The sequence below is a fragment of the Dama dama genome, chromosome 15 (assembly GCF_033118175.1).
Source record: "Dama dama isolate Ldn47 chromosome 15, ASM3311817v1, whole genome shotgun sequence".
NCBI classification, from domain to species: domain Eukaryota; kingdom Metazoa; phylum Chordata; class Mammalia; order Artiodactyla; family Cervidae; genus Dama; species Dama dama.
Window position 1 is genome coordinate 69,144,481 of NC_083695.1, and position 236,129 is coordinate 69,380,609.

General features: G+C 42.8%; 5 protein-coding genes, 1 non-coding gene and 1 pseudogene across 14 annotated transcripts; 4 read left to right on the top strand and 3 right to left on the bottom strand.

Moving 5' to 3' along the window:
• Positions 1 to 3,107: 3,107 nt before the first annotated feature.
• On the bottom strand, positions 3,108 to 23,365 carry KCNIP2 (potassium voltage-gated channel interacting protein 2). 5 transcript variants are annotated; one of them, XM_061162451.1, is made up of 10 exons: positions 23,049 to 23,365; positions 7,855 to 7,950; positions 6,946 to 7,044; positions 6,156 to 6,280; positions 5,722 to 5,791; positions 5,509 to 5,579; positions 5,288 to 5,395; positions 4,993 to 5,097; positions 4,796 to 4,858; positions 3,108 to 4,500 (listed from the first exon to the last, which is right to left on the bottom strand). In XM_061162451.1, the coding sequence occupies exons 1-10, from the start codon at positions 23,119 to 23,121 to the stop codon at positions 4,453 to 4,455; spliced, it is 858 nt and encodes a 285-aa protein (XP_061018434.1). In that variant the 5' UTR covers positions 23,122 to 23,365; the 3' UTR covers positions 3,108 to 4,452. The 5 variants fall into 5 exon arrangements, with proteins under 5 accessions (XP_061018434.1, XP_061018430.1, XP_061018433.1 ...); XM_061162447.1 differs by lacking the exons at positions 6,946 to 7,044; positions 7,855 to 7,950; positions 23,049 to 23,365 and adding an exon at positions 19,134 to 19,249 and having other exon boundaries at positions 3,108 to 3,575; XM_061162450.1 differs by lacking the exons at positions 6,946 to 7,044; positions 7,855 to 7,950; positions 23,049 to 23,365 and adding an exon at positions 19,134 to 19,249.
• A 1,766-nt stretch (positions 23,366 to 25,131) lies between these two features.
• On the bottom strand, positions 25,132 to 193,552 carry ARMH3 (armadillo like helical domain containing 3). Of its 2 annotated transcripts, none has more exons than XM_061162445.1 (26): positions 193,402 to 193,552; positions 180,317 to 180,429; positions 179,089 to 179,145; positions 178,833 to 178,979; positions 176,801 to 176,908; positions 172,930 to 173,022; positions 172,128 to 172,202; positions 171,957 to 172,043; positions 166,787 to 166,843; positions 165,584 to 165,627; positions 164,469 to 164,529; positions 162,570 to 162,616; positions 162,009 to 162,084; positions 160,349 to 160,442; positions 154,994 to 155,095; positions 151,527 to 151,585; positions 149,933 to 149,998; positions 148,638 to 148,707; positions 147,346 to 147,406; positions 140,389 to 140,477; positions 118,430 to 118,512; positions 117,784 to 117,910; positions 110,791 to 110,866; positions 55,021 to 55,099; positions 28,889 to 29,005; positions 25,132 to 26,748 (listed from the first exon to the last, which is right to left on the bottom strand). In XM_061162445.1, exons 2-26 carry the CDS (start codon positions 180,416 to 180,418, stop codon positions 26,656 to 26,658), a joined length of 2,070 nt encoding a protein of 689 aa, XP_061018428.1. In that variant the 5' UTR covers positions 180,419 to 180,429; positions 193,402 to 193,552; the 3' UTR covers positions 25,132 to 26,655. The 2 variants fall into 2 exon arrangements, 1 of the variants encoding a protein (XP_061018428.1); XR_009696137.1 differs by lacking the exon at positions 25,132 to 26,748 and adding an exon at positions 65,582 to 65,684 and having other exon boundaries at positions 28,972 to 29,005.
• Positions 158,628 to 158,734, top strand: LOC133070843 (U6 spliceosomal RNA). The gene has a single exon (XR_009696247.1). It is a non-coding gene; the product is annotated as a U6 spliceosomal RNA (small nuclear RNA).
• LOC133070573 (large ribosomal subunit protein uL24-like) lies at positions 173,366 to 173,925 on the top strand. Its single transcript, XM_061162977.1, has one exon. It carries the CDS (start codon positions 173,422 to 173,424, stop codon positions 173,923 to 173,925), a length of 504 nt encoding a protein of 167 aa, XP_061018960.1. The 5' UTR covers positions 173,366 to 173,421.
• A 1,892-nt stretch (positions 193,553 to 195,444) lies between the features above and the next one.
• HPS6 (HPS6 biogenesis of lysosomal organelles complex 2 subunit 3) lies at positions 195,445 to 198,685 on the top strand. The gene has a single exon (XM_061162452.1). The coding sequence runs from the start codon at positions 195,566 to 195,568 to the stop codon at positions 197,969 to 197,971; it is 2,406 nt and encodes an 801-aa protein (XP_061018435.1). The 5' UTR covers positions 195,445 to 195,565; the 3' UTR covers positions 197,972 to 198,685.
• Positions 198,686 to 202,264: 3,579 nt separating this feature from the next.
• On the top strand, positions 202,265 to 203,699 carry LOC133069894 (large ribosomal subunit protein eL32-like; annotated as a pseudogene).
• Positions 203,700 to 221,903: 18,204 nt separating this feature from the next.
• Positions 221,904 to 234,950, bottom strand: LDB1 (LIM domain binding 1). Of its 4 annotated transcripts, none has more exons than XM_061162454.1 (11): positions 234,798 to 234,950; positions 226,830 to 226,932; positions 226,666 to 226,710; positions 226,483 to 226,555; positions 226,285 to 226,387; positions 225,944 to 226,116; positions 225,341 to 225,463; positions 225,036 to 225,119; positions 224,820 to 224,943; positions 224,467 to 224,615; positions 221,904 to 223,762 (listed from the first exon to the last, which is right to left on the bottom strand). In XM_061162454.1, exons 1-11 carry the CDS (start codon positions 234,820 to 234,822, stop codon positions 223,532 to 223,534), a joined length of 1,233 nt encoding a protein of 410 aa, XP_061018437.1. In that variant the 5' UTR covers positions 234,823 to 234,950; the 3' UTR covers positions 221,904 to 223,531. The 4 variants fall into 4 exon arrangements, with proteins under 4 accessions (XP_061018437.1, XP_061018438.1, XP_061018436.1 ...); XM_061162455.1 differs by having other exon boundaries at positions 224,473 to 224,615; positions 226,483 to 226,558; XM_061162453.1 differs by having other exon boundaries at positions 226,483 to 226,558; positions 234,798 to 234,949.
• Between the last annotated feature and the right edge of the window lie 1,179 nt (positions 234,951 to 236,129).

The following is a 236,129-nucleotide window of genomic DNA, read 5'->3' on the forward strand; positions in this document are numbered from 1 at the left end:
CTGTGTGGATCCCAAAAAACTGTGGAAAATTCTGAAAGAGATGGGAATACCAGACCACCTGACCTGCCTCTTGAGAAACCTATATGCAGGTCAGGAAGCAACAGTTAGAACTGGACATGGAACAACAGACTGGTTCCAAATAGGAAAAGGAGTACGTCAAGGCTGTATATTGTCACCCTGCTTATTTAATTTATATGCAGAGTACATCATGAGAAACGCTGGGCTGGAAGAAGCACAAGCTGGAATCAAGATTGCCAGGAGAAATATCAATAAACTCAGGTATGCAGATGACACCACCCTTATGGCAGAAAGTGAAGAGGAACGAAAAAGCCTTTTGATGAAAGTGAAGAGGAGAGTGAAAAAGTTGGCTTAAAGCTCAACATAAAGAAAACTAAGATCATGGCATCTGGTCCCATCACTTCATGGGAAATAGATGGGGAAACAGTGAAAACAGTGTCAGACTTTTTTGGGGGGGGGGCTCCAAAATCACTGCAGATGGTGATTGCAGCCATGAAATTAAAAGACGCTTACTCCTTGGAAGGAAAGTTATGACCAACCTAGATAGCATATTAAAAAGCAAAGACATTACTTTGCCAACAAAGGTCCATCTGGTCAAGGCTATGGTTTTTCCAGTGGTCATATATGGATGTGAGAGTTGGACTGTGAAGAAAGCTGAGCACCGAAAAATTGATGCTTTTGAACTGTGGTGTTGGAGAAGACTCTTGAGAGTCCCTTGGACTGCAAGGAGATCCAACCAGTCCATCCTAAAGGAGGTCAGTCCTGGGTGTTCATTGGAAGGACTGATGCTGAAGCTGAAACTCCAATATTTCAGCCACCTCACTGGAAGAGTTGACTCATTGGAAAAGACCCCAATGCTGGGAGGGATTGGGGGCAGGAGGAGAAGGGGATGACAGGGGATGAGATGGCTGGATGGCATCACCACTCGATGGACATGGGTTTGAGTAAACTCCGGGAGTTGGTGATGAACAGGGAGGCCTGGCGTGCTGTGATTCATGGGGTCGCAAAGAGTCGGACACGACTGACCGACTGAAGTCAACTCAACTCAGAGGGAGAGTGTGGAAGGAGAAAAGAAGACTCCTAAATTTTGACCTGAGCAACTAGGTAGATGGTGTCATTTATTGAGATGGGGAAGACTAGGAATGCATGAGTCAAAACTCCATTTTGAACATGTTTATATGACCATTATAGATCCACATCAATATGTCAAATAGGCAATTGAATATGTGGGTCTTGGAGCTCAGAGGAGAATTCTGGGGATAACAACTTAGGAGTCTCCCTGCATATAGATAATGTTTAAAGCCATGGGATTGGATGTATTATGGAAAAGAGGCTCTGGTCTGAGCTGTGGGGACCAATGTTTAATATTCCAAATGAGAAGGATGAGTTATCAAGGGAGGACTGAGAAGGGATGGCCAGAAAGGTAAAAGAAAAACAATAAAGAAGAGTGTTTTGAAATGGAGCAGCTAACAACATTCAGAATCTAATCAGTGGCCAGAAAAAAATGATCAGAATCCCAACCTCCTGTCTTTTCTCTTTTTTTTTTTTTTTCCTGGTTCCCATTGTCTGCCCTAGCTCTGGGGTACTTCTCAGTTCCTAGAAATTCTCAGCTTCAGACTTACACTTCCCTTAAGCTTGAAAGTACCCTAAATAGAGACCGTCTCCATATTTAAGCCAATTATATACATCCACTTACCATGCCCATTTATCCAAACCATACAGTTATTCATACAGTTATGAAATGCCTATTACTTGCCAGGCCCCAGGATAGGATGGTAAGGGGGAAAAAAAACCTAGTCCAGGCACTCAAGGAGTCCTCAGGAGCTTACAATGTAACAAAAAAGACAAATAATCACTCAAATAAATACACTTGAATATACAGTTACAAACTGATAAGTGCCCGGAAGTAAAAGTACAGGGCAACAGGACAGCCTGTCACAGTGTTACATTGTCTCCATTATACATGACATGCATAGCATCCATCTTTCACCCACAAATTTTTACTGTGCTCCATGGCCACCTTGGACAGAGATTTGGGGGATTGAGTCTAGTATCAACCTTCCTATAAACTTAGCAGTTGATCTTGAGCAAGGGCTCTTTGCTCTTTGGGCCTGTTTCCTCTTCTGTACAATGGAAGACAGAGGTAGACTGGATCATAGGTTCTTAATTAGGGCCCATGGATGGGCTTCAGGGACACAAAAACATATGGAAAACTGTGCTATTTTTTTCCTCTAGACAGTAGGTCCACAAATTTAACTAGATCCTACAGAGGGGTTGTGACCTAAACGAACCCAAGGACCTAAGAAGCAGACAGCTATGTGATGATGTGAGCAGCAAAAACATGACAAAATGAAGGACTCTGGAAGTAAGGTTTTGTTTCTTAGACACCATACCCCTCCCTTGATCTTGTCAATGTGTGCATTACGATGTTGGAAGAGAAGGCCTGATCCCCCTTCTATGGACTGTAAAGCTTGGTTACCACATAATACTGCCCTAGAGAAAGGATGGGAGGAACTTAGCATTGGCAGCCCCTCTCCAGGAGCAGAACAAAGAAAGGTTCCTACCCCACACAGGAAGCTTCTATTACCCTTTGTGTCAACTGCTCCATGGTGACCTGTCCTTGGTCTACTTCATCTGCTCCCCCATCATTCTTGGCTAGAGTACAGACACAAATGTACATCTATACTAGCTGGAATGTTTACACAAAGGAACTTTCATTAGAACCTAAAGGGAATTCCCCTCTTAAAAGCATTTTAAAATTAACTAAGATATATTAATATGTAAATTAGAAATTATTGATTTGACTTGAAAGAATGTTTAGCCAAAAGACAGCTGGCTTGGCATAGTCTTTGGGACATCAATCATCTTTCTCTTCTTTGTCTCCTCCATGGATAAGGGAGATTCAGGAGCCTCTCTAAGGTCTAGGAGGTTTCCAACTCTTCCAGAACATGTGACTTGATCTCCTGCCAAGGGTTGGCCATACTCTAGGAAACGAAGCATTGTCTTTGGGATCTAAAAGGCTGTTTGAGTTAGGGGTTGTGAGTTTATGTGTTGGGTAGGAGGGACAAAAAGGCAGAGACAGCAACCTGTGCATAGCCATTGTGTTTTATTGGATCTGGTGATTTCTTATTTTACAAAAATTACAGAGGAACCAAAAATGCAAAGTAGTCAACAGTGTTCTTATGGGGAAGGGGGCTCCTTGGGGGTCCTCCCCCTCAGTTCACAGCTGACTGGGAAAGTGAGCTAAATGGGACAAGCAGATATATTAAAGGGTAGCAGTGTGGCCAGGCTGCTGACAGTGAGGTGGGACCTGGATCCTATGGTCCCTGCCTTCAAGGTGTGCTCAGAGGCATCTCTGGGTAGATTGACTAGAGCAAGAGGAAACTCTGAGTAGGCTATGAGGAGGCTATGTGGGGAGGGAGGAATAGAGCCTGGGTATATCAAAAATTCTCAAAAATGCCCCCACACTGGGTTCAAATGCTATGTCTGCCTCCTTCCTTCCTTTTTCTCCTAAGGCATCCACAGGGTGGTCCCTGACTTACTCCATGCCTCCAGGTCTAGAGGAAATGACAAATGAAAACTTAAGTTGCAGCCATCATAGAAGGTAGGCCAAAACTTTGGCAGGTATCAGTCAAGACAGCTCCCACACATCTTCCCCCCACTGCCACCACCTCTACCCAAACAGGAAGGAAGAAGAGGAAGAAATTCCAGGGATCTGCCAAAACCCGGATCCCAGGTTCTCCTGGGATACTGAGGAGTACATGGAAATTTTCTGGGGATATTTCCAAGGTTTTCTGAAGAGCCTGGAAACACATATTCTGATGGCTTGGGGTGGCAGACCTGTAGAGCTCAAAGCTATAGCCTGGTATGCTGTCACTGACAATCCCCAGGCTTTTCTGCTCTCTACCGCAATTGCCTCCTAGGGCCTACCCGCTGGCTTAGGCCCAAGGTTACTCCCTCCACATTCTTGACCCCCTCCTACAGCACTGTCAAAGGCCCTGGCCTGAAAGGCCAGTCAGTGCCGAGGACAGAACAGCCTTTTTATAAGGAAATCTTAGGGGAAATGCTTATGAGATCAGGGATGGGGGAAGCACCATAGCAGGAGACATTTTGCCTAGTGTTGTGGTTTCTCAGTTCGGGGGTGGGATGGGAAAGACCACTCAATTCCCATAACAGGGCACCCTCGGCACTGAGTTTCAGGCAGGAAGGGGGAGCTGTTGGGAGTTGAAAACACCCCCACAGATACACTCTGCCCACTCCCTACCCTCCTCAGCTCCAGCAGTATGGACCACTAAATCCCCAGGCTCTTGGGTTCCTATAGCCCCCAGGGTAGAGCTAGGATGAAGACAGACCTGGGAAGAGAAGGGTGAGGTCCACCTGGACTAGGGCTAGAGCATGGTCCCCCCAGGGCAACTGACCCCCTCTCCTGGGGAGCTAGATGACATTGTCAAAGAGTTGCATGGACCTCATGATGTTCTCGTCCTGTAGCCATGGTGGGAGAGGCAGATTGGAGAGAAAGGAAGAAAAAGAGCTTATCAGAGAAAGGGAGAAGAACACTGATTCAGAAATAGGGACGTTCAGAGACAGAGAGAGGCAGTGAAGAAGGAGACACTCAGAGAGGTGGGGAAGGGTCAGGTCTCCCCAAGTTATGAAGGAAAACGATTCAGAATTAGGGGTAGTTAAGGAGATGGTACTCTGCCCAAAGGAGCTTTCTCCTACATCATTGAATCAGGCCCTGAGTCCAGATCAGGAAAATGTAGAGGGCAGGGCCCTGTACCTTTTGACAAGACTCAATGAATTCCTCAATAGTCACCACGCCATCCTTGTTCCTGTCCATCTTCTGCAAAAAGGTAGTCAGGTAGAGAAAACAGGAGGGATGACAGGAGAGAGGCAGGCAGAACTTGGGTAAGTTCCCGGCTGGGACCTTGCCTCCTTCCTTTCACTCCAAAACCCAGCCTGCCCAGTCCCAGGCACCTGGAAGAAGCTCTCCACGTGCTCCCTTGGGGCCTCCTCCCGGAGTGCAGGATACGTGTACTTGCCCATCATGTCATAGATGGACTTCATGATATCAAGCATTTCCTGTTAGACCAAGAGAGAAGAGGATCCCTCCTCAGAGTCTCCAGCCTCCTAACTAGAAGGCCTGGGGCCTGGGGCAGACCTCAACCCTTGCTGATGATGCACATGTGGGTCACATTCCCCGCCCCGGGGCCCTGTGCCTGTCCCCATACACATATAACTCCCCACCCCCAGCTCATCAGTTGCTCCCCACCTCCTTGGTAATACAGCCATCCTTGTTGAGGTCATACAGGTTGAAGGCCCAGTTCAGCCTATCATCTGTGGTTCCCCGAAGAATCACCGACAAACCAGCCACAAAGTCCTAGAAAGAAGGCAGGGGAAAATGAGTCTTCAGGTACCTTCACTCAACCTGGGTTTGGGTTGGCCTTGAAGTTCCAGGAAACATGCTTCCCTGGCCCACCTCCTCCAGCTCACCTCAAAACTGACTGAGCCATCATGGTTGGTGTCAAAGGCATTGAAGAGAAAAGTGGCGTATGTGCTGGAGTCTGTAGGATAAGTGTGGTGAGCAAGCTTGGCTTCCAGACAGGAGCAGACTTCCTACCTCCCTACCTCTGTGGGGCTCTGCCAACTCCCAACTTGGCATTTCCAACCCCTCCAGAACCTCTCCCCAAGGACTTGTCTCCTTACCTCCTTGAGGAAAGAACTGGGAGTAAATCTGCTTGAAGTTTTCCTCATTGACAATTCCACTGGGACATTCCTGTGGGTAGGGTGGGGAGGGAAAGCAGACTAAAGGAAGAGGAAAACATCTTCTACTTACCGACCGTCGTCTCACCCACGTTCCCACCCCACCCTCTGTGGTCAGAGACTCCCAGAGAGGTGGGAAGTCTTTGCGTCTCTAGAGGGCTCACCATGTAGCTCTTCTACTGGAGGGAAGACATCTCCCAAGCACACAAATAAAAAGCACAGAGCGGACAGGCCAGCCTACAGGCTCCCTTCTTAAACTGGCAGGCACCCCTACCTAGGAGCTGTCCCTTCCCCTCCCCATCGCTGTCCCTCCCGGAAGCGAGAAAAGTCCTGCACAGACCCCGCCCCTCCCCAGCTAAACTGATCTTTGCACTCACGTTTTTGAAACCACGGTACAGGACCTGCAGCTCCTTGCGCGTGAATTTGGTTTGCTCCTGCAGCTGCTCCAGACCCTCGGGCCGGTGACACACGGTGGACAACTCAAACTCATCCTCCACGCTGTCTGCGGGGTGGGGGCGTTTGGGGGGGGGGGACAGCCGCGCCTCAGGCCTGTCCCCCATGACCCCTCTTCAAAATCACTTTACTATCCAACCCCCGCCCCACCATCTCCGACGCAGGAGACCAGCCTGCCAGTTCCCCTGATCCCGAGGCAAGGACTTCAAGGCAAGGAAAGAAGACACCAAGTCAGCTTCGAAGTTAATCAGCGGGCTTAGTCCAAGGCCAGGCCTGGTCCCAGAGCCAGCGGTCTGAGTCAGCGCTGGCCCCTGGACCCTTGATCCCTGGTTGGAGGGGAAGGCCCCCAGTCCCATCTTCATCCCAGGACAGGAGCAGGAAAACTGGGTTGGAGAAGGGGCCTCTGAGGGTGGGAGCTCTGAGCCTTCCCTTACCAAACTCAGATCGCCCAGCCTCACCCTTGCCCCGCCCAGACCCAGTCCTCCAGCCAGGCCCCGCCTATCCCAGCCATGCCCAGCCATGCCCCGCCCAGCTCCAGCCAAGCCCCATCCATAGCCCAACTCCTGCCACACCCCTAGTGTGCCTTAGAGAAGGCCACCACCGAGGCCCCATCTCAGCCCCACCCCAGTTCCCAACATCCAGTCCCCAGGCAGATGCCCTCAACCCAGGCTCCCAAAGTTCCCCGCACCCACCCCCACCAGGAGAATAAGTCACCTGGGTCCAGCAGGCGGGGTCTGTGGGGGCGGAGGGAGGCTGGGGCGGCTAATGCTGAAGGGAGCGAACTGTCACCGAGAAAGCGGAAGACACGGCCAACTGCACACACCTCGCCCCTCACACTCACAGCAAATCTCACAGACCTGCTTGTTACAATGCACACCCCCCATCTCCCAGCGCACGCAAAGGCACACGTAACGAATGAGCACAGACACACACAAATCGGACCTTACGCATATCACACCTGCCCTTTTTCGGAATCTACCCCCATGTGGGACCCAGCAGAATCAAACACAATGACATTCTCCAGTAGTGACTACAAACCGGGTCTTTATAGCTTGCAAAATGCAGTATGTATAATCCTGTGAGGTGGACAAGGCCCAAATGAGGAAACTGAGGCCTACAAAGTGAGGTCACTCAACTGGGGACCAGGCTGGTCCTATAAAACTCCAGTATCCTGGTATCTGAAGGAAGGTGGACTCGGCCCTTACACTTGTATCCGTCTAGTCAAGGCACTGGTGACCTACCTCTCAAAGTCCAAAACATGCCCAAGGGCAGAGAGGGCGGCCAGACAACAACCCCATGCACAGACCCTCACAGCCACCTGGTCCCACCTATGCCACCGTGGCCACACTCACACAGGATCAGAGAGACCTCAGCCTGTCACACTGACCACACCCCAAAATCCAGATCCCGCCCATTTCGCAGGCCCAGATGGCCCACACTCAGGCCCCGCCTCCATGCTGACCACACCCACACATTCCCTGGGTAATCACGCCACCTCACACCAGGGTCAGCCAGCGCCCAGCCCACCTCTGCCAAGTTGGTCACGCCCACACGCACTCTCACACTCCTTACACCCCAGGCACACACGGGCCCCACCCCCGGAAGCACAGGAGAGGCACTTGCTTTCACTGACTGAGGGCAGGGCTTGGGGCCCGCAGCATGGCAGCAGCTTGAGGAACCGCTGCTTCAGCGCTTTTTTAGTGGGCCCTGGAGGGTGGCCTGGGAAGAGAGAAGACCCCAGGAGGGGACATTAACCCCGCTGTCCCTCCATTCCCTGTACCCTCCCCATCATCACAAATCGACCCCGGCTGGGGGCGGGTGTTGGGGGAAGATGGGGGGTGGAGAGAGTAGCTGGGGCAGGTTAGGGGGGTCCAGTGCGTTTCACAGGCACGGAAGGTCCACCAAGATGGCTCAGGCACCTTGTATAAAGGGACACAGCTGGGGACAGCAAGATGGTGGGGGTGGGGAAAAGTGGCATATTGGCCTCAATCTTTGTTGACCCAGTGTCCTTGGCTCCAGTGCTATATAGCGGGACCTCTGAGGATGATGTCCAACCCAAGGACACCTCTCTCACACACACACATATACAGTGACAGGTGTGTATACACAGAGCAATAAATTACAGAGTGATGGATGCCACACAGGGACAGCTTGATACCCAGTACTTCAGTCAAACCCAGTGGCCTCCCAACACATGCACACACACACACACACAGACATACCTATTTTGACCTAGTACTTACTCTTTAATACAAACATACAGAAATGTGACTGACCCAGGAAAAACTGGACAGACATGTAGGCCATATAGGCCATCTTACACACAGCATGATCAACCAAACCACACAAAGAACACACAATGACCCTGGGGCAACATGTCACAGTATGGTCATCATGCTCATATCATATTGTAACCTAGGTGCCCATGGCACCAGATACCTAAGGTGTACCTTACCCTCAGAACCTGCATTTGCCCTGAGCACACCCACCTTTCTTTCCTATAATCCCTCATTTCAAGGCACCTAGAATCTTCATGCCAGCAGAATAGAGTTCTCAGCTAATTCATCCACCCTAAAAGTATGTCCCCTCCCAGTCCTTTCCAGTATGACTTACTCTTTGAAGGTGAAATGATAGCAAACTTTGAGGCAATGACAGACTTTGGAGATGAGTATTTTGTTGTCATGTAGGACTATCCGGAGTCCACTAATCACAGTCCTCCTCACTTCCCCTTACTTATATATGTATCCTGTGGCTCTAACTGTATTCCAGGGAGACCCTGCAAGTTCCTGTTGTCTGTCTCCTGGCTGCACCCACCTCCAGACTCCAGGGCCAGAGCTCACTGAACCTGTTACACTGACTGAAGTTGGCTTCAGTCCATTCCTGGAGGGGCCCAACTTTTTTTAGTTGTAGGTTGACACCCCAGCTCCTTTACAGCCCTGCCTCCCAAGCCAGGCTCCACCCTCAGGAAGATGCTCTGCTCCCAGGAAGGAACTGCTTGAAGTTGGCACCTCCTCTCTCTCCCATTTGTCCTCTCTCCCCCGGAGCTATGGAGCAGAGGGAGGGAGGGAGGCAGTGAGCTGGGTGATCGATGGTGGTTTGGCCCCTGGCCCAGGACTCCATTAGCCCAGACTTTGGTTTCCCAAAGCCTATTGTGCTGGGGGCCTCCGGTGGTATAGTAGCCTCTGGACTGAGGGATGGCTCCGGCACCTCTCCCAACCTCCCCATCTTCACACATGCCCCCATCTGGTCCCCTGCCTGCTTCAAGGACTCAGTCTCCTCTAGGCTCTTCTGAATTGGGGAGAGAAAGGGGGTGCCTTCAGCAGACAGAATGCCTGCATTTCCTTGGATGTCCACCCCCCTCTTGCATCAACAGTCTAAAGGGGATGGCAAGTTAGATCCTGACTGATTTCATCTTTTCAGGACTGAATGAATCTCAATGCATCCAACACCAATCCCTGCACCTCTCCCCACTTCAATAAATGCAGCAGAGGATGGAGGGTAGACTAAGACTTTTCTGCTCTTACTGAACCCTAAAGCAGGCAATTCATGAGCCTTCTTCTTGACCTCAGCTCCTTTTACATCTTTTCAGTTCTCCCATGTGTCTACCCTGCAGTCCTGTCCATAATGGAACTAGGGAACAGCCATGCTATGAAGTTGCACGTTCTTGGTATGAAAAAGGAGAGGCTAAAAATCCCTGGAGAAGGCAGAACATGTTCCCCTCTCTACCTTTAGTATCACTCTTCCACTTGACTTTGGGGTCAGATGGAGAACTGACTTCCCACTCACAATGTTTAGACTCTGGAGCCCATTCTACCCTCAGATCCTGAGAGGACCTAGGAGAGGCAAGGAGTCTTGGGAAGCAGGGTCCCTGATCTGACCCACCCCTCACTCTCCTACCAGAGTTGATCTATGAATGTTTCAGTCATGGTATCCCCAACTCTTGTCCCTCCAGAACCCATCCCATCCTTTGCCTTGGGTATGGAGCTGGCATATCCTCAGGAACTCTGAAACAGCCACACACACAATCAGATACCCCAAGAGGCTCAGCCACACACTCCGTGCCCCTCAGGCACCTTTGCCATGTCATAAAGCTACACACACTGTCACTCAGACACACTCAGTCACATTCCTATCACATACACAGGTTCAAGTAGTCACACATGTTGGCCTTTCTTACACACGTGAACACCCAGTCACACCACCCCTGTATCTCTCACACACTGAGTCCACACGTACTGTGACCCAAACCTGCAAGGATGGAGGTGTGGAGAGTCACACATCTTCAGAGCCATTGTGGGTCCCTGGCCCCAAAAGGGGACCGCCCCCACAGAAGTCTGGTGTTATCTCAGGATTCCCAGAACCTCCTTCCTCTATTCAAGATACCTTGCCTGTCTCCAGACTTTTCCTCATTCCTCCAGTTTCTCCTTATCTCCAGTCCCAGTCCCCCCATGCTGTACCCCTCACCACCGCCCTGCCTCCTCGCCCTCTTTCCTCACCTCCCTCAGACACCTGGTCCTCCAGATTCCCTCTCTTCCTCCCCAGATCCAGCCCTTGAGTCCCCCTCTTTACCTCTCCATGATGTCCTACTCCCCTACCTTCTCTCTTCCCCTTCCCCAGATACCCCATCCCATCACTAACCTGCTTACCCCTGCAGCCCCCACCCTAGTCATAAAGTCCCCAACCCTCTAGCCAGCAGACCAGACATGCCCAGATACCTGCATTACCTTCCAAGGAGACAGGCTCAAAGAGGCCAAACTGCTCCAGGACCTTGACAAACAGGGCAAGGACCACAAGCACAGCGACCATCTCCAGCCCTTCCAGGTTCATGGTGGGCCTGGAGCATGGCCCCCCAGGCTGAGGCTGGCCCGCCCTACACACGCTTCCTCCCCCTCAGGCTCCCCAACTGCCTGCAGTCTCTCTTCCTGCTCCTTCCCCGGATCTCCTCCCTCTCCCCCCTCACCCCGCCTCCCCACAGGCCTCCCAGCCACAGCCTCTTCCTCTTTGCGGGGACCACTTCAGCCTATAGATTGATATCTCCTCCGGAGCTTCTGGTGAGAAGGATACGGCCCAGGCCAGGCCAGAGGAGGAGCAGTGACTTGCCTCTGCCCCTGAGGAGCTTCCCTCAGACACCTTGTGGCTACTCTATGCCAAAGAGGAGCAGAGGGAAGACCTATGCTTAGAAGTCAGGGGCGGGCAGTGTGTGTGTGTGTGTGTGTGTGTGTGTGTAAGACAGAGAAACTAGGAACTGTACATGCATAAGAATATGTTATGGGTGTCTGGGTGTCTTCATGTGTGTATATTCCTGTGTTTGTGTGCAGAGAATGTATACCTCTTATATATGTCTCTCTGTGTGTTTACACGATTGTGCACCTGTCTTAGGGATGTCTGTGGTGTATATGGGTATGTAACCTGGGTGTCTGTGGTGTGTGTGAGTGTATTGGAGTATTTGAGTGTGCATAGAGTGTGAGGTATCTATATTTTAGCAGGGTTGTGACATGGGGGGTCTGAAGACTGGTAATATGAATGTATCCTATAATTAGGAGTATGGGTCTGCGGTGGTTGTGTAATTGTATCTGCATGAAACTGTATGAAAACCTAACGGAGGAGAAGGCAGTGGCCTCTCCAGTCAGGAGGACACAACCAACATTGATTGAGGTTGCCATGGAGACTAAGAGGTGGGAAGCACTCTTCTTCCCCCTGGCCACAGACAGGGAAATTGAGGCCCAGCGGAGGGAGGATTAGGTCCAATAGCCTGGGCAGGGAAAAAAGGCCGCTTAGCCCTAACATGACCCTCTGGGGAGGGGACTCATTGAAGCTGATTTTAGGACCCAGAGAATCAACCTCCTTGGGAGAGGAAGGGCTTCCCTGATAGCTCAGTTGGTAAAGAATTCACCTGCAATGAGGGGGACCTGGGTTCGATTCCTGGGTTGGGAAAATCAGGAAAGGATGGGTGTGCTCTTCCCTTCCTTCTGGCAGGGGCCTCACTCTGGAGCTGCCAAAGTCCTGCCTGCTCTTTGGGAATCTTTACAGAGCTGACAGGAGAAACCCAGGGCTAGAGGGAAACCTGAACCTTCCAAGAGAGCCACCCAGCCGCCCCGGGTGCAGTTCTGGAGCTCTTCCCCCATCTTCCGGTCTCCCTCCAGGCAGTGGTGTGTGGTAGCAGGTGGAGAGAGGCTTGTTGAGCCAAGGAGCCAGGAAACACCAGCCTCTGGGCTACTGCCACAGCTGATGAGGGACTGAGCACTCAGTATGTGCTAGATAATGTGTAGTGTGACATCATCACACTGAATCTGCACAATAAACCTATGAAGGAGGTACTGTTACCCCCACATTATGGGTGGGAAAACTAGGCAAAAGGAGTTTAAGCAAATCTCCAAGATCAGTAAGTGTCAGATCTTCAGCCATCCTGACGGAGCCTGCACTCTAAACTACACTACAGTACAGTGGCTCCCTTCATAGACAGCTTGCCCACACAGGAGGCCCAGTTTAGGAGGATTAACCCCAGAGGGACCCTTCCCTCCCTATACAGCTCTGAGATGACTATGTGTCAGCCTCAAAGTTAAAGTCGAGAGTAAAAAAGTTGGTTTAAAACTCAACATTTAGAAAACTAAGATCATAGCTTCTGGACCCATCACTTCATGGCAAACAGATGGGGAAACAATGGGAACAGTGATAGACTTTATTTCTGGGGGCTCCAAAATCACTGTAGATGGTGACTGCAGCCATTAAATTAAAAGATGCTTGCTCCTTGGAAGGAAAGTTATGACCAACCTAGGCAGCATATTAAAAAGCAGAGCCATTACTTTGCCAACAAAGGTCCATCTAGTCAAAGGTATGGTTTTTCCAGTGGTCATGTATGGATGTGAGAGTTGGACTATAAAGAAAGCTGAGCGCTGAAGAATTGATGCTTTTGAACTGTGGTGTTGGAGAAGACTCTTGAGAGTCCCTTGGACTGCAAGGAGATCCAACCAGTCCATCCTAAAGGAAATCAGTCCTGAATATTCACTGGAAGGACTGATGCTGAAGATGAAATGCCAATGCTTTGGCCACCTGATGCGAAGAACTGACTCATTTGAAAAGACCCTGATGCTGGGAAACATTGAAGGCAGGAGGAGAAGACGACAGAGGATGGCATCACTGACTTGATGGACATGAGTTTGAGTAAGCTCAGGGAGTTAGTGATGGACAGGGAAGCCTAGCGTGCTGCAGTCCATGGGGTCGCACAGAATCGGACACAACTGAACGACTGAACTCAACTTGGGAATGGGGGGTAGTCCCTACTGCTTCATTTGAGGTTCACGGATCTGCAGTTCTACAAGGCCACCACTGGGGGTCAGGCTTTCATCTCACACCATTTATCTTACCCCTTCCCTCTCCCAACATCCTTGGGAAGGTGTGGGAATGACTGGGCAAGACCTTGCCCCTCTCCCCTTCTTCCTCCAGGAAGAAGTCAACTCAGGGACTGTTTTTGGTTTCTCACACCTTTGAAGGTTACACACCTTTGAAGGGTTTACAGATAAAATGAGCAAATATTCAGTATCTCCTTCTCACCTTCCAAAATCCATGTATGGCATTTAATACTCTTCCCCTGCTCTCATCAGCAGATCTCTTTTTTGAGCCAGCTTGGCCTACTCACTGTCCCCCAAACACAGAAAACTCAGTGCTGTTTCTTACGTCTGCTCCTGCTAGTCCCTCTGCCTGGAATGCTCACCCTCTGCTCTCCTGTCCTACATTCTTACCTGTCCTTTAGGGACAGCTTAAATTCCCTTTTCTTCAGAACCTCCAGCCCTCAGCAGGCTCCCAGCTACCTGAAATTCTACCATACTCATTGTTGGGCCCTCAAAACTCAGAACCTATGTCTGTAATGTTATTAGCGGGAACAGTAAAAGGAGGCAGCATAGCATGGTAGGAAATAGTGTGGGTGAGGGTGCCAGGCTCCTTGAGTTTAGATCTGCCACTTGCAATTAACTGGGCAAGTTCTTAATCTCTGTGTGCCTCAGTTTCCTATCTCCTGTGGTTTTGAGGCCCTCTGAAATGAACTAATACATGTAAAACTGTCAGAATAATTCCAAGCACAGAGTAACTGTTTATAATTGTTTGCTGCTATTATTAATAACAGACATTCTCCTGCTTACATTTCTACAGCTCTTAACAATTTATAAAGCATTTCCACAAACATTGTTACTTCCATGGCTTCTCATGACAACCCCATGAAGTAGGCAGATGAAAAGTATTGTACCCATTTCACTGATGAGGTAAATGAGGCCCGGAGAAGTAAAGGAACTCACTCAAGGTCACCTAGCTGAGAAAGGATGTTGCAAATTTGAACTCAGGTCTTTCTGGATCAATTCTGTTTCCTCAATTAGATTCTCAGCTCCTAGAGGGCAAAGATATTAAAAATATTGGACCTATACAAATTGAATGCCAGGCTCTGAGCCAGTGTCTGTGCAACAAAGGTGAACCAAACAGGGTTTTGGCTTCCTGGGCAGGGAGAGACAGCCATTGACAGAACTATAAGGCAACTATTCATTCAAAAAATATTTGTCATGTGTTCAGGCCATGAAATGAGCTCTAACTGGGAGCCCAGGAAAAACCTGGAGAGGGTATTTTTTGAGCTAGTTCTTTCAGTTCAGTCGCTCAGTCGTGTCCGACTCTTTGTGACCCCATGAATCACAGCACACCAGGCCTCCCTGTGCATCACCAACTCCTGGAGTTTACTCAAACTCATGTCCATCGAGTCCGTGATGCCATCCAGCCATCTCATCCTGTGTCGTCTCCTTCTCCTCCTGCTCCCAATCCCTCCCAGCATCAGGGTCTTTTCCAATGAGTCAACTCTTCCAGTGAGGTGGCTGAAATATTGGAGTTTCAGCTTCAGCATCAGTCCTTCCAATGAACACCCAGGACTGACCTCCTTTAGGATGGACAGGTTGGATCTCCTTGCAGTCCAAGGGACTCTCAAGAGTCTTCTCCAACACCACAGTTCAAAAGCATCAACTCTTTGGCACTCAGCTTTCTTCACAGTCCAACTCTCACATCCATAAATGACCACTGGAAAAACCAAAGCCTTGACTAGATGGACCTTTGGTGGCAAAGTAATGTCTCTGCTTTTTATACGCTATCTAGGTTGTCATAACTTTCCTTCCAAGGAGTAAGCATCTTTTAATTTCATGACTGCAATCACCATCTGCAGCGAACTAAAATGGACTGGAATGGGTGAATTTAACTCAGATGACCATTATATCTACTACTGTGGGCAGGAATCCCTTAGAAGAAATGGTGTAGCCATCATGGTCAACAAGAGAGTCTGAAATGCAGTACTTGGATGTAATCTCAAAAATTACAGAATGATCTCTGTTCGTTTCCAAGGCAAACCATTCAATATCACGGTAATCCAAGCCTATGCCCCAACCAGTAATGCTGAAGAAGCTGAAGTTGAACGGGTCTATGAAGACCTACAAGACCTTTTACAACTAACACCCTAAAAAGATGTCCTGTTTATTATAGGAGACTGGAATGCAAAAATAGGAAGTCAAGAAACACCTGGAGTAACAGTCAAATTTGGCCTTGGAGTATGGAATGAAGCAGGGCAAAGGCTAAGAGTTTTGCCAAGAGAACATGCTGGTCACAGCAAACACCCTCTTCCAACAACACAAGACAAGACTCTACACATGGACATCACCAGATGGTCAACACCGAAATCAGATTGATTATATTCTTTGCAGTCAAAGATGGAGAAGCTCTATACAGTCAGCAAAAACAAGACCAGGAGCTGACTGCGGCTCAGATCATGAACTCCCTATTGCCAAATTCAGACTGAAATTGAAGAAAGTAGGGAAAACCACGAGACCATTCAGGTATGACCTAAATAAAATCCCTTATGATTATACAGTGGAAGTGAGAAATAGACTTAAGGGACTAGATCTGATAGACAGAGAGCCTGATGAACTATGGACGGAGGTTTGTGACACTGTACAGGAGACAGGGATCAACACCATCCCCATGGAAAATAAATGCAAAAAAGCAAAATGGCTGTCTGAGGAGGCCTTACAAAGAGCTGTGAAAAGCAAAGGAGAATAGGAAAGATATTCCCATTTGAATGCAGAATTCCAAAGAATAGCAAGGGGAGATAAGAAAGCCTTCCTCAGCGATCAATGCAAAGAGATAGAGGAAAACAACAGAATGGGAAAGACTAGAGATCTCTTCAAGAAAATTAGAGATACCAAGGGAACATTTCATGCAAAGATAGGCTCAAAAAAGGACAGAAGTGGTATGGATCTAACAGAAGCAGAAGATATTAAGAGGTGGCAAGAATACAAAGAACTGTACAAAAAAGATCTTCATGACCCAGATCATGACGATTGTGTGATCACTCACCTAAAGCCAGATATCCTGGAATGTGAAGTCAAGTGGGCCTTAGGAAGCATCACTACGAACAAAGCTAGTGGAGGTGATGGAATTCCAGGTGAGCTATTTCAAATCCTGAAAGACGATGCTGTGAAAGTGCTGCACTCAATATGCCAGCAAATTTGGAAAACTCAGCAGTGGCCACAGGACTGGAAAAGGTCCGTTTTCATTCCAGTCCCAAAGAAAGGCAATGCCAAAGAATGCTCAAACTACTGCACAATTGCACTCATCTCACATGCTAGTTCTTTAAGGATGGCGAAAAGGTCAGCAGTCTGCCTTAACAAAGGGCCCAACATTTACTGAGCATACTTTATGTTCTTGATACTTTACACATGTTATCTCATTTAGTTCTCATAACAGACCTACTAGTAGGGTCTATTATTACAGCTGACATGGGTCAGATAGAGCAGAACTATACCCATTTTGCAGATGAAGGAACTGAAGCTCAAAGAGAAGTGACTTTCCCACGACAACACAGATGATAAAAGATCGACCAAGACTTGAATCAGAACCAGTGATCTGCCAGCTCCTTCAGTCTGTCTCTCCAAAGTGTATGGGGGTCAAGGAATCCTGAGTGACTGCAGCTTAGTTCCTATTAGGGGAGCTATGAGTGATAAGACCAAAAAGGGGGCAAATTCCATGAAGCCTTCGATGCCAAGCCAGACCATTTGAATTGAAAGAGGCAGCATAGCCGCATCTCCCTCCTCTCTGCTGCTGATTCACAGATGGACAGATGGACAACCATTCAGCCAGGTGCCCTGTCCATGGACCCTCCTCTTCCCTCTAACCCTTACCCTCACCCTTCAGAGACCCAAGTCCTAAATCACCCATGCCTCTGGTGGGAGGATCTAGTAGAAGTGAAAGAGCAAGTTGCTTTTCAGGCTGTCTCTTCCCCCTACTCAGAGACCTCTCAAGGCTCTGAGCCTTGTGAGAAACTTGCCCAAGTCTGTCCTCCCCAGGCATCCCTCTGCCACTTGGCTCTTCATCCAGTGGAGTGAAGTCTTAATGGAAGCTCTTCAGGCAGAGTGAGGGCTGAAGGGAAATTATCTTGAAGCATTAGGTGAACTCTTCGTTAGGTCTCTCAAATCTCACCACAGAAATACCCCTATCAGTCATTTACTTTATGAAGTTCAAACCCAGAGAAACACTGCCTTCTGAAGGGGGTCCATACTAGGTAACTGGCCCACTTTCCCATCTGCCCTTGCTCCCCTAGTGAAGGACCCAGCCAGTGAAGACCCTTCTTTCAGCCCTCTAGCCCCACTCCATCCTCAGCCAGGATAGAACACAGCAGCCCCCAGCTGCATCAGGTGATTAATGACCTCCCTGGGCCTTGGGGCTATTTTAGGGCCTGGAAGTCATGCCTGCTATGATTGAGAGCTGGCTCTGCCTGGCTCCAGCCATCTGTCACTTGAGACAGGCCCAAGCAGGGGCTCGGAGGACACATGCTCCCCAAGAGACATCCAAGTATGACTCTGGCTCAACCCCATGGCCCCTCCTTCTGGGAGCACATGGTAAGGAGAGGCCTGCTTATACTCCAGGGGCTCAAGGGGATACCGTGGTGAGAACCAGAGAACTACAGATTCCAGAATGCCATGGGCTAGGTTGTTTTGGTCTCCCCAGGCCAGGTGAGGGGATGCTGGATGTTTTGGGCCCTACCGAGGCAGCTCTAAGGAAACCCACAGTATGCATAATCTCAGCAGTGCTTTTATATGATACCCACAATCCACATGCCATATAAATTCCACAAATCCCACACCAAGGTACAACCTTGTGTAAGTCTACACAACTAACTTACTGTGACTCAGGAACCCTTAACCCAACTCTAAAGCACAGTATTCCAGTATGTGCAGTCTTAGTGTCACAGAATCCAGGTGGACATGTAACCCCAGGGATGCATGGCCCCAGTGATCACAACCCCAGTGATGTACAAACCCCCTTAATTCAGACCCCCAGAGATAGACAAAACAGTGACATGCAATTTTTATGCCACACAAGTCTATCCATCCCATCATGCATAAACTCACTAGCTGAGTTCATGTTGGTCCAGTCCTACCTCAGGATTTTTTTCTTTCTGCACACTGCCCCTAGTCATCTTAAGATCCCATTAAACTAAGCAGTTCAGTAAAGGGTTTTGCCTTTTCCCCGCCTGCTGCAAGCTTCCTCCTTTTATCCCTATCCCCCTCCTTTTATCTCCCACATCCACCTGCTTGAGGTCCCCACTTCTGCTCTCATCGAGAAGCCTTGTCCCCTCCTCCACCATTGTGAGGAACCATGATACCTCTTGTCCTTTCCCCTTTGAAGACTCCTATGTCCCCCACCTTCTCTTTAAGGGGCCCTATCCCAAGCTCCACTTCTGTTGGGAGTGTTGTCCTTTAAACTCTTTTCTTTGAGGGATCTTGCCCCTTCCATCTTTGCGAGGGACCCTTTTTCTCCCCACCTCTGTAAGGCTATTTCACTTCTTCGCTTATTTTTTCAGGGATCCAGCCCCTTCCTCATACCTGGAGACAGTGACCCAGTCACCAGCTGGTAGAGGGATCGCGCTGCCTGCCCCAGCGGGCTCCGGCACCTGCGGGGGCATCTGTTCATGGTCCTGCCGAGAGCACAGTGGCCAAGCTCCACCCCCAAGGCTCGGGGCGTTCTGATCTCCGCCCGCAAGGAGTGGGCCCCGTGTGGGCGGCGCAGGAAGGCCGAACCCACAAGGACTAGAGTTTCAGGCAGTAGAGTCGCGTTCCGCTTCCTGTCCTCTCCAGGTCATAAGAGGGGAACTCACCCTGGCCCCCATTGTCTGAAGCACCCGCCCCCAAAGTTCTCAGAATGGGGAGGGGCGGGAAAGGGGCAGCACGGACTCTCCCTCAGAGTCTTCTCTGGGAACATTTTCTGAATTTCCGGTGGGGAAGGGAGCACCCATGGTTTTTGAAAAAGGATCCAGAGAGCAAAAACATAATCTTTTATTGCCGGGTCGCCCCCTTGTCTTCTCATTTTTGACAGAGAAGGGGAAGGGTTAGAGGACTTAGTTGTCATGGCAACTTCCCACACTTCCATACTTCCTGGACCAATGGGCGCGGGAGTAGGAGGGAAGAGGAGGAAATGACCAGTGTATTGGGGTGGCAGAGGGATGGCAGGGACATGCCCCTACTATCTCTGGCTTCTAGCTCTGAATGTCTGGCACAGAACTGTTCTGTGTCGCTATGTCCTGGTTCAACGGGTTCACACTCTCCCATTATATGCCGCTTGTCAGCCAAATGCATCAAGGAAAAGCCCCCTACCCGAAGTCCTGGCCCTGATCCCTTTCATAGACTCACCCCTATCTGGTTATAACCAAAGTAAACCCTTCCAGGGCCCACTAACACCTTCTAACAGAGTTTACGGGGATCCCACTCCTCCAACCGGGATTCCATATTTTTTAGCTGAAAATCCTACATTTAGGAGGTGAGAGTCACCTCTGAACTTCGTGGAACCAAATCTGGCCACATACCCATCTGGAATCAGCTCTGCAAGCATGGTTTCACTAAGACCACACGGGGGCACCCCAATCTCGGAACAATATTTATGGCCAGACAGAAGCGACTCAGAAGATCTCAGACCGGGACTGAGTTCAGGCGTTGGCCAGCCAGGTCCCAACTCTCCCATCTTCTTCTTTCCTTGATTCCAGCTTGGACAGAACGACTGCTGATTACTGCTTTTTCTCACCTCGTCGCACTGCCAAACGGTCCTGACGGGCTGGTAAGACTGGAGGGGCTGAATGCGGGGCGGGGCTCAGACTGGTTTCTCAAGTCTCTCAGATTTGTTTTGAGCCTGGTGTGGTAGTAAGGAAAGCGGCTGGGGCAACCCAGAATGCCCTGAGGTATGATTTTAGCGCCCCCTCCTCCGTGTCAGCCTGATAGGCTTGGATGACTGAAATTGAAGATTACCCCCAGGTTCGATCCAAGGAATCCCACCTGCACAAGTAACATTGGAAACCTGAATAGCAGTGCTGCACTTCCGCCTTTCACGTGCTTCAGCACCGCGGACGACTTCCCCTCGGGCTTCAGTGTCTCCAGACACCCAAGGCCTTAATACTGGCTTCCCAACCCATTTATCTCCTGTTAAAGATAAGCCCTCCTTAGAAAGGAGAGCTCCTGGTAGTGTTTATTTCCACTTTCCAAGTCGTGTGGATGCTGACGTGGAACACAATTCTTGATGCTTGTCAACTTTTGAACTTTCTATTTCCCTTGGGATATAGGGAGGTAGAAAGTAGTATTTCCCATTTTACAGATAAGAGAAGTGAGGCCCAGAGAGCAAAAGTCAAACAGAGCTGGCATTCACACTTCCATTCCTTCATCTTCCAGTAAAAGGGCTTCCCCACTTCTACCTAATCTCTGATTCAAACAGCCAAATGGGGAGGGGATGATTCCACTTAAGAGGAAAGTGAAAGTGAAAGTCACTCAGTCGTGTCTGACTCTTTGCGACCCCATGGACTCTACAGTCCATGGAACTCTCCAGGCCAGAAGACTGGAGTGGGTAGCCTTTCCCTTCTCCAGGGGATCATCCCAACCCAGGGATCGAACCCAGGTCTCCCTCATCGCAGGCGGATTCTTTACCAGCTGAGCCACAAGGGAAGCCTAAGAATGCTGGAATGGGTAGCCTATCCCTGCTCCAGCGGATCTTCCCAACCCAGGAATCGAACCTGGGTCTCTTGCATTGCAGTCAGATTCTTTACCAACTGAGCTACTAGGGAAGCCCAAGTGAAGCGGAAGAATCAATTAAAGCAAGAAGCAAATACTGACTGATGTGGTGCTAATAAGGGCCCTGGGGCACTTGCTACTCTCAAGGATCCTGAATTGGTGAGAATAGAATTCAAAGCAGAGCTTGGCAGCTGGACCTCTGGAACCCACCCGGGTCTGAAGCTCATCTAGGTCACATCTGAGGCCTGCCTGAGTGGAAGGGCTCCCTCTTCTGGGAGTCTGGGCTTAGGGACTAGAACCTCTCCAGGGTGGGTGAGTCACACCTAGTCCTCTTGGCATCCCCAAGTCTTAACCTCACTCCTCTCAAGACAGGCATGGATGTTGGCCTCCCTTCACCTTCTCAGCTTGTCTTCAGACACAGGGGAGACAGTCTCCCTCCTGTTCTCTCTTGGAGTTCTTGGGTTGGCTGCACAATGAGACAGAAACACACGCACATGGAAAATGTACACAAGGTGACACAGTCACCCACACAAACACATGGATCTGCCTACCAAACCCAGGAATACGCACAGGCACAGATGTACTGGCCTCACATATCTTCCCAGTGTGGGAGCGAGAGGATGCCTGGGCAGCAAAACGGTTTGGAAGACACTTACAAGAAGAGGCCACATGGCACTTCCCAGGCCTAGAGCTTCTATCTCTGGGTCTGGAGGGGAAGCAAGAGGGTGTGTTTGCCTCCAGGTTTGGGTGAAGTTTTGGGAGGGCTGTTGGGGGCTGAAGGAGCTTCAGTTGTTAAGAATGATCTCTAAATACTTTGGGTGGGGGCACTGACCCAGCATTAATCAGAGCCTCCCCACAGGAGATGGGTGTCACTCCCGGAAGCAAGGCTGGGTAGGTGGATGTGAGTCCCTCCTTGGGTCCACTGGGCTGTTTGTGGAAAACATGGAGAAGAAGTGGTGTGCACTAAGGACCCTTTTTGCATCAGGAAGCCAGAGAGGCAGCAAGGGTAAGATATGTCATAGACACAGAGCCCCACAGCAGACATCACCACATGAAAGTACACAATCAGTATCAAACACCAATATACCCAGTCTCACAATCACAAAACACAACACAGCCCACTTTAACACATGCTTGTCCCAGGAGGTTCACAGTCACAAAGTCTTACAAACAGGCATACCACCATAAAGTGAAAACCTGACACATACTGGTAAGTCACGTGGCATTTTATACAGAATCACACACCCAAAGCAGAGTTGCACACAGAACAGAGATACATGGTCAAAACAACTTCATTAGTACAATCTGGGTCCTACACAACCTCACTGAAACATCTGACAGGATCATACAATTGCAGAGTCACACGCAATCACACTAACTCTGGCTGTCACCAAGACCAGGGCACATGGCAACCAGCTGTGGGAGGCGCACACACACACATATACACAGACACAGAATGACAGACGCTCACACACGTAACACCTCCCACTCTAGACCCCTCCTAGCCTTGTGTCATGCATTCCCACACCTGCTGCTTCTGCCCACCTGCTCTCCCCTGAATCCCCATCCCCCGCGGGACCCAAGGTTTTGAACCTCAGTGTCCTGTTGCCCAGAACTGCTGGGAGGGTGCCTGGTAATGGGTCAGAGTGTGGGTAAGGGCCTGGCAGGGATCAGAGGAGCTTAAGGGTTAGGGGAGATGGAACCTACCCTCCTCCCCCCCCTCCCCCGGCCCCCAAGCCACCGACTCACCTGTGAGCTGGTCATAGGATCCGTCCAGGTCTCTTGAATCGGACAAACTCTCCTTACGGCTCTGGCCCCGCATGGCCCCCGGCGCCCCCCTCCCGTCCCCACCTGGGCCGTGGGAGGGGGCGCCGGGTGGCCGGGATAGGGAGCTCACACGGCGCCCCCTGGCGGCGTAGCGCCCTCTCGGGGGCTGAGGTACGGAGAGTCCGGGCTGGGGAGAGGAGCCAGGGGATCTCCGGTGTCCAGGGCCCACCTTGGGGTACTGGGACAGGAGCGGCAGGCTTGGGCAGTGGGTGAGCGCAGAGCAGGAGGCAGAGCGGAGAAGAGCGCGGAGCTGGAGCCAAGCCGCCTCTCCTCTCCTCCCGCCCCCTCCCCGCGGCTGTCACCGCCACCTCCCCCCTTTGGCGCTGCCGGGATTGGTTCCCCCTACCCCCGCCCCCTCCTCTTTGCAGCTCGGGGGAGGCACCCGGTGAAAGGGTGAACAGAGAAGTGCGGGGAAGGAGACCAGCTCTCTGGCAACACTAGCCCCTAAACCTGAACCCCCGGGTCTTGGGGGTGGAGGAGGGTGCAGGGCCAGAAAGGCCCCACTGTGAGGATTCCCCGGCCGATTCTCAGCACTCCTGATCCTACCCTCAGCACTGGCCGGGGTGTCTGTGCCAGCTCCCTATCAGCCCGTTTTCTCTGTGGTTCTCTGCAGATGTGTGAGTCTCTGTGGCCACCACCATTGCCCTGCCCGCTTAAAGGGGGAATGGGGATGTAAAGGTCAACCAGCCTTTAAGGCAGGCTCATCTCAGGCCAGTGGACTACAGTTTTCTCTCATAAGGACCCCTACCCTCACCCACTGCAGAACCCTGTCTCTGGGTCCTATTTGCTCTCAGGGTGCCTTCTTCCATGATCTAATGACCTCTGCTAGCCAACTGGGAAGAAAAAGAAAATAAAGACTGAACCAGATCAGTTTCTCAAGACTTTCTTGCTCTTTTGTTCCTTTTCTCTCTTTCAACTTTCCTGCCCTGCTCTACTCCGTCACCTGCCCTGTCCTAGATTCCCTCTGATTTCCAGAGGATCTGGGAAATAATTAAGGGGTCTGGGGATGCAGGCAAAGGTGAGGGGCAATGTCCTTGTTATGAGGCTCCTTCCCTTAGATTAGCTCCTTTTCTGAAGCAAGGGGCAGGCATAGGGTGGTTGGGCTATCTCCAGCTCCCAGTAATGGCGACTGAATGGCTGAGCCTACTTGTCGGACGTTCCCCACAATGCTTCCTGGGCTCCAACCCCATGAACCCCCCAAGTGCCATGAGAATTGGTGGGGGGCAATGTCTGATGTGTCTTCATGGTATGGTGGCAGTGTCCCAGGTAATCCTGCCTACCAATTGCTCCCCCAGAGGAGTAACCTGCTGAGACGGAAAGCTTCAGCTGAAGTGACCCCAGCACATTTAATCTTTTCAATTGGATTAATTTCCAAGCACTTGATTCAATTAACCCAGCAGGAATTGTGGTGAGAGTTCAGGCATGAGAAAGGGACAAGTAGCTGAAGGAAGGATTGTTTTGGGGAGCAATGCCCTATTTCTGGCTTTCCTCTAACTCTGGAGGGTATGCCACAGACCTGGTATAGACATGGGTGCATGGACAGGGCATGGGCAGCTCCTTTGAGGGTTAAATTCTAGGAAAAGACGGGACTATTATGTCGAGTTCTGAGCATAGGCGTATTTAAATGGGCCAAGAAATGGGTCCTTAAAATGGAGGGCAAGAATTGCTCTGTTTATTGCCCCATGCCCTGGACCTGCCTTTATTCACTTCACAGGGAAGCCTGAAAGGAATCCAGAAGCAGCCCAAATAGGCTGGTTAGCCTCCTTAACACCACACGTGGAGGTAGAGGGATTCCCTTCTTCCTTCCACTCAAAAGGCAAGGAAGGCTCCAACTTCTGAACTAAACTGGCTTCCCCTAAGACTAGGAGACTGAGGAACAGAGCCTATAAGGGGTTCCCTAGCCAGATGAGACCAGCACCTGGGAGATTACCTTAACTCTGTCATTGAGGAAGGAGTTCTGAGAAACAGAGATTAAGGAGAAGTAGAAAAGACACCAGAAAGTCTGTCCCATACAAATCAATTTTTAATAACTTCAACTTGCCACCAGCTTCCAGCTCCTGCTCCTCTGAGGTTCATCAATGTGGAAAACCCTAAATGCCCCAGGCTGAACTATCCATCTAGTCATCAGAGATGACCCAGCCCTGATATCTTAAGAATCTACAATTATACGTGGCAGCACGATGTGGATTCTCTGGAACTTGCTCAGTGTTGGAGCTGGAACTCTGGTTCCCAGGAAGGGCAAGTATCCCAAAGACACCTGAAGTGGAAGAGTAGCCTGGGAGGTCCCAGACCTGCTCTCCCGGCTGGATTCTGGCATTTACTTCCAGATTCTTCCTATGCTGCTTGCTCCCTGCCATCCTGAAGGCTTTAAAAAGTGCTTTAGAAAGGGAGGGCCTCAGAGGAGCAGCTACTTCAAAGGCAGCTGTGGGGCAGGGAAAGGCTACAGCAGTAGTCCCATGGAGGCTGTCCAGAGGAGGAAACACAGGCCAACTTCCCAAAGGTCGGCCTTTCCATGATGCTCACCTGGCTTGTTCCAGAGCCTGGCCCTGGCAAGCTCTCTCCCTTGCAGGCACCAGACCACCACAGGAACAGATTCCTCCCCAGAGGAAATTCTCAGGCAGGCTGGATGTAAACAACAGCCGGGTGAGGGGGTGGAACACGTGGAGGGGAGCTCAGTAGAGGCAAGAGAGGCTCCCAGAGGAGGGGGTGGCTAAGGAGGTGGGGAAGCTGCTGGAAAGGGAACCAGCAAAGTAGGCACCTGAGGGCTTCAGAAAACCTGTCAATGTTTATTTCACACACATACCCTAAAGACAGTTTAAACCAGATTGAAAATGAAAAGCTAAGATTGTGACCCTGTGGTGCTGAAGAGTCAATGGGCTGGAAGGCAGGGGAACACTCACAGGTACTCCTGGTGCCAAGAATCAAATGCAGAAAGTGGTGGCCAGACAGCAGAGGAGTCAGCTCTGGATTCAGAAAATAGAAAGAAGGTACCCCATAACTACCCCACTCAAGGCCTGAGCTAAGGGTCCCAATGACTGGACAAAGTGCCGGTGGGGGCATGGGACACAGATTTCAGGGCCGGCTCAGCCCCGGGCTCAAAGCAGAACTGGCTCCACCTACATCTGAGAGTTAGTCTGTTTTCAGAAGCTTGGGTGAGCCACTGACCCCATGGATGTGGGCATCACCCTGAGGTTTGCCCAACAGCTCCTGACAATTAGTTAGTAGCCATAACTTGTAATCTCAGTTGGAAATATGAGGGGTTGTCCAGAAAGCCCACCCCCAGAAATCCCCACATTTCTGAAGGTGTCTCCCTGTGCCCACCCATCCCTTCCCAAATAAGATTATCCCTGGCTTGCCCATCCTGGCCCCTGCTGTCCAAGCTCCAGTGAAGTGCGGCCTCCACTGACAGAACTTGGTGTCTGTGTTTTTCTCCAACGTTGGGAACAGGCCCTCGCCCCTGGCCCGCCCTCCAGCCCAGAAGCCTCGTGGGTAAGGGCAGTCAGTGGCTGCTCAGGTATGCGTGGCAGCTTCAGGAGATAGTGGAGAATTCCTTGAGCAGGACTTCCTGGCTGAGTGTGTGGAAGGCCAGGTTCCTCCGGACGTTGGTGCTAATGGATCGAACCTGGGAAAAGGTGAGGGGAGGTGGAAGGGCACAGGCAGAGAAAAAACAGGAGAAAGTCCATTACAAACAGTAGAGGGCAGTGCCTGAAGCACAAGGCCAAGATGCAGTGCTAGAAATTTCTCTCAGGAAATGAACTCTTAGCATCTATCATCCCTGCAGGTAAATGAGCGAACAGTTCTGCGATGGCAGGAAGAAAAAAGAGGTTGAGAGAAAGAATTCGAGTGGATGTGAGAAGAACATCTGAGCACCTGATGAGGCAGAGACAAGCAGAGACAGAAAAGGAGCGCCGACGTCAGGCCTCTGGCCTTGCCTTGGCCAGGCTGAGGGGGACTGGTCCAGTCAGTGGTCTAGTGGAGGAGGAGAAACTGAAGCCAGAGAACTCTTGCTCTGGAGCTCCCTCTCTGTGGGCGTTTTTTGCTCTTCTCAACCTCCTTCTGTATTTATCTACTTTTCTGGTTGGAAAGGACATTTGGAGATACAGCCCTTGTCTGGCACGGATGGCAGGAGTACGACCCAAAGAGGCCAACAGCCAGGAACAGGTCACATAGCCAGCAAGTCCCAGCTGTGGGAGCAGGACCTAGTTTCTCAGCTCCTGGGCCAGCACTCTCCATACCCCAAAGTGCCTGCCTGCTTTAGAGGAAAGTCTGGTTGTATTCTCACCATGTTCCCTCCACTGACGGCTGTCTACCCCGAGACTGAGAACCTTGCAGGAAGTCCTGTGTGTGTCAGCAGGGGAAAGCGGTCGGAGGGCCAAACTCCCTGCTCTGAGTGTGTTCTAAGATGGATTATTCATTGGAAATAGATGTGAACACTGATCTAGAGACAAAGCGGGGGAGGAAGGGGACAAAGAACGTGTATCTGTCTTAGGCCCCAAAGCCCAGGAAGCTTTTCTTCCATCTCTGCTGTGCTATGGGAAACATAATGAAGTCATCAGGCAGTAAGCAGAGGAAAGGCCAGCATGGCAAACAGCAGGCAGCCCAAGTTCATTAGCTCCAAACCTAACCAGACCCTCTGAGCTCCCCTATGCCAGTGGTACAGCTATGCGGAGACACAAGTAAGGTGCAGACTAGTGCCCCAAAGCCTCAAGACAGCTTTTGATGTTTCTCCTCCTCAGTCCTCTTCATCTCCTAGTAACTTAATCTCTTAAGACCTGATCCCTAGATCAACTTGAATATTTGCCGACCACCCCATAAAAGTACTATATTCTGCTATCTCCTTACACTAGTGGCTTCCCTGCTGCCTGCTATCTCAGCTCAGAGTATATATGCCTCACCCTGGGGAAGGCCCAAATCCCAGGAATGGCATGTCAGGGTCAGAGTTGGGCTGGGTTTAGCACAAGACAGATGATCTAAAGCTAGCACCTTCATCATGGACTAGGCATGGGTAAGTAAAAAGCTGGGCTGATGCAAATTCTGCCCTGGCAGTGGGAGGTCTGAGGATATGGGAAGTGGGTACAGAGGCCTGTGTGCCCCGGTCTCAGACCCCAGACCAGAGTATACAGGGAGACTGGGCTTTCCCTGAGGGCAATTTCTAAGCGCAGGGCAGGAAAGGGACCACTAACAGGGTGGTCCAGTTCTGTGGAGATGTCAAGGAGACAGAACAAGTGTTCACTGGCTTCAGATGGCCAAGGGAGGGGCTGCAGGAAGCTGAGTGACTGGAGAGTGGGAATGAGGGTAGGGAGTGAAGACTGGAGAACTAGATTGGAAGGGCACTTAGACCAGGACCCAGTCAGGAATTTAGGAAAGTGGTTACATAAGGAGGAGAAGAATCAATTACTCTCATTAGTTGTTCTGAGGATAGGATAAGGAGTAATGAGCCAGAGCTGCCACTGGGAATGCACATCAAACTCCAGGCCTAGCTGAAGCTGCACAGGGCTATCTCCATGGCAGCAGAGGAGAGGTGGGCACTGCTGCCTCAGGCTTCTCACCCTTCCCAGCCTGGCACAAGTACCCTGGTTAGTATCTTTGTCTCTTACCACCTGGTCCTTCCTGGACTGCTGTGGGACAGAAGTAGCAAACCCAATTCAATCAGGCCCCTCCAATCTTATTTCATCAGCCTGTACCCACCTGCACAGTAGAACCCAGTGGCAGGGAAGGGCCCTCCACAGACATAGGCAGAGACAGAGGCAAGGCTCACTCACCAGCTCTTTGAAGAAGGCGGCTTCCTTGTGCTGCTCCGAGTAGCGCTCATACTGGTCCAGGCCATCCTGCAGCTTCAGTGTGAGTGTGTCATAGTTGGCTCGCACTACCTCTAGCACCTGGGGAAGTTAAGAATCAGCCGGGGCTTAGGCCACACAAACCCTAGGTCACTTGGCCCCCACACCTCTCCTGCTGCTCTACTGAGCTGGATTCAGTCTGGGACAACACACCCAAGAGACTGTCACTATGTGTCACTACTTATTACTGAAAAAAGGCTGGCCATGGCAATTCCTCAGGTTTCTGGAATCACTTTTTAAAAAAAATTTGTATTGAAATATAGTTGATTTACAATGGTGTGTCAGTTTCAGGTGTACAGCAAAGTGAATCAGTTACACATACACATAAAATATACAGGGAATTTCCCAGTGCTCCAGTGTTTAGAACTCCATGCTTTCACTGTGAGGGGCATGGGTTCAATCCCTGATGGGGAATTAAGATCCTACAAGCCATGTGGCATGGCCAAAATACATACATACATACATACATATATATATGTGTGTGTATTTTTTTTACATTCTCTTGCATTATAGGTATTATAAGATACTAAGTAGAGTTCCCTAGCTGTACAGTAGCTGGGACCACTTTCTAATTTCTTCCATCCCCTGCCTTTCCTGACCGGTCCAGCCTGGTTTTCAGGGCCGTTTACTGTGGGTATGGTAAAGGAGATGAGAAGAGGGGACAGAACAGTAAGTGTCTGAGCCCCTCAGTATCCCTGACACCACAGACGCATTCTCAGCTGTATCGTGCAGCTTTCTCTGGCCTGGCTGTCACAGTTGCTGAGTAAGACTTTGCCAATATCTTTCCTTTTCCCTTTCTGGGAACCACATTTCTTTAGTCCCGGGATGTTCCTCAGTACCATCTGCCACTTGTTTTCATCTCTCAATGCCAACTCAGTCTTCTTATCCACTGCCTGGATGGAACTTTTGAGCATCCCAGCCTTGGAGTGTAGGAGACATTTCTAGACTAAGCTAGAGTTTATCTCATCCTCTTCTGTTCTGAGGAGGGGTCCCTCCCTACTATGTCTCTGTGGTGGACTCAGACTTCCGCTAACTCCAGGAAACTTGGATCTCTGTGGTTCCAGAAGGAAAGGATTACCAAAGCCAGTTCTGATGTAAGTCTAGCTTATTAGACCATGAATCACAGGCAAGGACAGTTAGTTAGATCACAAATATTCAGAGGTGACCGAGCCCAGGCTCCTGCTACTCCCTGTAACAAAAACTATTTTGGATATATCATGTCCATTATTAGCAACATAAGATTAGTATTTAGAGAATGTAATACTACCTTGCCAGCTTGAAGATAATTATATTTGGGTTATACAATGATTAGTTACATCAGAAGATGTAGATCTTCTCCATTAACTTAAAAGAAGTGAGCTAGGTAGAAAGGAGAGACCAGGAGAGTGACTAAATTTTCACTCTGACAATCTGGCCAACAGCTGTTCACAGTGCTCTGACATGCTTCTAAAGCCCAAGTCCTATCTTTAAGGAGCTAACAAGCAACGAGGAATCAAGATAAACCACCCTTGAAGGGCACACTTACACACACGGCACAGAAACAGTTGAGCCAATACAACTATAAGTGGTTTGAAGTCAGCTGACTAACTGATCAATGAATGGGCAGTCTGATTGAAATAGTAAACCTTTTAAGGCAGGGAAAATTAAGAAATCCAAAGTCTCTTCTCTTTTGCCTACAACATAATCTTACTCAGCTAATTCAGACTGCAAAATTCTCACCAGTATGGCAGGGCCCCTGGGACAGCAGCTCAGGAGGGCCATTAGTTGACAGGTCTGTGACTCTGGCCCTGACAGCTTAGGCTCCATTCAGGGTATATTATTTGAAGGGTAGATTGTTCAGGCACTACCCAGATGCTGAAAAAATAAATCCTGCACAAAAGATGAGCAAAAGGTTGAAAGGGTGGGAAAGGATTTCACTTTACTCTCCACACAATCCATAGTTTCAATTTTTTTGGAAATCAGGTTTGATCCATTCTGAGATGTCCCTTTGAGGTGTGTTCAATTTAGCAACAACTTTCAGCTGCACAATCCAGCTAAACTGTGCAGTGTACTCATTAAATAACTGTCCAAAATAATCTAAGCAGACACACAAAGAGATCTTTGAATAGCCAGGTTCAAAGTCTTGCTGAGCTATATTTAGCACTTATTTGCATAAGTAACTAACAGGTTATGCATCTCAGAAGACAAGGAGAAGAAACAATTAGATCCATGAACTCCAAGGCTAACTAGTACCCAGAGAAAACTGTACCCAGAGAAAACTTCCTTCAGATGCCATCTACTTAACCTCTTATTCAGGACAATGCTTGGTTCATGTTGAGATGGACATAGCCTAAAAGAGTCATGGTTTCCAAGCAGACAGTTAGCTATCAGACAAAATATCAGCCATTCAAGAGCTCTCATGTTTCAATTCTTGCTGTTCTGAGAGACTTGAGGATAGAACCTTTGTAAATTATCAATGTTAAAGGCTGGACCTGGGCCCAAGAATAGAGGGAAAATATGGGGAAAGGGAAGAGAGATCTTTTAGTGTATTATCTTTAAAAATATATGAAAATGCTCACTATAACATCTTGTTTCCAAAATCCATTCAAGACTCTTCTCTCATAATGGAAAAAAAAGAGGAAGGAAGCAAGGAAGAAAATGAAGTAAAATGGACAATGCATATAAATAGTTAATTCAAGTGGTGGCTCTCTGAAAAGTAAATGAAATTTAAAAAATTTAGCTGGGTAGGTTAACTCAGGGTATATGCTAATATTCTGAAGTAGTTCAGGACTTCCACTTTCATTTATAATGGAATAACGGTGGCTTCCCTGGTAGCTCAGACGGTAAAGTGTCTGCCTGCAATGTGGGAGACCTGGGTTCAATCCCTGGGTTGGGAAGATCCCCTGGAGAAGGAAATGGCAACCCACTCCAGTACTCTTGCCTGGAAAATTCCATGGACTGAGGAGCCTGGTAGGCTACAGTCCATGGGGTCACAAAGAGTTGGACACGACTGAGCGACTTCACAACTTCACACAGGAAATAATTCTTTTCATACACTGTATAAAATGCAGTGCAGGACAGGAATCCTGAGAGAAAGAAAATATAAGGTGAGCACGAGGAGAAGGCAACGGCAACCCACTCCAGTATTCTTGCCCGGAGAATCCCATGGACAGAGGAGCCTGGTGGGCTACAGTCCATGAGGCTTGAAGAGTCAAGACACAACTTAGTGACTAAACCACCACCTAGACGGGTTAGCTGAGAACTAGAGTCACCTGGAAGTTAAGTGGGAGGTTGGACGGGGTTGCAGAGTTCTGTCTGGGGGAGACAATAACCTTGGACTGACTGGGGCAGGGAGCTGCCAGAGACACTGCTCAAGAAGTTGTTCCCAACAGGAGAAAAAGCAAGTTCCGATGTAGGCTTAGAAAAACAGGCAACTTGACCAAAGGCAGCAGATGAAGCCAGCCCAACTGGTTCATGAATATAGTTTAATGAAATGAATCCGGATGGGAACAGAAATAGATTAAGGGACCACATAGTGACTGGAAGAGTGGAGAGGGCTCAGCAGGGTCTGGCTGACCTCACCCGAAGCCTAGGTAAGGAATCTGGGGCCAGGCAGAGAAGGGCCGTAAAGGCAACTGGGAAGGTTTGGGGAGGTTTTGGAAGGCAATCTGACTTCTTTTTGGAGGGTGTTTTGAGCTGGTTGGGTTAGCAGCCAAGAGAAATGGGATTGAAAATGGAATTGGGGCCTCCATACCCTTGGTGTCGGCCCAGCAAATATTTTTTAGTTGCCACTGGCCTGAAGAAGCTATGTTGTAAACGCTTTCATTCCTTTGTGTACTTTATACCTTTTTTCCACCCCCCCCCCATTTCTTAATAAATGCTTTTGAAAAATGTGAGAAAAAAAAAAAAAGGTGAGCATGAAAATCTTGCTGGGCTAAGGAGACACATTAAAGTTTGGAAAGGCAGAGGGGCTGGCATTTGTGAGGCAGGTTACCAGAAAGGAAGGAGTTCAGCAAAGAAAAGGGTTTTAGAAATTTATATACAGTTTCCACTGAATCTGTTGCTGAACAATAAGAATCACACTTTTAGTGTAAAATTCAACCAGTTTCCACAGAAAAATGACTGAGGATCTGTAAGCTGAACAATTCCCAGAGCTCACACAGGATTGGGAGGTGTATGAATTTTGACCAACCAGAATGAAAAGTACCTGTTGCATGTGTAGGGCATTCAAAAGAGGCACCAGAACACTAACACCTTAACAGTAGAACTAAACTTGGGGGCTTCCCTGGTGGCTCAGATGATAAAGAGTCTGCCTGCAATGTAGGACACGCAGGGTTCGATCCCTGGGTCAGGAAGATCCCCTGGAGAAGAGAATGGCAACACACTCCAGTACTCTTGCCTGGGAAATCCCATGGACAGAGGAGTCCATGGGGTTGCACAGAGTCAGACACGACTGAGCGATTAACACACACACACACACACACACAGAATTAAAAGTCATTCTAAACCTATCTTAATAAAGATAAGGAGTTTCATACATGGTAGTCAAAAGGTACAAACTTCCAATTACAAGACAAATAAGTACCAGGGGGTGTAACATACTACATGATGACTACAGTTAACACTGCTCCTTAGTATATTTGGGCTTCCCACGTGGCACTAGTGGTAAAGAGCCTGCCTGCCAATGAAGGAGACTTTAGAGACACAGGTTTGATCCTGGGGTGGGAAGATCCCCTGGAGGAGGGCATGGCAACCCACTCCAGTATTCTTGCCAGGAGAATCCCATCGACAGGGGAGCCTGGTGGGCTACCATCCATAGGGTCACAAAGAGTCGGACACGACTGAAATGACTTAGTACAGCACACATGGTTTATTTAGAAGTTACTGAGACAGTAGATCCTGAGTTGTCATCACAAGGACCACCCCACCCTCCTGCTGCCTTTGCATCTATAGGATGTGACTGATGTTAACTAGACTTACTGTGGTAAACTTAAATAGTGGTATATGTCAGTTATAGCTCAATAATACTGGAAAAGAAAGATCACTACATTCCAATTCATTTTTTTCTTTTGAAAAAAAGAAGTTTCAAAAGGATTGTTGTTCTGTTGCTAAGTTGTATTCAATGCTGTGACTCCATGGACTGCAGCACACCAGGCTCCTCCTGTCCTCCACTGTCTCCCAGAGCTTGCTCTAATTCATGTCCATTGAGATGGTGATGCTATCTAACCAGCTCATCCTCTGTCATCCCCTTCTCCTTTTGCGTTTAATCTTTCCCAGCATCAGGGTCTTTTCCAATGAGTTGGCTCTCTGCATCAGGTGGCCAAAGTTTTGAGCTTCAGCTTCAGCAACAGTTCTTGCCATGAATATTCAGGGTTGATTTCCTTTAGGATTGACTGGTGTGATCTCCCTTCAGTTCAAGGGGCTCTCAAGAGTCTTCTCCAGGACCAAAATTCAAAAGCATAAATTCTTTGGCGTTCAGCTTTCTTTATGGTTTATGGTCCAACTCTCACATCTGTACATGACTCCTGGTAAAACCATAGTTTTGACTATATGAACCTTTGACAGCAAAGTGATATCTCTGCTTTTTAATATGCTGTCCAAGGTTTGTCATAGCTTTCCTTCCAAGGAGCAAGTCTTTTAATTTCATGGCTGCAGTCACTGTCTGCTATGACTTTGGAGCACAAGAAAATAAAGTCTGTCACTGCTTCCACTTTTTCCCCTTTTATTTTCCATGACGTGATGGGATCAGATAATCTTAGGTTGCTTAATGTTGAGTTTTAAGCCAGCCTTTTCACTCTCCTCTTTCCTCATCAAGAGGTTCTTTAGTTCCTCTTCACTTTCTGCCATTAGAGTGGTGTCATCTGCATATCTGAGGTTGTTGATATTTCTCCCAGCAATCTTGATTCCAGTTTGTGATTCATCCAGACCAGCGTTTTGCATGATGTACTCGACACAGACGTTAAATAAATAGGGTGACAATATACAGCCTTGTCAGACTCCTTTCTCAATTTTGAACCAGTCAGTTGTTCCATGTGAGGTTCTAACTGTTGCTTCTTGACCTGTGAACAGATTTCTCAGGAGGCAGGTAAGGTGGTCTGATATTCCCATCTCTTCATGAATTTTTCACAGTTTGTTGTGATCCACACAGTCAAAGGCTTCCGTGTAGTCAGTGAAGCAGAAATAGATGTTTTTCTGGAACTCCATTGTGTTCTCCATGATTCAACAAATGTTGGCAATTTGATGCTGGTTCCTCTGCTGCTTCAAAACCCAGCTTGTAACATCTGGAAGTTCTTGGTTCACATACTGTTGAAGTCTATCTTGAAGGATTTTGAGCATAACCTTGCTAGCATGTGAAATGAGCACAACTGTATGGTAGTGTACACATCCTTTGGCATTGCCTTTCTTTGGGATTGGAATGAAAACTGACCTTTTCCAGTTCTATGGCCATGGCTGAGTTTTTCAAATTTGCTAACATAACTGCGTACAGCACTTTAACAGCATCATCTTTTACAATTTTAAAACAGTTCAGCTGGAATTCTGTCACCTCTGCTGGCTTTGCTCGTAGTAATGCTTCCTAAGGCCCACTTGATTTGTCTGGCTCTTGGTGAGTGATTATATGGGTCATTAAAACCTTTTTGTATAGTTCTTATACAAAGAACTTCTTAATCTCTTCTGCTTCTGTTAGGTCCTTACCATTTCCTTTATTGTGCCCATCCTTGCATGAAATGTTCCCTTGATAGCTCCAATTTTCTTTTTCTTTTCTTTTTTTTAATTTATTTGGCTGTACCAGGTCTTAGTTGCAGCATGCAGGATCTACTTCCCTGACCAGGGATCATACCAGGGTCCCTTGCATTGGGAGCTCGGAGTCCTAGCCCTGGACCACCAGGGAAGTCCCTCTCCAAGTTTCTTGAAGAGATCTCTAGTCTTACCCATTCTATTGTTTTCCTCTATTTCTTTGCACTGTTCATTTAATAAGGCCTTTGTATCTCTCCTTGTTATTCTTGGAACTCTGGATTTAGTTGGGTTTATCTTTCCCATTCTCCCCTGCCTTTTGCTTCTCTTCTTTCCTCAGCTATTTGTAAAGCCTCCTCAAACAACCACTTTGCCTTCCTGCATTTTTCTTTGGGATGGTTATGGTCACTGCCTTCCTGTACAATATTACAAAAAGGAGATTGCTGATCCACAAATAATTTTTTACCTTCCTCAATGAAGTCTGACACTATTTAATAAAGACAACAAAATCCAGCATTCAACTATATAACATTCACAATGCGCAATATCCACTAAAAAATTATCAGACATGTCAAGAAGCAAGAAAATGTAACTCATAACCCAGAGAAACATCAGTGAATAGAAACAGACCCAGAAATGAAAGAGATGATGAAATTAGCAAGGACATTTAAAGAGCTATTATAAATATGTTCAAGTGCTTAAAGACAATCATGAACATTATAAGGAACAAAACGGAAGGTATAAGCACATCACAATAAAATTGCTGAAAACCAATGTTAAAGAAGGAATATTAAGAGCAGCTCAATGGGGAAAAAACACACATACAAAGGAGCAAAGACAAAAATTCACACTTGTCAGAAACTATACAAGCCAGAAAACAATGGAATGATATCTGTGCCAAAAGAAAAAAAAAGTTAGCCTAAAATTCTATATCCAGCAAAAACATCTTTCTGAAATGAGAGTGAAATAAAGACCTTTTCAAACAAACTATCTGAGAGAATGTGTTGTTAACAGTCCTACAATTAGAAGAAATGTTAATAAAAGCTCTCTGGTAGAAGGAAAATTACATTATCTGGATCTTTCAACAGGAATAAAACATACTGGAAATGGTAAATACATGGATAAACTGTAAAATACTTCCACATAAATTTGAAAACTAGGAAAAAAGATAATTGACTCATCAAATCAAAAAATGATAACAATGGAATGTGAAATTTATAAGAAACCTAGAAGAAAAATGTTTGACAATAGTAATACAAAGACCAGGAGTGGGGCAAATGGAAACACACTATTGTAAGGTTACTACACATTATATGAAGTCATATAACAAATTTTGAAGGTATCCTGTGGTAAGTTAAAAATGCATGTTTGAAAACCTACAGCAATGACTAAAATAATAAAACTAAGGGGTAGAGATAAGAAGTCAATATTGGACATAAAATGGAATCATAAAAAATACTCAGTTAATCCAAACAAAAGCAGAAAAAGGAAAAGATAAACAGAAGAAAAAGAAGGGGAAAAAAGGCAAGATGGCAGATATTAACTCAACAATATTAATAAATAAATTAAATGTAACATTTCAATTAAAAGACAGAGGTTGTCAGACTGGGTAGAAAATCAATGTCCAACCACAGGTTTTGTCTAAAAGAAATCCACCTAAAATATAAAGACACAGATAGGCTGAAATTATAAAGATGGGAAAAATATGTTGTATCAACACTAACTTTTAAAAAATTGAATTGCTATATTAACAATCTGATAAGGAGACTTCTAACAAGGGATATTATCTGGAACAAAGAGTGAAATTTCATAAAAGCAAAAATAAACAAGTAGAACCTAATTAAACTTAAAAGCTTTTGCACAGCAATGGAAACCATAAACAAAATGAAAAGACAACCTATGGAAGAGGAGAAAACATATTTGCAAACTATGAGACTATTAAGGGATTAATTTCCAAAATATACAAACAGCTCATACAGCTCAACATAAAAAAACAAACAAACCAATCAAAATATGGGCAAAAGCTCTAAACAGACATTTCTCCAAGGAAGATATACGGAGGCACATGAAAAGATGTTCAACATTGCTAATTATCAGAGAAACGCAAATCAGAACTACAGTGAGGGAACTTCCCTGGTGATCCAGTGGCTAGGACTCCATGCTTCTAAAGAAGGGAACCCAGGTTCGATCACCATCAGGAAACTAGATCTCGTACACCACAACTAAAGATCCTGCATACAGCAATGAAGATCGAAGATTCCACGCGGAGCAACTAAGATCCGGCACAGCTAAAAAATAAACATTAAAACTACAAAAAAGACTACAATGAGGTATCACCTCATACTGGTCAGAATGGCCAAATGGCCAAATGGCCATCTGTAAATAATCTATAAATAATGACTGCTGGAGAAGGTGTGGAGAAAAAGGGACCCTCATACACAGTTGGTGGGGATGTAAACTGGTATAGACATTATGGAAAGCAGTATGGTGGTACTTCAGAAAACTGAAAAGAGAATTGTCATGTGATCCCACAATCCCACTCCTGGGCATATATCTGAACAAAACTATAATTAGAGAAGGCACATGCACCTCAGTGTTCATAGCAGCACTATTCAAAATAGTCAAGACATGGAAGCAACTTAAATGTCCACTGACAGAGGAGTGGATAAAGAAGCTATGGTAGATAGATATAATGGAATACTATCCAGTTATTAAAAAGAATGAAATAATGCCATTTGCAGCTACACGGGTGAACCTAGAGACTGTCATACCAAGCAAAATAAATGAGAAAGAGAAAGACAGGAGAGTGGTGTGGAGCATGCAGGTTTTGGTCTACAGCCTGTGCACCACCTTTGCACCCAATGAGCCCTGCCTACCAGGGCTCTGGGGGCTGTAGGCGGGCACCTACTGGGCACTGAACACGTGCCCCACTCTGCTGTTTGTGCACAAATTCACAGACAAACATGAATAGCTAACAACAGAAAATGGTGTTGGAACAGTGGCAATCACCAATTTTGTACAGGAAGACTTGGGAGATGTTGTTTGCTGTAGTCTGTCAGAAGTTAGGACAAAATTGAACAAACAAGGAATTTGGTGCACTGTAAATTATGTAAATTATTATAAAGAACGCTGAGTGCCAAAGAATTGATGCTTTTGAACTGTGGTGTTGGAGGAGACTCTTGAGAGTCCCTTGGACTGCAAGGAGATCCAACCAGTCCATCCTAAAGGAGATCAGTCCTGGGTGTTCATTGGAAGGACTGATGCTAAAGCTGAAACTCCAATACTTTGGCCACCTGATGCGAAGAGTTGACTCATTGGAAAAGACCCTGATGCTGGGAGGGATTGGGGGCAGGAAGAGAAAGGGACGACAGAGGATGAGATGGCTGGATGGCATCACTGACTCGATGGACCTGATTTTGGGTAAACTCCGGGAGTTGGTGATGGACAGGGAGGCCTGGCGTGCTGTGATTCATGAAGTCGCAAAGAATCGGACATGACTGAGCGACAGAACTGAACTGAACTGAACTGAAATTATGTTTGAAAGTGAAAGCCACTCAGTCGTGTCCGACTCTTTGTGACCCCATGGACTATACAGTCCATGGAATTCTCCAGGCCAGAATACTGGAGTGGGTAGCCTTTCCCTTCTCCAACCCAGAGATTGAACCCAGGTCTCCCGCACTGCAGGCGAATTCTTTACCAGATAAGCCACAAGGGAAGCCCAAGAATACTGGAGTAGGTAGCCTATCCTTTCTTCAGCAGATCTTCCCAATGCAGGAATTGAACCACGGTCTCCGGCATTGCAAGCAGATTCTTTACCAACTGAACTATCAGGGAAGCCCTAAATTATGTTTGGTGCACTGTAATGTATAGCTGCTAGTGAACTCTACACTGTGTGTATCAGAAATAACTGAAATTACTGAAACTCTAACAGAAAATCCAGGACTTGTCAACAAATCTTGTTTCAAAGATGGTTGGGTCATCAAGATGACACTCAGTAACCCTTCACAACAAGATGAACTAATGAGTGAAGCAGCAGGAGAAGTCCATAAAATCTCTTGAGGCACAAAAATGGAACCCCTAAATAAACTAGTTTGAAACAACTTAGAAAAAAAGAGACAAATACCATATGATACACTTATCTATGGAATCTAAAATATGACACAAATGAACTTATCTATGACAGAAATGGAATAAAAAACATAGAGAACAGACTTGTGATTGTGTGTGTGGGGGGACAGGGTGGATTGGGGGTTTGAGATTAGCAGATGAGGTTAGCAGATGTTTATACAGATCCATCTTGTTTATACAGAATGGATAAACAACAAGATCCTATTGTATACAATAGGGAACTATATTCAATATCCTATAATAAACCGTAATGGAAAAGAATAAAAATACCATTTAGATAACGTAAAAAATGATTGAGAAAAACAGGTACAAAACAGTATGCTAAAAACTACAAAATACTGATGAGAAAATTTTAAAGATCTAAATAAATGGAGAGGTATATCATGGTCGTGGATTTGAAAACAATATTATTAAAGTATCAATTCTCCCCCCAAGTTGATCTATAGAGTTAATGCAATTCCAATCAAAATCTTAGCAGGTTTTTATTTGTAGAAATGACAAGCTGATTTTACACTTTGAATAGAAATGCAAAAGACATAGAATATTCAAACAATTTTTAAAAAGAGCAAAATCAGAGGACTTACATTACTTGATTTCATAATTTATGACAGAACTATAATAATCAAGACAGTGTAGGGCATAAATTTTGACATATATGAGACCAATGGAACAGAACTAATACTTTAGAAATAGACCCACATATACATGGTCAATTGAACTTTTACAAATGTACCAAAGATTTCAACAGGGGAAAGAAATAGTCTTTTCAACAGATGACAATGGAACAACAGGATACTGCAGGGTGGGAACTGGATGAACGTTTACCATTACCAAACGCCTTACAAAAAATTAACTTGAACTTCCCTGGTCGTTAAGTGGTTGAGAATCTGCCCGCCAGTGCAGGGGGACATGAGTTCGATCCTTGGTCTAGAAACATTCCACATGCCTCTGGGCAACTAAGCCTAAGCCTGTGTGCCACAACTATCTAAACCCTCACTTCAGAGCCTGTACTCTACAACAAGAAAAGCTAGCACAATGAGAAGCCCATGCACCACAACTAGAGACTAGTCCCTACTCGCCACAACTAGAGAAAGCCTGTATGCAGCAATGAAGATCCAGGGCAGCCAAAAGTAAATAAATAAATTTTAAAAAAAGAAACAACAATTCCATTAAAAAAAATCAACTTGACACAGAGCATAGAACTAAATGTAAAAGCCAGAACCATAACACTTCCAGAAGAAAATACAGGTGAAAATTTCCACAACTAGAAGGAAGCAAAGATTTACTAAATAAAACACAAGGGCAAAAATTGTTTTAAAAATTTCATAACTTCATCTTTATGGTATTAATTTAAAATTGGTTTCCATTCAAATGTCTGGACTTTGAAAAACACTATTAATAACTTGCAAAGACAAGTCACTGAAAATAGAAGAAAATATTCATAATATATATGAAAAGGACCTGCATCTAGAATATACAGAAACTCATGAATAATCAAATTTAAAAACAGGCAAATGATCAGAGGGTCAACACTTGTCATCATGCAAATTAACAGTAATTTTAAACACTGTAACATATGCAGTATTACTAGAGCACTTTATATGCACTAGAATGGCTAAAATTAAAAAGACAATTCCAAGTGTGACAAAGATATGGAGTAGCTACAACTTATTCATTGCTGGTTGGAATTAAAAATGGTATAACCACTTTTGAAAACAATTTGACAGTTTCTTTCTTTTGAAAAACATCTTTATTGAGATAAAATTTACATACCATAAAATTAAATCATTTTAAGTGTATAATTCAATGTTTTTAGTATATTCACATAGTTGACAATTATCACCATGATCTAAGTTTAGAACATTTTCACCAACCCCAAAAGAAACTTCATAACAATTAATAGTCGTTCCCCAACTTACTCCCAACCCAGCTGTAGGTAACCACTAACCTATTTTCTGTCTCTATAGATTTGCTTATTCTGGTCATTTAAAATAAATGGAATCACATAATATATGGTCTCTGTGACTGGCTTCCTTCATTCAGCATATGTTTTCAGGAATCACCCATGTTGTATCAGGTATCAGTACTTCATTCCTTTTTATGGCTGTACAATATTCCATTGTATGGATGCATCACGTTTTGTTTACGTATTTAGTTGCTGATGGACATTTTGGTTGTTTCTAGTTTTACTACTTGTGGCTCAGTAGTAAAGAATCCACATGCCACACAAAGACAGAAATATAGATCAATGGAACAAAACAGAAAGCCCAGAGATAAATCCACACACCTATGGACACTTTATCTTCGACAAAGGAGGAAAGAATATACAATGGAGAAAAGATGTCTTTAACAAGTGGTGCTGAGAAAACTGGTCAACCACTTGTGAAAGAATGAAACCAGAACACTTTCTAACACCATACACAAAAATAAACTCAAAATGGATTAAAGATCTAAATGTAAGACCAGAAACTATAAAACTCCTAGGAGAACATAGGCAAAACACTCTCCGACATAAATCACAGCAGGATCCTCTATGACCCACCTCCCAGAATACTGGAAATAAAAGCAAAAATAAACAAATGGGACCTAATTAAACTTAAAAGCTTTTGCACAACAAAGGAAACTATAAGCAAGGTGAAAAGACAGCCTTCAGAATGGGAGAAGATAATAACAAACAAAGCAACTGACAAAGAATTAATCTCAAAAATATACAAGCAACTCCTGCAGCTCAATTCCAGAAAAATAAACGACCCAATCAAAAAATGGGCCAAAGAGCTAAACAGACATTTCTCCAAAGAAGACATACAGATGGCTAACAAACACATGAAAAGATGCTCAACATCACTCATTATTAGAGAAATGCAAATCAAAACCACAATGAGGTACCATTTCATGCCAGTCAGAATGGCTGCTATACAAAAGTCTACAAGCAGCGTTGGTGGTATAGTGGTGAGCATAGCTGCCTTCCAAAAGTCTACAAGCAATAAATGCTGGAGAGGGTGTGGAGAAAAGGGAACCCTCTTACACTGTTGGTGGGAATGCAAACTAGTACAGCAACTATGGAGAACAGTGTGGAGATTCCTTAAAAAACTGGAAATAGAACTGCCATATGACCCAGCAATCCCACTTCTGGGCATACACACCAAGGAAACCAGAACTGAAAGAGACACATGTACCCCAATGTTCATCGCAGCACTGTTTATAATAGCCAGGACATGGAAGCAACCTAGATGCCCATCAGCAGATGAACTGATAAGAAAGCTGTGGTACATATACACAATGGAATATTATTCAGCCATTAAAAAGAATACATTTGAATCAGTTCTAATGAGATGGATGAAACTGGAGCCCATTATACAGAGTGACGTAAGCCAGAAAGAAAAATACCAATACAGTATACTAATGCATATATATGGAATTTAGAAAGATGGTAACGATAACCCTATATGCAAGACAGAAAAAGAGACACAGATGTATAGAACAGACTTTTGGACTCTGTGGGAGAAGGCGAGGGGGGGATGATCTGAGAGAATAGCATAGAAACATGTATATTATCAATTGTGAAACAGATCACCAGTCCAGGTTTGATGCATGAGAAGTGCTCAGGGCTGGTGCACTAGGATGGCCCAGAGGGATGGGATGGGGAGGGAGGTGGGAGGGGGTTCAGGATGGGGAACACATGTAAATCCATGGCTGATTCATGTCAATGTATGGCAAAAACCACTACAATATTGTAAAGTAATTAGCCTCCAACTAATAAAAAAAAAAAAAAAGGAATCTGCCTGTCAAAGCAGGAGATGTGCGTTCAATCCAGTATTCTTTCTGGGGAAATCCCATGGACAGTATTCTTGCCAGGGACATCCCATAGACAGAGGAGTCTGGTGAGCTACAGTCCATGGGGCTGCAAAAGAGTTGGACACGGCTTAGCAACTAAACAACAGATACCAGTTTTGAGTTATCATAAATAGTAGTAGTATGAATATTTGTATACAAGTCTTTGGGTGGATATATATTTTCATGCCTCTTGGGTAAATAGCTAGAAATGTCACAATATGGATGAATCTTAGACACAAAAGAGTTTATGTGAAATTCATAAAAGATGAATATAATCTATAGTGACAGAAATTAAATCAGTGGTTACCTAATTTGGTTACCTAATAACTAATCAGTGGTTACCTAATCAGGGTCCAAATTTGCAGATAAGACTAATTGTACCAAAGAATTTTAATGGGTTATGGAAATAAAATGTTCTGTATCTTGTGATGGTGATGATTACATAAATATATCTTACATGTTAATTACATCTCAATAAAGTTAAATAAAAAGTCCAGTAACTCATGACAAGGCCAAAAAAAAAAAAAAAAAGGATACATGGTTATGGCAGTAAACTTATGTCTTTTTTGGTCTTGCCATTCCATTTTTGGTTGGGGCAAGCATGATTCAGACTGACACATATCAGTATCTATAAGCTAGCAGTTCTTAGTATTTTCCAAAGATTCCCCTCATTGTGCTACTTCTCGCTACCTCTCCACCACAGCAATCCTCCCTGACAAACTAAATGGACTCTGGGTAGCAATCAACAGTGTCTGCAATCATTTTCAGCTGGGCAGCAGTCAAATGAAATTTTTTAAATTGGGTGTACTGTCACTTTTAATTGGGTGTACCAGGGCTTCCCTGGTGAGTTAGTCATTAAAAAATCTGCCTGCAATGTGGGAGACATGGGTTCAATCCCTGGGTTGGGAAGATTCCCTGGAGAAGGGAACAGCTACCCACTCCAGTATTCTGGCCTAGAGAATTCCACAGACAGAGGAGCCTGGCAGGCTACAGTCTATGGTGTCACGAAGAGTCGGACACGACTGAGCGACTTTCACTGTCACTTTTTTGACAAACAATCATTTCCCAAGCTCAGAGACTAGAGTCCCATCTTTACCAAGGACACCTAATGAAGGTTCTACTTTTGCCTTTTTTATAAAACTGAGGCAGGGGTAAAAGATAGAGATGATCACTGCTCTCCTTATGGAAATTCACTCCAAAAAGGGTCATCAGCCAACCATTTATGGATTTATAATGAGGGGATGTTTCACTGGGGTACCTATAAACTAAACTTTCTTAGGTTTATAAAGGGTTGTAGGTTGCTGTTGCAAGCACACCAAATACACCAGGGGAGTGAGGTCTATAGACTAGCACACAGACAAAGGCCTAAACGAGTGATCCTGATTCCTAATCTGTGAAGTCCTTAAGGGTATGTATGATTTTTGTACTTTTATAGCCCCTAGTGTGGCACAGAGGTTGTGGTTATGCACAGAAAAGAAATAATCTGGGGAATGTGAAGCTGGGGCACCCATTCCTTGTCTTGCTGCACTAACCAAGGACACCAAGAAGCAGAGAATTCTTAGACTAAAGCAGGTTCTGAGAACTTCCTTGGTAGGCAAGAATTGGTTCTTTTTCAGAACACTTTAGCTCAAAGTGGCTTAAAAAAAAAAAGTACAGGAGCTAGAACAAACAGTAATGTGTAAAATCATAGGCTTCATTTGAGTGAGCATCCCTCCCTCCACTAGGTGCCTACAGTGACTTTCTATCCAAGATAACCCAAATCTCTCTCCAGGGCACAATCACCCAATATAATTGTTTGGAAAAAAGGATCCAAATGGTGAATACAAGCCTCTGGATAGACTAAAAAAGATGATGCCCTTTAAAAGATAACTCTTTCTTCTATACAGCTAACTTGTATATAATATGCAAAAGGTCCCCCCCCCCCCCCCCACAGCCCTTTCTATTTTCATACTCAGGACCAAACTCAATTTCAGAACCAATTTAAGCTGGTCAGTTCTCCTGGCCATCCATGTCTTTCAAGCCTGCACTGAAATTTACTGATCTCACAGGCTGGCTCTGCCTTTCAGGAAGGTGGACCAGATAATGAACCTCAAGTGGGTGATTCATGAAAGGTCATCACTTGGTTAAAGGAAAGGTGACAGTGATTTTCTTTAATTTCCCTGGGCAGTTGCCCCACCTCCCTGATTTTATTTGGTTGAAGCCCTAGAAACTCTTTGTGAAGCTTTTCTTTACACTAATTACAAACCCAACATTCCCAGGTCCTTACCCTGCACAAGCAAGGTATGCAATCACACCAAGAGGCAGCCAAGATAATGAGGGTAGGGGAACAGGATACACATGTTTACCAAATATCACATCAGGCCTTCTCCTTCTCTATGGCTTACTGCAGGCAGGACACTCCACCCAGCTCAAACCAAGAGGCAGATAGATGATCTCTGTCCTCCCCACTTGAGGCCTTTTCTTGGAAACAGATCACATCTCAGGGAGGGAGACAGAAAACACCATCTCTGCTCCTAATTCTCCAGCAATCTGACATGGGGTCTCTGCCTCCCTGCCAAGGCTCACTTATCTGTCCCTCCCTAACAGAATTCTTCACCAGAAATCCCATTTGTGGGCTAAACAGTTTCCCTCCTAGTTGGGTGGGTCATTTTTAAGATTGTAACTTCCTTTGAGCAGGATCACTGTGAAAGGTCAAAGTGCTGTTATGGTACTTAGCAAAAACATTCCCAATTACACAGCCTGTAACAGAGAAAACGCCTTGCATAGTAACACTTTTGGCCTCCAAAGTAACTATAACAGTGGCAAACCATGCTTTTCCAAGAATATCTTAAAAGAGTTTTGAACTACCTTCTAGGAAAGAAGTTGCAATGGAAATAAAACAAAAGTACCAGAAGGTCTATTTGGAAGGAAGGAGGTGGCTAGAAAACAAACTGAAGAGTAAAGTGCTTGCTATCTTTATATCTAATAACTGGGAGAAAGAGTCTTCTTAGCTTAAAACAAGGCCTGCTGTATCCTCAAACTTCTTGAAAAGTTGATAACTACTGGAATTCCTACGAGCTCCAATGCTATTTCTCCCATGCACTGCCAAAGAAGCTTTACCGACAATGAAGTCTGATTGAGGAAGACCAGAAGTTTATGTGATGGGCATTTCAAAATTCATACTTAATTGGAGGAAATACTGACAGTGGCAGACAAGAATAAGTTAAGCTCTTCACCAGTGACCTCTGCATTCATCTAGCTTGGCTGAGGGACATTAATTTTGTATCTTCACTTTGCTACTTAAAAAAAAAAAAAAAAAAAAAGGAACTACCACTTTAAAAACAATTAAAATTCAGTGTGCTATGTTTTAGATTTTGACCCACAAATATATATCATCTTTAAAAGAAATAAGTTCATAAAAACTTTTAAAAAATTCATCATCTTCCTTGGGTGTGTGGAAAAGCTTTATTTTTCACAGTGACTTTGCTGACATTCTTGGATGGGATAAAGAGACTTTGCCCTCATTTATAAAGTTATAATACTGTGCCAGGAGCCTCTACTGAGGCATTGCTGCCTAACTGGCAGACAAACTCTCCAGGTCCCTGTTTAGTACTTTCTTTCCTTAACTGAATGGGCCTTTCCCAAACTGGGATTCTTTCCCCACCCCCTAGAAATGAGACCTGTTACCCCTGTTCTCTGCTTCTCCCTCCACCTTCCTATCCTGACTTGCCTCTTCCTTCCGAATACCTAACAGACTCTAGTTGTCTTGCATGTTTCAAGAGATGAAAAAGCTCAGACTTTGGTGTCAGAGTGACCTAGGTTCACATTATGGCTTTATCACTAGCAGCTGTGTTATCTTGGGCAAACTACTCAGTCTCTTCAGCATCCTCATCTATAAAATGAGGATAATTGTATCTTATCTCAGACAATTGATTAAATTAAGTAAACAGCCTAAGTAAAAGTGCCTAGCTCAAAAACTCCTAGTTGCTCCTTTTATCTCTTTGTGTCCTTTTTAAATCCAAGATACTTTCTTCCCTATTCAGAGGAGCCCAAAATCCAAGACCCTTTCCCCCTGATCTGGTAGTGCAGCTTACCTCTTGGTCCAAGTAAGAGAGTAAATATCCTAGCAGGACATAACCAGCTCACCTTCCTAAATGGACCTTCTCAAGATGCCCTATGTAACAGAAAGTTGATTTCCAAGGTTAAGCAGCTTGTAGGAAAATCCCTCTGCCTCTGAATTTGTTTCTTTTCTGCGTTAGTGAGTCCAGTGAACAAATAACTCATATCAAACTTTTTTTCCTGCCAATTAGCTCACTCAAAATGCCAGAATCTAAACAAAGGCAAAAAAGAGAGGCAGGGTCAGACAGTCAATGCTTGTGTCACATGCTTGTACTCACTAAGAGTTCCCACAGCAACCATCACTCAGGCTTAGAGAGACTGCAAAACCATAGGCTGTTGTACAAAAACAATGCCAAGTACAGGAAACTGAGTTATGGCTATCATGAGAGTCTTAAATCTCAGCTCTAGCATATGTCTCTGCCAAGGCTGCCTTGCCTGACGGCCAATGCCATGTTTTAAGATGAGAAAATATCACAAGGGCTCTCAAAGTAGGCTGCTCAGAGATCTTGATTGCCTTGGGAGGCAATATAGATGGCTCCCATGGGGAAAGTGACCCACACTCACTTCCTGCATGGAAAGCCCTGCCTTGTAGCTTCACAGCTCCCTTCTCCCAGTCTTCCTCAACAACCAGTGGTGTGCTGGAGCTGGTTGACACATGCATGGCCTGTGAGAGTGAACTGTTAAATTTTTAAGCACTGTGAGAGCCACTTGGCTTTACACTGGTGGCTATGGTGGGAGTATTTGTCCTCAGAACTACAAATCAGTCCCCTCCAACCACTTACCCTCCTACCAGCTGTTAAACATTTACTAACACCCCAAAGGGCCAACAACTCTAAAGTTGAAGTACCAGGCTCGACTTTCCGCATAAGTCTTGAAGCTTTTAGGGTACCTCCCAAAGATCTTTATGTGTTTCCTCCTAGATGTTCACAATTAACAGGTGCCAGCCAGGCACCCCAACAGTGTTTGCCTCACAAACTAGGACTCTCCTCTTGTTAGTACCTTACTCTTCTCTGGGAAAATAAAGCTGGATTTCATTAGGATTTCTAAACACCCAGCAGTTATTTATAGTGATTCTTATCTTAGGATCAGGAGAAAATCAAAAAGGGTTAGAAAGATTACTAATAGATGAAAATAAATACTCAGCTTCCAATGTAACTTTCACTCAATCACATATAAAGCATTTTTTAATTCTGCAAGGCAGAGGGGAGGGAAGGGAAGTTGTTCAATAAACAGTTTCAGTTTTGAAAGATGAGAAATTTGTAGAGATAACTGCTCAACAATGTACATATTAACACTACTATAGTGTACAGTTAAGAATGGTTAAGATGGTAAATTTTGTTATATGTGTTTGTATGTTATGTGTTTTGTTATATGTGTTTGCTTTATTTGTTATACCAGGAAAAAAAAAAAAAAGAGCTAGGTTTGCTTAGTAGGTCTAATAATATGCCTACTAGCATTGAAGGTGGCTCATAGCAGGCCTTTGATGAATGCTTGTAAACTGAATCAAAGGCGGTATAATTAGGACAGGGATGAGAGTCGGTACACTAGGGATTATGGAAGATGTGCTAACAATTTTAATGACTGAATTATACATCTAAGTCATCCAGTCCCTGGGTACCCTGGGACCCGAGGACAAGGCAGAGACACTCTGGGACTCTTCCCACTCTTTCTGTCCTTTTCAGGTCCTGGCTTTGAGGATATTTTACAATTTATGCCTCTCCATTTATCCAATTCCTATCCTTCCCCTTTCAAGGCCCAACTCAATCCTTTTCTCTTCCACATGGCCTTTCCACCACCACAACCCACAGAGATCTTTCCCCTTTCAAGGCCCAACTCAATCCTTTTCTCTTCCACATGGCCTTTCCACCACCACAACCCACAGAGATCTTTCTCTAACAGGAACCTACAGATCCTATTGCTAGTACTGGTCAGCTATTGATAATAAGCTGCCTTAAGCCATCTTTCGCACTTATTTTATCCCTTGAGAACAAAGGCTCTTTATCATACTTCTGTATTCCTCAAAAGCCTAGGATGATCTGAAGCACAAAGCATTAAATGCTAAAATACTGAGAACTGAATGAAGATTGAAGAAAGTTAAGGGTGGGCCAATCACTTACTTGCTTTCCAATGGGATATTTCAATGGCACAAAACTGGTCATGAGTTTAACTGAAAGCTTAAGGAATCAGGTGATCAGCGAAGGTTTTGTCTTGAATGCTAAATTGCCACTATGTTCTCTAGATACTCAGGGCTCTAGAGAATCTTTCTGTAAAGTTCTGCTATGAAGCTCTCTTTGGTATAAGGAAATTAGAGCTGATATAAGTTAGTGTCATAGCATTTGCAAACCAAAATAAATAGCAAATAGTCTAAAAGGAGCTTAAGATCCTCAAAGGGCATTTCCAAAGGTCTGATGGCTTTGGGGTCAAGGAAAGTATGAGGTACTACTCAAGTCAACTAAGCCAGTGATTTTCTACAAAACTTTGTATGTTGAAGGGGCCAAAGACTGGTTGAGAATTTTAAGAAAGATGGACCCTTTTCAAGGGGGGAAAAAAAGGACATATGCATAATTTTGCAAAATTTCAGAATGTGCAATAATTTTCTAAAGCCTATGCTTGGACTTTGGATTAAAAAAACGATGAGTTAAAAAAACAAATGATGAGCTAGTGTGTTGATCCATTTCTAGCAGGATGTAGCCAGCAATAATAAATTTTTTTCTTAATTCGAAACAGGAATGAAGGAGACAGAGTATATCAGAGTTTAAAGTAGGACAAGATAGGGAGGAGAACCCCTTGAAGAGCTCTTCAATTCCAACATACTTACCTGAAGGGAGCACTGAATCATCAAGACAAGATATCCTCAAAGCATCCAAACCCAATACTTAGGCTGGGGCCCAGAATTTCTCTTAAATCCCTCCCATCCACACTTATTTAGTAGAAACAAAAGGGTCATTGGGATTTATCTATGAGAATCCCGCAGGTTTTGAGAGTGAGACTCAGCTATCCTCGTGGGAAAATGAAAATCAGGGTGGATGTCACTGGTAGGGACAGGATCATAACAAATTATTCTACCGGCTAGAGATAGATGCTTACCTACAAGCCATACTGAGAAGAGAAAGGAGCTAAATCTCAGCTAATGGTTGGCAAGGGCCTTGAAGGACAATTTTTATAAGATGTACTAAAGACAAGCCAATCCAGAAGGGAATAAACTGAGAATAGTTTCACAGTTCTTGGAAAAGCAAATTTTCCCTTCTCCATAAACTTTATTCATAAAGATATGTGAAATACAAAAAGAGGTCAAAGTGCCCTTACCAAACACCATATACAAAAATTAATTTAAAATGAATCAAAGACCTAAATGTAAAAGCTAAAACTATAAAAGGCAACACACAGAATGGGAGAAAATGTTTACAAATCACCATGTCTGATGAAGGATATCTATAGAGTATATAAAGAATTTTTAAAATTCAACAACAAAAATCCAAACAATCCAATTAAAAAATGGGCAAGGGGCTTGAATAGAATTTCTCCAAAGAAGATAAAGAGTGGTCAATAAACATATAAAAAGATGCTCAACATTAATAATGACTAGGAAATAACAATTAAAGCCACAATGGGATACTACTTCACCCTCATTAGGATGGCTATTATCAAAAAACAGGAAAAATTGGAATAATTTTATATTTTAGGTGCAACCAATGTGGGAAACACTATGATAGCTTCTCAAAAAATTAAACACAGAATTAATTCCCATTTAATCCAGCAGTTCCATTTCTTGGTATATACACAAAAGAACTGAGGGACTCAAACTCCAATTTCACAGCATTCTTCACAGTAGCCACAAGGTGGAAGCAACCCAAATGTCTGTTGATGGACAGAAGGATAAACAAAATGTGCTATACACATCAATGGAATATCATTCACCTTCGAAAGGAATGAAATTCTGATACATGCTACAACATTGAAGACATTATGCTAAAAGAAGTAAACCAGATATGAGCAGGCTAAGTCATTTCAGTTGTGTCTGACGCTTTGCGACTCTATGGACTGTAGCCTGCAAGGCTCCTCTCTCCATGGGATTCTCCAGGCAAGAAAACTGGAACTGATTGTCATTTCCTTCTCCATAAACAAAAGGACAAACATTGCATGATTCTGCTTTCTGTGAGACCCTTAGAGGAGTCAGATTGTTGTTTAATAACAATAAGTTTTGTTGTTAAGCTGTGTCCAACTCTTTTGCGACCCCATGGACTGTAGCCTGCCAGGCTCCCACATAAAGACAAACAGTAGAAGAGTGATTACCAGGGGCTGGGGGGAGAGGAAATGAGGAGTTACTGTTTAAAATGGGTATAGCATTTCACCGTGCAATGAGAAAGTTCTGGAGAAGGATAGCAGTGATGGTTACAACAATGTGAATGTACTTAACACCACTGAACTGTACACCTAAAAATTGTTCAGTTGGCAAATTTTATGTATCTTTTACCACACTCACACAAAAAGAGTTAATATGTACAAGGTTCACAATGAACCCCAGACAAATATGACGCCTGTGTGTACAATGTAAAAATGCATGCAGTTTATTACACTGGATAATGCATGACCATTCAGTCACACTGAGGGTATTAACTGATTAAAAAACTTTGCTCTCCATGAAGCCAATGAGAAGTAACAAAAGATGTCGTCTATCATCTGGACACCTGAAAATAAACCCCAGTGTGAGAGTTTGGGCTCTGTTTGATAAGCAATAATGGATTTACAAGTATCATCTTGAAATGCCTCAAACAGACTGCTAGAATGTATCTGGGGGTTGTCAGAACTCAAAAAGTCATACATCTCTTGCCAGAAGAAAATGGCAGCCTGAGCAGGCAGATCTAGCAAACAGCCCTCTCTTATCTGCTGTCTTACTAAGCTCACTAAACCCCACTTAATGCCTATCCATGGTCTTTAGGTTTACTTTAACAGTACTCTAGAATCCACTTGGGGATTAAGTTCCCAATTTCTTCTTCTACTTAGTTTGCTGCTAACAAGTGCAGGTTCTATTTTTTTTTTGGGGGGGGGGGGGGAGGGCCACATGGCCTGTGGGATCTTAGTTCCCTGACAAGAAATCAAACCCGTGCCCCCTGCATTGGAAGTGAGGAGTCTTAACCACCTGACTGAAAGGGAAGTCCCCGCAGGGCCTATTGCATCCCAAACCCAGTTCTTTAGGAAGCTGTGAATACACTTAACATTAGTGATATCAGCATGAAGTGAAGGGAGAGAAGTGCTCCAACACATGCTGGAGATTAACAAGGAGTCAAAATACTTCTAACCTGATAGTGCTGAGAATAAAACCAAGTGTACTCTAATGCTGTCACCTATTGCCCTTCAGAGTCAGTTAGGGAAGAGAAGCAACAACTATTTTGAGGGCAGTTTCAAAAAGGGTCCCAGAACAGAATAACCCTTCCATCAGTACCCAAGTGAAAAGGATTGCTAAGAGAGGTGAGTATACACAAACTCCATGACAGTAAGGACTACACTTAAGATTATTCACTAATAATCCCTACTACCCAGCACCACTCTTTGTACACAGCAGATATGAAATATTATTTATTAAGAAAAGAAATCTTTGAGAGCTGCTTCCCCTTCCTCATTTTCAAATAGGGCTGTGTATTCTCCCACTCTATAGAAGTCGCCTCATCTCTGGCTTGTGGATGCTTTCTGAGAGGCACTTTCATCACTTCATTTAACTCTGAAAGAAGTTGGAGAGGGGGTGAGGACACGTGCTTGCTAATCATCCTTTTCCAGATTGCCTCATGCGCCAGAACGGAATTTTATTATTGGTCTGTGGCTGCTACTGCTGTAGAAAGATTTCAGCCTGACCTTCCCAAGCTGCTGGGGGATGAATACTGCACGTGGCTGACTGGGAAAAAATGTGTCTTCCTCTTTTTTTTTTTTTTTAAAAAAAAAAAGCTTTTAGACTAAACAGAGCTCACTGTGATAGGAAAGTCACCCTTTCTTTCACTATACAAAGCTCAAGATGTTGAATTCTTTTGCATAAAAACAATATAACAAAACTGATCTGAGCTGGTTCACCAGGAAAAAGGTAGGATGTTGAAGCACCTCACAAAGAGCAGTGGCATCAAAGTCCTGAATAGGACTTAGGGTTGCTCCATAGGCAGAAGAGGAAAAAAGAAAATGAAAGCCATTTATCAAAGTGGTTTAAATAAGAGGATGGATTCCCACAGCTGGCCTCACAAAGGAGAATAAATATGTCAAAGGGAATAACTGATAGACTAATTGAGTCCTATCCATCTGGCTGAGGAAAGAGCCACTGGTGAGAATACTGAGAAGCTGTCTGTTAGGCAAAGGCTTGCTTTGGTGCCTCATTTGGCCAGTGGAATAGCTTTTAGGAACACTGAACACACAATCACACCACAGCTGGCTAGCTGGCCCTGCCAGCAAGAGGCTCACAGAAGGGTTACACTGATGTAAAGGCCAAAAAAGGGAAAGCAGAGCACAGGTGATTTTGTTTTTTTAAATGGGCTTGGAGCCTATACCTGGATTCTCACCTCATGAATACCCAGGCCCTTCAACTTGGGAGTAGAGTGAGAAGGAAGGGAGACTGTATGAATATATGTCTCATTTTGTGCTTTTGAAAACAAGACTCAAAGTCTTGTTCTGAAACATCAAGTTCAATACTATGCTATGCTAAAGCCCCATCTTACTTTTATATAATGCAGAGCTCAGGGCTCTTTTCTTTGGGAAAAGAGGAAATCAGGCCAGACTCAAGAAAAATGAACACACAACACTATCTGCATGTGCCACAGTTCATACCACAGAAAAACCTGCTCAGAAATAACTTCTCAAGGCACACAGAACTCAATTCTTAGGCAAATCTGCCCCAAGGAGGGTTCATATTTTAAGGAGCCAAACAACATCAAATTAAGCTGAACTCTGTTTTTCTAACTGGCAGTTTCAACCATTTCTAAGTTTTCATTTCTTATTTTCAAAAGTCAAAATGACTCTCTGCCTAAAATTTTAAAAAAAGAAATGCCTTATCACCCACACTAAAATAACAAGTCACCAAAATTTCACCTACATTATCTTTTACATAATTAAATGAACCCTCCATATGGCACAAAAGCAGAAGCCATCATTCTAATTAAAGTACTATCAACAAATCCCTTACTAATTCCTCTTAGCAGCCTGGCTCTTGCCACTCCCATTAGAAGCTCAGTCACAGAATCCCCCCGCCATCTGAAAGGACTTGATGCTGGCCACCAACTAGGGCCACTCTGAGGAAAGTAGTTGCTTACCTGCTCCTCCGACAGTTGGGATATGTGATTCACAGCAGCGTAGGATTCAATTTTGGGGTTAAAGTGGTTGATGATGGCTCTGAAACAGAGAATTAACATTAATACAGTACCAGATGGAATAAGAAGATAAATGAGTTAAAAACAAGTATCAGCTACCCTCTGATGTAGAGTATGAGACCATGGGTGTGACTCTCAGAAGGTAACTGTCCTCTTATGAACATGAGGTCACATGGGGTGAAGTGATTACTCTAAAATGGGAGAGGTTTAATAATTTATTAGACAGAGAACAGAATCAAGTATGCCTGCTCTGTAAATGAACTAGGGGAAAATCTCACAACCAAACAAAACTCAAAACCTAGCATCCTTCAGATGAGAAACAGGGCTCAGACTGCTGTCCACCAGGAGGCCCTCATGTTTCAGTCAGAGAAAATTAAAAAAAAAAACTTTGCTCTGCTCTTACTCGGGAGAACAGGGCATTCTGTGAAGCTGGACCAACATGTGGGTTGAATACAGTCTCTGAAGAACCTAAGATTTCCCAAAGCCCACAACCGTCATATTTGTTAGTTAATATTTTGAACCAAAATTTTATTTCCAGCATTCAAACCAAAATCTGAACATTGTTTTCAAACATTCTCTCTTCAGGGTCACCAAGTCACATCAAATATATTTCTTAAAAACCTCTGAAATCTGAAATAAATTTCCCTGAAACCAATGCTTTACTATAGATCTTCGTGATTTCTTGTCTGGTAGAGTAGAAAACTAATAGTCATGTATGGATTTGAGAGTTGGACCATAAAGAAGGCTGAGCACCAAAGAATTTATGCTTTCAAACTGTGGTGCTGGAGAAGACTCTTCAGAGTCCCTTGGACAGCAAGGAGATCAAACCAGCCAATCCTAAAGGAAATCAACCCTGAATATTCATTGGAAGGACTGATGCTGAAGCTAAAGCTCCAATACTTTGGCCACCTGATGTGAAGAGCTGACTTACTGGAAAAGACCCCGAAGCTGGGAAAAACTGAGGGTAAGAGGAGAACGGGGTGACAGAGGATGAGATGGTTGGATGGTATCACTGACTCAATGGACATGAGTTTGAGCAAACTCCAGGAGATAGTGATGGACAGAAAAGCACAGACAGAGAAGCCTGGTGTCTTACAGTTCACAGGGTTGCAAAGAGATGGACATGACTTAGCAACTGAACAACAAGAAGAGTATTAAAAACACAGGTTTTAGACTAGAGGTTAATGGGGAGAAGGGAAAAATCTAACAGAACAATTTCAAATAATACGTGCAGATACTCTCCTCTTTAGGAGGTGGAGTTTAGTTCCCATTATCACTGAGAGTAAGCTAGACTTATCTCCATAGAGTAGCAAAAGGGAAAAATAGTAACTTAACAGTAAAGAATCCTGGTAAATCTACTTCAACCAAGCAATGAAGGTGAGTATCACCAGTGATGTCATGTAACCCCTGGTATGGTCTGGTAAGAAGGGCACTTCATCTCTGTCATGTACTTTCAGAAATTCATGATCTCAATCTAAGCACAAGAAAAACATCAGACAAACCCACACTGGGGTACATTCTGGAGAGTATCTTGCCAGTTACTCCTCAAGATTGTCAAGGTCATGAAAAACAAAACTTGAGGAAGAGTCATAGACCGGAGCCCATTGGTGAGATATGACTAAATGCAACTTGATGCTCTGAATTGGATCCAGGAACAGAAAGAGGACATTAAAGGATAAACTGTTGAAACCCAAACAAAATATGGAGTTTAGTTAATAGTAACGTATCAATGCCTGTTTCTTAGTGTTGATAAACATACCATGGTAATGTAAGAGGGGAGAAACTAGGTTGAGGGGCATATAGAAACTCTATGCATTATCTTTGTGTTTTTTCCTGTAATTTTTAAATTATTCCAAAATAAAGTTTATTAAAATGTGTGTATGATAGTATAATAGAAACCAATATATTCTTTTAATATAACTTACTGATAGTAAAGAATTTAATCTAACCCAAATATCAGAAGTATAAGCCAGAAATTTAAAAAGAAAATCATGGCGTGGAATCCCAGTTTGACCAATGTTTTTCTGAATGATTTTTGGAAGCTGTATATTTTGCCAGAGGGATAAAACGGGAATAATATCTGTTTTAGCACAGTAACTAGAAATAGTACATTGCAGGCATACAATAAATGTTTGTTGAAAGAGTGAACTAAACCTTAAGAGGATTCATGCAATATTTATATAGTAAAGCAATGTTAAATATCTAGCACAATGCCTGGCACACAGCTAGTACTCAATAAATATTCAATGAATGACTAAATCAAATAGGACAGAAATGGGTCAGGCACAAGAGGCAAGTTTTGGTAACTTATTTTCCAAGAGACTGTCAAGAAGGGTAGAGATGTTATTATCTGCAAGTTAAGGTTGTGGGGCTTGGTCTAAATCCAAAATATCCACTGTGATCAAGTTGGGGGCGGGATCAAATATTTTTCTCAGTCAGAAAGCAAAGTTTGAGGATACTGGCAGGGATGACAACAGTCCAGGAACAGAAAGGAAAACCAGGAGGCTAAACCCAATGAGAAGACGGGGTGGGGGGGGCGCGCGCGCAGGTATAGGGAACTGAGAATCCCACCAAACCTAGCAGTAGCACTAACTTACAGTTAACCCAGGATAGAGTCTGAGTCATAGAATTCAGCGCCCAAAAGAGATGGGAGTGAGGAAAGGAAATACAATAGACAAATCAATCTACTATCAGACCTCAGTTATTTTGGAAAATGGAAATTGCATTCTATAAATACATCTATTTCATGATTTTATAGGGTTTTTTTTTTAAGGTTTTCTTTAAATTTCTTAATAAAAACATTTTTTGAAAAGTGTTTGAAAAAAATCCTGACTCAGCTGAACTAGAATTGCGTTTTTGTTTTGATGTGCCTAGGTTTGGTGAACAGAGAACTCCAAAAAACCCTGATGTCTGTCTGGGTGGGATGGTAGCAGCCACTGGGACCCAGCTGGCAATCCAGAGAAACTGCTGAGGTTAGGACAATGAAATAATCCCTGGGAATGGAACAGATAGGGATGTTGTAATTCTATTCCCTTCCTATCAGAGGAATTTTCTTTCCAAGAAAGAAAGCAAGGAAGCAAGAAAGAAATGAGAGAGAAAGGAGAAAGAAAAAGAGGGAAGAAAGAAAGACAGGGAAGGATCTCAGAGCAAGAAACAAAGGAGAGAGGAGATGGGGGAGAGAAAGAAAAAAATTGGAAGGTACTATCTTCAGAGGGTACACTTATTTCCTTCCCTTCTAACTGTTACATATGCCAACTATCAGCTGGGTCTACGGATGCAAGCCTATGCTTGATACTGCAGGGCATGTATGCTGATGCTGTTTAGGCAAACTTATCCTGAGAGTATGATAGATTTGTCAGTCTGAGAATTTATATTTTAGAACAAACATAAAATCATCCTCCAATATAACCTGTGACATTCTCTTCACAGAGCTTCAGATCTCTTCAAATGATGGAGGTCTCCCACCAGGCAACTTAAGGGACTGTTTAGAAACCTGAGACAGGTGAAACAGTGTAAATCCAGTTAATAATCTCTAACTCAGGACCCACACAGGACACAGTATATGCCTCTGCTTTACCCTTCCTGCTGTTTATTTGGGACTGTTATCTGTAAAATCTGAGTACTAATCTGATTTTCTGGAGATACCAGGTGCAGGGTGCTAGGCCTAAGAGGTAAGAAAAACAGTGACACTGGCTGTTCTCCCTCCATGCTCTTTAGCAAGGCATTTCAGACAGGGTTTGGAAGGTTCCTATTAAAGTGCTCAGGACTTCATACTGTTGAAATGGAAGTATGTTCTGAGGCAGCAAAGAGATGACAAAACACCAAAATCAGGCTAAGTCAGCCCACACTGAGTGACATATACCTTTGCAGTGACCGAAATACTTAGGTTCTCCTTTCCCAAGAAGTCTGGAGGCTACCAGGGCTCACCTGGGTTGTGATTTCACGCTGCCCCACCTGGGGTAGCCCCCAGAATGAAACTCATGCCTGACCAGCTCTCAGTGGGAGAACAATGAGATACGAGATTTATGGATGAAGGAGGAATCTCTCTCTTTTCTTCAGGCTTTCCTTCTCACTGATACCACCTCTAAAAAGATCTACCATCATTTCTTCTGAACATCTGGGAGGAGAGGAGGAGACTACTAAGTCATTCTAATTGTAGCTCTCTCATTTTCATTGATCAAAACCTGTCAAAACAGGTAGCAACTGTCACGTGCTGAAGTCTAAAATTTTAGGTTTCCAGACAGGAAATGGCAGTTTTTTTCTATCAGAAGATGAATGATTAAAGTATGATTTTAATTCCCTCACGACTCACTTCATCCAAAAAAGGCCTTCGGCAGTGAAAGCACAGAGTCCTTAACTACTAGACTGTCAAGGAATTCCTTTTGTACACTGAGATTGGCTTTCATCTAATATCAGCCTTTCAGGTATTCAAACAAAACCTAGCCTTTGCCAATGGAAAACTCTCATGCTCCAAAGTATTTCTGAAAAGGAGACTTGAAAGGAGAGGAGGAGTAGGGAAGAAGAGGATGGTGTAAATGGACAATGAGTGAGGAAACAGCCATTATGCACTAAGGTTTCTCTTTGACAAAGGTAGCAAAACATCAAGTTGGAAAAGAATCTTTGCAAGAAATGATGCTAGAACAACTGAATATCTACATGCAAAGGGATGAAGCTGAACCACATACCATACCCATACCATACCAAAAATTAACTCAAAATAGAACATAGATTTAATATAAGATCTAAAAACCATAAAACTTTTAGAAGAACACATGAGAGTACATCTTCATGAACTTGGGTGAGGCAATGATTCCTTAGGGTAACAAAAGCACAAGTGACAAAAAAACAGAAGTAGGTCAAGTTTAAAAACTTCTCTGCTGCAAATGATAACCATCAAGAAAATGAAAGACAACCCACAGAATGGGAGAAAATACTTGCAAATCATGTATGTGATGAAAAACCCCCATGAGATACCACTTCACACCCACCAGGATAGTAATAACCAAAAAGACAGTTAACAAGTGTTGGCAAGGACATGAAGAAATTAGAACTCATACATTGCTGATGGGATAGTAAAATGGTACAGCTACTTTGGAAAGTGGTTTGGCAGTTCCTCAAATGTTAGTACACAGAGTTACCCTATGACCCAGAAATTCTACTCTTTTAACATGCCCCCAAAAATGAAAACATTATGTTTACACAAAAACTTGTACATAATTGTTCACAGTGGCATTATTCATAATATCCAAAAAGTAGAAACAACCCAAATAGATAAATAAAATGTGGTATAGCTATAGTTAAATATTATTCACCCACAAAAAGGAATGAAGTACTGATAAATGCTAAAATATGAATGATTCTTGAAAAAGTTGTTATGTGAAAGAAACCAGACACAAAAGGCCACATAATGTACTGTTCCATTTACAGGAAAGGTTTAGAACAGGCAAATTATACAGACAGAAAATAAATTAGTGGTTGCTTGGGGCTAAGGGAAGGATTAGAGGAGAAATGCAGATGGACTTCTAAAGGATATGGAGTACCTTTCTGGGGGGACAACATTCTAAAAGTAGATTGTGGTGATAGTTGTATTACCTTGTGAGTATATTAAACAATGGGTTGCACACATTAAATGTCTGAGTTATAACATATGAATTGTTGTTCAGTCGCCCAGTTGTGTCCAACTCTTTGCGACCCCGTGGACTGCAGCACACCAGTCTTGGCTTAAGGCATCCTCGACTCCAGCAGTTCTTGAGCAAGCTGCTTTCCTTAGTAAACAATTCCACATAGAATTCACAGATCCCAGAGTTCTTCACACACCAAGATAATTTTCCTAGAGCTTGTGTATGCCCATGATGCTGGTGGCAAGAGGAAAAGGAGCTCACTGGGTCACTCTGTCATAAATTAGAGCGGACAGAGTCTAAGGAGCTTCTTCTAGAGAGGCCTCTGTGGTCAGTGCCATAAGAGGGAGCAGAGATACGGGCACTGACACTGGAAGCCACATGTGCAGGGAGGAATAACTCTGCCCAGAGATAAGAAAAGTTCAACTCCTGGCAACATGCATGATATCTTCAGATGAAAAGGTCTGCATTTGTCAAACCACGTCAACTTCTGGCTGTTGAACATAGAACTCCTTGGAATAAAATGTTATGAGTAGACTGAAGGGGGAGAAAGAAGGTTCTCCTAGTCTCAACACTCGTGACTACTTTTTGTTTTTGAGAAATGACTGGAGCTGCCTACATTACTCAGAGAAAGCCATCCATCCAAGACTAGGAAGAGGATTTAAAGAAATAAGGCCTAAGGAAAGGGGAAGGAGTCTGGAGGTAGAACTTAGTGGGGAAAGGGAATACAAATTCTTACCAAACCATCAGTTTTCCTCACACTAGAACTGAATGCACCATGAAATTTATTTTGCACCAAATTTATTTTGTTCACCAATATATTCCCAAGCCTTTAGCAAAACTGAATAAATTAAAGTCTACAAAGGTTTTTGTCCAATCTCACCACAAGTAAGGAGGTTCATGATCACCAGCTACTCTCCAAAAGCATGAAAATAACAATAAAAATGTTTTATCCCCAACCCGGAAGAAAAGGTGACTCAGACATGAACAGCTGTCCCCAAAAGAAGGAACAAACGTTGTCACTGAAGACAGTAAAGTTTTCTCTTCCTTTCAAGTCATATGAGGAGGTCAGGAAAAAACTTTTTGGCATTTCTTATAAAAATAATCTAGTATCTTCTAAAAGTAAGCCTGAATTTTTGTTTGTTTGTTTAGGGGTAGGGAGTGGGGGAGGTGTTGGGTAGTATGTTATACTCTGGTTCTGGGTCTCCTAAATACTACTGAATTGGAAAGTTCCAAAAAGGGAAAGGAAGAAGAAATAGACAATGTCATAGAAAGGGAAATTGCTGAAGTCAGTCACAGTAAGGGATGGATTTGCACCCAAAGCACCTTTAAGGGCAAGAATCTGGGCCACCCTCCAATGCAACTGTCAACTTCTTACTGCTGAAGACAGGGGTCACTTATATAAACTGAAGCAAAATGAAGTGGACAGATGGAACAGCAAGGCTGAGCTACAAACTGGCTGGGGATTTCTTGGTCCATTTTTAACTTACTCTCTGACTCATGACTCTGCAAAGTGGCTTTCTTTTCCCCAGTGCTGGATGGATGATGGCTGAGACACATAGTTAATGCCCAACTTAGCCAGGAAATACATGGAAATGTTACCTTAAAATGCAGGCAATGAAAAAAAAAAAAAAAAAATGCAGGCAACGCAGCTTAGGAGAAAATGTGGGTTCTTCCTTATATCCAATGCAAATCTAACATAAATCCTCCTAACATGCAATTTCTCACAATCCCAGCTACCTTCCATAGACAGAAGTCTCTAAGGGTCTTTTATAAAACAATAAATAAATAATAGTTTCATCCAGAAGCTCGGAACATGGTGCTTGTTTCCTTACTAAGACATCTGAGAAAGCAGACTGTCTCTAAAAGCTGCTATGTAAATTCTTCAGGCACAAAGGAGAAAAACAGGCAAAGGTTGTTTACAGGCAGATTCTGTAGCTCTGATTCCAAGGAAAGAGGGAACATAACTGGTATATGCAACAAGGTACATATGAGGAAAATTCCTAAAAGTTTCACCCTAACACTATTCTTATAAGGTCACAGATTTACATGAAAGGGTCTGATTATGGTGAATACCTAAAGCCTGATACATCTGGATTTCAAGCCCAGTCTCATCAAGCTATTGTCCTGTATTCTCAAATACTTGCTAAACATGTACACCTGTATATCATGCTTTGTTTACATGGTTTTCTTCACACTGTTGTTGCTCAGTTGCTAAGTTGTGTCTGACTTTTTGCGACCCACGGACTGCAGCATGCCAGGCTTCCCTGTCCTCCACCATCTCCTGGACACGGAATACTATTTTTCTTCATTACCAAAAAGCCAAAGTCTTAGTTTTCCTTTTGAAAGGCCCAGTTAAAGCACCATCATTTCCCTGCACAACATAATTCACATAATGTAAAAAACAAAGCTTTAGAGGCATTAGACCTAAGTTAAAATTCTGATTTTTCTACTTCTAGGCTGTAAGACCTTGGGCAAGACACCAACCTCTCCGAGTACCAGAGAAGTATTCTTCACCTGGTTGGGTTTCCTTTCCAAAGTTTTTCTTTGTGTCTTCCTATGTAACCATAACTTGCCCTAAAGAAAACTTAACCCCTCAAGCAGTTTCCGTTTTCCTAGACCCAAAAGAGCAGTCCAGTGATCTGTACTACAGAATATATTCCCAGATATCTGGAATTAAAGATAATTCCCTGATGGTCCAGGGGTTAGGAGTCCTTGATTCCACTGCAGGACTGCAGGGGACATGACTTTGATCCCTGGTCAGGGAACTAAGATCCCACAGGCCACATGGCATGGACAAAAAAAAAAAAAAAAGACAAGGAAAAAAAAGAAAGTGACAAGAAAACCATCATATTCATACCTGCTTCAACCTGGGAAACCTTCAAATATACAGGTTACAAGACTGGCTTCTGAGAAAGGGTGAAGGTATGACTTTAGTGGTATGTGGCAGTGATTAACATTTCTTTTCACCTTCAGAATTGCCTCATATACTCCCATTTCATGCAGTAATAAGCTTCCCTCTTCATGAAGTCAATGAATCTTCAGCCCATCCAATTCAACAACAACAAAAAAAAGCAATTTCCCTTGATGCCTGTTAACAGCAGTGTATTACAAGCCTCAGAGATTCTGCTGATTAACATTAAACAAAATAAAACCTCAAATAAGAATAGCTTTTAACCTTTTCACTTTGAAACTATCTAGTCAAAACTTCAGCAAGTGACCTGTTTCCTCTAACTCACCCTTTATGTTCTAGGTCTTAACCCTTTCATGCCAAATATCCCCTTCTTTATACTGCTGTTTCTGTGGCCATTCTTTTCAAGACCAGAGACACAAAAATGGACCCTTACTATAGAAGACATTTTGACAACCATCAGGAAGGATGAGCTACTGGCCAATGCATCTAGTTGCGTGCTTTATTCAATGATCCAAAGTATGTAAATTGGCCAAAAGAATTTGATTTATTAGTATACATAAACTCATTGGGGTTGCAAGAATCAGACACGACTTAGCAACTAAACCACCATAAACTTACTGACTGAAGGAAATGGAACAGTGAATGGTGTAGTCCCAAACTACACCATGGTTTAGTGCAGTTCAGTTCAGTCCCTCAGTCGTGTCTGACTCTTTGAGACCCCATGAATCACAGCACGCCAGGACTCCCTGTCCATCACCAACTCGCGGAGTTTACTCAAACTCATGTCCATCGAGTCAGTGATGCCATCCAGCCATCTCCTCCTCTGTCGTCCCCTTCTCCTCCTCTGTCGTCCCCTTCTCCTCCTGCCCCCAATCCCTCCCAGCATCAGGGTCTTTTCCAATAAGTCAACTCGTCACGTGAGGTGGCCAAAGTATTGGAGTTTCAGCTTGGGCATCAGTCCTTCCAATGGTAACTCTCAGGTTTTAACTTGGGGAATGGCTTAAGGAAGTATCTCTCTCGATTTCTAGGTGACAAGCACATGTATCATACTCGGCAAGTTATTCACCTACTGGACATTTTTCTAGTCTCTGCATTAGACAAACGAAAGTTCACAATTCATTAACTGGAGGGAAACAAGAAAGAGTTAATGTGTATGAAATGTACATGGCCTGAGGGGCAGTTGCCTCATTTTCTGAAGCTGTGCATGGCTACACATTTTGGCAGTTTGAGATTTCTACCTTGATGCATGATTTTGCCCAATGTAGGTTTCTGCCTCATCACCTGCTGGAAATTAAGCAATTGGTTATAGCTACTTTGCTTGAAAAATGAGCTAATTTCTAGTTACTGTGGCCCCAAACCACAGATTTAAGCCAAGTGAGATACCATGGGCTTTACATTTTGGCTAAATTATCTCTTCTAGCACTGCTAAGAGAGGGAAACAGAATTCCTTCTTGCTTTTTAGATACCAGCCTGATTTTGTTTCACTCTTTCCAAAATCACAATGAAAGTAAATGAAGAAAAATGAACCACAGGAGACGAAGGAACCACAAAAGTCAAATAGACCATGTACATTTCCATAGAAGATACCACTTAATCTATGCCCCTTAGAAATGCTTGCTTTTTATCAAAGCTTTCTCTCAATAAATGAACAGAGGCTCCAAAACTTTCCTAGGACAAAACACCTACAAGATAAGCCTCCCCCTGCTCAGATCCCATTATTCTGTGCTACAGATTCCCTTACTTTGTTCTAGTGGCAGGCCAGGAGTTGCTGGCAGAGTTCCTAGGGCTGCAGGATGTAAACCTTTGATATCCTTTGCAATTAGTAGTTTAGCCCTGGATTTCTTGTCTCCAGAAGCAAGGCCCATCTACACTCTCAGAAATTAGTGACTATAAAGGAACAAAACAGGCCATGTGAAAATGTCTAACAGACTTTCTACCTTATTTCAGGATACAAGAAAATCCTAATACATACCTGCAAGGACTTCTGAGGCAGTGGAGATCAGCTCAAAACCCCAAGAAGTGATCTATTTTTAATTAACAGTGAACATTCCAATCCCTTGAATGTGACCTGAGAACTTAAAAAAGAAAACTGACATGTGCCAAAACCCTGAAACATTTTAATTATACCTCATTCCCATCAGCACAATTAATCAACTTATTATAAGACATTTATAACTTTTGAATATGGGGGACAGGATGGCAAAAAAAAAAATTAGTAACTGACTAACTTAGGCTTCTTTTCCTATCAATTCAAAAACAGAGGGAAATTAATTTAGTGAATCACATGCTAGACTGGGGAGAACAGGGAATATTCTGTGGATCCCATACTATAGTTAGAGAAAAACAGGCACATGGATTCCAAACTAAGCGGGAAGAGCTGTGCATATACTTCAGTAGTGGAGAGGGAGGAATGGAGATCTCATGTGGATAAAAACAGAAGACAGCTGACCAGATTCCTTGGTTAGTCCAGTGTGGGCCATATGGACACCATACTAGCAAGGAGTGGGTCTGAGGTTCATGTCATCAGAGAGAGGAGGGTGGGCATATGGATCACATACTGGTTTTCAACTACTCCAAGTAAAGAATGAAATTAAAAGACATGAAAAGGGGTTTATGCTCCATCCCAGGGGTATCTTTTAGAACTCCTCAGGAAAGGCAATCAGCAACTCTGCCGAAGTAATTAAGCAAGTGAACATTTACCATAAAGCCCACATCAGTTAAGTGAACAGAGATGAATCTTATTACAGCACACTGTCAGCTCTGAGCCTGTAGGCGCTAACCACCGAGATGCCTTGCTATGTGCCTTGACTGCTGGCCCACCCACTGTGGTGGAGCGCTTTGCCTTTCTTTGCAGCTCTGAAGAAGCAGGCTTCTTTCACCTGCTCTGGCTGTGTTCTGTTGCCTTCAGAAAGTCCTAGTACAAGTGGTTTAGTGCTAAGAAGCCTGAGTATAACTAGTAGAGGCAGGTGGTGGGGTTGGCTAGAGAAAGGAGCCCTGAGAGGTAGAATATATGGGTGTTGGAGAAAAAGCAGGGGAGCTGGATAGTAAAGTAAGGAGAATAGGACAATTGAGTAAATCAAGAAGTAATCAGGTAAATCAAGAAGAATAAATAACCTCCTCAAAGTTTCAAACCATTCTGCTTAGGTGAAGTTGATGGTATCTCTTCTCGCTGAAAAGGAGAAAAGTTAAAACTTCACTGCAAAGACTGAGGGCAAGAGGAGAAGGGGGTAACAAAGGATGAGATGGTTGGATGGCATCATCAACACAATGAACATTAGTTTGAGTAAATTCTGGGAGATGGTGAAGAACATGGAAGCCTGGCGTGCTGCAGTCCATGGGGTTGCAAAGAGTGGGACACGACTAAGCAACTGAACAACAACAATAATGCAAAATACTTTCTCCACAGGAAAAGAAATACTACTAAGGAATATTGCTTTTTCAGTGTTAATAGTAGCCTCAATATCTGCTTTATTAATGAGTTAGCTCCAAATCTAAAGGGTCTGATTTTTTTCAACAACCTAATCACTATCTATTGTTGAACTTCACTGTTTGCTAAATGAAATTGGTGTTTAATCAATCATTCTAGATTAACAAATGGTACCTGATATACATTTGGCCCTATTTTTTTCTGCAAAGAAGAGTAAAAAAAAAAACCAAAAAAAGCCTCAAACTGACTAAATGGTAGTCTACTAAGTTAGAGACCCAGAGAGCTTCTATTCAACAGAAACTCTCACAAGAGGATAGCTGTAAGAGTCCTTGTGGGGACAAATTACAAAATCATATAACACATGTAAAAAAAAACTCATCAAAGGCCATGTGTCTGTCACTCGGAGGAGTAGTTAACAGTATACAGACAAGTAGATAAGGCCTCTGCGCTTACAGATCTGTAAATCTTTAACTCTTTATCAAGAGGAGATTCCCAAAGACATTGCTGGGAGAAGACATGACCAGCTACTGAGAAAATGAGATGGAATGGGTTTGTGACCCAAACTGATGGAGGTCTTATAGCACATGCACACGCAGGCACTCATATATTCGAACTTCTCTCTAGACCTAGGACAAATGCAAACACAGAGCTGTGGTAAAAGTGATTTATAGCCTTACTTTCTATCGTAGCTCTTTGTTTGCAACAGAGCCTGCAGTTTCCTTACATTCAAAGGCAGTGAGAGGTGGGAAAAGGAGAGGAGACTAGATGACTACTACTCAGAACCAAGCAGAGCTGCCCAGGAGAGGACTTAATGGGAGGATAAATTTGGGACCTGATTCTCTGACAGCACCTCCAGTAATAGCTAGTAAAGCAGGGGGTGAGAGCCAGCTCCACACATTCATCATAATAGTGCAACAAGATGAAGGTCTTTGGGGGAGAGTCTATGAAATCCGGAGTAAGAAAATGAAGCCCATGTGGAGGGCGAGGCGGTTGGCTCTGGCAAATTGTCTCTACAGGAGGCTGGGTATAATTGTTTTATGCTCACAAAGAAGTTATTATCTGCTTTCTCTCCAATATACCAGAAATAGTGGTAAGCTTTTCCTCTCCTGAAAAAGTGATGTTACCAAAAGGACAGATTTAGTTTTAAAGTGATTCTAGAACTTTATTTATCCTGTATGCACCATTTAAGAAAGAAAGAAATCTTCTATCTTCTCTACCTCCCCTACTCTGCAAATTGACTGCTTTTTCGCTTAGTGAAGGAACACTGTCCCTACAAAACCTAGAAAATCCTAAGTGTCTGAAGCTAAGGATTTGATAACACAGACCATGACGTAACCATTTAGTTTGTTTGACAAACACGTGAATACCGACCATGTGTAGGTACTATGCAAGGCAATGGGGAGGTGAATGAAATTTTATCCCAGATAACAAGGAACTTATAGATTAGTGGAATAGACATGCCACAGACAGACAATCTCATTATAATGTTGTAAGGGCTATACAGACAAAGAATCAACGAGAGGTATCATGAGCACGCAGAGGAGGGATATTAGACCAAGCTGGGGACTTAGGAAAGGTACCCTGAAGGGAGATGGCACTTGAGCAGAGTATGGAAATATGAGTTAATCAGGGAAGGGAAGAGAAGAATGTTTTGACACATTTTCTTATGGGGACGGAGACTATTACCCAACTTTTACTAAATCAGACTAAAGAAACCTTACTAGATTAGTTAAATTAAGGTTATTGCAACTAAACAACAACAACAAAAACACAGCCATCCAGGTTTTCCAGTAAACCAAAGAGAAAAGTTGGGATTCCCAGGTGGCTCAGTGGTAAAGAACCCACGTGCCAATGCAGGAGGCGCAGGAGATGTGGGTTTGATCTGCAGGTAGGGAAGATACCCTGGAGGAGGAAATGGCAACCCACTCCAGTATTCTTGACTGAAAAATCCTGTGGGCAGAGGTGCCTGGCGAGCTACAGTCCAGGGGGTCGCAAAAGAGTTGGACACGACTGAGCAACTAAGCAAAGAGAAAAGTTATAGCTTCCTTTCCCAGGGTCTTGTTTTAAATCTTTTCCAGCTAAGGGGAATCAGGATATCTTAGTGAAAGCCATGAAACCTTTGCTTGCTGGGTCCTGTTTGCATCTTTTTGCTCAGTGCTAATATAAAGATGCCCATGGCAAGTTCTGAGCCTCCCCTCCCTTTAACTAAGTGTAGACACAAAGCAGCTATCGAAGTTGAAGGCAGCCCTTTCAGCCTCATACAGGAGTGGATGCATCTCAGCTGTGCTGCGCCCCGCTGCAGTGTGTCAGTCTCCAGCTGGTAATGCAGCTGCTTCACTTAAAGCTAGACAAGCCTCTAGACTCTGATCTCCACCAAACCACACTGAAGGGACTAAACGGCTCTGCTCTGCAGCTGCCTGTTAATTCAACAGCTTCCTTGGTTCCCCTTTGGCTTATAAGACAATATACACTTGGGAGGGTCCTCAGAAGCACACAGAGAACCTTTAACCTCATGAAAAGCCTGAAAAATCACCTTACTGCCAAGAGCAGTAAGGCATCAAAACAGCTGTAACGAGTGTATAAACAGCATCAGAATCACAGATTCCTTCAGCAGAGCCTCTAGCTTACATAAATGACAGCAACCCATCATTCAGCCAATGAGGGTTTTTTTTTTTTAAGGAATCCTTAAAATCATCCTTAAAATTCAGTGAATCTGCAAGATAAAAATAGCATTAATTGCCTTAACTTGTTACTTTAAAAAAGGGAAGAAAAACAATGCATAATGCTATCAATAATTCACTTCAAAGTGGCTTTAGCTGTCTCAAAGCCCCATTTCAGATAATTAAAATCTTTTGGCTGTGCTCTTGTTATCCTGGAGGAAATCAGAAGTTTGTAAGCTCTACTGTGTTGGGATAAATAACTCAGCTCATAAATAAGGGAGACACTGGTAACTATTCCAAAGCATTACTTCCTGGCTATACCAGGTTAGTCCAGGAGCTGCCAAGACTGTTGTTTATTAAGATGTGAAGCAGACTCTTATAATGGGGCTCCAGAGACATATCTGGGAAGTACTATTAAAGGGGGGAGCCCTATAAGAACTTCTTAGGCAACTCAATATCCACTTTCCTAGCTTTTTAGGACCTCAGGTCAGCTGATGATTCTAGAAGACAACAGTAGTAGTATAAAGCCTTAGAACATCCATTCCAGTCATCTATTCATGCACCCAACAAACATTTATTGTACCATACTGCACTGTATGAGGGGCAGAGATTCCAGAAGTAAACAAACATAGTCTCTGTCCTTAGATGTTCACTATCTAATGATGGACAGACATGTAAACAACTATACCTCAATGTGATAAGTGTTCTAAGACAGAAATGTACAATACAGAGTCCTATAGCAATGCAGGTGTGAACCATTCTGCCTCAAAGAATCCAGTAAGCTTTGTAGGAAGGTGACATCTGAGCTAGATTTTGAAGCATTAAGTAAGATTTTGCTAGGTGAAAAGAGGAATAGGAAGACATTCTGGGTAAAAAGCATGCACAAGGGACAAAGGTATGAAATTTAATACTCTGTGGCCAAGTCTAATTCAGCCAGATCTTAGGACAGATGGGAGAGCAGTAGTAAGGTTAGAAAGATGTCATATGAAGAAATCTGGACATTATCCTATCCCTATCAATGACAGGGAATCACACAAGGTTTAAAATCTGATGATTTTTCTAACGAAATAGCTTAGACATAGAAAAGAGTGCAGAAAAGAATATAATGAATGCTTGTTTACTCAATAGCTAATTTAAGAAAGTATTACAAATACCTTTCAAACACTCCAGGTACCTCTTCTGGATTGCATACCTGTCTCTCTCTTCCTAGAAGTAAACACTCTCCTGATTTTGGCATTTATCATCCCTATACACAACAGATTTATTCTTTTACTAAAAATGTCTCCAAATAATACATATTTATTAATTTTTGTTTTTAATATTCTTATATCCTGCAATTTTAATATTACCTTATATCCTGCAATTTTTTTATCCTGCAATTTTTATTCAATATTTGTGAGATTTCTATTGATTTGTATGGTTCTAATCCATTTTCAGTGTTACAAAATATTCCAGTGTGTAAATACACAGTATATTCTGTTGCTGAAAATGTAGGTGGTTTTCAGCTCTCTTGGTATTTAAAACAATACTTAACACATGGTGTGTGTGTGGTTTTTTTTTTTTTGGCTACACCCATGGCATGCAGGACCTTAGTTCCCCAACCAGGAATCGAACCTGTATCCCCTGCACTGGAAGCATGGTCCAGACCATTGGACCACCAGAGAAGTCTCAACATGTGTTCTTATTTATACATCCTTGGAATCATTTGGGAAAGTTTGTCAAAGACGTATACTTAGGAATGAAATTACTGTACTGTAAGGTTTGGGCAACTTGGACTTTATTAGATATTGCTGAACTGCCCTCAAACGTGGTTCCAACATACTCTCATCATCAGTGTTGATGGCTGGCACTTCTGAAATTCAGCTCTAGTGATTGAATAAATGTGAGACATTATGAGACCTTGAACTAAAATGGTAGTTGTAGAAATAGAGAATTAACTTGAGAAAAATTGAAGAGGTAAAGCTGAAAGAACCTACTGACTGATTGAGTAAAGGAGAGAGAAGGCTCTAAATCAGCCTTGAGATTTCTGCTTTAGGCAACTGAACAGACAATGATACCATTAATTGAGATAGTAAACACAAAGTGATATGGTTATTCAATTGGTATACTCAGTAAGGCATATTTTGTGGAATGTCAAGTTTGAATTACTTGTAGGACCTGAAGTAGGGTATGAAGTTCAAGAGGCAAGACCATGTTGGTAGTGAAAACTGTGAAACTTGTTCACCTAGGGAGCTACAAAGAATCATTTGATACAACTTCATTTTGGAAGGACTTCATTACACTTTAATTACTATATTACATAAGCTACTACTGCAGTATTAGAGTATACATTGGCCATGTGTGTCATTTCTAGTACTACCCATAAACCTATCACCGACTTAGTTGATACCAATGGATTGATTCAGTTCAAATGATTTTCTACATATGGATTTAAAAATGTAATATATTTAAAGAATATTTTATGCAGACAGCAGGAGTCCCAGCAGGGCTCCCTAACCTCAGCCCTACTGACATTTGGGGTAGGCAATGTGTTATAGGGGCTGTCTTGGGTTTAGCAGCATCCCTGGTCTCTATTGGGAGAAGGCAATGGCACCCCACTTCAGTACTCTTGCCTGGAGTATCCCATGGATGGAGGAGCCTGGTAGGCTGCAGTCCATGGGGTCACTAAGAGTCAGACACCACTGAACGACTTCACTTTCATTTTTCGCTTTCATGCACTGGAGAAGGAAATGGCAACCCACTCCAGTATTCTTGCCTGGAGAATCCCAGGGACGGGGGAGCCTGGTGGGCTCCCGTCTATGGGGTCGCAGAGTCGGACACGACTGAAGCGACTTAGCAGCAGCAGCAGCTGACCTTTATTTACTGTATGTCACAGCACTCCCCCACCTCCACAAGCTGTGATGACCAAACATACCAAATGTCCCCTGGGGGGGGCGGGGGGGCAAAACTACATTAACTGAGAACTACTGAGTTACAGTGATACCTACACAACTCAGAATTGGTAATTAAAGTACCTATTAGCTTTTAATTATAGTTAAATTATGTATCTAGTTTTATAAGGTAAACATGAACAGATTTTTAAGTTCAAAATGAAGGCATACTATTGACGTATTATTGAGTAGAGAAGCAAATAACAGCACTACTTCAGAATACCAAAGAAGAAGAGACTGGAAGAAGGTGTGCTGTCAGCCTCATAATGAACGGCAGCTGCAATTCGCCCCACCACGGCAAAGCAGAAAGGCTTTTGTTGTGAAAACAACTTTTCAAGATAATAAATACCACTAACAAATGTCAGCAAATGTAAAGAAGCTTATTCCTAACATTAAAAATGAATCAACAAAATACACTGTCTGAAATCAGAATTAAATGTCCAACAAAGGGGACATATATGTATCTATGGCCAATTCATGTTGATCTTTGACAGAAAACAATGAAATTCTGTAAAGCAATTATTCTTCAATTAAAAAATTAATTAATTTTAAAAGGCCTGTAAAAATCTCCCTCAGGCAGAACATCTGAATAAACTCTTCTAATGAAAAAAAAAAGTCCAATAAAAAAATTTTAATGATTTTTAACAGGATCAGAATCTGTAACCTCTGGTTACTATACCATTTTTTGATGGAGATGTGGTAAAATAAATTATTATTTCAGCTATGGGCAGTTTATCAGACAATTATGAGGAAAACACTTTAAAAAAAAAACACACCTTATAAAAAGTGAAAGATCTTCAATTAAACCACTGAATAACTGCCCTACAGAATATGACATTTCTAATGATATCAACTGAGAATTTCCAGATGTACAAGGTGGATTTAGAAAATGCAGAGGAACCAGAGACCAAACTGCCAACATCTGTCGGATTACAGAGAAAGCAAGTTCAGTTTAGTTCAGTCACTCAGTCATGTCCGACTCTTTGCGACCCCATGAACCTCAGCATGCCAGGCCTCCCTGTCCATCACCAACTCCCGGAGTTTACCCAAACTCATGTCCATTGAGTCGGTGATGCCATCCAACCATCTCATCCTCTGTCGTCCCCTTCTCCTCCTGCCCTCAATCTTTCCCAGCATCAGGGTCTTTTTAAATGAGTCAGCTCTTCGCATCAGGTGGCCAAAGTATTGGAGCTTTAGCTTCAACATCAGTCCTTCCAATGAACATCCAGGACTGATCTCCTTTAGGATGTACTGGTTGGATCTCCTTGCAGTCCAAGGGACTCTCAAGAGTCTTCTCCAACACCACAGTTCAAAAGCATCAATTCTTCAGCACTTAGCTTTCTTTATAGTCCACCTCTCACATCCATACAGGACTACTGGAAAAACCATAGCCTTGACGAGACGGACCTTTGTTGGCAAAGTAATGTCTCTGCTTTTTAATATGCTGTCTAGGTTGGTCATAACTTTCCTTCCAAGGAGTAAGCATCTTTTAATTTCATGGCCGCAGTCACCATCTGCAGTGATTTTGGAGCCCAGAAAAAGAAAGTCAGCCACTGTTTCCCCATCTATTTGCCATGAAGTGATGGGACCAGATGCCATGATCTTAGTTTTCTGAATGTTGAGCTTTAAGCCAACTTTTTCACTCTCCTCTTTCACTTTCCATCAAGAGGCTCTTTCGTTTGTCTTCACTTTCTGCCATAAGTGTGGTGTCATCTGCATATCTGAGGTTATTGATATTTCTCCCGGCAATCTTGATTCCAGCTTGTGCTTCCTCCAGCCCAGCGCTTCTCATGATGTACTCTGCATATAAGTTAAATAAGCAGGGTGACCATATACAGCCTTGACGTACTCCTTTTCCTATTTGGAACCAGTCTGTTGTTCCATGTCCAGTTCTAACTGTTGCTTCCTGACCTGCATACAGGTTTCTCAAGAGGCAGGTCAGGTGGTCTGGTATTCCCATCTCCTTCAGAATTCTCCACAGTTTATTGTGATCCACACAGTCAAAGGCTTTGGCATAGTCAATAAAGTAGAAATAGATGTTTTTCTGGAACTCTCTTGCCTTTTTGATGATCCAGCGGATGTTGGCAATTTGATCGCTGTTTCCTCTGCCTTTTCTAAATCCAGCTTGAACATCTGGAAGTTCATGGTTCATGTATTGCTGAAGCCTGGTTTGGAGAATTTTGAGCATTACTTTACTAGCATGTGAGATGAGTGCAATTGTGCGGCAAGGGAATTCCAGAAAAACATCTACTTCTGCTTCACTGACTACACTAAAGCCTTTGACTGTGTGGATTACAACAAACTGTGGAAAATTCTTAGAGAGATGGGAATACCAGACCACCTTACCTGTCTCCTGAGAAACCTGTATGCAGGTCAAGAAGCAATGGTTAGAACCAGACACAGACAATGGACTGGCTCAAAACTGGGAAAGGAGTATGTTGAGGCTGAATATAGTCACCCTGCTTATTTAACTTATAAGCAGAGTACATCATATGAAATCCCAGGCTGGATGAATCACAAGCTGGAATCAAGACTTCCCAGAGAAATATCAACAATCTCAGATATGCAGATGACACCACTCTAATGGCAGAGAGTGAAGAGAAACTAAAGAGCTTCTTCATGAGGATGAAAGAGGAGAGTAAGAAAGCTGACTTAAAACTCAACATTCAGAAAACTAAGATCATGGCATCTGGTCCCATCACTTCATGGCAAATAGATGGGGAAACAGTGGAAACAGTGGCTGACTTTATTTTTCTGGGCTTCAAAATCACTGCAAATGATGACTGCAGCCATGAAATTAAAAGATGCTTACTCTTTGGAAGGAAAGTTATGACCAACCTAGACAGCATATTAAAAAGCAGAGACATTACTTTGCCAACAAAGGTCTGTCTAGTCAAGGCTATGGTTTTTCCAGTGGTCATGTACAGATGTGAGAGGTGCACTATAAAGAAAGCTAAGCGCCGAAGAATTGATGCTTTTGAACTGTGGTGTTGGAGAAGACTCTTGAGAGTCCCTTGGAGTGCAAGGACATCAAACCAGCCAATCCTAAAAGAAACTAACTCTGAATATTCATTGGAAGGATTGATGCTGAAGCTCCAATACTTTGGTCACCTGATGCAAAGAGTCAACTCATTGGAAAAAAGACCCTGATGCTGGGAAAGATTAAGGGCAGAAGAAGAGGGTTTCAGAGGATGAGATAGTTGGATGGCATCATTGTCACAATGGACATGAGTTTGAGCAAACTCCAGGAGACAGTGAAGGACTGGAAAGCCTGGTGTGCTGCAGTCCATGGGGTCACAAAGAGCCTGACACGACTAAGCGACTGAACAAATGATATATATTAAAAAAAAAAAAAAATCACTTGATTTGAAATGTTTTACTTTTCTCTAGATTTTAGATGACACTACCCAATGAATAAATACTTTGGATACATTTTGTCTCAGATAACTTTCACAATTCGCAGCCCAAATCTCTGAACTTGTGGCATAAATATCTTAATCTTCTGTATCTGTCAATAAGGAATTTGACTAGAACATTTAAAAAATTTCAGCACACAAGTGGTGCTCCAGCTATGTTAGGTCAAAAGTCCAGATATATTGGCAATTTATCTTGTAATTTTTTTGGCCCTGTCACACAGCTTGTGGGAATCTCAGTTCCCTGAGGAGCAACTGAACCCCAGCCCTTGGCAGTGAAATCAAGGAGTCCTAACTACTCAACCTCTAGGGAATTTCTTACTGGCATTTTAAACCAAAACTAAAGTCTTCCCTTTCTGTATCATCCTACTGCATGGTATATGTTAAAAATATTTGTCTATAGTTTTCTGAAGCAGACTCTTGTGTCATGGATATAGTTGCTAAAATCATTTAGTATGTATGAACACCGCAAAAGCTATGAATATTGCACGTTTATGCAGCAGTTACAGAATTAGAAGACAATGAATTTAATGATCCTGAGTTTTCAGCCAATGCTCACTGGCTGATCTGTGGTGAGGTTTACAAAAAATTTAGTATACTGTTAATTTCAACCCAAGATGCTTTTGAAACAAAAGGAATACCTATGGAATATTTAATCATAAAAAATACTTTTAAATTAATGAGTTAAATTTGAAGCTCCAAGGAAAGGAAAAGCTTATTCTGTGACCAATCTAGCCAAGTATTTATGTTGAAATGGAAACTTTTCATAACATCAATAATAACACATTTTTTCTAGTGGGAGTCAATATATAAAAGGTTTTATTTGTAACTGATGGCACTAGATAGCTGCAAAAGCTACAAGATATTTTTGAAAACATTTTTTTGATATTGATAAATTTTGAATTACCTTAACAATCTATGCCACACCTCTTTGAAATTGGTGTTAAAACAAGAGTTAGTGAATTCCTTTAACCTGGACAGATGTACTTTGATGTCAAATGAATTCTAAAAAAGATGAACCACTTTTATCAATGTGGACGCAAATGTCAAAGGGGAGTGACAGTGAGGTACACAATTCAGTTATTGAAAAAATTTTACGTATGTTTGTAACAATCTGGGTATATAACTCTAATTTTCAATTTTAAAAAAACATTAATAAAGGTCAAATATTTCCAATGAAAATATACCATCTGAACTGACATGTGCTGTAAGTATAAAATAGCCACCTGACTTTAAATATTTAATAAAATATTTTAAAAATACATTAATAGCTCAATAATTTATATACTGATTACATGTTAGAATGATAGTACCTGGGGTACATTTGGGTAAATAATGTATTATTAAAATTAATCTCACTTGTTTGAAAATAAAGTTATATGTGCTGACAATACTGAACCATGCTGTCTAGACCTTGTTGCAAATGTTTCCTCTCTTACTGGTCCACCTTCCCCTCCCATGGTCTGTACAATATAAGAAATCAGTACAATATGGGGCCCTAGTAAGTTAAAAACGTGAAACAGTCTTCAAAGTATCTAGTCTGGTGTATTCGACTGACCGCTGCTGACACTGGCAGGAAGAACTGAAAGTGAACTGAACTTCACCTCCAGAATTTACAACTAAGGGAAAACAACATTGCTACAGTCACTTATTCTAGTAACTTTTTGTAGACTTTATTCTAGCAACTTTTTGTAGTCCCCATCAGGTTTTCTACTTAGACAATCATGGTGTCCTCAAATAGACAGCTGGTCTTTTTTTTCAATCTAGACACCATCCATTTCTTTTTCTTGCCTGACTGCATTGTCTAGAATCTCTAGCACAATGTTGAGCAGAGGTGGGCAGAATCCCTACTTCGTTCCTGATCTTAGAGGAAAAGTGTTCAATCTTTCACCATAAAGTATAATAGCTAAAGGTTTTTTATAGATGCCCTTTATCAGGTAGAGGAAGTTCTTATATTTGTACTATGCTGAGATTTTTAAATCAATAGATACGAAAGTCAAAAGCAATCAGACTCTGGTGGGCAAATGTCCTCAACAGACTTGTCTAGTTTAGTGCTTCAAGTTGCTTCCTCTATTCTGGAATGACGTATATGACAGCATAGGAGGGAGGGAACGCTTCAGAAACTCTCCAGAAGCAAGCAATCAGGGGTAGGCAGTAGTCTGTCATTTCCGGAAGCTTTTCAAAGGAGCTATAGCTATCTTGGTCACATTCTATCTTTGGTACAACATGATTGTACCCTGGCCTTCAGATGTCCTTCCAAAGTCTTAACTGCAGTGACATTCTATCCTATGAAGTCTTGCCATCTGGTACTACTGATGCAGGTCAGTAGCTAAGGGCACAGAGTTAGTACACAGGAAATACAAAGTAAGTAATTATGGACTAATTAAGACTTAGCCAAGATGGATATGCATTTCCCAGTTGGATGAAGTGCTGCGCTATGTATAGTCAGTAAATTGCACTTTAGATCACTTTTGGATGGAAGGGGCATAAAAATACAGGATTAAGATAGGATTCGTGGCTGACATAAGCCTTTATCTCACAGCGTTTCACTATCACCTACTTATCCAGTCAAAAATTTTAAATGTCATCTCATAATTTCTTTCCCTGCTAAAACCTGTCATTCTTTTTTACAAAGTTAATTACATCTTTTAAATCACTACTTGCTAAACCCTGCAAGTATAGGTGAGCATGCTAAAGCAGAATAAGAAAACAATGGGCTACTTGATATGTATATTTGAGACAGTTCTGTTTCTGATTAAATTAGTTTTAGTTCAACACTGAACAAAATGATTAGAGTTCTGCTCCAACAGCAGACTTCATCTAGCATATTTGCATTATTTATCACACTAGGAGGAGAAGGGACAGATTTTTATTACTAGGGATACAAATCAATATGAGATTTTAACAGATGGGGTCTTGGTTGGGGGCACAACAGCCCCTTCAAGTCCAGTGCTGAAAATCATTCAGCTATAAATTCTGGAAGACCCAGAGACATTTGATTGGCAAGTCACTCATGGAATCAGCATCATCTTGCTAAATGTAATCTGCCTGGCTGGGCCAGAATGAGGGCCACACATCTGCTCAGGGTAGTCAGCAGTTAGCACACCAAGCTGCAGCCATAGAGCCATATTAAGTATTATTGCTGCAAGTAGTGTAATACTACTACAACCATAAATTCCCCACTGGGCTATTTTTAGAGACACTGAATAGATATTGAAGAGTCTGGCATTCAGGGAGGTGCTTCAAGTTGGACATGAAACGCATACATACATACATACATACATACATAAAGTAAACTATACACACAGTTCAGATCATTGGAGGCATGGGGGAGTAGGAGGAAAAAGGCACGGCAGCTTTTAGCAACGATTCAGCATTTGTGGTTCACCTGTCCCTGGGTCCCTGACATACTGCAAACCTGCCTCACAAACCCAGAGGGTAATGAAGCTTTTTGTTACAGTCCAAATATAGTAGAGAGGTAAAGAAGTTGATTCTGAGGTTGGTTCTGGGACAGAAATATCCTGGGTACTATTCTGGGTCTTAGAATACTTCAGTCGTGGAAGGGCCCAGAAAGAACAAATAAACAAAGCTTTAAACCAAAAACTAAATCCACAGAACTCCAAATAATTGGATTCAATTCATAAATTGGGGAAATGATCCACTTGTCTTTTTCTGATGGCTATCAACAAGGCCCAAAAGCTCCTTAACAGTGATTTTCTTCTTAAAATAACCCTTTCATCAGTATAGAGGTTTATATAATACTGACACCTAAGGAAAACCACTGCAACTCACCCTTCCATCTCTGCTTCCACTCAAACACAAACAAACAAACAAAATCGTTGAATTTGGAAGCAACATGAAGAAAATCCAAATTCTAGCTCCTGTTATTCAAATCAGCTTCAAAAAGTTGCTACATATAAAGTGTATAGCAAAAGTTAAATGTGTTATCCTTACCTGTGGAGATCTAATTTTTAAATTAAGATATAATTTGCATATGGTAAAATTTACCCTTTTTAGTCTTGACTTGAAGTCTTAAAGACCTGCAGTCAAGTCTAAGTCTTGAAAAATGCATAGTCATTTAATCAACAGCACAATCAAGATACAGAACAGTTTTATCACCCAAAAAATTCCCCCATGCCCTTCCTAAACCCAGCCCCTGGTTGATCTCAATTCTGTGCTTGTAATTTTTCCATTTCCAGACTATCATATACATGAAACCCTAGACTACAGCCTGTTGAGTTCAGATTCTTTCATATTGCATTTCTGTTGTTCACTCGCTCAGTCCTGCCCAACTCTGTGACTCCACGTACTGCAGCACGTCAGGCCTCCCTGTCCTTCACCATCTCCTGGAGCTTGCTCAAACTCATGTCCATTGCGTCAGTGATGCCATCCAACCATCTAATCCCCTGTTGTCCCCTTCTCCTCCTGCCTCCTCTTTCATACTGCATAATGTAATTGAATTCATCCATGTTGTGGCATGTTATCAGGAATTCATTCCTTTCTTTTGGTGAGTAGTATTTCATTATACAGGTGTGCCACAACTTGTTTATTCACTCATCAGCTGAGGATCATTTGAGTTATTTCCAGTTTCGAGAGAATGCATGAGTATAGACAGACACAGTTGAGTCTGACTCTTTGAAACCCCATGGACTGTAGCCCACCAGGCTCCTCTAATCCCAGGCAAGAATACTGGAGTGGGTTGCCATGAGTAAAGCCACTATAAACATTTATTCATGGCTTCCCTGGTGGCTTAATGGTAAAGAATCCGCCTGCCAATACAGGAGATACAGGGGTTTGACCCCTGGGTTGGGAAGATTCCCTGGACAAGGACCTGGTAACCCACTCCAGCATTGTTGCCTAGGAAATTCCATGGACAGAGGAGCTGGGTGGGCTGCAGTCCACGGGGTCGCAAAAGAGTCGGACACAATTTAGTGACTAAACAACAACAAACGTTTTTTCAAGCCAAGTTTCCATTTCACTTGGGTAAACTGCTAGGACTGGACTGCTAAAGATCTACTTTTGAAAATAGCTGCCTGATTCTATACAGCAGACGTGCATTTTCGCAACGGGATGGCTACACTGCAGGGGCCACAGTGCTTTTCTTCCTGCTCCATCTACATCATTTCTCCACCCTCCTCGGCATAGGAAACATCTCCAAATCAGTATCGCTTACAAACTTCATTAACATTCTGTTTACTTTCAGGCCTAGATCATTAATAAAAATGCTAAATATTCCTTACTTCCTCATCAGCACCCAGCAGAATCCTAGGAAACACTCTGTCTCAAGTTACACACACACACACACACACACACACACACACACACACACACTCTTTAAATTTTACACTTGTTTAACAACACATGTTGCATCAATAGTTTCTCTTCTATATTCTTAATTTTCAATCAAGCAAAGAATCTTTACTATATCACCATTAACAGCTACAAGAAAACCAAAAAGAGCTTTCCCCAACTTATTCCAAGTCAGTGTACTTTCTGCAAATCACAGACAGACAAGGACCCACAGAGCACACTTAGAAAATCTGAGGTGCTGCTCCCTAACACCAGCCTAAAAGCAACACTGGGCTTCGTTCCTCCTAAAACAGTGTCTTATTCTAAAAACAGACTTTCAAATAAATGCTGTATTAATTAAACTAGAAGAGAAAAAAAGAATGTCAGCACAATTAACATACGAAGCAACAGTATGGCCTAATTAATCACCATGAAGAGCAATTGAACAAAATACTACACATTTTTACGGAGCAATTTAATCTGGCAAGTAATTAATCACAGAAACACTAAGCAAAACAAATGGATTTCCCTTTAAGGAACTCACATTTATCATCAGTAATGTATCCCAACTCAAAATTGTCCAGTAGACAATGAATTGCCAGCTTTCTTAAAACACTGATTTTTTTTTTGTTTAAAAAAAAAAAAAAGAACATTGAGCTTTTCAAATCAAGTTACAGCCCCTGAGCATCCAAGAGCTAAGGGTTATGGGGCAGAGGTCCATGGCAATAGGCATAGAGGGCTTAATCTCAAGAGCTTTAAATCAAGGTCATTTTAGTAAAACCGGAGATAATTGCTAAATGACTCATGTAAGAAAACACTTAGCATTACGAGCAACAATTATAGGTCACAGATATAACCAAAACCCCAAAGGAAGGACCTTCAGTAGCTGACAACAGAAGGAAACAATGCTTTTGAACTTCAGGACAAGGGGGAGGGGCCCATATTAATGCAGTGAAATTTAAGTCAAAGAAATCTCTTTTACTCCTCCTCTCCTCTTCCTTTCTTCTTTAAACAATGACCCATTTTCCCTGAGCCCTGACAACTTCACCAGTTTGTTTTTCTGAATGGCCTCAAGTTTCAAAGACACAGTGACACACATTAGCTAAGAAGGTTCAAGAGGCTCTCTTCATTCATCTTCCCAGCTACCTACCTTCCTTATTTGGCTATATTTGAGACTACATGAATTGTCCTTTTTTTTTTTTTTTGCCAAGGAAGCTCATGGTACTTATAAGCCTTTCTTTGAATATTCCCATTTCCCGCTAACTTTTTTTTTTCTATATACTAGTCTTAAAGGTCTATGCCTCTCTCTCTCTCTCTTTTTAAAGCAAACTCCTATAGATAAAAGCACCTGGCAGAGTCCCAGACATCTGCTGGCCTCAACCAAAGTGGGTTTCTCTTTATTGACCAGCTTGACCTTCAATGCTGGGTCCCACGAAACATTCAATACTTATTCAATAGTACAGGGAAAGTCATGCTTTTCACACTTTCACCCTGACTGTGTTCACAATTTGAGAACAGCTGTTGCTGTTCTCAGGATACCTGCTGTCCAGGTATCCTATTCAGCCCAAGGTATTTACCTCTAGGTTTTAACCCTTACCCTCCTCTCATGGCAGAGAGTTCTGACAAAATGTGATCTACTGGAGAAGGGAATGGCAAACCACTTCAGTATTCTTGCCTTGAGAACGCCATGAACAGTATGAAAAGGCAAAAAGATATGACACTGAAAGATGAACTCCCCAGGTCGGTAGGTGCCCAATATACTACTGGAGAAGAGTGGAAAAATAACTCCAGAAAGAATAAAGAGATGGAGCCAAAGTGAAAACAAAGCCCAGTTTGGGATGTGACTGGTAATGGAAGTAAAGTCTGATGCTGTAAAAACAATATAGCATAGGAACCTGGAATGTTAGCTCCATGAATCAAGGTACATTGGAAGTGGTCAAACAGGAGATGGCAAGAGTGAACATCGACATTTTAGGAATCAGTGAACTAAAATGGACTGGAATGAGCAAATTTAATTCAGATGACCATTATACCTATTACTGTGGGCAAAAATCCCTTAGAAGAAATGGAGTAGCCATCATAGTCAACAAAAGAATCCAAAATGCAATACTTGGGTGCAGTCTCAAAAATGACAGAATGATCTCTGTTTGTTTATATTCCATTCGATATCACAGTAATCCAAGTCTATGCCCCAATCATAATGCTTAAGAAGCTGAAGTTGAACGGTTATGATGACTTACAAGACGTTCTAGAACTAATATGTCTCTTTTCATTATAGGGGACTGGAATGGAAAAGCAGGAACTCAAGAAATACCTGGCAAGTTTGGCTTTGGAGTACAAAATGAGGCAGGGCAAAGGTTAACAAAGTTTTGCCAAAAGAACACACTGGTCATAGCAAACACCCTCTTCCAATAACACAAGAGATGACTCTATACATAGGCATCACCAGATGGTCAATACTGAAATCAGACTGATTATATTCTTTGCAGCTGAAGATGGAGCCAAAGATGCTCTATACAGTCAGCAAACACAAGACCGGGAGCTGACTGTGGCTCAGATCATGAACTCCTTATTGCCAAATTTAGACTTAAATTGAAGAAAGTAGGGAAAACCACTAGACCATTCAGGTATGACCTAAATCAAATCTCTTACAAATATACAATGGAAGTGACAAAAATATTCAAGGGATTAGATCTGATAGAGTGCCTGAAGAAATATGGAGGGAGGTTCATGACACCGTACAGGAGGCGGTGATCAAGACCATCCCCAAGTAAAAGAAATGCAAAAAGGCAAAATGGTTGTCTGAGGAGGCCTTACAAATAGCTGAGAAAAGAAGAGAAGCTAAAGGCAAAGGAGAAAGGAAAGATATACCAATTTGAATGCAGAGTTCCAAAGAATAGCAGAGAGAGAAAAGAAAGTCTTCCTCAGTGATCATTGCAAAGATACACATGAAAACAACAGAATGGGAAAGACTATCTCTTCAAGAAAATTAAAGCTACCAAAGGAAATTTTCATGCAAAGATGGACATAATAAAGGACAGAAATGGTATGGACCTAACAGAAGCAGAAGATATAAAGAAGAGGTGGCAAGAATACACAGAAGAACTATACAGAAAAGATCTTCATGATCATGATGGTGTGATCACTCACCTAGAACCAGACATCCTGGAATGTGAAGTCAAATGGGCCTTAGGAAGCATCATTACAAACAAGGCTAATGGAGGTGATGGAATTTCAGTTGAGCTATTTCAAATCCTGAAAGATGATGCTGTCCAAGTGCTGCACTCAATACACCAGCAAATTTGGAAAACTCAGCAGTAGCCACAGGACTGGAAAAGGTCATTCCAATCCCAAAGAAAGGCAACACCAAAGAATGTTCAAGCTACCGCACAACTGCACTCATCCCACATGCTAGTAAAGTAATGCTGAAAATTCTCCAAGTGAAGCCTCAACAGTATGTGAATGGAGAGCTTCCAGATGTTCAAGCTGGATTTAGAAAAGGCAGAAGAACCAGAGATCAAACTGCCAATATTCACTGGATCATAGAAAAAGCAAGAGAGTTCCAGGAAAAACATCTATTTCTGCTTTACTGACTATGCCAAAGCCTTTGACTGTGTGGATCATGACAAACTGAGGAAAATTCTTCAAGAGATGGGAATACCAGATCACCTTATCTGCTTCCTGAGAAATCTGTATGCAGGTCAAGAAGCAACAGTTAGAACTAGACATGGAACAACTGACTGATTCTAAATTGGGAAAGGAGTACCTCAAGGAAGTATACTGTCACCCTGCTTATTTAACTTATATGCAGAGTACATCACGTGAAATGCCAGGTTGGATGAAGCAAAAGCTGGAATCAAGATTGCCAGGAGAAATAACAATAACCTCAGATACGCAGATGGTACCACCCTTATGGCAGAAAGCAAAGAGGAACTGAAGAGCCTCTTCATTAGAGTGAAAGAGGAGAGAGAAAAAGCTGGCTTAAAACTCAACATTCAAAAAACTAAGATCATGGCATCCAGTCCCATCACTTCATGGCAAATAGATGGGGAAACAATGGAAGCAGCAACAGACTTTATTTTCTTGGGCTCCAAAATCACTGCAGATGGTGACTACAACCATGAAATTAAAAGATGCTTGCTCCTTGGAAGGAAAGCTAAGACCAACCTAGACAGCATATTAAAAAGCAGAGACATTACTTTGCCTACAAAGGTCTGTCTAAAGCTATGGTTTTTCCAGTAGTCACATATGGGTATGAGAGTTGGACCATAAAGAAAGGTGAGTGTGGAAGAATTGACACTTTTGAACTGTGGTGTTGGAGAAGACTCCTGAGAGTCCCTTGGACTGCAAGGAGATCCAACCAATTCATCCTAAAGGAAATCATTCCTGAATATTCACTGGAAGGACTGATGCTGGAGCTGAAGCTCCAATAGTTTGTCCACCTGATGCAAAGAACTGACTGACTGGAAAAGACCCTGATGCTGGGGAAGATTGAAGGGAACGACAGAGGATGGGATGGTTGGATGGGATCACTGACTCAATAGACATGAGTCTGAGCAAGTTCCAGGTGTTGGTGATGGATAGGAAGCCAGGCATGTTGCAATCCATGGGGTCACAGAGTCAGACACTGAGCAACTGAATTGATACTGACTGATACGTCTCTCCTTCAAACCTTCTGCTCTTATCATTCCTGTTTGTACCAGATTTGTATCTGAACTCTTTTAGTCTTCCTTCAGTTCACTTCGCTTTTGGAGAGTTCGCCTGGCATCTTTTGTTCAGTGATTCTCTGAGATGCTTTCTGAACTGTCCCTATGAGCTCCTTTCATCAGCCAATGGTAACTGAAGTACTATCACTTCCACCTTATTTCAGATCAAGCCCAGCCAGGACCCTGCATCCCTGCCTAAGAGCAAAACTCTATGTTGATTTATGTTCAACAAACATTCATTGAATGTTGCTTAGCACAATGTTACTAAGATGAGTAAGACACAGATGTGGACTGCCTTTATGAGTTCACAGCCTAGTAAAGAAGACAAACAGACAAGCAAATATTTACTACTGTAGTATTTAATGATGAAGTAATGCTGAAAATGTGCTATTTCAGGAGGCAAACTGACAAATAGAGGAAGAACAGGTATAACAAGAATTATATATATATCATATATATAATATTATATGTATGTGTATATATATGTGTGTGTGTGTGTATATATATATGTGTGTGTGTGTGTGTGTGTGTATATACATATATATGGTCAGTTAACAGTTTGTCCAGAGAATGTGTCTCATTTGGAGAATTCTAGGTGATCTAGCACAGCTGCAGTGAGGACAAATTCCACGAAGCACATTAAGAACAGAATTGTACCCATGCTACAGAGCTTAGCAACCTCTCTGGTGGCTCAGTTGTTAAACAATCTGCCTGCAACGCAGGAGACCCAGGTTCGATCCCTGGGTGGGGAAGATACCCTGGAGAAGGAAATAGCAATTCACTCCAGTATTCTTGCCTGGAAAATCCCACGGACAGAGGAGCCTGGTGCACTACAGTCCATGGGATCGCAAAGTCAGATATGACTTGAGTGACAGAGTGTATATATATATATATATATATATATATATACAGAGCTTAAATATTTTCTTCAGGGGTTGAGGGAGCCAGTGATGGGATAAGCACAGGGAGGAGAAAAAGAACGAGGCAGTGAAGATGACATGTATGGTTAGAGGCTTAGAGAACTCAATTAAAAAAGAAATGCAGAGAATGAATAAATTGTGGTATATTTAAACAATAATAAAGTACTACTCAGCAACAAAAGGAAAGAACTATCAGATATTTGCACATCCCCATAGCAGCATTATTCATAATAGCCAAAAGGTGGAAACAACTGAAATGTCTATCAACAGATGAATATGTAAACAAAATATAGTTTATATATACAATGGAATATTATTTAGCCTTTAAAAGGAAGGGAATCCTGTCACATACTCCAAGATAAGTGAACCTTGAGGACATTATGCGAAGTGGGAAAAAACAGCCACAGAAAAAGACAAATGCTGCATATTGCCTTATATAAAGTATCTAAAGTAGTCAAATTCATAGAGCAGAAAGTAGAATGGTGGTTGCCAGAGGCTGAGGAGAAGGAGGAAATGGGGGGAAGCTGCTGTTTAATAGGTACAGAGTTTCAATTCTGCTAGATGAAAAAGTTCTGGAGATCTGTTGTAGAACAATGTGAATATATGTAACACTACTGAACTGTATATCTAGAAATAGTAAAGATGGTAAATTTTATGTTTTTCACCACTATTTTTTAAGGTCTACATTATTTTTTTAAGGAATAAACTAATATACATCACAAAGTGGATGAATTTAAAAAACAATATACTGAAGGCAAGAAGCCAAACACAAAAGAGGATGTACTGTATGAGTTTATTCATATGAAGTTCAAGAAAAGGTAAAACTTAACTTGTGAAAGAAGTCAGAAAACTGCATAGTTCTGGGGAACAGGAGGGTTACGAGGAATTTTCTGGGCTGATGGAAATGCTCTACATCTTGATCTGTGTGTTGATTAGATGGGTATACACACATGTAAAAAAGTTGTTCTATTACACACCTAAGATTCTGTACATTTTACCGCATACCTCAATTAAAAGGAAACAAAAGGGTTTCAGTGAGTTGGTAACATGCTATTTAAGATGAACCATTCACAGTGTTCATTTTACCATCAAGCTTTACTACAAATATACATTAATACAGTACTCTTTATAATTTATCAAATAGTTCACATTTTTAAAATAGGAAACTAGTTCTGATTAAATGAGCAAAAGGAACAGATTTTAATCCATTGCTATCTGCAGTCCATCTAGTAAATTATCCCATAAGAAACATGAAATACAGTCAAACCCTGGTCAGAAATCTTCTGCCCCCTTCTACTCAGAATGAGCTCCAAGTACAGATGGCTACTCCTGCTGCCTTTTGAGAGGTGTCACCAAAATGAATGTAGGAGAGGAGAGACCAGTGAGAATCAACTGTCTCTACAGCTTTCTTGAGATTGAGGATTTTCATCATATGCTAGGAGTGTCAAATGAGAAAGAAATTAATGTTCTTTGGTGTATAAGGAAATGTCTTAGCATATTCTGTATTTGACATCCCACATGTTACTGGTTTTACAAGAAATTATATAGAAATCAATTAGAACAAAAAAAAAATCATTAAATCTCTTACAACAGGGGTCTTCTTTGCTAGAGCATGCACAACATCTAGGCTCCAGGGAAACATGTATAATCAAGGTAAAATTAATCAAAACCTACATAAAAAGAACAGCAAGAGACGGTTTAAGAAGAAAATCTTTCCTTAGTGTTAGAAACTCCTACAGTCTGATCACTGAGTACATAATTCTGCTTATTATTGTCTTCCACTATATAACACTATATTTATAATTAGGCTGATATTGCAGTAAAATTCAGACACAATTCATTTAACAATTAATCTACTGGAGCTAAAAAATTCTTACCACGTCATTAATTGCCTGCTTAAAATGGTGCCTCTGTTTCAGTTTTAGATTATCACACACCTTTGTGAAGAGCCCAGGGGAAATACAACACACAGACAAAGCTTGTTTAGGGGAGACAGAGCAGGCAGCAGTGAGTTTCACACTTTTCTCTCCCGATAGACCTCAGCTCAGAAGAACCTTTATTGTGACCACCAAGCTTACTACTAATTAAAAGAGAAAACAGTAAAGAGCATCTTCCTTCTCTGAATAGCTCTCACCTACTCTCACTTCAAACTGCCTTTTTAATTTTCTTTACCTGTATGTCCTCTCTAATTTCTCAATATAAGAAGTAATGCTTGCTACAAACTTTGTCCTCCCTCCCTTCCTCTTCTCCCTTTCCTTCCTTCTTCCTTCCTTTCTCCCCTTTTTCTTTTTAAATTTCAATTAGTAAATCCGTCTGTTAAGAGAGTAGGAGGATAGAGAAAGGCCTGAACCATTCTATGAAGGTTGTTGTCCCTGATTTTTCTATAAATGGATTTTATTTTTCTAGTCTGGCCCTGGCTGATGATTCCCCACCCACAGTTTTTTCTTCATATAATTATTCTTTATCAAGAGCTTTGTGGTTGATTCTTAAGAAAAATTTTCAGTGTTTAAGGCCATTTTACATAATAGTAGCAAGTCAAAATCCAGAAAGGGGAGATTATTTCCAAATCACCCAGCAAATCAGTAGCAGAGTCAGGATTATACCAAAGCACCTGGACAAAAATTTTTAAGCATATTTATCAAATATCCCAATGATACAAAGCTACAAAGGAAAACCAACACACAGAAGGACATAACTAGGATTCAAAACATATCCTGATAAATTAGACTGATGAGTTGCAATGTCTAAGATACATTTAATATGAATGAAGAGTTTCCTTTAGGTTGGTTTAAAAGAAAAAATGAACTAGAGATGTTCAGGAGATTCACCAAAAGTCATAGCAGCAATCTCTGTGAGATATGACTTGACTTTAACTTTGTTCTTTGTAAGTTTCTGCACTGCTTTAAAATTTTCTACAGTAAGCAAATAGTATTAAAAAAAAAAAAAAAACTAACCAGTACCACAAAGCAAAACAGCACCAGGAACTAAACAATTACAGGATTGGGAAGAGTTAGTTTGACAGCAGGTCACTTTAAGCAGATTTGAAAGTTTTAGTGGGACCTAAGCTTGTTATGAATCAACAATGAAATTCAGCCGCTGAAAAGTTAATGCTATGGGAGGCTGCAAATGAAACAGGTTTCTACCTTGGGTGCTAATAGTACTCCTACAATCTAAGCTACTAAGATCACATCTGGGTCCAGTTCTAGGTGTCACTCAATCTAAAACATTAACTGAATGCTCATTTGGTACAAGGCACATGCTAACACCACACTTTAGGAGGTAAACTGAGAAGACAGAATATACCAAAAGGACAATCATAGCACGCCAGAGATTTTGAAACCATGTCATATGAAGAACAACTGAGGGAGGAAAGGATGTTTTGCCTACAGAAGGGCAGTAATATACATGCTAGCCCTTTGAAGAAGTCAACACAGAAGTCAGAGTAAACATCTTGGTGTTCCATCTGAAGGTAGAAAAACAATCAACAGGTTCAGATTATAAAAAGGATGAGCTGACACGAGGAAGAGATTCTCATCATTTAAAAAAGTGAATAGTGTATACAGCCTAAAGTATTAAGCACTGTTTCACTAGGTCTTCAAGTAGAGGCTGGTATTACCTCAACAAATGAGATTTATGCTTTGGCAAGGAGACTCAGGTAGATGGCTTCTTAAATTTTTTCAGCTTTTTAGGTTAAGTGACCCAGCACTGCTAACCTGCAAGATAAAAGTTAAATCTAAATTGGAAGGTATGGGACCTTGGCCATTCTGGTATAATCGAGAATTTAAAATGATTAAGCTCCTATGGCCAAGAACACTTCTCTTTTTGTTCACAGTAATCCAAAGAAATCTAAAGTTTCATTCGCAGAAGAAATGCCTGTTTGGGTCTGCTGATAGGAAAATATATTGCAACCCAATAGTAATTGCTTCTTCATCCCATCAGCACATTTTAAAATACCTGAGTAATATGAACAGAGTTCCACTCTGACTTTTGGAAAAGATAAATGGAAAGGGAAAAATAAGGGAAAAGATGAAGAACTTCCCACAATTTTAAGACTACTTTTTAAAGTATTTTAGATATAGGACAGAAAAGGGAAAAGAATTAGGGACTTAAAACTATGCCTATTTACAGCTAGGCTTTGTATCAATTACAGTTAGAAGCCAGCCTTTTGTGAACTAAGTCATGATTAAATGTCTACATTTCCTAGCAAGAATTCCTTCTGGGGCTTCCCTGGTGGCTCAGTGGTAAAAAAAAATCCACCTGCCAATGCAGGAAAGATGGTTCAACCCCTAATTTGGGAAGATCCCACATGCCATGGAGCAATTACGCCCATGCGCCGCAACTACTGAAGCCCGCATGCCCTACAGCCTGTGCTCTGAAACAAGAGAAGCCATCACAATGAGAAGCCTGCAACTAGAGAGTAGCCCCCACTTGCCACAACTAAAGAAAAGCCTGTACAGCAACAAAGACCCAACACAGTAAAAAAAAAAAAAAAAAAAAAAAAAAGATTTCCTTTTGGAAAACAATGACCTTTTCTCAGATGAAAACAAAATTTTCCCACCCCCTGAATCAATAATAATTAGGGAGGAGCCCATCCCTAAAGGACCAGAGTCAGCTGTACCAGCAAAAGCAGGCTGTCTCCAGAGAGCCAGAGAATGAGGCAAACTGGGTGGGAAAGGGCACAAGTTACATGTGCTTTTGCGGGCACAACTGAAGAATGGCAGGCTTTGGATTGCTGTACACTCTAGCCCCCTCTCACCCCATTTTGTAATGAGTCAGTTGAAAACACCTTTCTTCCTGATCTGCTAAAATGGAGCAGCAATTCTAGGTCACCTTGACGGCCCCTCTGGTTTTCAACTCCTAGTACTTAGAAAGAGCTATAAAGATAAGGAAGCAGTGACAGAAAGACAAGAATAAAGAAACGTTCCTAAAACCACACTTAAAGAAAGAAGTCCAAATTTATCTCACGCAAACACACCATACTTCCTCTCATTCATTCTCTTTCTATCTCTGAGTCTCTCCTCTCATGTTTTTGATGCCTATCTACAGACACTAAAAATGCCGTATGATTGATCCTGCTGATTCAAATACTAGCAGAATGAGGAACATCCATCAATAATAGTTCATCTCAGTCATCCGTAAAAAAGTTAATGTTAGGTTTAAAATCTAAAGTTAACTTTATTGTTGTTTAGTTGCTAAGTCATGTCCCGACTCTTTGTGACCCCATGGACTGTAGCCTGCTAGGCCGCCCTGTCCACCAACTCCCAGAGTTTACCCAAACTCATGTCCATTGAGTCGGTGATGCCATCCAACAATCTTATCCTCTGTCGTCCACTTCTCCTCCTGCCTTCAATCTTTCCCAACATCAGGGTCTTTTCAAATGAGTCAGGTCTTCGCATCAGGTGGCCAAAATATTGGAGTTTCAGCTTCAACATCAGTCCTTCCAATGAACACCCAGGACTGTTCTCCTTTAGGATGGACTCTCCTTGCAGTCCAAGGGACTCTCAAGAGTCTTCTCCAACACCACAGTTCAAAAGCATCAATTCTTTGGTCCTCAGCTTTCTTTACAGTCCAACTCTCACATCCATACATCTCACATCTATACATGACTACTGGAAAAACCATAGCCTTGACTAGACGGACCTTTGTTGGCGAAGTAATGTCTCTGCTTTTTAATATGCTGTCTAGGTTGGATATAACTTTCCTTCCAAAGAGTAAGCATCTTTTAATTTCATGGCTGCAGTCACCATCTGCAGTGATTTTGGAGCCCAGAAAAATAGTCAGCCACTGTTTCCACTGCTTCCCCATCTATTTGCCATGAAGTGATGGGACCAGATGCCATGATCTTAGTTTTCTGAATGTTGAGCTTTAAGCCAACTTTTTCACTCTCCTCTTTCACTTTCATCAAGAGGCTCTTTTTTTTTTTTTCCATTTATTTTCACCAGTTGGAGGCTAATTACTTTACAATATTGTAGTGGCTTTTGCCATACATTGACATGAATCACCTACCAAACTGCAAACAGGCTTCGTCAAGAGGCTCTTTAGTTCTTCTTCACTTTCTGCCATAAGGGTGATATCATCTGCATATCTGAGGTTATTGATATTTCTCCTGGCAATCTTGATTCCAGCTTATGCTTCCTCCAGCCCAGTGTTTCTCATGATGTACTCTGCATATAAGTTAAATAAGCAGGGTGACAATATACAGCCTTGACATACTCCTTTTCCTATTTGGAACCAGTCTGTTGTTCCATGTCCAGTTCTAACTGTTGCTTCCTGACCCGCATACAGGTTTCTCAAGAGGCTGGTCAGGTGGTCTGGTATTCCCATCTCCTTCAGAATTTTCCACAGTTTATTGTGATCCATACAGTCAAAGGCTTTGGCATAGTCAATAAAGCAGAAATAGATGTTTTTCTGGAACTCTCTTGCTTTTTCGATGATCCAGCGGATGTTGGCAATTTGATCTCTGGTTCCTCTGCCTTTTCTAAAACCAGCTTGAACACCTGGAATTTCACAGTTCACGTCTCTTACCACACCATAAAATTATACATAGGAGATCCAATTAATAACCAATGGGACAGGGACAAAACAAAGGTCTTTGCTTTGTAAATACATATTTACAGAAACAAAGAATGTTGTGAAACGATTTGCTCTCCTGCCACATAGGGACCACTCACTCAAACACCTGGGACCAAGGGCTAGAACACTCTAGAGCAAACTGCCAAAAATACATTTCTCCTCCAGTGTTCTTAGCAATTTCATGTGCAACTGTCTGCTGAGAAGAAAGCCCTTCCAACTCACCTCAAGAACCTGCACTCTTAATTACCTTAGTACCCAGAGAGCAGCTACTCCATTATCACTGGCTCAGTCACAAAGGCTGTCCCTTGAGCCATCTCCAAAAGGCTCAAGTAAGCTCTTGGCATAATTCATTAAGAAAGAGAAAAATATCAATGTAATTAACAAGAAAAAAGATTGTCTAAGCGTTTCCCAAAACAACATTCAAAATAAGGTCATCTGATACATATAAGATCTCTCTCAACTAACTCAAAATTATGAGGTTCCTCAAGTTGGCTGTCACATTCCTATAAAATACTAGCCTTTACAAAGGATGAGACCCCATACCTAGGAGGCCTTAACTGACACTCCCAGAGCAGGCACCTGGAACCCAAGGAGGTCCTTCTATTTCACATTCCAGATTCAGGACAGAGGGTTGGGCTCAAAGTTGACTCCTTTTCCCTAGGAGTCATACTCCATAGACTGTTCGTTATCTGAGCCAATAAAAACAGGCCACAATCAGCAGTTCCTACCTTGCTGGGAGAAAATGAGATGCAAAAGACAGGGCACAGGACAAGAATACCTTCCACAAACCAACACTGACTCCAGATGTAAAAGAACACACCTAAGAACTCTTTCATGCACTCCACATCAAAGTACTGTGTCCTTCTTTCAGAAATTATATACCTCCAAAACAAGTTTTCACCAATTAATCCTATTACTTCTGTACCTTTACTTCCAGTTATAAAGCTCAACACGCAGGCATTAAGAGCCAGTTAGCGCTGATTGCTGACATTCTGAGTATACAAAAAGGAATCGCTGTGGGCTATTAGCTCACCAAAGAATACAGCAGGTTCTAGAATGCTGTATTTACCACCAACATGTGAAAAAAAATCTCTCACAAAGGAAACGTATGCATCTAAAGTTTAAATACAGACTTTCCCCCACTATCACCTAGTCCTAACTCCAGATACGAAAAAGAGGACAAGGGTCCTGTTTCTAATTCCTCCTTTCTCAGGAAATAAGTGAAATTCTTCCCTTTAGTGTGTTATTTTGGCAAATGAAGTTTACTGGAGTATTGCATGTATACATTATTTAAGGGCTACATAAGTAATATTCATATATCACACAAATATATATTATAAACTTGAACTTCTAATTCTGATAGGATATATATGGTAAGCCCTAGAGCAACCACTAAAGAACAGTGAAAAAATCATTAAGGAAATTAAGGTGCTACATTAGAAAATGTCTAATTCATGCAAAAAAATGCAGTTAAGGTACAGAAGAAAAAAAAAAAAAGACCTGAGAGACAGAGAAAACTAGAAATAAAATGGCAGACATAAGTCCAATTATATCCATAACAGCATTAAATATGAAAGTAATAAACAATCCAATCAAAAGGTAGAGATTATCAGACTGGATAAAGTAGATAAGAGCCAACAAATGCCATCTACCAGAGACATATTTTAAATTTAAAGGTATAAACAGATTGAAAGTTAAAAAAAAAAAAGAGCGAAAAAGATATGTCGTGAAAGAAATGAAATTAGAGAAAATTCAATAATAAAAATTGGAGATTGCAATACCCATTCTTTAATAATGAAGAGAACAACTAGGCAGAAGATTAACACAAAATAGGAGACTTGAACAATATTATAAATCAATTAGATCTAACATAGAATAGTACCCACAACCACAACAAACTATGTTTTCTTCAAGTGCATATGAAACATTCTCCAGGATACCTCATATGCTAGGCCATAAAACAAACCTCAATAAATTTAAAATGACAGAAATCATACAAAGTATGTTTTCTGACCAAGTTTCTTTCTATTATTGGTTTCTAATTTCACTCTACTGTGGTCAGAGAATATACTTCATATTATTTCTATCATTTAAAACTTACTGAGATCTGTTTTATGGAAGAGTAAACTAAGCTTAATGCAAGCAGAAGGAAGATAATTTAAAAAAACAAGAATGGAAGTGAATGAAATACAGAATAGAAAAACAAAAGAGAAAATCAATAAAACCAAAAGCTGATTCTTTGAAAGATCAACAAAACTGACAAATCTTTAGCAAGACTAACAAAGAAAAAAGAGGAAATTCAAATTAGTAGAATCAGATATAAAAGAGAGCACATTACTACTTACCTTACAGATTAAAAAAAGATTATAAAGAAACACTATGAACAACTCTATGTCAATTAATTAGATCACTTAGACAAAATGAACAGATTCCTAGGAAGACAAAAATTACCAAAACTGACTCAAGAAATAGACAATTTGAATAGACCTATAACAAACAAAGACAGTGAATTACAACTTCAGAAAAACCACCTGTGAAAAAGAGTCCAGGCCCTGGTGGCTTCACTGATTAACTGTACCAAAGATTTAAAGAAGAATTAATACTAACTTTTCACAAAGTCTTCAAAAAACGAGATAGGATCACTTCCCCAACTCATTCTATGAGGCCAGCATTACCCTGATATCAAAATCAAAGATATCACCAGACAACCAGCAGTCAAGTAAGCAGATGCATAGGGATCACTGGGCAGCAAGGACTTGTTACCCAACCCAATCCTCCTGGTGTGCATTTCTCTGCTCCAGGCTATGGACCACAGACCGGACCCAGCAACATTTTTTCCCCAAACATCCCTGGATGAGGTAAAACTGCCAAGAGAGGACAGATTCCTCCTGAACACATGTGGGGACAGTTCTGAGCACCAGAATTAGCTTCCAAAGTTTACCTCAGGCTGGCCTTAGCCAGTGCAAACACCTTTTCACCATCATCGTCAGTCAATATCATAACCTTTGTGCAGGCATGACTGAAGTTTCTTTCCCCCTGCTCCTCACTGCCACCACAATAAAGGGACATCCCTAAGTAAGAGGAATAAAAATATGACAATATTTAAAACAAAAACAAACAATCTCCCCCAAAGCCCAAAGGCATCACAAGAAAAGAACACTACAGAGCAGTTTCTCTTATGAATATGGACACAAAAATTCTTCAGAAAAATATTAGCAATCTGAATTCAGCAACATATAGAAAGAATCATAAGCCATAAGTAAGTGAGATTTATCCTAGGAATACAAGATTGGTTTGATATCTGAAAATCAATTAAACCATATCAATAGCATAAGAAGCAAAAACCACATGACCATCTCAATAGGTGTACAAAGAGTGACAAAACCCAACACCCTCTTGAGGAGAAAAGGGAACACTCCTACCCTATTGGTGGGAATGTAAATTGGTACAGCCACTATGAAGAACAGTATGGAGGTTCCTTAAAAAACTAAAAACAGATCTGTCAAAAGACCCTGCAATCCCACTCCTGGGCATATGTTCCAGAGAAACATGATTTGAAAGGATACATGCACCCCAATGTTCATTGCAGCATTGTTTACAAAAGTCAATACATGGAAGCAACCTAAATGTCCGTTGAGAAAGGAATGCATAAAGAAGATGTGGTACATATATACAATGGAATATTACTCAGCCATTAAAAAGAATGAAATAACGCCATTTGTAGCAACATGGATGGGTCTAGAGAATGTCACACTGAGTGAAGTTAAGTCAGACAGATAAGGAGAAATATTGTATGATATCCCTTACATGTGAAATCTAAAAAGAAATTATACAAATGAACTTAAAAAACAGACTCAGACTTAGAAAATGAACTTATGTTTGCCAGGGGAAAGGGAATTTAGGGAGTTTGGGAAGGTTATGTATATACTGCCATATTCAAAATGGATAACCAACAAGGACCTACTATATAGCACATGGAACTCTACTCAATGTTATGTGCCAGCCTAGATGGGAGGGGGTTTTGAGGGAGAATGGATACGTGTATATGTATAGCTGAGTCCCTTCACTATTCACCTGAAATTACCACAACACTGTTAATCAGCTATATCCCAATACAAAACAAAAAGTTTATAAAGTTAAAAAAAAAACCAACACCCGCTCAAGGTAAAACAAAACAAGCACACACACACATACACACAAAACAAAACCAGAAACTATTAACGTAAATAGAAAGGAACTTCCTTAGCCTAAGAAAGGGCATGTATCAAAAAAATAAATAAATAAATAAATGCACAGCTGTTTGTAATAAAATATTAGAAAGAAAAAATTTTTAAATACCTATAATCTCTCCCAACCACAGATATGAACACATTGCTTAGTTTCCTTTCATACTCTCTTTTTCTTTCTTTCTGGCCCCTCCTCAAGGCATGACAGATAGATCTTAGTCACCCAACCAGTGATCAAACCAATGCCCCCTGCATCAGGAGCCCAGAATCTCAGCCACTGGACCACCAGGGAAGTTTAAAATAATATCATTTTGTATCTCTGGTCCCTTCTAAGTCCACATGAAGAGGAATGAATGTAACTGAAAAAAGTTGCATATGCATGAGACAAGTGCTCGGACCTGGTGCACTGGGAAGACCCAGAGGAATCGGGTGGAGAGGGAGGTGGGAGGGGGGATTGGGATGGGGAATACGTGTAAATCTATGGCTGATTCATATCAATGTATGACAAAAAATAATAATAATAATAATAATAAAAAATAAAATAAAATAAAATTTAAAAAAGTTGCATATGGAAGGTATTTGCTTGATTAGAATGAAGTCTTGTGCAGATCATCAGAACCAAGGCTGGTAAGACCCCAGATGTGCATATTCAGGACAGCAATTTTTTAAAAAGATAATAATAATGAACAATTACATAGCACTGACTATATGCCAGGCACTAGTCTTAAGTGCTTTTCAATACTGTCATTTAATCATCTCAACAATGACACAGGTTCCATTACTATCCTCACCTTACAGATGTGGAAACTCAAGCAAAAAGTGGTTAAATAACTTCTTCAAAGTAAGCAAGCAGTAGAGCTCAGACTCAAAGTCAGACAATCTAACTCCAGAGTCCCTGTTCTTAATCAAGCAGAGGAAAACCAAAAGGAATGAAGACATGCAGAAAAAAATGTGGAGTCTCCATTTTTATACCTTATCTGTTAAGTTCCAAACTCAGCCTGATTCAAATTTAGAAATTAGAGTTGTGGTTATCTCAAAAAGAACAAAGTGGGTGCTGGGCAAACTGGATCTCCAACTCCAAAAAAAACCACGAAATTGAACTCTATCCTTACACTATGTTAAAAACGTCACTCAAAATGGATCAAACAGCTAAATGTAAACGCTGAAACTATAATACTCTTCAAGAAACAGGGGAAAAGCTTCATGACTTGCACTGGCAACGATTTCTTGGATATAACACCAAAAGCACTGACAACAAAAGAAAAAATGGATGGAAAGGACGAAAGTATTTGCAAACTGTAAGGCAGGATATTGGTATCCAGAATACATAAAGAATTTCTAAAACTCAACAACAACAACAACAAAACACAATTTAAAAACCCGCAAAGGACTTGAGTAGACATTTCTCCAAGGAAGATACACAAATTTGGGCTAATAAGCACATGAAAAGATACTCAACACTACTAGTTATCAGGGAATTGCAAATCAAAACTCACAGTGAGATACACTTCATACTTATAGGGATGGTTGTGATTTTAAAAAACAGAAAATAACAAGTGCTGGCAAGACTGGAGAAATTGGAAACTTTGTGTATCATTGATGGAAATGTAAAATGGTGTGGCTGCTGTGGAAAAAGGTATGATGGTTCTTCAAAGTATTAAAAATAGAATTACCATATGGCCCAACAATCCAACTTCTGAGTATATACCTGAAGTGAAAGCATAGCCTCAAATATCTGTACACCCATGTTCATAGCAGCACTATTTACAATAGCCAAAAGGTGGAGGATGCAACCATTTATCAATGGATAAATGCATAAAGAAAATGAAATAAATAAATACACACACACACGATGAAATACTGAATTTTGTCTTTAAAACAAGGAAAGAAATTCTGATATATGCTATGACATGGGAGAACCTTATGGATATTATGCTAAGTAAAAAAGCCAGTCACAAAAGGACAAATAGTGTATAATTCCTCTTATATGAAGTTTCTAGAGTAGACAGAAAGTAGAATGGTGATTGCCAGGACTTGGGAAGAGTAGAGAATGAAGAATTATTGCTTAATGAGTACAATTTCAGTCGGGGAAGATGAAAATGTTCTGGAGATGGTTGGTGGAGGTGATGGTTGCACAACAGTGTGAATGTACTTAATGCCTCAGAACTGCAGACTTAAGGGTTAAAAACGGTAAATTTTATGTAACAAATATTTGTTCACAATTTTTTTTAAAAAGCAAAGTGGAAGTCAGGTTGCAGTAAAGAAGGGTTTTATATGCTAAAGTAACACTTTAAAATCACAGCAGCCCCAATTTTAAAAAATCTTAATATTTCATTATATATATCTGCATCTCCTAAACCAAGACTTCTTTACTGCACTGCAGTTGACCAAGTTCAGACCTAATGCAAAAACCTCTCTTTGCAGCATAAACCAAGTTAGGGCAAAAGAGATGATAAATCACATGAGATTCAGTGTTTGGTTTTTCATTTCTAGCTGCTACAGTCTTAAGAGATTGGGGAACAGCAACTGTTAGAATAATATGTAATGTTCCCAGCCACTGGGGAAACAATATTGCAGCAGCCTCATTATGGTGCTTTGTTTTAATCTGCATAATGCTTTTCATCCTCTGTAATGTGAGATCTGCAGGGTCTGGTTAACAGAAGAAAGGTCATTACTGATAAGTTCTGATCCCGGGAATAATTTGAGCCTGCCTGTCACTTTGGAGTAGACAACTGGATGTACTCCTTGCTACTCAAGAGTGATCTGCCCAATACTTCTGGCTCCTAACATTAATCATATTAGTCCATATTTACTATTCACTAGACTAGGTTGCATCTTTCAGCTGAAGTGCTTGCTGTCAAACTGCTCCTCCTCTCATCAGTATCCATTCTGATAAGAGAGCTGTGACTAAGAGGCAAATTTTGCAGCCCAAACAGGTGCATGCTGCTGCTGCTGCTGTTAAGTCACTTCAGTCGTGTCCAACTCTGTGCGACCCCATAGACATCAGCCCACCAGGCTGCCCCGTCCCTGGGATTCTCCAGGCAAGAACACTGGAGTGGGTTGCCATTTCCTTCTCCAATGCGTGAAAGTGAAAAGTCAAAGTGAAGTCGCTCAGTCGTGTCCGACTCTTAGCGACTCCATGGACCACAGCCTACCAGGCTCCTCTATCCATGGGATTTTCCAGGCAAGAGTACTGGAGTGGGGTGCCATTGCCTTCTCTGGAACAGGTGCATGAGCAAAGGGATTTTAGGGAATTTTGCCTGGCTGAGACCCTTTCCAATCCTAACTCTATGGCCATCAATAGTGAATGTACCCTCCCTGATTACTGCCTGAGGGTGTTCCACACCTCCCTCTCTATGACATTCAGAATTCTGTACATAGCCCACTCCAAAGGGTATTATTCTCAATGAATCCCTTTAGTCAGAGGCTGCTGAATTTTTATGTTCCTTAGAGTCCCCAGCAGAGTGTACATTTAAAGCATTCTTTTTTTTTTGAGGGAGTATTTTCTAGGATGAAAGAACACAGCTACATAAGCACTAAGCAGGAGGGGAGAGCACACTTCAGCATCGGAACAAAAAGATCACTGGAGCAAACAGAGGACAGCAGGCAAACTCACCAGGTGAACAGTTAAGAGAGGCTTACAAAGAAATGCACTTAATTCTCATTCCAAACCACAAGCTTGTCACTAACCCCAGCAATATCTAAATAGTCATTCTCTAAGACCAACTAAACTTTGGCTTAATGCATTTCAAATAAAGGGGAAAATTAATATATTAACCACAGAGTTCAAACCTTATCTACCTTAAGAAAATCACAGATCAGGAGAAAAGCCCATTTGCAGTGATTCAGTCTCTGTTTCTGTGAGCAACCAGAGAATAGGATTGTGTACTTGGTGCTAATAAAATGCTCATTAAGTGAAAAGCATTAAGATGTTAACATGAAGAGGTTCATTAAGGGCTTCAAATTACTTACCTTGAAAGTTGTTTGGCTAGATGAAGGTCAGATTTCAGTCTAACATTTTTCTTTTTCTCTTTTGACTAATTAGGTTAAAAGTCAGCAGACGTCTTCCCTAAAGTACAAGGCCTCACTGGGGTAGCCTGCTCAGTAGTGGCAGGAAATACTTAGCATAGAAGTGTCCAAGCAAAAGTTTCAAATGTTTTCCTTCTAGCCTTGCACATAGTCCCTCAGAGTACTTTTCCTTTGTGGATCAGTAGATCTGTGAAGGCAGCTAAAGTAACAATTATATCAAATGGAATTTTAAAGGTGGAGCCATACTATTTTATTTTCCTTGTGGCAAAGCAATGGAACATCCCTAGAGGGGAAGGAACAAACATAGGGCCCTGTATATTAATGACATCAGGTGTTTCAATAAAAATAGCAGTTTCTAAGCAGCTGCATTTTAAGAATCTCTCTGAAGGATTAAACAGGAAGAGAGAGACAAATTGTTTAAACACAAATAACTTTGACAATTAAAGAACTAGCATGACTAAGCCACGAAAGACAAGTGAAAAGCAAACAGACTGACACTTGAGCAAATTTAGGCCTCCAAGCAAGCGGAAGTATTTTTAATTTTCAGTCACAATCTAAACTCCCCCCCAAAAAAAGGTCTGCAGTCTTCCTGCAGCTTTTCATTTGCTAGTGAGATACTGTTAGGGTTGCCATTTACATGCAGTACATTCCAGAAGGTTCCAAAGACATAACTTGTAGCTGTCATCAACTGGCAAACCAGTCTCGGAGGCTCTTCCAGCTGTTAGGTGTCTGAAAATTTCACATGCAACCTAATCCCTTCCCATGATTATCAAAGAACATACTAGAGAAGAGGTGGCTAAGTTTGTTCACTCTGCCTTAGAATCCTTTTCAGGGGCTTCCCCAGTGGTCTAGTGGCTTCAATCACTGGTTGTGGAAGTTCTGCATGCCTTGAGGTGCAGCCAAATTTAAAAAAGATCCTTTCCACGTGTTGGATCAGCACAAATAACCTTTACAAACAACAGAGGTAAATGTCATATACCATCACCATTTTATTGAAGCCTTTATAAACTCTATCTTTGATACTCAACTTGGGCCAGAAGTTAAATGTCCCGTAGTATCCCAGGGAAACCCACAGGTCCAATTTTCTGACTGTCTCTTGTTTTCTAAACCACCAGAAGTTAAGAGTGTCACAGATGTACAACACAAGGCTCTTAAGGAGCAAAGCTAAGGAACAGAAGGCAGCACTCATTACCACTGGCTGGATCACAACCTTGTAGTGGCAAAGGGGCCTGCGTAACTCAATGAAGCGATGAGCCATGCTGTGCAGGGTCTCCCAAGATGGACAGGTCATAAAAGAGAGTTCTAACATGTCCACTGGAGGAGGGAATGACGAACCACTCCAGTATTCTTGCCTCAAGAACCCCATGAACAGTATAAAAAGACAAAAAGATATGACACCGGAAGAGGAGCTCACCAGGTCAGAAGATGTCCAGTATGCTACTGGGGAAGAGTGGAGAAATAGCTCCATAAAGAATTAAGAGGCTGGGCCAAAGCAAAAATGATGCACAGTTGTGATTGTGTCTGGTGATGAAAGTAAAGTCTGATGCTGTAAAGAACAATATTGTACAGCAAAGGACTGATGCTGAAACTGAAGCTCCAATACTTTGGCCACCTGATGTGAAAAGCTGACTCACTATAAAAGACCCTGATGCTGGAAAAGATTGAGGGCAAGAGGAGAAGGGGACGACAGAGGATGAAATGGTTGGATAGTGTCACTGACTCAATGGACCTGAGTCTGAACAAATTCTGGGAGACAGTGAAGGACAGGGAAACCTAGCATGCTGCAGCCCATGGGATCACAAAGAGTCAGACAGGACTGAGCGACTGAACACAACAATAGTGGGAATGCAAACTTCTTAGGCATACCACATTTTTGCCCTCAGAGAAAAGAATACTCCTTGGACCATTGTTATTCAAAGCATCAAAGCCTACCCACAAAGAAAAGCAAAACATCTTTTAAGGGTAACATATTAACATATATAAAAGGGATAAATGAAGACACACATAGGAAACATTCTAAGTGCTCAAAATGCTAACCCGGAAAACAGCATGGCAATTCCTCAAAATACTAAACATAGGTGTGCTCCACACCCACCAGAGGCACTCAGAGGGCTCAAACAAAACCTTGTGCGCACCAGGACCCAGATACCGCACAGAGACTGAGCCAGACCTGCCTTTGAGTGTTTGAGTGTCTCCTGCGAAGGCATGGGTCTGAAGTGGCCTGCTGCGGGGACAGGGGCTCTGGCTGCAGCAGACCTGGGTCATGCAGCGTGTGGCATAAGCCCTTTTGGAGGAGGTCGCAATTAGTTCCACCACAGAGCTGCCGAGCAGACTGCAGAACAATTATACCAAAGAAATTCTCGCACTGTTAAGAAAGTTACAGGACCCACAACAGATTTTCCAACCTGGGGATCCAGCAAAGAGATTGAGAACCCCCAGGGAATTTGACTTTGGAGGTCAGTGGGATTTGATTACAAAACTTTCACAGGACTGGGTAAACAGGCTCTTGGAGGGTACAAACAAAACCTTGTGCACACCAGGAGCCAAGAGAAAGGAACGGTGTCCTCACAAGAGACTGAGCCATAGGTGACTGTCAGTGTCCAAGAGTCTCTGGCGGAGGCATGGGTCGACAGTGACCTGCTGCAGGGTCGGGGCACTGAATACAACAGTGCATACACAAGTCCTTTTGAAGGAGGTGCCATTACCTTCATTACCCCTACCATAGTTTGGCCTCAGGCCAAACAACTGGAAGGGAACACAGCCCCACTAATCAACAGAAAATTGGATGAAAGATTTACAGAGCATGGTCCCACCCATCAGAACAAGACCCAATTTCCCCAACAGTCAGTCGCTCTCATCTGGAAGCTTCCGTAAGCCTCTTATCCTTATCCATCAGAAGGCCGAAAGAATGAAAACCACAATCACAGAAAACTAACCAAACTGATCACATGGACCACAGCCTTGTCTTAACTCAATGAAACTATGAACTATGCTATGTAATGCCACCCAAGGACAGGTCATAGTGGAGAGTTCTGACAAAACATGGTTCACTAGAGAAGGGAATGGCAAACCACTTCAGTATTCTTGCCTTGAGAACGCCATGAACAGTATGAAAAAGCAAAAAGGTATGACACTGAAAGATGAACTCCCCGGGTCAGTGGGTGTCCAATATGCTACTGAAGAAGAGTGGAGAAATAACTTCAGAAAGAATGAAGAGGCTGAGCCAAAGCAAAACAATGCCCAGTTGTGACTGTGACTGATGATGGAAGTAAAGTCCGATGCTGTAAAAAACAATATTGCATAGGAACCTGGAATGTTAGGTCCATAAATCAAGGTACATTGGAAGTAGTCAAACAGGAGATGGCAAGAGTGAACATTGACATTTTAGGAATCAGTGAACTAAAATGGACTGGAATGGGCGAATTAAATTCAGATGACCTTTATACCTACTACTGTGGGCAAGAATCTCTTAGAAGAAATGGAGTAGCCATCATAGTCAACAAAAAAATCCAAAATACAATACTTGGGTGCATTCTCAAAAATGACAGAATGAAAAAAAAAAAAAAATGACAGAATGATCTCTGTTTCTTTCCAAGGCAAACCATTCAATAGCACAGTAATCCAAGTCTATGCCCCAACCAGTAGTGCTGCAGAAGTTGAACGGTTCTATGATGACCTGCAAGACCATCCCCAAGAAAAAGAACATCCTGAAAAAAAAGAAATGCAAAAAGGCAAAATGGTTGTCTGATGAGGCCTTACAAATAGCTGAGAAAAGAAGAGAAGCTAAAGGCAAAGGAGAAAAGGAAAGATATACCCATTTGAATGCAGAGTTCCCAAGAATATCAAGGAGAGATAAGAAAGCCTTCCTCAGTGATCAATGCAAAGAAATACAGGGAAAAAACAGAATGGGAAAGACTAGAGATCTCTTTGAGAAAATCAGAGCTACCAAGGTAAAATTTCATGCAAAGATGGGCACAATAAAGGACAGAAACGGTATGGACATAACAGAAGCAGAAGATATTAAGAAGAGGTGGCAAGAATACACAGAAGAATTATACAAAAAAGATCATGACCTAGATAACCACCATGGTGTGATCACTCACCTAGAGCCAGACATCCTGAAGTGCGAAGTCAAATGGGCCTTGGGGAGCATCACTACAAACAAGGCTAATGGAGGTGATGGAATTCAGCTGAGCTATCTCAAATCCTAAAAGATGATGCTGTGAAAGTACTATACTCAATATGCTAGCAAATTTGGAAAACTCAGCAGTGGCCACAGGACTGGAAAAGGGCAGTTTTCATTCCAACCCCAAAGAAAGGCAATGCCAAAGAATGTTCAAACTACTGCACAATTGCACTCATCTCACATGCTAGCAAAGTAATGCTGAAAATTCTCCAAGCAAGGCTTCAACAGTAGGTGAAGCGAAAACTTTTGAGATGTTCAAGCTGGTTTTAGAAAAGGCAGAGGAACCAGAGATCAAACTGCCAACATCCATTGGATCATAAGAAAAGCAAGAGAGTTCTAGAAAAACATCTACTTCTGCTTTATTGACTATGCCAAAGCCTTGGACTGTGTGGATCACAACAAACTGTGAAAAATTCTTAAAGAGATGGGAATATCAGTCCACTTTACCTAGGACTTCCCTGATAGCTCAGTTGGTAAAGAATCTGCCTGCAATGCAGGAGACCCTAGTTCGATTCCTGGGTTGGGAAGATCCACTGGAGAAGGGATAGACTACCCACTCCAGTGTTCTTGGGCTTCCCTTGTGGCTCAGCTGGTAAAGAATCTGCCTGCAATGTGGGAGACCTGGGTTTGATCCCTGGGTTGGGAAGATCCCCTGGAAAAGGGAAAGGTTACCCACTCCAGTATTATGGCCTGGAGAATTTGAATCCTGGACTGTATAGTCCATGGGGTGGCAAAGAGTTGAACATGACTTTCACTTTCACTTTACCTGCCTCCTGAGAAATCTGTATGCATGTCATGAAGAAACAGTCAGAACTGGACATGGAACAATGGACTGGTTCCAAATTGGGAAAGGAGTACATCAAGGATGTATATTGTTCCCCTGCTTATTAAACTTATATGCAGAGTACATCAGGTGAAATGTTGGGCTGGATGAAGCACAAGCTGGAACCAAGATTGTTGGGAACAATACCAATAACCTCAGATACACAGATGACAGCACCCTTATGGCAGAAAGTGAAGAGTAACTGAAGAACCTCTTCATGAATGTGAAAGAGGAGAAAGAAAAAGCTGGCTTAAAACTCAACATTCAAAACACTGAGATCATGACATCCGGTCCCATCATTTCATGGCAAATAGATGGGGAAATGATGGAAACAATGACAGACTTTATTTTCTTGGGCTCCAAAATCACTGCAGATGGTGACTGCAGCCATGAAATTAAAAGATGCCTGCTCTTTGGGGAAAAAGCTATGACCAACCTAAACAGCATATTAAAAAGCAGAGACATTACTTTGCCAACATAAGTCCATCGAATCAAAGCTATGGTTTTTCCAGTAGTCATGTATGGATGTGAAAGTTGGACCATAAAGAAAGCTGACAGCCAAAGAATTGATGCTTTTGCACTGTGGTGTTGGATAAGACTCTTGAGAGTCCCTTGGACTGCAACAAGATCAAACCAGTCAATCCTAAAGGAAATCAGTCCTGAATATTCACTAGAAAGACTGATGCTGAAGCTCAAGTTCCAATACTTTGTCCACCTGATGCAAAGAACTGACTGATTAGAAAAGACCCTGATGCTGGGAAACACTGAAGGCAGGAGGAGAAGGGGACGACAGAGTATGAGATGGTTGGATGCCATCACTGACTCGATGGACATGAGTTTGAATAAGCTCCAGGAGTTGGTGATGGACAGGAAAGCCTAGCGTGCTGCAGTCCATGGTGTCGCAAAGAGTCAGACATGACTGAGCAACTGAACTGAGGTGTGCTCAGTTGCTCAATTGTATCTGACTCTGGGTGCCACATGGACTCTAGCCCACCAGGCTCTTCCATCCATGGAATTTTCCAGGCAAGAATACTGCAGTGCTTGCCACTTCCTACCCTAGGGGATCTTCCAGACCAAAGGATTCAACCAGCATCTCTTGTGTCTCCTGCATTGGCATTCGGATTCTTTACCACTAGCGCCACCTGGGAAGCCCCATTAAATATGGTTATTGTTCAGATGCTCAGTCATTTCCAACTCTTTGTGACCCCATGGACTGCAGCATGCCAGCCTTCCTTGTCCATCATCAACTCTCAGAGTTTGCTCAAACTCATGTCTGTTGAGTTGATGATGCCATTCAACCATCTCGTCCTCTGTTGCCCCCTTCTCCTCCTGCCCTTAACCTTTCCCAGCATCAGGGTCTTTTCCAGTGAGTCAGCTCTTCGCATCTATCCATTAAACATAGGCTTACTACACAATCCACCAATTCTACTTCTGGGTATAGTTGCAAAAGAAGCAAAAGCAGGAACTGAACAGATATTTGTACACCCATGTACAAATAGCCAAAAACACAACAACCAAAAGGTGGAAGCAATTCACTTGGGATCTCATCAATGGATGATGGATAAATAAAACGTGGCACCTATATACTTGGAATATTACTCAGCCTAAAAAGGAAGGAAATTCTGACAAGTGCTACATTGGCGATGAACTGTAAAGATATTATGCTAAATGAAATGACCAGTATTTTATAGTTTTCTAAGTACTATAACATACATAAGTCTGACAACTGCTTCTCTATAAAACAACTGATATCCTCATGACCTCCATTTTATAGATAGTAGGAAGAGGTCCAAAGATAAGTTGCTCAAGGTCACATATTAAGTGGTAGAGACAAAAATTAAAAACCCAGTTTTTGTAACTCAAATTCCCATGCTCAAGCTCCTTTCAATACATCATACTGAGTTTTCTGCTTACCTCCATAGTAACACTAAAGAAGGAGGAGTTACAATATAAAAGAAAGAGCCCTGGATTTGGAATTAGAAGAACTATGATTAATCCTCAGATTTGACACACAAGAATTGTGAGACTTTTTGCAATTCAAATATCTTCAAGACTTAAGTTTCCTCATTAGTTAAAAAGTATACTCTATAGGGTTTGATGACTGAAGAAGACAGCAATTTTTGAAAGAGCAGTACCTAGTTTCGCACTTTCTAAATGAAAATAAATTTTAAAAAGGAAAAAAGTAAACTTCTGCAGGCTTAGCATCACCAATATATTCCCCTGATCTGGTGTTAGTGTAATAAGTGATATTCTAAAACATCTTTCCAGTAATCTCTTGAAAAAACTGACTGGATCTTTGATATTTTCTACATATATTCCAAGTCTAATTCATTAGCAACAGTGAAGATGATATAATTACTGTCTGCAGCAAGTTCATCAAGAAGTTTGAGGAATGAAAATGAAGGTATAGGCCTGACTTACAAAGAGAACCATGTCATGGTTATAGGCATCTGCTCTAAGCCCAGGCCAGTCCTTTCTGGTGTATTCAGAAAAAGGACAGGTCAATAGTTTTAAGTCAGCTGTTTGATGGTCCCTGGGAAGAATAAGGACAGCAGCCAAACCAGAAGCCACTGAAAGGAAAAGCAACAATGCAGAAGATAAAGGAAGCATAAAAGACTGTGATCAAGGAAACAAGCCCCAGATGAAAAGGCACTGTCTGAAAACCCTAAGTAAATACATGAATAAACACAACATAAATTATACCCATATGCACTTCATTCTGTAGTCCAGAATCTGGTGTTTCTTTCAAACACCCACATTTGTCATACTGTCCTTCAGTCACAAAGGACTCTTTAGGAGAAGGCAGTTTGTAATTCCTGATTCCTACACAAAGTCACATTTATCATAAGGATTTACTACAGTATTTGGCTTATTTGCTAGATGCAAATATACATGAAGGTGTGAGATTTATAAAACCATGTTTGCTGCAAAATGTCTCTGGGGGTCAGGTAAGGCAAATCAACCTTCAATACCCTCAATGCAATCTTGTTAGCACATCTCACCTACCTGCTCCCTCACCCCCGCCCTCCCAAAACACACATTTCACACTTTTTCTTTTGTTCCCAGACTTGTCAAACACTAGTGAGTCACTGCAGGGACAGGACATTTTATCTTAAAAGAAAGGGGTGGGAAGAAAAGAAAGATATAGAAATAAATATTGAATCTCAGCTCTGTCACAAATTAGAATCTATACCAAGTTGTAAATGTGCATTACTATTACTGGGAATGTCTGGCAAAACTTACATCTGGAGCTAAATCAAGTTTCCCCATCTGTTGGGTTTGCCTCTTCTACTCAATGTTAATTTTTCAATTGTTTGCAAGAGCAATATAATAACTGCTGAGAAAATAAAAAATGATAGGCACAAAGGGAGCGAGGAATGTAACACAAGTCAGCTTTAGGTTTCAAGACACTGAAAGCACATTCTCTCCATTTACAAACAGCTCTCTCCTGTGAGTGTGTGCTATTTTCTCAAGACCCTAAACCAACTCCATGTCTGACTCAATTTTATCCAATACATATAGCACTCTGTAATTGCCATGCTGTTTCATAAGGAACCTAAAATGACTTAGCCCCATGAGCTCCATTTGGCTCTGTTTACCACAAATAGATATAGCCATGTAAAGCAAAACGTCAAAAGTTCCAGATCCCATGAGTCATTCATTCAACTCATGCAGAAAGGCAGAAAAAAATTTCCAGAGAAAAGCTTTCAGATGGCCTATACACAGAAACTACTTTGGCAACAAAGAGGCCTGAAAAGGGTTTCCAACTATCTCCTGATAAGAAAATTCATAAACGAGCAAATTCTGTGAGCTATTTCAATATGACAAAATGAAAGTCACATGCATTCCTGCTTTTCTTGATCAAATACGAAAATTTCTTCCACTCCTACAGACATCAGGGCTTAAAATAGTAGTGATGTTCACATTTCACTTAGAAAGGTACAATAAACCTCAGGATTAACCACAGAACTCTGAAAGAGATAAACCCTCACTTCTTACCTGATATTAACCAACGCGTGAGTCACCTTGCTAGCTGCTTCTTTCCACTGGCCTGCATTGGTAGAAAGCCTCAGGACTGTAAAAAAGGAAAGAACAAAGATGTGTCAGACCACTGGTATAAAACAAATATGAGGAGTGAAGACACAATGCAGAATATCACTATTGGAAAAACCAAATGGAGTGTGTGCCAATCTTCTATTTAAGACATTCTAATGTAGAGAAAAAATATAAGGGCTTATTCTCAACTATCTTTCCCGCAATTTTTTTCCTTTCTTTCACTTTCTATCAAAATATTCTACTCCTCTGCCTTGGGTTTCCCTCTCTCCACTCCCCACTAAAATGTTTCCATACTTAGTTTTTGCATTCAGTTAAAATCTACACTGGAGTGGTGATGTGAGGGTAACCTGATTGCCACATTAATCATTTCCCTAACAGCTGAGCCGATTTAGTGGAATCGGCCAGCTGAGTTAGTGTCCCTACCTGTTCCACATACAGTATATCTTTTTCCTACAGGTCTAAACTGGGTCAAATAGGATAAATAATCTTGTCAGACAGAGGATGGTCATGTTTCAATCAAACAGTAATCTACTTTAGCTCCCTTGACTTAACTGTGTGACCTGCAACATGAATCAACTGGAATATTCTTCCCTTCTCTGACCAAAGTCTTACACCCTTACTCACAGAAGGGATGATGGAAATATAGTTCCCAGGTGGTGCTAGTTGTATAGAACCCGCCTGCCAATGCAGGAGACGTAAGAGACTTGGGTTTGATCCCTGGATTGGGAAGATACTCTGGAACCCACTCCAATATTCTTGCCTGGAGAATCCCATGAACAGAGGAGCCAGGTGGGCTATGGCCCACAGGGTCACAAAGAGTCAGACATGACTGAAGCAATTTAGCACAAACACATGCATATTCTCTACCAGCTATGAGCTTCAGGGCCACACATTACAGTACCTATACTCTTTCAGAAGAGAGACAAACCAGCACAAGCGTTCCTTGAAAGAACAAGCATACAGTGGGCACTCTAAGTATATATTTTTAATGAGTGAATAACGAATATGAACTAAACATGTAGAGAGTCTACTATGTGCCAGAAACTAGACAAAGAATATATACAATACAGCACACATATGAGACTCAGAGGAGACAAACAATTAATCAATCAAGTTCATTCACAGAACTGTAAGTAATGGGGCTAGAATTTAAACCTGGAGGGAATGGTCCTACAGCCTGTACTTGATACACTGAGTGGTTAAGAGTGTGAACTCTGAAGCCAACTGTTGGTGTCCAAGTCTAGCCTTTGCCACTTACTAGAGAAAAACAGCAATACTTACATGAAAGGATTATTATGAAAATCAAGTAAGTTATATATATATAAAACCTTAGATCAGTACCTGGCACACAGTAATTGTTACATAAGTATTAGTATTAGCTCTTATTCATTAAATAGACTGTCTTTCAAACAAATGCAGGAATATACTTAAGACTTTCACAGAGGAGAAAGTTAGTTAGTTAAGTTAATCAGAGCCTAACATTAAAAAGCGTGTAACCAATCTGCTTAGGTACCATCACTACCAACTCCTGACCAGTATTCCTCTAGCAAGAGTAGTAGTAGCAGCCGCTGTCCTAGAGGGAGGGCATATAGCTGTTATAGGGAAAGAAAACTCATCTGGCTGCTCTGCATCTATTTCAGCAATATTTCATTTTTATAAATTCATCCAATTTTACGAAAGAGAAGATGGAAGCCTTAATAAAACATTATCAGAGTGCTGCTTTCCTAATTTACAAGATTTAGTGCAGGGGAACTCAGTTTCAAGTTAGAGCTTTTCAGTCTCAACTGAGGGTTTCATTAAGTGTATGCACAAATTTATTCATGAATGAACAAAACTGTTTCAAGCAGGTCAGGCATATTTTTTTCAACTCAGTTGCAAAAACTGTTTAGATATATCCGTTTTCCACTAGACCCTCCACTAAATCATAAATTCTCTGATGGTGAGGATCTAGTATTTGTGGAATTGAGCTGAATTTTACTCCCCTTACCTCAGAGAGGTATTCAACTCTGTTCATGGATTATTTCTCTGTTAACATCTTGTCACTTCTGTTCCTTAGTGAACAGGCACCCAGATGTCCTCATCACTGCATTTCCAAGGGAAACAAGCTTTCCAAGTCATTGGCTTTTACATTCTTTTCTAAGTTCCCAAATTTAAACACAAAATTATCTCGAAATGCCCAAACGCCTCAAGCTAAGGTTATCATTTAGGTAGTACAAAGTATGATACACAAAAACAGCATACCATGCAGCCATTTAAAAAAGAGACTTAAGTAATAGCAAAAACTGGAAACAACCATAATTTTCATGAAAGGAAAGAATGGTTCAATAAACTGTACCCGCACTATGGAAAAACAGAGAGGGGGGGGAAGAGAGAAAGAAACTTAAGAAAACTACCAAAAAAAAAAAAAAATACAAAAATGTTCTATAATAGTTAAAAAAAAGAAGTAAGATAACATGATCACAATTATGTAAAACTACGCATAAAGTAGACTAATGCGTCCATGCATGCTAAGTAACATGATCACAATTATGTAAAACTACGCATAAAGTAGACTAATGCGTCCATGCATGCTAAGTCACTTCAGTTGTGTCTGACTCTTTGCGACCCCTGTGGACCATAGCCCACCAAGCTTCTCTGTCCATGGGATTCTCCAGGCAAGAATACTTGAACAGGTTGCCGTGCCCTCCTCCAGGGGATTTTCTCAACCCAGGGATCAAATCCACATCCTTTACATCTCTTGCGTTAACAGGGGGTTTCTTTACCACTAGCACCACCTGGGAAGCCCGTATAAAAATAGTGGTCATACTAGAAAGGAGAGATTGTATTAAATAAAAAAAATTTGCACCTTGTTTTTTCTTTAGTACTGGTAATTAACTTTTTCTAAAAGGAAAAAAAACAGTTCAAAATATGGTATCATTTATGGTTCAGGGTAGCTTGTGTCGAGGTCCTTCCTTGTCAGTGGATATCACTGCAAGTAGCTTAATTGCCATAGGAATATTAAATGTGTGTCTTTATCAAGAGTCTCCCTCTGCTAGCCATGATGAGGTAACAAGATATAATCAACCCGTCTACCATAAACAAGAAAAAACTGAACAAAATATAAGAAACAACAACTTTCAGACATTGGACAATGGGTATACAGAACTGTGATCCTTGAAGATGGAAAACAAACAAGGCGAGCCCAAGAATTATCCCAGCTTACTGTGTGAAAAAGTTTCCAATCTACAGGGCAAAGAGGAGGAACTTAAACAGAATCCAGAAACTTGCCAAATCAAAGACACAGAGATCAGCAACTGGACAGGCCAAAGAACCTAGAATTTGTGGGGTAGAGTACTGTAGAGGAGGGAGTTTAACAGGGTATTCTATAAGTTTGTAGAGGGGTCCTCTTACATCTTCTGCTGAGCACTGATCTACATGTAAGAAAGGGAAAACTACTCAAGCCTGGGGGTAAAGAACCACTGGAAAAGAGAAGAAACTGTAGAGCTCATGGAAGGCTCTACAAACAAAATAATTTGCATTTCCACCAGCAAGAGTAGAAAAACCTACTAATATATGAATTATCAGGAAGAATCTTCAGATGGGTACTGCATTAGTGATCTGGCCAAATTAGCCTATAATAAAAGTTGCTCTTAACCCAACTTGCTGCTACTGCTGCTAAGTCGCTTCAGTCGTGTCCGACTCTGTGCGACCCCATAGATGGCAGCCCACCAGGCTCCCCCGTCCCTGGGATTCTCCAGGCAAGAACACTGGAGTGGGCTGCCATTTCCTTCTCCAGTGCATGAAAGTGAAAAATGAAAGTGAAGTCGCTCAGTCGTGACTGACTCTTAGCGACCCCATGGACTGCAGCCCACCAGGCTCCTCTGTCCATGGGATTTTCCAGGCAAGAGTACTGGAGTAGGGTGCCATTGCCTTCTCCTAACCCAACTTAATAACCCTTAAAAGCAAATCCTAAAAGGATGAAACTGATTCCACACAACATAACTGCATTCCAGAACAAAGTCTAATATTATATAAAGGAACATAATAAAATCAAACCTTACAACATTAACATCACAATGTTCAAAATCCAATTTAAAAATTACCAGCATTCAAGAAGTAGAAAAGGGTCTTCCCTGGTGGTCCAGTGGTTAAGAAAACACCTTGCAGAACTATACACAATATTTTATAATAACCTATAGTGGAAAAGAATCTAAAAAAGAATACACATATGTATACACACACACACACACAAATCACTTTGCTCTATACCTGAAACTGATACAACATTGTAAATCAACTGTTTCAATAAAAATTTTTCAAAAAAAAAAAAAAGAATCCACCTTGCAGTGCAGGGGACACGGGTTCAATCCCAGGTCAGAGAACTAAGATCCCACTAGAGAGTCCATGTGCTGCAACCAAAGATCCCACATGATGCAATGAAGACCCTATGTGCCACAACTAAGATCCAATGCAGCCTAATTAATTAATTTTAAAAACCCAAAGAAGCCAGAAAAACATAACCCATAAGCAGGAGAAAAATCAGTCAATAAAACAGACCTAGACATGAAGAGAGATGATGGAGTTAGTGGGAAAGGACATTAAAACAGCTACTGTAAATATGCTCCATATGTTCAGGAAGGTACCAAGTAAAAAGAAAACCTGTGTTCACATATAGCTGTGTACAAAAATGTTTACAGAGGTTTTATTTACAATCCCTAAAAAACTGGAAACTTTCTAAATGTCCTTCCACTGATAAGTGAATAAGCTAAACTGGCATATTCCCATAATGCAATATTACCCCATAATAAAAAGGAACAAACTACTGATACATGCATCAACATGGATAACTTCAAACATATTACTACGTATAAGAAGCCAGACTCAAAAAATGGTATGATGTCATCTATATACTATTTTAGAAAAGGCAAAATCATGGGGACAAGGAATAGATCAGTGGTTGCTAGAAAATGGCTTGGAGCTGATCTCACAGGAGTGGGTGGAGGAGTTGATCTCACAGGAGTACAAAGAGAGAAGTTTTTGAGATGGTAAAACTCTTCTAAATCTTGATTTTCTGTGATTATACTTCTATATGCATATGCTGAAATTCAGAACAATACATTAAAAACGGTGAATTATACCATATATGTAAATTATACTTCAAAAAACCTGACTAAAAAATACATTTTTTTCTACCTGAAGTTTCATCATACTTTACACAAAATGGAGTACTGAAACATGCCACCTTCTACTATTTGTTGTGTTTCATTAAGTAAATATTCACTTTCCTCTTTGTACTTTCTTAGTACATCTGAGCATTCCCAGATATCCTTTCTTCTCTTGTTGCTGTAGCTGCAAACGTTGATCTCATTTGACTGTGTACACAGCTCAACTGCGCAGGTAAATCAGACATCTATAAAACACCTCCCCCACTCCAACTCTCCTTCCTTTCCTCACTGAAAGACCTCTTTATTCATCCATTAATGGGTACTAAAGCCTCTGGGGCAGCTCTTCACCCTTAGAAAATTCTATATTCTTGAAAACAAGAACACTAGTAAAAGCCGGGTAGATGCAAACCACACCAGGGTACACTGAGAACATTCTGCCAATGGGAAATTTGCTAGAGGGCTCTCATGGAAGACTTCCTAGCTCCAAATAAAAAAAAAAAAGACGTGTGACTTGATATGACAATGGGAACCTCTTATTCTGAGGGGAGCTGACATGATGCTAAAGCTATTACACTGAGAATGAGAAAGCAGGGAAATAGAAAAAAAAAATTTCCTCCTAGGCAATCCTTCTTTCCACTCTTTGCTTCTACTCTTTCTCCAGGTATTCCAAATCCCCTCTACTTTACTCATGATACATACAGGAGTCCCAAGCAGAAGATGAACTTGTCATAAACAGTCCCAACAACAGGGATAAAGTAAACTAATCAATAGTGACAGAAAGCAGATCAGGGGTTGCCTAGGGATAAGGGACAGAGGTGGTAGAAGTGACATAAAAGGACACAAGGAAATCTGGGGAGGGGGTGGGTATGTACAATATCTTGATTTAATGACAGCTTCATGTACATAGACACATGCCAAAACTTATCAAAAACTGTATCCTTTAAAAAAGTGCAGTTTGGGACTTCCCTGAGGCTGCAGTGGTTAAGACTCCATGCTTCCACTGCAGGGGGTGTGGGTTCCATCCCTGGTCAGGGAACTAAGATCCCAAATACCTCAGCATGGCCAAAAAAAAAAAAAAAAAGAAAGAATGCAGTTTATTATATATCGATTACATCCCAATAAAGCTAATAAGTTGGAGCTTTTTAATAGACAGCTTTATTAAGTGGCTTACTATTTCTGGGAAATCTAAAGAAATCTTTCTTGACCTTTAAACTTACGTAGGTTTGATTAGACTCTTCACTCAAACTTACAGGGATACATGACCTCTTATAGAAATAAGGAATACTCATGGCTGCAGAGTAAATTTTTGGTGAGTCAATCACCAAAAGGTTTTTGCAAAAAAGATTTTTATCTAATGCCCACTTCCTCTTCTAAGTTATGCTAAAAATACATAGGTACATTAAAAATCCTTAAAACCTTGTACCTTCTCAAATCACACAATGTTCCTTTGGGATCCAAGCTCTTCTATTTGCTGCTGTCAACTCCCACCCACTCTCACACCCATCTCACTGGCATTCACTAAATCTACAAGCCTCCCTATTTTCTCTCTTTCACAAACATCAAGAAAGGGCTACAGGGATGCTAACCAGCTTTCTACTGAGATGAATTCTGAGTTCCTAAAGGCGAGGAAGTCCAGACATACTATCTTATTAACTGAGAAAAGGAGACTACTATAGTTCTGTGCCAAGTAAGGGCACCAAGCAACTAGGGGAGAATCTTTTGCAGTCTTTACCTTTCATAGACCAAAAACCACAGCTGACGGGGAGAGAAAAATAAAAAGAAGACAGCTTACCCATAGAGTAGAGGTTGTCAAAGCTCTGGTGCATGCGAATAATCTCATAGTAGAGTTCATCGTAACTGCTGGGGGTGGGCAGGAATGTATCTCCATATGTGATAAACATATTAAATAGGTTCACAATCTAAAAAAGAAGCAAAAGCCCATATATAGACATCATACTATGAAGACTCAGAAAGGTATTATCAGTAGTGTGCTACGTAGCCAGCTCTTATTGTCTTTCAAGAGCAGTTAAATTTTCTGGTTATTAAACAGTCATTATTAAAAATTAACTTCTATAAAACTTACCATTCAATAAATTACATTAAAGTAATAATTACTGAAAACTCAATCACTTTCTAATTATTTTCTACCTTTCCATATCATCGATCCCCTTGAAATTAATTTATACCTCTTATATCTGTGTGGTGGGAATATTATATAACAGTGTGTCTTACCATTATTTCATGAAAGAGCCCCAGGTTCTCCAAAGACACAGGTGAAAGTGGAAGCACTAGCAGAGAGATTCTGATCCAAAGGGAAAATAAAGGCCTGGTATCCCCCTATAGTTTAATCCTTAGAACACCAGCTCCTTTCTCAAACCAGCCCGTTTCTGCCCTAGAGTATAACTTCAGAAAAATAAATGTGTTTTTTTGCTACTCACCATAAGAGCTAACGTAAAAATGTTGTGCTTTGCCAAAAGTACAGTCTCATTTGACATAAGGAACTTCAGCAAATTTATCAAGGCTTTAAAAAGAAGGGAAAAAAAAGGCATTGATAAGATAATCAAAGCATAACCAATAAAGTTAAATGAAAGTAGACTAGATCTAAAGAAATCCAAACAGGGCTAGAATGAGTATATCACAGCTACTAGGAAAATTTTAAAGGCAGGCAGAGCAGGTGTAGTTGAAGAAAGCACTGACCTTCTCAAGCACATATCTGCTTATCTGTCCATAGAAGGTTTTAAAAAATCTACTTTTTACTTCTTAAATAGCAATTAAGCTCAGAAATTTGACTATAAAATGGACATTTCAGTGTTCCAAATTTACACCTATATGCTGATTTCCCATCAAATTTCCTCAGCTTATTGAGCGTCCCTTCTCACCCAGGCTGCTAGCGTTCCAAGTCACCAAGTTTTAGCTACGTATCTATTTCAAACATTACTGCTAAGAAGGACATCTTTCGAATCTAAATGATCAACAGACATACTGTAGAACCTACTGCTTTAGTTCTGGAGAAAAAAAGAGCTCATGAAGGGGAAAAAAAAAGCCCTTAACTGTTCTAAATATTCAAATGAGAGTGCAACATGCTCTGTCCTCTCTTAACTGTGACAACATTTACTGAAAAGGTCCCCTTTTTGCCTTGTAATCTTTAATGAGGGGAGAGAGCGCCAAAACCTAAGCAATCTCAATCATGAGACTGACTGCTAAGTCCCTAGTTAAACAGTACAGCTTTAAAGACATTTTTGCCAATAAACATTAAGCATAAAATAATTTAACTGTTGCCTTATACTCTTTCACCCAAGGCTATAAACTCAGTCCTGCTTCTGGGCCCACCATAGCCACTGCCACTGTACCTATCTCCCCTGTGTGATGGGGAATATAAAGGAGGGGTTCAGCGGCTACAAGTATTTGATGTTCCTTTTGTCTTCTCCCCCTCAACCTGTCCTACTTCTACATACACACATACAAAAAAGGCTTGACCGCTCCTTTCCTAAGGCCATACCTGCTTTTTTGTCAGCAGAGAAGTCCATTCTCGCATCTGAGCTTTGTGTGAAGTTTACTACTCTTAGAAAAGAGATGTGAGCTTAGATTTGAAATAGCAGGGAATGATGAGTAGGAGTAAGTCTTTCCAGACACTTGGTGCCTGCCACATAACACCCCTCACTCTCAACCCTCTAAAAGCACAGGTACAGTAAAGAAACAGCAGGCAAGGAAAAGTATAAGAGCTTGTCTACATTCTGTTTCTAAAGCCTGACTCTTCCCTTCAAATAGAAAAAAAAAAAAAAAATCCTTGCTAGGGTTGAAGGAGGCAGGCATCCTCATTTACGAACTCTTCACCCTGACTCAAGTTCTCTAACGTTTCCCAATGGAAAGGCAAATGATAGGCAGCTGGCTCTTTTGATGTTGTCTGTTAACAAGTCTTCTATTGGACTGGACCCAAAAAAGCTCCATGGGAGACCATTCTGGATCATACAATCTACTAAGCTCCTACCAGGAGCTCAGAGAATGAAGGGGACTAGCTAAAACCCACATAAAAACGACTAACCCATGGGGATTCCCCGGCAGTCCATTGGTTAGAACTTGGCACTTTCACTGCCGTGGCCTGGGTTCAATCTCTGATTGGGTAACTAAGATCCTGCAAGCTGCAGCATGGCCAAGAAAAAGACTAACCCAGCCCAAATCTCTCTTCTTAATGTGTAGGGGCTGCCCACTCCACCCCCACTAACCCAGGAGCTTAGACAAGCCCTGTTAATGGATAAATCTTCTGGCGGTAAGACTCTATAAATTCACAGGAGACAAGAAAAAAGGATGGGTAATACATGTGGCATTCTACAAAACACAATGGCTAGATAGAAACAAAGCTGCTTTTGTACACATCCAATCAACGAAGGCTTTTGTCCCAGACACACACAGCACAAAGATGCAGCCTCAGCAGTGATTATGTGGTAATTAAGGGGTAGAAAACCTGGAGAAAAGGAAGTGAGCACAATGATTTATTGCTCCTCTGCTGGACTACAGCTAGCCTTGATCTCTGGGATTCAGAGTCAGGGATGACAAAGTGATAAATATGAGGGGAGGAAGAGAGCAATTCTAGCACAGGCCAAGAGGTGGCCTGCGTTCCAACTGTCACCGATGCCAGCAGAGTCAAAAAGTGTTGAGAAAGAGAGTCCAGCACTGCAATACTCTGAGAGTCTGTATCAGGAAAACCTGCATTCTATCCCTGACAATTCAGGTCAGACCCCCTACCTTCTGAAAAAAGCCAGGGTTTTCTTACCTGGAAGTCACCATTCTCTAGAGGGAATTTAAAAGGCAGCTAAAATGAACAAAGTAACCTTTAAACTGGCTTCCCTCTGACATCAGGAACCATGATTCCTCTTTAAGAAGGAATACCCCAAATATCCCATAATATAACACTTTTTTTCCTTCAACATCTCTCTGACTTAGCACTCTATCAACTGTTCAGTGTCCTATATACACACACATGGTCTTCTATCCTCTGACCCGATGTGATGGGAGTTCAAAGTCTGTGAGGCTTCAACACAGTTGATTTTAAATTTTTAGAGCTAGAAAGGACCTTAGAGGTTATTTAATCCTACTCCCTCATTTTTGGATTCAAAAACAACCCCCGACCACCATCCCAACTAGTTAGTGACCAAGCAGGGACTAGAACCTGGTCTCCAGTTTAGTGTTCCTTCTTTCATTCCATTAAGATAAAAGCCTGCAGTCCATGGGGTTGCAAGAGTCCATGGAGTCACTGCTTAGCAACTGAACAACAACAACAGACAAAGGTGCTAAAAGTGAAAGTGAAGTCGCTCAGTCGTGTCTGACCCTTTGGTACCCCATGGGCTATAGACTGCCAGGCTCCTCCATCTGTGGGATTTTCCAGGCAAGAATATTGGAGTGGTTTGCCATTTCCTTCTCCAGGAGATCTTCCCAACCCAAGAATCAAACCCGGGTCTCCCACACTGCAGGCAGACTCTTTACCATCTGAGCTAGATGTAGTCAAATGTTAAGACAGAAGGAAGCTTATGTATAAATGGTTTGCTTAAGACTTGCTGACTATACTATTATCAATGCTTCCCTAGAAGACTCTGGTTTATAACTTTCTCCACCTATTGGCTGCTCCAAGGTTATTTCCATCTACTTGGTGCTGTTCTTTTCTTGGTCCTCAGCTACTTATTATAGCACAGCTGCTTAACACCTCATTATTACCTTTCTTCTACTCATTCTCAACACTAAAAAAGTCCTAGTAGCTTTTCTCAGCAAAAACCACCTCAGCAGGCCCTCTATATCAGCTTTCATCTCTCCTCTTTATTTTTAATTGTTTTTTTAAAAAACATTTATTTGCCTATGCCAGTTCTTAGTTACAGCATGTGGGATTTCTTAGTTGTGGCCTGCAAACTCTTAGTTCCGGTATGTGGGATCTAGTTCCCTGACGAGGGATAGAACCTGGGCCGCCTGCATTGGGAGTTCAGAGTCTTAACCACTGGACGACTACAGAAGTCCCTCATCTCTCTTCTTTAAATCTCATCTTTCCCACACCTCTACCTCCCTTTCTCTTTCTGTCTTCTCACTAGGATCTTTAAAAAATAATACTACTAATAATAAATGTCAACTAAAACTGTTCCTATTCCCTTCACTCTGGGTGTCTCCTTCAAAATTATGTACTGAACATAGATCATGATTGGATCTGAACTTCAAAATGGAGCTGCTGCTGCTGCGAAGTCGCTTCAGTCGTGTCCGACTCTGTGCGACCCCATAGATGGCAGCCCACCAGGCTCCTCTGTCCCTGGGATTCTCCAGGCAAGAATACTGGAGTGGGTTGCCATTTCCTTTTCCAATGTATGCACGCATGCAAAGTCGCTTCCGCCTCTGTGCAAGCCTATGGACAGCAGCCCACCAGGTTCCTCTGTCCACAGGATTCTCTAGGCAAGAATACTGGAGTGGGTTGCCATTTCCTTCTCCTCAAATGAAACTAGGATCCCCTTTCTTTATGCAAAATCAGAAATGGAACAAACAAACAAAAAAACCTGAGTATAAACAATTAGTAGCCAGGTTTATTCATAAGCTATTACAGTGCTATGAACAGGGTTTAACTGTAGGGCAGAGAATAGCCGTGGGCCAGGGGCAGGTTAAGGACGGAAGAGAAATGGTACTCGGGATCTCGGTGCCAACATACAAGGAGCACAGAGCTCATGCCGGCCGGGTCCTGCCTCGCCACTCTCCACACGCACGTTTTCAGAAAACCACCCGTGACCCACTTGTTTAACACTTGGTGCCGTCTGGGCACGTGACCAGCCAAACTGCTCCAAGGACAGTCACAGAGGTAACAGTACACAGAGGGAAGAGTTAAGATGACTACAGAAGATAAGGTACTGGTTGTATAAACATAAGATTGTTAATTAGTCATATCTCTGTTAAGAGTTTGGTATCAAGCATGATACATGTTGTAGTCATTGTGAAGATAAGCGGTGGAGCAGGATATATTTTTTTTCTTTTTAATTTAACACTTTAGTTACCACGTTTCTAATTTTTAGATAATAGTTTTAAAAGGAAGCAGGGGAGAAGAGACTAACATAAAATCTTCCTCAACAAAAATATGATCATTAGTCTGAGGGATTTCCAAAGAAAAAGGGCCTATGTTACAGAAACCCAATACTGTGTAAACAGTTTTGCCCATTAGGTGAGCAATAGCTACTCATCCCACAAAACAAAATGGCACAGTTTACTGCAGAGTATCTTTTCAGATGAGGACAAGCTTGGTGGCTTAGACCCTCCAGACCTTAACAGACAATTTTCACTGGCCCCAATCCTTCGCAGCCCCAGGAGTAGGCTCTCCCAAAACACCAATGCCAGATACATGTATCATAGAGAAATGGATCATATCTTTCTGCTGAATGACACCTAATACAAATCACTAACTGTGCCAGAAGTTCACATCAAGTACAGTTGTTCGTCAGTATCCACTGTGGGGGTGGGGGGGTGGGTAGGATTGGTTCCAGGACTTCCCCCCCAAACACCCAACTCCATAGATTCTCAAGTCCTTTAAGTAAAATGGTAGTTACCCACACACATCTTCCTATATAGTTTAAACCAACTCTAGGTTACTTACAATACCTAATACAATGTAAAAGCCATGTAAATAGCTGCTGGCATAGAGCAAACTCAAGTTCTGCTCTTTGGAAATTTCTGGAATCTTTTTTTTCCAAATATTTTCGATCTGTGGTTGGCTAAATCTGTGGATGCAGAACCCATGGATATAGAGGGAAAACTGTTATCTCAAATCTTCCTCTTTTCTACTGCACTCCACTTGACAGCTTAAAAAGAGACACCTAACTACAGAAATCATCTCCCCCAAACTGCAGTCATCTCTTTTCAAAGGGAGAAACACAAAAGTCATAAATGGCAAGGGAGGTAACATCTATTAGGTATATGCTAGATGCCAAGCCAAAGAAGGCAACGGCACCCCACTCCAGTACTCTTGCCTGGAAAATCCCACGGATAGAGGAGCCTGGTAGGCAGTCCATGGGGTCGCTAAGAGTTGGACACGACTGAGTGACTTCACTTTTACTTTTCACTTTCATGCACTGGAGAAGGAAATGGCAACCCACTTCAGTTTTCTTGCCTGGAGAATCCCAGGGACAGGGGAGCCTGGTGGGCTGCCATCTATGGGGCTGCACAGAGTCGGACACGACTGAAGCGACTTAGCAGCAGCAGCAGCAGCAGCAGATGATGCTAGGCATTATGTAAAGCACTTAAAGTACATCACTTTCACTGAAACCTACTGAGTATCCCATGAAGGAGCTAATAATGGTCCCAATTAACAGATGACCAAATTAAAATTCAGAAAGATTTAATAAGTTATCCGAAGTCACATAGCTAATTGAAGATAAATTACATTAACAGAAACATACCAGGAATGGTCCATGAACCCCTGCTGAGATCTATGAAACTACTGGTTCCTCCTAAACTTCACTTAAAAAAACATTTGTTGAAGGTTGAGGAACAAGCTATCTAGGACCAATACCTGTATTTGCCACCCAAAATCGTAACTTTAATCAGAATTCCACTAACCAGCCCCTCACACATCCAAGTGATCAAAAGAAAAATCTTGTAAGTTCAAGTTCATCTCTCTTTTAAGCATCTCAGAATTTTACTCCACTGACCTAAAGACACTTTAACCTGCATACTCTCAAAAACAAGAAGTGAAAAGCAAGGACTCAAGTATTTTTGCACCCATGTTCATACCAGTATTATTTACAATAGTCAAAAGGGGGAAGCAATACAAGAATCCATTGACACATGAACAGATAAACAAAATGTGAAAGATACAATGAGAAAATTACTTGAGCTAATCAGTGAATTTAGTAAAGTCACGGGATACCAAATCAATACACAGAAATCCCTTGCACTCCTATACACTAACAGTGACAGATCAGAAAGAGAAATTAAGGAATCAATTCCATTCACCATTGCAATAAAAAAAATTAAAATACCTAGGAATAAATCTACCTAAGGAGACAGAAGAGCTGTATTCAGAAAACTATAAGACATTGATGAAAGAAATCAAAGATGACATAAACAGATGGAGAGATGTACCATGTTCCTAGACTAGAAGAATTAATATTGTGAAAATGACTATACTACCCAGAGCAAACTACAGATTCAATGCAATCTCTATCAAATTACCAATGGCATTTTTCACAGAACTAGAACAAAAATTTCACGATTCATATGGAAACACAAAAGACCCCAAACAGCCAAAGCATTCTTGAGAAAGAAGAATGGAGCTGGAGGAATCAACCTTCTTGACTTCAGACTATACTACAAAGCTACAGTCATCAAGACAGTATGGTACCAGCACAAAAACCGAATACAGACCAACGGAACAAGATAGAAAGCCCAGAGGAAAATCAATGCCCCTATGGGCACCTTATTTTTGACAAAGGAGGCAAGAATATACAACAGATAAAACACAGTCTCTTCAATAAGTGGTGCTGGAAACCTAGACAATTTCATATAAACGAATGAAATTTGAACACTTTCTAACACCATACACAAATATAAACTCAAAATAGGTTAAAGACCTAAACGTAAGATCAGAGACTTAAATTCTTAGAGGAAAACATAGGCAGAATATTCTTTGACATAAATCACAGCAAGATCCTCTATGACCCACCTAATAGCGTAACAGAAATAAAAACAAAAATAAATGGGATCTAATTAAATGTAAAAGCTTTTGCACAGCAAAGGAAACAATAAACAAGATGAAAAGACAACCCCCAGAATAAGAGAAAATAATTGCAAATGAAGCAGCTGACAACGGATTAATCTCCAAAATATATAAGTAGCTCAGGCAGCTCAATACCAGAAAAACAAACAACCCAATCAAAAAAATGGGCAGAAGACCTAAATAGACATTTCTCCAAAAAGACATACAGATGGCTAATAAACACATGAAAAAGTGCTCAACATCGCTTATTATTAGAGAAATGCAATCAAAACTACAATAAGGTATCACCTCAAACCACTCAGACTGGCCATCATCAAAAAATCTACAAACAATAAATGCTGGAGAGGATGTGGAAAATAGGCCATATGACCCAGCAATCCCACTACCAGGCATATACCTGAGAAAACCACAATTCTAGAAGATACACGTACCCCAATGTTCACTGCAGCACTTACAATAACGAGGACATAGAAGCAACCTAGATGTCCATTAACAGATGAATGGATAAAGAAGTTGTAGTACATATATACAATGGAATATTACTCAACCATAAAAGGAATGAATTTGAGTCAGTTCTAGTGAGGTGGATGAACCTAGAGCCTGTTATACAGAGTGAAGTAAGTCAGAAAGAGAAAACAAATATCATATATTAACGCATGTATATGGAATCTAGAGCTCCCCAGGTAGCTCAGCTGGTAAAGAATCTACCTGCAATGCAGGAGACCCTGGTTCGATTCCTGGGTTGGGAAGTTACCCTGGAGAAGGGATAGGCTACCCACTTCACTATTCTTGGGCTTCCCTGGTGGCTCAGATGGTAAAGAATTCGCCTGCAATGCAGGAAACCTGGGTTCGATCCCTGGGTTGGGAAGATCCCCTGGAGGAGGGCATGACAACCCACTCCAGTATTCTAACCTGGAGAATCCCCATGGACAGAGAAGCCTGATGGGCTACAGTCCATGGAGTCACAAAGAGTCGGACATGACTGAGTGACCAAGCACACATATATGGAATCTAGAAAAATATACTAAGGAACCTATTTGTAGGGCAACAACAGAGATGCAGACATAGAGAAAGAATTGTGGACACAGGAGAGTAAGCAGAGGCTGGGATGAACTGAGAGAGTAGCACTAAAACATACACATTACCACATGTAAAACAGACAGCCAGTGGGAATTTGCTGTATGACACAGGAAGCTCAACCTGGTTCTCTGTGACGACCTAGAGGGGCAGGATGGGGTGGGAGGAGGGAGGAGTTCAAGAAGGTGGAGATATATGTTTACCTACGGCTGATTCATGTTGATGTATGGCAGAAACCAACACAACATTATAAACCAATTATCTTCCAATTAAAAAATAGTTTTTTTTAAAATGTGGTATATGATGGAATATTACTGAGCCTGAAAAAGGAAATTCTGACACATGCTAAAACATAGGTGAAATATGAAGACACTATGCTAAGTGAAAAAAGTCAGTCACAGAAGGACAAATACCACATGACTCAATTTACATGCAGGATGTAGAGAAATCAAATTCATAGAGAGAGGAAGCAGATTGGTGGTTGCTAGAGGTGTAGACAGGGAGGAATACAGACTTACTGTTTAATGGATACAATTTCAGTCTAAGAAAACTTTTAAAATTCTGGAGATGGAAGGAAGAAATGGTTGCCCAACAATGTGAATGTACTTAATGCCACTGAGTTTATACTTAAAATGATAAAATTTTATGTATGTTTTACCAACTGAAAAATAAGAGGCCAATATCTTTCTTTCCACAGACATTAGCATGAGCCCTGCAAAGACTCCATCCCAACTTTCTGTAACCTCAACATAACCGATGGGCTGAAATTTACATCATGGTACACAGTACTGAGTACAGGGCCAAACATACAAAGGTATTTTGATGGGGAAAATAAAAGGCACCCAATATACTCAATCAACAGAGTCATGAACACTTGAGCAAGAATACAAATTCAAAATGAGCAATGCACAGCCTTCAAGACAATACTATGGCAGTTTTCAGAATAATCATCAAAGTTGATAGTCGAAGCTAACAACACACTGGAGTACAGCTGATCCTTGAACAATGTGGGTTTGAACTGTGTGGGTCCACTTATATTTTTAAAAATAAATGTATACTATGTTACTATATGATCTGTGGTTGGTCAAATCCACAGATATGAAACTTTTGGTAGGAAGTGCAGACTGTAAAGTTAAAGTTAAAGTGAATTTTTGAAAAGGTTGGAGTGGGGCCCTGGGTATAAACACCCCAAAACCTCAACTTCTTTAAGGGTCAACTATTCAAACAATATTCTAGGAAATCCTTGGGGATGCTGGGTTTGACTCCTAAATCTTTTCTATTTCTACTAAAGGAGGATACAGATCCCTGGCTTCAAATACTCTTAACCTGCACTGAGTGAAAAATAGAGAAGTTATCTCAGTGAAACATTTGAGGTATTCCATTACACATTCAACAAGTTTAAGTTGTAGGGTGCTCCATACACACTTGTTTCTTCACTGAAAAGTCTTTTCCACCAAGCACTTTGAAAACTTAAGTTTCTGGATTCGCTTTCAGGAACTACAAACTAGCTGCAACTGCTGCCTCTCTACCGTCCTGGTAGCTCAGTTGGTAAAGAACCTGCCTCCAATGCAGGAGAACCCGGTTTGACTCCTGGGCCAGGAAGATCAGCTGGAGAAGGGATAGGCTACCCACTCCAGTATTCCTGGGCTTCCCTTGTAGCTTAGCTGGTAAAGAACCCGCGGGCAATGTGGGAGACCTGTGTTCGATCCCTGGGTTGGGAAGATTCCCCTGGAGAAGGGAAAGGCTACACACTCCAGTATTCTGGCCTGGATGTTGCCTCTTTGACTCTGTACTAGAGGCAAGTGTCAGTCTCCTACTTAGCTCTCCAAGTTTCTTTCCTTGGAGAGTCTTGTGCATCAAATATGGCAGCAGGATGCAGAAGTTCTGACTTTTCTGTATGTAGACACAAGTAGAACAAAGGATAGAGCACAGGTTCTGCAAAGTTGAGCCAGGAATGAGTACCCTGACAGTTCCCAGGGTCCCAAGTGAATTCACAGAGGCAAAAGCAGCCAATCTGTTTTTCAAATGTGAAGAGTTCAATATCACCCACCTGAGAATCCTGCTGTCTGACACAAGGCCATCTCACTGCATAAGCAACCTTGTTCACAGAGCTGTTCCTAGCATTAACATACCCGACACAATAAGGACTTTCCCAGACTTTTCTATTCTGCTTTGGATTTAAGTGGAGGAAAAGAAGGTAGCAAGCAGCAAACCATGTTGCCGTGTAGGAGCATGGAGTGAATAATGGATATGGGAACTTCTCCAGAACTAAAACCTCTCCCCACATTGAGGTAAACCAGGTGCAGAGAGGAACAAGCCAACCAAAGGAAGACACAATTAAGTGGTAGCTCAGCGCCTGCCTCAGAGAAGCAGAGGGGAGGTTTAATTACAAAACCAAGTGAATGACATTTAAATAAGATTAAAAACAGGAAGGAGACAGAGAGCAGAGCACAAATAAATGTCTCTGAAGAATCAGGTCAGAGAGAGCAGTTTGTTTGAACAGCTTTTACCTGCTATGAAGACAAAGAGATAGAAAGCAAAGACAAGACTAAGCCAGGCCCTATTTTGTGGCCTGGCATGGAGTTAGGATGAGAGGCCACAGATCCCAAGTCAAAACCTGATCATTAGGGGAAATGGGTAACTTCACAGTGACTGATAGAAGAGAAATACTTAGAACCTCACTAGCTTAGAAGAGAGGTAGAAGAACTCAAAGGACAGGCTACCAATAGCACTAGTATGAAGAAGAACTAAAGAGCCTCTTGATGAAAGTGAAAGAGAAGAGTCAAAAAGTTGGCTTAAAACTCAACATTCAGAAAACTAAGATCATGGCATCCAATCCCATCACTTCATGGCAAAAAGATGGGGAAACAATGGAAACAGTAACAGACTTTATTTTGGGGGGCTCCAAAATCACTGCAGATGGTGACTGTAGCCATGAAATTAAAAGACGCTTGCTCCTTGGAAGGAAAGTTATGACCAACCTAGACAGCATATTAAAAAGCAGAGACATTACTTTGGCAACAAACGTCTGTCTAGTCAAAGGTATGGTTTTTCCAGTAGTCATGTACGGATGTGAGAGTTGGACTATAAAGAAAGCTGAGGGCTGAAGAATTGATGCTTTTGAACTGTGGTGTTGGAAAAGACTCTTGAGAGTCCCTTGGACTGCAAGGAGATCCAACCAGTCCATCCTAAAGGAAATCAGTTCTGAATATTCTCTGGAAGGACTGATGCTGAAGCTGAAACTCCAATACTTTGGCCACCTGATGTGAAGAACTGATTGATTGGAAAAGACCCTGATGCTGGGAAAGATTGAAGGCATGAGGAGAAGGGGACGACAGAGGATGAGATGGTTGGACGGCATCACCAACACGATGGACGTGAGTTTGAGTAGGCTCCGGGAGTTGGTGAAGGACAAGGAAACCTGGCGTGCTTAAGTCCATGGGGTCACAAAGAGTCGGACAAGACTGAGCGACTGAACTAAGCTGAACAAGTCAATGCCTCTGAAACCCCAGAGGCACTATAAACTCTAGCCAATTTGAGCATCTCTGGACAAAATCACCAATTACTCAGGGACACTGCAAGCAATCAGCAGGCTCACTGACAGTCAGCAAAGTGGCACAGGAAGGACTTAGAAACCAACACTGACCAGCAGAATAATTTAAAAATACACGAGGTGGGTTCTCAGAATACAGGCATCTGGCTGGCTGTTAAACCCAAGTGCCTTACTGAAACAGAGACCAATGAATCCAACAAGAAAATGAAACGGCTTTGGTTATATGCTATGAGCCTCTCCAGGTGAACAGAGCACAAAAGTCGGTATACCCAGAGGGAAGATTCTGGGAAGATGGCAGAGCATAAAATGTCAGGAATCTCTCTCCCCACCAGGACAATAATTGCCCTGGCAGAATCTGTCTGATGTAACTATTTTAGAACTCTGGACTCTGATGAAGGTTTGCAACTTCTACAGGAAAATCTGGATGGTTAATTTGGTTCACTTTGGTCAATTTCAACTCTTAGTACATTAGCAGCTACCTATCCCCAATCCCAGGCCTGTGGTAAGCAACTGTGCACCTGCTTCTAGAGCAGCTTGCACACAGCTTCCAGGAGCTGGGGTGGGTCAGCTCCCAGATATGGCAATAAGGGTCATATCTTCCAAATATTGGGGATCTGTGCTATGATCACTAATTGCTGCTTCTGATCACAGAGATGCAGACAAAGAGGTGGGCAGCCATTTTTGTTGCACTTCCCCTCATTGTTGCAAGCCTGTCCCCCCGAACGATAAAGACATTCAACACAAATGAACATTATCTAAGAAACAGAAACAGACTCACAGACCGAGAGAACAGACTTCTGGTTGCTAAGGGGAGGGTGACAGAGGGAGGGATAGATTGGGAGTGTGGGGTTAGCATGTGCAAACTATTACATACAGAATGGATAAACAAGAAGATCCTAGTGTATAGCACAGGAAACTATATTCAATATACTGAGATAAACTGTAATGGAAAAAAATAAATACACATGTATAATTGAGTCACTTTACTTTTGATTCCACTTTGTATAGTGGAATCTAATACAATATTGTAAATTAGCTATGCTTCAATTTAAAGAGAAAAGGTAAATACTAAGACAATAAAAACATTAATCAAGAAGACAATTCAGAAACCAAAAAAAAAAAAAAAACCTAGGACATTCAGAAACAACTGCATATTCAAGGAAAATTAGAGAGTGACTGCATATGCCCAAGAAAAAACCTCAGAAAAGATCTAAGAAAAAATTAAGTTTACACCTCAGGCTGATCCTCAGCAAAGACACAGCCTACAGTCAAAAACAAAAATAACAGTGAATTCCCTGGTGATCCAGTGGTTAGCACTCTGGGCTTTCACTGTCAAGGATCCTGGCTCAAACCTTGGTTAGGGAACTAAGATCCCACAAGCCATGCAATGCAGCCAGAATAAATATATAAATAAAAATAAACAAGAATAATAACAAAAAATAGATAACTCTGCAGGAAGGGGGGATCTGATTTCTTGAACCTTCAGAATATTGTAAAGTAAAATAAATCAAGTAACAAAAAGACAAATAGTGAATCATCCCACTTACATGGAGTACTTAGAGTAGTCAAAATCATAAAAAGAGAAGACAGACTGGTGGTTGCCAGGGGCTGAGGGGAAAGGGGAAGAGGTTCAGTTTTAGAAGATGAAGAGTTATAGGGAACGATGGTAGTGATGCCTACATTACAGTGTAAATGCATTTAGTACCACTGAACATACACTTAAAAATGGTTAAGATGGTAAATTTTTTTTTTTTTTACTAAGATGGTAAATTTTATATTATGTGTATTTTAGCACAATAAAAAGTCAGTACGTCAACAACCTGCGCTGTCTAAAGGCTCTATGTCCTAGATGAACTGGAGAAAAGAACAAACCCTTTCTTTAAATGGAAGTTAGCTTCTGTCTTACCATTTTCCTTGCAACTGAAGTGTATCTGCTAAAAAAGAAAATAAAATTCACATCTATCTCCAATTCCCCATTTACTTGGAGACACTGCAGTCCTCACAGTTACCACCCACCCTCCTTACCATGAAAACAAGTTTTTATGTGAAAGTTCCCACTGCTTCCGTATGGAGGAATGCAAGATCCCATACACATTCTGTGCAGCTGCTTCTAACTAAGCATGCTTATAGGCCACCATCTTCTTCTAGGGCCCTAGACATCTCCTGATTTTTTCCAGCACTGCCCAAATGAAAGAGAGTCAAAATCTCCCTTGAAGAAATCTCAGTTAATGAGACCATGTCTCAGTGGAGCCATCTGATGTAGAACCAAGAACTTTACTTTCTGCTCAAACAAGGGTAAAACCACTAAGAGACTTGTCCTGCGCACTTGAGATCCAGGGAAGGATGATACCTTATGAAATGAAATGACACTTTCCTACACAACCAGTACAGGCAGCACAACAAAAGCACAACTACTCTCTCCTCTGCCTTTTTTAGTTGACAAGATGCTAATGGGCCCACGAGAGTTGACATTTCTCTGGATGGGAAGTGCCTTTTTGTGCAGAGAAAAGAACAGATATTTCTCACTCTTTTAGGTGGAACTCTTTTTCTCCTTCTAACAGGCTAAACTTGTTAGAAATTCTTATCTTTTGCTTCTGCCAAGATTCTAAGAGAAACATTCAAAATAGTATAAATTTTAGATTTAGCCAAATGTGGTGATTTGAAGGGAAAAAAGGTTTCCTAGCATTCTTTTTCTGCCCTGGGGCTTCGTACACTGCTACATAGGATCTTCCATAATGAAATTATGAAAGGAGAGAAATACCTTCGAATGCTCCCACATTAGAACATTCTAACTTTAAGAAGAATTGATTACCCACAGAAGAAAGAAGCCTCCATATTTTTGCACATGGAAGCTAGAGCAGTCTTAATTAGGCACATCAAGCCTAGAATACATCTTGTAACAGATTCCCCTAAATCAGAGAAAATTTGGGGAAAAAAAGAAGAACAATTTAAAAAGCAATTTTAAGAACAAAATAGCAATAGCAGCTGCCAAAATTTCTCTTGCTATATACTCTAGCTGTTTACTGCTATGTTCTTCCCCACCTGCATACTCTCTTCAAAACTTAAAGCAGCAATATCGTACTTATGTAAGATGTCACCATTGGAGGAATCTGGGTGAAGGGTACAAGAACTCTCTACTATTTTTGCAACTTCCTGTGAGTCTATAATTATATCAAAATAAAAAGTTTAAAAAAGTAACCAAACTAAAAGAAGCAGACAATTAACAACTCAAAGGATAGTTTCCCCAAGTCAGGAGGGGCTGGCAAACTGTCAAAGCTATACCCATACAAGAACTACCAACTATATCTATGGCTCAGGTCAGTCTTTCTCCTGAAAATTTCCAGTCCTGTATAACACCTACAGTATAACAAGCACGCAATGAAAGCTCTCAATTCCCAGTCTCAAGGTGTACCTAACCATGAAGTCACAGACTTCTGTCAGTGATGAGTGTGCCAGCTGGATCCAGAAAGCTGTGACACTCTTGAGTTTTCTATTTTTCCCAGTAGGTATCTGAAAGGTCAGGCCAAGTACAATTTCTCTCTTTTTCACAAAGCTGTGAATGCTTTGGATGCTATTTAGCACAGTGAAGCCGAACAGATTGTTTTGGGGGCTTTGGGGGCCTCTCTTCCTGCAGGGAGGCAAATGTTGCCTAGTGATCTGCTTCTGAGCATAGGAGTCAGGAACTCTAAGTTCTGATCATGACTATTTAATGTCTGGTTTCCATGATCCTTAGCAAGTCACTTATCCTTCTATACATTTCCCAACAAATGGTGATAAAAATAATGACTTATCACCCAGATGTGCAGCAGAGTGAAAGGGTAAGAAGGACTGTGATCCACAGATATATGCCAAATATAAAATGCCAACATAAACCTGTCTTTATTTAAATCAACCTGTTTTCAGACTGTGGAAAGCTACACTATTTAAACACAGGCTGGCTCCCCAATGCTCCATCTGCCTGCAGTGGAAGTAAAATAAGCTGACTCCATGAAGTTCTCTGTTCAAGTATTTCCCTCTCCAACAACTGTATGCTTCTCTTTAAACATTCTGCTCATTCCTTGGTTAATGGCTTAGAAACTAAGTTTCCATTTTCACTTGGTTAAAAGTAATCCATGTGTCTGTAGGTAAGGAAGAAAGTGACAAAGGAAAGAGAAATCATCCACCACTCCCTTTCATACCAACAATTCAAATAAAAAGGTGATGAAGTCAGCTCAAAAGACACATGAAAACAAATATTCTAATACTAATTTTTTTTTGAAGTCCAAACACAACATTGTACCGCCTTAAGAGAATGCTGACTCATCACCAATGGAAATTTTACATACCCATTCATCCATTTATTTATTCACTCAAATGTTTTCTGAGCCCCTGTTACAAGCCAAGTAGTGTGCTGGGAATAAATCAATGATTAAAACTCAGGCCCTGCCCTCCAGGAATTTTTTTTAAGAGGAGAAACAGATAATTTAAGCAAATCATTGTACAGACATGTGCAAACACAGCATAACAATGTGATATGCTAAAACAGAAGCCCAAAGTTCTGTGAGAATAACAAGAACCAAACATAGTGACCAACATCGGTCTTTAGTCTCAAGTTCAGATATAAAACTAAAGTTCCCAGGAGGAATGCAATACAATCAGTAAATAAAGAAAAACTATCTAACCAAACATAAAGAAGTTCTGTGAAGACAGAATTGGGAGGCTAATTGCTAAAATTAAGATAGCGATTCTTCCCCCCGCACCCTTTGGATTCCAACTTGAGACTTTTTTGTTTGTATTTAATTATTTTTTTAATTTATTTTTAATTGGAGGATAATTTCTTTTACAATGTTGTGCTGGTTTCTGCCATATATCAACATGAATCAGTCACAGAAAGACTGGGATGCTTAACACTGGATCATGGATGGGCTTCAGAAGAAGGTCCATGAACTCTCTGAAATTATATGCAAAATATATATGTGCAAATGGACATTTTTCTGGATGCAAAGATATCTTTCACTATATTCTCAAAAGCAAAGAATTACTTCACTAGGATCTCACCCTAAAACTTGGTTTTCTATCTTTATCAGACGAGCATTTTAAGACCTAATCTTTTACTCAAGATAGGAAGTTTGGGTAGCCTAGAGGTCAGAGAAGAGCTTTTGAACTTCCCATAACTTGGTGGAAAACAGTGACTGCTGAAAATAGGGTAATGAGAAAGATAAGATGTTTTCCTTTCTATATTCAAGTTGAGGTTAGCCTAAATATATTTCTGCATCTACTCAGATACCATGGTGACAGGCATCATATAAATAGACCATGGCAGCAGGGAGTAGGTCAGGGATTACATCTGTAAAACCAACATATTAGGCAGGATTAAAGCCCCAACTAACATAGCTGCCGGATGAACTATGGATGGAGGTTCACGACATTGTACAGGAGACAGGGAGCAAGACCATTCCCAAGAAAAATAAATGCAAAAAGGCAAAATGGCTCTCTGAGGAAGCCTTACAAATAGCTGTGAAAAGAAGAGAAGCGAAAAGCAAAGAAGAAAAGGAAAGATATAAGCATCTGAATGCAGAGTTCCAAAGAATAGCAAGGAGAGATAAGAAAGCCTTCCTCAGTGATCAATGCAAAGAAATAGAGGAAAACAACAGAATGAGAAAGATTAGATCTCTTCAAGAAAATTAGAGATACCAAGGGAACATTTCAGGCAAAGATGGGCTCAATAAAGGACAGAAATGGTATGGACCTAACAGAAGCAGAAGATATTAAGAAGAGGTGGCAAGAATACACAGAACTCTACAAAAAACATCTTCACAACCCAGATCATCACGATGGTGTGATCACTCACCTAGAGCCAGACATCCTGGAATGTGAAGTCAAGTGGGCCTTAGGAAGCATCACTACGAACAAAGCTAGTGGAGGTGATGGAATTCCAGTTGAGCTATTTCAAATCCTAAAAGATGACGCTGTGAAAGTGCTGCACTCAATATATCAGCAAATTGGAAAACTCAACAGTGGCCACAGGACTGGAAAAGATCAGTTTTCATTCCAATCCCAAAGAAAGGCAATGCCAAAGAATGCTCAAACTTCCACACAATTGCACTCATCTCACACTAGTAAAGTAGTACTCAAAATTCTCCAAGTCAGGCTTCAGCAATACGTGAACCGTGAACTCCCAGATGTTCAAGCTGGTTTTAGAAAAGGTAGAGGAACCAGAGATCAAATTGCCAACATCCGCTGGACCATGAAAAAGGAAGAGAGTTCCAGAAAAACATCTATTTCTGCTTTATTGACTATGCCTAAGCCTTTGACTGTGTGGATCACAATAAACTGTGGAAAATTCTGAAGGAGATGGGAATACCAGACCACCTGACCTGCCCCTTGAGAAACCTGTATGCAGGTCAGGAAGCAACAGTTAGAACTGGACATGGAACAACAGACTGGTTCCAACAGGAAAAGGAGTACGTCAAGGCTGTATATTGTTACCCTGCTTATTTAACTTATATGCAGAGTACATCATGAGAAACGCTGGGCTGGAGGAAGCACAAGCTGGAATCAAGATTGCCAGGAGAAACATCAATAACCTCAGATATGCAGATGATAACATCCTTATGGCAGAAAGTGAAGAGGAACTAAAAAGCCTCTTGATGAAAGTGAAAGAGGAGAGTGAAAAAGTTGGCTTAAAGCTCAACATTCAGAAAACTAAGATCACAGCATCCGGTCCCATCACTTCATGGGAAATAGATGGGGAAACAGTGGAAACAGTGTCAGACTTTTTTGAGGGGGGCTCCAAAATCACTGCAGATGGTGACTGCAGCCATGAAATTAAAAGACGCTTACTCCTTGGAAGGAAAGCTAAGACCAACCTAGATAGCATATTAAAAAGCAGAGACATTACTTTGCCAACAAAGGTTCATCTAGTCAAGGCTATGGCTCTTCCAGTAGTCATGTATTGATGTGAGAGCTGGACTATAAAGAAAGTTGAGCACAGAAGAATTGATGCTTTTGAACTATGGTGTTGTAGAAGACTCTTGAGAGTCCCTTGGACTGCAAGGAGATCCAACCAGTCCATCCTAAAGGAGGTCAGTCCTGGGTGTTCATTGGAAGGACTGATGCTGAAGCTGAAACTCCAATACTTTGGCCACCTGATGTGAAGAGCTGACTCAGTTGAAAAGACCCTGATGCTGGGAAAGATTGAGGACAGAAGGAGAAGGGGATGACAGAGGATGAGATGGCTGAATGGCATCACCGACTCAGTGGACATGGGTTTGGGTGAACTCCGGGAGTTGGTGATGGACAGGGAGGCCTGGCGTCCTGCCATTCATGGGGTCACAAAGAGTCAGACATGACTGAGCGACTGAACTGAACTGAATGTAGCTGGCTCCTCCTTATCATAAAACCAAACCTGAAAACTCCATATAGGAATTTGGAGGGGGATCCCTGGCTACTTCCCCAATAAGAAAGAGGCAGTCAAACAGTATAAGAATAAAAATAACCACTCAAAGTGCAGTGAGACTAAACACTCTCATTCCAAATAATAAAAGGCATTTGCCATCCATGCTTCCTGGGCACCTGAGGTCTCTCATGTGTCTGACCTAACAACACATGCCTTACCAGTTTTATTTGTAAGTAAAATTCAACTAAAGTTTGCAGTACATGTATGGGCAAGCATCTGTACTTAAGCATATTTGCCATGATGAGTTTCACATATCTCCCTCAAATCTATACATCTAGAAGGCAAAGAAAGAATGAAAACATGGGCAAACCGATATATGAGGGGTATTACCAGCCAAGGAGTGGGTGGATCCACCATAGACACATTTATATTCACTGATTACAATATTATACATTATTATGGGCTCTGATGCATCAGATGTAGTCTAGTATTTTGCAGCTTTCCTTAACACCTGCTGCTCTGCATCTCACTGTATATACTCCATGTATGAACATAGGGAGTCAGGTTACAGGAGGGCTCACCCAGTCTACATAGAAAAGGAGCTAACCTCACCTGGCAGAGAACTCTAGTACAAACGCCTATGCCTGGAACAAGCAGCCATCCAAGCCTCATGAATGACACTCATATACACCTCCTCTCAACCTATCAAGGGCCTTAGCATGCCAATCAGTCCTGAGATAGCAAATAATTATATACAGAGTTAAACATGATATAAAGTACCCAAAGAAATAAAGTCAATACAGGATAAAGAATGGTCTCTTGCTTCACAGCTTCTCACCGGAACAGGGAAAGCTAAGATCCAGAAAAGATAAATATAAAAGATACTTTTTAAATCTCTTTAAAAGATAATTGCCTCTTTAAATAAAAATGATGGAAATGTATTTTGGGGTTTATAAAATATATACAAGTTAAACATATGACAACAACAGCACAAAGGGCAGAATGCAAGGGAGTAAGAGAATAAATGGAACCCTAGGACTGAGGAAGACAGACGAGAGTGAACAGGAGAAGGCAATGAAAAAGACAACAGAAGAGGAGAAATGACGAAGAGGACAACTGATGACAAGGATAGGAGAAAAGCCAGAGAGCTCCTAGGGGCAAGAGAAAGGATAGCTAGGAGAGAAAGTAAAGGTGATAGAATAAAAGAGAAAACAAAAACAGAAGAGAATCAAAAGCAGGCAAAAATAACTACTACCATCAACTCTTTAGTACTACAATGTGTAACTTCATCCCAGTTATAGGCATAAGCCATTTGTACTTGTTACACTAATGTCCACAGATTTGTATCATTTTTGTGTTTTCTCTTTAATTCTAAATTTTTAAATTAACCATACAACTAATTAATTATACAACTAATGCACAGACAACCAAATAGTCCTTTATATTAGAAAGAATTATTCCAACCTAAGAAATTCAAACTTTAGTCATTTCAATCTCTTGATCTCTCTTTAGCTTTTCTAACATTCTTTCAATTTTGAACTCTCACATAATCACACTCTTCTCCTAAAATATCAAAATGCCACTGTTGCCATCAGTGTTATTATCCTACTCCCCCTTCAACACCATAGGCAGTAACTGCAAAGAAGTTGCTAATCCATTAATTAAAGATCTCTACTTCCCATTATGAAGGACTAAATTTAGAAAGCCAAATTGGGTTGGTAGGAAACCATGTGTCACAACAAGTGAGATGAATTCCATGGGAGGGGGCGGGGTTACTGGCCTGCTTCTCATTTCTCACAAAGCCTCCCATATTCACACACACTTCTCTGCTCAGAATACACAGAAGCTCTCCTAAGGGTGGGGCAACAATTTACCACTATAATCATCTGGAGAAGATTTTATTTTACTATCAGGTCACAAAAGCCACAGGACCTATCAGCAAGCAAATGCCTCAGGAAACATGTCTCCTCTGCTTTTCTGAAACCTCCAATTTAGATGCACAAAAGAAAGGGGTGTCAAGCCAGTATTAATTGTACCCTTAGAGAAGAGACACTTTTTTCCCCAACAGGGGTGGCAGTAACTTTACTGGGCTACCAAATGTATACAAAGACAAAAGTAAACACTGTAATTTGCTGTTTTTATCTCTGGCACAGGGGGAGTGGTAAAACTGACACTGTCTATAAACAGTAATAATGCCAGATGTAACACGAAGAACAGGGTTTCCCCCCATCTCTCCACCTCCTCCCAACCCCTTCTCCCTAAGACATTCCTCCTGAGATTACTCATCCCCAGGAAACACACAGAAGCCTCCCTATAGTCCATATGCTGTTACCAAATAGAACCAAGAGAGAATCCAAGTTTGTACTGACTTCTCAATGGAAGAATCAATGGAACTCAAGAAATATTTAATTATTTCTGCCAGCTGACAAAAACATACAGGGAGAAGGAACAGAGAGAAAGTATAAAATAGATATATAGGTGACATGCCCAGGTTTGGATTATAACAAGGCTGAAATGACAAAAAGAAGAGTTGAAAATACAAGCATCCTAAACAAACTAAAAAGTTTGTTTGATTGTTTGTTTTAAATTCATCTATGCCCAGGCACAGAGGCTCATAAAACATATAGGAAAAGATGATGAATTCAAAAGAGAAAGTTACCTGACCAGAGTTCCCGCCAGGTATAATGCAGGCGTACTCTACACTTCTTCTGATAGCAAAGTAGTTTATGTACTACCTGAATGCAGCGCCTGGAACAGAAAAAGAGAAAAACTGGAATAAGTCTAAAGTTACGGTGCAACTCACCACAGATACCCTTTCTTTAACAAGGCAACTTTTGCTAAGATCACAAAAAACACTGGATATGAATCTGTATACATGGGAAAGAAAGGAACTTCTGCAACTTTCTGGTGGATAAAAAGCCCAACCCCAAACACACACAATGTAACTTGTGCTAACTCCCATATCTCTAGAAAAAGGGACTTATAACCACATTCTAAGTCAGTATTCAATTAGGCACTACTTTTACCATTCCCTTGAGTATCTTTCCTCAGAGGAAGAATGCACCATGAACCAAAATGAGACTACATTCGAAACTGCAAACATGGGATGCAAAGATGTAAAATTAAAGAACTTAAGACTTTAGATCTATTTAAATATGTTTTTAATGTAAATAAAATTTTAAATAATATTTAAATTTTGATTTACATTAAAGGTTAAATTAACAATTCAGTTCTTCGGTTGCACTAACCAAGTACTCAGAAGTCATGTGTGCCTAGTGGCTACCATATTGAACAACACAGAAAAACAGAACATTTTTATCACAAAAATTATACTGACAGTGCTATTCTAGATCACTGGACTATTAAACATTATTCACATCCCAACAACAAAAATGCTTTTGAGAATATTTCCAAGTAAACTGAAAAATGAAAGACATTTTTTAAACATTGTAAACCTAACCAAAAAAATGTCTTTTCATCTCTGACTGGGGAAGAATTTTGAAAGCTAAAAAATCTATGAGTGAATGTATAAAAATATTGATAAAATTTACTTCCTAAAAATAAAAATCTTGGGACTTCCCTGGTGGTCCAGTGGTTAAGAATCCACCTGCCAATGCAGGGGACATAGGTTCAATCCCTGGTTGGGGAACTAAGATCCCACATGCTGTGGCACAACTAAGCCCACAGGCCACAATTACTGAGCCCACACACCACAACTAGAGAGGAACGCAATAAAATGTTCTGCAGAAATGTTTTGCATGATGCAACGAAGATCCCACGTACCGCAACTAAGACCCAACTGCAGCCAAAATAAATAATTTTTTTTAAAAAAGCCTTTAAAATAAATTTGAAAAAATAAAAATCTCATTTAAAAAAATTGTAATGATTAAAATTAAAAGCCAAATCTGGGAAATTACATTTGCAACAAATGACATGAAATGGTTACTATGCTTAATACATGTGAGTTTATATAAATTGATAAGAAAAAATAACAACACACCTAATAAGAAAGATGGGCAAAGGAAATGGACAACAAATCCCTCCATCCCCAAAAAGAGGAAAAATATGGAAAGTTAATATTTTCCTATAATGTTCAATTTCACCTTAAAAAGGTACATTAAAACAAGATTCTGGGTTCTTTTTTTGGGGGTTGGGGGCCCACTGTGTGGCTGAGGGCTCTTAGTTCCCCAACCAGGGCTAGAGCCCGTGCCCCCTATAGTGGAAGTGTGGAATCTTAACCTACTGACTGGCAGGGAACTCCCCAACAAGATTCTGTTTTTGCAAACCAAATTAATACAGATTTTAATGCTGACAGCTAAAGGTATGAACAACCCAAATGTCTATCAACTAATTAATGGATAAATGAATGATGTTGTACACCCAAACAATGGAATATTACTTGGCCATAAAAAAGGAACACAGTAACATGGATAAAATCCTGGAAATATGCTTAGTAAAAGGTCAGACATAAAAGATCACATAATATATAATTTCATTTCCATAAAATGTCCAAAATAGGCAGATACAGAGACAGAAAGTAGAAAAAGTAGATTGGGGGTGGGAGGAAAGAAGCCCAAGTCTTGGTCTATATTGCTTTGAAGCTCCAAGCTCATCACACAAATCAAAAGATTCACAGGAAACCATCAGACCTATCTTCATTCATTCCATAAATACTGACTGCAAACCAAATGAAGATCTAGCACTTAAGTCTTACCAAAACTAAACTGTCAAGTTCCTGGAAATTAGATCTAGATAGTCTGCTAGTTTCAGGCAAATAAAGTTTTTTCTCCCGAAACTCTTCTGACACCAAAGAATGAAGCAAAGAAAACAGAAATAAGCAAGGCAAAAGGGTGCAGCAAAAGTGGCTTCTCCACACCTAATATGCCGCAGTTGAAATTCAGCTGAATGACAATACTTCTAGAGGTGACAGTAAGACTCTCTCAGGTTCTGGGGTTTTAATATGAGACAGAGTATCTTGAGATCCTACTAACTTCAGCAGACATCATATCAATATGTAGGATATCAATCCTACAGCTCATGAAATCAAGCAAAAATGGTGACAGCTAATTTTCTGGGCCTCTTAGCAGAGGGCAAAGAAAAAGGCGGGGGGGGGGAACCCCACCACTACCAACAGCAGCAACAAAAACACGACAAACTTCCCTCTGTGGAGTGAGACACAGGACATTAAAGTACCTGACAACACATCAAAGACACAAATGAAGAGAAATAAATTTGTAAGTTAAAAGTCCTGCAAGTTTTCAAAATAATTCCAATAATGGAATTAACCTGCTACCTCACTAGCCTATTCTACATGCCTCATTATTCACATCTCTCTGTTCTTTCCATTCCTCACAGTTCTAAGTGGTCTTACAGGAGACTTTCAGATAGAATTTTATAAGAGGACTATGTGACAGAGATCTCTCTTAAAAGACTTCAGTATATATTAAAAATATTTTACAAGCCAGACAGACAGAAATATAAATATATAAATACACACAACAAAACTTTTAAATAATTCCCTTTTATTCTCTAAACAGAATATAGAGAATATAGGATGGTGGCTCAGACGGAAAAGAATCTGCTTGCAATGCAGGAGACCCAGGTTCAATCCCTGGGTTGGGAAGATCCCCAGGAGAAGGAAATGAATGGCAACCCACTCCAGTATTCTTGCCTGGAGAATTTCATGGAACAGAGGAGCCCAATGGGGTTGCAAAGAGTCAGACATGACTGAGTGATTAACACTTATTCTCTAAATAAACTGTATCAAAACCACTTACAAAGTGATATAAATTGTAGTGTAAATATTCCTAATACTTTCCAAACCATTGGCTGATTTTTAGAAATTGTGGTGTGATCTTCCATGTGATGCAGCTATCAGTAGCTACAGGATGCCCTCGTTTGAGCCATGATTTAACTTAGGAAAATACAAACTATTCTATCAATTTGCCATTAAACTGACAGTCATTAGGTCCCTCCCTGGGGCTGAAACTGGTGCTGCAGCCAGCAAGGGTAGCTGGCCACTGCCCATGCATGACCACCCACACACAGAACATTCCTGGACACCAGCACTTCTCATACGTCCTAGATCTGGACAGCTGCACCGTGTCTCTGTTGACAACATCATCCCAGCACTGAGCCACTATGGAGCAGCAATGAGACATGACCTGTGTTACCACACTCTGGTGCCAGCCCCCTCTGGCTCAAAGGCTTTTTATATCCACTCCAAGGCTCCGTTCCTTTTCCTGCAGCCACCCAACAAGGGACAGTATTTGCCTTGTGGTCTCAGTAACTTATATTACTTACCAAACAGAATGAAAATTTTAAAAACTATTATGATCTCAAAGATATGCTGGCTGAATGACTCCAAACTGACAGTTTAGGGCATTTCTTTTATGCATGTAGCAGTTTCCTATTTCAACACAAGACAGTTCCACTTTAACTTGAAACTCTTCTTGTGGGGTCTACTGAAGTCTCTACCCACAGGTCTGAGAATTCCTGATTTAGAAAGAGTCCAAGTTTTCCACGTAAGAGTAATTTAAAGGAGAGTTTTCTCTCCTCAGAGACCATTTCCCCTAACTCCCAATCCTGTGCCAGCAGTAGGGGTTGGCAGCAAGAATCAAAGAGTAGCAGCCAGAAGAGGAAATTAATTGGTTGGGTTTTCCTACCTCCTAATGTTCCAGGCAAAACTTTCTTTTTTTTTTTTTTTTTTGTATAAGCACCTTTCTCCATTATTACTTTACCTACAGCATTCACACACAGATATCAAACTGTTTCTGACCCAGATTCTGGCTTGAGTATTAAGTCTTTCCATATTCTGTACTGCTTCATATTTCACCAGGAGGATTACAAACTTATCTGAAATGGTAGAAATTCATTTTACTTTCAATTTCTTATTTTGCTGTATGCTGCTGAAAAGCAGTATATAATGAGAAGTGAGAGCAGCAACTTGGCCTGATGCCCAGCTGGGAGCAGATAAGTTCACCTAAAAAGGACCTGACGCTCCAAATGCCAGAAACTGGAAAGAGGGCTGGAAGTTGAGGAGGCAGATATGGAAATATGCCCAGGGGTAGTAATGGAGAAAGTGAATTCAGCCTGAGGGTGAGACCTTCTGCCCAGCCTCTGTCAGCCTGATGCCTCATTATCTTCTCCATCTTCCCTAACCTCAGGATATTCAATTAGGAAGCAGGTGGAAAAGGAACTGAGAGAGCAAAGCAAAGCAAAAAAAAAAGGCAGGAACCAGGGGGAAGAGAGAAGATCAGGTTCACTGGCTGGGATGTGAGGGTTTGGTAGACAGACAGGTATCTATAACTCTAAGTGCTGAGCACAGTCTAATCATGTCATCCCCACCTTCAACTGTTACCCATCATCCATTTATTTCAGGTAATACTTTTTCTACCCTCTTGGCCTTTCTCCATGCACCCTATACGCTAATCCTTTTGAATTTCTTTCTATTCTCCAAAGTAGGCCACACTATCAAGTCCCCAAGCTTTTGAACATGCTGGTCCCCTGCTTGGGATGTTGCTCCTCACTCCTCTGCATACAAAACTGCCTACTATTTCTTCATGACTCAGGTCAAGTGCAGCCTTCTCTGATGCCCCAGTGAGCATTAGTCACCCTGTACAAATCTTTTCTTTGTCATTTATCATAGTGGTAATTAAGAAAGAGTACAGCCTCTTTCCTAAGACAGACTTGAGCTTGAATCTTGGTGATGCAACATACATATGCAACTGTGGTAGCCAGCCCACAAGATGGCCCCCAGTGGTCCCCACCTCCAGGGATTCACATCCTTATGGAGTCCCTTCCAACACTGCATTAGGCTTGGTCTGTGAGACCAATAGAAATGGTATGTCGTCTGAGATTAGGTTATAAAAGGCCCCATGGTTTCCATCTTGGGCTCTCATTCTCCTTTTCTTTCTCTCTTGTATTACTTGCTTTGGAGAAAGTCAGCTGTCATGTCAAACAACCCACATGGCTAGAAACTGAGATTTACCAACAACCACGTAAGTGAGCTTTGAAGCAATTCTCCAGCCCCATTAGAGCCGCAGGAAAGCTAACATGTTGACTGAGGCACATATCAAACCCTATGCTGAAAGCTGCTACTGGATTGCTGAGCCACAGAAACTGTGAAGTAATAAATGCCTGCTTTAAACCCTATGTTTTGGAGTAGTTTGTTACACAGCGATAGATAATACACCTGACAAAGGGTGGGAACAACTTAGGATTTACTGTAAGAAAACTTGGGTTCAAGTCCAGACACTGGTGCTTACTAACAGAATAATCCAACCTTCAGTTGGATTAGAGTGGATTACGAACCCTCAGCTTCCTTCCTTGGAAAATGAGTAAACTAAGACTATAATAATATATTACAAAAAAAAAAAAAAAAAATACTCTATCCTAGAACTAGAACATAAGATAAATAAGCTAAAAATAAAGCCTGTAGCAAAACAAATATAATCCCTGAGGTACTGACGTTCAGCAATCCCATCTAAAATAAGCAGAAAATTCATCTGATAACTGTTTGGTTTTTTTTTTTTGATAAGTGTTTAAAAAAAGAGCTTTTCATGGTCTTTAAATTGCAATAAGGGGCTTCCCTGAAAACTCAGTTGTTAAGGAATCTGCCTGCAGTGCATGAAATAAAGGGTCAAACTAATTTTAAACAACCAAAAGATACAGAAAAATGCAAACCAGAAACTACTTATCTAAAAGTAAAATTTGTATCTTATTTCATACCTATGAATTAAGAATACGTAGCCTACAAATAGTCTAAAAACTAGAGATCTTCCATTCATAGTAAAATCCTTCATATCTCCCCAGATCCCAGGCTCAGCATTGGAATGAGGTACACTAAGCTTGCTGTGCACCAAACTTTTCTCTTACTTGGGAAAAAGTGGAGGTACTAATTCTGTTGTCAGACTGAATCCAGATGCATTTTAAGGAATAAAGATAATATATATACTTGAGATCACACTAATATGGCACAGTTGTTCCTAGACATTAATAAAAAGAAGAATGCTGAAATAGCAAAGAAGCGAGAAAGCCTAAAGGCTTAAACTTTATTAAAATATGAAGACTTTCAGTTATTTCTAGTTATACTGGCTGTAAAGAATTGTGACAGACAATCAGATCCCCTCGGGAGGCAGAAGACTCCCAGCCAGGCCACTATATATACACAATCTAACTAGCTAGTGGAGTTCTGACTAGGTTGCTAGTACAACGTAGGCTAAGAATGAACCAAAAGACCTCTCTCTCTCTGGCCTTTCCCTACCTTCTAAATACTGCTGACTCCTTTGATGCCAAGGTCTAGGGATGACTAAGTGGGTTGCTGGTATTCCATATCTTTGGATACCAGAGTCACCCATGATCTCTGCTTCAACATATCAGCCCTATTCTTCATGCAGTGTGCCTAAAAGTGATAATGAAGATATGTGGTTTGTGCTTTCCCCTCTTTCTGGAAAAATGTATAAACCCAGGCCATAAACCATTCCCTGACACTTCTCTGCATATACATGTGCTTTTCCTGAAGTGAAGTATACATAAAAATTTTGTGACTATTAAACTTCTTACACTCAATTCTATAAAATAGATTTGCACACATTAAATGAACCATGGTACTTACACATAGAGATCCATAGGAAACTCCTTCATCATGTGTGTTACAATAAACTCCACCATCAGGTCTGAATGGGAAGAAGAAAAATCAGATCAGTCAGAATGAAATTCACTGCTTGCCTTTGGAGTTGGGAGAAAAACTTTATCAGTACACCTTACAACCATGCTGAATGCCATCAACTAACCACATCTTTATCAATATGCATTTAAATTTATTTTATATAAGGCACTTTTTGCACCACTTTCACCACCTGCCACCTGTAAGGTAACAAGAAAATTAGTTCACTCTTCCACTTCAGAAGGATATGTTGACCTGCCAATAAACTCAGATACAAGGGAAATTTCACTGTACAGATATTTCATACCATGGCACTAATGCAAAATGCCAGAGGGAAATCATATTCTGAGAACCAAGTGATGAGGCAAGCAGAGAAAAAATTATGGATCACAGCTGTGTAACCAGAGACTCAAACTCTAAAGCTATGTCAGTCTTTCTTGTCTTCCTATCACACTCAGCTTGGCAGATATTGACCAGAATGGTCTGGGGAGGTTTAGGTCAATAAAGGCTTACTATATAGTCTTAATTGTTGTTTTTAAAATCAAGTAGATTGGGGGGATCGGGATTGGGAATACATGTAAATCCATGGCTGATTCATATCAATGTATGACAAAACCCACTGGAAAAAAAAAAATAATAATAATAAAAAAAAGAAAATAAATAAATAAATAAAACCAAAAAAAATAAAAATAAAATAAAATCAAGTAGATTTAGGAAGCAGGGCTGAATATTATAGCGAAATGGGATTAAGAGTTCAGATCATTCCCCTGAGGAAAATGCAGAATTCTGGGCAGACAAAATTACTTGCAATACAGCCCCCTATCTGTCAGCTCTGTCAGCCTCCTCTCAGCTTAAGTTACTCAGAGGAAGTTTTGTATGTCTAAACCTTGAACTTTCGCCTCCTGGCCCACTGACACATCAATTTGGGCCAAGAAATGGAGGGAAGAATTTGAGAGTTTTATCAAGTGTAAGAAAGTTTACAAATTTATGTATCAAACTTAGATATCTGTCTCCCTAGAAAGAACTTTTTCTTTGAACAAGGGCACTCTTTAATTGAACATTAAATTCATTGGGATTGCTTTACCAAACTTAACAAGAAACATGGTTTCTTAGGCCAGGGAAGAAATACAACTAGTAACTTCTTCTCTGAGGAGGAAGCACATCAAACAGGACCTATCCCTTATCTTAAACATGAAAATCTATCATTGGCTCAGAAACATACCCATTTTGATGATACTCACCCAGTACTGCACATACTAATGGACGGCAGGGAAGGTTCTTGTCTGCTGCCTTCTTCCTGTGTCTCATAGGCTTCACACAAATAAGAAATGAGATTATAAGACATCTGAACTAACATCCAGTGGTTCACCATCATTTTTTTTTTTCACACAAATAACATCACTATGGGAATTCCCTGGTGATCCAGTGATTAGGATTTTGCGCTTACAATGCTGGGGGCCCAGGTTCAATCCCTGGTCAAGGAACTAGGATCCCATAAAATGTATGGCCTGGTCAAAAGAAGAAACAACAATAATAAAATAAAACCACTACTACAGAGAAGCTACCTTTTCTTTCTCTTTCAAGTGATAGGTGTTGGGTGAGGCAGGGATGACATATAAGTGCTTCTCAGTTATCGATGCAGGCCTGGGACAAAAACACAGTTCACAGCAAGACCACAGCCCCACAGGGCACTGAAGCATACTACAAGGGGAAAGCTATTGTTTTTGCTTTGATTTTATCTATACAAGTGACATTACTGACAACAAAAGAGATACACTAGTATTTTTCTTTGATAAAATAATAAGTAAGAAAAAGGGAGAATGTGGCTGTGTAGAGGCAGCAACAGCAGCAGTTCAAAAAAAAAAGGAAAAGTTTTTTTAAAGGAAGTTTTAAATATAAACCTCAAGGTGATATTTCTGAACATACCTCCAAGTTTTAGGAAACTCCTTGATCCTTCATACTCTATTTCCCCCACCCCTCAGATGAATAAATCTAATAATAAGCAGAATCTAGCATCACCCAATCAAAGATCACAGCATATTCTGAAAACAAAAGGCTTAGGCCCATCTCCTTGTTGAAATCTACATTACTGATACATTCAATGTCAAGATATACCTTTTTGGGGTTTTTTTGTTTGTTTGCTTATTTTTTGTTTGTTTGTTTTTGGCCATGCTGGGTGGCATGTGGGATCTTGGTTCCCCAACCAGGAATCAAACCCATGCCTCCTGCAGTGGAAGTGCAGAATCTTAACCACTGGACCACCAGAGAAGTACCCTGATACATTCTATAATAATATTACTGCCATGGGTATGAGACTGTGGATCTTTCTACCCTCTATTGAGTAGGTAACACCTCCAAGACACACACAAAAAATTCCAACAACAGGGATGTGTCTTCTGAACAGCAGTTAAGCAAGGGCCCTTTAGCGTAAATTTCCACCCACATCTGTTCTAGTAGGATCAATGTCATCATCTCCAATTCTGCCAACATAAAAAAATTCCTCTAAGAAAAAACAAGAAGTAAAAGCCATACCTACCATTCTATGTAAGTTTACTCGAAAATTCATGTTGTCATCATGCAAAAATGCATTGGCATATTGATCCTAATAAAAATAAAAACACAGATAAGGAGGGAATGAGAGCTATAAACTCCTTTTATAATCTATCTATAATCTATACTCTTATTAAAAGTCCAAGGATTTACAGGTCTTAAAAGAACTCCTTTCAAGCACCAGTTAGAGAGCTAATGGGAGAAGACTACAGCCTTTATGTCAAACCCTACTCAAGCCATGAGGTTTCACTTAAGTGTAATTTCCCAGTAGGTCTCTAACTGGTCAAAAATCTCAAAGCAAATTACAAACAATAAAAATTAAGGCACAGACACTTGAGACAAATGCTGAGAGGAATCTGTTTTCCTGTTCTCTCTTCCTTCCCATCTGCCCGAGGAGCACAGGGACTGCAGGTTACATGTGCAGTCTACACTTGAGGATCTGCGATTAAGAAGAACTTGGTCTGCACTCTGCCGGGAACAGGCTTGGCACAGCAAGAGAAAACTGCTTACTCAGGCAGCATGGCAACAGGTAAGATCCTGTATATCCCTGGCTTTTCTGAAGACTGACGGAAAATCAAAAACCTCTCACCATGAATCAGTAATAAACATCCCTTGGCTCTTTCCCAACACCTTTTCTGAAGATCTGACATGCCTACAAACTCCAATTCCTAGGAACTGCTACAATTTGTGAAAAACAACTCCTTTAATGATTTTCTTAGAAAGATTTTTGAAAAGCAATTATACCAGGCCCACTGCTAATAAGCAGCTCTTCTACAGCTACTCCTAACCTGGTGAAAAGTAGGTCAACTTTCCACAGCAAACATAAAAATGGAAAGACAGGGAGATCTCTGCTCCACACGGACCACACCTTAACTATTTTTCTTTGGAGAGAAAAGATCCGAATAAGGAGTAAGTGAAAGAGGAGATTGAAACTACAAATTCAGCTCTAAATTGACTCAATTTCTGCCAGACCTCTGTTGCCAACAAGATTTAAGGTGAGTTCAGGCCTAATTAATCCAGCCAAAAGTGACTCTTTCCAAAGCCCCATTTGCGTCTCTTCTTTCTTTACCCTCTGGTTCTTGTTCTTCATCAAACTACAATTAATCGAACTTTACTGTTTCCAATGCCCATCCCTCAGCTTTTCTCTCCACCTCTCCCCACAGAAACCTGAGCTCCTTTTTTCATTTTGCTAAATGCAAAAGATTCAATGTAAATAGTTTTAAAGGGGCAGGACTGTTTTTTTTTCTGAAGAGGTGTAAGTCTCTTTAGAGTTCCAAACTCTTAAGAACTAGAATCTTCCAGTTCTCAATTATAGCCGTTATCATATGAATTCATTATGAAGTCATGCAATAAATACTAACTGACCCTCTACTACATGCCAGACACTGAGAAAACACTGGTGAAGAAGACAAAGGACCTACTGGTGCTTACTTCCAGTGAAGGAGATAATATAAAGGGGGAAGATTTTCTCTCCCAAACTTTAGGTCCCTAAAAGTCAAGAGACAGGAAATGGAGAGAAGGGTAGAAAAGAGAGCATTTTGTAAGAGATTAGCTAATACCAGAAGGCTGGTGAGACCTACCTCTGCAATACATGTGAGGATAATCAGACAGAGTTTGCCACTGTGAAGGCGGTGCTCATCTGAAAAGAAAAAATAAATCCTTCTCTCTAAATCATCCAGACCATGTTTCTATAGAGAATAAAGATGTGTATCATCAAAAAGAACATTCATACTTTCTTTCCCCATAAAATTCATGAACGAAAATCAAGGTTTTACTAAAGTAATTCTTTTCTTCTAGACAAAAGAATTCCCCCATAAGATTTTTTTCTTAAGTGTTCCAGTAGTATGACAGACAGCTAAACATCTTCCTGAGAACCATTTAATTATTGTAACAGTCCCTAATACTGTGGCCCAAATCAGGGCCATGTCCTTTGTTTCCATATCAGCCTTTTGCTTCTGGACAGTCAGATCCATTCCTTTTCCAACTCCACGTCATCCACTAGTTAAAGCACCACCACCTTTACTCATCTACCACAAAATCTAGAAAATTTTTATAACTGTTCATAGCAAACTGGCAGCAGAACCAGAAAGAAATTAACTAGAAACTAGGATCCAGCTCATGCTCTCCTTACAATGTGAACATTCTTACAACCAAGAAAGTTGGGAACTCTTGATCATTTTTCTTCCTGCCAAAGCTACTCACTCCACAAATATTTATTTATTACCGACTATGTGGTAGGCAGGGCTTCCTTGGTGGCTCAGTGGTAAAGAGTCCTCCTGTCAATGCAGGAGACGTGGGTTCCATCCCTGGCTCGGGAAGATTCCCTGAAAGAGGAAATGGCAACCCGCTCCAGTATTCTTGCCTGGAAAATTTCATAGACAGAGGAGCTTGGAGGACTACAGTCCATGAGGGTAACAAAGAGTCGGACATGACTGAGCATACACACATGTGGCAGGCACTATGCTGGGCAGTAGAGATATAGTACTGGACTAAAGAAAGGTCTGTGGCCTCCCAGAACTCACATTCTAGTTATTAAAAAAGAAAGCAACCTCAACAACAGGGCTCTAAGCCCACACAAAGGACCCAGAAAGAGCTAACCCATCACTGCCAATTACCAGAACCATTAAAACTTTTTTGCTTTCCAGGATGTTTGTGGGTGAGGTGGTAAAGTGGAGGTAAAAAGAGAGTTATACCAGCATATCCAAAACAGAAAAATGGCTTATGTTGTTTCAAATTAGCTTTGATAGGACCCAGAGTAAAGTCCATTCTGGAGAGATACTATTAACAGATTACCATGCTGTGAAAGTTAGCTAACAGTACTCATCCTGACATTAACCTGTTACTTCCTCAAAGATGAAATCTATAAACCAAAACCTGACAGTTAGAAGGCATAAGGAGGGTCGTGGTCAAAGAAATACATTTACCTCTCCTTAGCGATAGGTGGTGCAAAAGAGTAATGATGATGATCCTATCTGACATCCCAGTAGCCTACAGCAGAGCCCCTAAGCAGCCAGAAAAGAAATGCCTTGCTAACTCAATACCATATTTATGAGACTCTTCTACCTACCCCTGGCCGCAGAGCTTCTCTGGTACTATCCTTCACTTTCCTCAAAAAGCTGATAAGCAACTCTTGCAGAAAAGCCTGCAGCTCTCTCTCCACTTAAAAAAAACTGTTCCTGATTACAAAAATAAGGCATATTTCATTATTATTCATTTTTAAACTTCAGAAAAGCACAAAAAAACAAGAACAATAAAAAATATGTTTAATCATACCAAAAATCAAAAATGGTGGTCAATCAACTTTAGGCTCTGTATGCATAGATATATATTTCTAGTATTTTTATCTCTTGCCTATCTTAAAGATTGAGCAGATATTCCCTCAGGGTGACAATACCCAAGGCAGAATAATAACCTCAGGAAAAAAAAACTTTGAAAGCACAGCCGAAATTAAGGTGATAACAAACACAAAATTCTGAATCACGGAGAGGAGAGAAGTAGCTGGGGAAGGGACACATAGGTAGCTTCAACATCATTAGTAATTTCTTAAGTTGACTGATAAGTTCACATACATTCATTTTATTATACTTTTTAACCTATGCCATTTTATTATGCTTATTATAAACTTTATAATCTAATAGTAATAAATATTTAAAGTATTCTTATAGGCAGCAAACGATATATAATAAAGAAGACAAAATAGTACTGGGGGAGGGGAAGGAGGAGCAGAGCCAAGAAAAAGTTGCTTCTATCGCCACTAAAATAATAGATCCTGTTAGCCAGGTCAGGGTCTTAATCAACAGGAAGGGAGCTGGGCCAATGAAGCCACACAAGTATCGTTCTGAAATTAACTCTTCATCATACTTAACCATATTTAGGCTGCTGTATCCTACTATATTGAGGCTTCCTTTTAGCAAAGATCTAACCCAGCCAGAATTTACAGAAACAGCCTGAGACCACTCTTGCTGCAATTAATCTACCCTCAATTTTGCCTTCTATTTATTTTATGGATGGCACAGTGATTAGTACAATGAGGATTATATAACCATTAAAGCTAAAAGTGAGTTTCAAGGGCCTCAATTCACTGTGTTATATCAAGCAAAGCTAGAAATTTATTTTCAGGGTCACACCTATGCAGTTTTTTGCTTTCTGTGGTTGCTGCAGTATTTCCAGAAAAAGGGAGAGGTTACCGATTTCCAAAAAGGAGAAGCAACAGCCTCAGGAAACACTGATGCATGTATAACAGCATGATTATACTTAGTGCCACTTAAAAATAGTTAAAATGGTAAATTTTACATTATGTGTATTTTACAATAGATATATATACTAGAAATAAATAAATAAAATTGTAAACACTCATATAGATCCAGTTTAAAGAAAAAGCTAGGCTTAAAAAAAAAACCTTGAGATATATACTGAACAGAATTTGCTGGGTTTCTTCCCAATTTCTTCTTCTAGCCCAACTATTCCACTATCCTACCACCAGTTAAAAAAGATCACAGAAAAATCATCAACAGAGGAAGAACAAAATAACATCAAGCTTTCCTAATACCTATTTCTCTCCCACTTCCGTTCTGCATTTCACGGATGAGGACTAACACGTCTATTTTAAGTGTTAAAGAACACAGTCCCTCTGAATCTCACCTCTTCCTACTGTACTCTGCACAACAGTCCTAATTCTCACTATGAGCTGATGTTTTCAGTTCTTGTCCTCAAAAGGGAATTCCCTGAAACATGCTAATCCCCTCACTTCCCACACGTAAGAGTTTGCATCTACTTACCAAAATCTATTTAGAAGACGTGTTAGTCTTTGTAGAGATCAATTTATTTTCTCTGTTCTATTTTGGAGCATTCCTGCTCCAGCTCCAGGTTTTCCCAACACCATCTAATTGCCATCTGGCAGTGAGAAATTTTCCAGTAATCAGGACCACCACTTTGCAAGGAGGTCCCAATGGGTCATCTCTTACAAGTATTAATGCTGCTCCTTGATCAAGCTAAGCAGCTACCTACCACCTCCTGCTTCCTGAGCTCTCAAAGGAGAATGCCTTACCTTTGGTGTCTTGCATGACAATCGAGCTATACTTTAAGAAGGTTATCAGTAGATTACTGGTCTGTACATCTGCATCCAGTGGGAGTTCCACAGAACTTATAACTGGAATAGAATAGATAAAATGCATTCAGCCTGTAACATATTCCATTTAACACTTCTACCTATACAGACAACTTGCCAGCAGGCAAGGAAATCACAAAAGAATCTTTCTCCGAAACAGAGGAAAGACTGAGTGCTTATCATAACACTGTTATCTAGTCTTCCTAGGCCTCTAGAGCTCTTCCCACCCCCAAGATTAAGCCCAAAGTCCTTCTCTCCTATCTAAGAATGCCTTTCTAAAGGAACAGTGCTTTTCTCCCAAAATTCTAAGAAGGGTATTTTGATTCCATTTTCTAGTTCCAAGCAAACCAAAAGGGTTCAAGGCCCTTCTAAAAAGCACTTTAATTTGTACCTAAGTGAAAGAGCTGTATTGAATATAAATGAGCCTTGCTTTGATGAGTCTACTGCTTAAAATAAATGACAATTCATTCCTAATATGGAAAAATCTTGCTCAATTTTGAGAATAAGCCTTTAGGCTGGAAATACGCAAGATAGAAGGGAAAAAAGGTAAGACAGAAATACATTCAAATTCTACTTCTTAATCCCTTCCCCACAAAAGGGAACCTGAAGGAATACCAGACTGAAAACAGGTGGACATTACTGACTGAGAACAGTTTTATATACATAATTGCTTGCTGGAGAAACTACCCCTGCTCACATTCTCTGTGCCACAGTAACAACGAACAAGGGACCAGACTAGGGCTGACCCACACAGGATAGCCTTAATACAGATCCCCAAGTTTCTAATACTTTAAATGAGATTTAGACATCTTGCTAAGTACTTTTACACTGTCTAAGACATAATATACAAAAAAAGGAAACTCATGATTGCCTAGAAAAACTAGAGGGTCTATAGTTTTCTGTCATATCTTCACCTATGAAGACTCAGCTGAGTTTGGGATATTATTCACAATATGTATTCTTAACCATAATGAATCCCTCTGAAGTTATTACGATGTATGCTGAGAACATTTATTAACAATGGGAAACATTTGCATATTATGGATCCATGATACAGAGCAAGCACAGCAAAAAGCCTTATGAGAAGAAATTAGTATTCCCAACCCTTGGCTGTTTTCCCACAATTCAGCCCCCAAGAACTAATAAAAGACAAATATATTTTTATGTTGAAATACTAATATATCTTAAAATTCATGTTATGGATTAATGACTTGAGACTGTCATTTCAAACTACAGCCTATTCTGAAGCTCAGAGTCCATAATCCTTCCTGTGTCCAATACAAAGAGGCATTGGTCTGGTAAGTGGGACTTTTTTCCCCCACTCAAACACAAAGATAACTAGAAAACTGCCTTACATAATACACAGAAATATAGAAGTATATGTATTTTTAGTTTACAAGAAAATCCTCCCATGCCAAGGCTGAGTTGTCAAATGTCAAGTCTGAACTGAGAACAAATGTTTTAGCTAAACTGCTGACTTTTTAAAAATAATGGCAACAGGGACATACCTTTAAATATAACTAGGCCACTGAGCACCAGTTATATTAAAAACTAATTAAAAAACCAAAACTTGAGGATAGTCTTATAAGACATAGGACCCCTACAAAAAGGAAATGAGTTAGAAAAGAAAAAGGAAAAAAAAAAAAATAGAAGCAATATCAATAGAATAAAATCCCTCACAAATTAAAATCTGCTTCCTGTATGGCAAAACCAATACAATGTTGTAAAGTGAAATAAATAAATAATTTAAATTAAAAAAAATAAAATCTGATTCCTAAGAGTTATTCCTTCGTAATTCTTCCCAGCAGCCTTTGTCAAGGGAGATAGTCATTTGAAAGTGGGCTGACTCCAATCTTCCCACTAGAGAAAGTAAAACCTCACTGGTTGTAGGTAAGCAAGCACAAATCAAGTTGCATAATCAAGTGTGTAGGTGGAAGTGTTCACAATGAACAGTTTGAAAGGCAGTTCTCTGAAGCATCCAAACCCTAACATCACGTGAAATCAGATATATAGACATAGACAAAGATATATATGCTATGCAAACCCAAACATGCACACATGCGTGCACACACACACAAGCCTTTTGATATCCATGGTAACCAGGAAGGATTCATCGTTAAAGAAAAAAAAAACAGTATTTCTGTTGGAATATTATTTGGTGACCAGAGTAAGCAGAGAACAAGCAGGCAATCCTATTACATGTTCCTTCTCATTAAGATACAGTTGTGCCCTGCTTTTCAAAAGCTCATTTTACAAAAGTCACTTCGCTCCACAAAAAAAACTACCTTAGTACTTGTTTTCACTAATGCAAAGTCTAAAGATGGTTTTCACTTTTCAGAAAAAAGGCAGGGACTTTCCTGGTGGTCCGGGTGTAAGACTGTGCTCTCAATGCAGGGGACTCAGGTTCAATTACTGGTCAGGGAACTAGATCACCAAATAAGAGTTCACATGCTGCAACAAAGACCTGGTGCAGCCAAAATAAACAAATGTTTTAAAAAAAAAGAAAAAAAGGCAAAACGGGGAGGGGCAGAATAGGTGTAGGGAATTAACAGGTACATATCAGTATATATGCTATATAAGCTACAACAAGGATATATCACATATCACAGAGAATATAGCCTATGTTTTATAGTAACTATTTGTTGTTTAGTTACTCAATCGTGGCTGACTCTTTGTGACCCCATGGACTGTTGCCTATCCAGGCTCCTCTGCCCATGGGATTCTCTAGGCAAGATTACTGGAGTGGGTTGCCATTTTCTTCTCCAATATAAATGGAGTATAATCTATAAAATTTGTGAACCACTATGCTGTATACCTGAAACTTATATAACATTGTAAATCAACTATACCACAATTTTTTAATTAATTAAAATTTTTTAAAAAGATAAGTCAGGGAATTCCCTGAAGGTCCAGTGGTTAGGACTCCGGGCTCTCACAGCAGAGGGCCCAGGTTCAATCCCTGATTAGGAACTAAGATCTCACAAGCCATGTGGCCAAAAAAAAAGACAAGTGATAACAAGTAATAGTAAAGATGTGGAGAAAAGGGAACTCCTATGTACTGCTAATGGGACTGTAAATCAGTGTAATCACTAAGGAAAACTGTATAAAGGTTCCTCAAAAAATTAAAAACAGAACTACCATACGATCCAGCAATCCCACTTGTAGGTATATATACAAAGGAAATGAAAATAGAATATCAAAGAGATATTTTCACTCCCATGTTCATTACAGCATTATTCACAGTAGCCAAGATACTACAAACACTATATGGCATTATTTACATGTGGAATCTTAAAAAAACAAGTCAAGCTCATAGAAAGAGAGAGTAGAAAAGTGGTTGTCAGGGGTTAGGGGATGGAGGAAATAGGGAGAGGTTGGTAAAAGGCCACAAACTTTCAGATTAGCAAAATCTGAAGATCTAATGTAAAATATTAAAATGGTGACCATGTTGATAATACTATATTGTATAGCTGAATTTGCTAAGAGAGTGGAACGTAAATGTTCTCATCCCCTACCAAAAAGAAAAAGAAAAACACATGCAGTAACGGATGTGTTAATAGATAGGGGGAGTTTTGTGCTCGCTTCGGCAGCACATATACTAAAATTGGAACAATACAGAGAAGATTAACATGGCCCCTGCGCAAGGATGACACGCAAATTCGTGAAGCGTTCCATATTTAAAAAAAAAAAAAGATAGGGGGAGTTTTCTTACAATGTATATGCGTATCAACTCATCTCAATAAAGATGAAAAAAAATTTTTTAAGTATACACATTCAACTTTATTTTCTCAAATTCAGGCAAAGAAAAGTAGAAAAAAAATCCTACCACCTATCAACAATTAGAAATGAAAGTAACAAGAAACAAGAGTGATGGCGTGAGAAGAAAGAGAAAAGACAAAAAATGAAAACAGTATTCAGCATTTGTTTTGCAGCAAGTTTTAAGAGGCATCAGCATCCCCAGCAGTGAGAGTGATACCATTCAATTCCTTCCCCACAAACTACACGCAGTATGTAAGAATCAAGCCACCCAGTTCTGAACTGCGTTTGTGAGCATCTGTGCTTTATCTAAATTTACTCTGTGCATCCATTAGCAAGTTGCAACCTAAGATATTTGCTTCTTTGCTTTATGCAATGCAATTTCAGCTTACAAAAGGTTGTGTAGGAAAGCTCTGCTTTCAGAGAAGAGGGGAAATCTGTATTTTGGAATTTGACTATCAACTGAAAACAGATCCAATTTGCTACCACAGACTTGAATATCAGTGGCACCTCCCAGTAATACTTTTGTACTAATACTGCTTGTACTACCTTGAAATGCTAATGCCATAGGTGTTATATCAAAGTTTAAAGGAGAAACAGCAGAGCAAAGATGGTCATGTCAAATATAAGAGGGGCACAATTTTTTTACCCAAAATGAGTTCAATATTTGAGGCAAAACATCAAGTATTAATGAAGACTATTTTTAGGTTAAGTTATTCCCTCAAGCACACTCAGCTGACATTAGAACCAATTCAGGTGGACACAAAGTTTATTGGGCAAAATTCTTAATTTCTTTTCTATTACCCTTTTCATAACTTCCAGTGATAAGATTTATAAAGTAGAATTTTGTTGTTGTTATCTTTTAAAGGAGAGAAATCTTAAATACCCAGCAAATTCCCAATTATTACACACTTGTCATTTTCTAACTGGGTGTGCTTGGCAGACACATAACAGTGAGCAAATTCCCAAGTTCATTTTCACATTCATTTAGTCAACAAATATTTACTAAGCAGTAACCATGCCAGGCACTATGTTGGGCATTTAGTGGTACACAAAACAGGCATGGTCCCAACAATGATCCATGCAAGGCTCTTAGTGTCAGCTCTCACTAATCTTAGGCAAACCTCATACTTCCCTGGCCTCAATTCCCTCATTTGTCAAATGACAACATGAGATGATTTTACCATTTTGCATTTATTTCAGTGAGATATTCATAAAATATCTCATCTGAGCCTCACAAAGTACCCTGAGTTTGGCAAGACAGGCATCACTGATCTCTGAGGTCCCTTTTAAATCTAGCATTTCCATGATTCTACAATCATTCCCTAAGGAGGACAAGCTGGAGTTTCGTAGATTCTCATAGAGGAAAGCATTGACTGTCTTTTCTTTAGAGTTTCACGAATCCTAAAGATAATTTCTTAAGCAAAAGAACTAACAGTTATGCTTTTTGTCAGAAAAAAAAGAAAAAAAACAACTACAGTCACCCCTAAAGATTCAAGATTGTATTAATCAAGAAAACAAAGGAGGTGACAGACTTACCATCAGAGGAGGGTGGTGTGGTCCCAAGTGGTGTGGCTGGGGTTGTTGGAGCAGGACTGACAGGGGTTGTCACCAAGCCCATTTCTGGATGACTCTGAAAGAGAACACAGATAAGGATAAGAAAAGAGAAGATTGCAGGTGTCCTCTGCGTAACCTTTCTGGTATTCCTGGCCTCACAGACAGAAACTCACTGAGGAGAGACTGCTTCTCTATTTCGTTCCTATTAGTACCTGGTTACTGTTGATGCTTGCTAAACTCTAATAAACTCTGCAGGCTAGTTTTCTTTAAGTAACTAAGTTCCCATTATGTAAGTTTACTTACAGAACAATATGAATAAAAAACTGGGGTAAACAAATACACAGAAATATTCCACACACAAAAAAGGGCATTTGCAGTCCTATCTGAACCTGAGAAGGGACTATTATCTGATCAACTCAAAACATATCTACAGACTATTCTGATGACCACATAAGTCAACTAATAAGTGCAGGTGAGCCAAAGGGATAACAGATACTACAAGAAGGGCTTTGCAGAGGGCAGCCCTTCTTGTTCCACCACAAAAAAGAGTGTACGGGGTGGGAAGGTAGAAACATGGGCGGAGACATTCAATAGTGACCAAAAGAGATGACTCCTCTTTCCCTTACCTTCCTTAGCCATCCTTGCCACATCAGCTCTTGAGAATCAGGCTGAGTGGTGGCTACTCCCTTCTCCTCCCCGAGAGTTTTACCAGATTTTACCCTCCTCACTTTTTCCTTTAAAATCAATTACAGAATCTGGAGCGCTAACAAGGAACATCATAAGAATCATGGATAAAGCCTCATGTGATCAGTCGTGAAAAATGAGAACTGCTAAACCAACAAACCAGACCCCCAAACCAGCACACTGCTTTTTGACCTTATTTTTCTTGTTGTTGAAACTCAGTGGCTCTCATACATAATTACCTTTTGAGAAAAAAGCATAAGCACACTTTCCCTTAAAAGAAAACTTCATACATAATTTAAACAGTCTGACTTTAAAAACACTTCATCAATTTTTAAAGACAGCTTTCAGGGGCAGCACTTGAGTTCTCAGCCTATTTTAGCTCCTTCTGTACCAACAACTTAGGACATCCCTTAGGCAAGTGACCCAGTACTCAGGATTCTATGACTTCCTGCTTTCAATATTTGTTGACCGTTTTTGGGGTTTTTTTTTTTTTTGGTTAACAGCTAACCTTATGTTACACAGGATATTTTGTACTTTTCTTCTCTGGAAATGGATGAGATAATAACATAAGTGACGTGGCCTATTTTTTCTCTGGTTGTAATTCCACAGAGGTTTAGGAAGCAGAAAGCCTGTTAAAAAAATCCGTATGGGCAGATAATACTAAGGGATTTCCAGTGAGCAAAATGAAATAATCTCAACTCATTTGGGTTAGCAGAATCAGTCAACTGGTCAAGACCATTAACTTGGCATGTTACCAGTTCCATTTCAGCACGAGATGGAAACATACATATTTGAGGAGAGCATGAAGCAAAGGCAACTGATGCAACTCTTTAGTTACTAACTACAGCTCACCAGTGCAAAGTAGGGTTTACATGAGCACAGCCAGATAGGCTTTTCAATGAGTGAATCTGTATGAAAATCAGAGAGAAAAAGAACTGAAGTTTTTAATATAACCAACCTGGGCTAACACTGTGATAAAGTTGCGATTTAAATGAACAGCTTCGTAAAGTGCCAGAAGGATGGCCTCATTGGTTCTAAAGAAAAAGAGAGCAAATTGGAGAGTCTCTTATAATGAAGAAGGTAGAAGGAGGTAAAAGAGTATAATCATCAAGATAAGATTTCACCCCAACTCCTCATTATAAATCCCTTTGAGCTTCTAATGCTCCATTATTTCCTTTTTGGGCTTATATAAAGGAAATACAGTCAGCACTTTAATTCCTTAGATCTGTTCTTACCGACTTCACTATTTCCCCCTTTCACTTTTTCACCCCAATCCAGTTAAGTTATTAACTGGCTCAGACACCAAGCTCTCTTTATTTCCTTTCAGAGATAGCTGGGAACAGTTTTATAACTTCTTAGAGCTCAATACATGCAAGTTCCATTATTATTTAAAACTCAAGAAACATTTGACAGATCATCAAAAAAGTCTGAATCTGCAGAGATAAAGTTTCACACTTTCATATCCAGTAAGAGTCCACACTGAAGTTCAAGTCACTGCACAAGAATGTCAGGCACTTACTGTACTGAGATTTTCTCATGGGCATCTGCTATGAACATGCTGCCCACCTGTGGAAGAAAAGGGGAATTGCAGAGTTATAGCAGGGAAATGTGAGAGGAGCTCTGGGCCCTACAAAGCCTTTAATCAGTGAAAAAAACAAACTGCAGCATGAGGGAATCCTGGCCCACCAGTCACACACAACAAAACCAGCTCACTTTGAAGATATTAAAAGAATCATAAGCCATGAAACTCCCCTAAACTGCCTTTGCTTAAAGGGACTTTAAAAAAACCATCCCAGTACTTTTGTCCAGGTCTCCTATGTGTTACTTCAGTAACCACTGACAAGTAAATGATAACTTAAACATCCTCATCACTTTGCCTCTGTCCTAGAAGCTGCTTATCTGAAACAAACTAACTCACAAAAAGCATTACAGAAAGCAGGCTGTTCATCCAGCACAGAGTCGTCTTTGGGGGAATATTTGGGTTTCAGACCAGAACTATTAAATCAACGGTCAGCAACCTTTTTAGCATCAGGGACTAGTTTCGTGGAAGACAATTTTTCCATAGACCAGGGGATAGGGGGATGATTTCAGGATGATTCAAGTGCATTATATTTATTGTGCACATTTCTATTATTAATGTATCAGCTCCACCTCAGATCATTAGGCATTAGATCCCAGAAGCTGGGGACCCCTAGTCTAAATGAAACCTACTATACATCTTTCACATCATGAAATCTTTTGTTTGTGTCCTAGGCAGGACAGTTGAATAAGCAAATGGAATAGGTTGCCTCCAATATATGAGATATCAGAGGCAGAGACAGATGCCCATCCTTCTAAAATTGCCTTTTCCACCTATTTATTGATGCCCAAATCCATGCAGCCGGAGCTCCATTTATTTGGTACAAAACTTTTTCTTCTTGGCTAAAAGGCAAAAGGTCCCTGGAAGCAGTATGATTATATCTAATGCATCTAATCAAATACTGATACAGCCCTCACATTGTTTTGACATCTGAGGGACTACCCATTTGTGCTTCAGAATTAAAGAGCTTATCATTTCCTTTCCTTGAAAGTAGGTTCAGAGAATGAAAAAGGCAGATTGCAGGGGTAAAGTTGCCTTTTGGGGTGGTGGGGGTGGGGCGGGGCCTGTTGTTCCTTACAAAGAACTCAAAATCTGTCTTGCCCTAGGGCTGATTACTTGAATACTAATACCCAAGAACACAGACTTTCTGAATCTGTCTAAATTCTGAGACTTTAGATTTACCTCTTAAAAATTAGCCCCAGATTATCTGGCCTAAAATACCTACCATGCTAAGGTTGAGATACCTTGCTCAAGAGTCTTGCAAACTGAACCAGTAATTTTCCCAAACCATGGAGCCCTCAGCCCAGATCCTAAACCTTTAAGATGAGTGGTTCGGATCACTGCACCAATCCCTCAACTCCAGGACCAGCTACAAATGATGAAGGGGTCACAGCAGACAGCCAAGGATCGCTTATGGTTGGACTCAGATCTAAACCCTCTATGCTGTGTTCCATACCTGTCCTCAAACAGAGTCAACTGTCTTTTTTTTTCTGGTTCTTTTTTTTTCAGAGCCAGTTCTTCAGGAAGCAAAAGTCTGGCTTAATATGAACCTTTCTTTTTTTTTTTTTGTAGCCTTAAAAAAGTTGAATTAATTTGGAAAAAAAAAACCAAAACAACCCAGCCCCAGAGAAATCAGAGCTCTTCTTTGCCCTGCCTCACTTGGGTTTGGAAATCACTAGAAGAGATATAGTTCTCCAAAAAATCTGCTATGAGCAGCCTCTCTCCCCTAATCATCATTATCTCAAATATCTAAACTTCTGAGTCCAGACTTGTCTACCCTATAAGATCTCATATATTTTTGAACGGGGGAGAGAAAAAAAAAAGACAAGTAGGACTTACCATATTTGTTAAAGCAGAGAAAAAACCGCTCTGGTGTTCTTCTTCCTTGTCTTTATACTGCCTGAACAAAAATAACTAAATTCAACTTTAGTGTTATTTATCACATATGTCTTTGTCCTTGGCATACTAGGTAATCAGGGCAGCTCACTGGCAGAATTTCACTGACTCCAGAAAACAAAAACGTTCTAACTACTGAGCCTCTGCAGTTTGCCTTGCAAGCTAAGAGGCACCCATCTGCTCTTGAGGTAGCGTACACCAAAATGCCCAGCTACTTCAGGAGAGACTTAGAAAGCAAGCTGCAAAAGTGTGAAATGCTCTAACATATGGCTGATCCAGTTATTTTCCAAACAGACTATTACTTGAAAAGTGTGGCAGTAAAATTAAGGCTGTAACAGTGAAAATCTTGTTTGTTTTTGAAGGAAAAGGAGGGGAATCTGTGAGCTCAACTATTTGTGGAGATGGGACAGATTTGAAATTCCAACACCCAATTGTACATGAGGAAAGTCTGGAAAGGAGTAAGAAAGATCCTGCCTGGCCCTTGCCAGGATTAGATACAATTCTGGTTTCCATTCAATGAATACCAAATCCTCCCTATCCGCAGCAAGGGTGGGGGGAAAGCAAGCATCAAAGAAAAGAGCCCCCAGATAGACAGGACTCTGAGAAACTGCAGTTGATTACTGATAAAAAAGAAATACCTGTCAAATGAGAATTCAGCGCTATCTCTTTTCTTCCTTTTTATAAGCATACAAAAAAAAAACACCACTTCACAACCTTTTTTTACATAGAAATGGTATTTAAATGATACATTGAGCCTGCCTGTGGCTGGAAAATTTGTTAAAATGCTCTGCAATAAAACGTCAAAGGTTGCAAAAGAATGTTTAATGTTAAGAGTTGCTTAAACAAAAGATGGACACTAATGTGGTGGCTACTTTTCTCCTAGTGTTAGAAGCAACCCCCGCTAAAGCCATCAAGTCAAGCTAGAGCAAATGAATCTGCCAGCAGCTATACCTCTGAATACTCTTCTAGGATAGGTAAGGGATGTTCACCCAAGAACTCTTAACAAACCTGTTCCTGACTCAACCAGTTCAAATGAAACTGAATTCAGATAGACTTACCTGTTGTACTCAGATAAAGCTTGAGCAATCACAAGCCCCATTCCCTAGAGAGAAAAAAGACAGCACAGGTGAAATAAGGGCCTGGTGGTGATGCTATGACTAGACCACGGAAAACACTAATGACGGTCCAAACCCAGCAAGTTTTACCTGAAAGTAGGCAACAAGGACAGAAATTCTGAGAGACTTGTCAATGGATGAAAAGGAACTTCTCTGGAAAGATTTTTCTGATCTAATTACATTACTTAATGTTTCTAGATATAATTAAAATAGAATAGCAAGAGTTGAAACAGACCAGTCCAGACCACTGACAATTTCACTGGGGTCATTTTCACCTCAAAAGAGAAGACTAAGTTAGAATCTTTAAACAAAAAGCTCTCAGATGTCTCTAAAAACAACCCACAATAAAAGTGACGAGTCCCACCTTAAATGAAGGTACATACAGACAAGCCACTCTCTTTCAGACCACAGGAAAACAGTAGTGTAACAGAAAGAAGCATCCAATAAATATTAAAGTAACTTATCAACCTTCCCCCTAGAACCTGCTAAGCATATCACAAAGATCAATTAAGGCCATAAGAATGAATCATGTGTGCTTTTTTTTTCCTTCATAAGAGAAATTAGAACGAAGAGGGCAGACGGAAAGAGAATAAAACCAGACACCTGGTCATCTTCTTCCTCCCTATATTGAGGGATCAAGTTTTATTTTCCAAACCTCCAAGGATATATGTACCAGATATTACATCATCCTCCACAGTTCAGCTTCACCAAGGCAGGCTGTAAATATAATCTGACTAGTTCTACAAGAAATCTCCCAACATTTAGTCATCTAAGCTTTTTTTTAAAATTTCAGTTTTATTGAGGTATAACTGTAAGATATTTAAAGTGATTTGACATACCATCTAAATCTTACTCTTAGAAATGTCACTTCTTGACTCTGTAGGATAATCAAGCTCAGCATACTAGAACATGAAGTATAACTGACCATTTCATCATAATTAGCAAGCAAATATCCCCTCAAACCTTCTTTCCATGAGAAAACAGAAAACCATAGATAGTAGCACAATGCTCTAAAAAGAAATACCTATTCCCTCTTTATAGCCAGATGAAATTAACACAATAGTTTCCTACTCTCTGTTCTAAATATCCAATTAAAGTAAGGCCAACAAAGGCAAGTAATTAAAACACAAGAATCCAGATACTCACATTGAGGGTGGCTTCATCATCCACAATAGACAGCTTCACAATATAAGGATTCACAGACTATTAAACAAAAGAAGAGACTGCAGGTGAGTGTGACCTAGTTAAGAACCCATTAGTTATTTAACAAAGTGTTAACAAAAATCCTTCCAAGACGCTCTCTCTAGAGTGATGTTCCTAATACCTATGCCCAACTATCTTGCCAGTTGACTTCCTCCATTTCCAGTAAATCTCTCTGTGCATGGGCATTCGCCAAGCACGCAGAGACAGACAGACACACACACATCCCCCCCAAGCATGTGTAAGTTTACATGCACACACACACACACAATTCTATTCTACCTGCATTTTCCTCTAGGCTGAATCAGCTCAGGCCTTTGCCTCTTCTCTCATGTTTCCCTCTTCTTTCTAGAAGTAAGTGAACACTCCACAACACTCACTTTGTCCTATCCTGACAATAATTTACTGAGTCCATAGGGACAGCTGTCATTTGGGGGACACAAAAGCTCCCCTGACGTAAGGCACAAATGTGTAAGTTGCTAACTTACACTCTCATTCCAAAGGCTCCCTAACCATTCCACAAACTATATCCAAGGACTGATTCACCCACCCGTAAAACAAAGCCACCTTGGGGGTGGAAAGTGGCAGCTGCTTAACAGCCAGACAGGCCATTTATGGATCCAATACCCAAATAACACTGCAGGGGAACTGAAAAGAAAGATGTAATTACCCAAACTACAATCTGGTCAGGACACTGGGATTTAATGATTGTCCCATCACTTAAAGCACTGGAAGATTTCTTGAGTTTTTCCAGATTCAATCTCAGCTGGGTAGCATATGGAAATGGACATATATTTAAACTCATTAAGCAACTGGGCCATCTCCTACCGATGGGATGAGAACCAACGACCTGCTCACCTTGAAAACATCCCCCACGTGGTATGTGAGGAAAGACCCTCTACAGCTCAGGCATGAATTCTAACCCAAGAGAAGCCAGAACAATAGTTCTTAGATTAACAGCTTTTACAGCAACCAAGAAAACACATCATTGAGAAACTTGGAAATCCAACTAAAAGGCTAACCCCCATCTCCTCAGACTTTATTAATCAAGTTCCTGAGGTCATCTTTCTAATGTCAATTGGGAATAGAGAAAGAGAAGCTTTGCTATTTTTAACAGCCAAATGTTTTTTGTTTTTGTTTTTGTTTTTTCAAATCCACCTGTTTTATTTTTTGTTTAAAAAATAAAAATAAAAAGGAACCAACCAAACAACGAACACAAGGAGGCCGCCTGGTTCCCTTGGGCATGGGCATGCATCTGGGTCGGCAGGCCTGTGCGTCATGCCCATCCCGCTGCGGCTGTGGTTGATATGAACACATCACCAGGTGTGGGAGGTGCTAACCAGTGGCAGAGTAAAAAGAGGAGTTGGGGTGGACGAGAACCAGTAGTCTCAACGTAAAGTGCATGGCGAAGGCTGGCATGGGGCCACACCTGGCCCTCTCCCTCCTCCCCTAGCTGGGGGAAGGGGCTCAGCACAGGATTGCAGTCAGCAGGAGGTCGTGTCCACCGGCCACCGAGGGAGGGCCAGATCCCAGTCCCTGCTGTAGCACAGCCACAGTCCTCCAGGACCCTCTGGCTTCCAGAGGAGCAGTCAGCACGGAGGGCGCTGTGGCAGCCTTCCTGGGCGGTGGGAAGACTGATAAGGTTTTCTACAACCCAATTCAAGGAGGTAAAACCCACTCCATTCATTACTTGATCTAACAGATAAAGGCTCTCAAACGCTTCTTCCTCTAACAACAATGCTGATGCAACAGACTTCAGATAAGATTCAAAGCAAGCTGATCCTTGGAAATGAAAATCAGCAGTGGGCTGACCTGGAGATGCCATCATGATGAGATCTACAGTAGAAGAAGCTGGCCACTGTCTCTTAGCATAATTTTTGAAACTCCTACTTACTCACCTTCCCAAAAGTAGACTGTCTCAGGTACTAATAAGGACCACCTGATTACCAAGAACAACCACTGCATTAGCAACTGTTGAGGAAAAGGGGTAAGGTGGCTAAAATCAAAGGTTTAAGTTCCAGCTCCTCCACTTATTAATTGTGACGAGGTAGGCATGTTAATAAACCTAAGCTCAATTTTCTTCATCTGTAAAGTGGGGAATAATATTTCTTTCCTTGGGGCTGCTATGAAATTTAAATCAAGTTAAATCTTCAGCACAGTATCTGGCATATAATAAGGGCTCAATTATTGGTAGTTATATTTTTTTCTCCTGACATTTTTATAACATTCAAAACAAGCTCTATAAGGAAAAAAGAGAAAGAACAACTCAAAACCAGACATAATAAACAATTTTGTAATATCTAGGAAACATCATGTTCAGGGCAGCAGTTGGGGGCTGAGTCACTTCATTTCAGAAGACTTAGCCAACGCAGAAGGCCAAGATCTTAAAGCTGTGAAAATTTCTATCCCAGCAAACACTGATTTTCCTTAACACTACCTATTCTGCTGGTCATGTTTTAAAACTCAAGACAATCTACTTTTCATCAGCAAGTCAGAATTACAAACTTCACAGAATCACTCTAGTAGAGTCCAGCATTTATTTGATCTAAACCATACTTAACAAATTTCATTGCGCTTCCCTAGATCTTTCCCCTCCCCCCCACCACCCCCCACCGGCCGCATCTTGTAATCTCTTGAGATTAAATGACTAAAATGAAGTGAGGAAGAACTACTTTCAATCCTTAAATTCAACACCTAATTTGCCTTCTCTGTGTTTAGCTGGACACGGAGCCTCTCTGGCACCCTCTGCACCTTTCTGGAAAGGTTACAACTTACCCCATTGGTCATGGGACCAAATGTGGTGGTAACTAAAATGTTGTTCTCCCAAGCACACCCTCTTGTATTTTGCATAAAACTTCTCCAGCTTTCGGTTTTGCTGTGTTCATCTAGAAATTCCTCACACTCCTGTCAAAAACGTTCCTGCTCCATGGTCACCAGGTTTCCTTAATGGTTTCTGGTGAGTGACTTATATCAAAAGCTGCAAAGCCCAGATAAATTATGCCTACCAGCTTGCCCTCACCTACTGTATTAATTCTTCTGGGGTTTCTGACAGACCAGAGATGCATACCTCACTCTAGAAATATGATTTTCTCCAGCTCCACGGCCATGTCCAATTTTTCAGGCTGACATTTCAGAAAGTCTTACTGGGCTGAACCAGGGTTCTGTTCACATTCAGAGAAACCAAGCCACTGTCTCAGAGTGGCCTACATCCAGCAGAATGTTCTGAAAATATTCATTACTGATGATGGGGCTTTAATATCACACATAACTCAACTCTCTTTAACTACCTTCAGCATTTTTTCTCAGCTATTTTTCTTGCTGTTGTAATAAGGCCCCAGAGGCAATTACACATGACAGAGATCAAAATGGCTACCATGCTGGCCCTTCCAGATCACCAGCAAAACAGGTGTTGGTGATAAATTACTTATTTATTAGTAGCTCCGTACACCATTCATCAGTTCCTCTGAGACAAAGAAAACAATCAGTTCCTGGGGTTTATAACACATTAACACTGCTCCATATTCCAGCCCCTCTTTATGTACTCCTTTCTCACAGAATCCTTTCTTTCATATCCCTCTTTGTAAGAATAAGCTCCATATTTTATGTTACCCATCACTTTTAACATGGCTACTAATCATATCAAAAATCACTAAGTGAAGATCCAGAAGCTCAAAAATGAAAATATTCCCTCCAGTTGGCCCATCTGTCATAGTATTGAAAGAAAGTAAAAGTGAAGTCGCTCAGTCATGTCCGACTCTTTGTGACTCCATGGACTGTAGCCCACCAGGCTTCTCCATCCATGGGGTTTTCCAGGCAAGAATACTGGAGTGGGTTGCCATTTCCTTCTCCAGGGGATCTTCCCCACCCAGAGATCGAACCCAGGTCTCCCGCATTGAAGGCAGATGCTTTACCCTCTGAGCCACCAGGGAGTGAGAATGTCATAGTATTGCTGCTGCTGCTGCTAAGTCGCTTCAGTCGTGTCCAACTCTGTGCGACCCCATAGACGGCAGCCCACCAGGCTCCCCCATCCCTGGGATTCTCCAGGCAAGAATACTGGAGTGGGTTGCCATTTCCTTCTCCAGGGCATCTTCCCAACCCAGGGATCCAACCCAGGTCTCCCACATTGAAGGCAGATGCTTTACCTTCTCAGCCACCAGGGAATGAGAATGTCACAGTATTGCTACTTATTAAATAAAGTCAAGTTGCCTCAATGTAGCTTCTGATTTCTGGCTTCAGTAAAGCAGTGCTAGTGTCCAGGACCCAGTACCAAGTACTCCCTGCAAAGCAACCCCCAATGAGGTTCTGGCCTTCCCTAAGTGGTCCCCTTTCTTTTCAGTGCCCAAGTATAAATCTTTGAGTTCAGCTTTTTATCTCAAAATCTATAAATCTGTCCCTAATTCAAATGCAAAAAGAACTCCAGAATTAATATGGATAAGGCTCTGTCTTCAACTTCCATCAAAATCAAAAAAAGTCCCCAGACCAACAGTGATATTTATACAAGTCAACTGAGTACATTATGGAAAACTAATATATAAGTTGAATGTTTCAAAACAGATGCATTAGGTCAGTGGTTCGCAATTCCCTGAGCATCACACTCAATAGGAGATCTTTAAAAAAAGACAACAAGGTCCCATCCCGTAAGAGATTCTGATTTGGTGTGCAAAGAGTAAGGCCCCGGGGCTCCCCTGGTGGACCAGTGGTTAAGACTCTACACTTCCACTGGGTGGGGGCATGGGTTTGATCCTTGGTTGGGGAACTAAGATCCTGCATGCCATATAATATGGCTAAACAAATAAATAAAAAAAGAGTATGACCCAGAAACATCTTCTTTTTAAAAAAAAATCCTGGTGATTCTAATGATAAGCTGGGTTTGGGAACCACTACATTAAGAAAGATTTACTCACTTTATTAGAAGTTACACCACAGGATTCCTTTAAACAGCTATAACCTCTACCCTAGGAGTCTAACATAGGACTTTTAGAATTTAATTTATCAAAATTAATCTATATACCATTTACCAAGAAAATATCTTCTACATTAAACAAAATTACTAGGAGTGGTCACATTTAGGAAGATTATAGAAAAACAGCAGCTGTCCATTAAGAGACTCACTTACCTCATATTTTCTGTAGTTCACTAGCAAAGCCAAGAGGACAACAGCATCATACCCATGTTCCCTACGACTTGGCGGGTGGGAGAGTATCTGTAACCAGAACCACCAACAGTGAGAGTGCTTGAGGAGGCAATTTATCCAAAAAAGAAAAAGGCAACAAGGGAACTGACCTACCTGTAAAATTGCTTCAAATATGCTGTTGATCATTACATATTCCAAGATAGTGTTCTGGCTGATGTTATCTGTCACCTGCATACAATAAAAGACTATTTAAAATCTATAGTAAGACACTGATATCTCAGGTATATCTCCTCACCTAGTATCTAACACAAACAGAAATGTTAAAACATTCTACCAAATACTTAGTAGATCTTTCATAAGCATCCCCAAAGCCACCAGAGCCTGAAGAGATAAGACACTAGAAGGGTAACAAATTAGCAAATTAAAACTTCCTAAATTTTTGACCTTCTCATTGTTTCTCTTATACCCTCACACAAGCATTTGCCTAAGTTTCTTGGGTTTCATTCCCCAAATGCACAGGAAGTACTTTATGATCCACAAGTCTTCAAGAGATTGCAGGGAAAGGAAACCACCTAAAATTAAAGAATAACATTCTAGAAGGTACAATCCAGCTTCCAGGTATAAAATCAAGGTCAGAACAAATAAAAATATTCAGCATCACAAAAAAGTATTTCCAAATGAGACCTGATGAGAAGGTCAAAATCTGACAATACAGAAGAGAGCACTTCTCCAGGACTGGTACAGGTTAAAAATGTCATCAGTTTCTCCAACGAGCAACTTTTAGGAAGCAGAAGTCCATACAACTAACTTCCTTCTACACAAACACAGCAGAGTGGTGTAAAGGTCCAGTAAAGATTTTTCTCTTTTCCTTTCTAACTCTGGCCTCAAGAGTTCAAATTTGCCCCTGTTGTCGATTCACACCCTTGACAAAGAAACATACAGATGGGTCACTTACTGTCACTAAGCAGAGGAGAAGTTTCAGACATAAGCTCTTCAGACTTTCAGAACCTTCTGCACAGAGCAATGAATCCAAACTCTCCATGAGATTCTGAGAAAGAGACACATTAAGTATTAAACCATAACAAATAACATTTCCACCGTGTCTTTCCCATACATACTCTGGGTTATGTTATGCAGGGTAAAGTAAGAAACATTAAATGAAGCAACCGTATCGTTGCCTGAGGCCTAGGCCTTGCACGATTAGATGAAGAAAAGGAAGACTTCTAAGTCTAGCTATTTTGAGGAAAAAGCTTTAGGACAACTGCACAGAATAACAAAGAATTCACTATTCTACCAAATGAATGCTTGCAGCCTATCACCCTCATATAAACCTTTAGATAAGAATGAAGTAAATTTTTCAAAGATTAATAATGATTAAATAGAGAACCGGAAGCAGCCTGCAGATCTCTTCCCTTCTGTGGCCATCGCTGAAGCGCCGTCGGCCAAAATGAAGTTCAATCCCTTTGTGACTTCTGACCGAAGCAAGAATCGAAAGAGGCATTTCAATGCGCCTTCCCACATTCGCAGGAAAATTATGTCTTCTCCTCTTTCTAAAGAGCTAAGACAGAAGTACAACGTTCGATCCATGCCCATCCGAAAGGATGATGAAGTTCAGGTTGTACGAGGGCACTACAAAGGGCAGCAAACTGGCAAAGTAGTCCAGGTGTACAGGAAGAAATACGTCATCTACATTGAACGAGTGCAGCGGGAGAAGGCTAACGGCACAACTGTCCATGTGGGCATTCACCCCAGCAAGGTGGTTATCACCAGACTAAAACTGGACAAAGACCGCAAAAAGATCCTCGAACGTAAAGCCAAATCTCGCCAAGTAGGAAAGGAAAAGGGCAAATATAAGGAAGAAACAAAAAAAGAAAAAAAAAAAAGGAAGAAACAATTGAGAAGATGCAGGAATAAAGTCATCTTGTCTACAGCTTTCATTAAAAACCGTTAAAATGAAAAAAAAAAAAAGATTAAATAATATATCTACAAACTAAAAACAATAAGTAATAACCTAAATAAAATTAAATTCTATTAAATAAATTTTAAAAAATAAATGGTTAAGTTAAAGGTTAATAAAGATAGTTAAATAAGTAAGCATGTTTCATTATTTGATAAAGAAAGCGTATCACTTGATGCAGGCACACTGAACAAATAACAAAAAGATAACATCGCTACTAGCTATTCACTGGCCACGTGCACTATCCAACAAAGTTGGCCCATATTCACCCTGGTCGAGTCTACTAAACAAAATGATCAGAGCTTATCACTTGTACTAACAATCAGCTGTCATACCAAATATAGTCAAAAGATGAAACCCTTAGATACTACAAAAGAAAGAAGAAAAAAAGAAATTTTTTCATTAAATAAAGGAGGAAAATGAATGGAGAATACAGATTTAGCATGCTGGAAGGTTGAGTGAGTATTCAAAATAAGCTACTTCAATTCAACAAATATGTAGATTCTATGTGCCAAATTTCATGTTTTCAAAGAAAACTAAAAAATAAGACAACAACCTTTGCTCTCAAGGCGTTTTTAGTCTAACAGGAGAGAAAAATAAGTAAACAGTTTTAACTTAATGATTACTATGAAAGAAATACATATGGAAGAAAGGAATTAGCTGTGATGTTACCTATTCCAGGACTCCTAAGGGACAGGTTGTACTTTGAAAAATCAGTAGGAATTAATTAAAACTTCAGAAGGAAAGGAATTCTAGACAGACATCAGCATGATCAAAGACACACAAGGAATGAAAACAGTCCTGGGTGTGCAGCTGGAATACAGTTTGTTATTATGGAAAGGTGAGGCACAGTGATGAGAGATGCAATTTGAGAAATAAATAGAAAGAAGATCACAAAAGTTACATAAGGCTAATGAGGAAGTTTGGTCTTTATCCTTTCAGTGACAGGAAACTAATGAAGGGTTTTAACCAAGATTTGAGTGTTAAGATACATCACTCTGGTGTCAGTGTGGATGACAGATTTAAAGATGTTAGGTCTGGAGGAAGGGAGAAAAATGAAGACTAACCTATCAGTTTTCTGAGGATGGTTGCCATGTCTGATTTGCCTCTGTATCCCCAGTGCCTAGCACATAGGAGCCTAATAAATGTTTGTCAAAAGAATGAAGGCAGGGAATTTCCTGGGAGTCCAGTGGTTAAGACTCCACACTGCCAATGCAGGAGACAAGGGTTCAATCCCTAAACAAGGAACTAAGATCCCACATGCCATGCAGTATGGCCAAAAAAATTAAAAAAAAAAAAAAAGACTCCAGGTACTAAATCTTTGTGCACTCCTAACTGCATATTTGTAATTTTTTAAAAATAACCTATTCACTATAAGGATTCTTTTGCATGTGCTGTGCTGTGCTTAGTCGCTCAGTCGTGTCTGACTCTTTGTGACACCATGGACTGTAGTCTGCCAGGCTCCTCCATCCATGGGGATTCTCCAGGCAAGAACACTAGAGTGGGTTGCCAAGCCCTCCTCCAGGGGATCTTCCCAATCCAGGGATCAAACCCAGGTCTTCCGGGTTGCAGGTGGATTCTTTACCATCTGAGCCACTAAGGAAGCCCATTCTTTGGCACAGAGATTTCTTTATTTTGAATTTAGTGAATGAGAAAATACGAGTTCTTCAAAGTTCATATTATGAACAACATTCACTGAAGATAGTGACAGTAATATAAATCAGGTATCTGATATGGGATCTGTACCCAAAATAGGTAAAGAACTCTTACAACTCAACAGTAAAAAGACAAATAATTCAATCTACAAATGGGAAAAGAATTTGAATAGACATTTCACACACACACACATACTGCTGGGGAAAATGTAAAATGGTATCGCCACTTTGGTAAATAGTTTGGAATCTCCTCAAAATGTTAAGCATAGAATTACCATATGATCCAGCAATTCTACTCCTAGGTATATACCTAAGAGGATTAAAAACATATGTCCACATTTACAATCACTTCATAGCAGCATTATTTATAACAGCCAAAATGCTGAAACATCTCAAATGTCTATCAACCGATGAACAGATAAGTAAAATAATATGATACATTCATACAGTAGAATACTAAGCAGCCAAAAAAAGGAATGAAGTACAAGGTACAACATGGATGAACCTTGAAAACATTAAGCTGAGTGAGAAACCAGACACAAAAGACTACATATGATATGATTCCATTTATATGAGAAGTACAGTAGAGGTGAACCTATAGAGATATAAAACATATTAATGGTTGCCAGAGGCTGGAGAGAAGAAGAAATAGGGAATGACTGATAATGGCACATGTTTTCTTTTTGGGGTGATGAAAATGTTTTGAATTAACAGTGGTGATGGTTGTGCAGCTGCATGAATATACTAAAAACTACTGGTTATACACCATAAAAGGATGAACTGTATGATATGTGAATTACATACTGATAATGCTATTTCTCAAAAAGCATCAAACAGTAGAAATGAGAATTCTGGTAAAATCAGTGTTAAATAAGAAAACTTAAAAGTTTAGAACTAAAATATCCTTGTGTATTAATTTGTTACCTTCTATTTAAATTCTTACATGCTTTTAAGAATGTATGGTCATGATGTAAATCACAAGTTTCTCAGTCTTTATCCTACAGGGAAAAGATGCCTCAATACAAATCTGAATTTCAAATTTTCCTTTATTAAAGGATAAACCAAATCTGTAAAAATATCCAAATTCAAGGCCAATTCAATCATTTATGTCTATCTGAGTTAGATGACTAGAACATTTAACTGTCTGCAGATGGTATTCCTCAACAGCTGTCAGAAGCAGACACCCAGAGGCACATCTGCAGCTTATGCCTCACCTTCATGCACAGCTCCGCCTTGTCAAAGCCCATCAGCATGTTGATAATGTCAAACCCAGAGGTAGACTTATTCTTTTGATGGACTCCTCGAATGAGTGCACACAAGGTCTGCAGAGATGAGAGAAAGAATTCTTTCTAGAAAGTCTCAAAATGAAAAGGGCATTGGATCAGTAGCCTCACACTACAACCTCAGAACCTTCTCCTCCTATAGCTGACAATCAACTGCTCTATGCTTTGAGCTCCAGAATATAGTCGGGGTCTTAATATGTGCAAAATCTAGACATGAAAAGAGGAACAGCATCTGAAACTGTCATCTTTTTTATTCTTTTCTGGCCATCCTCTTTTTAAATATTACATTGCAGACAAAGATTGGAAGGTGACATTCAAAAATAAGAAACTGTTTTTGAGCTTGAATCATTGGGTTGATAGACCTTGCCCTTATTTAAAATTAATTTTAGAATTTACAAAATAGTTTATCATCTTTAGTAATTATTTTTAATAACTATAGAAGACCCTGTATGATAACAACTGATCAATTTAAATCTTAAAAATTCATTACAATCCCCATCTACTACTTACTAACTGTGTGAGCCTGGACAAATCAGTTAACTTTTCAGTGCCTCATTTTTCTCATCTATACAATGGGATAATAATAGCATTAATCTCATAGGGATGATGTGAAGACTATGTGAATTAATACTGTATGGCACTTAGAATAGTCCTTGGAACTTTGTTAAAATTCCTGGACTAGCCTGGAACTTAACTTTGTTAAAGCTCAATAAATGTCAATTATTACAAAACTGTACTATAATTCTATGGTTCACCAAGTGACTTAGTGTCAATATATTTCCACTGAACTAAAAAGTTTACAATTCATGCCCCTAAAGCAAGTCACTGTAATGACAGGAAGTACAATTTCCAACTTTCATTTCAATTTGCAATGAAGAGGTCACAACAACTGTGATGCTCAAAATGTAGAATTTACTGTCCAAAAGTTAAGCAAGATACAGGATAAACATGGTCCTTCTTTCTGGGGCATTAGCTCAAAAGGTAATTTCTACATTCTACAAATGAGAAAACCGGAGCTCACAGAGTGATCTGCCCAACTTGTAAGTTAGAAACTTAAACCCAATCTACCGAAAGTTCCAATAAAATTCTTTACACTGTCATGACTTCTTCATATTCTATGCTTGTCAATCACTACCCTAGGTACTCAGCTCAATCTAGGCTACACTGGAGCTACTAAACTATAAACTTTAGAAATTTTGAAAAAAAAAAAGAAAGAAATTTTGCCCCTCACTCTTTCAAAAAAATTTACTTCTAGAACACTACCTGCCAGGCACTGATCTACACACTAGGAACAAAGTATTGAATAAAACCATCTTTACCCTCAAGAAGACTATAATGTATTCCACCAGCTCAATGTTAGGCGTAACAGTAATTCAAGAAATTCATGAATCTTCCGCATGATAATGCCACTTAGCATTAAGAACAATGATTCTTAACGTTTTTAGACTTACTGACCCTTTTGAGAATCTGATGAAAGCCCGCTCTCCAAAAAAATGTACATATACACATAATGTACATATAAACATAAAATATTACATAAAACTACAGGGAGTCAAGGACCTTCTGAAACCTCAGAATAAGAACTCTTGATCTAGTGAGAAAATACTGTTTGTATAAGAAAACACTATCTATTTAATTAAGAAAGTCTCATGATTTTTGCTGTAGACTAAGCACCCTTTCTGGAGTTTCTTCTCTTTTACTTTCCTTCAAGTAATAATAAAAATTCTGTCAAACAATCCACCTTGGCATTAGATCAAATTATACAAATGGAAAAGATTACTACTATAGATGTCCATTTGTTTAACTAGGAAGATAGCTAAATAAAACATAGCATAGATGTTTGGTTACTTAAAGAAATAAAGGGAAAAAAGCCTCAAGCCTAAGGGTAATTTTAGGTTCCTCAAGTTCCAATAGATGTATTACAGTTTATAAACAAGACTTCCCCATTCTCCCAGCCATGTACCTGCAACGCATTAACCACTCGAATTGGATGTTCCTCTCCCAGAGCCTGGATGCAGTGTTGAAATAAGCAATTAATATTGTCCTTGATCTTCATTAACTCCTCACCATCAAGAGATTCCAACTTGCCTTCTAGGTACTCTAAATTCACCTAACACGGAAACAATAAGGGCCTGAGTACATTTTTAGTGTAACACCTAGAACACATGTGAAGGCAATCTCAGTTACCAGGAAAATCCACAGATGCCACGAAGTCTTACCTTCATGAGGAAGAGCTCCTCCCAAAACCGAGGACTGCACTTACTAGGGTCCTCTGTCTGAAACCAGAAGATAAGTAGATTCAATATACCCAGCTAACACCAAAGCATTAAGAACACATTTGAAAGAGTCACTATATGCCTTTCATTAGGGTCAATCTTACCTCTCACAATTAACTCTGAAAATGCTTGGTCATTCCAAACAGCGGTAAAGGGGAACAATTTGGGGGGGGAGGGGGGTGTCCCCAAATGGAAGACATTGTGCATGGATATATATTCCCTGCACCAGAAGTTAAATGACTCAAAGAATCTCCTTCAAATCTTCCTCTTCTTAGCAAGAAGTGAAGAACCAGTTAGTCATATTCTGATACATCCCCACTGTACTTTTATGGGTGCTCAGTTTTCAAGCCCATTCACATACATGAAATACAACAGCCCAGTGAGCCAGGTAGGGTAAATATTATCACGATTCTCCTTTTAGGAAAGAGAGTCCACAGAATTACACAAGATATGCAACTCCTTTTACAAGAGTAACATGTTTTACACATTTACATGTACTACTTATGACCAAGATTTCAGAAGTTAAATATATATGCAGGGTATCTAATTACTCTAAACTTCCATGAAGGGGTATATTTTACAACACTGGCCTGGACTACAGTCAATACACAGTTCTGAAGACCCAAAGAAATCCCCAATCTAATTGCTAATAATTCCTTAGTCATCTCATAATGTTGGAGGATGAGACAACCTAACTAAGAAATCGTTCTATCCACTAACAACTTGAGAAAGAATGTAACAGTGCATCTTTTTAAAATATCTGGACCAAAAAAACAAACAAAAAACAACAACAACAACAAAACAAAAAACAAAAATCAAAATATCTGGACCATAGAATTCTAGGGTCAAAGGGAACTTCAAAGGACATCTAGGATAGAAAGGTCCTTAAGTCAAATCATAAGGAAGACAACTCTTAAATATATTCAGAAAGAGCAATCCTCTTTTAATTGTTTTACCCAGCTAGAGGCAACAATCTATAAGAACAACACAATAACAATCTACGTTAATTAACACATGATCATAATTTCTACTATGAGAGAGCTTACTCTCACCCTTGTTCTCTTTTTCCCTCTGAAGAACTAGAAAGTAGCAGGCAGAGGTGAGGTTAATTCTCATTTTGGAACAAGAAACTGAGTCAAGCTGTGAAAAATGTCAGAGCTCCAGGCCTTACCATGAAGATCTCATCATACATCAGCACCACTTTTTCCTTCAATGGTTTTTTGGAGGCTGAAGATTTCCGAAGCAAACCCCCTCGTTTCTCTACCTGTGCCATGGTGAGAGAATCTGTGAAGGAAAGCCACACTTAGTGCTAGAAATGCTAAGATGTTGGAGAGAGTATTGAAATACCTCTCAATGGGAAATTTTTTAGGAAGAAGAAATGATAAATAACCATGGTATAGATTTTGTGCATTTGTCCAACATCCCCTCCTCTGACCAGGTAATTTCAAGGTTTAAATCATAACTTGGTCTACAGCAAAACACATTTTACATCCTTAAAACATGCCAGTGGACAAGACTTAAAGAAGATCCAAAACCAAGCAGGAAAGTGTAACTAGCTCCCTCTGCAATAGGTCTGGTCATATATTTGAGGTTGATGGAGGAAAGGCTGCAAAGCACACACTGCCCACAGACTGATGGTGAAGTTAAATTTCAAGTATTGATCGAGCTTAGGACCATTAAGGCAAGAAGTGTGCTGCAGACTGATGTACTCCATTGATTTCCCCAAAGTAAGTAGGTCCTCCTCACTGCAAAGTACTTGGCCTTCACTGTCATATAAATCACTCTGGACTTGACTGCCTTCAGAAATTCCTCTGTAAAGAAACCCAAGGCAGAAAACAGTAGTTAAAAGACCAAAAATTAAATTAATCTAAAAATAACCAAATATAACTCCCTTTAAATTTAATTATATGTACACATACATATAACTTCAGTGTATTTTTTAATTCTCTATAAAAGCAGTTCCACAAATCATGCCCAAATTCTCCCATCTTGCTTCAAGGAATCCTCAATTTTTTCCAAGTGAGAACTTGAAATGCCACAGGTCTTCACATGGATTTACACATTCTCTCACTTCCCCAACTTTTTCTTCTGTTGACAAAATTCCTCTCTTTCCCTTAAATCTTAGGCTTTAGTTGTAAAACTTAATTTTATCCAATGACAAGTATGGATGGTAGTAAGGAGACTGATTTCACTTTCAGACAAATCCAAAGCAGCAGAAAACTAATCTTGTTCAATGACATTTGGAAAATATACACTATGTTTCAAATCAAAATCAAAACTTTAATGAAGAGATGAATCCAACAGCATAAAAGACTCTGTCTCAGATATCATCTTTCTCTAATACGTATAGCCCCAAAGGAGATGCATTTTTGAGCTCTAAAAGCACAGAAAATTTCCTCACTGGATGTTATGCATCCTTAGCACAGGGACTGTATCTTATACCTTTTTCATAAGCACTTGGTTCGCAGTAAATGCTCAGTATATGCCTGTCACTGAGAAGTCCTACGTCTAACCTAAAATTTTAGTTAGACCTGACTGTATCAAAGCCTCACTAAGACCTCTTATTCCTTTATGATCCAGAGAAAACTGAAGGAAAAAATAACAACAACAAAAAAAGAGAAGATTCTTTCAGGCAATTTACACTGTATCGATCATTGCTTTGCCTTAAAGCATGAAATAGAGGCTCCATTCAAAACATTCCTGTGTCTTTTAAATAGGTTGTCAAGAGGAAGATGTCCTTATCGGGGGAAAATAAATTGGAAATCAAGAGGATCCTATTAAAATAAATCAAAAGCAATGCAATTCTAAGCTTAGTGGATATAGATCTTTTATGTGCTCAGCTTCAACCAGCTGATTAACAGGAATAGTGGGAGCCAAAGTCCCTGGATGTGAAAAGCACATGTTTACAAACATCTCCTTCTGAGGATTTATAATTAGGTTACAGCTAATCAATGTCCACCCCAAATCTAATAAACTCACTTTCTCTATTTTGGAATCAATACTTTCTAATAAGCAAAAGGGAATAGGAGAGGAAGGAAAAACAATTTCAACCAAAAGTACCAAATTTCCTAAGAAATTAAATTCTTTTCATCACTCTCCTTCCATCTGGAGCAGGGGTAAATTCAACGAAGGGCCTCAACTCATTATTCTCTGTCATCATCACAGGCATCTGGAATTTACCACCCAAGCTGTCTGAAGTGTGACTAGAAACTGACAACATAAAAGTCCCCTCCTTTTGCCAGCACTTCTACCCAGTGAGCACAACAAAAAAGGGTATTTCTAGAATGCAGACTAGAAGAAGCGTAGAACTCTTAAAAAACTCTTTCTGGGGTCTCAGAAAATGAAGCCTGTGCTCCCAAATTTGAAAGTAAAATATCTGACTGGTAGAGCAGTAAATTGCAGTACATCAGTAATGTAAGTGTAATCTGTTTATATCCTCCCAGTGTTTCTTTCCTCTTTCACAATCCTCCCCTATTGTAGAGAGAACCAGCAGCAGCTGAGCAGCAGTCAGACATAAACAAATAGCCAGCAGAACTGAGACTAGAACACAGCTCTCCCAAGCAACTAGATGACACTGAGTAAATCATTGTGCTTCTCAGTTTCCTTACAAGTAAAACTAGAAGACTGGACTAGACATATTATCTAATGAGTCTCTCGGCATCCCTGAAATACCACAAGCACAAAAGGAACACCTAAATACTGTAAAGCTCTAACTGAGGCACTAAGGAGTTACAAAAAGGAAACTCCAAATTGGATCCTCTAGGAGCTCAAATCTATTAGCAGAGACAGGCACAGAACAACCCATGAAGTGTTAGTCGCTCAGTCCCATCCCACAGACTCTTTGTGACCCCATGAACTGTGGCCCACGAGGCCCCTCTGCCCATGGAATTTTCAGACACGAATACTAGAGTGGGTTGCCATGCTCTTCTCCAGGGGATCTTCCTGATGGAGGGACTCAACCCAGGTCTCACACTGCAGGCAGATTCTTTACCATCTGAGCCACCAGAACCCATGAAGAAGTGAAGTGAAGTGAAGTGAAGTCGCTCAGTCGAGTCCGACTCTGCGACCCCACGGACTGTAGCCTACCAGGCTGCTCCATCCATGGGATTTTCCAAGCAAGAATACTGGAGTGGGTTGCCATTTCCTTCTCCAGAACCCATAGCACAAGGCAAATCATGAGAAAGTAATAAAGTACAAAGAAAATGCTGTGGACTACAAGGAAGAGAAAGAAGCATTCTATGACTACACTATGACCTCTGTTGGTCTGGGCTTTTAAATCCTTCTAGTGAAGAAGCAAATACAGCAAAGCCACAGCAATCCCACAGAAATGTCATCTTAGGCATGAACACAGTTTCTGAGAAACAAGATATAGTAGACAAAGTAATAAAAAATAATCAGGCAATTTTTCAATGCTAATTTCACCTACCACCAAACTTAGGAATGGCTTTAAATCCCCCAAACTCAATGGTAAATCAATGAAGTCTTTCATTCCTAAACCTCAGGAATTGCTGGTCCCATGACCTGCATACAACTTCTCTCTGAAAAACCCAAGTCATACAATAAGAACTATATCTTAAAGCAGTCCAGCTACAGACTTCTTAAATGCACATCACTTCACACCCCTACAGCATAAAATAATTAAATATCAAGATTTTAAAACCTGAAGTCAAAAAAATAAATAAATAAAACCTAAAGTCAAATACTTCCAGTGTTTCACAAGCAAGGAATGCTAGTTACACTTAACAAGTTACTCATTTATTTTATTGTCTTCTTAAGCACAATATATGCCAACTCTAGTATCAGAAAATTAATTTAATAGAAATTCACTCTGATTTCCAAAGTGATCAATTAATCTATTAAAGTCTCGGTATTGTATCTACATGAGATGATGAAGGTTAAAAAACTAAATCTATTGAGGTAGTCATTTCACAATATACATAAATCAAACCATCATGCTGTACACCTTAAACTTACACAGTGATATATGTCAATTATTTCTCAATAAAACTGGGAAAAATATCTAAAAAAGGCTTCGGTCTTAGTCCCAACTATTATACACTCATTCTATAAGTTTCCTTTCTCTTCCTGGCTTCAATTTGCCAGTATGTGCTGGACCGCAAGAAGGCTGAGAGTTAGAGAATTGATGCCTTCGAATTGTGGTGCTGGAGAAGACTCTTGAAAAAGTCTCTTGGACTACAAGATCAAACCAGTCAATCTTAATCAACCCTGAATATTCACTGGAAGGACTAATGCTGAAGCTAAAGCTCCACTATTTTGGCTACCTGATGCAAAGAGCCAACTCACTGGAAAAGACCCTGATGCTGGAAAAGACTGAAGGAAGGAGAAGAGGGTGGCAGAAGATGAGATGCTTAGATAGCATCACCGACTCATGTGTGCCTGCATGCTCAGTTACTTAATCGTGTCTGACTCTTCACAACCCTATGGACTACAGCATGCCAGGCTCCTCTATCCATGGAACTCCCCAGGCAAGATTACTGGAGTGGGTTGCCATGCCCTTCTCTAGAGGATCTTCCAGACCCAGGGATAGAACCTGCATCTCTTACATCTACCTGCATTGGCAGGTGGGTTCTTTACCACTAGCACCACCTGGGAAGCCCAGCATCACTGACTCAATGGACATGAATTTGAGCAAACTCTGGGAGACAGTGAAAGACAGGGAAGACTGGCATGCTACAGTCCATGTGGTCGCAAAGAGTTGGACATGATTTACTGACTGAACAACAAACAATAGCAAAAGCCATGGCAAGAAGCCATGGCAAGAATGTGCAAAAAAGGGAACCCTGTGCACTGCTGGTGGGGATGTAAGTTGGTACAGCCACTACAGGAAATAGTATGGATGTTCCTCAAATACTAAAAATAAAACTACCATATGACCCAGCACTCCCACTTCCATATATATCTGAAGAAAATAAAGTCACCATCTTGAAGAGATGCACTCTCATGTTCACTGCAGCATTATTCACAATTAAAAAAACCATGGAAATAACCTAACTGTCCATCACTGGACAAATGGATAAAGAAAAGGTGGTATATACATACAGTGGAATATCATTCAGCCATAAAAAAAAAGAAGGAAATCTTGCCATTTGCAACAACACAGATGAATCTTGAGGGCAGTATGCTAAATGAAATGTCAGACAGATAAAGACAAATATTGTTTGTTGCATGTGGAATCAAAAAAAGCAAAACAAATAGAAATTGAGTAGATCAGACTGGTGGTTGCACAGGGGATGGGGAATGGGGCAAATGAGAGATGCTGGTCAAAGGGTACAAACTTCCAGTTATAAGACAAGTAAGTTCTGGGAATCTAACATAAAACCTGGTGACTGTAGTTAACAATACTGTATCATATATCTAAAAGTTGCTACATTAAATATTAAATGTTCTCACCACAAGAAAAAAAGGAAAAAAGTGACCATGTGAGGTAATGGATGTGTTAACTAACTTTATCATTGGTAATGATTTCACAATATATATGTATATCAAGTCATTATGTTGTATACCTTAAAGTTATACAGTGTTAAACATAAATTGTGTGTGTGTGTGTTAGTCACTCAGTCGTGTCCTACTCTGTAGGACCCCTTGCACTGTAGCCTGCCAGGTTCCTCTGTCCATGGTATCCTCAACGCAAGAATACTGGAGTGGCTTGCCCTTCCCTTTGCCAGGGGATCTTCCCGACCCGGGAATTGAACACAGGCTTCCTACACTGTAAGCAGATTCTTTACCATCTGAGCTGAAATATCATATCACAACAAAATAGGAAGAGGGTATGGAACGGCTCTCTATAGGCTTTCAGGGTAATGGTCTAGAGTTTTAGGTTCATACTTGTAATGGACTGGTAGCAAGTATCACCCTCACTTCACTGCTTGATGAGGCTCTAAAACACTAGTGTAGGTAGATGCTCAGAAATACACCTCAAAACATTTCAACCAGAATGGAAGAAAAGACCAAATGGAAAGAAGGAAAATTAATAAAAATAAATGTACCCAGCATCCAGAAGAAAAAAATATGCACAGATCAGGCATGCATTCATTCATTCAACAATACCAATACTGATCACCTTTCAGGTGCTAACCATTAAGGGTACAGCAGTGAACAAGACAAACAAGATCCCTGCTTTCAGAGTTTTCATTCTAGTAGAGGAAGAAAGGCAACAAACAACTTGAGACAATGATAAGTATCTTGAAGACAAATTGTCTAGGGGGACTACAGATAGCAAATTAAAGAAGGACTCTAAGAAAAGTGATAGGAGGACTGAGATCAGGCTAACAAGAAGAAAACAGCCATGTGGAAATCTTCAGGAAAGTGTTCCAGATAGAGGCAACAGCAAATTCAAAGGCCCCAAGACTTGAACACACTTGGCATGTTCAAGAAACAGAAATGCCAGGGAATTCCTTGGCAATCCAGTGGTTAGTGCTACGTGCTTCCACTGCAGGGGAGCCAGGTTCAATCCCTGGTTGGGGAACTAAGAACCTGATGCCACACATCACGGCTAAAAAAGAAAATGCCAGAGTGCCTAGAGTATAAATATTCCTTTTTTGAAAGGTTTTTGTAAAGCCTATTGAGTGTGAGTTTTTTTAAATATACGAAGAGAATTCAAATGTCCATTAGCAGCAGAATGGGAAAATTATATTATATGTATAATATACACACTAGAATACTATACAGAAATTTTAAAGAACTATTGAAATAATATTGATAAACTAATAGATACTGAATAAAAAATGTCTGAAAGAAACGAGTACAAACTAATGATTTCATTTATATGAAACTCAAAAAGGTAAAATTAGCCTGTGGGAACACAGATTAGAATAGTTGTTACCCTGGGCAGGGAGATGAATGGGATGGAGTGTAAGGTAGCCTTCTGAGGTGCCAGAAATGTGCTCTATCTTGACCTGAGTGGAAGCCATATAAATATGTACATGTGTAAAAGAATTATCCAGTCATACACTTCACATTATGTATACCGTTCCTCGATCCAAAATAATGTATGTGTTCACATATACATACACATATGTGTATATATATATGAAAATTTAACACCACCCATGCAAAACATTAGAACAAAGCCTAGTAGGGACTCCAACTTGCACACACAGGACACTGATCTAAAATAACCACTGAAGAGCTGACACTTATTTAGCACTTATTATAGACCAAGCACTGTCCTAAGCACTTTATACACATTGTTTTATCCTCACAACCTATGATCCAGGAAACTTGACAGTAAGGAAATTAAAGAATGAAGCGGTTAAAAAACAAAAATAAAAAAACTTATCAGGATAAGTGAAAGTAGGGACTCAAACCCAGAGGGCCTAATGTTTGAGTTCAGCCCTTAACCACTATACTATACTGAGCAGAGATGAACAGATGTAGAGTAACCTACACATAAACAAAGCTGCATCTGCAGAGAAAATGAAGAGGTTCCAGGTGAGTGAGGAGGAAGACTACATGCTTGCTGACCTTAATGAACAAACTATAGAGTATCCAGATATCTTGAGTTTCATCACTTGTTTGCCTGTAGGTAGATGTGCCATCCTAAGAAGAGAACTATCTGCTACACGCATATGTATATAAATATGGATAACGGTGAAGTGAAAGAGAGAGACAAATCAATGAAATAGTAGAAAACTTAGAAGGAAAAATTGGAGAAGACTCTGAGTGTCTAATCAAGTTGATAGATGTATTCAGTATAAGAAATGGAAAAAAAAAAAAGCTGAAATACATTGATATCCACTACAGGGTCTAATTGATACTATATTTTAATTGAGCTATGGCTTCCCTAGTGGGTCAGATGGTAAAGAATCTGCCTACAATGCAGGAGACCTGGGTTCGATCCCTGGGTTGGGAAGATCTCCTGGAGAAGGGAATGGCAACCCATTCCACTATTCTTGCCTGGAGAATCCTATGGACAGAGGAAGCCTCGCAGGCTACAGTCCATGTGGTTGCAAAGAGTTGGACACAACTGAGCGACTAACAGAACTTAATTGAGCTAAGTCAGTGCTCTGAGGGTAATTCTCCACCAAAGCTGGATTATGAATGGAAAGATACTATAAAACAAGACAGAAAGATGAAAACGCTTTACCCCTACAGAGCTGTATCACATGTTTCAGAATCTCCTGGCATGCCTCCTGGAAATGTAGACTCCTAAACCCCTCTCCCCACTACTGAAACAGACTTTTCAAGATAAGAACTAGAGGTCTACATTCTAATAATGACCCCAGTCAGTGGTTCTGAATTGGGGCAATTCTGGCTCCCAAGGGACATCTATCGCTGCCTGGAGCTATTTTGGGTTGTCACAGCTGGGAGGGGAGGTACCACTGGCATCTACTGGGTAGAGGCCAGGGATGATGCTAAACACCCTAAAGTGTACAGGACAGTTACCACACAAAGAATTATCTGGTCCAATAAGTCAATAACGCTGAGGTTAAAAGACCCTGCCCCAAATAACTCTGATGTTCACTAAAGTTTGAGAAGTACTCATCTAAGCCTTAAAACAAGCCTTCAAAAGAAAGTAGCATCTGGACAGACTTTTGAGAGGATGAATAAAACTTCTGCCATCTCCAGGAGAGGCACTGGGGCAATCCTCACCTACTTCCGCCTCATTCTCCCAGTATTACTCACCAACACCATCCCCTTTTCTCAGGATCTTAGTCCCTGTTTGCCCATCTGTGAAAGAACACTATGGAATACATTGACTATAGTAGTCCACAGTGCCTCCTGAAGGAGATGAAAATCCTGTCTGCCCAGAAGTTGTGGCTGAGTCAGATAACATCACTCCAATTCTGATCGTGAGCCATTCACCCAATACACAAAAGGAGACAATAAGTTTACCGAGTCAGAAAGAGTCTTCTGACTTTCTTAAAAAATTTCCCTAGTTCCTCTAGATGTGAGGGTTTGTGTTTTTAATTTTTAGGCAAAAGTTATGTCCTTCTGCAAGGCATCCCACACTCCCGTGTAAAACTATAATGCAAGGCATTTTTACCTTCAAATCCCAACCTTTCATTTCTCAAACTAGCTCCTGTATCGCCTCTTCCTTTCTGAAGGCCCCAAGGATTTAGCTCACTAATTGGATTCACAAATTCATGATCCACATGACTCCCTGTCATACCTTCTCTCAGTAGCATGGGACACGGGTTCCCCTAAGTCTACCCCCAGACTGGGTCTGAAACCAGCATGTAACTCCTTTCCATTTTAATGGATTTTTACTGCTAGTCACCTCAAGTCTTTTATACCCCCAAAAGGAAAATAGAGTGAGACCTGAATTCTTGAAGCTGCCTCTCTAAATCCCCTTCACGTGGTCTTTTTTTTTTTTTTTGGCCACACCACACGGCATGTGGGATCTTAGTTCCCCAACCAGGGATCCAACCCTTCCACCCTGAAGTGGGAGCGCAAAGTCTTAACCACTGGATCTCCAGGGAAGTCCCCCTAAATTCTCTTCATAGAGAGCTCCACGACAGGCCACAACCCTTTTGCTCTATCATTTGTTTTTATTACTAGGGATGGAATTCATCATTCATTTCTCCATATCTTTCAGAGCACAGCCTCCCACTCAAGGTGGTATATAATAATAAATACTACTACTGAGTACTTACTATATACTTGGCACTATTCTAAGTGATTTAAATACACTGTATTTACAACAAGCAAATGAAGTAGGTACTAATACCATAATTTTACAGTGAGGATTTTACTTTGCCCAAGTAATAAGTAGTAAAGCCACTAAATCTTTCTGGTAGCTCTATGAGAACATCATGTTAGTGCAAAAAAAAAAAAAGTGCTTACTAGTAGAACATTCAAAAATCTAGATTCAGTTAAAATTCTATGGAAACTCCAAACTGATATTCATTTATATCACATTCCCACTTTACATCTGACAAGCATCACCCCTATTTTCTAGATGCTAGGACAGAACCAGCCTGATTCAGTTATAAGCACATGAGCCACTATGCGGCAGCATCCGTATCTTGTGTGTGTTCCTATGCTCTGTACAGTGTTTACCTCAGAGTGGGTGTCTAGCCTACACTTGAAAGTGGAATTAACTCACGGGACTTGCCCAAGACTAGGCAGCAAGTGGCGAAACCACGATTTCCCCAATCTCTACTCTGGGTCACAGTCTGCACCTACTAGAAGTGAAATAGCTCCACAGAAGAGAATTCAATCTGGTCCCATCAGAATCTACTAAGTCTGCCTACTTTCACAAATTAACAATACAGATGAAGAGGTTGAAACAAACATGACTATCTCAGGTTCCCTTTCAAATGATTTTACCTAAGAAGGAATGCACTTGTACCTTCAGAAGGAGGAACCAACTTCAAACTGACAGGATTTCAGAAAACGGTGACTGAAAATCACCCTTTTTCTGACAGCTCCCAGAATGAGAATTCATTGTAAGATCCTCTTCTCAAGAGCAGGAGCTCTTGTAAATTAATACTGTCTATATCCTGCTCAAGCCCTGAACTTCCTCAAGCAGCACAACGTCACTTACACCTTCTTCATCTCCTTTCCTGTTGAACAATACAAGCCTCATGAATAACACCTAAGTATAAAATGAAAATTATAAGACAGACTCCCATCATCTTCTTAAAGGAAAGCACAAAAGGTAACAGCAACCTAGCAAAGTAAATGGATTTCCTGTTGGCTCAACAACTAACACTTACCAAGACCTTAAAATAACATGAGCATGGTCTAAGGGGAAAAGGACACAAAATTAGAGGTATGGTCCCTGCCTTGAGATGCTCACTATAAAGTGAAAGAAGTACCTATTCAAATAATTCCTTATAAAGAAATAGACATTATTTTCCCAGGAGCTTTTTCACGTATGTCCTTCCTCCAAGTTACTGCCAAAATATAAAGCTCACCAGGCCTCCGTATTTCCAGCTGCATACTAACATGTCCATGAGTATATCCCACAATTAACTTGATCTCAGCATACCAGACTATCTCCACTATACCTCTTTCTATAGCCACCCAACCCTTTAAAAAATCTGCTCTACTTTTTCTAATTCATATTCTGGTCAATGAAATTCCCATTTACCCAATTTCTCAAATTAGAAAGCTTAGCCCACTGTCTCTCCCTAAACAGTCACTAAGTCCTATTGCAGCTATCTCAGAAATACTTCTAAAATCCATTCCCTCTCCTCTTCATTCCCACTGCCACACTTGATTGAGACTCTCAGGCAACTGCAACAATTCTAGTTAGTCTCACTGCCTCATTTCTCCATTACTTTAATCTGCACTTCTGTCGCTCCCTAACATTAAAAAGTTCCAATGGCTCCCGGCTCTCTTTTCAGTCTCACCTCCAGGCAATTTCCCCACCACACATTCTGTTTCAGACAAATTTAGACATTATTTTTATTTATTTTATTTTAATTATTTTTAATATTTTAATTTAATACATTTAATACTTTAATATTTTAAATTTAAATATTTTAAATTACTTAAATTTAAAATATTAAAATAATTTAATACTTTAATATTTTAACTATTTTTAATTAATTGTTTTATTTGTTTATTTATTTATGTCAGACATAAATCTGACATTTAAACGTCATGTTATTTTCTTTCCTGACTTCCACCATGTCTTTGCTCATGCTGTTGTCTCCAACTGGAATGCCTTCCCTTACCTGCCCAAATTCGTTATAAAGAAATAGACATTATTTTCCCAGGAGCTTTTTCATTTTCCAACACCCAACTCAAATACTTCCTCCCTGCAGATTGCCCTGACTCTCCAGGCAATGGTAATATTTCCTTCACATCCAATAAATTCCTTTAAATGGATATGTAACACGAAGCACTACAACTTTCATGTGAATATGTCTCTCTGATGTTCTTGAGGAAAGACTGTCATCTTTCTTTTTTTTAAAGTAAGAAGTGGATTTATCTTGAGAAACACACTCCACAGACAGTGTGGGCCATCTCTGAAGGCAAGAGGCCTGATACTCATATATCTAACCTCAGATAAGTGCTCCATAAATGTGTGTTGAATAGAGTTCACCCTCATATATCCTGGATCAATTTGTTATTTGGTTAGTTTTCCCAAATTTTATGGATTTCTGAACTTGGTTCTATATAAAAGTAACTTTCATAACACTGCTTTGAGTTTTCAAGAGGTTTTATTATTACTATTCAAATGTCTAATGAGTATATGAATTACAATGCCTAAACATCCTATGAAAATACCTTAAAGGCTCCCCTGTTCACTAAGGAAAGATTAAGAGTACTCGTTCACAATCCTAACAAGAAGAATCATCCTTTCTTCTAGACTGATCTGATATCTGGAAAAGCCCTCACACAGGAGGTACGGTGCACACAAGACCAACTGAAGGCACACCGAAAATAATCCCAATTAACTTGAGCTAAATTAACAGCAGACAAAAACCCTCCTTTACAAAGTCAGTGATTGAGTACAGAATAGCAAAGAAACAGCTCTCACTACACGCAAAACTTTTCCTGGAGAGGAGGAACTGGGGAGGGTCAGATGATCCACATTTACTGGGCCCTGCCAAGCCTCTACCTCTCCACGTCGAGAGGCAGCACTCCTCAGCCTCCCATAGTTCTCCTTCCCCAAGGAACCAGCTTTTATTTCCTGTTTCTTCCCTACACCTTACTGGGAACAGGTTCGTTTCCCCGGTTCACACCTAGTTAGCGAGAGAAAACATGGTAGCTTTGTGTGAAGGGTGGGCTGAAGCTCGACGGTCAGAGACTGTAAAGGAGGACAGGATGGAGCCCTTCCGGGACACCTGAACACTCCGACACACAGGGCTTCCTCTAGCCCTTCTCCTGGGTCTTACTCCGCGCCCTCACCTCAGGGCCAAGATGGGGTGAAGGCCACTCGGATTGGGTGAACACCACTCGAGTGGGAACAACCTGGGAGAAAAGCTCTCAAGGTAGCCTGAGGAGTCCGGGTCAGCCTCGTGCCGGGGTCAAAGGTCAGCGCCTCGGCTGCCAGAAGAGCCCACCAGGGACCCGAAGCGGCACTGGAGAGTTAGAGGGACCGGCTGCCGGAGAAGCGCTCGGCTTCTCGCTCCGCTCCGCCGTTCGGGGCCCACCCTCCCCGCCGCACGCAGCCTCCGCCCGCCTCAGCAGCTGCCCTGCCTCCCTCCCTCTCCCCGCGTAGTACCCGCGGCGAGCGCAGGCCCCGCCCCCAGGGCCGCTTCAGGGCCAAGGCCTAGTATGGCAGGACCCGCAGAGGTTGGCCAGGTTCGGAAACCTGCCCGGGCCGACAACGCTTACCGAGCCCCTGGCTCCTCCTCCACCACCCGCGCCGCTCCCGGGTCCGCTCGCTCCCGACGCCACCGATACCGCCGCTGCTCCGGGCTCACGGACGCGCTCCCGACCTCCCCCGACCCTTCCCCCGAGCCCGTCGTGTCCCGCTGGGTCCTAAAGCGTGCCGCTCACAGGTTCGCCGGCGCCCGCTGCCTGAGGCTGGCTCGGACCACGATTCCCAGCAAGCATCACAAAGACTACGATTCCCGAAATGCACCGCGAGAAAGAAATTAGCAAAAGGAACCTGTATCAGGAGTCTACTGGATACAAGTTGAATTAGCAGTTTCCTTTAAATATGGCAAATTCTGAAATCGGCAAGTTTGGGGAGGAAGATGATGTTTAGGAAATGTCTATTAAATATCCAGGCAAAAGCATTTAGTAGACGTTTGGATATCTTCTGTTGGAATTCTGCAGAGATATCTTGGCTGTAGATAAATATTTTGGAGCCATTGTCCTAGTGGTAGTGGTTCAAGCCACAAGAAGGAAAGAAATGGTCTAGGAAGAGGGTTAAAAAATAATAATAATAATGGGGGGTGAGGGCAGAGAGAAAAGGGCCCCAAACGGAACTTTAAACCAGCATTTAAAGGATGGTGGAGAAAGAGGAACCAATAACAAAGTTCTGGATATAGTACTATCTAAAAAGGAGGAAAATTAGAGGGGAAGAAAATGCTGTGGAAACTACAGGAGAGACTTTCAGTAAGGAAGTTGTCAAATGTCTCAAAGAGAAAAGGAAACTAAAATACCTTGGAGACCTCAGGAAAATCTGCTTCTGATAAGTAGTGGTTTGAGAAATGAATGGAAGGAGAGAAAGTAGAGATAACAAATGCTAAATCTGCAAGAAACTTGACTGTGAAGGGAGAAGAAGTAATAGGGGTGACAGTTGGGGGAAATAAGAATGAAAGAGTGGCTTCCAAAACAGGACAAACTGGCGAGTGTTTGTATGTTGAGAGCTGCTACTGCTGCTAAGTCACTTCAGTCGTTTCCAACTCTGTGCAACCCCATAGATGGCAGCCCACCAGGCTCCTCTGTCTACAGGATTGTCTAGGCAAGAATACTGGAGTGGGTTGCCATTTCCTTCTCCATACCGAGAGCAAGAGGACAAAATGAGGCTGATGAAACAGATATGGATGCAATTCTCAGGGAAGTTGTGCAGAAAGGGAGGGAGGGGCAAGGCTCATGGACTGGACTTGGAGGACAGAAGAATACTACAGCATCTGAGAAGGCAATCTGGAGTGGAAAGAACTCTTGTATGTCAATTTGTAGGTGCTGGAGAGATTACACACAGACTCAGTACCATTAAAGTACGTTTTAATTTTGTTTTCTAGCACAATGTTAGTTTGGATGGGTTGTTGATAAAATGGTTTGGTGCAATGACCCTAGACCCAGATTGCGTGTGGTTGAAATCCTACCTCTATCTCTACTGCTTAATAGGTGTGTGATCTTGGTCAATGTACCTTATCTCTCTGTGCTTCATTTCCCTCATTTTTTCCCCCCCATTTCCCTCATCTTTAAAAGGGGGTGGGAGTCACAGTACGTGCTAAGAAAGTACTAGCTATTGTTTTTTCCACTAGATTGTCATTCCGTGAAGCTGAGGTTTTCTCTTTTGTTCAGGTTTGTCTCCCCAAAGCCATGCACTTAGTAGGTGCTCAATAAAAAATTTCCTGAATAAATTGGAATGAGAGAGCGTGGCTTGGAGGGAAGGGAAGCGTTAGGAGTTGGATACTGAAAGGGCCGGAATCTGGATTCTTTAGTCAGACTCTGGGCCACTCCCCGGCTTCCTGGGGCCTGAGGCAGCCAGCCTCTGAAAGCGTCCCCAGGGTTGGCGAGGTCGGAGGCTCTGAGACCATTGGGTGCTCTCGCGGCTCCTCCCACAGCTATGCCCCTGTAGCCGCCCCCACCGCCTTGATGGGCGGTGTTATGCCGGCAGGGCGTAAAACAGGCGCTGGTCTAGAGCTAGCCGTGAGGGGCGGGGCTGGGCGGGGCTGAGTCTTAACCCGGCCTTGGCTCGCCCAGTCGACCGGGGACGGAAGTCTCAACCCCATCCTCGACTTCCCGCGGGAACCCGGGACTGAGAGACGGGCCTTGCCCTACGGTGCGGCGGGCCTAGGCGTGCTCCGGCGCGGGCGGCACCATGAAGCGTGCGGGGACTCTGCGCTTGCTCTCAGATCTGAGCAACTTCAGCGGCGCGGCCCGGCTCCGGGAGTTGCTAGCCGGGGACCCAGCCGTCCGAGTTCGCTGCAGCCCAGACGGCCGCCACCTACTGTTGCTGCGACCTCCGGGATCACCAGCCCCGCAGCTGCTGGTCGCGGTGCGTGGACCCGGCGCGGAGCTGGAAAGTGCCTGGCCGCCTGGCCAGCCCTCACCTCTAGACGCCTTCCTTCTGCCGTGGCCGGCGCGATCGGCGCTAGTCCTAGTGTGGGAGAGTGGCCTAGTAGAGGTGTGGGGCTCGGGGGTGGGGCCCGGCTGGCGGCTGCTGCAGAGCACCGAGCTGTGTCCTGGAGGTGGAGCCCGTGTGGTGGCCGTGGCGGCGCCCCGAGGCCGCCTGGTGTGGTGCGAGGAGCGGCAGGCCGGCGCTGAGAGCCAGTTAGGGCCTCCCGCAGTGGCTTTCAGCCACTGTGTGTGCGTCAGGACCCTCGAGCCCAGCGGGGAGGCCGGCACCAACCTGGGCAGCACACACATACTGCTGCACCACTGCCCCGCTTTCGGGCTGCTGACCTCCCGCAAGGACCTCTTCCTGGTGCCCACTGCCAGCACCTGGCCTGGCTTGGGTCATATTCTGCTCATCTGGAGCCCAAGCAAGGGCAAGGTAGTGGTGGCCGCCCCATGTCTTGGCCTCTCCCACAGTAAAAGCCTGAATCCTGGAAGAGGGGACACATGGGACTTCAGGACACTGCTCCGAGGCCTTCCTGGACTGCTGTCCCCCAGGCAGCCATTGACTGTACATACCTGGGCCCCAACTCCCCAGGGCCTGATGTGGCTTGACTTCAGGGGCACCGTAAGCCTGGTACAGCCCCACGGTGGCTCCCGGATTGTTGGCACCCTGCAGGAGGCACCTGCCAGCCTGGCAGGGTCTGCAGCATTGGGCACATTTCATGGCACTCTGGCCTGTGTGCTGGGCTCCACATTGGAACTGCTGGACATGGGCAGTGGGCAGCTGCTGGAGAGGAAGATCCTGAGTACAGACCGAGTACATCTGCTGGAACCCCCCGCCCCTGGCATGGAAGATCAGGAAGAGCTGGAGACTCGAGGGGGTCTTCGTTTGCTTTCAGCTGTGGGTCTTTTTCAAGTAGGCTGGAAAATCCCACAAAGCCTTGAGCTGCCTTCAGCTGAAGATATGGTGTTTGAGGAGGCCAGCAAGTACTACCAGCGACGGAGCCTGCGGGGTGCCCAGCTCACCCCAGAGGAACTGCGACAAAACAGCACATTCCGGGCACCTCAGGCCCTGGCATCCATCCTCCAGGGCCATGTGTCCCCATCAGCACTGTTGGCCACACTGAGGGCCGAGCTTCGGGATTACAGGGGCTTAGAACAGCTCAAAGCCCAGCTAGTGGCTGGGGATGAGGAGGAGGCTGGCTGGACTGAGCTGGCAGAGCACGAAGTGGCACGGCTGCTGAGGACTGAGTTGATGGGAGACCAGCTGGCCCAGCTCAACACCATTTTCCAAGCCCTCCCTACAGCAGCCTGGGGTGCCATCCTCAGGGTCCTGCAGCTCCAGCCAGATGGCAATGGCCATCTGAGGTCCCAAGCTCCCCCGGATGTGTGGAAGAAGGTACTGGGAGTTACAGCAGCTGGAAAAGAACCACCCAATGGCATACTGCCCCCCTTTGAACTCCTGTGCCAGTGCCTCTGCCGGCTGGAGCCACAATGGCTGCCACCCTTTGTGGAGCTGGCCCAGCAACAGGGGGGGCCTGGCTGGGGTGCAGGAGGCCCAGGGCTGCCCCTCTATCGCCGAGCCCTGGCAGTACTGGGTGAGGAGGGGACTAGGCCTGAAGCACTGGAGCTAGACTTACTCTTGGGCAGTGGGCGGCCCAAAGCTGTGCTCCAAGCTGTGGGGCAGCTGGTGCAAAAGGAACAGTGGGAGCGGGCTTTGGAGGCTGGCCTGGCCCTCAGCCCCTCCAGCCCCCTGCTTCGAAGCGAGATCTTCAAACTGCTCTTGGCCGAATTTGCCCGGCATCGTCGGCTTGATGCTCACCTCCCCCTGCTTTGCCGCCTGTGCCCACCAGACCTAGCTCCAGCTGAACTCCTGCTTCTACTGCGGACACACCTCCCAGATGAGTTGGAGCCCCCCGCCCCATTCCCTGAGCCTGGGGCAGAGCCCCCTCTCACTGTGGGCTTGCTCAGAGCCCTGCTGAAGCAGACTGGGACTCAAGGACGAGCCTCTGGCCCAGTTCTAAGCTTATATGAGGACATTCTGTGGGACCCAGGCACTCCACCCCCTGCCCCACCTCGGGTGTCAGCCCTCCAGGCATCAGACCACCCAGGCCTGGAGGCCTGGGCACCATCTGGACAGGGTCTCTATGTGACTGACACAGGCTGAAAATTGTCTCTGGGACACAGTGATCAGGGAAAGGTGCCTAGGAGTTGGAGGAGCCAGAGTGGGACCTGTATGTGCAATACTCCTCTCTTCTGAGCAGTTTATATATATATATGTATATATGTATATATACATATATATATATAAAATGGTATAATAAACATCTTTGGTTTTTGTCCTTAGGTTTCTGTCTTGGCACAAAGCTTCTAAAACTCGTAGAATTTCCTGAGTGATATGCGTGAAAGAAGTGTCTTTGTTATAACAAACCCCTTTATATCAAACCTGCATTTATACTAATAAGGTAAACTTATACTGCTACTAAAAGTGGGGACCCCTAGCATCAGGATAAGGGCTGGGCAGCAGAAAGACCAAGTGGTGAAAGGGTTGAAAGTTTCAGCCCATCCTCAGCCTCCTGGGAGGGGAATAGGACTAGAGATTAAACTCTATAAAAACTCCTGAACAGGCTGATTCATGTCAATGTATGACAAAACCCACTGAAATGTTGTGAAGTAATTAGCCTCCAACTAATTAAAAAAAAAAAAAAAACTCCTGAACAGGGAAATTTGATGAACTGGCTTGATGAACTCATTAAGGTGCTGGAACAGTGATGCACCCAGAGAGGGCATGGAAGCCCCATGCACATCCCCCACACAATTCTTTGCCCAGTGCATCTCTTCTATCTGGCAGTTGTATTCTTTAATAAACCTGTAAACATAAGTATTTTCCTGGGTTTTGTTACCATTCTAGCAAATTGTCAAACCAATTTATAGCATGAAAGTGAAAGTAAAAGTTGCTCAGTCCTGTCCGACTCTGCGACCCCATGGAATAGTCCATGGAATTCTCCAGGCCAGAATACTGGAGTGGGTAGCCTTTCCCTTCTCCAGGGGATCTTCCCAACCCAGGGATCAAACCCAGGTCTCCCATATTGCAGGTGGATTCTACCAGCTGAGCCACCAGGGAAGCCCAATTTATAGTATGGGATCTCGCAATTTATAACCAGCCAGTCAGAAGTATCAGTGACTTGTGACTGGTATTGGAAGTGAAGGTGGTCTTGTGGAATTGAGCCCTTAACCTATGGGGCCTATGCTAACTCCATGTAGTTAGTATCAGAACTGAGTTGACTTGCAGAACACCCAGTTGACGTCCACAGAGAACTGATGGTTGGTGTTGGAAAACACTCCAGAAATGCATACACAGTTTGTGTGTTTGAACAGCTAAGGACCTCATAGAGTTGGTCATAGAGGGAGTGGTTGAATCTGAACTGTTGGCTAAAGTGGCCACTTCCGATAATGAAAATATTAATAATTAATATTTATGAGTATTCTGCTAGGCTTTATAAATAGTCCGTCTTTTATAATGTTTCTAATAACCCCATCAGGAAAGTACTAATCCCCATTTTATAGGTGAAGAAAGAGATTTAGAAAGACTACTTGACCAGGGTCAGGCAACTAGAAAGTAGGAGTTCTAAGATTTGAACCATCTCACTGTATAGCCCTACAGTCGGACACAAAGAGTCAGACACGACTGAGCGACTTCACTCACTCACTCACTCATTTACTCACTGTATAGCCCTTCAGCTGATGCTGGCTTGGGCTTGAATGCACTTCTCATTCCTGGCTCATTCTTCCTCTAGCCTGTTGTGAGGAGGGGGATTTGCCAAGGTTCACACTTCCTTTCCCCAAGACCCTTCTGTTCCTAAGTAGGAATTGTGCTAGGCTCTGGGGCCATGCTTGTCCTCCCTAGGATTCCTGGAGCAGCCACTGGTTAAGGGGAAGGTTGACCACAAACAGGAGAGCTATCTGCAGAGACTTCTGGCTGACTTTTGAGCAGGGTTGCTTGGAGGCTGACTGCCTAAACCAAGAAACAAGAGCATCTCCAGCAGAGATTTCTGAGCCTCTGGATTTAGTCAGCAGGACCCCCTTTGAAGAGGCCTTGGCCCTCTACCCGCTGCTACCCAAGGGACTCCTCAGCTGGGTTCTGGGCTTAGGGTGGGACTCTGGGTGCTGCTACTCAGCATCATCCCAGACTCCCCAGGCATCCCTTGTCCATGGCTTGGGCCCAAGGTAAGGACTGCCACTTGGCTTTGCACTCAGCTAGTAACTGCAGTAGCTCAGTGTTAAAGAATCCGCCTGCCAACGCAGGAGACGCAGGTTCAATCCCTGGGTCAGAAAGATCCTCTGGAGGAGAGAATGGGTACCCACTCCAGTATTCTTGCCTGGAGAATCCCCATGGACAGAGGAACCTGGCGGGCTACAGCCCATAGGAATGCAAAGAGTCAGACACAACTGAATCGACTTAGCATTTAGTACACACACATATAGGGGAGCCACCCAGCCTGGCAGCTCTGAGGGGAACAGGAACTTCCACCTGCTCTTAAAGACTTGCTATTTGACTGCTCTTTTCCTTGTTCATGCCCCAGCTCCAATGAGTGGGGTGAAGCAACCCCCAACCTTGCCTCAGGACTTTGGAGAACAGTTCAGGGATGCAAATATTGTGTGACTGGGTTCTGGTGGAGTGTGCAAGAGGACCATCGGAAAGTTGGCCCCTGAGTCAGAGGGCTACAGGTAGGTGAGTGGAGAGAGGGGACTTCCCTGGTGGACCAGTGACTGGGACTCCACACTCCCAATACAGGGGGCCTGGATTCAATCCCTGGTCAGGGAACTGGATCTCACAAGCTGCAACACTTCACATGCCACAACTAAAGATCCCACATGCCACAAGCAAGATCGAAGGTCCCATATGCTGTAACTAAGACCCAGCGCAGTCAAATTTTAAAAAAAAGTAGAGAGAGTCCTTAGATAGGGATATTGGGACATGGGGAAATGGGGGATTTAGGAGCTGAGGTCCTTCATCTTGGGTGCCCGGGTAAAGGGGGAAATTCTGGGGCTGAAGGTTTTAAACAGGTGGCTCAGTAGTTAAGAATCCCCCTGCCAAGCAGGAGACATGGGTTCAATCCCTGGGTCGAGAAGATGCCCTAGAGAAGGAAATGGCAACCCACTCCAGTATTCTTGCCTGGAGAATCCCATGGACAGAGGAGCCTGGCGGGCTAAATCCATGGGAGCACAAAAGAGTAGAGTCAAACTTGACTTAGTGACTAAACAACAACAACAAGGTCCCTAGGCAGGAAATGGTAGGAAGGCCTGAGGCCCCTGGGGAGGTGAAGAGGAGGCTCCTAGGCCAGTGAGTAGTCATTTCCACAGGTGTGCCTCATCTCTGGAACTCTCTCAAGGTGACTCGGCTGTAGTCTCTGGAAAACTTGAAGGTGAAACTAAGTTAGACAAGACCAGAATGCAGTCTGGGCAAAGGAGAGGAAGCAAATCCTGAGGCTCCTCTACCTGCACATACTGCCATGGAGCCCAGTCCTCCCTTTTTCATCTCCCTACTGCCCACCCACTTTTCCCTTGCCTCACCAGGGGGTTCACTGTTTAGACACAGTCCATAGCTTCTGTGCCACCCAGTGACTGGAACACAGGACTACAGCAACCCAAGTCTTCTCCAACCTGCCAAGTTCAGAGATCAAAGCCCACCCCTTTCTCTGCATGTGGCCTGTAAGAAATTGGTGGCCAGAGTAGGCAGTATCCAAACCACTCAGTTTTCCTCCCATACCCTGATCCAGCCTCACTTTCCCTGCATGGTAAGGGAAAAAAGAAGGAGTCAGACAGTGGGGAGGAGGCAGCTGTAGACTCCCAGCTCCATAGGGAGCCACTTGAGGCTGGAATGCCTGACACCTGCACTATCATGGAAAAAGGGGAAGACAAATCCTCACCATGGCTCCCCAGGGCCCCACTCAGTCTCTTCTTAGGCACAGGCTCCCCCTGGTGGTTATTCTCATCATTGCCAGCTCCACCCATTACCCCTGCCACCTGGGAAGCCTCAAATATGCACGCACTTGCCCGTTTCTGGACTAATGACTGAGGAAGCCTCTGAAGGTGGTAAATTAAGGTTTTTTTTGAGGGCAAGGAAAAAGGAAGAGGTCAGGATAGAATTCAGGGAGCAAAATCACAGGGGAGAGGGGAAGGGATCCTGGTCTTGTACTACAACAGTGTCATAGTAGATACTATTCCAGAAGAGGGAGGAACCTGAGCTGCCAGGATGCTTCTTGTCCAGGGTGGAAACTGCCCCAGCTACCAGACTGACCTGGATAATTTGATCCAACCAAAGAGGAAGCTGAGGGCACAGCAGATTTTTCTCGGAAGGCGTAGTGTGGTTGTATTTTATATGAATTTGAAATATAGGAAAAAGATGCCAGATTTTATTCAAAATCAATAAAGTCCCACTTTATGCTCAAAATGTGAAATGAAGGTAAATCTTCCCAAATATAAAACTTTTAGAGAATCACAATTTCAAAGCTAATGGACCATATGTGTTAACTGTAAACTGCTATACTATTACTGCGTGGATCCCCATTTCTGTTGGTAAACAAAAATTCAGGTGGAAAGGGAAGCTGAATCAGGCTGTGAGGTCAGGGCTGAGTGACCAGGGTCCCTCACCAGTTGTGAGTAGAAGCCTTGGGGTGTTTTCTCCTCTAGTTCCCAGAGGGAGAGCCTGGGCCTACTCCAAAAGCTGCTACACAGGAGCAAGAACAAAGGTGAAGAAGGACAGAGGCAGAGAGATGAGTAAGAGGATGAGGTTGGACCAGGAGAAGAGAGAGAGGAGACAGGAAGGGGGAGACAGACCTGGCGGAGGCGGGGAAAGGCTCTCACTCTGGAAGGTAGAAGATGCTAGATGCTCTCAAGAGTGACTGCTGCAGGATGGAGGACAGAGCAGAGAGGGCTCCCTCAGGGCCTCTCACCAGAATCATAACCAGAGCCAGTGGGACAGCTAGTCTAGATTTGGTCTCCCAGAGGTTTCCATTATCTGGGAAATGAAAAGGGAAGGAATTGTGAAGAGCTGAGGAAGGGTGAGCAGGTGGTGGCCTTCACCAAGAATGATGTCAGTCCACCTCATCTGGGCCTCCCTGAGCTAAAGGTTCTGGGGAAGCAGACTGTCCAGGTCTTTCAGAGGTTTCAGGTCCTTGGGCTTTGGCAACCACTCAGATTCCAAGGTGACACACAGTCTTCTCACAGTCTCTATTATTTTTGTTTTGTACCCAGGAAAATTGGGCATTGTCCCACCCTTAACCACATGAGGCTGGCACTAGGAGCAGCCTAGAGCCTCAGCTTTGAAATTGTGCTTCTCAAAAAGTTTTATATTTGGGAAAATTCACCTTCCTTTCACATTTTGGGGATAGCTGAGGAGCCATCAGGAAAACAAGAGGGAGCTCTTCTTCCTGGGTACTGCCTATGAAAGTGGCAACCATCTCCTACTTGGCATCCTGGCCACCCTCAGACCCCTCATGAAGCCCAAGATCATCAAAAAGAGAACCAAGAAGTTCATCTGGCACCAGTCAGATGGATATGTCAAAATCAAGCAAACTGGGGAAATCCAGGGGCATTGACAATAGGCTGCACAGGAGATTCAGGGGCCACATCTTGATGCTGGCCATTGTTATGGGCCATTGTTATGGGCCAACAAGAAGACAAAGCACATGCTGCCCAGCGGCTTCCAGAAGTTCCTGGTCTACAACCTCAAGCAACTTGAGGTGCTGCTAATGTGCAACAAATCTTCCTGTGCCAAGACTGCTCACAATATCTCCTCCAAGAACCGGAGAACCATTGAGGAAAGAGCAGCCCAGCTGGCCATCAGAGTCCCCAAGCCTAATGCCAGGCTGCATAGCCAAGAAAATGAGTAGACACCTCGTGCACACATTGTGTTTGTAACAATAAAACCCTAAAACTTGGCCAAAAAAGAAAAAACAATTGTCAGTCTGTCCCAAGTCTGCCGTGCCTCTCCCACCTCTGTGCGCAGCTTCAGTTCCCAATCACCATCCTGTCAAGCTCTGGGCATCTCTTTTCATTCCTCACATCTCTCACACCACATTCTCAAAGTAATGGATTCTGAGCTTATGCATGTTGATGATCAAATCCACTGAGTCTATCAGTACACTGAAATTGTTAAAAGCTGAATTCAACAAATCTTCTGTATTATAAACTCTGTTGACATCCCAATCTTCTCCACCTGGGTGCTCACATCTGGGTGGGGTGGTGGAAATGGAGTGGTAGTACAAAAGAAGGATCTGAGCTGGGGGGTGCCCACCCTACATGTGCCACAATGTCTGTGCCTTCTTATCCCCTCTTTCTGGGATGCCATGAAGAGACTGTGGGTCCCTTACTGGTGTTCCAAGTTTCACTAACTCAAAATCCATGCAACTAATTCTAGGAAAGGGGGGATTAGGAGTTGACCCTACTGGGACCTCTTTGACGACTCTTCTAAAAAATAACTCCATAAAGGGGCTTTTCCTGCGTGCAGCTGAGGAAATACAGAGGTGAGAAAAATTAACTGGGAAATGCTCAAAATACAGCCAGCCATACAGAGTTAAAGGGAAGACGAATGATTGCCCCAGTTGGTGTCTTCAGGCCAGAGCCAAGAGGAGAGGCTATCAGCCCTTTCATTCCATGAACCAGAGTTGGCAGAAATTTCCCAGGTTAATGAACTTTTCAAACCTTTCTCAGGCTTTGGCCCTCTTTCCACACAGTGATCAACTGTAAAAACTTTGAAAGGAAAACGTAGCATGTAATTGTCTTTAGGGAGATTGTAACTAAGGGGAGGCAAAGAGATGTGAGGAGAGCTGGTGGCCCCCTTCAGCATCCAGTCTAGAGATGTGAGGATCCCCAGAGATTAAATGAGTAGCAAACAACCTGAGGCTCTTGTTGTTTGTGGAAAAGAAGAAAGGAGGCATGGTAGTACCAACTACAAGGCTTATATGGCTCCCAGTTCAGGAATCGAATGCCCAGAGTGGGAAAGAAACAGACCCAGCTGAATGGCTAGGCCCTGGTAAGTAAGGAAGTAACTTACTTCCTTACCAGTAAGGAAGTAAGAAACAGAGCTCAGGGAGCTAGCTTGGTTTGGCAAAATAAACCCTTCTGGATCTTTTTAACCCTGATGGCTCCCCCAGTATGTTAAGACACCTACCATTGTCAGGAACAGTCCTACTTTGTTAATGATCATATAGGAGTTCATTTTCAAAAATGTATTAACACTGACATCAGTTAATTAACATCTGGGAATGAGAGGAAGAAAAACGGGGTGGGCAAAGACTAAGACCTTGGGCCTTCCTTGCCTCACTTGCCTTGTGAAGGCAGAAACTCCCCTTCACTCCTTCTCCAAATTCTTACACGATGGACACAACACCTTCACATCATTCTATAGAGAACAATAACCTGGCTGACCCTTTCCTGCCACCAACATCTGTGTGCTTTTCTCAGTTTAAAGGCTCTCAGTGATCAGGCCTGAAGCAAATTCCCCATCACAAAGGGGCTTCTTTAGGAATTCCCTGGTGGTCCAGTGGTTAGGACTCCATCACTGCTGGGGGTGTGGGTTCAATCCCTGTTCAGGGAACTAAGATCCCTCTGCACAGGGTGCAGCCAAAAGGAAAAAAGAAAAGCGGGGCTTCTTTGAGTGGGAAGATATTTCTCCTTTCAGAGTCAATGACTCTCCAAGAATGGACTTAGATTTCCCTCATCAAACTGGAGGCACATGTAGTGGGTTGAATCATGGCCCCCAAAAGATACATCTACCCAGAACCTCAGAATGTGACCTTATTTGTAATAAGGGTCCTTGCAGATTTAATTAAGGTAAGGATTTCAAAAGGAGATCGTCCCAGAATAGAATGGGTCCTAAATCCAAGAATGAGTATTCTCATAAGACAGAAAAGGAGACAACACAAAGACACAGAAGGAGAATGTCGTGTGAAGACAGAAGCAGTATAGCTGCCTAAGCCCAGAAGCTACTAAAGAGGCATGGGATGGATTCTCCTCAGAGCCCTCTGGAACAAACCAGCCTTGTGAACATCCTGGTTTTGAGCTTCTGACCTCCAGAACTGTGAGAGAACACATTTCTGTTGTTTAAAGACAAGTTTGTGGTAATTTGTTACTGCAGCCCTGAAGCACTAATACACACCCAGTGAGGTCGGGTCTCCCTCAGCAGGTCTCCCTAAAGACAGGATGTATATCTTGGGTGGAGGCTATCTTTTCTGTGTCAAACTTAGGGTAGCAATAAAAGGCTAAAGGTCATGGGAGGCCCCCTTACCAGGCTAAGGCTGAGGTCAAGACTCAGGCAATGAACTTGCACTTGCTGGCAGAGCTCCGTGCACCTGTCCAGAGTGGTATCAGGCTGCTGCCCAGAGTCTGAAGCTCTGGCCCCTCTTCCTAGTGAGCTGAGAGGCAAGGTCCCCATTGCTTGCAAAACCTTCAACACTTTGGTTGCTAGGAGAGGAGCCGAGAACAATAAACAGGACCCAGGCTCTGGTGTTGATAGTGGGAAGAGGACCTGGCTTTGACCTCAGCCTGGGGAGGAACAGCTCTGCCAGGCCTAGCTGGGGCTACAGTCCTGGAGATTCTGTGGATAACTTCTACCTCTCCTCAATACACACAGACAAATACACACACACACACACTGAAAGAGCATTTCACACCTCAAAGTACCTCCCTGTCACCTTCTGTCAGTCACTTCCTCTGACCTTCTGAAGCCCACAGAGCAGCAGTTATGATGCCCATATTACAGAGAAAAGTAAGTGGCAAACAGGAAAGCTGGATCCTTGGCTAGCAGGTGAAAGACCTGGGACTAGAAAAGAGACAGGCCTACAGCCCTTAGGTTAGCACCTTTCCCCCTCCCAGGTGGACCTGGGAAACCCCTCTCAGCTCCAGGATAGGTCCCCCAGCCATGTGTGGACTGCCCTAGCAGCAGGAGTTTAACTTAGTACTTAGGAAACACAGGCATGTGAACAAAGGACGAAGAGCACTGAAACTTACAAAGCAAAGGAGGTACATATATAAGTATAACATCCTTGCATTTTAACTAGCCCCAACCCTTCAAGAGAGCCGGCCTGCCCTTCTAACAGTTGGGGCATTCCTCCTAACTGTTAGAAGGTTACCTGGAGACACACGGGAAATGAACTCACAAGGATTTAATTCTGCCTTTACCACCCATTGTCTGTGCAACCTTGAATAACTTTCTTAAGCTCTCTGAGCCTCAATGTACTCAGTCATAAGAGAGGAAAATGAATAGTATCTAGATTATAAAACAGTTTTGAGGATTAAAAGAGAGAATGAAAAAAAAAGAAAAAAAAAAAACAGAAAAATAGAGAATGAATGTGGAAGAACTTACTTGTAAGATGTAAATTCTATACATGTCATTTGGAGGGCACTGATAGTTAGGAACCTTAGGAATCTCTAAGGTCAGTTCCTCTAACTGTTTTACACTGGAGAAAACTGAGGCTCAGAGAATAAATGATGGAAAAAGGGTCACAAAGTAACTACAACAGAATTATACTATACCAGGAGATGCGATTTTAAATTAAACACAGAGCAAACTTCCCTGGTGGCACAATGGATAAGAATTCACCTGTCAGTGCAAGGGACACCAGTTTGAGTACTGGTCCAGGAAGATTCCACATGCTGAGGAGTAGTTAAGCCCATTGGCCACAACTACTGAGCCTGGGCTCCAGGGCCTGCACGTCACAACTGAGCCCAGATGCTGCAACTACTGAAGCCCTCACACCTAGAGTCTATGCTCCACAACCAGAGAAGCCACTGCAATAAGTCCACGCACTGTAATGAAGAGTAGCCCCTGCTCACCACAACTCAAGAAAGCCCACACAAAACAATGAAGACCCAGTGCAGCCAAAAATAAATAAATAAAATTATTTTTAAAAATAAACATATAGGTCAAAAATTAAATCATATAGTCAAAACATGAACATTCTTTCAATCATCTGTAAAATAAGGCAGAGCTGACCTCTCAGTAAGTCCCGCTCAGCCAGTTTGGAACCGACTGCTGTTTCAGTGGTTGAGCACCAGATTTGGAAGTTGGCTTGCTTATAAGGTCCATGTTGTGTGAAAAATGCTTGAATCATTGAACACACACTTAGTATAACTGAGATGCCAACTCTCTTCTCAACCTGCCAGTTGTTCAAAATGGAATCGTTCTTTGCTGAGTGTAGATGTCTATACTGGTCCTCAGTTAAAACGTGTCTACGATCCAGCTCCATAGAGGTGGAAGCAAGATGCAAGCCTCATTTTTGCACCTTCCTCCCAAGCATTTGTTCATCCAGCTAGGGGGGCCTGGCTGCTATCACTGTGGGCTTGCTTCTTGCTGAGCGTGGATTGGGCTGCCTGCCCACAGTCACCCCCCAAAACCTATCTTTCTTACTCTCAATCTGCTCAGAAAAGGATTCCAGCATGGGCTTTTGATGCTGAGATATTGTGATTTATAATAAGAAATGTTTAGTTGGTCTTCATCTCCATTTCTGGCACAGAACTCCTAAAATCCTTGGAGCTTCTTAATTGATAAAGCTGTCTAAGAAATGTGTTTTGATATTCATAACAAACCCTTTTCAACTACTCCAGAGTTTATGTTAATGAAGTGACTTTCAGAAAGTACCTTAAGGTTGGGGCTGGTTGCCAGGGGAACCAACCTAGTGATTAGAGGATTGGAACTTCCAGTTCTGCCCCTGACTTCCAGGAAGGGAGAGGGACTGGAGGTCGAAACCATTGCCAATAGCCAATGATTTAATCAGTTGTGTCTATGTAATTAAAAAAAAACTTAGTCGCTCAGCCTGACTGTTTGTGACCCCATGGACTGTAGCTTGCCAGACACCTCTGTCCATAGGGATTTTCCAGGCAAGAATACTGGAGTGGGTTGCCATGCCCTCCTCCAGGGGATCTCCCCAACCTAAGGATCAAACCCAGGTCTCCTGCAATGCAGGAGGATTCTTTGCCGTCTGAGCCACCGAAGTCTATGTAATAAGGTTTCCAAAAAAACCCCAAGGGACTGAATTCAGAGAGTTCCCAGCTTGGGGAACCAGAAGGAATCCACAGGACAGAAAGTTGGTGTACTCCAAACTCCACTGGGAGAGAAGCTCTTGCATTCAGGACCCTCCCAGAACCTTATATATATCTCTTCACCTGCTGTTCATTCATATCCTTTAATATCCTTTGTAATAAACTGGTAATCTAGTAAGTAAACTGATTTCCTAAGTTCTCTGAGCTACTCTAGCAAATTAATCAAACGAAGGAGGGAGGTATGGGAACATCCAATCAATAACCAGTCAGTCAGAAGCACAGGTCACAACCTGGACTTATGATTGGCATCCAAAGTGGGACTGAGCTCTTAACTTGTGGGATCAGATGCTGTCTCCAGGTAGATAGTGTAGGACACCTAGCTGGTGTGGAAGAATTGCTTGCTGGTGTTAAAAAAACATAATGGAGATACCCATGGAGGATGATCCACATGCTGATCCCTAGCAAGGGCCTGAAATCTGGGGGAGGCAGGATGATAATTGGCCACCAGTTCTCCCAGCCCCTCCTAGTTCCATGCAGGCTGCTTCCATCTTGCCCAGCAGGTTGGATTGGATTTTTCTGATGGTCTCCTTTCCAGGAGATAGTGTTTACATCTGTGTCCTGGGAGTTAGAGGGAGCAGGGTCAGGATACCAGGAGTAAGGGAAAATTTGGGGGGAAGAGGGTTTCCTGTCCAGAAATCTCAGGAGAAGGGACAGAGAGATGAGACTGGGTGGGCTGATGTCTCACATCTGTCACTGTGATGCCTGGAATCTGACACTCCCATGTGTGACTCAGGCTCTCTGGGAGGCTGGGATTCTGGAGTGGGGGTGGGATCAGAGTCCAGGACTCAGAGAGAAATTCCCAGGGGTGGAGGGAGGGTTAAGTCCCCTCTGGGCCTGAAGGATGGACTTGAGGAAGGTGTGGAGGTTGTACATGTTATTTCTGAGGGCGTTGCTGCTGTAGCAAATGGTCTCCTACAGCTGCTTACTGTTTATAAGCTGCAGATGTTCCAGCCCCTGGGGAGACCAGGCAGGAGGGAGAGGGGAAAAGAACTCAAATCCAGGTCAGAATGTGCTGAAAGGGTGAGAAGGTCAGTGGAGAACAGTTAGGGGTGTGGAAGTTAGGAGAAGATGGCTAGAGGTGAGGGGTCAGGGATAAAAGAGAAAAATGGAAAAAGGGTCAGAGGCAGATGAGGGGAACCAGGGTACAGGCAGGGGCTGGGTTCTGGGAGTTCTATGTAATGAAAGGGGATGTTTCTTGGAGAGATGGGGCCGAGAAGGTGAAAGTGTTCGGGGAAGCACACTGACTGAAACTGCCCACCCTGGCCAGGCTCCCTAGTAACCATCTGCATCAGTTGTTTTATGACAGGAGGTCCAGGTGAGGAACAGGGAACTAATAAGCCACCACCAACCAGAAAAGTTTGAGAAAGGTCAAAAGGAGGCACCACATGTGCGTCCACCTCCCAGGGTCCCTCTTGCTAGCATCCATCTTGGCTGAGCAGTGCATGCACCACCAGGAAGGACTCTGAGTCAGAATGATTGGCCAAACACAACCCAGAAACGAATCCCATCTCTGTAAAACCTGAGACTGCAAGCCACATGGCAGACCAGTTCTCCTGGGTTCCTTACCCTATATAGCTCTCTGCCCAGGTGCCCTTTCCCAATAAAATCTCTTGCTTTGTCAGCACATGTGTCTCCTTGGACAATTCATTTCCAAGTTTAGACAAGAGCCCAGTTTCGGGCCCTGGAAGGGGTCCCACTTCCTGCAACAAAAGTGGGGAGCAAGTTGCACAAGGCAGGGAGGGGTTACAGGCTATGATGGGAACTTCCTGAGGAGACCAAAGGTGACTCCTGACCAGGAGGGACTAGCTTTCAGATGAGAGGGGTGGGTACTGGGGAGGGAAAGGGCAACAAACAAGAGGAGCGTTCTCAAGCCTGGCAGGAAGCAGGCAGATATGTGGTGCTGGGAACTGGACTGTTGGAAAAAACAGCACCTGCAGAACTCACCTAAGCAGCTGGTGAAGTCAGGACAGGAAGGTTACAAGATCAAAGATGAAAGCAAGCACCAGGTACAATTATGTAGTCAGCCTCATATCTCAAAACCTGGGAGGGGGACTGGAAGGAATGTGGTCTTCGGCTGCAGCCAGATATCCAGGTAGCTCTCCATACACATATCCTACTTCCTGTTGGGGGAGGGGAGGGGTGGTAGCAGGGTGGTCTCCGGAGGCCAAACTTGCAAACGGAGCTCCCCTTATCTTCTTGTCTTGTCTCACTGGCTGTCCTTGTTTTTTAAGCTCTCACAAGTCTGGGTCTAAGTGGGAGAGGAGGCAGAGTGGTGAGACAGAATGGACCCAATTAGTCAGCACCTCCTGGACAATGGGAGACAGCCTCTGCTGTGCCCTCCTTGTGAAGTGAAAGTCTCTCAGTCGTGTCTGACTCTTTGCGACCCCATGGACTATACAATCCATAGAATTTTAAAGGCCAGAATACTGGAGTGGGTAGCCTTTCCCTTCTCCAGGGGATCTTCTCAACCCAGGGGTTGAACCCAGGTCTCCTGCATTGCAGGCAAATTCTTTACCAGCTGAGCCACAGGGGAAGCCCGTGTCCTCCTTCGATCATCCAGAAAGCATCCTGATGTACCAACATGGGACAGGAGGGCTCTGATGGGGTGCTTCAGAGCCTCTCTGCTTTGCCACTAGGCTGGCCTACTCAATTTACAGTTTGTTAGGTGACTGCAGCCATAAAATTAAAAGCTTTCTTCCTTGGAAGAAAAGCTATGCTAGACAGCATATTAAAAAGCAGAGACATTACTTTGCCAGCAAGGTCCAGATAGTCAAAGCTGTGGTTTTTCCAGTAGTCATGTATGGACATGAGAGTTAGACCATGAAGAAAGCTGAGCGCCAAAGAATTGATGCTTTTGAACTGTGGTGTTGGAGAAGACTCTTGAGACTCTCTTGGACAGCAAGGAGATCAAAACAGTCAACCCTACAGGAAATCAGTCCTGAAAATTCATTGGAAGGACTGATGCTGAAGCTGAAGCTCCAATACTTTGGCCATTGATGTGAAGAACTGACTCATTAGAAAAGACCCTGATGTTGAGAAAGATGAAAGGCAGGAGAAGGGGATGACAGAGGATGAGATGGTTGGATGACATCACTGGCTTAATGGACATGAGTTTGAGCAAGCTCTGGGAGTTGGTGATAGACAAGGAAGCCTGGTGTGCTGCAGTCCCTGGGGATACAAAGAATCAGACACAACTGGGTGACTGAACTGACCTGAGATCTTAATGCTCCCATTCCTCCAAACCAATCCTTCCACATCTCCCACTTCAGGATCCCAGCCATTCTCACTCCTGTGGGCTTTGGAGCATCTCCTAGGGTGACTTCCAGGCACTGAGCAGGCTGAAAGATGGGAGGTAGAGGGACCATTTCTGGTCTGACTGGTGGCTGGTGACTTCTTAGCCCCACTCCACCTACCCCCACCCATCTCCCAGGGCCTCTGGGTATATCACAAGAGGTAATCTTCACTGAAAGTTTACTCTGTGCCAACCATTTTCCAAACTATCTGTATCATTTACTCCTCTTAACAACCCTCTAAGACAGGTACTAATATTATCCCCATTTTATAGATGAAGGAAACAATCTCAAAGAGATTAAATAACTTGTTCAGGATTACCCACTCATCAGTGGTTGGCCCAGGATTCAAAAAATGAAGTGTCTCTGGCAGGAGCCTGTTCTCTGAACCACTGTGTTGTGATTACTTTAGGGATCCCTATTTTTGTTCATAACACGTGTCCTCTCAGTTCCTCCAAACCTTAATATTGCCTTCCATCCTTCCCCCCTATTCCCTCCCCATATTCAGTAGGCAGCCAGATTGTATCTGTTCTCTTGCTTCTCTCCCAGTCCCACACATACTTCTTAATTCAGGTCTTTGCTACTTCCCACCAGGATTCCATCTCTTTTATGGTTAGTATTTGTTGTTATAAAGGTAGCATGAGTACATTAAAGAAAGTCTGAAAAATGGCAAAGAGAAGAAAAATCCACATAGAATGCAATCACCTAATTGTCACCATTGTACCTTCTTCCCATGTAGTTTTTTCCCCAGGCACAGACCTTTTATAGAATTGTAGCCATTTTGTATTATCATTTATAGAATGATAATTTATCATCCTACCTTTTCAGTTAACACTGATCATAAATGTATTTTTCATTCTTTTAACCTCTTGGTAAGCATCATTTTGATGGCTATATAGCATTCTGTTATTAGGATGTCCCACAGTTAACCAAGCCATTCTCCTATCCATCACTTTCTGGAGTTTGCAAACTTTCTATAGCTAATGCTGTGAATCCCAGAAATGAAATTAGTGGGCCAAAGGTTGTGCACAATGATACAAATTGCTTTTCTGAGAGATTAGTTTATTCAAAGTATATGAGATTCTAAGTCTCTTCACATCCTGCCCAGTATTGGGTAGGATCATTGAAAATCTTTGCCTCTTTAGTATGATTCAATTTATATACTTCAAAAAACAAATAAAACCAATCATGGCATTAAAAAATAAGACAGTGGTTATGCTTGGAGAGGGAAAATGATGGGGAAGGGCATGAGGAAGACTTTAGGTTGCTAGTAATGTCCTACTTCTTGATCTCAGTGCTGGTTCAGTTTGTGTGTTCAATTGGAGAAAATTTGTAAAGTTGTCTTTTTATGATAGGTGTACTTTTCTGTATGTTATACTTCAATGCAAAGTTTACCAAGTACACCAAAATCACAAGCAACAAAAGAAAAAGTAAATAATTTGGACTTCATCAAAGTTTAAAACTTTTCTGCCTCAAAAGACACCGTCAGGGACTTCCCAATGTGGGGTCCCGGGTTCAATCCCTGGTCAGGGAAATAGACCCCACATGGTGCAACTAAAAATCCTGCATGCCAAATAAAGATTGAAGATCCTGCATACTGCAACTAAAACCTGGTGCAGCCAAGTAAATAAATATTTTTTTAAAAAACACCCTCAAAAAACAAAAAGACAACCCACAGAATGGGAGACAACATTTGCAAATAAAATATCTGATAAAAGACTTATGTCTATAATATATAAATAATTCTTACAACTCAATAAAATAATCTGAAAAAGAATATATATAATTGAAACACTTGGCTGTACAGTTGAAATTAATACAACATTGTATATTAACTATAACTCAAAAAAAAAAAACTCAAAGAATTTTAAAAGGGCAAAAGATCTGAATAGACATTTTTCCAAAGAAGATACATAAATGGCTATTAAAAGATGCTCAATGTCATTAGTTATCAGGGAAGTGTAAATCAAAACCATCATGAGATGGTACTTTGCACACTCCAGAATGATTCCGGTTAAAAAAAAAAGACAGATGATAACAAGTGTTGGGGAGGATATAAAGAAATCAGAATCTTCATATATTACTAATGGAACTGTAAAGTGGTGCAGTCACTTTAGAAAAAAGTCTGGCAGTTGCTCAAAAGGTTAAACATAGAGTTGCCATTTGATCCAGCAATTCCACTCCTAGGTATATACCCTAGAGAAATCAAAATACGTATCTAATCAAATATGTCTATGCAAATGTTCATAGCAGCATTACTCACAGCAGACAAAAAGAAGAAAAAAATCCAAATGTCCCGCAACTGATGAATGGATAAATAAGATGTAGTATATTCATACAATGAAAAATTATATTTGCCAGTAAAAAGAAATGAAACAGTGATACATGAGACAACATTGATGAAACTTGAAAATATTCTGGTAAGTGGCAGAAGCTAGGCACAAAAGACCATATATTGTATGAATCCATTTATATGACATGCCTAGAAAAGGTAAACTTAAAATGACATACAGTGAATTAATAGTTTCCTGGGGCTGGGATAGTGGGGGAAAATACTGAGTGACTGTTATTGGGTATGGGTTTTCTTTTGGGAATGATGAAAATGTTTTTAAAATAGGTTTTGGTGATGTTTGCACAACACTTAAGAATATACTAAAAGCCAGTGAATTGTGTACACTTTAACTGGGTGAATTGTATGGTGTGCAAATTATATCTCAATAAAGCAGTTATATTAATTTTTTAATTTACTAAAAAACTTTGTTACTTTAATAGACAAAAAGGGTCATACTATTTAAATAGATTTAAATTGCTATATTTCTATGTGTTTTAGTCTTATTATTGATACTTCCTCCTCTGAAATTGTCCTTTACCCTTTTATCTATTGAGGAGCCTCTTTTTAAAAACTATTTTGCATTAATAGTTGTACAAAAAGATTGTAAATCATCATATTTGCTGCAAATATATTTCCCAGTGCACCCATTTGTTTTTTTGGCCGTGGTAGAGGGTAGGGAGTGAGGATCTATTTTTTTATTTATACACACATATACCAAAGTTATACATTTGCAGTCAAAATGATCACTTTTCCTTTTTTTATTTCATTCTTTCCTTTCTGATTTCTTCCATGGTATTTAAAATCTTACAAGTTTATACTTTGCCATATACTTCTAGAAAGTTGGTGAATACTATTTCATTTTATTACCTTCTAATTTTATTTGCTTCCATTTAATTCTTTAATCTTGTTCAATTTATTTTATGATAAGTTAGGATTTTTTTTTTTTTAAGTTAGGATCTTTTTGTTTGGGTTTTTTAAGTTGCTAGAGTATGGACTTCATGGCCCTCTTCTTGGTCCCCCTTTTCTAGTTCTATATATCAGGCCAAACCAATTTTACTTTAAAAAAATACCTAAGTCACTCTGTTCAGAACCTGTTGGTGGCTTCCCACTCCCTATAAAATTAAGTCTAAACTTTTCAAGTTGGGGATTCCCTGGTGGCCTAGCAATTAGGACACTGCCCCCCAAAAGAAAATACAATAAGAAAAAATAAATTTCTCAACTTGTCATTGGAAACTGTACAATTTAGAAAGACCATGAAGAGCAGTTTTGCTGATTCCTTCTCTCCTATCCAGCAAAGCACCCGCTATTCCTTCCCTTGACCATCCTATCTCAGTACCTTCCCTAAAGCCATCCCTTAGAATGTCTGTCGATTCTTGACAAAATCACCTGTCACCTGTCCACTTCCCTCCCACAATCACAACCAATTTCACCTTCAGCAAGAGGTCTTCCCAGATCTCTTTGGTCAACACAAAGAGATTTCTCTCCCTATTAGTCTAAAGGATGTCACAGGTTTCTACTCCTGCTCCCTGAGGTGTGCTTTTACTCAGATTGCGGTCAGGTCTGATTTTCCCCTGTTCAGGGAGTGTCAGGAGGGCAGGGACCAGGTCTTAACTGTAACCTGCCTTAGACCCTGCAGTGACAGTCCATTACATCTGGAGGAAATTCAAAATCCTTGCTATCTTTGTGAGCTTAGGCAAATTGCTTGGCTTCTCTGACCCTTAGTTTCTTCCTGTTAATGGGAGATAACAACAGTCCCTACAACACGAGTAGTGGTCAGCTTTCAAAGAGATAATTGATATAAAGGATTTCTCGCAATACCTGTGCAGAATAAGTGTTAACTGCTATCATCATCATCGTCATCGACACCATGGCATTGTCCCATCTGGCCATAGCCTCTTTCTCCTGCCACCACATCTCCTCACTCACCAAGCTCAGAACCCATGGGTGTTCTATTCTCCCAAACCACTAAACACTTCCCAGCATCAGGGCCTATTTCCTCCACCTGAAATCCTCTTCCTCATTGGCCCAGGCTCTTCACTTGGCCAAGTCCTCCCAGTTCTTCAAGTCTTAGCTGACAGTGATAGATCACTGCCTCAGAGAGGCCTTCTTTAACACACAAGTTTAAACTAGGTGTCTCTAGGGACGACCATGGTGGTCCAGTGGTTAAGAATCCGTCTGCCAATGAAGGGAACGTGGGTTTGATTCCTGATTCCAGAAGATTCCACATGCCTTGGGGTGACTAGGGACATGTGCCACAACTACTGAGTCAGCACTCTGGAGCCTGAGAGCCACAACAACTCAGCCTTCCAGCTGCAACTACTGAAGCTTGTATGCTCTAGGGCACGTACTCCACAACAAGAGAAGCCACCGCAATAAGTCTGCACACTACAATGAAAAGCCCCCACTCTCCGCAACTAGAGAAGGCCCTTTGTGTAGCAATGAAGACCCAGCACAGCCAAAAACAAATATTTTAACATTTATTAAAAATAATGAATTAGGTCTATATTATAATCAAACCTGCACAATTCAGTTGTATATAAATTGTAATTGCATATGTATGCAACCATTTGTGTAATATCTATTTCCCCACCCAACTCATAAGTCATGTTTTCTTGTCTACTATTCTATCTCCAGTCCTTAGCAAGTTGTATATGCTAACTAAATGTAGCATGACTGGCTGAATGAATGAATATAGTGAGAATACCTTAGATAGCAGGTGCTCAATAAATGTCTGAACTTTATTTCAAGTTAACCCCAGATCCTCTGTCATAGTGAAAGCAAAGCACTCAGATTTGAGCTTCAGAGGTGGGAACATGAATTTGCAGAGATCACACCTAAATATATAACCAAGAAAAACTCCGAACATGTACAACAGGAAAAAGAAATAAAAATTTTCCTAGGAGGGCTCTTCATGATAGCAGAAATCATGATAGAATGTCCAGAGACAGGAGAATGAAAGATTGTGGTATAGTCACACATGGAATACTACACAGCCATCAAAATGCATGAACTCAGGAATATGTAGCAATATGAATCTTAGTATATTAAGAAAAAATAATAAGAAGCCGAAAACTACATACTCAGTATTACTCTATAATAAAGTTTTTAAAAAAGCCTAAAAAAAGTTGGGAATACATAAAGCTGAGATAAGCTAATAAAAAGGAAAAAAGAATGGGACCTACATAAACTCAAAAAGCTTTTTCACAGCAAAGAAAACAATAAGCAAAATAAAAAGACAATCCACGGATTGGGAGAAAAATTCGCAAATGATGTGACTGATAATGGATTAGTCTCCAAATTTTACAAACAGCTTATGATGCTGAAGAGCATCAAAACAAACAACCTATTCAAAGAATGTGGGAAGAAGACTTGAATAGACATTTCTTCAAAAAGGACATACAGTTGGCCAATAGGCACATGAAAAGATGTTCAACATCGCTAGTTATTAGAGAAATGCAAATCAAAACTACAATGAGATATCACCTCACACTGATCAGTAAATGGCTATCATCAAAAAATTCCACAAACAACAAATCCTGGAGAGAGTGTGGAGAGAAGGGAACCCTCCTACACTGTTGGTGGGGATGTAAGTTGGTACAGCCACGGTGAAGAACTGTATGGAGATTCCTTAAAAAACTAAGAACAGAGCTACCATATGACCCTGCAATCCCACTCCTGGGCATGTATCCAGAGAAAAACATGATCCGAAAGGATACATGCACCCCAATGTTCATTGCAGAACTGTTTACAATAGCCAAGACATGGAAGCAACCTAAATGTCCATTGACAGAGAAATGGATAAAGAAGATGTGGTACATATAAACAATTGAATCTTATGTGGCCATTAAAAAGAATGAAATAATGCCATTTGCAGCAACATGCATCCATTTACTCATACTGAGTAAAGTCAGACAAAGGAGAAATATTGAACGACATCCCTTATATGTGAAATCTAAAAAGAAATGATACAAGTGAACTTACAACACAGAAAGAGGCTCACAGACTTAGAAAACGAACTTATGATTGCCAAGGAGAGGGATAGTTAGGGACTTTGGGAAGGTCATGTACACATTGCTTTATTTTAAATGGATAACCAACAAGGACCTATTGTATAGCACGCGGGACTCTGCTCCATGTTATGTGCCAGCCTGGATGGGAGAGGGGTTTGGAGAACGGATACATGTATATGTATGGCTAAGTCCCTTCACTATTCACCAGAAAGGTTAAAATTTGGAAAAAAATAAAAAGGAAAAAGGAATGGTGGATACTTTGGGAGAAGGATGGAGTTTAGGTATCACCAAGATCTTAGCTTTCATGTGGTAAGTTCTTATGACAGTACTGTAATTAAACAAATGTGTTCTGTGCATAGGGCAATGAAGAGTGTGTCATGAAACAAGGGTATAATTAATCTAATTCTGTGCAGCTGACAACCATTAAAGGCAAGTAAGAAATTACACCTACTTCCTCCAGGTAGCCTCACTGGTTTGGGGGTCGTGGGGGAAAGATTCTTCCTTTCCAGGCCTCTCTGGGGCTTTTCTCAAGGGACTGTCTCTAGGTTCTTCTCCTGGAGAGGTGAGCTGGTGGCACAGAGGTGGGGAAGCAGGGATGGGAGTAATCCAGGGTTTAGCTACTTCAGAAAGAGGGTCCTGGAATTGGTGGAGTAGGAACCTGGAGAGGCGGGTCAGCTTCCGTTCCCCCCATTCTCTAGGCTAGGAACTGCAGGGTGTGTGGTCTGCCACTCATTTCCTGTTTTGCTTCACTGAAGACCTCAGGATGGGGTGAGAAGGAGCTTCAGAGGTGGTCCAGAGAGACTGGGACTGTGGCCACATGGTAGAGAGTTGTAAGCATTCTGGATACTGGGGAGCTGGGTCCAGTGGAGGCCAAAACCACCATCTTCAAAATTCAGTTTGGAATTCCGGGGCTGCTGACTCACATTTTACATTCCTTTTTTTCAGCCTGTGCCATCCTTGGTACCCCCTGCCCCTCAACCCCACCTTCCCTGCCCTTACCTTTTTTCATCCCAGCTGTATTTCCTAATCCTGTTCTCTCACCTCTACTTTTACCAAGCCCCAAAATGAGGCCCTACTTTGTGAAAAAAGGGATGCGAGGGAGACCCTGGGAGGGCAGCTTCAAACTTTTCACCTTAGGGGAAGGAGCTGGAGGTCAGAATGTACTGGGCCTGAGTCTTACCTTTAGGAAAGGGGTCAAAGGTCAGGCTAGACTGGGCTAAAGGTACAAAAGGGGCTGGAGATTGTACTGGACTAAACTAGCAGTCCTGAGATGGGGGCTGGAGATCAGGCTGGATGGGACTGGGTTAGGAAACATGGGGATGGAGCTGGGTTCAGGCTGAGCTGGGATCTGGGGGTAAGGGCCTGGGCTTCTGCAGTAGGGCCAGGCTGGGATACCCAGTTGGGCTGAAACAAATTTTCCAGCATCATTCTGGGCCTGGGACAAGGCCCTCAACTGCACCTGGGAACAGAGGACATGACAGCTTTGAAGGACTTCTTACTTCCCCACTCCCCAGCAATGCCTCCTGAACAAGGGCCTTCCCCAGAGGGGCCGCTGGGGCAAACAGGGAGGAGCCAGAGCTAGGGCTCCAGAGGAAGTCGCTGGTCACTGTTTCCTGAGTTCAAAAAGTGGGTTCTCCTGTCTCTCTGGCCCACTCCCTTCCCCCAAGCAGGGCAGAGTCTGGGCCTAGCCATCTACTTCTCCCCATGACCCCCACCTCCCCTTTAGAAACACACACACACACACACACACACAGAGAATGGGAACCTGCACGTGCTGAAACCCAGTCACAGGCCCACCCTGGCAGGCCCATAACCCAACATGATCATACTGCCAAGCCATGCATTCAAAAGTACATCCTCATTTATGTACTTGTAGCTGCCAATCACACCTAGTGGTCGTGCCCTCTCTGTCTTGTTCAGCACCACGTCCCTAGCACCTGGAGTTGCCTCAATGCCTATTAGCTGAATGAATGAATCCACTAAGACATACATCATAAATAAATGCATATACAAGCCCACACACCTATTCATAGACTCCCTTACATACACATATCCAAGCCCTCTTTCAGAAGTTACTACATACACTAGCTCACACTCAGGCAAAAAAGCCAGATGTTACCTAGTGCCTGACACAAACACACTGCAGACAGGCATCACCTAGGACTTCCAGGGTGAGTTGGTGGTCATAGACCGCTGGTAAATGTCCTTCAGTCAGATCGGGCCTGCAGAGGGGTGGTATGTGTGTGTGTGCATGGATACAAATGCAGGCCTTGGAGTTCTGAGGTGTTGGGGCAACAAGGAGCTCAGCTGGTGCGGGGCAGGGCCAAGGTAACTGCACGGACTGGAGGGTGGGGCTGGGCCGGAAGGTCCTTTGCTCTTGTTTCTTCCTGCAAGCTTGGAGGTGGGGGCAGAAGTGCAGGTCTATTGAGGCCTTACTTCAGATCCAGAGACAATAGGGGAACAGTGAGGCCCCAGATTCCCGTCTGGGATGAAAAGGAGGGATACTGGGAAATCCCTAACACTTTCACTGTCACGACCTGGGTTCAATCCCTGGTCAGGAAACTTAAGATCCCAAAAGTTGATCTTGAACGCTAGGCGGCACAGTCCCCCACCCCTCCCCAAAAATGAGGGAGATTGGGTAGCAGACTTTGCAGGTGCTAATAGCCCATCCCGAACCCACTGCAGGGTCTCCCTACCTTGCCAATATTCTGGAACAGAGGGAGAGGAAGTGAGTAAGGGAGAATCATCACCACCTGGAAATGAGTCTGAGACTATTCCTCCTCCTTCGTCTCTGTGGAGCTTCAGGCCATCCTGAGCATTAGCACTGAAGCATCCTCCTCCCTCTGTGCCTCCACCCAAAGTCAGCAAGGAGACAGCCTTACTCTCTCCTACTTTCCCACCCAGGGTCCTCACTCCTGGGGAGATTAGTGCAGAGCTCAGCTGGGCTGGTAAGCTAGAGGCCAGGTAGGGGTAGGAAGCTTACAGACAAAAACAGGCTTGAGTCTCCCGAGCATTAGACCGTTAGACCAAGTCTAATAGTCCAGAGCTCCTACAATCCAAGCTGCTTACCAGGTGAGAACCCCTTCCCTCACTCCACCCCTGGCTCCCTAATTCAAGGCCATCTATCCCAGGAACCCTGCCTCTGAAGGACCAGAAGAGTTAGGGGTGTGAACAGCAATCCGGGAAGGGACCGCCTGGGAAACAGGAAGAGCAACACCAGAAGAGTAAGGGAAAAGCGAGATGGCAGGGGGAGGAATTCACAATTCTTATCTCCTCCCCAGTGGCTGTTTGTAGAGGCTGTGGGAAGGAGGGGAAAAGGCTGCCTTGGACTGAGACATAGGCAACAATGACCAACCAAGACACTCTCAAACCAAAAAGTCTCTTTATTGATCGATACCATACATGACTCAAATGGCCCAAAAAAAAAAAAAAAAAAAAAAAGGCATTACAGTTGGGGTGGGACATCCATCTTCCCTACCCCTTCCCTCAGCTCCTGACACAACACCCTTCCAATAGTGGCAGCTGGAGTGGAGGAAACAGGATGTGGGGGGCCCCAAATCCAGAAGGAAGTGGGGAGAGGTGGTGCTAACACTTCTGGAACTGGCCACAGGAGAAGGCAGCGAAGCCAGAGCTGGGCCCAGACTCATGGGACCCTGCTCTTGGCTTCACCCTGGGCCCGGAGCCTCCACACATCCATCCAATTGTGAGGCAGAGCTGAGGATCCTGGCTGCCTCCCCTGTCCTTCTGTGAAGAAGGGGAGGGAGGAGATATTGGGAGATGAAGAGCCTTTACTTCAGCTGGAGGACAAATGCCTATTGCTCCCTGGTGGGTTAGAGCTGGGGACATCCTCAGTGGCTCCTACCCCTCTGAAGGCAGGGGAGGACTAAATATGCAGTTTGAGGAGGTGGGAAAGGAGAGTACTGGAGAGTAGATGAACCCCCTCCTCCACCCCCATGCCTGCCCAACTGAGACAAAACAAAAAACACAGTAACAAACAAGGCTCTCCCCTTCCCTCCACACTCCCTGAGGGAGGGAGCCTCCCCCTCCCCCCATGCAGACAGCTGCTCTAGTGGAGGGCTTGTGAAGAACATACACACCGTGGAGGGAGGGGGTGGGGACTGGGAGAGAGGGAGTCACAAGCACTAGGAGGGCAGGCCAGAGTCCTAGAGGAGGGAGACAAAGACAACAGCAGGGGGTTGTCACATGGGTGAGGCCATCAATGGCTCCCTGCCCCATGGCGTGCCTTCCCCACTCCAGTCACCCCGGAGGAGAAGGGAAGAGAGATGGCAAAGTGTCTCCTTGGTCTGAAGCTCTCAAACTGTTATCAAATGGTAATGCATAGCCCCCTTCCTCCACATGGGCTCTAAGCTCCCCATCTGCCAGGCAAAGGGAGGTAGCTGGACCTTTAATAAGGGGAAGAGGGGGGGCATGAGTGATTTTTTTTTAAAACTTACATTTTTAATAATATTATTTTTTAAAAAACTTGGAGCTGGGATAGGTGGCAGAAGGGAGGAGTCCAGAGCTTTACCCCTCTACTACCAGCCACCTAAAGGGAGGGTTTGGGGAAGGGGCATTCAACCAAGCCCCATGACTTTAAGTCCCTAAGGGCTGTGGGTGTAGACAACCCTGGGCTTGAAGGGGGTGGAGTCAGGAGGATGGGGGTACCCAGAACCTGGGGTGAGGATGGAGGCAAATGCCCTGGGCGGGGGGTGTGGGGGGGTGGTCAGGACATTTCTCAGAGGCCCAGGGTCCACGGAGGCATCCGCATGAGGCCCCCCTTCCCCCAAAAGGCTCTGCAGAGGCCAGCCCCAGCCCAGGGCCACTGGGGGACCAATCTTGGCACCTGCCCCCAGTGAGTCCAGTTCCTCCCTGAAGTGGGGGGATGAGGCTGCCCGTTTCAGATGCTCAGTCTCTTCATTCTGTCTTCTGCTCCCTGGGGCTGCGAGAGGTGGGGCAGGCAGGCAGAGCGCTAGGTGGCTGTGGTGGGGCCTTTACTGGGAGGCCTGTGACGTGGGGTTCTCCGATTTGCTCTCTTGGCTGGATGGAGGCTTGCTGTTCCAGGGGCTGTTGGCGCCCAGGGCAGGGGAGTTGTTAAAGCTGTCCTCGTCGTCAATGCCGTTGGCCGCGTCAAACTGGGTGTTCTCCAGCCGGGTGATGAGCCTCTCGTCCTCGTCCCCGAACTCCCCGCCCATCAGGGTGGGCTCCCCCACCACCATCACATCCTGAGAGTGGCGGAGGTCCCCAAACATAATCGGGGCAGGGGCTCGCCCAGCCCAGGGCAGCAGATTCCCCCAGAGCCCCAATACCCACCCAGGAAACTCAACCCCCACCCACCCGCTCATATCCCAGTTTACAACCCCATCTCCTCTGACACCCTCAGCCCCTAGAATACTCCCAAGTGAAAGACTGCAAAGAATCACAGCCTTTAACCCACATCCACTGGATTCTGGGAGAAGTCGATCTACTCCACCAGCTCCCTAATCCATCTCTCCAAAATTTTAGGGGGCTCCTAAACTTCTGTCCACAGGTAAGAGAGGGAGCAGATCAAAAACACCAGTGGCGGGGGGACTGTGTGCACGTGCATGTGTGTGTATTCTAGATTCACACACATTTAAGTCTGTGTGTCCTTATGTCAGTATGTGTCTCTCTGGTGGTCTGTGTGCCCCTAAACTGTCTGTCCTTTATGTCCAGATGTCCCCATGGCTGTGTCCGTCCCTTTGTGTCCTTTGTTGCTATGTCTGAGTCTATGTGACCACAGCCATGCATACGACTGACAAGGACTCTCAGACAGGAGTTAGCCCCCAGTGGGAAAAACTGTCTTGTCTTTGCTTCTACGTGTGCTAGTGAGCTCAGGGTGGGACAGGGTCAAGAGTCAGAGGTCAGCAGTGGGGCAGCCCAGAAGAGAGAAGAAAGCCGAGATGCTTACAGGTACCTGGCTGGAGAGGGCGAAGGTGCTGGCTGGGCTTTTCTTCTTGCTGTTGCTGTTGTTGGTGTTGCCGCCCCCCGAGCTCATGGTGCTGCCCCCAGACATCTTCCGTTTCCGCCGTTTGCTGGGCTGCTGCCGTGCAGGCTCCGCTGTGCCAGGGAAAGGAGACTCAGGAAGGGTAGGGCCCGGGGCTCCCTGTTCCCCAATCTGGCTCCTAAGGAGCCTGAGCCTACCCTTATCCCAATCTTGCAGACCCAGGAGCAAGGAAACGGCTTCGTGAGGAGTTAAGAGATACAGCCCTGGGGAGCAGCATCACATCCTAGAAAGAGCAGGTGCAGGTGCAAGGCACTCACCAGGGGGCGCTACCATGCGCTGCCACTTCTGGAAGAGGCAGGTCTTGAGGCAGTCACGGGGGCTGAGGCTGTAGGTCTTGTGGCGGGACATAAGCTCCTGCATGGGCTCTAGTATCACACAAAGCTGGGGGGAGACCAGTTGGTGGCTTGTCAGGGGACAGGCGTGGAGCAGAGACCAAATGGGATGGGGCAGAAACCAGGTGATCAGAGACTCACTCGGAGGTAGTTGAGAGTGGAATTGGACAGCCCACACCGGGTGATGTTTTTGGAGAGCTGATCTAACATCTGGGGATCCTGGGCCTGGAGAAGAAAGGTAAGAATACTAGCACCTGCTTACCTGCCCAGTCAACTGAGCCTCGAGACACCCCGGACAGAGGAGGAGTTACTATATAAAAATTCACTTCTCAGATGGATAAATTTCAACCCTGTCTAGGGCCACAGCAGGAAACATGGCACACCAGGTTCAACCCTTCCTGCTGCCCGCCCGCGCCCTGGTGTCTTAGGTCCTGCCTATAACTCACATGCATGGCAAGGATGCTTCGGGGGATGAGCTCTCGGTGCTGCCGGATGCTGAAGTGCCACGTCTTTATCCGCATCATGTCGTCAAACATGAACTCCAGGTACAACCGGCCTTCCACACATACCTGGAAACAAGCTTGTCACAGGTCTGCCCACCTCCCCACACACCCAAAAGTATACTTGTTCCCATTTCCTCATGACTCTCACACTGCACACACTCCTGTCACCTGAACATAAATTTGGGTGTGCACAACTGACATGGACCATCTCCTCACACCCACCAATCCAGTCCATACACACACACACACACACACACACGCACGCACAGCAGAAATGCTTAATAGATCCTTGTCCTCTCCTCATGTAGCCAGTAAAACACTCGTCTGCTATAAGCTCCATGAGGACAGGCTTGTGTTCACTTGTGTCCCCATGACCCAAAAAACTGTCACCTACAAACTCAATACATGACTGCTGAAAACTGCAGGATGCCTGCCTGCCCTGCATATCTTGCCACTTCCCTGGGTATCAGCCAAGTACATTCTGGGGAGCCAGTAGAGGAATCAAACTTAGGCCCTTCAGTGTTTCACATCCAACTGGGTGCTGACCTGGGTGAACATGGGTTTGCCGTGTTGGGTCACCATGCTGCCCTGGTCACAGTCAAGGGAAACAAAGTTGCTGTGGAATGCCTCCTTGGGGTGCTTAAGCACATAATAGAGCTCTGTAGCACCCCCCTCGAAGATGCTGCGGAAGTAGCGTGGGATCAGGGTCCGGCCAATGGCTGCAGAGATGGGACAAACTCTTCAGGATAGAAGGCTCTCAGAGGCGGTCAGACGGGTAACATCCCTGTCAGGACAGATCCCCTGGGACAAACACCCAGCCCCACATCTTGACACAGGAGGTGTATACTTTTATAGCAGAACTGGCAGGACCCGCAGAGGCCACTCACTGTATCTCTTTGGTCCATCCTCCAGGCAGAAAGTGATGGTTAACATGGCATCATCCTCAAAGAACTCAGTTGTGAAAGCATCCCACCAGAGATTGTCACACTCCTAAGGAGCACAGGGAGGGGTGCGTGTATCAGCAGACATGGCACAGGGATGCCCAGATGGCCTTCTCCCTCTCAGCTCCTTTCCCCTGGCTATACCTCTGTCCAGTTTTGAAGCCGTTTGTTAAGCTCGAATATTCTGTAGTCAGTTTGGTTGCCATATGGTGTGTGCCTTCTGGGGGAAGTGAAGAAGGGAGGTCAGTAGGAGCAGACCCTCCCTCCCCACCTCTGCCTTCACCTCTATAATGGAGAGAACCAACCTCCCCACTGGACTCCACTTACCCGATCCCAGGCTCCAAGTATGTAGGCGGGTACATGGGAGTTGGGCTGTGAAAGGAAAAAGGCTATGAGAATGGGGTAGAAGACAGGAATTATTTGGGGGTGTCACTCCATCCCCTTGCAGGATGCCATGTGGGGAAGGGACAGGAAGTAGAAAAGAAACTCACCCCACATCCCGATCTAGCATGGTGCCGGGATGGAAGGGCGGGAAGGCGTTGCCGTTGGGGGGCTCCTTCGGTGAGTACAGCTTGAATGACTTTGAGGAACAACCTAAAAGGGAAACAAAGAAGGGGTCCCCCGAGTCCCTCTTGGGAGTGCTCCTGGAAGGCTGTTAAGACTGTATGCACAGGAACTGGTCTTCTGGAGCACCCGAGTACACTGTGAAGGGGAGATTACCCCAGGGAGCAACTATCCCATCTTCTAAATCTGGCTCCAATTTTGTTTTACAATCTAGAAGTTCTCAGTCCTAATACTCAAGAGCCCATTTCTTCATATGGCTGAGCCCTGGATGAAAGAATTGAAACTGGGAAGAAATGTCAATAACCATAGGATAAATACATAAACATCAGAATCTAAAATTCTGAAAACTCCCTTTTCATCTACATTATTTTGTGTAATCATTACCACAATCCTGTGCGGCAGAAGTGACTCTAACATTCCCATTTTACAAATGAGGCTACTAAAAGCTCAAAGGGACTTGCAGAGTTGGTAACTGGCAAAACCAGGACTTGAGCCTAGTCTTCTGAGTCCCATATCCTATGGTAGTTCTACTCCCCTAATGCACTCTGGAGACGGAGCTGGGAGAGGGTGAAGGGGGATTTTGCCAACTCCCTGCCCCTTCTCCACCCCCAGGGTCTCAGGAGGGCAGGGGATAAAAAGATAAGGGGGGGGGGGTGCCTGCTGGGTGCCGCCCACTAGATAACCAGTTGGGCCTTCTGCCTCTCCCACCAACGGCCACTCCCTTATCAGTCCAACCCCCTCCCCCACACCTACCATGGTCCAGTATTGTCTACAAACCAGAAACCCAAAGCTTCAACCCCTTTTCTTTCCTTAGACTTGCAGTGAAGGAGGGAGGTAGATGGGCCTCCAATGGATCCCACTCTCCTTACAAATAGAAAATAAGAAGCCCCTGGGAAGGAGCCTAGGTTTCAGGGGCTCAGTTTGGAGGCAAGTGGTAACTAGACAGGGTCTCTGCTGGTGTGTATCTATGCCTGTGCACAGGTGTCCCCTCTCCACCTCACACGGCAGCACAGAGTTTCCTGCTCTACTATTATTACCTGACTGGAAGAAGTGTTATATTCATAGTTGGGTGCCAGCCAGGTCCCCCTGAAATACCATTTTCCCCCTCCCCACCAGACAGGAGGAGAAAGTGAAGCTAAGTCCTAGCCACTGCTGCTTCCTCCTGTCCCACAAACTTGACTGCATTTCGAAGGGTAGCTGAATTGGCTGTATTTGAGCCCCCTCTTTAATTTTGATACAAAATCTATTCTGTTCCTTGGTGGGGGGGAGAGACAAAGGAAGACCCTGTGCCAACATGTGCCATGTAATTCTCTCCCCTGGGTCCCCTCCTCACAACATGGGCCAAAGGAGGGTTCCAGAGGGGCCTACCCTACACGGTCCCCGAAGGTGCCAAAACTCAGAGCCTGTGTGTACCTGCACACGCGTGTGTCTCATCCTGCCTAGCACGCTTCCACCCTCAGCTCGCCCCAACATGCCTACCAAGGGTTGGAACCCAACAGCCCCAGGCAGGATCAGGGTGCCTGCAACAGGCCCTCGCCCCACACATGAGCTCTCAGATGTCACATCCACAGGCTCCCAGCATGACACACAGCCTTCACAAGCCAGTCAGAACTGAGTGAGGAGCATATGTCCTCGGGAAAGAGACAGTCCCACCCAGTCCCAAGTCCCCGCCACTCCACAGATAGATAAGGCCATGTAATAAGTCAAAGCTCACGTTGCCCACCAGAAACCATGCCTGGGCAATACACCCAACAGTCTAGATTAGGAGACCTGGCCCTCATCCTCTACCTAGGCCCTCCTTTTCACAAAACCATTACTGCCCTGCTCCTTGGCCCAATCTGAGTGTCAGCTCAAGATCCTAGAGAGATGAGAGGCAAGACACCAGGGTTCCTCTCTAACTCTGGAAAAAGTTTCAGAGCTTCAGTTTCTCACTAGAGAAATGACAGGCACATTACCTGGGGCTGGGTAAAAGTTCTGCAGAGCTAAACCCCAAAGCTCAGGGGCCTCTATTTACACATCCAGTGAATGGACACAAATAAAACTCAGCATCTCTCCAGAACCACAACAACTCCCAGTAGCCCCAGCACAAGGGCTTGGGAGTGAGAAGAGGAGGGGAGGAAACATCACCCAGACCATCTGTCCCTGTTGCTGCCTGTCCCCAGGAGCAGGGGTAGAGGTAGCAACATGGGGGTGGGGGTGAGGGGTTGGATGTGTCACCCAGTCTTGGAGTCAGGCAGAACCCTGGCTCCCATCTCTGGCAACCTGGGAGCCTTTAGGAAGTGGGAGGAGAAAGAGCCCAGAACTAGTAAAGTTTTCTCTGAATGGAAGCGGCATCCTGTGGCCTTAGGGGGGCATCTCCAGCTGGGCATTTCCATGGTAACCGGCCTGACCCGAGGGCAGGCCTCCTCCCTTTGGGGGCTGACCATAGGTCAGCAGGCCTGAGGGCCCTGGCCTCTGTGAGCTGGGGCACCTTTCTCCCAGGCCCGGACCAGACCCAGGACTTCCACCCACCCCCAACAGGCTTGCAGGGTGCCCAGACTTACCTGGGAGAACTGAGGGGACCAGGAGAGGTGCGGGGGGCAGCTGGGAGCCCAGAGGGGCCCTGGCTGGGGTGAGGCCTGAGGGGGGTGGTCAACTTCAGCCGCTCATGTCCCGAGTGGGACGGGCAGGCCTGGCTGGGAGCTCCACTCCGCGGGCTGCACAAAGACTCTCACGCACGGTCTCAGTCCGCCCCGCGGCGGCCACAGCCCCGGGGGAAAGTTACAATGGCCACTGGGCCAGGGACCGGGGGCCAGGGGGCCGGCCTGGGGGGCGGGGGGCCGCGGGGAGTCCGGAGCCTTCTTTGTTTGCAAGGTTTCCCTCAACAATGGCTGCTCCGCTCTTTCCTCCTCCTCCTCCTCGGCTCTCCCCGCCGCCGCCTATGCCTCTGCCTCCAAGCAGCCCGCCCGCTCTCCCCAGGCCAGCAGGCCCCTCCGCCGGGGCACCAGCAGAGGCAGGGCCCGGCACTCACACTCACTCACACTCACACACGCACAGACACACGTAGCGCCCGCCGGCTCCCTTCCTTCTCTCCCTTTCTCTCCCTCCCTCCCCGCTCGCTCTCCCCGAGCCGCTCTCAGAATGAGGCCCCAGGGCGGGCGGAGGGTGGAGCTGCCCCCACCGGCCCCGCCCCCCTCCCTGCGAGGCCGGAGGAAGAGGGAGGGAGAGAGAGAGCGCGAGGCAGGCAGGGAGGACTGCTGAGAAAAACAAAAGAGAGACAGAGACTGGGAGAGACAGGGGACCGGACGGAGAGGTGGAGATGGAACAGACTGGGTCCGGAGAGACCTGGATGGAGGGGAGGCCTGTGGGGACCGGGAACAGGAATGCCGCCCTCAAGCCCCAAGTGGGGGTGCTCAGGGGTGAGCTGGGGAGCCAAAGCCACAGGCAAGGATGGAGGAAAGCACTCTCCTCTCTGGAGATTTCCAGTATCATCTAACAGCCTCCTCCGAAATATCCCCCAAATCTCTCTTCCTTTCCTCAGTGATCTTTCAGGTTGGAGGCTGGCCTGGGCAGCCACTCTTGGCTGGTGAAATCCACAGCAGCTGGGGGGAGGCTGCAGGGGGTTATTTTTGACAGAGACACACTCAGACTTCAGCCTGTAAACACTGATCGGAGAGAGGGGGACACTCCAGGTTCCCTGCCCCCCAACCCAGCTAAGTTCCAAACAGATCTGCTTTAGCTGAGGGAGGCCCCCTTCCCCCCACCCAACATCACCACCACCACCATACCAGAGACACGTGGGTGCAGGGGAAAGGGGCTCTGTTAGAGTCAAGGAAGGCAAACTTGCCCATCTAAGGGTCCCCAGAAGGGGTCCAGTCTGCTGCTGAATCCTCTCCCTACACCCCAGGGACAAAAAAGGTATATGGTTGCCAGGGTAGGACCTGTTCTCCGAAGCAAGGGGGGAATCCCAAGAGACAGACAGACAGAGAGAGAGAGAGAGAGAGAGACACACACACACACACACACCCCGCTATGTGGGGGGGGGGGGGGTGGCGGGGGCACGCGGGGCAGCAGTAAGGACCTCTTACTACTTTGCAATTTGAGTCTCAGCTTTCTATTCCCTAACCCCCAAGCATATTAACACACAGTCCCACAACAGGATTTCTCATGGCATACACACCAGTTGACTGTGCAGTAACAATATTATTGCACCTGGCTCTGTGAACATCCTCCATACATAAACAACCCATTTCACTTTCACATAAATCAGTACCTGATACACACTTCAACCCATGATATACCTCAAACTCCAAATAAACCCAAACCTAAGAGACACACACATACACAGTCTATGTCAGACCCTGATTTCCATACACACTGGGGCTTGTGACACACACGCCCCCATCCCCAAGACACACCCCAAAATTGCATCATACCTCCTGAACCTTTGACAGACTGCTATACACTTCGCTACCCAAGGACTAACTCCACCCTCTTTGAAATCTGCACACCATGCTCCCTCATGGCCTGGTCATATGATACACTCTGGCTTTCATAAACATACTGAAAACTATACAGTTCAGCCAGAATGCCTACTGTCATAGTGCCTACCACCAGGACTTGAGATATTTGCCCTGATTCTCAAATTTACAGCCCAACTCTGGGATAACTACATTCCTCCCCCTCTGACAGGACAATTCTTGTCATTTGTTTCATGCCTTTAAGTTTTGCAAAGTACATTCACAAGGCAGTACCTTAAGAGAGTCTAATAGCATCCCGGGTCAAATATTATCCTATCTTGAACAGATTACAGTGAGACAGGAGGGCTTGAGGCTGGAACCCTGGTTCTAATCCCACTCACACAAGCCCAGCCCTGGGGCACTGCAGCCATTCCCTCTGCCTGCCCCCTCCAAGGAACGGTCACTCCAGGCCCCAAATGACTGTCTCCTCAGGGACAGGACATGGGTGTGTGCTCTGGCTTCTGCCTCCAGTTCAGAGCTCAGAATCCCCACCCAGTCTGCCTCTTCAAATTTCAGGGAGAAGGGCCCCTAAACACCAAGATGTAGCCAGACTCTGGAATATCATTTAAAACAGGCCCTCTCCTAGTTCCCCATCTCTAGCAAGTCTGTTCCTCTCTTGGTTCTGACTTAATTCTCCCACTTGCACAGGGGCAGAAGAGGTCCAACAGAAGAGAGCAACTCAGAGTTAGAAGCCTCTAAAATTGGTGGGGGGTGGGGTGGGGAGAAAGCTGGGAGCAGCAAAGACTGACAAAGGTGAGGAGGGAGGGAAGGGCCAGAGCACCCCTTCTGGAGGGGGGAATTCTGAAGGGCAGCAGCCCGCCCCAGCCCACAGGATAAGGTACCAGCACTGCCCCCTGCCCGGGCCCCTGGGGCTCCCTGACCCAGGCCTCCAGTGTGCCTGCCCCCCTTCCTTTGTCTGTGCCCGGCCTCCCGTTGGCCTGGCGCTCTGCCATCCCCGTCTCCTGGCTCCCAGCCGCCACCACTGCTGCCTCCTCCCCTCCCCCAACTCCTCCCTGCCTTAACCCTTCTGAGCCACACGCTGCCCCAGACAGGCCCGGGCCCCCTCAGCAACCTGCCCTGCCCAGGGTGATGCCCCTTAGCAGAGGTTCTCCCTGCTCCTGACCAAAGCACCAGAAGCGACTCCGCACCCCAGGAGCACTATGGGAGCTAGGTGTGTGTGTGTGTGTGTCCTGTAGTGTTTCCTTCCGCGTGTGCATGTGTGTGGGTCTGCGTGTGCTCTGGCTTCCCTCAGTCACATGTGTGGGGCATGTGCTGTCTCTGCCGGGCTGGGGGAGGAGGAGCCGGGAGACAGCAGAGCACAAAGGAGAGACTCAGACGAGCAGACAGGCAGCAGGCAGGCGGCCTGCCAGGGCGCCTGGGCCCCCACCCCAGGGCTGCTCAGGTTGGGGGCGGTGGTCTTTGGGCCTGGGCTGTACATGCTGCCACAATGTCCCTGTGTTCAACCATGTGCTCACACACACCTATGCAAGCCTGGTGCCCTCCCTTACCCCAATCCTACCATTTTTCACCCTCAGGACACTCATGCCCCTCCCCAAGTGGTTCTCCTTGCAGACTAACCTCCAACCATGGTTTATGGCATCAATCATGAGACTTCCTTACATTCAAGAAAAAGATTCCCCACTCTTGGCCATCTTAGGCCCGCTCTCCCCGAACTGATCACTAGACACACGAAAGGAACATACCATTTAGGGCACTGACTGAAGTTGTCCCCCCTCACACACAAAGGTCCTCATCTGTCCCCATGCTGCTCCCAGAGAGACTGAGAGGGAAACTTTCTCCCTTCTCCTACTGGACCACGCACCCAACTTCAAGACCAACGTCCCATCTACCTCTAGTCTGACAACTCTTCTAGATTCGCCTTCTGCCCACCATTCATAGGAACTAACAATCAACATTTAAGACCCAGCCCTTTAGCTATGCATCCCTTTAGTATGATGATGGACGATCAAGGCCATGGGATGGACTCAAGAGAATGGATGGGTCTGAACAGGGTACTTAGCATGGGAGAATTATAAAGAAAATACACACAGGAACATGTGTGATAGGAGGAGCTGATAGGAGGAGCAGTGATGGGGCCAGACAGGATTCCAGCTTGGCAGGCTCTTCCCTCCCCTCCTCTCCCCCACCCTCTGCAGCAGGAGCCAGGGGTTCCCACACCCAGATATTCCAGGATCCTCAAGCTCTACTAGCCCTCCCTCTGGGCTCCATGCCCCTTAAACGTCAGCCTCAGCAGGCACTTTAAGTGTGTGCCCAGCCCAGCCCAGCTTTGGTCTGGGTCACATGATTTTCAAGGAAGCTTCCGCACAGGCAGCTTCCCTTGGGGATTGTGTTGGGGGGAAGGGGGGCTTCCAGTTGTAGGGTATGGGCCTCCCAGAGAACAGGGCATGTGAATGGGCAAAGGATCCAAACCAGGCTAGATTCAAGAATATCTGACTTTCAAAAGAAAGCTAATTCCTGCCTGGGACAAGATGGGGTTCTGCAGATAACTCAAGAACCCAGAGTTGTGGGGACGGGTAGAAACCATGTTCTGAGGCCCTCTGAAGACTCCCTCTCCATTCACATGGCCCCTCTCCTTCCTCCTGGCAGTAGATAAGAGTCTTCCCCTTTCCTAGGAAAGAATTCAGACCCCAGCTGTCACTGGCAAGAGTTGATGTGTTTGGGGGGGAGGCAGGAATCTGAACCTAAGTCCTCTCATTGGGATCAAGCATCGCTTACCTCAAGTCTCACAAGTCACTCAATTTTCTAGCTTGCCTGGGGCTGCCACATTCCCCCTCCCACTAGGGCTGCCAGGCCCAAGGGCCCAATTATCTGCGCCCCCCCCTCCCCGCGGACCTCCGGTCCCTCAGGTGGGCCAACCGTCCCTGGCAACAGGCAGGATAATTTAGAGGGGGGCAAAATGGTCCCCACTCAATCCCTCCCCGAAAACAAGAGGCCTCAAGAAACAGTCTGGAGGGAGGTGTCACAAAATGAGGGAATAGACAGCAAGAAAGGTGGGGGGGGCAACCCAAACCAGCCAATCACAACTCTATGATGACCTGAGGGGGGGGGGTCAAAAGTCCAGACTCACTTCTGATTGGCTAACACCCTGGAATTCTGGGAATTTCAGCCCCCCCCCCACCCCTCCCTAATTAACCTCCCCTCAAAAAAAACACACACAACCTACCTCCAGCACCCCTTACCCGTGCCTCTGGGCTGCTGCGCATTTACACAGTTGGGGAAAACCCTCCCTCAACTGAGGCCTCACACACCCCTTACAGACCCCGACCACAGCCATGCCTTCGACGCCCCCCACACAAGTTCTCACCAAACAAGGATTGAGGGATCTGCAGGGAGGGCTCGGGAGGGAGGGGCCGGGAGGCCGCGCGCCCCACTCACCAGGACAGGCACAGCCCACTGACATCTTCACATCGCCCGCCGCTGGGGGCCCAGCCGAGTCACGGTGCCCGCCCCGCGCAGGGACAGGTCGGGCATGAGCCGCCGCCGCCGCCCGCGGCCCCCGCTGCCCTCACCGCCGGCCCGGCCCGGCCCGGCCTCGGCCCGGTGCGGGCGGCCCCTGGCTGCAGCGAGGAGCCTGTCAGGCGCGGAGCAGACAGGAAGGAAGCCAGGCAGGAAGGCGAGCTGCCTCTGCGTGTGTGCGCACGGGTGTGCGTCCCAGGAGTGTGTGTCGGTGTGTGCGCGTGTGCGTGTCTGTGCGCTCCCGCCGCCCTCCCTGCCGCCAACGCCGCCGCCGCCGCTCGCCCCCTCTCGCTCTCGCGCTCCTTCTCGCTCTCGCTCTCCCTTCTCGTAGGCGCCCGCTCTCCAGTCCTAACCGGGCTGGGCCGGGCTTTATTAATATGCTAATTGCCTGCTAGTGGGAGGGGAGAGCCGTGTCAAAGTGACCCGGGCGAGGGCGCAGCGAGCTGCGACGTGCGTGCGCCGCGCGGCGGGCGGGCGGCGAGGGGCCGGTGGCGCACCGGGCTCGGCGTGCATGTGACGCAGCTTTTAAAAAAGGAGACCGAGGCAGAGACCCCGGAGAGGGCAGGCGAGGGGGAGGGAGAGGAGGCGAGGTCTCACGCTGGGTGTCCGTCCTCCGGGCGCCGCCGAGTTGGGAGCGTAGAGGAGCCGGAGCGGGAGCCAGGACTGGGGGAGGCGGAGCCAGGGTGGGCTGTGAGGTGTAGCTCTCTCCACCCCCGGCCGAGCTCTGGGAGGGAAACCGGACTGCCAATCCCCCAGTCCATGCTTTCTGCTGAAACCCCAATCTTAATCTGGACGGCCCTGGTTATGCGCCCCCATCATAACGTGGGTGGGGAAAGCAGTATTATCTTAATTCGAGTAGCAACCCGTGAATTTATCTCCCCCCCCTAAATAACTACCCCTACCTTGCCTGCTAAACCAGTTAGGACTGGAGCCAAAGGGTTAATTAGGTGAGGTCCTGGCCCCCTCCCTCGCCTAATCGCCTGGGATCTGTATTTTGCTGGGAAGAGGGGGGCAGCGGAATGACCGCCAGGTTGGACTGGGGAGGGGGAATCCGCAGGCCGTCCTCTACCCTTGCAGACTCTGACTCATCAGTCAAGATGCTCTCCTCCCTTCCCCCCTTTCTCCATCCAGTCTCAGCTTCCTTCCCGCCCCAACTTCTCCTGGAAGCCGCTTTCATTTTGAGTGCCTCGGAGACTGGGGAGGACAGGAAGCAGACCCCTCCATTGCCCCCTGCCCGCAGGAGCTGGGACC

Bases quoted from the DNA above. Each gene is read 5' to 3' on its own strand.
- LOC133070573 (XM_061162977.1), top strand. From the start codon at position 173,422: ATGAAGTTCAATCCCTTTGTGACTTCTGACCGAAGCAAGAATCGAAAG.
- ARMH3 (XM_061162445.1), bottom strand. From the start codon at position 180,418: ATGGCACAGGTAGAGAAACGAGGGGGTTTGCTTCGGAAATCTTCAGCC. The intron at 166,844-171,956 runs GTAAGTGAGTCT...TTTGTTTAATAG, and splicing joins TGAACTACAGAAAATATGAG to TCTGTGAATCCTTATATTGT. The intron at 29,006-55,020 runs GTAAGCAACTAC...TAACTTCCCCAG, and splicing joins CCCAACTGTCGGAGGAGCAG to GTGCTAGAGGTAGTGCGAGC.
- HPS6 (XM_061162452.1), top strand. From the start codon at position 195,566: ATGAAGCGTGCGGGGACTCTGCGCTTGCTCTCAGATCTGAGCAACTTC.
- KCNIP2 (XM_061162451.1), bottom strand. From the start codon at position 23,121: ATGCGGGGCCAGAGCCGTAAGGAGAGTTTGTCCGATTCAAGAGACCTG. The intron at 7,951-23,048 runs GTGAGTCGGTGG...CTCTCTTCCCAG, and splicing joins ATCCTATGACCAGCTCACAG to GCCACCCTCCAGGGCCCACT. The intron at 5,792-6,155 runs GTGAGTGCAAAG...CCCTACCCACAG, and splicing joins TGTACCGTGGTTTCAAAAAC to GAATGTCCCAGTGGAATTGT.
- LDB1 (XM_061162453.1), bottom strand. From the start codon at position 234,822: ATGTCAGTGGGCTGTGCCTGTCCTG. The intron at 226,388-226,482 runs GTATAGCCAGGG...TGTGCTCCTTAG, and splicing joins GGCTTCAAAACTGGACAGAG to GAGTGTGACAATCTCTGGTG. The intron at 224,616-224,819 runs GTGAGTGCCTTG...TCCCTGGCACAG, and splicing joins GCGCATGGTAGCGCCCCCTG to CGGAGCCTGCACGGCAGCAG.